The sequence below is a fragment of the Clytia hemisphaerica genome, unplaced genomic scaffold (genome assembly GCF_902728285.1).
Source record: "Clytia hemisphaerica strain Z4C2 unplaced genomic scaffold, Clytia hemisphaerica genome assembly, whole genome shotgun sequence".
Taxonomy (NCBI): domain Eukaryota; kingdom Metazoa; phylum Cnidaria; class Hydrozoa; order Leptothecata; family Clytiidae; genus Clytia; species Clytia hemisphaerica.
This window is the reverse complement of record NW_027104140.1, coordinates 192,721-481,078: the sequence shown is the minus strand read 5'-3', so window position 1 is coordinate 481,078 and position 288,358 is coordinate 192,721. Positions and strand designations below refer to the sequence as shown.

General features: G+C 35.0%; 9 protein-coding genes and 2 long non-coding RNA genes across 12 annotated transcripts; 4 read left to right on the top strand and 7 right to left on the bottom strand.

Moving 5' to 3' along the window:
* Positions 1-81,029: 81,029 nt before the first annotated feature.
* Positions 81,030-82,643, bottom strand: LOC136813758 (uncharacterized). The gene is made up of 2 exons (XR_010847543.1): positions 82,122-82,643; positions 81,030-81,895 (listed from the first exon to the last, which is right to left on the bottom strand). It is a non-coding gene; the product is annotated as an uncharacterized lncRNA (long non-coding RNA).
* Positions 82,644-109,853: 27,210 nt separating this feature from the next.
* Positions 109,854-110,935, top strand: LOC136813721 (uncharacterized). Its single transcript, XR_010847534.1, has 2 exons — positions 109,854-109,963; positions 110,841-110,935. It is a non-coding gene; the product is annotated as an uncharacterized lncRNA (long non-coding RNA).
* Positions 110,936-133,456: 22,521 nt separating this feature from the next.
* On the bottom strand, positions 133,457-137,571 carry LOC136813773 (proteoglycan 4-like). Its single transcript, XM_067070265.1, has 5 exons — positions 137,370-137,571; positions 136,607-136,710; positions 136,297-136,368; positions 135,766-135,852; positions 133,457-134,926 (listed from the first exon to the last, which is right to left on the bottom strand). The coding sequence occupies exons 1-5, from the start codon at positions 137,569-137,571 to the stop codon at positions 133,457-133,459; spliced, it is 1,935 nt and encodes a 644-aa protein (XP_066926366.1).
* Positions 137,572-143,257: 5,686 nt separating this feature from the next.
* Positions 143,258-149,439, top strand: LOC136813757 (uncharacterized). The gene is made up of 6 exons (XM_067070253.1): positions 143,258-143,478; positions 144,592-145,624; positions 146,721-146,950; positions 147,575-147,702; positions 148,259-148,533; positions 148,745-149,439. Exons 1-6 carry the CDS (start codon positions 143,266-143,268, stop codon positions 149,008-149,010), a joined length of 2,145 nt encoding a protein of 714 aa, XP_066926354.1. The 5' UTR covers positions 143,258-143,265; the 3' UTR covers positions 149,011-149,439.
* A 20,671-nt stretch (positions 149,440-170,110) lies between these two features.
* Positions 170,111-203,314, bottom strand: LOC136813756 (atrial natriuretic peptide receptor 1-like). Of its 2 annotated transcripts, none has more exons than XM_067070251.1 (20): positions 202,384-203,314; positions 183,102-183,244; positions 182,549-182,724; positions 180,753-181,027; positions 179,818-179,961; positions 179,329-179,464; positions 178,514-178,834; positions 177,923-178,001; positions 177,636-177,741; positions 177,252-177,401; positions 176,818-176,922; positions 176,372-176,443; positions 175,520-175,685; positions 174,765-174,914; positions 174,414-174,597; positions 174,044-174,218; positions 173,429-173,587; positions 172,002-172,272; positions 171,364-171,473; positions 170,111-170,862 (listed from the first exon to the last, which is right to left on the bottom strand). In XM_067070251.1, exons 1-20 carry the CDS (start codon positions 203,008-203,010, stop codon positions 170,425-170,427), a joined length of 3,987 nt encoding a protein of 1,328 aa, XP_066926352.1. In that variant the 5' UTR covers positions 203,011-203,314; the 3' UTR covers positions 170,111-170,424. The 2 variants fall into 2 exon arrangements, with proteins under 2 accessions (XP_066926352.1, XP_066926353.1); XM_067070252.1 differs by lacking the exon at positions 202,384-203,314 and adding an exon at positions 187,037-187,747.
* A 1,386-nt stretch (positions 203,315-204,700) lies between these two features.
* On the top strand, positions 204,701-228,867 carry LOC136813753 (E3 ubiquitin-protein ligase HACE1-like). Its single transcript, XM_067070247.1, has 24 exons — positions 204,701-204,789; positions 207,223-207,277; positions 208,936-209,028; positions 209,227-209,331; positions 209,446-209,521; positions 209,718-209,795; positions 210,238-210,291; positions 210,593-210,675; positions 210,878-210,974; positions 211,364-211,465; positions 211,663-212,495; positions 212,770-212,841; positions 212,978-213,065; positions 214,308-214,410; positions 219,522-219,619; positions 219,952-220,039; positions 220,476-220,625; positions 221,993-222,054; positions 222,308-222,442; positions 222,777-222,908; positions 223,112-223,210; positions 225,835-225,908; positions 226,029-226,142; positions 228,107-228,867. Exons 1-24 carry the CDS (start codon positions 204,726-204,728, stop codon positions 228,207-228,209), a joined length of 2,958 nt encoding a protein of 985 aa, XP_066926348.1. The 5' UTR covers positions 204,701-204,725; the 3' UTR covers positions 228,210-228,867.
* On the bottom strand, positions 223,378-225,389 carry LOC136813755 (uncharacterized). Its single transcript, XM_067070249.1, has 4 exons — positions 225,321-225,389; positions 225,061-225,125; positions 224,648-224,794; positions 223,378-223,619 (listed from the first exon to the last, which is right to left on the bottom strand). Exons 1-4 carry the CDS (start codon positions 225,328-225,330, stop codon positions 223,455-223,457), a joined length of 387 nt encoding a protein of 128 aa, XP_066926350.1. The 5' UTR covers positions 225,331-225,389; the 3' UTR covers positions 223,378-223,454.
* Positions 228,868-228,891: 24 nt separating the features above from the next.
* LOC136813754 (uncharacterized) lies at positions 228,892-230,727 on the bottom strand. The gene is made up of 2 exons (XM_067070248.1): positions 230,536-230,727; positions 228,892-229,790 (listed from the first exon to the last, which is right to left on the bottom strand). The coding sequence occupies exons 1-2, from the start codon at positions 230,678-230,680 to the stop codon at positions 228,964-228,966; spliced, it is 972 nt and encodes a 323-aa protein (XP_066926349.1). The 5' UTR covers positions 230,681-230,727; the 3' UTR covers positions 228,892-228,963.
* An 11,736-nt stretch (positions 230,728-242,463) lies between these two features.
* On the top strand, positions 242,464-248,759 carry LOC136813750 (calumenin-like). The gene is made up of 5 exons (XM_067070246.1): positions 242,464-242,722; positions 246,712-246,914; positions 247,196-247,417; positions 247,664-247,866; positions 248,134-248,759. The coding sequence occupies exons 1-5, from the start codon at positions 242,508-242,510 to the stop codon at positions 248,239-248,241; spliced, it is 951 nt and encodes a 316-aa protein (XP_066926347.1). The 5' UTR covers positions 242,464-242,507; the 3' UTR covers positions 248,242-248,759.
* An 8,398-nt stretch (positions 248,760-257,157) lies between these two features.
* LOC136813772 (uncharacterized) lies at positions 257,158-258,159 on the bottom strand. Its single transcript, XM_067070264.1, has 2 exons — positions 257,785-258,159; positions 257,158-257,622 (listed from the first exon to the last, which is right to left on the bottom strand). The coding sequence occupies exons 1-2, from the start codon at positions 258,157-258,159 to the stop codon at positions 257,158-257,160; spliced, it is 840 nt and encodes a 279-aa protein (XP_066926365.1).
* A 1,122-nt stretch (positions 258,160-259,281) lies between these two features.
* Positions 259,282-262,257, bottom strand: LOC136813771 (uncharacterized). Its single transcript, XM_067070263.1, has one exon. It carries the CDS (start codon positions 262,255-262,257, stop codon positions 259,282-259,284), a length of 2,976 nt encoding a protein of 991 aa, XP_066926364.1.
* Positions 262,258-288,358: the final 26,101 nt, after the last annotated feature.

Genomic DNA, 288,358 nt, shown 5'->3' with positions numbered 1-288,358 from the left:
AGGAGTTACTTTTTCGTCGCTGGTGAAATACGTGTTGGTGTTATAAGAGCCAGCATAAGGAGCCTGAATTAAATTAGGGCGGGGCTAGATTGGACCAGAATTGAGCTGTGGCGTATTAGGGAGCGGCGTAAAGGGGACGGGGTTAAATAAGAGTTGGCGTAAAAGTGGCTGATAAGGTATTTAAATTAGGTTTTAGTATGTGAATATTTTTTATAATACGGTGTGTCCAGAAAAAAAGTGTAATAGTTTTTTATACCAGTTGACTGTCTTTAATTCGATTTTCATTAAAAACGGGAGCGTATCCACTAGTACGTCTCATGGTCGAGTCCGATCTTTTAGAAAAAAAATTATATGCCGGAAATCGTCGTTTTTCTGGATTTTCATTGGACTTTTTCCTTATAATTGGTCGTTTTTTCATTCAAAAACATTATTAATAGCAATGCCCACCATCAAGCATGTTTCAATGTTCAATAAAATTGACTTTTGAAGCTGGAACTATTCAAAAATCGCCGGAACAAGCTATTTTCGCCGGAAAGACAGTAATTCGTGAATTTCTCGAGCTGTACTTTATATTCTTTTATAGAATTTTTCACACTGATGCAAAATGATAATACCTAAAATGTGACGGAGCCAGATTTTCGAAAAACATTTTTTTCCGGTCGAATATGCCGGAAAAACCAGTTTTTTGACATTTTCCCGAATTTTCATCCTAATTTTTCTCTGATTTTTTGCAGAATGATGCGTAGTCGCAATGCTCAAAACATGACCGAGTTCGATTTTTGAGAAAATGTTTTTTCCGGCGAAAAAAGCTGGAAATTTCCTTTTTTGCAGATTTTTATTGGATTTTTTCGTTTCATGTCTTTGTTTTTTTCAAACAAAAACATCATTTATAAGAATGTCCACGTTTAAGCATGGTTCAATTTTCAATGAAACTGATTTTGGTACAGGAACTAAAAATCGCCAGAACAGCCGAGAATCGCCGGATTCCATGAATTTCTTGAGTTGTTCTGGTATTATTCTGCATTTTCATACTATTGTTCTCATTTTTTGATTGTCTTATTACATCAATCTTTTAGGTGGGTCCATTCAGCATGTAGCTTGTTAATTGTAAAAATATACAATTTTTTTCATTTCTTGACATACACTCAAGTCACAGGGGTTACCAATCACAGGGGGTACCTACTAACGTCTGTTGTTTGGGGGTACCTGAAATTCAGGGGGTACCTAAACCCCTGGAATTGTCGTCCCCGTTTTCATCTACATCTTCATCGATAAATGACTTTGGATGAATTCAAATTGGTCCCAGCCTAATTTATTGCCGATTTTATTGACGCTTTTATAAACTTCCACAAGCATAAACTGGAGATTTTTAGTATGGATTGACTCACATTTAGCTTTCTTCAAAAGTTCATCATAGTTAAGATTGATAGAATTTTGCTTAGCCTTGAGGGCCCTACAATGAGTTTCGTTAAGAAGGTTGTGAGCCAATTTACTACAAAACATCCAGATGAGAGGACAATATCTAAAAGCAGATAAAATAAAACTATTGAATAATAAATCTGCTTGCTCTTGGTTTAAATATGCTCTAATTCTAAAAATAGTTTTGGTCTTCTGTGCAGCTTTTTTGCAGATGTCCTGTACGTGATTATAAAAAGTGAGGCCACTGTCGATAGTTACTCCAAGCAGTTTCACGCTCTCGGAAGACTCTAATGTAATATTTCCAACATTGAAAACTAATTTTGCATTCTTTGTGCCTGGAAACAACACCTGAAACTTCTCTGGATTTGCAACAAGGGAGTTGTGTTTAAACCAAGCTAGAATGATTTCTAGGTCTAGAATAAAGCTTCGAGGGCTCATCTAGAGACGAAGCACTTTTGTGCAGAGTATCGTCATCAGCGAAGTTACAGAGGTCGTCTTCATTAACAAAGAAAAACAAATCATTGATAAAAACATTGAAAATAATAGGTCCTAAAATAGATCCCTGAGGCACACCAAATAGCAGGTAGCCAATTACTGAACGATGAACCAACTCTGACCCTATGCTTTCTGTTTTTTAAATAACTTTGCATAAAAGCTAGGCTTCTACAATCCAATCCATATGCATAAAGTTTTGCGATCAGAAGATCATGAGGCAAACAGTCAAAGGCTTTAGACAGATCCATCAGAATTGCTCCAATCTTTTTTGATTTGGACAGTGAATTCTGCCATTTTCGTAACATATTTAGTAAAGCACTCTGCGTGCTATACTGTTTACGAAAACCACAGAGTCCGTTAGAGAAAAATGATTCAAAGAAGGTGTTGAGTTGATTTGAAATAAGTTTTTCAAAAATTTTAGCCAGAGATGGGAGGAGACTGACGGGCCTGTAATTATCCTTGTCATGTTTGCTGTTTTTCTTATGGACTGGAATTATATCAGCAAGCTTCAAGCTGTCAGGAAAGTTTTGAGATTGAAGAGAGTTATTGAAGCATGATGTCAAAGTTGGAGTACAAACAAATTTGGCTAACTTTATGATTTTAGTAGGAATGCTACCACTGACTGACTTGGATTCATTCAGATGATTTAAGGACTTAAGCATATCTGAATTTGTCACAGGTGAGAGCTCAAATTTATCAACATCACGCCTTTTTTCAAGAATTTTGATTATACTTGGATGATCAGCAAATTTATTTATGGCGGAATTGACACTATCAGAGCCTTCACCTGTAACATTGTTCCAACTTGGAACGTCCAATCTGTCAGTAACAGTATTGTAATGATCGTTGAAAGTTTCAGCAATATCCAAGTCATTAGATAAAATACTTCCATTTTCAACGAGCTGAATTCTTTCCCCCGCAATATTGACCTTATTTGAGAACAAAGGTTTAAAGGTGTCCCAAAATCCCTTGGGAGATTGTTTTGGGTCATTTTTGAGGAAGAAAGATTTCTTAGCTTTCCTATTTTTATTAACAACAAAGTTTCTCTGACGATTATAACGAGCAACATCCTCAGGATTCTTTGTTTTATTAGCAGTGCGTTTAAGTTGGGAACGGAGCATAATAGCTTTCCTGAGATCCTTAGTTACATGTTGCTTATTATTAGCGCGGACAAACTTTGTTTTTTGAGGTGCATGCTCATCTAATAATGTAACAAAAATCTTATCAAATACACTATAATCAACAATATTTCTATTTTTAAGTTGACAATTTAGCTCGTTAAGAAATAAACTGAGTCAAAATTTTTTTTTATAGTCTCTGTACTTCTTTTTCACAGGTGGTAATTTCTCAAATGTAGATTTCATCATAGTATGAATTAGCAAGTGATAATCACTAGAACCCGTTTCAGTCCCACTAAGAATTGGAAAAACCGGAAAATTTCAACTTTTTGCCCCCAGAAAGATAGAAATGTGGTCAAATTAGTTCCAAAAAAAAAATTAGAATTCACACAATTTCCCTTGTTTCTTCTCCTCTTTATTCTGCTAAGGGTCCGAGGGGCAGGGCCGAAAGTCAGCTCGCAGCTAGGACACGCAGACAAAAAAGCGTGATAGCGCAATTTTATGTTGCTTTTTTTTAAATAACTTCGTCATAACTTCAATAATTTTTCAAATTTAACAATGACTTAGATTTACAGCAAAATAGTTATCGACATACATGAGGCCCCTCCCCCAGCGGTTGGCGTGATGGCGTGATGGAGGGTTTTTCGTGGCGTGATGGCGTGAAATTTTGAAAAAAACGGCGTGCCGGCGTGATCGTGAAATCGAGTTTTTTTAGACGTGATGGCGTGAACTTTGCAGTTCAGCGTGATCGTGAAAATTATATTTATTACTTGAATCATGAACTCTTGAATCGTAATTCTATGTCCATTTTAGCCAATTTAGAGGGTTCAAATTTCAAAATTTTCTTGGTCGGCCCCAACTATAGATCTCATTTTAAACTTATTCAACCTAGGCTTTTAGGGGCGGTTCAGAACTCACGGTCGTTCACCGCGCAACAATTTAGAACAGTTCGCGCTGCAATGTCTTCTTTTTTTCCGTTGAAAAAGTAATGGCGGTGCCCGCCCCACGTGTTAATGTCGTATTTGCTTATTTTGACTGTTTGAAAACGAGGCCGTAAAAACGGCTGGGGAAGTGCACACGTGAAACTGGATCGAAAACAATCTCTTAAGAACACATCTTCGAAGGAATGGAGCCTTTTCTTCAAATCTAACCCAACTTTATGGTATATTTTTCTTGGTATTGTCAAAATGAAGGGCTTTGGTATACCACACGGCAGGAGAGAATACAAAAGCTTGGAGCAAACAGTAGAAGTAGAAATGCAGGGCTAAAATTCAGTGAAAAAATTATATTTGTGTCATTTTTTTAACTGGAGTTCTCCTCTTATGAAGGATGACTATAATTCCAGTTTCCGCCAACAGTATTGAGACAGTATTGCTACTGTTTGTGAGGTCTTAAACTTCATGAAAAGTGCTGATATTAATCTCTAAATGACAAAATTAAGTTACAAGAAGTTGATTTTAAAAATTTAAATAAACTGATGGTTGAAAAATTAAAATTTTCCTCATTGTATGGCTTTTTTCCGCCCAAGATTTGTCATGAAACGTAGAAATTTTTAGGCTATGAAATACGTGAAATTCTGTCACAGAAAAATCTACACGTTTAAACCAAAAATCATATCATATTAGATTTGATACTTTTTTGTTGGGAAGGTGTCATTGATATCTACAAGATAACACTAATTTTTTTGAGAAAACAAATTAATCTGGACGTACGCAGCTAGTATATATAATATAAAAATAGTAAATGATTTAAATTTGAACAAATTTTTCACAACAGAATATTTTGCAACACAAAGTAAATTAAATATCTTGAAATGAAATGAGTGAGTATATACATTATTTTTCATTTTTACTCTTCAGAAGTTCTGGTCTTCTTTGATGGCCTGAGTGCAATCGACTCTGGATGAACCATCTCATAATGACGACTAATCATGGCAGGAACACGTTGTACATCATTTTGTACATCATACTTTGTCTTCATTTCATTAAAAGTCTTATGGATGCTTTCTGCACCTTGTTCACCATAAATTCCAAATTCCATTTCTCCATGAAATTCACAGCATGGTCTTCCAAGAGGTGTAATTTCGGTGTTATTGTTTCACTTTGGAAATTCCGTCGAAAGAAAGCAAGTAATTCATCAATATCGTTTTCTGTAAGGTAAGTTGTTGGAAATACATGGATTATAATTGAAATTTACTACCTTAAGGGAACTAATTCTCCCGAGACAGCTTCCCTCACGAAATAAATATTTTCTATGCACTTATTTTATTTGAATTATAGACATTCGAGTAATGGAGACTCATTTAAGAGAGTTCCCTAGCTGAAAGAATTTTTAGCGTAAAAAAACTTAACTTTTGCTAGGATTAAATTTCGAATTTAGCAAGAGATGAGAGTTTGAAAATTTTCGCGAGGGATTATATTTCTCCAGATATAATCCGCGCAAAAATTTGTTCCCTTAAGGTAATTGGAAAAATTATTTTCTAATTTAAAATTAAAATATTTATAGAAATGTACTTTCTTTGGGAAATTTTCTGGAATGGCACATTCTGATTTGAAAATTATAAGTTAAAATTAAAATTATGAATTTTAAAACTGAACCATATTCACGAAATACTAGTTAGGGGATATTCTATCAGCCCTATTGATGCCATGATGGCATTTGCTGTACAGCCCAAATAGCGTCTTGAAACTCTTATTGAGTTTGAGGCTGTCATCATGTACCTCAGTTCCAGCAAACCCATTGTTGCAAACAATGATGGGTATTATGTTGCACAGTTTTACAATGTTCTGCTCCCGGAAACAATCAAAGCAAGAAAAAAACATATTCACTTGCCACTGCAATTAATATTTCTTTAAAAAATGAATGTGTACTTATTGCCTTGTGAACATTATTCTATTTCAAAAATTTAAATTGAACTAAATGACAACAGGAAAGTGTCCTTTTCAGCATATTTAATGTGAGCAACTTTTTTTGTCAAATTTGATTTTAGAAAAAAGTATTTTTAAGGGTGCTGTGGAAAATATAAGGGTCCCATACTTTTAGCATTTTGTGAACATGGTTACCAATAAAGCTTTTGCCATGATATGCCTGTCTGCAGATGTGGAGTTTTTGTAAAAGCTGATCAAGCTCAAGAGTGCATGGTCCTTTCTTGATTGAGGTTGTTCCTTGGTGTTCATACTCCAGTTCATCCTCGTTGTCTTCTTCGTCAACTTGTTTCTTTACGAGTTTTTCAATATCCTTTTGCTAAAATTGTTAGAATTATGGTTAATTTGTCTCGCATGAAGTTCAATCAAAAAAAATTAAAAGAGCCAGTAAAGGATAGGCCATACAATACTGTTTGCTTTGGGGCATTACTCCCTTAGAGAGAAATTTAAAAGTTTTAAATAATTATTTTTAACCATAAAAAATTACCTTTCTCTCTACAATCTTCATAAAATGATCAATTCGCGGATTGTATATCTTAAATATTTCTTCTTCATTATCAGGATCCCGACTGACCTTCATGCACATAGCGGATTGGATCAAATCAATGTATTCATTGGCAACATCAATTTCATCTTCTAGAGCTGCAACCTTATGGTATGTATCTATAACACTTGGTTTCATCTCATCCTTTCCAACTGCTATTTTCAGATCTATTTGCTGCAGTTTTGTTCTCAATATGAGTATATGGTGTTAAAATGTCAAATAAAAAGAATAAATGGAGGAATTTACTTGTGCGGATACTTGTGCAGACAGAATCAAGTTAAACTCTAAATTTTGGAAAATGTTTGAACAAAAATGAAGACAAAATAATGTAATACCTCGCATTCTTTCTCAAGTAAAATATAAAATTTTTTGAATGTGCCCAAAGAAATATCTAACACCGGTAATGCAACCTAAGTGAAATAAAATAAGACTGTTTATAGATCTTGGATTAATAGATTGTGTCTTCGGACAAAATTTTGCAACAGGCCAAATATTTATACCTGGTCAAGAGGCACGTTAAAAATTCTTTCTTGGATGACGTTTTCATGAAATTTGGCTTTAGACTTATTCTCATGACGTTGGAATTCTTCAATCATACGGTCCAATGATTCCAATGTTCTCTTTGCACAGTTTCTTTGTTTGTGAGGAATCTTTAATTCGCATTTCATTATTGTGCAGAAGAGACAGGGATATCGACCAGTAGCGTGGTGGCTAGGTCGGGGCTGGGGAGGCAAAGTTCTAAATTTTGCTTTTGGCGCCCCCCTCCCTTTGCCTAGATAGGCGCCCGCTCCCTAGTAGGATTAACCCCCTTTTCCCTTTGCTTTTTCTTCAGTCCATTAAAAATCAAGCGAAATAAGTCAGGAAAGGTTATAAAGTTATATCGAGTTATATTAATGACAAAGTTGAATAACGAATAGGAATGAATACTTGTATCCGGTAGAAAAATACCATAATTGATTTTTACTTGAATTAATTGTAAAAATAAAAATACGATAGTAACAAAGCTGATGGATTAAATGTTAACAAAAGACTCGAGCTTAACATTTTCTGTTAACCGTTTGGTTCCCACCGTTTATTTATGGAGAAAGTTAAGATTTTATACGCCGTAAAGTATGCTTCGGGTTAGCTCTTTCACAAAGTAACATAAGCTTTACTCAAAAATTTCTAAATGTTTGTGATTGGACAAAAGAAGATACTGTAGCACAACTCAGATTATGATTATTGTAAGCCTAATAAAACCTAAGAACTTTGATTTGAACATATACATCATCATGAAACCGTTAAATCTTGATCTATATAAATATCAATGAAATGAGCTTTCTTTAATTCTGATGAAGACTGTCCGACTATGTCCATTATCTTATCTACATCTACATCTATTTCGGACAAAATCTTAAGAGTACGAAGTCTTTGGTATGACCCGGCCGAGTATTGAACCCATTACCGAAATTTACTTTGAGACATAAAACATAATATAGGCGTCCGTTGATTCGGACAAAATCTTTCGTTCAATGGACATCAACAACAGTCCTTCTAATCTATCTTGGAGTATCGAGGAGCGCAACCTTGTCTTGACACGTTTAAGGGTTGAAAAAGAGCGTTCAGCTGAGCAAGACGTAATTGGTATACACAGGAAAAAATTAATAGATCACAAGCTTTGTGAAATGTCGTTTCCAGATTTGGGAATAGGTGGGTTTCCCAAACTAATCACAAGGTTGGGATCCTGCAACTCTTCACAAGGTTGTCAAATGCAATTTCACAAACTTTAAATCTGGATGCGGATATTCGGATACCCTGGTTGGGAATTTCAATTTCTGGAGCTTGTGAGTCACAGTTTCACAATCCAAAAATGACAAATACCTAACCGATTTATTTTTGTCCAGACCTTTTGCTAGCCTAGTTTGACGCTGGCAACCAGCAAAAACGGGTCCAGATGTTACGTTTACCAAACTTTGTGAAACATCATTTCCCAATAAAATATTACGTTTCCACCCATATTTGGAATTGTGTTTGAATTAGGGTATGGTCGAAAATGGATCTAGATTTAACTTTTCCCAAACTTTGTATAAAAGCACTTCTCAATGTAGAACTTAGCTTATCCAAACTTGTCCTGAAACTGTTTAAATTAGGGAATGGTCGAAAATGATTCTAGATTTTACTCTTCCCAAACTTTGTAAAAAAGCACTTCCCAATGTAGAACTTAGCTTGTCCAAAATTGTCCTTAAACTGGCTAAATTAGGAAATGGTCGAAAATGGATCTGGGTTCTACTTTAAAGCACGTTTGAAATGCAATCTGAATATAGGTTTCTTGCTTGTTTCTATAATATCTAAAATACAATTATATTGAAGAACGATTTTATTAAAATAAAGTAACAAATACAGTACTTGAGCAATTTTAATACATGTCCAGAAAATATATCCCAATCATTTACGTGTTTTACGTGTTTTATACATAGATTTAAAATTTCTAACGACATCCACAGAGAACCTTTAGGAAAAGATGAATCCATGAATAGCTCCTGTAATTCAGTATCGTTTGATCGTTCAGCAACTGACATAACTTCCATTCTCCATCGATTTTTTGCAATTTTCAAGCACAGCTTTCTCTGTAAGTCGGTGGTTTACTACGTCATCTCAGTCATCTTGTCGATTTTTACATTGCCTTCAGTCAATAACATTAGCTAGTAATTTGATAATTAGCTAGTAATTTGTATAATTCTCATCAAGGAACTGAAAATATCGATACAACCAAATTTCTTTTTCAAACCAGGATATTGCGAGCCAATGATGTCGTTTTGGCGTCTTTCTTTGTTTCCATAATAGTAATTTGCTGTGAATTTTTTACGGTAATATTATCTAATCTAAAGAGCAAAATAAAAATTAATGGTAAAAATGAAACTTATTTCAAATTTATTCTATCAAAAAAACTCCCCTACATGCTGTTACCCCGCTCAACTAAAAATATATAAGACAAAACAGACTAACAAAAATATTGTATGGAAAAAAATATCAACGAATAATGAACAGAATTTGAAATTCTAGCAATGAAAGCTGATAGGACAAATTCATTTTGAATCTTAAAAGCTGATTGGAGTAGATTTTCATTACGTAATCGAAAATTTCTCTCTTTATATATTTTTGCTATAAAAATCTTATGAAATGAAATTTTGCTATCAAATTTGGTATGGAAAAATTTCTTTTTTAATTTTAAAATCCATAAAATTGAAATCAAAGTAATAAAACTTACCGATAAAGAAGTTTATATTTCTTGTGATGTTTAATTTGTCTTTCCATTGTTTCCTTTGCAATAGAAATGTGTAAATCACACACAAGTATTTTTCACACCTCTACACCTTTCCCACACATATAAGTATTGAAGAGAACAATTTGATTTCTTTCGCGTTGATTTTGTCCGTTATTCCATGTTTGCAAATTTCCTTATATGGAAGACTTTTTCATAGTTTTACAGTTGTATTTTTGATAGCGCGAAAATTCGTTTTCTTTCAAAACTTAAAAAATATCGAGGAATCAAGCAAGAAATAAAGTGCAAGATACTGCTGGCTATCAAAAAGCAACACTTCAACTCAACAAAGTAAGTCAACTTGTAATTTATCAAACAAATCCAAGTATTTATATCGTTTTGTAGCTGAAAATAGTATACGTTGGTGGGCTAGTCTGTCACTTATACGACTTATACACAACAATTGACATATGCAGCCGGCGGAGAGATTTTTTAGAAATATGTGTTCTTATCTTCTAGGAGACCACATGTTATGAACTTCGATTTTCTTATACAAATGATGTGTTCTGATTTCTAGAAAACCTTTATCACACTATTTGTCTCCCTAAACTTTTTGATATACTTGTAAGATATTTGATTTTTTCCACGAAAAATGTGTTTCTAGGGTTACCAGGCAACAATATCACATAAATGTTATCTATATTATACCCCCTGTCTACTTAAAAGATGTGTTCTGAAGCTTTCTAGGGTTACCAAGACAACAAGAACACGTTTGATGACCTTGGTTATACCCCTGTCTCGTCAGAACACACCATTATTTCTAGCTGATTAATTTTCGAAGATCTTATCAGAACAGATCAAAATTTCTAGCTGAAACATACTCTCAGAACACAACGGGAAAAAAGGTCGCCTCGCCGGCTGATTTCAAACTGAGTGTCTTTTTTCGTATTTATTAGTTCTAGTATACTACTACAGTCGACCAGGTCGACTCTCCATAACTCGAATGTCTCCTGATGTCTCACAATGTCTCACTCGAACAGTTTTTCTCGTTCCTTTGAGAAAATCTTAGGCTGTTTTTCTTCTCTAAAACTTGAACGCCCCATAACTCGAACGACTACGTAGTCGTAGTATACTGGACTCTGCTTGAGCCACAAAGACTGGACTGTTGTACCAAAACTCATTACTTTTTCTACTTTTCACAGCTTGTACCTAGTTTGGAAGGTGGCGAATCCTATGTTATGGAAGTAACAATCCAGTTGTCGTCTTCATCGGTTCAATTTCAGTAACGAACGCTAAACTGGTCGATCAAGCTCTCCAGGAAAATTATTTGGAATATTTGGATTTTCGCAGTGTATCAATGGACAATAGATCAAAACCGTACTGCCGACTAAGCTAATGACGTCCTTTGAATTTCACCATGGAGTTTTGTAAATACGTCAATTTTCATCGGCGAAGTCTCGTTTTATCTTTATTTTTTGGGATTTCTTTAGTAGGGTGTGTTTGGTTTTAGCAGTTTCTTTTTGTATGAAAAAATTTTGGATAGTCGTAATATCCCATTTTTTAAACCGAGTTTAATTAAGTTAGGATTATACTTGAAAACTAACAGGTAAACGCTTGAACGTGACGAAAAACAAGTCACGTGCGAGGTGGAGGTTGACCGTGTTTTTTCCTTCACAGCAAGTCATTTAAGCAAGTTTTCAACTTCACTTGCCCTCGGTCGGTTAAGCACTCACGGTCAGTCTTCACGTAGCAGGTTGAAATCCAGCTGGGCTACGTGTTCGTCGATGGCTGTCTTTATGGTTCCCGAAGGAATACCTCCTGCCAGATCTTAACGCTGTTCATTACTTTTAAGAGTATACTCTTTTGAGTAATGACGTAATGTTTCGGTATCAAAAATAAACATTATTTCAATACAGTTTTACTGTATTTTATATATCAAAAACATACTATTTCAAAGTCTGACCCTAAACCAAAGCTGCACTTAAAACCAAACCATTTCACACATTCAGATCGCTTGATTTTATTAATGTAACATTAGAATAATTATCTTTGCCTTTATACATGCTGAGAACAAAACCCCGGGAGGGGGGGGTACTTAGGCAAAAATAGGTGCTGGGTATGTGCGGACGGTAAGGGTCGGGTTTTTCGCCTTTCAAAGTCTCTCTAAGGGTTACAAAAATCAGGAAATTTGATTTTGAGAGAAAAAATTACAAAAAAGTCTCACTAAGGGTAGGAAATTTTTGAAAATCAGAGAAAATTTTTCGAAAAAGTCTCTCTAAGGGTCACTTTTTCACTAAAATTTGGTCTCTCTAAGGGTCGGTTTTTGGAGGTCCCGTCCGCACATACCCCTCATTCACCAACCCTACGTAACTATCGACAAAAAAAAATATAGTTATATAAGTAATCTTTTGTTTCAATAAATCAAATTAGAGTATTTTTATATCTATATGGACTTTCCATTTTTCTGGTATGCAAGAGGTCAATTTTGAAGGAACTCACTTATCTTTTTTTTTTATCATATATCCAGATAATGGTTGTAGATCGATTTTAGTATGTAATATTAGCTGGTTCCAGTTTAAAAGAGATTGGTACTTAATCGATTTCAATCCATAGTTTAATGTTTTGGCTTTTGGGCGCTCCAAAAGTTTCAGTTCGTTATTTCTAGTAAGATAATTATGAGACAGAGTTTTGAAGTTTAAAATGTTCGTAACAGCTTCAGGAGAAAGATTAGTGAGAGTTTGATGTACGAGTCGGATATTGAACTTTGTTACAGTATGTGGCAAAGTTCAGGGTGGCCACACATGCTGGAAAAACTGGAAAAACTGGAAAAACTGGAAAAATGGCCTTTTTCTGAAAATTAGCTGGAAAAACTGGAAATAGGTACATTTTCCAAACAGGAAAGCTGGAAAAACTTTTTTGATCTTTTCATTTTAACTTTATATCAGGAATTTGTTTAATTATTTTGTGATTAACATATATAATTTTCATAAGATGTTATCTAGTTGAGTTTTTATGAGTTTTTTCATCTAGTATGGGGTTTTCAAAGTCAAAGGACAACTGATTTAGATTCATTCTGTATTTTTAGAGCATTAAAACTAGAAATATGAAAGAGAGACTGTAAGTAAGTATCAGTAAGCAAAGGTAGGTTACTTTGTTTGCGATCAGTTATTGGTACATTTTTTTCAGTATTACTAATGAGACTTGCTTTGTTTATTTTTAGTGATAATAAAATGAAATAAGATATGAGTAAAGTAAAAAATCAAAGAAAATTCTTGGATGGTTGGTTGTCTGATCCTAAATTTAAAGATTGGCTTGTGAAAGACAGTGATGAAACAAAAGCTCGCTGTCGTGTGTGTCATAAAACCATTGAACTCTCAACAGCTGGAAGGTCTGCACTAACAGATCATGCTAAAGGCACTAAGCACACGGAAGCGTTGTCGAAAATTAAGAACTATTTTTTTAAACCAACTTCTTCAAAAAGAAACTCTTCAGCAACCTGCACCTCTTCTTCCTCATCAACTTCGTCGTCTTCCACCTCATCATCAGCTTCTTCACAGTCAGCACCTTCATCCTCGGTACAGGGTACTATTGATTTACATCTTGAACATGTAAATAATACAAGGGCTGAAATAGTGTGGACTTTGAAATCTGTTATGAGTGGTTTCTCTGCACGTTCCTGTGATGATATGAGCCAAACCTTAGCTGCCATGTATCCCGAAGTAGAGGAAGTTAAATCATTCCAAATGAGCCGAACGAAAGCTACATATGTTATTAATCACGGCCTTGCACCATACTTCAAATCCCTTTTAAAGGGTGACTTACATAAAACAGACTTCTTAGTTTATTCTTTTGATGAAAGTCTGAATGACGCTACCCAATCAAGTGAAATGGATTTGTATGTGAGATACTGGGATACTGGTGAAAATAGAGTCAAAGTCAGATATTACGATTCTTCTTTTCTAGGCCATGCTAGGCACACTGACTTATTAGAGCACTTTAAAACCATAACTGATACCCTTCCTGCTAACAAGTTATACCAAATATCCATGGATGGACCAAATGTAAATTTGAAATTTTATCAAGAATTTTCAGCTCTACACAAAGAGAACAGTTTTCATGGTCTGGTTAACATTGGTTCATGTAGCCTCCATAAAGTGCATGGCTGTTTCCGAACTGGAGTTGAAGCAACAGGTTGGGATATCAAAAAAGTACTCAAAGGTGCTTATTACGTGCTTCACAATAGTCCTGCTCGTCGTGACGATTATGAAAGTCAAACTGGCTCAACGAAATATCCTTTTCATTTCATTGTGACGAGGTAAACGTCAATACAAATCTTCCATACTCTTCTGTGCTTAATTGTAGCGGGTTCATTTTCCATTTTTTGGGAAAAAATTGCCAAATTTTGACCATTGAAAACTCAACGGTTTTGAAACACCTTCAGTGAGAGTCTTGGTAATCTCATATCTGTAATAACTTTTATTTACTTTCTGTATTTGTTTAATTTTTTTGCTCATTATTTTTTCTTCTTTTTTAAGATGGGTCGAAAATAAGAAGTCATCTGATCGTATCATCTCTATTTGGGGTAACTTGACAGCAATTGTTAAGTTCTGGGAAGATTTGCCAAAATCTAAACGCCCTGATTCAAAGAGTTACTTGAACTTAAAATCAGCAATATTTGATGATCTCATGGTAGCTAAATTGGAGTTTTTCAGCTATGTGGCAAGTAAAGTTGAACCTTATCTTAAAGCATATCAAACAGACAACCCTATGATTCCTTATATGTATTATGATTTGAAAGCTATGTTTCACGATTTACTTGAAATGATCGTCAAGCCATCAGTATTAGAGAAATGTACAACAGGCAGGCAACTTATGGAAATCGATCTCAGAAAGAAAGAGAACTTATTGAAAGTAAAGAATGTTGATTTAGGATTTTCTGTTGAAAGCACTTTAGAAAAGTTGAGGTCAACTGATACCGTAGCAAATTCAAGTATTGTAAAATTCAAACGTGAATGCCGACACCTTATTGCTGTGCTTTGTGATAATTTCTCTGTAAAAAGCCCAATGTCATCACTCTTTCTGAGAGCATGTTCCATTTTACACCCACAATTCCTTGGTGGCCAAGAAAGAGGAGCTGCTTTTGCAAAATGGAAGGTTCTACTTTCGAAATTCCAGAAGTTAAACATATTATCTTCCAAAGAATGCGATGATGCCATGTCAGAATTTAAATCGTTTTTTGACACGAAGGTAGTCCACTTCAAGGATACGTTGCTGGGTTTTGACAAGGAAGAGCGCCTTGACGAGCTCTATTTTGACACGTTGGGCATTTCACAGTTCAAAATAATTTCCAGGGTGGTTGCCTTAATCTTAACATTAAGTCATGGTCAAGCTTCTGTTGAGCGTGGTTTCAGCCAAAATAACCAGCTCGTCAAAATCAATATGTCACCTGAAACCATCATTTCAAAGCGTCTTGTTAAAGATCACATGCTTGCAAATGATTTGACACAGTATACAATCAAAATTGATGCACCATTGATCAAGGCTTTCCGTTCGGCTAGAGTTCAATATCGTGAGTTTTTGAAATCGCAAAAGGAAAAGCAGGTTACTAGTGAAAAAGAAATTCGAGCAAATCACATGTCTTCAGACATTGAAAAACTTTCAAGCAAATGTAAATTATTTGAACAGACAATTACCATGCTTGACTCAGATTTTGTCAAATGCATGAAAAAAGCAGAAGAAAAAGATGACATGGCCCTAGTCAAAAAAGGGAATGCTTTGAAAAGAAAGAGCGAGGACACACAATCTGAATTAGACATTCTAAGCAACGAACTTAAAGTGTTGAAAGAGAAAAGAAGAAAGCTTCTTCAGTAACTTTCATGAAATAACTTGCAACCAACCTTATGTTAGAATTTTTCATATCATAGTATAACGCGTTCCTTATGTTCTTTCCGTTCCCTTCAGCGTTTTTCTCCTTATCTTGAAGTTGAAAGAAAATTGTTTATGAGGGATCCTATTATGGATTTTTACCATTGGCCCTAATCTAAAACTGTTCTGAGATCACTAAACAACATTTGTTGGTAGTTTTATTATTGCTCTTGTTTGCATTATTTTTAAATAAATAATGCTTTTACTATTTTGGTACGAGATTTGATTGTTGAGTTATATACATTATATTTTGTTACAGCTTAGTCCAATTAGTCCATCAGACTCCCTTTTATCATTTTTACAATATTTTTACCATTTACTTTTTTGTCACGAGATTTGATTGTTGAGTTATATACATTATATTTTGTTACAGCTTAGTCCATCAGACAGCTCTATTTTGTCATTTTTACAAAGGTTTATTATGAGCTTAGATCTGTATGATCGGTTGGAAAGAAATGTCTTTTGAAAATCTAGAAGTAATAATTTTGCACTCGCTTATAGCTGGAAAAAGGCACAGATTTTTAGGTGAAGGCTGGAAAAAGGTACATTTTCCAGCTGAAAATACCTGGAAAAAAGGGTTTTTTTGACCATAAAAGCTGGATTTTCCCTCTAAAATAAGTGTGGCCACCCTGAAGTTGGAATATCCAGGTTAATGAAAAGAGGAGCAGATTCTGCATTAAAATCTGAAAAAGTCAAGATGCGCACGCATCTTTTTTGAAGTTTGCCTATTCTAGAGTTTTGAGTGAGACTTTGCCCCCATACGATTATTGCGTATGACAAATGAGAGTGAAAAATAGCATAGTATAAAGTTTTAAGAATGGTCTGTGGAACAAAGTGACGCAGTTTGGATAAAATGCCATTTGACCTTCTAAGTTTTGCGGATAAATGATCAAAATGGAAATTCCACGCTAGACATTCATCGAGAAAAAGACCAAGATATTTGACACATTTCGAAAATTTCAAGACATGCCCATCAAGATTGAGATTCATTGTATATGGTACAGGTTTATTTTTACTTCTAAACAGGATAACCTCAGGTTTTGTAGTATTAAGAGAGATTTTGTTGGCACGAAGCCAAGAGGAGAGTCTGATTAAGTCAGAATTCACTTTCGTCTCAAGTGAATTTAGATTCGAATCGGAAGAGAGAAGACAGGTGTCGTCAGCAAAGAGGTTTGTTTTGCTATTCAGAATGGCTTCAGGAATGTCATTTATATATATTAGAAAAAGTAGAGGCCCTAGGACAGAGCCCTGGGGGACTCCGTGTCTGATAGATCGTTTTGAGGAATCATGCCCAGAAATTGAAACATATTGTTTCCTCTCAGTCAGGTAAGATCGAAACCAGAGGTTCGCAACGCCACGTATGCCATAGTGATGAAGTTTTGATAGAAGAATTTCATGATCTACTGTATCGAAAGCTTTTTGGAGATCAATGAATACCCCGCAAGAATACAACCCTTTGTCAATATTTGACCGCATTTTTTCTGTTAGATTTATTAATGCGTGAGAAGTAGAGTGTTTATTACGGAATCCAAATTGGTTTTTGAAGATGCTGTTGTTAATGTTAAGAAAATTTACAACTCTGAATTTAATTAATTTTTCAAAAATTTTATCAATATTAGAGAGGAGCGAAATTGGTCTAAAGTTGTTAGGATCGTATGGGGAACCTTTATTTTTATACACGGGTATTACTTTTGCTACTTTAAGAGTTGTTATGAACTTGCCTGTCTGTATTGATAAATTGAAAATTTTAGCAAGGAGTTGAGCTACCTCACCAAGAACCGATTTTAAGATTTTTGGTGGAATGCTGAATGGTCCATTTGCCTTAGGTTTAAGAGCATTGATAATTTTTACGATTTCCTCAGCTTGTATCTCCTCGAAAAACAGAGAATTTATTGGTGAATTCACAAGAGTTTGATGAAAGTTCGCTTCCTCATTATTAACATTTATAGTTTGACGTATTATATTGCAAAGACTAAATTCACAAATTTGTCATAGCAAAGAATAAAACATACCCAGGATTTGAGTAATCCCTAATCAGACCAAAGAAAATGTCTTTGGGGTCGGAAATTAACTTTTCCAAACTTGGTATCAGAATAGTTAGTTCCTATGCTATTTTACATTGTGATTGTCAATATCCCAAAGATATTATGATATATACAATTAACAAACTTGTGAAATGGGTTTTTACAACCTATTTTTTCTTAAGCTTGTGAAAATAAATCTTTTTAACTAAAAAATACCCAGGATTTGAGAAATCCCAAATCAGACTAAATAAAATGTCTTTGGGGTCGGAAATTGATATTCCCAAACTTGGTATCAGAACAGTTAGTTCCCATGCTATTTTACCTTGTGATTGTCAATATCCCAAGTTATGACGTATACAATTAACAAACTTGTGAAATGGAACTTTACAACCTATCTTTTTAAACATTGTGAAAATTAGATCTATCATTGTGAAAATCAAATTCACGATGACCTTGTGAAAAGAAAACTTCAATGTGAAATAAGAAAACCCAATGTTCACAATATCCCAAACTTTATTTCACAAACTAAATTTTGAAAATCCGATTTTTAAGGGCCGGAAACGACGTTTCACAAACTTGTGATCTGCTAATTTTTTCCTGTGATAGCCACAGCAATCGAATAAACTCGAACAAGATTTGGGTAAGCGTCTATTAGCATGTAGTTTTTATTAGTAAGAACCGACAGACAATCCATGAAACTTTTGAATTTTCCACTTGCGTCTTTTTCATCATCAATTTCTACTTCATCGTCAGACAAGTAATCAATGTCGCTATCAAGGTAAATGGTTTGTGATTTGTTTTGGATTAGCCCCAAGTCGAAGTCTTCAAAAACTTTAGCGAAACTGAACAACTCAGCTGCACAACGATGAACGTCTATCTTGTAGGTATTACAAAATTCTCGAACTTTTTCTTCAACGTGGTTTGTTGTTGGGTAATCTGTAAAGAAGGTGGGGAAAGCCCGCGGTGAGAATATAGAAAACGCTTCTAATACATGTTTACTATCTGAAAAACGATTATCCAGTCCAACGGTAACGTAATCAAGCGCAACTGTGAATACATCAATCCTCCACTTTGCTTCTGGGTCAATCGATTCTGTCGATTTATTCTTATCGACAGCTGTCTCTCCAGCTCCAGAAATTCTGCGACTTCTAACAATCCTCTTCTGTTCCCATTTGGCTCCTTCAAAATTTAGATCAACTGCGTCAATTATTTGTTGTGGATCTTTTCGGAGAGTTTCTAACTGTTCCTCGGCGTTTTTAAGAAGCGTCAAAGCACCTAGTTTCAACCTAGTTTAACATACAACAAAAATTTTTTCAATCGAAGATGAACTGGAGCCCCGGTAAAAAGTCGACTTTCTTCCCCACACAGTTTGGCTTGGGTAAATTCTTCTTTTCTTTATTGGAGAACAACAAGAAGTTGAAAATGAGAATGCTAGGGTGAAAAGTTTCCTTTTTACTTACATATGATTTTACATTTAAAATAATCTCCATTATTTGAGCCTTATTGGGACCCCGTTTTTGATTTTTGTTTCCTCTACAGTGGCAGCGCTGTAGAATTCTGCAGCGCTCAGCAAGACGCTGTCGAGTTCGACAATGGTAAGGCTGTCGAATTCGACAGTGCTGCGGAATTCAACAACGCCGAAATTGAACCTGAGTTGTCGAATTTGACAGTGCTGTTGTTTTCTGCAATACGCCGAACTGACATTATTTTAGATTTTGTGTTTTTGCAACAGATCTTGTTTATTCAAATTTAACTAAAAGATTACTTTTGAAAGGGATAATTAGGTGAAAAATAAGATTTTGCCTATAACCCTTCAATGGTCTTTAAGGAAAGCCCCAAAATATTTTTTCAATCCTTTTAACAAAATTTGAAATTTTCATATCAATATTTATATACAAAATTATCTTGGCTTTTTGAAAGTTTACTTGTACTGCAAATTTTCATTTATATCATATTTTTATATTAAACAAATATATCTCCAATTTTCAGAAACCAAATCCCTTGCCAACGCTGTGTACAAGAAACTTTGTCCGGGAAAAGATGTTTTTGCTGAAACCGTTCAAGAGGGAAAACGACAACGGCGGAAGAAAGAATTTGACGACTACAAAGAAAATGAAGAGCGTACAACTAACAACCAACCTGATGAGGAAAAGAAGCACCGTTGTTATCGCAGCGAAATTCAGTTTGCGCATGCGTGAGTTTTGTAACGAAAGCAGTCGAAGGGAAGACAAAATGGCGAATGACAGTTCTGCTGTTCTCAGAAACTTACAATTTTCTTTCTTTCATAACTTTTACTACTTTTATGTTAGGAAAATGAAATTTGGAGGGATTATTCATGACTCAACTTTATTTTTTAAATCGAACTTCTTGGCTGGACTTCAAATATTTTGATGTGTTTTACTGATTATTTTTTTCCCAAAAATCCAATGTAATGGTGATCTGAAACTCAATATGAAAGTTGAAGAATTTTTAAAATTATTCGTTTGGGGAATTGTTTTTTTTGATATTTTTTTCAACTTTTGGCTAAAAGGGATTTTTGCTAACCTTTTTTTCTGTTGAGTTTTGACTAGCTTCAGTTCTATTAAAATTTAATGCTTTTTCTGCCTTTATTTTGCTCATTATATTTCTTGTAGCCAGTTAAAAGCCATATGGAACCAATTTTTGATGTACATTTTAGTCTGGTTTGTGTATATTGTACGTAGTAAAGCTCACCTGGTATGTTAACTTTTTATTATGTTTTTGTTTTATTGAATATTGCTCTCAATTTTTACCTACTTGAGCCGACTACCCTAAACAACCACTCACTCATCCAGGCGGTCGCATCCAATACAGTCAATATATTTTTTCCATGACGCTAATGACATGACCAATTCGCTCACATATTGTATTGATTATCAATTATAGTCATCTACATCAACTTGGGAAAAATTATCAATTGTTTTGAATGCGACCGTGTGGGGAATATAGAACTTTTTTCAAAGAGGCCACCCTGTGGAATAATTACCGTAAGTTGGTCTAATCTCGACATCCGTCTTCTAATTTCGACACCCTTCTTTAGAGATAGGAATAATATGAAAGTCGGAATTGGTGATTGAAAGAAGATTTATCCTCCCTTACCAGTAAGCAAATAAAATAATTTCGACCTTTTTTTAATTTTTCAGCTCTAGAAAAGGGTGTCGAATTTAGAGGAGGGATGTCGACATTAGACCAAGATACGGTATGTAGTCCAGCAGAAAAACAATGATAAAACTATGCATAATTATTACAATATGCATGATACAGTAATTATGCATGGCTCTATCATTGTTTTTATGGCTGGACTACATAATTATTCAACAGGACGTCCTCTTTGAAAAAAGGTCTATTCAGCTTTGCACTCCTTTAAAGTTAATAGAATTTCAAAATACAGCAGTCTTTGGGTTTGGGTGTGGTATTGTAATTTTCTAAGTGAGGTGAATCTATTTTAAAGAATACAAAAAAGTTTGTCTACATTCATTTAACTTTACATGCATGTTCAACTTTTTTGTGCATTACCGGTAATTAATAAGTGCTTATACTAATTACTCTATCACAATAATGACTGGTTACTGAGGGCTGTACTGATTAATATTGTCCGAGGTCAAGTAACGACCGAGCTTGCAAGGTTGTTGTGTTGTCCGTTGACCGAGGGAAACATTCTCAGTAAAGCCCAAAAAACTGGTTATTATTGTATTTGTTAACCGTTTCCTTGAGCTTCAGTTGATTTTTCAAGCTTGATAAAAAAAATAGCAAAAAAACAAAATTAAAGATTAAAAATTGTTTTAATTTCTGACGTCAAAAAAGAAAAAGAAAGATGAATTGATGTAAACGCAGTGCTCATTTTCTTTGGAAAAACTGACTTCCCGACCAATTTTCTTAACAACAGGCAACTTCCTGCTATGTAGGTCCGTCTTCGTGCAAAAAGAACCAATTGCATTGTGCAAAAAGCTGGATAGCCCTCTTCAAAAAAGTAACTGGTTAACAAAAAGGGATAATCAGATAGTTTTTGATATTTTGCCTACATATACCTTCTATAGTCCGGAGAAAAATCTGCATATTTTTTGACCCAATTTTTCTCCAATGCGAGATACTTGATTTTGAAATTTTGTAAAAATAAGTCTTTTAAACAGTTTTTACGTTTATAGGCTAATTCTGGCATTTCTTAAACTCTCAAACAACTTAAACTCTCAAACAAACACTCACTTTCCTTTGAAATCCATGGTCCAATCTTTCGTCTTGCCACTTTTTTGATCAAAGTTAAAAGTTATAAAAGTTTCCTACAAAATCGAAATTCAGAAGGACAAAAAAGATGCAGTGAAAACTGGAGTTACATCCCATAGAAAAATATTCATTTTTTCTATGTACACCTACCTGAACCATAACATCACATAAAATCAATCTCTAAACAGAATTTAGTTCAGTGAATTTTCGCCATGTTAAGTTGTGAATGTAAAATATATTTGAAAAATTGAATAAAAAGCTTTTCGGCTTACGCCATCATCAGTTATCATACAAGTAAAAAGAAAGTAACAAATTTATTGAAAAAATTGGAAAAAAAAAAAAAAAAAAAAAATGTGAGTAATTAAAAGCAATAAAAATTTAAGTGACGATAAAATATATTACAGGACCTAGTTTGAATAACCAAATAGAAACTCGTAGCCTTATGCTTTTCAGAAATGGAGTCACGTGAGACTTAATGATATTTATAGCTTTTTAAATAATTCCCTATACTGTAATATATTTTATCGTCACTTAAATTTTTATTGCTTTTAATTACTCACATTTTTTTTTTTTTTTTTTTTTTTTTCCAATTTTTTCAATAAATTTGTTACTTTCTTTTTACTTGTATGATAACTGATGATGGCGTAAGCCGAAAAGCTTTTTATTCAATTTTTCAAATATATTTTACATTCACAGAATTTAGTTCAATTTTCCAAAATAAAATGAAGAGAAATATAAAATCAAAGGCTTCTTTGAATGATGTGATCTCTTCTAACTTCAAAACTCAAATGTAGATTGCAACATTTTGTTGACATTTCGACATTTTGACATTCGAATGTTTTTTTGGAATTCGAACGTTTTGATTGGCGTAGATTCGAAAGCGCGCGAAATAGCATCGCAATGACTTCTTCTCGAAATGTCAAGAAATTCAAGCTGCATTCTCCGCGATGCAAGGTTCTTGAAAAAATTAGTTTGGACTGGTTTGGATTGATTTTATAAATGAAACATTGGGAGCATCTTTTTGCTGAACACACAATATCGCAAAAATAGACTCACAAAAAGACAAAATTTCATCACGCAAAAAATCTCCCTAGTCTTGATAAGTTACTGGAAATTATTGCTAGGCTGCTGATTCTTTTTCGGAAAATTGATACTACATTTGAAGTGAATGATATCATAAAGAGGTAGCACATTTTGAGAGATTGTATACTAGGTTCTAATGGCTGAAAAGCTCAAGATCATCTTTCAAACTACCCACTATTTTCTTTTAAATTTTGAAGGGAAATGTATAATATAATTTTTGAATTGTTGATAAATTTGTCTTTGTAAAAGTTTTATAGAGAGCTAAGTAATTGTTTCAAAAACTCACAAAAAGATGGGATAAAAGTCTTTCAATTTATTCAGATAAACTACCAGCCTAAAGCCTAATGTAATATCTTTGTTGTTGGTCATTCAGCCATTGCACAAGAAACATGTGTGTTCTTTTTTGCACTTGCACTATTTTTTATAAGAACCAGTAAATTTTTTTTAAAGGTTTGGCTGTCCTTTTTTGCACTTGCACTATTTTTTATAAGAACCAGTAAATTTTTTTAAAGGTTTGGCTGTCCTTTTTTGCACTTTGAGCCTGAATTTTTTTTTGAATTGCTCAAAACCCGGCGTATTTAATTTTTGAGCCTCGTATTGTTCTTATAAAATTCTTATGAAAAAGAAAGAGTTGAGTTGGAAAACATTATCAATAAAAGTTTGACTTATAGAAATAATTTGTTAGTGTCGAAATTTTTTCGCTTTGCAAAAACGGAACGGTCGTTCCGCAACCCCTTTTATGTTGATTATGTAAGGTTTTTCAGGCAGCAGAGATTTTCATGCTAAATTCAGTCGGGTGCAAACGATAGTCAAGCAAAAAGTGTAAGGACAGCTAGACACGACTGTGATGCGGTACATCAGACGATGACTACTATAGGTCTCCGGTGATATTGGCCCGATATTGAGCTTTAGCGTGGGCGGCCGCCAATACACCATCGGAATATCAGATAAATGGTATATTGGCCCGCTCCTTTAGAGCTTTATCGTGGGCGGCCGTCAATACGCCATCGGAATATCAGATAACTCGGTTACGGGGTTCCGAACCGGGCTCTCGGTCAACCTTTAAACCTTTTCTCTTTCTTTCTGCTGTACTTCACTGTATGGTCAGAAATTTTAAACTTTTTTGTTTACAATTTGTTTTATTTTAATCCCTTTACTCTGTTTTTTATGTACGAAATAGTGTCTGATCAACACTATTTCTTCTTTGGTAAAGATGACGGGTGGCTCACGGGCGCCAGAGAGTGCTTACTCTTGGTACCACACCTGACTCTAGGCTTTGTCTTCATCTTGCCATTTTCTTTTTCTTTGTATAATTGTTTGTTCGTTGTAACTAAAAGTGGTAACGGTAGGTAACGATAGGTAACGAAGTAAAGATGGGGAAAAAGCTGAAAATGGTGGCCCTGAGGTGTCGAACCCGGTGATTTTGGTGAGAACCTAACGACTTTGGTTAATCTATTCCAGATGATTGTACAACAGGATCTGATCGTTCTGGTGAATATGACTGTGGAGATAATAAATCCAATCGTTTTTATTGTAAATTGGTGTTTGTGAATAAACTGGAAGATTTGACGGCTTGGTGAATCAGATGTTGGTCAATGCAATGATGGAAGATTGACTCAATGCAATACACCGTTTAGGAGTCTCGCTATTTCACGGTACTCCATTGCAGAGGCCCGGTAAAAATGGTAGGTAAAAATGCGCACTTTAGTACTGTGAAAGGTTAAAGGAATGTAAACATTGTGAATTTCTTTCTCTCCTTTAAAGAGAATGATTTAGATATTTGAACATGATATCAATGATAATCTCATAAGTCTCTCCTGAAAATTTCACAAAAATTCATCAAGAGGAAAAGAAGTTATTATTAAAAGGAGTTCTTTACCTACCGTTTTTCAGCTATGTTTCCTTATGAGAACCAGATGTTTACCTACCGTTTTTTTGCGGAGGAGAGTGAATTTTCCGTGATCGCTAAAATCAAAACAATGGAAAATTGGATTGACGCGTGCGCAGTCGACACTCCTAAACGGTGTATTGTTTGTCAATGCAATGATGGACTAAATGGTGCTGGTCAATGCAATGATGGAATCAATTGTACTGGTCAATGCAATGATGGAATCAATGGTGCTGGTCAATACAATGATGGAATCAATGGTGCTGGTCAATGCAATGATGGAATCAATGTTGCTGGTCAATGCAATGATGGAATCAATGGTGCTGGTCAATGCAATGATGTAATCAATGGTGTTGGTCAATGCAATGATGGAATCAATGGTGCTGGTAAATACAATGATGGAATCAATGGTGCTGGTCAACACAATGCTCGAATCAATGGTGTTGGTCAATGCAATGATGGAATCAATGGTGCTGGTCAATGCAATGATGGAATCAATGGTGTTGGTCAATGCAATCATGGAATCAATGGTGCTGGTCAATACAATGATGGAATCAATGGTGCTGGTCAATGCAATGATGGAATCAATGGTGCTGGTCAATGCAATGATGGAATCAATTGTGCTGGTCAATGCAATGATGGAATCAATGGTGCTTGTCAATATTATGATGGAATCAATGGTGCTGGTCAATACAATGATAGCATCAATGGTGCTGGTCAATGCAATGATGGAATCAATGGTGGAATCGATGGTGGTGTACTGGTGGATGCAATGCTGCACTCACCAATGGTACTGTTGTGCAGGTGAATGCAAGTTAGGGATTGTGCATTTTTTGTAAGCCTCACTTTTATAAGAAATCCATCGATAATTTTCGATTCAAGGGGTTTTGACTTTCGGCGATGGGTTCTTTCAGAGTAAGTTGAGGATTGTGCAAAATGTGAGCAAGTTTATTTTTCTTATAAGCATAATCTTTATAAGAATACAATCCATAACTTTTAATTCAAGGGGTATTGACTTTCGGCGATTGGTTCATTCAAAGCAAGATGTGAGCATATTTATTTTTCTTATAAGCATCATCTTTATAAGAATACAATACAGATCTTTTAATTAAGGGTTATTGACTTTCGGTGATTGGTTCTTTCAAAGCAAGTTGAGGATTGTGCAAAATGTGAGCATATTTATTTTTCTTATAAGCATCATCTTTATAAGAATACAATCCATAAATTTTGATTCAAGGGGTATTGACTTTCGGCGATTGGTTCATTCAAAGCAAGATGTGAGCATATTTATTTTTCTTATAAGCATCATCTTTATACGAATACAATCCACAATCCATGTCTGTTTTGTATCATATTTGTTGGTATTGTCGGTCGAGCAATTGGGGTGTGATGGTGTTTCAGCTTTTGTTGAGATTGTTGAGGGTAGTGTTTTGATCCATGAGAGATTTTCAAACTTTTCTTAGATATAAGAGGTGGTAAAAACAGCTCAAAAGCATACATGGCTTGTAGGCAAAGAATTGAGCAGGCTTTGGTTGATCTAATATTTGGTGTTCCAAAGTATAGTGAAAGTGCACCAAGACCAGGATTTACAGGTAAAGACCATGTGTCTGCGGTATTGGGCTAAATGGGAAATTCTTTTTGTACCAGCCAAATCCATATTATTGTGGAGAAGTACTTTGAGCGCTTGAGTTAAAATAGGTAATTGCGTGAGAATAGGTGTTGAAGTGAAAATAGGTTTCAATAGAGAGAGGGAAAAAGTAGTAAACAATAGCTTAACAGATGTGCTATTTACTGTCTCTCCTACGTTGTGACTTTTCTAACACGGGGTAGGGTTTTCTTGCTAAGGATTTCACAAATGAGCAAGTCTATTGTTCAGATGAATTTTATTATAAGAACTAGAACGTTTTTAATCTAAAGACACCTTTAATTCTTATAAGGCGTGAAAAGCTACATTGTATAAATATCTTTATAAACGAAGCGAAAGTGCTTTTAAATTATCAGAATACGGTAGTAAAAATAGAGTTTCATCTCCAGCAAGGAACTTTAATACGCGCTTTCTTTTTTATAAGAATACACTTTATAAGAATGTTCTTGATGAAAGTTAAGAATATGCCATTTTATGCTTAGGACGTAAGTACTAAATGTTAAATCAAGTCTGAAATTGGATCCTAACCTAAGAATGCTGTAACTGTAAGAATATTTTATAAAAAATATACTTTATAATGGATTTACACCATTCTTATAAAAAAAGCGTGTGTCTTGGCATGGCTCCAGCTAAATGTTAAACAAATTATGGGACAGCTTTTAACCTTAAACGAGCCTAAGTTCCCGGCTAAATGTTGTCGAAATTACGGCAAAGTGTGAAAATAGGTTTTCGGGGGCTCACTGCATGAAAAGTTGTCTTCTCTAACGCAAGATCAGGCACGACGCAACGGGTACGGCAGGTACGGCGAACGCCGTACCAGATTTTCAGAAAAAAACCCGAAATTTTCCTCTTCATCGGTAAAATCGCTAAAAAATCGCTTAAATTTCCTCATTCGCCGTACCAGATATAAAAAGCTTCCGTCGTGCCTGAAGATATATGACGAAAAGTTAACTTTTCTCTTAATTTTCTTGTTTTGAAATCATTGAATTTTCTTCTGTGCGAAAACAAGTAACAGTGAATCTTCACTGTTTCTCGAAAAGCCTAAATTTTCTAAATATCGACATGATTACATTTTTAGCCACAAAAAGTGCCATTTTTCTCCGAAGTGAAAATATAAGACTTTCTCCACTCAGTGAAGATTCACTCTTACTTATTTTCTTGTCCATGGAAATGTTAAATTCAAAATTGAGAAAAGGCAAACCTTTTTTGTAAAAGAATTTACGAAACTTTCTTAATAAAAGGAAAGATTAACAATTTATTATTTACGTATTTTCGAAAAGATGCAGATGTCGAAACAAGGCTGAAATAACCAACTTTTCGTTATTGATAATATATATCTGGGTAAAAAAATGCTTGATCCGTCTCATTTCCTAACATTGAAAAAGTTTTCATCAACTGACATTACTGCCATTTTAACGAAATTAGGCGGGAGATTAGATTTGATAAGATATTGAATTATTAAACATCTTTGGATGATTTTCTTCTTTAAAATTAAATTCAATATTAAATAAATTCATAGTTATATCTATTTACTCATAATTTGTGTTCTAAAAATCTAAAGTATGCCTTATTTACATAAAATGACTTAAATTAATAAGCTAATAAATAATTCATAATATATAATTTTTTTTTAATGACAAGAGTTGATGTTGTATAGAAGGAGCTTATAGGGTTGGGGGATATTTCTAACAAAATTTGACATTGTAAAGCATTATTCGAATTTAAGAGATAAGAATTAGGTTACGGTTTAAGAAATTGTATTCGTATAAAAAAGGATGAACTAACTAACAAAAGAGGACGGACAATTACTTCTTCAGTTGTGTATCGTCTTTCTTTTCCCGAGTGTTCTCCTATTCCCCGTTGATCTGTATTTTTCCCTCATTGAAAGATGTTTCTTTGGTTGTGTTGTCAAACAACCATCTTTACTTCTTTTTCTTAATACCAATTATTTCTTGGTCTTCTGATGAGACGATGTTCATTTTGTGAAGTTTTCTCCACACGTCTTTGATATTGCAGAGATTATAGAATTATACTCTACTTCTTAAACAGGATTATCAAACAGATTAATTGCCCATTTATCTTTATTTCAAATTGAAAATAACCAGTAAAAATCCAAAATGATTAGAAGATTACAAAAAAAACATAACAGGAAGAAAGAAAGTACGTGTTTAGACAGGTTATTCCAAAAATAACTTGAACGAATGAGTACTTAAATGATCATTGCAGGGCCTCTGTAGCATTATTGACGTATATTCATCGCCAAGTCTTTACTTCTTACTTTTGGCTTACTGTAAAGTTCGTATGAAAGCATTTTACAAGATATCATGACAAGTCATGGGCTTTTAATTTCTGCCAATTAAAATCTCTTTATCAACATTTTTCTACAAGAGACTTAATTAGACTGCAATTGAAAATATCGTAATTTACCACAATTACCACAATTATAAATGTGTTAGCACAGGGTCCCAAAGGGAATGGTGTTGGTCAGTTGAAACAGTTAATTGTAATTTTTTTTGATGAAACCGCCGAAAATAATTTTTCAGCCTTTGAAATATCGCCAAAAAAGAGAAATTACGAATGGTTATTTTCTTCCATCAAGTTAAAGCATTCGAGTTTAATTTTATCAAAGTTTAATTAATTGAACTGTTTTTAGGAGCTCTTCATACACACCATTGCCCCAGGCTTACGAGGGTTAGTTAACGCAAAACTTAATACTTCATGTTTTTTTATAAGAGCAAACTATATAAGAACATAAGGCTTAAATGGCCAAAATGTTAAGAACAAGTTGAGAACATTTTAGGGCTTTAGGGACTCAAAAACACCCGATTTCTTAGGGAAATGGACATAAACACTCATAAAATGGGGGAAAATAAGAGAATATTAAGAACATTTTTTGGGCTTAAAACTCAAAAAGTTAAGAACATCCGAAGGCTTCAAAAATTTTGGATATTCTTATAAAAAAACGTGTATTCATGAAATATCAAAGCGATTTCTTTTCTTATACATTCCTGATTCGTTCTGTATGTAAATCTCGTCAAACTTACTGACCATGAAAGTTATTTACGGCTGATTTGCAAAATTCCCAATAATTTTATGCTATCTATAATATAAAATACAGGCTTAATTGCAGCCTGCTAGCCATAAGCGCAGCGTCGCAAACGATGTGAGGCCCAAAACAGTGAATCGCTATAAATTCAAAATACTCAAACGAAACAAAGGTAGCTGCCGAAGCATTATACTATTTTCATTTTATGAAAATCTCAAATAGATTGTTATTCATTTCTTCTACAAAACGCCCTTGCACTTGATTCAAATACGTAGGGAGAAAAATTTGCCTTGCATTACATTTTTCAACTATAATGAAGTAAATCGAGATTTAGAGGATTACATAAAATATCTTTGTAGGCATAATGGCTAGCCATTGTTGCTAGACATTCGAAAAAAAAACTTTGAACATTTTGAAAATAATCTCAAAATGGAATGAAATGAAAGCTTTAAGTCATATAATATGTATTTGAAGAAGATTAATTTGAGCACGTCCAGTTTCCAACCCTTAAACAAAAATCGTTTTTAAACATCTCCAATTAGTCTCGTTGTAGATAATCTGGTAAAGGTCAAAGCCAGAAAGAGGAGGATTTGTAGAGCTTTGTTAGTAGATTGAAAAAATGTATAGAAAATGTTTTAAACTAACAGGAGCAAACGTATTTATGTATAGATTTTACCGTAAGTCTCCAGCCTGCCCCAAAGTTTTAGCCTCGTTTGAGCTAAACATTGTAACCACGCCCTTAAAAGTGAAAATTTTGAAAAAACGAAAAAAAAAAAACCGTCAGGGATTCACCCAAGGATCAAGTGTGCAAAATTTCAGCCAAATCCAACCATTAATAATAGTACCATTTAAAGGGACATAACAGTACTTGTGAAATTTGTAAACAAACTGTATGCATCGGATACAAAATCAAAACAAATGTCACATGCCAAAATAAAAGATCAAACCAAATATGGCTATAATTTTGATTGTTCAATTGTTTTACAAGTTTGTTTTGGACATGTGATTTTAATTGTTCTCTTTAATGACACGTGGTTCGCGCAATGTTTACATTTTACTACTTTAATGTCCCTTTAAATAAGACAACTTGGCTGCATCAAATTTGATATAAGTCGAAAGTAAACATGAAATTAAATCCCATTGATTGTTTTTTGTATTCAACCAAATTGTATTCAAAATTGAGGAGTACTGGCTGTTAGGTGAAGGGTGCCAATTACAATAACTTACCTGTTCTAAAAGGTGCATTAAGCAACTACATAACACAGGCTTTGGGTCTGAACATTCTTCAAATTTAGATATACATTTTTTTAAAGAATCCGTGTTAGGCGGGGGAAATTATTAAACAGGTTTACTGTCGACACCGCCCACTCCAGAAAATTCATTATTTCCAAATCTTACATTATTCACCACTTTTGGTATCAAAATAATCCATTGTGTTAAATGCACTCCCAGCTGGCAAAGAAACGTTGGTTACAAGTTGTAAAGTTATATGCGTAACGTAAGATAAACGTATACAACGTTGATTAAAGTTTTCTTATGATTTAAAAACAGTACTCTCATTAGGACTGAAGAGGGCTTTTCAAAGGCTCGGGTAAGTTATGGCATGTCTCAAAAACTGAAAATTACCATAATTTTTAGATTGCATTAGTCGACAGAAAATGACCAAACAAATGACTGAAAATGAAAGGTACTATGATGTAGTTTCTAACCTGATGTGTAACCTAATTATTTTTTCGCTGATTTTCGCGAAAAACCGCAAAAACTGATAATGACGTCATAATCGATGACGTCATGAAAACTAAACATTGAATATCTCAAGAATGGTTAATCCAATCGTCTTCAAACTTTCACCAAAGATGTATCTCACTAAAGTCGATCATTTTAAAAACTAATTTTTTCGAAATTTTGATGACGTCAGCGGAAATTCGTAAAGAACGAAAAATGCTATTTTTTGCTGACGTAATTAAAATTTTGAAAAAATTATTTTTTCAATTGATTGACTTTAGTGACATACATTTTTGGTGAAAGTTTGAAGACAATTGGATAAACCATTCTTGAGAAATTCAATTTTTAGTTTTTATGACGTCATAGTCAGTTTTTGCGGTTTTTCGCGAAAATTAGCGAAAAAACAATTAGGTTACACATCAGGTTAGAAACTTAGTCATAGTACCCTTCATGTTCAGTCATTTATTTGGTCGTTTTCTGTCGGCTAATGCGATCTAAAAATTATGGTAATTTTAGGACATGCCATAACTTACCTGAGGGACCAGATAACATTGACGGACAAAATATTTTTATAATAGAATACAAATAAATCTTTTTCATATACTTTCAAATATATTACAAGGATAGGAGACTTTATATTTAAAAAAGTCAAAATTGAATACAAATTAAAACGTAAGTTAAAAAGTGCTTTTAGCACTAAGTGTAAAATTGAATTTTACAAATACCTTTAAAATTAATAACCAAGGCGAGACCAATTTGATTAGTTGTTCTACGGGCCCGACCAACCCTGAAATTCAAAAAAATCAAAATGAAATTGATCTTGGTAATATATTTTTACAATCATTGCTTTACAGACTGCCAAACTTTCAAAATGTTGATAGTTTTTTTTTCAAGGTTTTCAGAATTTTATGTTCAATTTTTCATTTTGTCCATAAATTGGAGCTTTGTGTGTTATTTGATTTTCTTTTCCACATTTTTGTCAATATTTTTCAGAGACTTCATAGGTGAAATTCTACTTTATTTTTATTTTTTCGCCGACCGACCCTCTTTTTTGGGTAGCTTCGCCCATAAAACATCAAATTAATTTGGCCTCGCCTAATAAAATATTTTCTTGAAATTATTAGCAGTAATTATAAGTAGGTCATTTTCCTGAAGTCAGAAATTGTCTTCGGTAGGCGCTTTTACTTCATACTGAAATATTATGAAATATTAACAAATATAAAATATAAAAATAACAAATATAAAAACAATATCAATAAGCGTTTAAATAGTTTTTGATTTTTTAATCACTTGAATCACTTGAATCATCTATCAAACGGAGACGTTTAGGTTGACGAGAAGTTGGAACTTCCTGTTGCCCCAAACCAATTCTTGCGTCTGATGTTTTGGTCTTTGGCATCTTTTGTTTACCGTTGCGCCTTCCAGAGGCACCAACTTTATCTGGAGCGAATTTTAAAGTTTTCTCAACCGCTCCGTACACTTCTGTTTCCGTACATCCGTTAATGTCAATAATAGCCTCTACAAATTAAAAAAGCTCTTGATTAACGAAAATGAACTAAAATTCTACAGCCGTTAGGAGCAATGAAGTATGAGCCCGAAGGACTAGCGGCGAATCTTTAACCTTTATCAGACAAAAAAAAAGTGAAGCCATTTTTGATGAAGGATTAAATATAGCAATTTCTTTGTGTTCGAACCCGGGGGGGTACTAGGTTTGCGAGGTGACGGGTATGTCCGAGCCGAAAATCGAAAATCGACCCTTTGAGAGACAAAATTTTGGTGATTTTGGGACCCTTTGAGACACTTTTTCCTAAATTTTGGTCCATTTTTTCCAAATTTTGGTTTGATTTTCACCAAATTTCGGTCAAAATTTTTGGAAATCGTGACCCTTTGAGATTTTCGTGATTTCGGGACCCTTTCAGAGACTAACTTTTGAATTTGTACCCCTTTGAGAGACTTTTGAGGAATGAGAAAAGGTACTCTTATGGCTCGCACATACCCAGTACCCATTTTGCCTAAGTACCCCCCCCCCCGGGTGTTCGAATGATCCTTTTCTTTCGAAATTTAGCCGTAAATTGTAGTTTCGAAAGCATCCGGCGACGACCTTTTTTTGAATATCTGCTGTTCACGTATAGTCGGGCTAGGAATTTCGGTCTGTTGGTCTGGATCCTGGAAAAATACTGTCCTAGAGATTCACATCTGTTGTTCTTTGAATTCCCAGTATCTGGTTTTCTACCCGTCTCCTAGAAAATTGAATCTGTTGTTCTTTGAATTCCCAGTATCTGTTTTTTAACCCGCGGTGGTCTCCTAGAAAATTTGATCTGTTTTTCTTCAAATTCAGAGACCTTGGGCTAGATCTGCTTTACTCCCCCTTTTCGTCGTACTGCTCTGTTTTTCCATGACGTCATCGCAAAATGAGAACAATAGATCAATTATGACTTATGACGTCAAAGGAACAGCAGAAGGAGTTCGGAAAAAAACAACCGAGGTCTAAAATAAAGGTTGGAAATGGACAGCTATACTATTATTATCTAGCTTCATTTTAGAATTCAGTGAAAGAAAATGAAAAATACAGCGACGAGTGAAAACACACGGGACAGGCAATTTTAAAAAACGCGGTAAATCCAAAACATGTGCGATTTGTAACCTCGAAGAGAAAAAAGTCGGGTACAGCCTGAAAATACCCTAGTTTTTTTAGTAGCGGCATAACTATTATGATTGTTATACGCGCTAAATCCGGCTAAACCTTAGTATTGAAGTAGCTTATTACTTCGTAGTATATTCCGGTTGAAGCCAACTATTTACCTGACTTTTGGAGAGTTAAAAAATCAGTCATGTTGAAGTTGATGAATGACCAATGACTGTTGATAACAGGTTACAAGGTATTTACTTCTTTATCCACTCATAATGATAACTTAAGAAAGGGGGGTCGAACTATGGATTTTTTTGTGATTTAGTTTTTAGTTTTTAATTCTTAAATACTTACCAAAAAAGGGTTGTTAGTAGAGGAGGGGCTGTTTTTTTCCAATTTCAGCCAGGAACCTCGTTGGTCATGTTGGGGAGCTTAAACCTGATGCAGCTCGTAATTTTTTTGCAGGCATGGTTTAGATATCTAAAGGCCCTTGAAAACCACCTGATCTGTCTATAAAGAGTTATCGTGAGATTGCAGCAATTGGTCAAACTTGCATCGGTGGAGGCTAACAAACATGGTAGAGTGGACCTGTGAGCTGAGCTACGTAGTTCATTTGTTTTGAAATTTTGCTGCTTTGATTGGTCAGTCATTTGATGGCAATGTAAGTTTCCCTCCACTGATGCAAGTTACCCGACTTAACGGTAGTTCATCTAATGTTTCCACAAATACACGTATACATGCACAATTTATTCTTTTTTAGTCATTAATTACATAAAACACAAAAAGTAATGAATATGTAGGGGTGGTAGTCACTGGCCAAGGTTGGGGTTTGTGGGACGACACCAAAATGGGTTTTTCCAGAAAAAAATTGAATATGAGGGGGGGGTAGAGGATGTAACATTTTTTGGAAATTAATAACTGACGGAGAATCAATGTTGTCCACAGTAGGGTAACGGACTATAACTGGAACCGCCCTATGTGGAAATGTGCCTCAGTCTCAAGCCTAACGTGTGAAAGTTGGCACCTCTGGGTATGATTTAAATTCAATATTGTCAAACGCAATTGTATTTCAATGACACACTTTGATAAGAATAGTATATTTATATACTTTTCCTCAGGGTGGAATATTTTTAGCATTTTTTTCACTTTTCTGATCTGACTGATGAGACTTTTACCAATTCAGGAATTTTTGTTGAGCTCACCTTCCTGAGGGTTTTCTAAATGTATTTTGACAATTTGGCCAATTTTTAGAAAAGAAAATACTAATAAATAAACAGAAGCTTTTCTTATAAAATAGTATGTAATAGTAATTGAGAATGCCATTTTATTGTTCAATGATTGACTTAGATTGTTTTGCAATCTTTTGTCGATCAAGTTAATTTCTGAGGCTCTTCCCCATTTTAAAATGTTGTGCTTCTCAAACAGAAATGCAATAAATTTACATCAATGCGTTTGGTAAAATTGTAAACCAATCAACTTAAAGTTGAAAACAAGCTGTTCGAACTAATCAAACAGTCAAAGTCACTATACGTGACTCTAGAATTTTTAATCCAATCAATCAAGAAAGAAAACTTAAATTTGATTTTGGTTTAATTTATTCAGCCAATGACTTTGATTTATTTGGTAACTGAATAATTTGATTAATAAATTCTGGTTTTTAAGTTTTATAAATTTAATAATATGATTAATACCAATAGACCAAATTAAATACCCTTCTGATGAATTCTGTATATAAATCTAATAAAAACATATAGTATTATTTTATCAACTTTCAGTCATCATGTACACAAATGAAATAGAAAAGTGGTTTCAGAGTTCTTTATCAATTAAAAGACTAGATGAAGCACCAGTTTCGTTGTCTACTCTGGTGGAAAATTTTAAAAATTCAAATAAAGACACTATAACCTTGAGTAATGGTGAATTCAAAAAGATTTTAATAAAACTTTTGGAAAACAAAGAAATACCATTCAACTGTAAAAAAGTAAAATTTAGAGGAAAAAATTCCACTTTAATCTCAGGAATAGGATTAAAACCAGTTGAAACATCAAATAAAGTCTCAGTCATTACTCCATGTATTGGTCATGAGGATGTCAAAGAAAGTGCAAATGAGGAATGCAAAGATCAAAAAGCTGTAGAATACCAAGAAAATTTTCAACGTGAGCTGTTGTTTGAGCAAGTTGATTTACCCTCGACAAACACAAATACTAATACAAATGAGACAGAAGCAAAGTGTAATGAGTGGAAAGATAAGCAAACGTTATTATCCGAGAGTTTTGATCAAAGGGATGCAACTAGAATAAATAATTGCCAAGAGGGGAGTGTTTTGACACAAGATTGTTTCAAGGATGTTAATTTGAATAACCATGCTAATGTGATGTGTTCTGATAAAGTTTCTGAAATAAAAGATAAAAACATTTGTTCTAAGAGACCTCACGGTGATTCTAATCGTGATTGTTCATCATTTCTTTTTACTCCAAATAATAATAGATCTTGTTCAGATTGTGAAAGTTATTCTAAGACTGAAATCGATGAGCAGCTCAGTTTTTTTTCCAGCTCAAATTTGTGTTCATCGTTTGGTTCTAATGAAGATATTCAATTTTATTCAGATATTGAATCTAACAGTGATGTGGACTATTCTGTCCAAGGAAGTTCTAATATAGACAATGGTAAAGCTGGACATTCTGTCATTTCAGCATCTGATTCCAAAAACTTGGTCTTCAAAAACTCTGTTTCTAGTGAAATGTCTGTTTCCAGCTTTTTCCCTATTGATAGTGTTGCTCATCTCCAACAGAATAACTCAAAAGTGAAGATTCAAAATCAGAAGACATCAAACAAAGCTTCAATTTTTCATTATTTTACAAAGGGTGAGGTTGATTCAAAAACAGGAGAACTTCAAAACATTACATACTCAGAAAAGAAATTTTCTTTTCGAAACCCATCAAAAGAATCATCTCGACATTATGATAATTTAACATTTTCTAGATTTTATCAAAATTTTAAAAGCATAACCCCATTGCAACTACAGTCTTGTGATTATAACAAATTTGAAGACTTTTTGCACGCAAAGTTTCCGATTAATCGGCTCAAAAGTGATCAGTTGAGAAATTCAATTCTTCGAGCTAGGTCCACCTCTGATTTTTTGGAGACACGCATGAATGCTTTTCTATGTGGCTCATTTCCTCCAATATCTGTTGGTAATGCAGCTAGCCAAATGTTGGAATACTTGGAAGTTTCAATGTCAATTCCACAGTTTACAGCAGAAAGCTATTCACCAAACTTGATGTTCAAATGTGAGGTCTGTGAGATTTATCGTGATTATTTGAAGCGGAGTGGAAAACTCTGTAAGATGGGCCCTGGTGTCTTTGAGGGCTGTCGACAGCTCTATGAGCATTCTGTAACTGATCACCACAGCAATGCAATTGAGTTTTTGGAAAGACACATAGTGTCTCAACAAGATTCAAATGATAAACACAAAGAGCATATTTCAAGCTATTTTAAAGATTGTGTGTGGGTGTCTTGCATGTATTTATGGGACCCTGACCTTGTTAATGAATTTAAACATGATCAAAACCTTCGAAGAAAAAATCCAAAAAGTTTTTTCTTGGAGAGGAAAATGTGGAAGAAATGTTTGAATGAATTAAATCATGAAAATTGTCAAGACTACAAGGTCTGGAAAAAAAATCATCCAAAACACTTTGCGGCATTGTCTGAAGAGAGTAAATCTAACTCTTCCAGTTCTGTCTTTGTTCCTGCAAATGAACAGAAAATGTTGGTAAATGGTAAAACAGTAGTTCTTTTTGGTGGAATAAGATCACTGGACCCTCCTTGCCTAGGTAATGCATTGAATGCTGGTCCACACCCATTTACTTGTGAAAACTGCCAAAAACAGAGGAAATCACTCAGAAACCTTAAATCATTTCGTGACAAAAAGGCTTCCCTTCCAAAGACAGAATCACGAGTTGGTAAGAAAGGGATGCGCTTAGACTACGTTTCAAACCCTGAGAAGGAACAGCATTGTCAAGAAGTCCTTGAGAGAAATGAAGCCCTTGGTAAATTAAATAAAGCTTACAAAAAGCAAGTCATGAGTAAAACCAATTGGGAAAGATTGTTGTTAGAAAGTTGTCAAAAGGATGAAGTAAGGAAGCTTGTCCTTGACTTGGTTTTACTCATTGAAAGTAAAGATAGCTCCCTTGAAATTAAAAAAGACATCATCAAAAATTTACTAGGAAAATTGAGATCAGGTGTAAATCATAAATTTCAACCAATAATCAAAGATGTGGCAGCATATTATCACAATTCTCTTGGGCCTGACAAGTATAGCTTACTTCAGGATCTCTTTGGACTTCCAGGAAAGACTTGTGCAAAACAGCACGGTCTACAATCTAAACTTTTTCTTGGCATGAACGAAGATGTGTTTGAAAGGGGTGTAAATTTGTACAATGGTTGTCCTGTCATTGATGCCACTGATGAGGCAAGAACTCTGAGGATGCTGTCTGGTGTGGTTGACAAGGACGGGAAAATTGAAATAATTGGTCAATGTTGGGAGCCTGATTTGGATGATTGGAGAGAGTCGCGGAAATTTTTAACAGGTATTGTTGAGGAAGTTGAAAAAAAAGGTTTTCCAGATGAATTCACTGCATTGAAGAGTTATGCTGATAGTGCTATTACAAAAAATCAACTTGCTAAAAGCACTGCTATTCATAATCTGGTTTCAGCATCTGGATTGAAAACAAAACCTCTAATCTACATGATATGGCCTACTCCGAATTTAGGATATCGTTCTTTTCACCTTTTGAAAATATGGGATGTAGTCAGATCAAACTGCTTCCTTTTACCATCTGGAGAACTAAGGAAAGAGCCTATCAATCTAGTTGGTCATAGCTCGGACTCAGCTGGATTCCAATTGGCAGCTGCTGTCTCATTAATGACACCTCAATCTCAGGCATTTAATGTTGGTGTTAAATATTTGACTCTTGGTGCAGGAGAAAGTCAGTTTGCTGCACCATACTTTGGTCCATTACCTTCCATAGCTTATCTAGATTATGATCATAATCTGCGTTTTTTTCTGAAGTGCTTGAAATATGATACCTTGGATCTTGATTTTTTTCCTTGTTCAACAAATTCCTATATTGCTTCTATTACTCATCTTCGGGAGCTAAAGGATATTCTTGATAATAGTGGTAATTCTCATCTTTGCTCATTTTCTATCAACGATTTGCTTTTCGCTCGCTTCCTAGACCAGAATGTTGATGCAGCTCTAAAGGTTTTTACCACACAAGTTGCACAACTTCTGCATGAACATGTTCCAGGCTCCTCAGGAACGTCTTTGTATATTGAAGGTGTTGTTGCTCTTTTCAAACCTTTTCTTCACCCAGAATGCAACCCAATTTCAAGTCAGGAAAGCCTCAGCGAAGGGATAACTATTTTCCGAATCTGGAAACAAATTTTGAAGAAAAAATCTAAAGGTTTGAATGCGATAAAGAATGCAGCCAAGGATGCTTCTAAGCGTGGGACATTTATCACGTATGGGTGCTCAAAGACATCAGAAATTCTTTTTGCTGCTGGTACATGCCATATGCTCGCCATGTTTGCCCACTTTAGAGAACTTGGTACAGCCATGCTCCCGCTCTCCAACTGTGGTACAAAAACAACCGAAAGGATTATCAGTGAGATCCAGGGAAAAACGAACCAGCTTCAATCTTTGGATGCTCAGCCGACACTTGCTGAGATAATGGCGAAAATATCGAAAGTTCAAACCAATCATACAGCTGAGGACAATATAATTGCAGCAGGAGGAAAGAAACATAGTACAACTAATCGGCGGAGATTGTCCCAGAAATTGAAGGTGGCTGAGAGTTCAGACTACACATATCCGGAGTCTTTTGTTGAATTCAAAGAGCAACAACAAATTGCTTTCCAAAGTGGAGTTGAGAAAGGTATTGCCTTGTTTCGAAAGTATTGCTCTGAAGGAATTGAATTTTTAGAAAAGAATGGTGGTCTTGGTTTTTTGACAGGATTCAAAAATGGCGTGCCTAAAGAAAATGAGTTTGATGGTTGTGTTGATGAAAAGTATGCTTTAGAGAAGTTGAATTTGAAAGCAGCTGAACTTCTTTCTAAGGGAGCTGCGAAAGAAGAAAATCTAATCACCAACTATTTTAACCCTGAAGATCAAACTACACTCAGTGACACTGTTGACAAAAAAGATGGCAAACATGAATTAATTTCTGATGAAATTCTTGATGTTCTTGAGACAGGAGATAATGCGTTGGAAGAAGGTACAGAAGTGTCAGATAAGAGAAAATGGTTTTAATGGCGAAAGTAGGGATATACATCTAGCACAGGCGCTTAAACCTTTTCATCCCACGGGAGTATGTATCAAGAGAGAGGTCTCGAAGGCACATAGCTGCCAAGTTTCTTCCGGACAGATCAGAAGTGGATGAGCAACACAATGTTGTGGCATTTAGGTTTGTTGTTGCCAAAGTTTTGGGTAAGATCTCTATTTGTAAAGTTGCGTCACTCAATTCAAGTGGTAAATCTGTTAAGAGTGCCTCGAATTTGGATGACAATGTGACTTGTCAGCTTATCCCTTTAGAAAAGGTGCTTTCTGATAATAAGTTGTATGTCTTGCCAAAAAAAATCATTGTAAGTAATTGGATCAAGGTTTCGAACATATTGGGGGAGTTGAAGATGTCCTGTAATCAAAATGGACAATACAGCATTTTAGATAAATCACTCAGTATTTTACATGCGGCTGAAAAATCTCTTAACTTGACTGAAGATTTGAAATATGCCAAACAGCTCTCAAATAGCTTACCTCCACTAGGGTTTTATGAAGTTGACGATGTTCTTCAGAAAAAATTGGATCCAAAAACTGAGGAATTCTTGTACCAAGTGAAATTCAAAGGGCAAGAACAACAAGATCCCGTCTGGCTTAGTCAATCTTGTTTTGATCGTCCAATCAATTTCACTAAGCGAAAAGGCTTTGTTTCTGCTGAAAAGGTATTTGCTTCTGAAGATTCTTTCATGAAATTTGCTTTGGATGGAGGGAACTCTAGTGGAAAACAAAAGGCTCCAAAAAGGAGTTTGTCAGCTACCACTGCCACTCCAGGGAAAAAAAGGAAGGTTTCTGATAAATCAAAAGCTAAACTAAAATCGTTCTCGTATGATAAGGCTTCTTCACAGACTCAAAAAAAAGCCAGAAGCACCTCAATAATCGATATTGATATTATACAGTCTGATGTCGAAGAGAATGGAACTAGTTTGAGTGATGAAAAGATTTTTGATGATGCACTTGAAAAGGTTGCAAACGGAAGCTGGATTAACGATATTGTGATAAAGAAAGCTACTGAAATGATCAAAACACAGTTCCCAAACATAGAAGGCCTGCAAGATTCAATGAGATCAAGGAGTCAGCGTTCAAAGCTTAAACCAGTGCCAGTAGATAATGTTTTTAGTTTGCAAATTCACCATGATGGTCACAGCCATTGGGTATTATCATCATGTAAAGGAAAGGAGTTATATGTCTACGACAGCTTGTATTGTGAACCATCCACTAATTTGAAGGCTCAATTGCTACAGTGCTATGGTAATCTTCTTGATGAAGGAAAACTCAAGATTCAATACAAAAACGTGGTAAAACAAGAAGGCTCCAATGATTGTGGCCTTTTTTGTATTGCATATGCCATCGATATTGCTAATGGAAGATTTCCTGAGAAAATTTGTTATGATCAGCCAATTATGAGGATGCATCTTTTGGAATGCCTTGAGAAGGGTCAACTAACTCCTTTTCCTGTTGATACACCTTTGGCGGGTACAGATGAACCAGTAGCTTTGGAACTTCCTCCTCAATTCATCACCATGTAAATTCTTTTCCATTGATAGGGTTAGCAAATTCTTGTTCATTTTTGCTATAATCTGATTTATTTTATTGTTAGTATTATTTAACAGAAACATTGGGTCTGTTTATTAAAAAATGAACTTCATTGTGATGAATTTGTACACTGTAGAGCTTTCATACGTTTGATTTTGTATGTTGTAGATATGCCTTGAGCAGGTTTATTTAGTTTTAAAACGTACTGTGTAATTTAACATGTCTTCCTCAAAATTACCTTTGCGAACCTCTGTTATTGTTATATTGTACATAGTTGTACGTACATATTATTGCGCAGCTTTTTTGTTTTAAACGTATTGTGTAATTTAACAGGTGTTCCTCAGAATTACCTTTGCGTACCTTCGTTGTTGTGTTTTTGTATATATTGTGCTTACCTCCTGTATTGATATTTCTGTTATGCACTGATTTTTTAAATTCGTCTATAGTCTATAGAGAATTTGTTTTGACATACTATAGATCCTGTTTGTTGACTTGTTTTAGTTGATTCTGTATAAATTAACGTTGCATTAGCTTGGATAGTTTTGTTTGGGTTTAAAACGCATTGTGTAGTTTAACAGGTGTTCCTCAGAATTACCTTTGCGTACCTCCGTTGTTGTGTTTTGTATATTGCTTGAGGGAGGTAACTTGCCGTCGTCCTGGTTCACTGCTTCTTAAAATCTCAATTATTTTTTATCAAAAGTTTATTATCTGAATCTAGGAGTGCAGTGAAAAAAGCCACCTAAATGTTTATATTTTGCCATGTTTTCAATTTCAAAAACTAACTTAATTTCATATTACTCCAACTAAAAAGTCCAGGGCGACGCCTGGTCCAAAGTCCAGGTTTTGTATAGTTCACAGCTTTTCAACCCTGTGAATTTGTGAAGAAAAAGGATGGGCTCCTTCAAGCAATTCAATACATTTAAAATTATTAAACTTGAGACTGGGGCAGGATGATATTCTTGACAGCGATGATGAGGTTACTCTCCCGACAAACGGCTTACCACTCAATGATGCCCGACACAAAATTAAAGCGGTAAGAAATCGGAGGAGACGTCGAAATAAAATGGCCTCATTAAAGCAAATAAAAAAAGAAAATATAAAGTTGAAGCAACAAATCGAGCTTCAACAAATGCTTTTGCATGCTCATGTGCAAAACCTTGGTCAACTGCTTGGAAACCCGCAACATGCAAACATGCAACATGCAAACATGCAACATGCAAACATGCAAACATGCAAACATGCAACATGCAAACATGCAACATGCAAACATGCAACATTCAAACATGCAACATGCAAACATGCAACATGCAAACATGCAACATGCAAACTTGCAACATGCAAACTCACAACATTCAAACATGCAACATGTAAACAACAATAACAACATCATACCTAATGCTATGATACCACCAGTATTGCCTCATTCTGGTCAATGTGTGAGAATTCCAATGGCAATTCCAATTCAATATCCATACCAGTATCAATTTTTTGGTTAAACATGAACTCAATGACATTATTTGCATATGCCAAGCAAAATATTGATATTCAAGTGAAAATAAAAACTAGTGTTTTTAGAAATCGACTGGTTGAGGTACAGGGAAAATTCTTTTTCACTCTCTTTAAGTTTACTAATGACCAAGATATTTATACTTTTTTTGGTGACATTGTATCAGCCAATTCAGTCTGATTCAGTACAATTGTATAATGTAAAATGATTTGCTGTGCTGATGAAAATTTTTAATAACCACACCTCTTCTTCACCTCTGAATTGAATTCCAATGTATACACTCATTCCTCAAGTTTTAATCAATTGTCTGCCTGAAATTCACAGCTTGATTACTATCGAAATTATCCTTAGCCAGTCAATTTTCCAGGGTTTTGAGCTGCTATCGTTTTTATTTCATAGATTGAGTTTGAGTTAAGCTTGAAGAACAAAGTAATCAACCCAGGCTCTGTTTAATTAGTTGGGAACTATCAAAACACAAAGAATTAACCTCAGAATGGGCTTTTTCTGTTAATAAGGGCCTAAAACATCAAATTTCTGTCATGATTCTCATGGCTCATGTACAAAAATTAGGATTGAGTTTCAAAATTCAAGCAAAGATTGAGTTTCTGCCACCGTTTTATACAACATATTTAATAAAATTCTGATTAATTATGATTGATTATGCTTTTTTCATATGACAGTTTTTGCAATGTCGCCAAAATTGAAAAAAAGTTGCATCTCGCCGAATGAAAAAGATTTTCCCTCGCCCGCATTCCGGAAACACAATATTTTTAAATATTTGCGTTATTGTTCATTAGATTCTTAATTTATTTAGTAGTTTTTTAATATTTATTTTTTTCAAAAGTCAGAGGTCTATTTTGAGGCTGATTTGTTGTTGTTGTTAGTTTTTCAAATAGTTTGTATTTTTATTGTTGGATTTTTTCATAGCGTCCACCCGTAGGTGAGTAGTAAGCGATAACTGACAGTATTTTGCCAGGGGTTCAACAAACTCATTTCAAATAAATCTGCTGGGGAAATGTCCTGCAAAATTTTCCCCATACAACAACACATTAAGGTGATCGCTTCAAGTACTTATCTCATTTTCTAGTTCTAAAGGGGATTGGTTTCGAGTTGAAAAAAACATTGCACGTTTTGTCAAAGTAAAGTTTACGTTTTTGTCAAGTATATCATTTCTGCAGTTTAACAATTAAGCGGGCATCTAGAATAGTATTTAAATAAGGCTCACCTAAATTAACCTACCATAAACCCGCTTGGAAGCCAAGTTTTTTATTTAGCCTAGCCTTATGTCAATATTTTTTATCATATTTATAATACACCTGTACATTTTATTCAAAACCGAAAACGTTAGAAATTAATCAGATTCAAAGCATTTTTCGTTTACTTTTTTTACTCAAATCTCACTTGACGAAGGATCCCTTGATCTTAAAATTATACTCTGTTTGTTAGTTTCTCAAAGTGATATTCAAGCTTTAAGTAAAGTGTATTATCCAAATAATCTGCAGCTGTGACAAAAAAGATGTAACTTTTCATAGAATTTGAATTAAATTGCCATCTTGTGCTCGCAGAAAAGATATTTTTGATTAGAATAATATCATTAAAAAATTGAAAACTTAAATTTAAAAGTGAAGAAGAAAAATCGACTTACTTGAGTGATTCTTTATTTTTAGATCATCATCACCGTGAAGAATTTTTTTGAAAAATATCATGTTCTTCATTTTCCATTTCAATTTTTTATTTTTTTGTTTGATACCTAAGGGGGAGAGTTTGACACAAACTAGAAATCCACTTATGCTTCTGTAGAAAGGTGAAGGTTAGAAATGTACACAACAGAAATTTCTTTTATGATCGCCCTCCCTGATTCTTGGTCGTAAGAACCACAAAGTTGATTTTTAATTGGCCTTCCAGAAAACTTTACAATATTTCTATAATTTTGAGCTTATTTTTCATTTTTCAACAGAAAAATAAACACATGCTAATTAGCAAAATTTTGATAGAGCTTGACCACAACCTGAAGACGGCTCAACAACGGTGGTAATAAGAACAAAGAAATGATCGTCCGAAAACCAAATAAATCGTTCCCAAAGAATAAAAAGTGACGCATTTTAAAACGAATGTTATCAACGTTTTTGTTTCAAGGTAGGTATCTTTTTATGTGTTTTAATTTTAAAGTTATTATTTTCGAAGTAAATTAAAGTGCAATAAAGAATATGTGTCCATTGTTTTAATTTTTTTTACGAATTTTTCGCACATAGTTTACAGTGGCATGGCGAAAAGAAGTATGCGGCATTTTCAAAGATGCCGAAATCAATCGACCATTTGTTTGATTCATTTATGAAGGGGGTGTTGAATCACTTGTGAATGGTGAGAAAGAACTTTGCCAAATTCACTGAATTACAAGTTAAGTATGCAAATTCGGATCTTTTTTAAAACAGCCTTCAATTGATTTATCCGTTTTTCATAAGTCAACATGATGAAAAGACTGTTTGTTGTCCTTTATTTCAACAAATGATAACGGACAGTCATAATGCTTCGATCATTAGTGATACTTCTCTAACGCTTCTTGAACTTGTTTATACAATGTAAGTTTTTTGACGAATATAAAGGGTTTCTTTTGTGACAAAATGATTGACAATAGAATTACTCGGGGAAGTTTCAATGTCTACATTCAATTATCAAGAAATTTTTTAATGAAATTGGGGTTTGGGGAAGGTCTGTACAACTCAACTTCCATCGTCTCTGTAATCGGAGGTTGCCGTGGAAGTATGTTGACAGAATCTCGTTTTCGATTCTTGAAAAAAAAAAATGTTTTGGTCCAAATAAGATCTGTACAACTCATCTTCCATCGCTTCTGTAATCAGAGGTTGCCGTGGAAGTATGTTAACAGAATCTTATTTTCAACTTTAAATAAATGGACCAATTATTATCACATATTCTTTGATTGTTTGTGACAAAGTGACTGACCAAATGACTGCGACAATCTTATCGTTTACATTAAATTATCAAGAAATTTTTTAAAATGAAATTGGGGGTTGGGGAAGATCTGTACAACTCAACTTCCATCGTCTCTGTAATCGGAGGTTGCCGTGGAAGTATGTTGACAGAATCTCGTTTTCGATTCTTGAAAAAAAATATTTTGGTCCAAATAAAATCTGTACAACTCAACTTCCATCGCTTCTGTAATCAGAGGTTGCCGTGGAAGTATGTTAACAGAATCTTATTTTCAACTTTAAATAAATGGACCAATTATTATCACATATTCTTTGATTGTTTGAGACAAAGTGACTGACCAAATGACGGCGACAATCTTATTGTTTACATTTAATTATCAAGAAATTTTTTAATGAAATTGGGGGTTGGGGAAGATCTGTACAACTCAACTTCCATCGCTTCTGTAATCAGAGGTTGCCGTGGAAGTATGTTGACAGAATCTCGTTTTCGATTCTTGAAAAAAATATTTTGGTCCAGATAAGATCTGTACAACTCAACTTCCATCGCTTCTGTAATCAGAGGTTGCCGTGGAAGTATGTTAACAGAATCTTATTTTCAACTTTAAGTAAATGGACCAATTATTATCGCATGTTCTTTGATTGTTTGTGACAAAGTGACTGACGAAATGACTGCGACAATCTTATTGTTTACATTCAATTATCAAGAAATTTTTTAATGAAATTGGGGGTTGGGGAAGATCTGTACAACTCAACTTCCATCGCTTCTGTAATCAGAGGTTGCCGTGGAAGTATGTTGACAGAATCTCGTTTTCGATTCTTGAAAAAAATTTTTTGGTCCAGATAAGATCTGTACAACTCAACTTCCATCGCTTCTGTAATCAGAGGTTGCCGTGGAAGTATGTTAACAGAATCTTATTTTCAACTTTAAATAAATGGACCATTATTATCACATGTTCTTTGATTGTTTGTGACAAAGTGACTGACATGTTTAAATCATCACAAAAGTAACTAACTTGTCTGTGGTTTAAATTTCAATTGCTTCTGTAATCGGAGGTTTTCGTGGAATAGTTGATGGAACTTGGTTTTCGACTCTTTAACCCTTTAAGTGCCATTGTCGTATATATCAGACAGAGGCTATGTAGGAGGGCGAAGCCCTCCTGTAATGCATAGTTTGAGTTAGAAATCGTCATTTTTGGTCTAACTCGTAGGAATTGGATTGGGCTTCATGGCCAAGCAAAAAAAAATCAAAAGTGAGTCTTTTCAGCGAGATTTTAAGTTAAAAAGTAAACAAAATGCAAAAGTTTGACAAAAACTTTTTAAAGATTTTAATCATTTTTTTTTTACCATTTTTGATCAACGAGTGATCCAAGAATCTTCAAATTTGACCCAGATTTCTTGATTCGGTCTTCCAGCGAATTAATTCGTACTTTTACCACTGGGCACCTTTCTATCATTCAGGCAGGTCTGAAAGAAAAAAGAGACTCTAATCTATCCAACGGACTATGAACGAGCTTCTAACTCCTTCCTATATAAGCCTTTAAAGTTTGAACTGCAGTAGCGATTTTCTTTAAAAAAACTTAGAAAAAAAATGACTGTGACACTTAAAGGGTTACAGACAATTTTAGTTCAAGTAAGATCTGTATAACTCAACTTCCATCGCCTCTGTAATCTAAGTTGTCGTTGACATACCTTCATAGAATCTTGTTTTCAATTCTTAAAAGATGCTTTTGAACCATGCTTGTTTGTTCATATTATTTGACATTGATAATTACTTACAGCTACTAACTGTTAGAAAAAGAAATTGGAATTAAACTGGATAATCTTTTCACCTTTAGAACACCCAGACTCCCGTCTTCTTATTTTTCAAAAATCAGGAAGCTATTTAAATCTCTGAAAATCGAGCCCAACCTTAAGAATAGAATAATTTTCCAAATTGCTACTAGATTTCTTTCCACTTTCAGCAAAATTCAGCAAAACCCAGGCGCTAAATTTGATTAAAATTGGCGCTATAAAATTCGATCTTCTCGAATAAGGAACTTAATTAAATAAGAATGCGTTGTTCATGAGAGTTTCTTGTTGGCGGTGACTTTCAATTTTATTGAATGAGGGAGCGTATCAAATAGTCGAACGTTGAGTTGGAGAGCGTCTTTCTCGCGACAAAAATCCATGTTGATTCATTAACCCCTACTTTGCCAGAAACTTTGTAAGCTCGCAACTTTTCGTCGAACGTCTCGCACGCATATAAACTTCTTTTGGGGAGTGACTAAAACTTTCTCGATTTGAGTGGGGTGGTGATAAAATAAATCCCAACTTATGACTTATTCTTCCCGGCGCGGTAGTTCAATTCTTGGCGGGTGATGTGAAAAAATTGGAAACATAAAAGTTGTTTATTGAAACTAAGCACTTTTTGTAAGACGGTAATATAACATTCATCAACGTCTTTGAAATTCACAGCATCATTTTTGTAATTAGATTCTAAATTGTACTCTTAGCGGATTTAATTACAATTATAAAAAGTACCTTAAGGGAGAAATTTTTGCGGTTTTTCGACAAATCCACGAAACACGAATATTCTCAGGATTTAAAAAATCACTTATAAAATTGGTCTTTTTAGAGCAAAATAGGCCATATTTGTAAACAAATAGTCCTCTCATACGCGAAATTAAGTTCCAATACCTTAAAGGAAGAAATTTTGGCGGGAATTTAATTTGGCGAAAATAAGTTCCACTCTTTCTCCCTGGATTGCTCCAATTACCTTTGATCTATCTCTTTAACTGCTGAACATTATTAATTGGAGAGGTATCATTTCGGAAATCTTTAGTATGGCTAGGAATTAACCCAGGACCTTACGCGCCGTAGCTGAATCTCTACCTTTACATTACGGGGTTCCATTCTTTATGATTGATTTATGACTTAATTTATAAGGTCAGTTTTTTTTGTTAAAAGTGTCAGGGAACCTAAAACAAAAGCTTTATCTTCTCATTACAAAACCGATTTTGACTATGGTCAGCCCCATGGCGAGGTATTCTTAGATTCCACACAAACGCCCCACCCCTGCTTGTTAATTTTTCTAAATTTTCCAATCCCCCTCCCCCCGGACCTTAAAAGGATTTTTTCAGCTGCCCTTTTTTTGGTTCTTAGTAACCTGATTTTAGCTAGAAGCGACTCTTTAACCTTTCTAAGGCAAGAAAAAGGGAAGCCTTGAAATATACGCCGTATTTTTTTGACGCATTGGATTTAAGCGTTATCTTTGTAATAGAGTGGTATATCTTTTGAAATATATGGGAAAATTTTACTTTTAATCCGGAATTTGTATAAAAACCACACGGGCCGCTCTAACCCCTGTTTATTTGGAACCTAGGGGGCAATAAATAAACATGAGAAATGATAGAACACCAACACAAGACTGAAGTAGATTAGTATTACTAATTCAAGCTTCTGATTGATACTTTTTTCGCGAAATTAAGCGATAGCGATTCGTATCAATTATTTTATTTTATCCTTCTTTTCGTTTTGCTTTAGGGAATTATTTTATTATTTACCCTTTTAGGTCTTTGACTAGAATGCTCATTCTGTGGTGAATCGCGCCTTGGGTGATTGTCGAAGACTTATCGTGTAGCACAGCTGGTTGTCGAAGACTTATCGTAGAACACAGCTCAATCAGCGCCGCTGGTTTGTTTTGGTTTGATTTATTTTGTGGCTGTAGTTTTGATATTTCGAACTTTCTCATGGGGGTTTCCTTTCGTGGCACCTCGGCTCATTTGAATTCTAGCATAGAAACGTTTTATCTCGTTTATTAGCACTATGCTTAGTCTATTATTTACATTAGGTTCATTGAGTCTCGATTGTTTCACTTTGATTCAATGTTTTGTTCTCAAAAGCGTAATTTATCCTATTTAACGGCTTTCAAGAGCATATCCCACCCTGGCAATCAGGTCAACCCCGTAAAGTTCAACGAATTTTCATCCGTCCTATTTATTTTAACCCCAGTTTTACTGGTCGGCAAAGGGTGTGTAATTTTTGTCCATTCTATTAAATAGATTAGATTATAGTTGTTGTTTTTTACTGTTGTATACTTTTATCAAATAAACGTTGTAAATTAATTAAATCGGAATGTGTTCTTCCAATTATTTTTCAGTTCAAATTCAAATGAACTTCCGTTTGTTGCATCCTTGTTTACTTGTCTTTGTTTACTTTAAGGGCAGAAATGTTTGCGCTTTTAAGACTCTTTTCCGCGTAGTTACTGGTAATGAATGAAACCTGAAAAAACTCTTTGTTCTCCATAAAACTAATGTCTGAAAATGGCCCATAAGAAATTCCTCTTTAAACAAAAGAAAGAATGTACTCTCGAGTACCTAATAGCCGTCTAATTAATCCGTCCGCAAGTAGGCACAAATGTATATTCTACATCAAAGATTTTACATACCACTTCTCTTAATAAACATCTTGGACCAGCACTATCAGAAAGCAGTGCCATTGCAATTAAGTTCCCATAAATATGAAACTCCTTATTTCTGATTTGATCAAAGGAATGTAAGAATGAGAATTTTCCAGACTGTCCGGTTACCAAAATATGTTTTTGGGCGTCTTCAAAGAAAAGCGAAAAAAATTCACGTAAAACTCCATCTCCTTCAGACACTTCATCCCAAATGAATTTAACGGTGAAAGGACGAATTTCGTCAGCCCAGTGCATCTTTAATTTTTCCATTGTATCAATGTATATACATCTCCATCTGACTAACAATTCAATTTTAGGTAGCTCTTTAAAAATAACCTTAAGTTGAGTCATCTTATCTTTAAGAGTTTCAGGATCAGCAAATTGAGATGGGGGATCAACAGGCGGTCTTGTTGAGGAAGGAGGCGGTGATGAAGGGGTGGCTGAAGGTTGTGTCGGTGGAGGTGTGTAAGAGCGTGGTGGTGGAGGTGGAGGTGCGTGAGAAGAACATTGTGGTGGGAGTACTAAATTGGGATCAACAGCTTGGAAGAGATCATCATCATCATCAAAATGATTATCATGTTTACCACAGTCATCATTATCAATTTCGTCAATTGCTATGACTGATTTTTGCTTTTTTTTAGTTGGTAATGATGAGCTTTCTATTTCATCGAAATCACACTTTTGGCACAAAAAGAAGCATATTTTAGCATAACTTTTGCCAAAATCTTTTTTGTATTCATTTAATTACAACCTCACTCAAATCCTGATAAAGCAAAACATAGTCATCACTGGCACAGAAGTTTTGATTAAATCTTGCATATTTTCAATTGCTGCATCTAACAAATCATGTCTATCAATAGTTTCCAAAACTCTGAGGCTCATACGCCCTTGTCGTTTCTTCAAAATAGAAGATTTTTCATCAATACTAGCAATACCAATATTAATTTCAACATTCTTTGCTGCTGCTTTACTAGCGGTTGTTGTTGTTGAGGAGGATGAAGTGGCTTTTTTTGGTATTACCGTGTTTGTTTGATTGATTGAGTTTCCGTTTTCTTGCATCTGCAAATTCACTTAAGTTCATTGTTCTCTGTTTTTCTGTTTTTGTATGTGGAGAACCACATTTTTTGCAATAAATATCTTCTTTGAAGGTACAACCAGCACATCGATCCTCCGCCATGTTTGTTTCTGTTTTGCCGTGTGTAAATTTACAGACTCATAAAGGCAAAAAAAAAGGGTTTAAAAAAAAAAAAAAAAAGTTGGCAAAAAAAGAAAAAAGTTTTCAAATCAAAAAAAGAAAAAAAGTCGGCAAAAAAAGAAAAAAAGTCGACAAAAAAAGAAAAAAAGAAAAAAAGTTTTCAAATCACAAAAAGAAAAAAAGTCGGCAAAAAAGGAAAAGAAGTCGACAAAAAAAGAAAAAAAAGTCAGCAAAAAAAAGAATAAAAGTCGGCAAAAAAAGAAAAAAAGTCGACAAAAAAAGAAAGTTTGGATGTCCCTTCTCGGCTTCCGTAGATCTCTGATCTTCACCATATATATATAGAAAAAAATATTTCTCATGATGAAGGTTTGGAGGCTGTTAGAAAAAAACTTGACCAAAGGCAAGACAAAAAAATCTCAACTGAATCTTTGGTTGAACTTGCTGAATGTGTTCTAAAAAACAATCATTTTGAACATAATGGTCAATTTTTTAAGCAGAAGAGGGGTACCGCAATCGGGACCAAAATGGCCCCTCAATATGCTATTATTTTCATGGCAGACTTGGAGGAAAGGCTTTTGGGTGCTTGTGAGTTAAAACCTAAAATCTGGTGGAGATACATCGATGATATTTTTATGATCTGGGAGCATGGGGAAGAATTCATGAAAATAATTAACAGCTTTCATCCCTCCATCAAATTTACCTTTGAATACTCTCCGACTTCTGTCAATTTTTTAGATGACCAAGTCATTAGGGTTAATGATAAGTTAGTGACGGACCTGTATGTCAAACCTACTGATACCCATCAGTATTTGGATGCATCCTCGTGCCACGCATTTCATTCAAAAAAGGCTATCCCATATAGCCAAGCTTTGCGTTTAAATCGCATCTGTTCTGAACAATCTTTTTTTGACCTTAGATGCGACCAGCTAGCATTGTGGCTAAAAAAGCGAGGATACAGTGATAAACTGGTTCGTCAAGAGATCCTTAGGGCCAGAGAACCGAAGCGAGATGATTTGCTCTTTAGAGAGCAAAACAATAAAAAAACTCGTGGACGTAAGCCGGTGTTCAATATAACTTATCATCCTGCCTTTGCCAAAATCAAAAATGTCTTGCAGGACATTCAGGTACTCCTCTCAGCGGCGAATGAAGAACATCGCAAGGTGTTTTCTGATGTGCCTATTGTTGGCTTTAAGAGAGGCAAAAGCCTCAAAGACCTTCTTGTTCGATCTAAACTCTCAAAACCGAAGAAGGCAGACGGCCAATCTGAGGCATGTCAAAAAACACGCTGCTTGATATGTCCTTCTATTTCTAAAACAAAATCTTTTAGGAGCTCGATAACATCTGAGGAGTATGAAATTAGGTCTCACCTGAACTGCGATTCCGAGAATGTTATCTACCTCGTGACATGTAAATCATGTCAAAAACAATACGTAGGTAGTACTGTAAAATTTAGAAACAGGTTTAATAACTACAAAGCCTGTTATCGGAAATGCAGTGCAGGTGAGACAGCCCCGCAAATGTCATTTCACTCTCATTTTTGTCAGGAGGGTCATAATGGTATGGAGGACTGGGAATTTACACTGATAGATCAGTCCCAGAATGAGCAGAGTCTTCGGGTACGCGAAGATTTCCGGATAAATAAACTCCAGACATTTGATCCTCAGGGCTTGAATGAGAGGGAAGTGACAATTGATTACGGCTAGGTTGACTCTTTTTTGTTTATTCTCTTTTGTTCCTTTCCATTGGGGATTTCAATTTATAAAACTGATTTGATTTTTAACAGATTTTTAACGCACATCATTTTCTATTATTTATTCTCTGGAGTGTAATCTATTTCTTTTAACCTTAATTGTACATTACAAACGTCATTTTAATAATTTTCTTACTTTTTATTACTTAATCGCTTTTTAAATTGGCAATAGGCCTTTTATGTTTTCCCTGGTGTATATAGCGATATGTTTAAAAACCTTGTCAAAGAAATTCATTTTTATGTTGAGAAAGGCCTTTTGGCCGAAATATTCATGCAAAAAAGACATTGTTTTTGATCAGTTATTACGTATACACTCTTCATAGACGAAGAAAATTGGTTTTATTTTGAAAAGATATATATATAGTATATAGACAGTTATTAACAAATAGTGCTTATCGTTTTTATTTTGTCAAAAATAAAGAAGTATTAATCTTATAACCCTACCACAAATCAAGGAACGAAAAGCCTGGAGCAGAACCTCGCACTAAATCGATATCTAAATTGAATGAAGTAAATGTAGGAGAAAATCTAGAAAGAAAAATCAAAAGCCTGGGAGTAAAACCTGACATAGTGAAAACGTGAAAATCATGAGAGCGAAACCTGAGCCTAACCGAGCTAAATGTAAACAAAACAAAAATAGACAAGGTCTAATGTCTAAAGGCGAATGAATGTGGAGGGCGACAGAAGAATATCTAGATGAATATTAAAATAAGTTTTCTTTTTTAAAAATGCTGTAAAATAAGTTGAAAGTCTCAAGGATTGGACTGGGAGTATAATGAGGGGGAGAGAGGCAAGAAGGTGAAGCTAAAGGGGAGAAGTCAGTCCAATTATTGAGCCTTCCAACTGCAATAAAATGATTATGTATTATGCTCTAGGGATAGATTGTTCAAGAATATTTTTCAAAGCTAGTCTGTTTTCATAAATAGACCAGTTATCAACCAGTTCACGAATTCTAGTTATATCATCACCATGTTCATCAAAAGCACTTTCAGTTTCCAAATCGATACTCACACGTCTACAAAGCACAATTTCTACAAGGCTTACGTTGTTCCAGGACGCGGTTACGGCTGCATCGTAGATAGCAGAGAATTCAGGATGGTTGTTCATCAATATGGTGTGAGTCGTGTAGTCAGATGTTGATGGATTTGCAATAAGTTGCTTCAGGAGGGAGAGTTTCCGTTTTTCAACAAGTTTCGATACGTCTGGAATATGGTAAGCACGGTGGAGATGGTTTTTACTGTTTCTGGATACACCAAATAGGGACTTGAGACAGGACCGTGCTACCACATTCAATTGGTTTGTTTCGGTTTTAGTCAAATCACAGAGTTCTAATCCATATAAAAGCTTAGGTAAGATGATATGATTAAATATGGTAACGATAGAGTTAGGGTGACAATGCCTCAATCCTGCAGAGATGAGTGAAGTAGTAGTTGACCACATTTCAGAAATACGATTGTCTTTGTGAGATTTGAGACTGATGTGGTTACGGTGTTTTGTCCAATGGAATCCAAGGTGGATAAGATCGTTACGAGGAAGCACTGGAATGTTATTTAGGGTAAGACGAGGATCCTTGATTGTCGATTTACCAGAGATTATGAATTGTGTTTTACTTTTTGTCATTGTGTGGAAAAAGTTAATGCCGTTCTCCTTGCCAAACGTTTCACACGTACTAAGCATTCTCTGAAGGTGTACAAGGGTGGAATCTCAACAAGATTATGTCATCAGCGTAAGCGATCACTGCGGTGTGAAGACCATTCGGGAGAAAGGTACCCAATTTATGTGACTGGATCGACAATAACAGTTCTTCGGTGTAGATATTAAATAGGTATGGTGATAATACACTGCCTTGGCGGACACCTTGGGTGAGAGAAAACATTTTTGAAAAATGTGACGCATAGTGGATTACTGCTGTTCTGTTTAGATAAAGTTTGATTAAGAAGCAGACTACTGAATTTGGAATGTTCTTTTCTAGTAGTTTATCAAAGAGGGAAAGCCAGTTTACACAATCGAAAGCCTTCTCCGCATCCAGGCTACAGATATAGACTGGTGAGTTTCTGCTATTGTAGTGCCGGATGGTGTCAAGAAGAATTGTTTCAGCGTGTAGAGTTGATGAGTTAGCTGTAAAACATTGCATTGAATTGCTCTCTTTGAAGATGGGACATTTCTCTACGATAATTACCTCAAGTAGCTTTGTCATTATTGGGATAAGGCTAATGCCCCTGTAGTTGTTTGGATCCTTGAGTGACTTTTTGAATGACTTCACCAGGGGTATGATGATGGAGGAACTTAAGCCTCTCGGGATAATGTCTGTAGTGAATATGTTGTTTGCAAGTTTGGTTAAATAAGTTATGAAAGTAGGTGATCGTGCGAACAAGAAATGCTCTGCCTTCAGTTGAAATGGATCCCTTGCTTTTCCCAGTTTCAGCTTTTTCAGGGAGTTGGCGACATCTGTTTCAGTGACAAATCTGGTTCCTTTGTATCAAGAGCAGTCAGGTTTTCAAGAAGCGTTTTGTTTGAGATAGAGTTGTTGAAACCTGTTACCCGGGGCGTGTTAAGTAGATTATCGAAGTGTTCTTTGAATTCAGTGGTAATATCATCTTTGTTGGTTTTGCCATTAATCGTATACAGTTTTTCAGAAGAGCTTTTTAAAGCTTGCATTTGGTTCCAGTAAGTTTTTGGTTTGACGTTTTTGAGCTTGTCTACACAATGATCAATTGTTGATTTATGTTTTGCACGTTTAACAAGAGTACGAAACCTTTTTCGGGCAAACTTGTAGCGATTATATGAAATGCTGGATGGGTCTTTCGTAAAGCAGTCAGACTTCCAGAGATTAAACATTTGTTGTAATGTGTTACGTGCTGTACGGAGTTCATTGTTCCACCAACGTTTTGGAGAAAAATTATAGAATTTTTTCTCAATCTCAGTGTATGCAGAGCCTGCTGAGTGTTGAAGGATAAGATGTAGATTGTCCAATTTGGATTGAGGGTCTCCATCAACATAGTTTTCGAGACTTCCAGTAACTTTCTGGTGGTATAGGTTTAGAAATTTCTCATTCTTCCAAATGTAATTTGGTACAAAGTCATTTTCTATTTCAGGCTGTTGGGGCACAGATTCTGGACTATCTGGTAAACGAAAGGTAGCGGAGACAGGTATGTGATCCCCAGTGTTATCCGGGTGTGGATCAACAACATGAGTGTCTGTAACGTAATCGGAGAGCGTAGATGGAATCAAGATGTGATCAATGTAGGACTGGTTCGGAAGTGTCAAATGTTGATAGGTGTAACAAGGGCCATAACCATGAGTCATGTCTACTGGTAATAGATTGTTCTCTGTCATGAACTTTGAGAGGTGCAGTGAGAGGGTATTTGGTGGGCTAGATCGAGTACAGTTTTGCCATTTTGGACAGCACTGGAAGTCCCCTAGGATGATTGGATCTGCCCAATGGTTAAATTGATTGATGGTGCCTGAGATGCAAGCGAGTTGACTCTTATAGGTTTCGATACAGTCTTGTTTGCCATTCAGGGATTGCAGGTATAAAGCTGATATGATGAGGTTACTTTGATGGTGGGATGCTTTTACAACGGTTGCATAGTCCTCCAGAATGAGAGTTTCAGGTTTTTGGAAACAGTCTCTATGGAGCAGTAAAACGTTGCCGCCGTAAGGTCGACCAAATTGTTGTTGTTTTGCAGGTTCAGATATAACGTAAAAGTTCTGTTTGTAAGGGAAGAGGGTGTGCTCTTCACATTTCGTTAACCAAGTCTCACAAAGAAATATACAGTCATGAGTTTTAGTTAAATTGTTTATATATACAGTATTGGCTTTGAGACCATAACAATTGAATGTGATAATTTTGAGGTCGTGTCTAGCAGTCATCATAGCGGTTGCGGTTTAGAGTGTCCTGAGCGGGATAATGGGTGTTGTGGTGAAAGATATCATTGTGGTGAATCCTGTTGTTGTGCTGTCCTTGCTGAGAGGGATCTGTTCTGCGTGGAAATTGAAGTGCGGCTTCCTTTTAAAGAAAATTGTTTACAGCTGAATGACAATTATGAACTTAGTTGAAAACGTCTCTATTCAAATTGGAACAAACTGAAAAGCAATGAAAGTCTTTCGAAAGATTACAATAAAATTTTCCAGCAGCAACTAAAAGATGGAATAATAGAGAGGGCGGGACATGAAAAGCCAAATGAAGTTCATTATTTGCCGCACCATGGTGTTGAGAACAAAAGCTCAACGACCACTAAATTACGTATTGTTTTCGATGCTAGTGCAAAGACACATGGCTCTCCTTTGCTGAACCAAAGTCTCCACGCTGGACTCTCACTTACACCCTCCCTTTTCGGGGTTTTACTTCGTTTTCGCTCGCACAATGTAGCCCTGACAGGTGGTATAGAAAAGGCGTTTCACCAGATTTCGAACCAACCAGATGACAGAGATTATATGAGATTTTTGTGGTTCAAGGACCCTTTCAAATTAGATAAGGAAACTTTTGAGAACAACGAAACGATTGAGTACCGTTTTTGTCGAGTTTTGATGGGCCCTCTCCCTTCTTGTTAAGTGCCACCCTACAAGAACACATGCATATAAATTGTACTGATCAGCCTGAGCTCGCTTCGAAAGTTTTAGAATCAATCCACGTAGACAATTTAACTACTGGGGCTGAAAGCGAATCATCTGCCTTTGAATTTTACGATAACTGTAAAACAAAACTGAAAGAGGGTGGATTCAACTTGAGAAAATTTAAATCCAACTACAAAAATCTAGAAAGTTGGATAGTGAAAGACTTTGGATCGAATGAATTAGAAAAGGGAGAATAAACAAAGGTACTCGGAGTTTCGTGGAAAAAAGCAGATGATAAACTTTGTTTCGATTTCGATGAGCTTTTACAAAATCAAATTGAGCCATCAACGAAACGAAATGTTTACATTTTATCGCTTCAATTTACAACCCTCTCGGGCTGATAAACCCAGTCGTGGTAACAATGAAATGCTTCTTGAAAGAACTGTTTAAAGAGAAGCTTGGTTGGGACGACCCCCTACCCGAAACCTTAAAGAGCAGATGGATTTCTATTTTGAAGGGCCTTGAGAACTGTAAAATTGAAATTGACATACTGTACTCTTTGAAAGAATTTAAAGACCCATTCGTTAACGTACAATCATACGGGTTTTCTGATGCATCAAAAGTTGCTTTTGGTGCAAGTATGTATTTTAGATTCATTTATAACTCTGGAAAAATCTAACTTGTTTTGATTGCGGGAAAATCTAGAGTCAAACCAAACAAAGTGAAAAGTATTTCCAGCTACTGAAATTGAATTTAGGGAGCTCATACCTCTCACTCGCTACAATTTGTTTCTGAAACTCATCCGTGTTACGGCAAGGGTCATGAGGTTCATAAGAAACATCCGAAAGAAAAAAGAAGAAGGACGTTTACCTACCAACAACAACCAGAATGGACCGTGGCTATCCGCCAAAGAACTGACGGATACCAGAAATGGATTAAACACGAACAGTTATCCTTCAAAAATTTGAAAGACGTCGGAAGAAACTTAGGAACTTACTTAGACGATGACGGCTTGATACGATGAAATCTTACGTTCAACGAGAAGTACCCTTATTTATTGCCTAGCAGTCGGTTAGCCCAAATGATTGTTTATGATGTCCGCAACAGAACCCAACACACCGGTGTTAGAGACACTTTAGTCCAATTACTTCAAGAATTCTGGATACCTATAGGAAGAAATTTCGTACGAAAAGCACTATTTGACTGTAATACGTGCAAACGAGTAAATGCTAAACCATACGCTTATCCAGAAACACCTTCACTTCCGGTAGATCGAGTAACTGGAACGACAGCCTTCAAAAACGTTGGTCTTGATTACGCAGGACCTCTTCATGTTAAGAACGTTTTCGGAGATGATGAGGAATTCTACAAAGCTTGGATCTCGGTTGCTACCTGTACTAGTAGCCGAGGCGTTCACCTCGACATTGCAGCAGACGCTTCAGCTGATGAATGTGTGGAGATTTTACGACGTTTGATTGCACGACACGGCGCACCCGACATAGTACGTTCTGACAATGGGACTAATTTTGTCAGTGAAACTGTACAGAACTTTGCATCATCTCGAAATATAGACTGGAAATTCAGTATTGAAGCTGCCCCCTGGATGGGTGGTTTTTGGGACCGTTTAGTGCAATCAGTCAAACGCCCATTGAGAAAGGTATTATCAAATTCTACCTTACGCTTTAATGAATTATTGAAAGTATTAATGGGAATTAAAGTAATGATCAACAACTGACCTTTAACCTACGTCTATCCCGAAATGGAAGAAGCTTTAACGCCCAATCACCTCATCTTTGGAAGAAGAATCAACACGGTTGCCGTGAAACTTGGGGAACGAACAGCCCAAGTCGAAAAGCGTGTACAATATCTAGAAACTTTGTTAGAACACCTTTGGAACAGGTGGCTGGAACAAGGAGTTTGACTGAATCAAGGAGTACGAGGTTCAAAGCAATCTAGAACTCATGCCCCAAATTTCTAAACAGTCTGCAACGCGCGGGTAAAATCTTTAACACAGCTCCTTTGCTTTCCAAAGCGCCCAGCATTCAAGCGAAGATAGAATATCATTCCGGTGATCAACCATGAGGTGAGAAATCGCTGAACTCTGTCTGTTGGCTGCTGTCTGTTCACTCCGATTCTCTGAAAAACTTTATGGATTTTCAATGATGCAAGGTAGAGTAGAGCTGAAATGACAAATGCCAGAAAGATGGTGGTGATTGAAGTATGATGGTTGCTGCTGGCTATGGGTAGGTTTAAAATGATAATCAGATGAAAGAACAGGATTTTTCTTTTCATTGTCCTGAATCCCAAATTTCTTTTCTCAATTGTTTTCAAAAGTCAAGAATTGATAATTTTTGCTCAATCAAAAATATATAGCCAGAATTCCCTTACCTGCCCTGAATTTTAACTGCACTATTGGAACTCTGGGTTTACTGTCTTTTTTACATGCCAAAGCTTTTTGGTCGGAACAGTTTTTGCTTACCCCCATTTATGCACACTTTTCTGATTACCCCTCCCCCTCCATCCTCTAGGGAAAAAAATACAATTATAACTGAAATAAAGTGACACTAGTTCGGTCTTAGTTTTAATTTAAAAAAGTAAGATTGGGTTCAAAGCAGCAGTGTGGTGGGTCGACAAAAATTTGAGGAACCTGGGGAAGCAATTTTCAAAAATGTCAATTTTGGCGCCCCTTATTAAAAGTTGATTTGTTAGTAAAAAAATAATGCGAGCGAAGCAACCACAAAATTTTTGGGCATTTTATTATTTTTTTGGTCGAAAACTACCAATTCTAAGGTGTAAAAACAGCAAAGGGACGCTGAAATTAGTAATAAGAGGCGTTCTTTTGCGCCCCCGCTGCTGTGGTGGGAGCACTGCCCCCTGCCAACACGCTACTGGTTCAAAAGCTTATAATATTTCGACTTTTTCAAAGAAAAAGTTAGAGAAAAATTTTGGAAGGGTTGTGTACATTTTCTTGAAGGATCCCCTGTCCCCCCTTGAGCGTATGTACTATTTGAATGGTCCCTTTCATGGGGGGTTTGTACTTATATTGTGTGACGAGATTGGCTCTATTTTAGTATGGTATATAGAAATTGACGGCAATTAGACAGGAAACGGTATCTTAAAATCAGACTGTGACGGTATTTAGCCCTATTTTGTGTCATTTTGCCAGTATTTTTTAACCTCTACAAACCAGTGGAAAAGGGGTATATTCCTAAAAGGTAAGGTGCCCCAATATTGGGCTACTTGTTCCAGACCCAATCAATCGAACTTGTCGAACCAATCAAATAATCGAACTAATTGAACTCCATCAAACGATTGAAGTTCAAGTGAAAAAATTTATCAAACTCTAACATTAACATTTTTTCAAAAATTGTGAATGTTAGATCAAGTTCAATCAATGGGTTACCTGGGGGTTACAGTTATAGGTTACAGTTCGATCAGTTCATTAAAATAAATTAAATAAAAGGGCATAATATTTTTCAGACATCCTTAATTTTACCAAACAGAACATAATTGTTCTCTGTTTTTTAAGAAATTTGATTCTGGTCTGTATTTTTTCAAATCAGAGAAGAAGGAAACATAGTACCTGACCATGATAAGAAATAGTAGATCTCAGTACCTTTGGGATAATGACTACTGCAACTTAAGTTTTATAGGGATCTTAAATCTGATTTTTGTAGATGACCAATCGAAAGTTCTAGTATCATTTTAGCATGAATTCAAGCATCGGTTTGTTAAATTTAAGGCAAAAAGGGGCACCCCAATAAGTAGCCCAATTGGGGTACCCTACCTTTTAGGAATAGTGTTTTTTTTCCAATTTTAGGGGTTTTGGGATTCAAGCTTTTTGAACCCCTACAACAAACCCCACCGCTTTCATTTTTTTTGCTAAAAATTTGATTCTGTGAAAGAGGGTAACTTTGAAAGTCAATAATCAAAACAATTGAATTAAGGGGAGATAATTAATTTAGAGGGGTGGCTAATTGGTTTTGATAGAAAAAAAATTAGGGGGCATTTCTACTTCTTTTTAATCTTCAAAAATCAAGTTTCTTTGTCCTGGTTTGGTACCCTTGACCTTGACCCCCTCCCCTGGTAGGTCCACTCAACATGTTGTTTTTTACATTAAGGAGAATAATAGTCACGTCAGTCAACAGAAAACCTGGTTGGATGGAATGTAGAAATAAAGCTGCTGACAAGAGACTTTGTAAAAAAAACGATTTTGGTAAACAACAAACCAAACCAAGTTTTATTAAGGTTCAACGTTTAGAATCAAAAGTTTCAGGGGCGACTCAAATCTACAGTCGATATGGAGCAATCGAGTTTGTCAATATTGAAGCATATGATCGTCTTTGCCTTCAAACTGTCATTCAAGCATGCAATGTCCATTTTGTTGATGAACTTGGTTTCCACCAAACATGCGAGCTTTTGGTTGGACAAAGAGGTCCATCAGTAAAGCAACAAAGCCAATTTAGTTTGGCTGATATTTACCATATCAGGTTTATCCAAAATCCGATTTACTCTACTTTTCCAACTTTGAATTCATCATGGAAAAGATGTTTGACATCCAGTAAGAAGAAGGAAGACTTTGAAGTACCTTCCACTAGCAAACGTTCTCATTATAGCCCACCAACACCTCCACCAAGTATATCTCTCTCTAAAATGATCAAATGTGGCAAAATGATGAAGCCTACCAAAACACTCATAGAGATAGAACATTTCAATGTACAAGAAATGAAGTGGGATGATAAACGTCAACTTGTTGAATTTCCAATTGATCCTTTGGCAAGGGAACATTTAGAGCTGTATTCATGGCCAATTCTTCTCGCAATCTTTTTGAAGGTAAGAAGTGGGTAGTCAAAAAGTATCATAAACAAACTGTGGATGATTTAAAAGATCTTGACCTTGACCCATACCAGCATGGTAGAGGTCCAAATGCACTCATTAGCAAAAAATCTAGCAGAGACTTTTACGAGAAGCATAACCTCCATCGAATTCGGCACAGTCTCCTACAACGAAGTGTATTTTGGTATATTAGACAGGGAAGTAGTTACGGTTGAGGAATTCGCCAGTGGCAAGTTTGTGAAATATGTCAACAATAATGGTGAAATCTGCAAGAATGTTGACAAACATGGTCAGAGTAAAGCTGAAGCCTTTGTTCACTTCACGTATCAAAAATTAGAAGAAAAGCTTATGGTTCTTGATATCCAGGGCTGTGGAAAAACCAATTTTGATTCAGAAATTGCAACCGGTGAACATTTTGATGATCAAGGTGAACTCTTGTTTTGTGGTGGAAACCTCTCCAAAACAGCCATCAAGAACTTCAAACATCTTCACCAGTGTAACAAATTTTGTTCTGATTTATTATTAACTCCATTCAAAGATGGAGATAATCAAGCATCAGAAAAGAACACAGAAAGTGAGTAAAAACCTATGAAGAACTTAGAACATGCTAAAACATTGTCTTCTTGTGTTTAAACAATGTGTTAAAATGATTGTGATTGTAGCATTATTTTTTGTGTATATTGTGTGGAAGATTAAAATCCAAGTGGGGGCAACCACCTATTGCCATGTGATTTGACCTTGTAGTTACCATAAGAACAAAATTTCAGGCTCTAGATAATTGAATTTTTCTGTGTACACAGGAATTTTTTGTTGCTTCACTTCATTTCAAAGAGTTCTTTATTTACATTTAATAGTTTATTGATCCAGGGAGGTCAAACATTTAATATTTTGTTAAATTTGCTTGATAGTGGGAGGGTCAAGCAGTTATTACAAGACACTAACTACTTTTTCGCAAGAAGTTAGTAACACCACCACCCTTGGTACACTTAGTACGTAGTTATACTAACTGAATTTGGGGTCAAATTTATATACACCACCCTTGAAAAAGGCTTAGATATATCTTAGATTCAATTTTCCATCTTTCAATAGGAACATTTTAGAAAATCAAATTTCTATGGCAACCAACAAATCGTTTTTTTGAAATCGAAAATTTGAAAAAGAAATCAACTTCCTAGAAATTCTTTGGGTAATTTACGGTCTTTTTTTATATTTCCTCGCAAAATCCTATTTTTCACACAGCAAGTACCAAAATTTTGCAATTTTTTAGCAGGGGACCACCGCCCTTTTTGCACTTAGTACACCTGAGTACTAAGTGATTTCATCCAATTCACATGGCACACAACCACGGTGCTAACCGGCATAGTGTCTTGTACTAACTGCTTGACCCCCTGCTTGATCTTAAAATATTGCTCATTATGTACATTTAGTATTTTGTTGAAATTTTTATCTTTTGAACTGTTCTAAACCAGGAATTGTAAACTTTGCTTCAATCTGATCTTGCTTTTTTGATTTTGACGTTTGACACCACGTAAAGAAGTACTTTAGGCGTACAAACTTTCGTGAGCAGAAACGTTCGTGAATTTCGCGAATTTCGGCCTTTTTTGCGAAAGTAAATGTCTTTGAAAATTCTTAACAAGGCAATTCGCGACGCGAAAGTTTATGCTTGCGAAAAATTCTTTAAACAAATGAAAATCCCTCGAAATCGTAACAAATATCAAATCCACGGCATATTTTTATCCTTTAATGCAAAGTTGAAGAGCAGCCGTTTTTATCGGTTTTAATATATATTTTCCACTTTTAAGGCCGTTTTCATTCTAAAATTCTCATTTTTATCCAACAATTGGCGAAAGTTTATGCTCGCAAAAACACTTTGTCCTCAAATTCGCGATTTTTCGACATTGCGGAAGTTTCTGCTCGCGAAAGTTTGTACGCCTAAAGTACTTTAGTACTTTTAGTAGTAGTATTGTTAGTAGATTAATAAATAAGCAAGTTTGAAACCAAAAATAAAAATTTCATTACATTTTTGGATAGGCTTGAATGTGAAAATTAATTCTTCAAAAAGTGTTTTAGCTTGTTTCAAATCAAAGAAGAAGTTTTTTGTTTTTATGATATATAAATGAGTCAATAAAGACAGTTTTTACTTTGTTTTTTAAGATTTAGACACTACTTTGTTTCTGTAATATATATTACGTTTGTTGGATCAAATTATTAAATTTCTTTCTGTCATTGCTTCAATTACCATGATAATGTCTCTTATTGGTTCTGTTGAAAAATTGAGTCATGTTTTATCAAAACCAATTTTAACGTATGACAATGGTGGGGGTTTAATCAACTAAATGTTTTAATATCCAAATATAGAAAGAAATGCATTAATCTTCCTTGTTACTTTTATAGAAATATTGATGTCTCTAACTTTCGTTTTAAGTTTGTTTTACATTTCTTTTTTTCAATTTGAGCAAAGTGCGATTTCATTAATTTTGAATCAATAAAATGTTTTAACTGAAAGAACAAAGGAAGAACAAAATATAGTAATATATACAAGGTTAACATAAAGTATAGATATCATCACTGAACATCCCCCCAGCCGAGGTCACGAGGTTCATTATTTGAAAACGTAGTCTTTGTGCCACTGAGGGGGTTTTCTGTCACGTTTCGGACGTTCTTGAATCTGTTCGTTCGTTGTAGTGTTCCCAGGCTGAACCTGATTTGTTGAATTTGGTTCACCTGCAATGGGTGTACTGTTCATACCCTTATCACATTCAATAACTGTTTCTGATGTGTCGTTGGTGGACTGTTGGTTTGAGTCCCCCTGGGCGTCAGAATGGTTGATGGTGGGTTCTGGGTTGACAAAAGTTGGTTGAGCAGTTGGCGTAGGAGTTTGATTGGATTCGTCAAGTGGGTGAACTACTAATGGTATTGGATGTTGAAATGTAGGGTGCGAGTTCACTTTCTTGAGGTGTTTTCGGTTGCGAAGTGTGACTTGATTGGATCCAAGTACACGAATAATGTATTGATCATTGTCTCCAACCTCTACGATCATGCCAAGCTTGTGCCATTGACGAGGATACCGACCGGTTTGGTTTTGGATTCTGCAGGTATCCCCAATGTGAAGTGGATCCAGTGGCCGAGTTCTTTCGGTGAGGGTATCCATTTGCTTGGCTGACCGATTCAATAGTTCCTCCTCTCTCAATCTCCAAAGGTGTTTCTGATGGGTGCACTTATTGAAGGTGGAAGATGAATATCTGTCGAGGAGCCATTCTCTCATCTTTGTTACGTTCTCTTCGTTCGGAGCAAATGGAAGTTCCTTAGGACGAGGAGGAGGTTGCTGTCTTGGTTCGCATTTGCATTTTTGTTCAGGTCTAGATGGTTGGGTTGGTAGATCGATTGGTTTGACCACTGGTGTATCTACGATAGTGTTAATGGATGGAAATGACTTGTTGATGATTTGGAGATTTTCCATTGCTCGTCGACTGAGATAAAATAAATCGGTAGAGTCTGTTATATAAATCATTTCAGCTGTCTCAATACGTTGACCAAAGCTGTCTGTTCCAGAAAGACGTGTAAAGACAGCTCCTTTGATGTCGATACCTTCATTGTTGGCAGCGCGCATTTTACGTTTAACAGGTACAATGTCACTTTCACGAAATCCACATTTTTTGAATGTTTTCATTCCCATTAGTGATGATTGCGCACCAGTGTCGGTTATTGCGATGACACTGGTTGATTTAACGTGTCTGTAGGGAATGTTCATATGTTCATAATCCGACTTGTTGGTGTGGATTTTGAGCTTGATCGATGGTTGAGGTTTGGACTCGGCAACCATCCAACCATAACTGCCATCAAACACGTAGTGGTCCATCGGCTGTAATTGTTTACGTTTGGAGTGTTTCGCCTGGCGTTGAATGCTTGTTGCAAAGGAAATGGTTGAAATTGTATCGAAGAGCGCACTGGCTGCATCTTTGGTGGGCACGTTCTCGTTTTTCCAGCAATCAACACATAAATGAAATTCTTTTAACACTTTAGACGGTCCCTTTCGACGTAGTTTGAATTTCTGAATAGTTTTCTTGCAAGACTTACAGTTTGTTTTTATCGAGAGTTTACTTTGTATGTCTCTAGGGTGAGAATCATTGTTGATTGCGCTGTTTTGTAGATTTGGTGTTGATATTATTGCTCGTGATGCAATTTCTTTGTTTTCAATGGTGGCTATGGTGTCGCTCAGTGACTTGGTGTCAAGGTCTGGGAAACCAAGTACTTCTTTCTTGATATCCTCATCAGCTATTCCAGAGATAACGACATACTTAACCATCTCATCAGTGTAGTCTACAGAGTGGTTACAGTTTGAACAGTCCTTATTGAAAGCACATGTTTGTGCTTTTCCTTTAACTTTGGCAGCAAATGATCTGATAGGTTGTCCATGATCCTGGTGGAGTGCAAGAAGTTCAGCGCGACGAACGCTAGCAGCAATTGAAATAACAGCGAGTCTTTTAATCGCATCTAATAAGTCTGCTTCCGTTGTGGCAGCAATGTCCTGTACATCCTTAAACAGTTCAGTTTCTAAGTCAGGGTCACAACACTGCCATAAATGTGTGGTGATTTGGGTTGCCGGAATATCCGTTCCATTTTTAAATAAGTTCCACTTTTTAACGAAAGTATTCCAATCCTCCTCGGTTGTGTCCTTTGAGATGGTCGGCCGGGCGATTTTGGGGGGTTTTTGTTTTGTTGGTTGTGGAGCACGGTGTTGAGTGATAGCAGCTGCGTGTGTGTGAGTTAAAGCGTGCAGGTTGAGCTGAGCTGCCGCAAGCATTGGTTCCGTACCGTCTGGAATCTCATAGGTGCAATCTGGAATCGGGCAAGTGATGGCTGGCATCTTTCCGAAATGATCCACGATAAACGTCCAAATTAGTGATGTGCCAAGTTAAAACATGAGCAAAGTGCGATTTCATTAATTTTGAATCAATAAAATGTTTTAACTGAAAGAACAAAGGAAGAACAAAATATAGTAATATATACAAGGTTAACATAAAGTATAGATATCATCACTGAACACAATTTATCAAATTAAAATGAATACCAACAGGATATGATGACTTACTTAAGGGAAAGTTGGAGTTGTATGTTGATCAATGTTTGAAACGAACTGAGATTGTTGAACTTATGAAAAAAGAATTTGGCAACTATCCTTGGAGTTTGAGTACTCTAACCAGGAGATTCAATCATTTTGGAATTAGATATACTGATACTGAAGTTCCTGTCGAGTCTGTCAGAGAAGCTGTTTCAACTGAACTTCGAGGTCCAGGGCGACTTTTGGGCTACAGAGTCATGCATAAAAAATTACGTGTTGTTCATGGTTTGAAAGTTGCTAGGAGTCTTGTTCATGATGTAATGTTTTTGGAAGAAAGTCAATTACTGAAGGACAGAAGACCCTGTCAGAAGAAAAAGAGAGTGAAGGGTCATTTTGCATCAAATGGACCTAATTGGGCACACTCCTTTGATGGCCATGATAAGTTTATGGGCTATCAGAACAGCACCTTCCCTCTAGCTATGTATGGTTATATCGACACTGCTAGTCGAAAGATATTTTGGCTCAAAATTTGGACTTCTAACAGCGACCCAAAGCTTGTTGGTAAATGGTATCTTCAACATATCATTGAGACGAAAAGGATTTCAAATATGGTTCGTCTTGATAAAGGTACTGAAACAGGTCATCCTGCGGCTATTCATTGTTTTCTGCGTTCCCGTTGTGACGAAAACTTGGAAGACCCTGCATCTGTGATACAGGATAGTCCATCAACCTCAAATCAGGTACTTTATAGGATTAATCTAAGAAACAACAATTGCGAAGTAAAACATTATCTTTTGTCTGAGGTTGAAAACGCAGAAATGCTACAATAAAATAGATTAAATTTTTTTTATAAGAACACGAAAAGCCTTCAGATGTTCTAGATTTTTTGAATTTTCAGCCTAACAACGTTCTTAAAGTTTTCTTATTTTTGGAGGTTTTTATTTCCTAAGAAATTGCATATTTTGTAGTCTTCAAAGCCTTCAAATGTTCTTGCTATGTACTCGATTTTTTTGGCCCTCAAAGCCAAGAAAAAACCCGTCAATCTCATTTGAAGACTACAAAATATGCAATTTCTTAGGAAATGGTACCGAAATACTAAAAACATTTCTACAATCATTTTTGGCTTTCCTCAGAGCGTTTTTGAAGGAAATTGCATTTGAAATGTAAAAAAATATTGCTCGTGTAGCCTTGCACTACTAGGCCCTACTAGGTCTGAAAACATCAATTGTGGACATGGTTGATGTTTTTATCCACAGTCGATCATTTTTATGGACAGTCAATACTTTTCATGAACTGTCGAGATTATTTAATTGACTGTTTGTTGATATTTGATATTGACTGTCGATAGCTTTTAACTCAACTGTCGATGGATGATGTTTTATATCAGTTATTGTCATTCAATCTCAGTATCAGCAGTCAATCTCAGATATCGACAGTCAATCTCAGATATATTGACAGTCAATATCGGATATCGACAGATATCGACAGTCAATTAAATGATTTCGACAGTTCATTAAGACTTTAAGAGTATTGCCTGTCTATTTCCAGAAATCGACTGTCAAGAAAAAGAAAAAACTGTCAATAAAAATGATTGACTGGGGATAAAAAACATCAACCGTATCCACAATTGATGTTTTCAGACCTAGTAGTGTTAGCTGTCATAAAGTTTGTGTAATTTGTAACAGGGTATTTAAGGGAAGGTCAGACTTTGGAGTAAACTGTAGATTGTGTTACTGCTCATTTTGAAGGAGATGACAACCTCTCATTTTGTCTTCATCAACAGTTTTTTTGAAATTCAAAACCAATTTCAAAATGTTTAAATACATATGTTATTCTCTTTTGTTTATGAAATATTTGAAACACTTTTTTATTGGTATAGATTGAGCGATGGCGGAAAGAACTACATGAAAGACTAGAGAAATTCTTCAGGTCAACTCCTGTTCTTAAAAAGTGGCGGACATTATGATCCAAGTTGTGAACAAGACAGGTAAGTTGCTTTACATAAATCTTATTTTCTGCATGCAATAATTGACCAAAGATGAATATTAAGGTTCGATAACGCTCCGCAACGCATACGTCAAGTTATTGTGGTTCAAGTTATTGTTTCATAATGTTCAGTGTTTGATATAGAAATATTTGTTCGCCTTTTTAGACACCATGTCTGCAAACTTTGGCAAAAACTGTTAAGATTTAAAAGAGTTTTGACTTTTGGTGGTACCATTCAGTATGCTTTTGTACTTTTAGGATGATTTTATCCTATATGATGATCCCAATCCTCCAAGCCGAACTTAACACATTCAAAGATGTCAACTGGAATTGCCAACGCATTAGATATAAAAAAGACCAAGTTTAACCAGACGGTGTTCCCAACCACATTTATACCGTACATGAGGCGCATGATCTTATTGAATGTGGTAAGTCCAGTCAACTTATATTCGATTATTGATGTCTTCAGCTCAGTTTTTGCGAATCTAGATAATCTATGGCAAATCTTTTTTACAATACTTAGGTATTTGCTTCTAGGCACATACGCTAATCGTTGATCTTTACAGCGTAATTTTGATGAACCAGGTACACGCTTTTTTTTATAAGAATAGTGAACTTTGGATGAGGGTCAAATATTCTTAAGAAATTGCCAAAATTGAGGGTGAAATAGTACTTAACGTATTCTTACTTTTTTAGACTTGACTTTTTGCGAAGCGAATGTACATGAGCGAAGCAGTTTTGCTATCGTGTGTGCGTACCTTTAACTATCTATCCTTTCGACTCTCTATAAGGCAGGGAGAGGGGAAAAACGTTTCGTATCTCCGAGTCGCGCGACACCAAAATATTTAGGGGATAAAATATGAAGGATAATGGGGGAAATTTGATATAAATTACCTCCTTCATATCAAATTTGACGTATACGTCAGAATGATACGAAGAACGAGTCAACCCTCCGTGACCCGTGACGTCAATATTTAGGAGATAACAAACTTGAAGAACATCCCGGGAAATGATAAAACAAATTACCTCCCTTATAGTAAATTGATATTATTTGAATTTATTGCAAAGCGAAAGTGATGCCATTATGCTCCCTATCCTGTTTGACGTCACGGCGGTAGAGATATCTTGACACTGATTGGTTCTACAGATTCGTTGTCATGGTTTCAGTTTATCATCAAAATGGTTATTATCTTTTTTTCTCTCCGAATTTGGCTGAGTCGCAATTGTGAGAAACTGCTGGGCTGTTTTTTTGAATTTTTATTGAGTCATTACTTTCTGTTATCATCATTACAATTTACTATAATTTGTCCTGTTTTTCTTGGCTTCGATCCTTGATTGGCATCGTTCTTTTTTGGTCATTGGTTTGGTTTCGACATTCATTTCAATCAAATCGACAGCAAAGAAAGAAGGCACTGGCCTGTTATTGTTCATTGTTTGGTTGGTTGTTGGTCTTCAGATCAGGGAAGTCAATTTAAAAATCTATTGTGCTACAAATTACTTCTCATTTTTTACATATGGTCTTCGAGTATATCCTCCTTGCTTGCCTTTCTGTTTAAAAGATACCGTATATTGAAGCAACTTTTGTTTGCCATTCAACCGAATTAATTATTTTTTGCTAACCGTGTTTACTGTACTGCAAAATTGATTATTTTAATACTATGTCAGCATCTCCAGACAGAATTTGTCCAACAGGGCTTACCAATTTTGGTCGAAATGTGTGTTTTTTCAATTCTGTTATTCAAGCATTGTATTCAGTTGATGCCTTTCGGAAGTTTGTTTGTGAATATGAAAATAGTGCTGAAAATGATCCAGTTATAAATGTGATGAAACACTTACTTATTTTTATGACGTTCTCTGATGCCCCATTAGAAACATATTTTGAGCTGCCAGGCTATGAACATGCAAGATTTGAACAGTTTGATGCACATGAATGTCTCCTTCATATTTTGGATAAAATTTCTTCAATAGATACTGAGCAATCAGTGTTTAAGACTTCAGTTTTACAGTCAATACTGTGCAAAAGTTGCCAGAATGTTTCTGATCAAACAGATTTTGAACAGACGTGTCACATTAAATTTCCAAATAGGGAAGGTAATTCGATAAAGCAAGAGCTGAATAAGCTAGTAGACGACCCATTTGGAGAGCCACTTGATGAATTATATCAGTGCTCTGATTGCTCCGTTCGAACAGATGCAAAATAAAACTTACTTTGAAATTTTCTCTGTGCATAAATTCTTTTGTCAACATAATTGAAAATTTTCTTCTGCATAATGCTGCGTTTTAAATGTGCAAAACTTTTGCCATGAACTTTTAAATTTACTTTGACATGCCTTTAAAACATTGAAAATTTTTTGTCATGTCGTCAACTTTAAAAGTTTTCCTCCACATCTGTTTAAAATGTGAAAAACTTTTGTTGCTTATGAGTTAGATCATCTAATCCTTCCAGCCCACCCAAATAGAGACTTATACGTATGCATGATTTTGCGTTCTTTTAAACCACATGTAGTAGTTAATTCCTGTGACAAACAATGATGAATGAATCTGTAGGGGTGGTACAGTCACTTTCGGTCGGGGTTGTGGGACGGCTAAATATGTTGTGTTTTGATAGTTAGGATTTTTAATAGTTATTTGTTGTTCTTTTTAGATAGTTTGGATTATTAAATTAGATAAATAAATAAATCAAATAACCTGTGGTATTTATTCAAATGAAATCGCTTGGGATTTTCAATTCCCAATTTAATAGTGCAGTAGCCTGGTAGCAAAAACAAAAACAAGCTAAAAGTGTATGCTATTTCAACTTTTTAATTCTTTGTTGAAAAAGATCTCAAGAAAACTGAAAGAGTCTCCTCAGAATCTACTTTTGAAATATGCTTGGCGACCTGGGTATCCAGAGCTGACTATTGGCAAAAATAAATAACATAGCTAGAAGGATAAAATAATTCTGAAATAAAATAGAAGTATAAAAATACAAATTATGGGTATTTACAAAAATATAAAAAGGGATAAAAATATCTGCACAAAAATGTTTATTGATATAAAAAAGCATTACAAATTTACTTCAAATTCCTTGGAATGTCAAGAGTTTTTGTACTTGCTGTCGTTTACCGATAGTGTCCTTATGAAGCTTGTCTTTATTGTATTGTAATGTATAAAAGTGGAGTCTGATTTTCAGGTGATAATCAATTATCTTTTTCATAAGCTGTGTGAAATGCAAGTCTTCTGATGCTGCCTCGTTTTGAATGTCATGTTGAATTAGATCACAGAACAAATTTTGGCTGCTCGTTTCCATAAAGATTGAATTAGCTAAGGTCTTTTTATTGAGTTTTCTTGGATTTAATAGAGAAACCTTAATATACCTTTCAGCAATTTTCACAACACTGAAAACTGACGATGAAAATGTTATCAAGCCACCACGATCTTTTGATGAGATGAGCGAAAGACTCATGGTACGCGTTGTGTGAGTGTACGAGTACCCATAATTGTGATCATGACGTATTGCATGGTCATTGCACCTTAATGACTCAAAGCATGACCAACAGGTAATTGTCTGAGACATCTTACGTACAATGCATCCATCAATGTATCTAAGGATGGCCTCTTTGTAATTGCTAAATTCAACTGCTGCTACGAGATCTTTGTCAACATCTGCAAATAGCTGAAAAGTAACATAAATTAGATTTATTACCATTAATTTCTCATGGTCTTCTTTTTTTGTATTTAATAGATTAACCCAAAGAGCTGTTGTCTTTGGTAAATGGCTGCAAGATCTAACATGTGTTGTAAGTATATATAAAGTAAAGCTTGTTATTGATTTTTAGTTTAGAAATGTATGGAGAAACTTTTATTACTAATACCTGCTGTTTCAAGCATGTGTCAGTTAGTTTCTTGATTTTTAAATGTAACAAGTTGAAATCGAGCTCTTAGCTCTTCTTCATTTTCGGGTGTAGAATCATTAATTGGACTGTTTCGTTTGCTCCATTTCAGGGAAAAGATCGAACCACAGCCCTCATCTTGGAAATTTGTGTAATTCGACATTTTATACGTTAGGATGTACTTGAAGGAATCGTTTTGTCGTGTCAATAATCTGTCAGAAATCTGGATGATGCTCTGAGAACAGACAGTCAAACCAACAATGAATGTCCTCCTACCATGAAACAAGAGATTAACCCCATCCAGTGATTTCAAACCTTGAAAAAAAATCATGTTTATCATAATTTAAGTGTTCCTTTGATAATCTTGGAAATAGAATAATAAAAGTTATCTTGTCAAATAATCAAAATCATAGTTCACTGGTGTAATCAAAGAAACACTAAAATTGGATATAAGGAATTTATTTTTCTATCAAATCTTTCAAATATGTGATTGTTTTCTCGATGGTGGATGTCCAGCGATTTCGATCAGCTAAACATATAGGGGTCTCTTGTACCCTTTACAAAAGACACTTCTTGAATTTAGCAAGTCGAAAATTCGGTTTATTACACTTAAAAAAACAGGATGGTGCCATTTGCATCTTTAAGGTCAGGATGGCCACCATTCATTAAGAATTCAAGAGCTTCAGCAACTGAACTGCTGATTGTGCCTGTAATATTTTACATGCCCCGCAGATAACTTGTTAGCAAATTTCAACCTTTCTCGTGTTGGATTTTCTGAAGGGTTTGAATATGGGCCCATTGGATCATATTTCCACCATCGTCCTTCAATGATTTGATCTCTGCTAACGCGTTTCTAGGATCAAAGATGAATTCACCTGAGAAATATAAAATTTAAACTTTGTGTCATATGTTTGTGTACGGTTATTTACAAATTATTTTCTCATCACCCATCTATGATACCTTAAGTGGATAAATTGCGTTTTTCGGGAATTTTGGCCATTTTCGCGAAATTTAATCCACGCAAAAATTTTGAAAACCCTTAATTCATGAAAACTAATCCACGGGAAATCATTATATGAATTCCTCACTGGAACCAGACCAGCTATTGGCTCTGGATCTTCTGGAAATAATGATAGAAGGAAGAATAACATTAGTTTGAAACTTTTTGATTAAGGTGGGGGAGTACGACGTCTCGAATTACCGTAAAAGTCCGTTCATTTTTTCAAAAATTACTGTAATACCGTCAAAATTATAGTAAAATACCGGTATCGTAATTGTAATGACCGGATTATTGAAATTAGGCTATTTTTGTTTGGGAGCACCCTTTTTCAAAGATTAGATTGCAAACATGAAAGAAAAATGACATTTAAAAAATCAAAACTCAAAATTTGTTAATACAACTCACCGATGAAGTTGCCATTGTCTATGGATTGCAACCTTTCAACCTCTGCTTCAAGCGCGTGTATTTGAGAGTTCTTCTCTGTGAGGAGACCAGTCTTGTCCAAGCATGCCTCACATGCTTTTTTGACGGCATATCTTGATTTTGGCTTGCTTTGACTATTATGGGCACTTGTTGGTTTGCGAGGACTCAGTGAATAACGATTACGAATAAGTTTCGACTTTGCTGGTGATTTGCGAGGACTCATTTGTTTGCGCGGACTCAATGAATAACGATTACGAAAGAGTGTTGACTTTGCTGGTGACTGTGCTGGCGATTGATTCAACTTTTCTAAGTGACAGGCCTTGTGAGCCTTTCCTCCTTTGGTAGGGCGTTTCTTGACTCCAGATGATTGGAGGTGCTCTCTCGACACAAGGGAAGTATCTGATAAGAGGGAAGATACTTCTGTCATAAAACTATCATTAATGTTTTCTTGTGTGGTATAATCATTCTCATCTACGATTGTGTATGGGTCTTCAATCGGTGAAAGTGATAGCGGGGATTGTTGAGAAATTTGAGGCTAATGGTGAGCGGCATGGTGAGGTGGAAATTTGTGTCTGGCGTTGGGGATCCAGTGTTGGGGATCTAACAGCTGTCCCCGAGGTTGAATTATTTGATGAGGTTGAATCATTTGATGAGGTTGAGTGATTTGAGATTGTTTCAAAATGGACCGGACCCTGCTCAGGTGCCTGAAGATAAAAAATTGTCCATGAAGGCGGCTTCTTTATTTTTCAGTGCTGTTTTTTCTTCTGGTTTTTTCTTTTTGCTTTGCCACACTCTCTTTTTGCTTTTCTTCTTTCTTTCGATCTTTTTCCATCTTGTTTCTTTGCTTTTCCTCTTTCTCCTTCAGTTTTTCATTCTTCCTTTTTGGCCCAGCGCTAGCGAGTGGGCCTTTAAAGAGAGTGTCACTATTTTTTTGTCCGTGTTTCCTTCTGTCTGTCCGTTTTGGTAGAAACGGCGCTTAATACCAGTAACACACTTTTTGTCGTCTGGACAGGGAAAACCTTGCGAAAGTCGGGTACTGGCTAAAAAATATATATTTTCTGATTCCGCGCTCCTTAAACAACAAACGTTTTCAAAACAAAACAAGATGGCGGTTGAAGCGGGGAGATTGATTTCATGTGTTGATTCATACTTCCTTGAACATTACCTTTGCTTTAGTGGTCAAGAGACTTTCAAACCAAAGAAACTTTGTAGTGATTTTTCTTTGTAAACTTTTTCAACATTCTGTCATATGTTATAGTTTTCATAAAGCTTTCTGAGTGAAAATTCTACCTTAAATCACTTTCATTTTTAGTTTCTTGTTTTCAAAAAGACTTTATTTTTAGGAAATAATGGCTTCTAATATAAAAATAAACTAGGTCACAGTGTGGATCTAAACCACACTGAAACGACCGCCTTTCATCACGCATCACGCTCGCGAAAGAGTGCGCGCACATTATTAACGCCTACATGTCATCTCCAGCACATTTTAGATTATTCATTGAAAACAGATTACAATATACAATATAGTCATTTTTCATGTCTCGATTATTCAATTCCGAATAAAAGACATTCAGGGAAAAAAAAGAGAAACACCTGGGTAATCTAGTTAAAAAAACAGAAAGTAAATGGCAGACAAAGTAATGAGCCAAGGCAAAACGAGATTAGCGTACCACTATGAAAGAAACCGCCTCCGGCGGTCGATAAACATAAATGCAGCTCATGTGTAAATTTGAATAAGATTGGAACATATTTCTTGATGCTACACAAGGTTACTTCTGGATCTGTCGCTGTTATAACAATGGGACGTGGCTAGGACGTAGTCGTAGCATGATTTTCAAACTCGACACAGAATCATTTCAAGTAAACTGATTCTGGAATTTGCTGACGGACACTAAGGTGGAGTTCATGTGTAAATTAGAACAAGATTGGAACTTTTTCAAGGATGCTACGTGTGAAAATGGTTATTTCTAGATCTGTCTCGTTTAACAAATTGGTGGCTTGATTTTTCAAACTCGACGCAGAATTATTTCAAATATTAATTTTAAATGGAATATGGACATGGTAAATGGAGACTAAAATGCAGCTCATGCGTAAATTTGAACAAGATTGGAACTTTTTTCATGATGCTACACATTAAATGAAATGTTCATTTCTGGAGCTGTCACATTTAACGGTCGATGGCTTGGATTATTCAAACTCGACTCACATAATTGTTTTCAAGTCGAATTGACCTTAATGGAGGAAAGAGGGAGAAGATGAACAAAGACAATACAACGAAGAAGCTCAATAAATCGATGTGGCACCATTTTTACATTTTTTGATGTTGTTTCTTATGGAAGTTGAATTTAATGATATTTTGAATTTGATTGTTTACCTTCGGGTAGGAAGTTTCGAGCTTTCAACATTCAATTCATTTTTGATTGACTACATTGTTTCGTTTATTTTTTCACTTCCCTGTTCTAAGAAATGAAGAAAGGGAGAATCATCCTTGTCGACTTATTTTTCATTTTGTTTTGCTCGACGCAGTAAAATTTGAAATCCTTTGGCCATCCCTTTCCTGGGGGAAATTTGAAATCTTGTTAAACATATTTTGGAATTTTTGGAAATCCCGAAATTCGCGAAAATTGCGAAAATTTTGCTTTTGCTGGGCCTTCACGCCTAACGGGCTTCTTGTTTCAATTTCAACTTTCTTCTTTTCTTTCTCAGCCTTTTTTCTTTCCTTCTCAGTCTCCTTCTTTTCCTTTTCAGCCTCCTTCTTTTCCTTTTTAGCCTCCTTCCAAGGCTGTTAACGCGGGCGCTCAAAACGAAAGTCAATTTGCGCATGCGTCAAAAATCGAATGTTGTTTTTGACATTTTTCGAGCCGGCGAGAGGTCAAGAATTTGTTTACATGGTGTGGTTTAACTCTCTATAACTTTAGATATACTCTGTGCAGAGTATTCACTCCGGGCTTATTTTCAAGACAAATGACCAAGGATTATTTTCATATACAACTTTCTGGACCTTCGAAGAATTGAGGAAGAGACAACACCCAACATACCTTTGAAGTTTTGTTTTGAAAAATCCGCTGCTTTTGGAGCTCAAGAACCTAAGATCTAGAATATTCTAAATATTTTGATGGAGTTTACATTAAAGAATATTCTTTTGGCTTTCCAACCATATATAATTTGTAACACTAACATTTTTTTTCAAGAGTTTTTCAGGCGATGAATCAAGCATACTTTCCGGGTCAAAAGAACCATTTTTGCTGGACAAACAAAGTGAACACATGACTACCCTTTCATGATTAAGGTATAATTTTACAGTCTAACTTATTCCTTTATCAATTACAATGACTAAAGTTGATGATAAATAGGGTTTTGATATAAAAATACTGTCCATAAACAATAAATTGGGGCGCCGGCCGTGCACCGCCCAAAGAGACAAATAGCAAAGCCGTGCAGTGCTTTCTCCACATCAAAACTGTTACATCATTGACACAGGCATGACAGTTGCCCTATGAAATTCATGTATAAGGTATGAAGAATGTATGAGATTTTTTAAAAATTTCTCTCAAATTTGAAAAATTGCAGCTGGATGGTTGGTAATAATTCAGTAGAGAGGTCTGATGGGCTGGGATTTTTACACGGGGAGCTCATATGTCGTACATATTTTGCTGGTCTGGTGTTTATAATAAAATGGTCCAGACTCACTATATGATTTACCCCTTACCACTTAAGGGCTGTTCATATGGAGTTGGACTGGCTGGCTGGCCCAGCTAGGTGGGATGTAATGGGATGGTTTTTCTAACATCACGTGATCTACTTTTAGCCATTTGATTCATCAAAAACTTTGACGTGATGTTCCAAGATCCATGCCACCTCAGATGGCGGTCGACGACCCAGCCAGGCTCCATATAAACAGCCTCTTGTGAGGGAAGATATGTTTTTCTGGTCTAAGAAGGTCTTTACAAGGTTTCAGAACAGCTGTAATTATTTCCAAAATAAATTATCCGCAAAATTAAGTTAAGCCCTATGCTATGCATGTTAGCCTCCACTGATGCAAGTTACCCGACTTCACAGTAGTCAGTATGCTTCATTGCATTCTGCTTTCTGCAGACAAAGCTCATATTGTGCTCTGCTGATATTATTGGAAAGCTTTATATCAGTGTGCAAAAATTTTCAGGAAATTTAGCTAAAAGGGAAATAAAAGAGAGGTACCTCCAAATCAGACTGCTTATCTGCTCTAATATAATATTTGATATTTTGGGAAGGCTTTTTAAAGGTTTACTGACAATTTTCTAAATGTAAAAATTTTAGATTATCAAGTCTTGATAGGATCTAAATTTGAGAAAATAATTTATCAAATACACTAAGGGGATAGTGATTGGTCCATCTAGAATAGAAAATTGATTTATGATAAATAGTGAACTCACTCTTGATGCAATTGATACTTCTTCTGATCAATGACTATAACCTTTTGCAAGACGCAATGGCATTTTGATGTTCCAAATAGGTCTTTGACATTAATTAGTTCAACATAAAAGCCATAACAAAGTTATGTATATAATCATCATGCTGCATAATTATACATGCCTCTGTTCTTGTTTTTATGCTGAACTAATTAATGTCATCTTGTCTTGCAAAGGTCTATTTGGAACATCAAAATAATAGCTATTTCATTAATTGAAGCTTGAATCTTTTATCTCAAGTTTGGGTAATTAACAATCAGATAATTTTTTATATTTTACCTACAGGTTCTTTCTATGGTCTTGATAAAAACCTCCAAATCTTTTTGACCCAATTTTTCTCCAAAGTGGAGATATTTGATGTTGCAATTTTTAACCTTTGCTTGAAAACAATAGAAATTTAAAAGACTTATTTTTACAAAATTTCAAAATCAAGTATCTCGCATTGGAGAAAAATTGGGTCAAAAAATATGCAGATTTTTCTCCGGACTATAGAAGGTATATGTAGGCAAAATATCAAAAACTATCTGATTATCCCTTTTTGTTAACCAGTTACTTTTTTGAAGAGGGCTATCCAGCTTTTTGCACAATGCAATTGGTTCTTTTTGCACGAAGACGGACCTACATAGCAGGAAGTTGCCTGTTGTTAAGAAAATTGGTTGGGAAGTCAGTTTTTCCAAAGAAAATGAGCACTGCGTTTACATCAATTCATCTTTCTTTTTCTTTTTTGACGTCAGAAATTAAAACAATTTTTAATCTTTAATTTTGTTTTTTTGCTATTTTTTTTATCAAGCTTGAAAAATCAACTGAAGCTCAAGGAAACGGTTAACAAATACAATAATAACCAGTTTTTTTGCACTGCATGAAAAGTTGTCTTCTCTAACGCAAGATATATGACGAAAAGTTAACTTTTCTCTCAATTTTCTTGTTTTGAAAACATTGAATTTTCTTCTGTGCGAAAACAAGTAACAGTGAATCTTCACTATTTCTCGAAAAGCTTAAATTTTCTAAATATCGACATAATTAACTTTTCGATGTACAAAATGATTACATTTTTAGCCACGAAAAGTACTACTTTTCTCTGAAGTGAAAATATAAGACTTTCTCCACGCAGTGAAGATTCACTTTTACTTGTTTTCTTGTCCATGGAAATTTTAAATTCAAAATTGAGAAAAGACGAACCTTTTTTGTAAAAAAAATAACGAAATTCTTTTAATGAAAGGAAAGATTAACAATTTATTATTTACGCATTTTCGAAAAGATGCAGATGTCTAGACCAGAAATAACCAACGTTTCGTTATTGGGAATATATATTCTAGCTTAAAAAAATACTTGATCCGCTTCATTTCATAACATTGAAAAGGTAAAAAACTTCTAATATGGAAACATTAAATTTCTGGTTACTGTAGCGACAATTAGACGCGAGATTAAATTCGATAAGATATTGAATTATTAAATATTCTTGGATGATTTTCTTCTTTAAAATTAAAGTCAATATTAAAAAAATCATATTAATATCTATGTACTCATAATTCTTGTGCTAAAAATCTAAAGTATGCCTTATTTACATAAAATGACATAAATTAATAAGATAATGTAAGATAATAAATCATGATATATAATTTTTAAAACAATGGCAATAATTGATATGGTATAGAAGGAGCTTATAGGGTTGGGGGATATTTCTGACAAAATTTGACATTGTAAAGCATTTTTCGAATTTAAGAAATAAGATTTAGGTTACGGTTCAAGAAATTGTATTGGTATAAAAAATGATGAACTAATTAATAAAAGAAGTACAACAATTACTCCTTCAGTTGTATATCGTTCCTCTTTTCCCGAGGGTTCTCCGATTCTTCGTTCATTGAAGCATTGAAGATGTTTCTTTTGTTGTGTTGTCGAACAATCATCTTTACTTCTTTTTCTTAATACCATTTATTTCTTGGTCTTCTGATGAGACGATGTTCATTTTGTGATAAGTTTTCTCCACACGTCTTTGACATTGCACAGAATTGATGTTTCGGCTCCCACCGCCGAGCTCGCGATACGTTTTTCGACTTTCTGTAGAGAGAAAATGATAAAAATTATACTCTACTTTTTAAACAGGATTATCAAACAGATTAATTGTCCATTTATTTTTATTGAAAATTGAATTGAACTTTAAATTGAAAATAACTAGTAAAAATCCAAAATGACTTGAAGATTACAAAAAAACATAATAGCAAGAAAGAAATTACGCGTTTTAGACAGGTTATTTCAAAAATAACTTGAACGAGTGAGTACTTACATGATCATTGCATGGCCTCTTTAGCATTATTGACGCATATTCATCGCCAAGTCTTTACTTGTTTCACTGTAAAGTTCGTGTGAAAGCATATTACAAGATTTCGTGACAAATCAAATTTCTTTCCCTCTTTTAATTTCTGCCAATTAAAATCTCTTTATCAACATTTTTCTATAAGAGACTTAATTGGACTGCAATTGAAAATATCGTAATTTCTCCACAATTATAAATGTGTTAACACAGGGTCCCAAAGGGAATGGTGTTGTTCAGTTCAAACAGTTAATTGTAATTTTTTGATGAAACCGCCGAACAAATTTTTCAGCCTTTGAAATATCGCCAAAAAAGAGAAACTACGAATCGTTCTTTTCTTCCATCAAGTTAAAGCATTCGAGTTTAATTTTAACAAGTTTAATTAATTGAACTGTTTTTAGGAGCTCTTCGTACACACCACTGCCCCAATTTTACGAGAATTAGTTAACGCAAAAGCTTAATACTACACGTTTTTTTATAAAAACAAACTATATAAGAACATAAGGCTTAAAAGGCCAAAATGTTAAGAACAAGTTAAGAATATTTCAAGGCTTTGGGAACTCAAAAACACCCGATTTCTTACGAAAATGGCCATAAATACTCATAAAATGGGGGGGGGATAAGAACATGTTAAGCACACTTTTTAGGCTTATTTCCGAAGGCAAAAATTTTGGATGTTCTTATAAAAAAACGTGTATTCATGAAATATCAAAATCAAATTGTTTTCTTTTTATATACATTCCTGATTCGTTCTGTATGTAAAACTCGTCAAACTCACTGACCATAAAAATTAATTTTGGCTGATTTGCAAAATATCTAATACATCCAAAAATTTTATGCCATCTATAATGTAAAATACAGGCTTAAATGCAACCTACTAGCCGTAAGCAAAGCGTCACAAACGCTGCGAGGCCCAAAACAGTGAATCGCTATACATTCAAAAAACTCAAACGAAACAAAGGTAGCTGTCGAAGGATTATACTATTTTCATTTTATGAAAGAATGCCTCAAATAAATTGTTCTTCTTTCCTTCTACAAAACACCCTTGCATTTGATTCAAATATATAAGGAGTAAAAATTGCCTCGCATTACATTTGTCAACTATAATGAAGTAAATCGAGATTAAGACTTAAATAAAAGATCTTTGAAAGATTTTGAAAAGTTTTGCAAGTTTTACAAAAACACAAAATTTTAAAAATAATCTCAAAATGGAATGAAATGAAAGCTTTAAGTCATGTATAATGAATTTGAAGAAGATTAATTTGAGCATATCCAGTTTCCAGCCCTTAAAACAAAAATCGTTTCTAAACATCTCCAATTAGTCTAGTTGTAGAAAATCTGGTGAAGATGCTAAAGCACAATGCTTCAAAGCCAAGAAGGGGAGGATTTGTAAAGCTTTTTTAGTAGATTGACAAAATGTATAGAAAATATTTTAAACTTTTAAACTAACACGAGTAAACGTATCGATGAATAGATTTTACCGGTATTTTTGTAAAGATTAAATATTTCCAAGAATAAATTCAGGCGAATTTTCAGCTATAGCCTCACCTAAAACTTTTATGTTAATAATGAATTAATGAGTTAATAATTTTATGTTAATGCGTATAAAATCAAAAAAACAATTTTGCATACAATGCATTAAAATCAATAAGTAATTGAAGAGGGAATCTTCATACACAACTATTTACTCAACTCCATTGAGACACCCCTGTGTCAAGACCCGCCGCTGGATAAACAATTCTTTCAAAATCCCAATGGGGATAGAATTTATATACTTTTTGAGTTCAAAAATATAGTGGGATGGTTTTGAACGCAATTTCTTAAATATAATTTTTATATGGGGATGAATTCAAAGTCAATTTCCCAGTGGGGCTGAAATGATAGGGTATTTTTCATCAGAGGATGAAGTTTTTGCTAAATTTTCCAGTGGGTTGTGGTTCCATGTGGGAAAAAGTTCCACAGGGGCTGTGAGACAGGGATGTATTGAGTTTCTTTAAAAGTAGTGATACAAATTTTACAAAATTGGCCTGCAAATAATGCAAATAATGCTGAGGTTGCGCGAAGTGTGGTTTGCACTTTCAACAGTTGTTGATCTGACTTAATTGTCAAAATTAAAGATTTAAAAGAAAAATCTAGAATTTGAAAAATCTGTAAATCATAGAGTACAAAGAGAGCTAATTACACCCCTGTCACAGTGTTACAGCCCCGGTGGAGCTTCTCCCACTATGGGGATGAAAGTTTATACAGTGCAATTTCTAAGCGGAGACGAAACAAAGTAAAAGATGTAGGACATTTCTTTCTCCTTTCGCCTTAAAACTTCTAATTCTAAGGTGCGAAAAAGAAAAGCGGCACCTAGTTTGGTCAACAGAGGACACCTCTTCTTTTTCCTGTCATCACGCTAACAGGCACAGGGGTCATTGGACAATATAAAATTTTTTAATTAAAAAATAATCTTGTCAATCAAGAGATCAATCCTAAAAAACACATTCTCATCTTGCTCCCATAAAATTGAAATATTTATTTTACTTTTGCCAAATCAGCTGCAAGAAAATCTGCTCCTTACTTTTATCCCGACGTAGAGATTATAATGTTCTTAAAAAACGAAATTATTACCTTTTTTTATTGTATTTGATGATTGTATTTTCGATAAATTTGGCATGAAAATTTGATATTTTCATGAAAAATATTTTCGTTTAAATTTCAAGACGAAAACTTTATATTTTCTTGAAATACAAACGAAGAAAAGATAGTCAATCTGGAAACATGAAAGATTTCCTTTTTAATGAAAAACGACGAAAGAAATTATCCACCTTTTCGAAGCAAGAAATATTTAAAGATTATCTTTTTTCAAGAACTTAAAGAAAAAGAATCTTTTCTTAAAACTGTAAGGAAAAATCGATATTTCCGCAATCGTACGTTCGAAAACATTAAGTTTTCAAGGACAAGAAACTGGAAAGACATATATTTCATGCAGTGTTGGGCTTTACTGAGAATGTTTCCCTCGGTCAACGGACAAGACAACAACCTTGCAAGCTCGGTCGTTACTTGACCTCGGACAATATTAATCAGTACAGCCCTCAGTAACCAGTCATTATTGTGATAGAGTAATTAGTATAAGCACTTGAATTACCGGTAATGCACAAAAAAGTTGAACATGCATGTAAAGTTAAATGAATGTAGACAAACTTTTTTGTATTCTTTAAAATAGATTCACCTCACTTAGAAAATTACAATACCACACCCAAACCCAAAGACTGCTGTATTTTGAAATTCTATTAACTTTAAAGAAGTGCAAAGCTGAATAGACCTTTTTTCAAAGAGGACGTCCTGTTGAATAATTATGTAGTCCAGCCATAAAAACAATGATAGAGCCATGCATAATTACTGTATCATGCATATTGTAATAATTATGCATAGTTTTATCATTGTTTTTCTGCTGGACTACATACCGTAACTTGGTCTAATGTCGACATCCCTCCTCTAAATTCGACACCCTTTTCTAGAGCTGAAAAATTAAAAAAAGGTCGAAATTATTTTATTTGCTTACTGGTAAGGGAGGATAAATCTTCTTTCAATCACCAATTCCGACTTTCATATTATTCCTATCTCTAAAGAAGGGTGTCGAAATTAGAAGACGGATGTCGAGATTAGACCAACTTACGGTAATTATTCCACAGGGTGGCCTCTTTGAAAAAAGTTCTATATTCCCCACACGGTCGCATTCAAAACAATTGATAATTTTTCCCAAGTTGATGTAGATGACTATAATTGATAATCAATACAATATGTGAGCGAATTGGTCATGTCATTAGCGTCATGGAAAAAATATATTGACTGTATTGGATGCGACCGCCTGGATGAGTGAGTGGTTGTTTAGGGTAGCCGGCTCAAGTAGGTAAAAATTGAGAGCAATATTCAATAAAACAAAAACATAATAAAAAGTTAACATACCAGGTGAGCTTTACTACGTACAATATACACAAACCAGACTAAAATGTACATCAAAAATTGGTTCCATATGGCTTTTAACTGGCTACAAGAATATAATAATAAAGGCAAAATAAAGGCAGAAAAAGCATTAAATTTTAATAGAACTGAAGCTAGTCAAAACTCAACAGAAAAAAAGGTTAGCAAAAATCCCTTTTAGCCAAAAGTTGAAAAAAATATCAAAAAAAACAATTCCCCAAACGAATAATTTTAAAAATTCTTCAACTTTCATATTGAGTTTCAGATCACCATTACATTGGATTTTTGGGAAAAAAATAATCAGTAAAACACATCAAAATATTTGAAGTCCAGCCAAGAAGTTCGATTTAAAAAATAAAGTTGAGTCATGAATAATCCCTCCAAATTTCATTTTCCTAACATAAAAGTAGTAAAAGTTATGAAAGAAAGAAAATTGTAAGTTTCTGAGAACAGCAGAACTGTCATTCGCCATTTTGTCTTCCCTTCGACTGCTTTCGTTACAAAACTCACGCATGCGCAAACTGAATTTCGCTGCGATAACAACGGTGCTTCTTTTCCTCATCAGGTTGGTTGTTAGTTGTACGCTCTTCATTTTCTTTGTAGTCGTCAAATTCTTTCTTCCGCCGTTGTCGTTTTCCCTCTTGAACGGTTTCAGCAAAAACATCTTTTCCCGGACAAAGTTTCTTATACACAGCGTTGGCAAGGGATTTGGTTTCTGAAAATTGGAGATATATTTGTTTAATATAAAAATATGATATAAATGAAAATTTGCAGTACAAGTAAACTTTCAAAAAGCCAAGATAATTTTGTATATAAATATTGATATGAAAATTTCAAATTTTGTTAAAAGGATTGAAAAAATATTTTGGGGCTTTCCTTAAAGACCATTGAAGGGTTATAGGCAAAATCTTATTTTTCACCTAATTATCCCTTTCAAAAGTAATCTTTTAGTTAAATTTGAATAAACAAGATCTGTTGCAAAAATACAAAATCTAAAATAATGTCAGTTCGGCGTATTGCAGAAAACAACAGCACTGTCAAATTCGACAACTCAGGTTCAATTTCGGCGTTGTTGAATTCCGCAGCACTGTCGAATTCGACAGCCTTACCATTGTCGAACTCGACAGCGTCTTGCTGAGCGCTGCAGAATTCTACAGCGCTGCCACTGTAGAGGAAACAAAAATCAAAAACGGGGTCCCAATAAGGCTCAAATAATGGAGATTATTTTAAATGTAAAATCATATGTAAGTAAAAAGGAAACTTTTCACCCTAGCATTCTCATTTTCAACTTCTTGTTGTTCTCCAATAAAGAAAAGAAGAATTTACCCAAGCCAAACTGTGTGGGGAAGAAAGTCGACTTTTTACCGGGCTCCAGTTCATCTTCGATTGAAAAAATTTTTGTTGTATGTTAAACTAGGTTGAAAAATAAGATTTTCTGTCCTAGCATTTTTTATTTCGATATTTCGTTCTTCTTCAATGAAGATTTTCTTTTTACCGCAGTTGAATTCGGCAATGCAAGTGTTGTCGTTTTCTGCAACGCTAGGATCTTAACTCCGCGTTTTTGAAATGCGCAATGTCGAATTTAGCAGCGCTGTTGTTTTCTGCAATATCTCGAACTGATGTTGTTTGCATCAGGCCGAATGATGACCATCTACCGTCAGCAGCCTTATCTTTTCACTTCAATGCCTAACATTTCCATTGTACAGGCAAAATTCTAGAAAGGCAGGGCAGCGTCCGATAGAGACCAAAAAGGGCATTTTTTTGCTGATTTTTCATAAAAAAGACTATTACCATTATTTTTCATAACTCAAGAAGGGCAGCGTCCGATGACCGGGACGCTAAAAGGGCATGAAATATGGTCTGGTGTACCTTACCGAATTTTGAAAACAAATACTTTTAAAAAATGCAAGTGAAACAAGGAAAAAATAAATACAAGGTCTCTAATTTACCGACCTTGAACCAGCATAGGTCCTTCTGACCCTACTAACGGGTGCTAGGGCCCCAAAGGGGCCCCAATACCGTATCCTATAATATCTTGCCGATTCAGCAGAAACTACACAATAACTTAAAAAAAAGAACGAAATTCACATATACAATTGAATTTTTGACGCAAACGATAGTTTTCATAATGCCACCCCTAGCTCGCTGGCAATAGCACTCCGTTATGCACAAGTCATTAAATTTGTACTTGTGTTTGTCCGAGTTTCAATCCCAAAATCCTTTTCGTTATATTCTCAATTCGTGAAAGTTATAACTTCTCCGTTGTTATTGAATGTAATCAACATGCAAGAGTGCCGCAAAGGATGATGGGACTGAAAGTCGGACAAACAGAGAAATTGAAGTCTATTTTTAGATTCACAGCGGTATGCTTATTTATAGCTACTTTAATTTAAAGTGCACATAAAGCGGTGCACATAAAGAGTAATATATAGCAACTGCAAATTTAGGCCTCTGAAAGCTAATGCTGCAGGCAAAAAACAGGAATTCAATTGTTAGGATTCCAAACGCCTAAGACTAAAATTGCAAAGAAAATTTACGAAAAGAATATCTACCCAAAAAAGCTTTGGCGGCCCTTTGCAAAAATAAGCCCAAATTTTTTTTACAAATTCAAGACAATTCAAGGGCCCCATTTCCTTCCAGTTCCAGAATGAATTGTATTATATATAAATATACCATGAATACTGGTGATAGTTCCAGACCATAATTCGTTGCGCTGCTGTAACTGCACCGGCTTATCAATGGCTATCTCTTCAGGAAGAATTGCCTTTGAAACATCAACGACTGTAGCTCTGTTATCATCCCAAGTTACAATAATATGCTGTGGCATGACGACGTACGATATTTGAACAAAAATTTGAAGAGAAATTGCGATAAATGAGCAGGAAGGAGAAACGTGCTAGCTCACAGATAATTTGCAGACTTGAATGAAAGTGTGTTTTATTGTATAACCTGGTTTTATATTAAAATGTTTAAAAGATTTGTCAATATTTTATGATTTAGCATTAAAATAATATGAACAATTCAATTCAAGACTATCTTGAGTTATTTTAAAGAAAAACTATATCAAAAATATTGGTCTGCAAAATTAACTCGTCATCTGTTAAGGTGATGGCTCTACCACGCCATCACGTCGCAACAGTTTGGGGTCGCGCGCGCGGCGGTGAAAAGAACGCAACGAAGTGGGTTTCCCACACTCTTATATCATCAACGAAAAGTGTTAGTTATATCTATATGTAATAATAGAGCGGGGTCGTGTCAAAAATATCCAGTGTTTGGATCGCTCATAATACTTATAGATAGTAGGGCAGGGGGATAGTAGTAAGTTAAGAGAGAGGAGGGAGTTGGCGCGGGCCGGCAGCAGAAAAAAAGGATGTTGAATTGAGAGTAAGATGAGGAGATAGCGTGTGCGTACTCGCGGATATATGATGAATTGGATAAAAAGGACACCTCTCTTCGTTCTTGTGTATGCGTTATGTATGTGCCATGGGGAGACTTCTCCCGCATGTGCAATGGATACGAACCGAGTCTTTCACTAAAACGATGTTTCCATCTTAGACCACAACGCCTATATTTCGCTCAAGAAGAATCAATTCGTCAAAAATCGACCGATATTGATTTCATTTTTGGCACAGAGGAGAACTTCATCCGCGCCTATCACCAAATTTTTATCAACCGTGTTGTCCCTGTTTTGTGTATCATATCTAGCCTTTACGATTTTCGTTTGAAAAATGTAATGACATCCAGCCAAATCGAATTTTTTCCCGACTAATTAAAACCCCGAAACTTTTTTCCCCGATAAGGTACTTGATAAGTTTGAAAATAATCCACGGTATATTATAGCCCGATCATCAGAATCATCCCGAAGAGAAAGAAAAAGAGCTTCGAGAGCTAAATAGTTAAGAACATGTTAATTGTTAAGAACATTTGAAGGCGGCTTTACAGACTCCAAAACATGCAATTTCTTAGGAAACTGCACCAAAATATTTACAGGTATGCGAGCGGTAGGGCTAGGTGTATTTTTTTTAAACCTCAAAATCAGGGGTTACATTACAAAAAAAATCCACTTTTACATTTAGTCTTATCGTGGTTATTGGCTATCAAAGCAACAAGCACAGGCGTGATTTAGTGCTGATGAAAATGTCAATTTTGTTTTCTAATTTCTTGATCTATTTAAGTGTCATTGCCCAGAGGTCCATGTTAGTGGTCACATATCTTCCATATCAGACCTTTCCCATCTGCATTACAACCATTAGATTTAGATCAGATACACATTTTTTATAAGCGACCGAGTTGCTAAGGGCTCAGGCCTCAAAATGGCCCGAAAAATAAGCAACTTGCTTACAACCCTGAGGCCTCAAATCCAAATTAGCAACTTTTTTCCTCAGCAATAAAAAACAACTTTGACACAAATTTGAAAGAAATTTTCGAAAAATGTCTCTACTGCCCACTGAAAATTGAAAAATTTTTAAGCAACCTTGCAAGCAACTTTAAGCCTGAATTTCGAAAAACCCTTAGCAACTCCAGGCCTGACCCGAAAAACGGAGTTGATTATAAAAAAAATGTGGGAAATTGATCAGAATCAGATCTACTTTGGAGAAGGTCCCCCCAGAGAGAGAAAGGGGCAAAGCATCATCGGTGGCAGCCATAACTCTTTTTGGCGTAGGTATATTATGACACAGCCTGGAGTGTAGAGACAATGAAAGGGGTTCATTAATTCTAGATGCAGTCAGGCCAGGGCGGCCGCCGGCGGCCGCCATATCATAACGGGGCCATGTATATCATTGTTCACAGTTATAGTTCAGCATACTGTATACTGTAATTTGTTAAGTCAGAAGTATACAAAATTTCCTTGATGATTAATTGAAGGCTTGTGTTGATGTGATGGTGTGATCGCCGCACGACGCGAGCATGGCGGGGACAGAAGAAGCAAGGCAGCAAGAAGGATTGGCTAAATAAACACGTCAATTTTGTCGACCGATTTTCAAGCAACTAGGTAAAATATCGCTTCAATGCAGCGTCATCAAAAATTGGTGAAAAGTCTGTTAACTGTTTAAAGATTTTAGCCCGCGATTTTCGCTTGAACAAAATTGGCGTGCGGTGTGTGTAAAACACCCTGCTTTTATTTTAAGTAGATAAGAGACTACGAAGTCTTCTAAGTGTCACCTCGGTGTTGGTGTGAATTTTTGCTGAATTTTTCGATTAGATTGTCTGCTTCCCCTTCCATTTCTTTCTTCACCACATTGTTACTTTGTTACATTTTTGCACCATATAATGATGTATCATCAAGACCATCAAGTAAATGCTAGCCCGCACGCTCGGGATTATAATAACGCCGCGGACGATTACGACGAATTTAGAAGATGGCTTTTAGCGCTATCGACGCTTAAAATCATTTCAAAAGTACGGATGTATTTTACAGCACGTATCAAATATGAAAACATACGGGCTTCTTTTTCATTCTGCAAATTAAATCTAAAAGGATATCTCTAAAACCCATGTCTCCTCAAACTGAAGCAACAAGACAAAATGGCGGCCAATGAAGAAGTGCCAGACCTGACTCAGACGAAAAAAAGTAGAAAACGTGGCTTTTATGGGCAGTATCTGTATGAAAGTGTGGGAAGTAACATGCCTATAACATCAAAACATCGCTTGAAGAAGAAAATGGAATCAAATAAACAGTTTCTTGAGGTAAATCAAAGTATTCCATCAACAACAACAGCAGAACCAGAAAATATGTCAGCAAATTCAGATAACTTGGGGTGTGACATGGAAATTTCCCCTTCAATAACAAATGATATGCTGGTTACTGCTGACAAAAACAAAAATGAAGAATGTCTTTTCTCAGCTCTGGATCATAGCGAAGGACAGGATGATGTAGATATACATGGACAAGTTGTGATTACTGCCAACAGAAAAGATTTAGATTGGAAAGATGAAATTTGTGAAAGTGAAGATGATGACGGCCAAAATCACACTGTTATGAGCTCGTCTCAATATCAACAAGACAATAGCAGTAGTATTGATGAGTTTGAAGATCCAGCTCTGTTTAGTGCTGAAGAGATGAGTTATCTGAGTGTGAGGAGGAGCAAAATTTCAGAAATACAGACGATGACAACCGTTTCACTTCTTTTGATGAAGAAGTAGAAGAAGACTCCAATTGTCAAAATGATATGGACTATGATGAAGGAAGTCAACCTCTCTACTACGGTTCACAAATAACTGTTTCAGTTAGCATCATGCTCATTCTAACCTTCAGGTGAAATATTGATTATTTTTTTTATTTTTTCTCCTTCTCTGGATGGACCTCAATCAAAAATATGTTCCATTCGCCTAAGCCGACCAATCCTACTCGCTTGACGAAAAAAAACAACAACTATACTTTGAAATTATTTTCTAAAAAACCTAATTAAATTTTCACTCGGCGGCCATCAAAAAATTGTTCTGTTCGCGTCACCTGCCCGCAACATATTTTCTACTGGTTTTCCGGTGCGGAGATGCAGGAAAAAATCCGGGAAAAGCAATTTGTTCTTTTAAGGTATAGCTTTTTTCTTGATCGCTCTTAGCGGCCATCAAAAAATTGTATTGTTTGTGTCACCACCCGCCTCTGACATACTAGTGCTGCAATTTTCAAAAACCCGGGAATTTTTCCGACCGCCCGTCCGCCCGCATACATTTTTAACACCCGCTGCGACGCGAACAGAACAATTTTTTGATGGTTGCCCTACCATCCTCTGTCCCAGACCGGATTAATCGAACTTATCGAACCGATTTTTTAATCAGCCATTCTAATTCGCGTCGGCATTCGGCTATTGCTGACGCAAATGCCGACGTAAATTTTGCTTTTGCCGACGTTAAAGTGCTTACTGTACTATTAGAACCCAGAATTTTTTGCCAACGCAAATTAATCTGAATTAGAAAGGCTGTTTAATTGAACTTTGTCGAACTTAATCGAACTTTTTCGTCAATTTTAGCTCCGATCAAAGTTTGATTAGTTCGATTAACTGGTTCAATAGTTCGATTAACAGGTCCGATTAGTTCAATTAACAGGTTCGATTAGTTCGAAGTCATGCTTATTGATTTTGTAGGCATCACCTCACTGGTGTTGCAGTCGATGATCTCATTGGCTGAAAATTTTGAAAAGGGCAATTTGCAAAAGTTTATGCTCATAAAAAATCCTTAACATTCAAAAAGTGAAATATTTTAAATTTAAAACTTTGAATGAGATTAAGTTAAGCTCTGAAAAACATTTTTGAAGTCAGTTGATTAATACTGTTCATGGTATCAGCCCCCCCAGAAATCTGAAGGGCACCTAGGCCAGGTTATTAGAGGGGGGCTAATGCCTTGTTGCAATTCTTTGAGGTTACCTATTCATTAAGGGTACCTAGCTGTCTTGATGGAGGCTCTGGGGGCTGGTTATATTTTCCAAATCTAATATTTCAAAATATTTCAAATTATTGAATTTTTTTACCCCAGCACCTAGTTTCCCATCCAATTTTTCTTTCATTTCCCATCACGCCATCTTTTGCTATATTTTTCTAATGTGATTGTTTTGATTTACAGCCGCCATCTTTATAGCATAACAACAAAGCTTATTAGCAGGCGTTCATGCGTGAGCATGATTTTAGGAATGACAAAAGAACAAAAAGTGTCAATTCAAAGAAATTATCTGCTGAATAGGGGTACCTAACTCAAAGCAATTTTTCAAGGGGACCTAAATTGCTGGGGGCACCATGCTCAATGGGGGCACCTGAAAAGTGGGCTGAAACCATGCTGTTTATCAAATTTGACAATAATTTGTCACTATTGAGTCATTCGCATTTTACTCTTGATTCAAAAAATCTTATTCTTTATAATTTCTTTTAAATCACAAAAGTTTGTACACCTGCTGTATCTATTACCTTAAGAGAAGAAATTTTTGTTGAATTTAATTTAGCGGTTTTGGGTGTAGTTTCACGTGAAACACGCAAAAATGACTGAACCAATTAAATTCCCAGAAATTTCTTCAATTGCCTCATCCGCGAAATTATATTCCACAAAATTTTTAATTTTCAAGGTCTGAACTACAAAAATTTCTTCCCTTTAAAGGTAGATATCAGAAAATTAGATTTTTAAATTTTTCAATAACAAAAGAGATGATGGCTTCTCAATTTTTTAATGTTTTGATCTTACATATTTCTTTTTGTACTGATTTTAGAGAATGGTTCGAAAGCAGTATAAACTTCTTTGTACTGAAGAAACAGAATGGAACTTGAGTGGGGATGAGAAGAGGTGAGTTTTTTACAATATGAATAAACCTTTTGAGAATAAAAAAGTGATCTTATTAAATGTGGATATCTGAACATAATAGAAATTTGACAGTTAAAATTTTGAGTACCCTGTAAAATTTTATATCTAATTTTACTTAGAAAAGCTGTTAATAACAGAAACGTGAAAAAATTCAAATTGAATCAGGGACCGGACAGGTTCTGTTTAGTCCCAATCTTTTTACTGATAATTATACAAAAGGATTGACATTTTGAGTATTTTTTCTAATTCAAAACATTTCATTTATTTTAAGCCCATTTTCGGATGAAAACTCTGAAATTTCAACTGAATTGGTAGACGTTGTACGTGGACTAATGCCATCCACCAGTGTTGATGAAATACAAAGTAAGTATCTAGAAACTTTTGCTGAAAGTCAGCCTAAATGTTAGTCAAAGGTGTATATTATTGTTGCATTTCTATTGGACTCTTGTTTAAAATAACTATTTGTATGGCTTTGTTTTTTCTGTTTGTCTTTTCTTCTACCTTCAGCTGTACTTTCTGATTGTTTTGTGTGTCTATCATAAAATTCAATAAATATTATTCTCAGGTGCCGTATACATTAGTTTCAATTCAAAAGTAGACACCAAGAAGAAAAAAGCAAGAATTAGAGACGAATTCAACTCGTTGATGGCAAGAAAGGGCAGAAAAGATTATGTAAGTTCTTGGGGTTTATAACATTTTAATACATGAAAAGATGGCTCCAAAAAAACTTATTTTGAATTCTTCCATCTTTTATTTTATTTTTTATAGGACTTTATTAGTGAAGCTTTTTTGTATAATATCTTTTGACCTCCCTTTTTTATTGCTCCAGTTGCATTCCTATGCAAACAATTGTTTTTTCAATTGCTATTTATTAATATCTTAATATCTTTCTTTTATTTCAACAGAAAGTGGCAAAACGAAAACTGTCGTTAGGAAAAATCAAATTCGATCAAAGGACAAAGGCAACTTGGAGCAAACTAATTACCTCTGACATGGTCTCTTCAGAAGATGAAGAAATCCAAGATAACGAGAAGACATTTGTCACCCGCCCAAAACCAAATCGTCCTGCAAAAGTATCAAAGTTTTTTCAAAAATTGGACGAGGTGGACAGACAAACAATGGCTACAACATCGAGGTTTCGAGCTAACAAAAGGATGAAAGGAAATGTAAGTGAAAATGAGATCTCATTTTCAAAAGAACATAAAGAAGCAATGGCTTCATTGGAAATAACTTATGATTAATTTTTATGTGACAAATTTATATATTTCCTTTGCTTTTTCTCACGTTTTGTGAATTTTCCTTTCAAAATTTTACAATGTTTTCTAATGGAAAGATGAACAGGCTTACCAGATTTTCTAGTCTCTAATATTTCTAAATCTCTAGCTAATTTCTTCTTCACCCAGGACATTCTTGTTCCACCCAGACCCCTGTCTATTAGAGACCACAGAGTACTAAAATTTAGTTCACACCAAAAAAGACACATTTATAGAGACATGTTTTTATTATTTTTAAGCTTGTAACATTTCACATTTATTTATTTCTTAGAGGATTGTAAATATTTTAAGTTCTTTACTACTCTCGGGTACGTAATAGCCGTCCCCCCTCCCCGCTAATTAATTTTTCGAAAATTTTCCACCCAGGACATTCTTATTCCACCCCCCCGCTTATTAATTTTTGGGAAAATGTTTTTGAAAGTTCCCTCTTTTGTCTTAATTCTGCTGTATTAGCCTCCTTTTCAAACATTTTCCACCCAGTTATTCCAACCCCCCCCCCCCCCGCTTATTAAATTTTGAGATTTTTTCCAACCCCCCCCCCTGCTTATTCCAACCCCCCCCGGCTATTAGGTACCTGAGAGTAGGTGTGTGTACACTTTTTATTTTTCTACTTTCAAGAAACATTTCATACTTTTCTTAATTGATTGCGTACTGTAAATATTTAGCTAAGAGTTTCAAATTTTTATACATTCATTTAAAGTTTTTTTCAAGGCCAAAACGTTTTAATTCATTTTCATTACAAACTGTTAATATTGTTTATAGGGAAAGTTTTTATACTTTGTGTACATATTCTTTTTGTTAATACCCTTAAGACGCATAAATTGTTTGTTGTCATTGTTTTCAAACAAATTTTATTGTTTTAACTTATTAGACTTTCATGTGTTAATTAATTACTATGTTTTGAAGACGCCCGATATTTTATCTTTTCAGAAAAATTAGACGGAAAGTTATTCTTTCCATAAAAATTGACAAAGAAATTCGACCTTTCTGTGCAATTCTGATGGCGAATATTTTATCTTTTCGGAGAAATTCGACCTTTCTATGCCGGATATGTTATCTTTTCGGAAAAATTAGACGGAAACTAATTCTTTCCATAAAAATTGACAAAGAAATTCGACCTTTCTATGCAATTCGGATGGCGGATATTCTATCTTTTCGAAATAATTAGACGGAAACTAATTCTTTCCATAAAAATTGACAAAGAAATTCGACCTTTCTGTGCAATTCTGATGGCGAATATTTTATCTTTTTGGAGAAATTCGACCTTTCTATGCAATTCTGATGCCTGATATGTTATCTTTTCGGAAAAATTAGACAGAAACTAATTCTTTCCATAAAAATTGACAAAGAAATTCGACCTTTCTATGCAATTCGGATGGCGGATATTTTAACTTTTCGGAAAATTAGACGGAAACTAATTCTTTCCATAAAAGTTGACAAAGAAATTCGACCTTTCTATGCAATTCGGATGGCGGATATTTTATCTTTTCGGAGAAGTTAGACGGAAACTAATTCTTTCCATAAAAGTTGACATAAAAACTTTATTTTTTCATGCAGTATCGAGGCCAAACATTCTTTCTATTCGGGAGGAAGAGGAGGAAATCTTTTCTTTCCTGATTTTTTTCTCACGAAAATATATTCTTATCAAATATTTTCGTTAAAGGAAATAAGAACTCTTCTGATTGCGAAAAGATAGGGAAATATATTCTTTTCGGAATGTTGGAAAAGGGAACTTATCGTTCTGATCGTGCATCCGAAAAGAAATACTTTTCAATACAAGAAAAGACGTGGAAAGGAAATCTTTCCACCTTATATCGGACGCTTGGAAATATCATTTTTCATGCAGTGCATTTATAGCTGTATCACGCAAATAACTTTTCTTCTCAACAAAGCTTGAATCTAAAAATTCATGACGAAATCTTTTTGACGGAAAAACCCGGGCATCTGCAAACTATTTTGAATTTTAAACTAGATTACGTCATGAATATCGAAAATCATCCCAGGAACAACAAAACCGCGAACAAATCAAAGCCACGAAATGCAATTCAACCTTTTATCGGATTCGAGGAATAACCGTAACTTTTTCAAACCACATTTTTTTGCAAATTCTCTTTTTGCCAAAATTTCTTCCTTCGCATGAAGGTAGAGTTGAAGCCTTCAACTACATTGATGATCGAAAAAGGGGAAAACAGATGAAGAATTAAAACAAATAAATTGTTAGTCTTACTAAAATGTGAAATTATATTTCACAATCAAAAAAGAAAATAGGCGGGTCAACTGGGAATGCATGAAGAAAAAAACATCATAGAGCCTAAATCCTAAATAATAGGACACGATGTCCGTCACATCCCTAATTGGACTAAAATATCCAAGCTGGCTCTAGTGAACACTTGACGTCTTATTAACTTCATTCGTCGATTGATAGTCTAAAAATAAAAAAAAAGCAGCACACCAGTTTTGACAAAGAGGACGGCAAGAAGTGTTGATAACTTGAGACACAAAGTTTCCATTGAGTTTAAAAGAGGCTAGAGAGGAATCTTCGACCTTTCTCAAGTAAGAAAAGAGATGCCTTAAGATTTGCGTTCTACCCTTACGAATTGTTTTGCAGTTCAAATACATTCCAAGGGCAATCCATTTGTAATTCAAAATCAGAATGTATTTGAAATGTTTTCGAAATAAAAGAAGAACAATCCAAAATGCTTTTGAAATGTATTTTTGACTTTCAGGAGTTTTCATGGATGTATTTCAAATACAATCCAGAATGGATGGTATTTGAAATGTTCAGGAAAACAAAAATAACAACATTCGATAATTCAAATGCAATCCAGTGCTGAGCTTGCCCAGGCGAAATCGAACTCCAAAATCAAAACAAACCACTTCAAGATTTTTCAGAGTCAAGGAAGGTTTCTTGAAAGACGGAAAGCTTTACAAATTATTTTTTTAATGTGAAATGCTCTAGATCGTATTATGAGGTTGTTAATTGTGGATTTTTTGAAAGATGGTTGTTACATTATATATTTTCACATAGTTCACGCCCTGGCAATAATGTATGTAAGTTGTTGATTTTTTATGACTTATGCACCTGTTGATAATTTGACTGGATTTTTATGCTAAATTTACATCAATATATATGGTTTTAAAGGGAAAGATAGAAAGGACGGGTCCGAGTTTTTGGCCATTTATTTTGCGATCTATAAACAGAGATCAGAGAAGCTGCTTGTGCTTTTTAAATAAAAGCTTACGTTTTGTAGGAGTCAATGTTTTGGAAGTCTTGATTGAATTTCCACTAAAGAACCTCATTCTTTTTCAATAAAAATGCTTGAATGTTTTGAATGAAAACGAGGTAACAGGTTTGTTAAATTTCATATGTGTATAAAATAATCTTTCTTGATAATGAAATTTATTTTTGGAATAAACTTAGCAAATTTTCAGAATTTTCTGGTGTTTTCAAATTCTGCAATCTTGTCCAATTTTAATTGCATTGTGGGATGCATGATTTAGATTGCATTTGAAATGTGAAATGTGCAATGGAATGACTTTTATGTTTCAAATACAATTCAATTTGAAATGTATTTGAATTATAATTTTAAAACATAGAAAGTGATTTTCAAAAACATATTTCAATTAATCCAAATTAATTAATCCAAATTAAACAATCCAAAAGCAGTTCATCAACTACTTTTGAATAAACTGCGAAATGTATATGAATTATTATTTGAATTGTAACTGAACCTTCTTTGAAATATATTTGAATTGTACAATTCAATTTCACATTCACATTCATTTCTCATGTGTATTTCGACAGGTGGTCCATCCATGATGGACAATGCTTGGTGGGAACATGTGTTGAATGAGGTACTGCCATAATTTTCAAGCAGTCACTTACGCATTTTGTCGTTGTTGTCCGGCTTACATGGAAATGGAAGGACTTTTGGGCGTTCGGGGACTGCTGTACGTTTTGGTCATTGACATATGCTTCCGTAGGCGTTTGACACTCCCCATATCTTTACATCATTGATTGTGGAAGGAGGTACCTGCTTAGCTTTTGAGGTCGTGAGATACTGTCCAATCTGGGGGAAGTCACAGTTGACGATTCCAAGTTCAACTATTGCATCGTAACATAGGTATAATGCTGTGACATCAGGGCTTATGTACACAACCGAGTGAGATAGAACTTTTTTTTCTTTTCTTTTTTTTTGAAGGAAAAATATATATTCTGATTAGGAAGATTCTCACCATATAATAAAGGGGCGAGAATTTCCTATCATAAAAATAAGAAAGAAAAAAAACAGAATAACAAGCTAAGTGTTTTAGAAAAATGAGAAATATATCCATCAGAGTTCTAAACATAACCAGCAGTTTCGGTTATGCCTATGTCCTGAGTGTTGATGACAGCTTTCTTAGGGACTCTGCTTCCTCTGATATACAAAACTGTTGAGTAGATCAATGCGCATGAGATTTTCGTTCTCAGATAGTTTAAAGTAAGGGAGAAAAGTTCACCTCTCTTTTCAGCCATGAGTGTTGCAAGGAATCGAATAAAGATTTGTGCCTCCCTGCCGGTTCCGCCATTGGTGGTGAAAATTAGCGGTGTGAAAGAGCCTCCTTCAATCCTAATAATGTGGTTGTTATAGTGTCTCTTTTTCTCCTTTTCATTTGCTTCGAACATGCTGGAGGGGCTCATCCTAGAGTACCTTTGGGCATAGGCATTGAATACCCTAGCGCTAATGTCCGCTCTGGCTCTGTCCTCTCTGATTGTACCTGGTGGCAAAACCTCTCCTGTAATCGGCTCCAGGCTTGGCTCAATCACAACATCTTTCTTGACTTCACTCAATAAGGTGGATATAGTGTCTCTAATCTCATTATGTCTGTGATACACAAAACCTCCCTTAGGGCATGATAAAGCATGTTCTATTGTGAAACGATTTTCACAGGCACAGTGGGTAGGGAGATGTTTCAGCTGCCAACGATAGCGAATGGCGGTGGAATCGAAGAACTCTCGTTTGGTCAGGTTAAAGTTCTCTCCTTTCAACGGTTTCGCAGTGAGCCAGTTCGATGCTCCCTTTGTCTGTGCAAGTTCGTTCGCCTTTCTTTGGTCCGCTGTCATTGAGCACACGTAGGTGATAGGTAAATTTGTGGATGAAGCCACCGACAAATGAGCTATAGGCGCACTGGGGTTGTGATTTTGCTATCTCACTGAGTGTTTCAATTTGTTTCACCCATTTTTCAACAATTCCTTAAAATAATCAGTTTTGAAATCCTGTGTACCGACTGTTCCACCCAAGAATTTTCTTCCTGAGCAAGTAATTTTTACATTAGTCCCTGTAAAGATACGTTCTGCCTAAGTAAAGTCCTCATCCTTAACAATAGCCTGGATATCCAGCCCGTAAACTTTTTTTTTTTTGATATTTCTTATGTTTACGGTCTGGTTTACCTAGATCGTCTGCATTCTCCTCTGAGGATGATTATGCGGATATTCTGATTGGTTGGTCCAAGCGAATCAGAGATCTGAGTGGTGGCGCGCGTATAACAAATTATGCGAGCCGACTTGAAGTGTACGCCTAAATAATTAGGTGGACCGCGCGGGCGATCAGCAAGGCGCATACACTGCTTTGCAAATCTCCCTGACTTTTCTTCTTCGAAGCAAATAACAATAGAATATGTAATTATCTCCCTTGGGTGTTTGACCACGCATCCAAATAAAAATAACAATAATGGTAGGGAAGAAGTGGGAAGATCAAAACATGGGAATTTTTAGATGTTCTGGTTGTTTTCTTTCTAATTACTTGCTTAGATATTCTTGTTTTAATCATCTTAATGACTTGGTTGCATCGTGTATAGAGCTAAAGGTATATCTTTATTTTGCTTCAATTCTTCTTTTCTGTTTGCCAATTTTGTAGTGCTGTTTTTTGGGTTGAAAGTTTTGTTTTGATAATTTTTTTTCTCCAAAATTCACTTTGCACTTTCTGTCTAACAGACTTTCCACCACACTTTCTATATTTTATGGTCAAGGCTGCCATTCTAAATTGATTTATCACTGCTGGGGTACCATCTTGAAATTATGCATATCATTATGTGCATATTTTTATTTGCAGCCATGGGATTCATGCAGGAAAATCTGTCAACAGGCGTTCACCTGATTTCTAGATGAACCAAGCTCTATTATTTTAGAACTTTGTCTGGCTGAGGTAAAACTTATTTTTTCTAAAATTTTGAGCTTGGATATCCAGGCTACCTTAACAATTAAACACGATTTTGATGAAAATAGGGCCAAGTCGTTCTACTGCATGCCACCATTTCAATAGGTTTTGGAGGCTACCGGCACCTGCCAGGTCATCGGCATAGGCAACACTCTCTGAATCGACCTCCTCCCGAAAGAAGCTGTTGGAGTGGTAGGAGACCAATTGCATACGTCGGCATTGTTAGAGGATCACCTTGTGTTGTCCCTTCGGCCGATGTTATCTCAATACCTCCATCGACAAACAAACGTGAATTTCTAGCATAACAGTTATGTACATAGGTTGCAAGGGCTGGACATAGAGATTTAACATTATGGAGAAAACAGTTCGATTTAAAGAGTTAAAGGCATTTAATGCGTCAACGAGAAGGATTCTGTCAGATCCTTCTTCAAGAAAGATAGAGTTCATCGCATGAACTGATGCCTCACATCCAGCCTGTTGACCAGCGCATACCTGTAGAGAGCCTGCAGCTTTCATAATGTCCTCTTTCACCCTATCGGACGAACGCCAGGGTCTTTATCTAAGGGAATAAGACGGCATGACAAGAAAGCTTCAATGTCCCTTTCACGTGATTCTAAAGAAAGTGATTGGCGACACATGGTTTTAAGCATTGTTGCTAGCTCATTTCTAAATTCTTCCCCAGTTTTCCCATAGTTTCTCGAGGCGAGAATCCTTCGCCATCCATTTGCATCCATTCCTGATGGACCTGCTGCACCATTTGTCTTTAGAGCAGCATACAGGATGGATGAGCTATCAATCTGTTCATTTACTATGGGGTCTATCGGAATGATGGGCTCATTTATTAGTGCTTTTGGCTGTGGTACGACACTTTCAGGGTTGTGCAAAATGTTCTTTATGTTTTCATTTAGTCCTAGCATCGACCTCTAACGGATGGACGGATAACTCATTGTTTCAAAAACAAAGCGCGGCTTTATCCTTTGTGCAGGGAGCGCGTTGCCGCCAAAAATTTGAATTTAGGAGATATTCAACATGGCGACGAAAGAAAAAAATTCTGACTTCGCCTGCATAACAACCACTGCAGCTGGAATATCTTTCTTTGTGCTTATGCTATCACTATGGAGTTTTTTTCAGAGGATTCAAAGATTGTTGTTGTACCAATATCCAGAAAGAATAAATCTCAAACTTTTTATTCATCGAGGCAAGCCAACCAACACTTGCACTTTTGAAGTCCCGACAGGCTCTCATTTTAAAAATGTGATTGTCAAAGATAGAGCCATATCTTGGTTTAATTTGAATGAATAGGTTGGCTGTTTCAGTTGGTGACAGATGAAGAGTTTCTTGAATGATTAAATGGGATTTACACCTATTCATGCTCTAGGGGCTCTATTCATTTCATTTTAAAATCATGCTGGAATGACCTGAAATGACGTCGTGTGAGGGTGGATTGCCTCTGTTACTTAACCAAAAGTTGGGGTTTGTAGTAAGCATAAATCTTTTTTCTGAAACTTATGTTTGATTCCACATATTCTTTTTTATACTGTATTCCATTGATCTTTTGAAATAAGACAAAGTATCATAGTGCAGGGTATGGTATGGATAAACACATTGACGCTCTGACAAAAGTTTGCAGGGTGTGTGGAGGGAAAATCTCTTTGGGAGAGAAATTTGGTTACAAAAATGCAAAATCTATCATTGACTTTGCTCATATCCTTACGAGCAGTGGTATTGGTAACATTGATGGTGATGATGCACAGATTCATCCACGACTATTGTGTAATAAATGTTATATGAAGCTATATCACTTGAAAAACCATCCAAAGGAAGTAAACTGGACCTTGTTTCCCTTTTCTGGGCATACCTCAGATGGTTCTTGTCATGTATGTATATTCATCCCATTCAAATGCAATTCTGTAATTCCTTCCTTTGAAAAGGCTTTTTCCATTTTGTGTACAAATGCCTCTAGGGAACTTATGCTAGACCTATGCTAAAGAGTTCAAAACTTTTTTTAATGAGCAATTGCAGTCTTTAGTCGATTGATTATCAATTGTCTATCAATTAGCGGAATCAATTGATTTTCAATCCGTCGATTTTAGCTTATCAATTGTATAGAGTGGGGGAGTCTGGTCACAGGTAAAATCATGTGGATTTTCATCAATCAATCTAAGTAATGTTTTTGCGGTAGCCTTATGCTAAATTATTTATATAAAGTAATAGTGACATCTTTTGACATCTTTGGCATTTGATAAAAGGTCTACTGTAGGATTAAAGTACTTTAAATTTTGTCATTCCTCTCAATATTATACAATAAATATTATACTTTCTTATTATACTTTTATGTAGCCGCTTTAAAGCGGTTAATCACTCCTATGTAGGTTAAAATGAACTTCGATTAGTTAGACAGTGAATCTAGGCAATTGTACGTGTTCAGAAAAATTGTTTTTGCTGGCAGTAATGTATAACCTGTATAATATATACAGGTTTTTTTATACAACTTCACTCTTCAGGTTTGTACGGTTGGTGGTGTATACAATAAAGGAACTAAATCTCTGAAAGAAGCCTTGGATTTGAGTGTTTCAAATTCAGCTTTAAAGTATGGTTTTGAGGTATAAAAATAATAAGTCATTTATCATGTTTTCAATTGTAATTTCGTATACAGGATGGTAAAATTTGAGAAATTATACATTTGTATGTCTGCAATTTGTTATAGTTCCAGTAGTGAATCTTTTTAAATGAATGAGATTTGTGTTTTCATATTTTTAATTTTTATGCTATATAGTTACTGTAATGTATGGATTTTTTATTAGCTTATATATTTTAAACTTCTTCTGTTATTTGTTAGTCTATGATACAAGAGTTTTCGAACATAATTCAATTTGTGGTTTGTCATCACAACAGATGCTTAGCAGAATATTCAAGTATTTTAACATACTGTTCCTTGACTACTTAAGAACATTATTTCTTTGAGAAATTTGCTTAAAAAATATTTGGCAAATTATTACTTTAAATAATGTGGCAATTGTTCAATATTTAACTTTTACCTTTGATATATCTTAATTAGATACTCTACTTGATTGAAACAATTTAATCAGATTGCATAAGCCTGAAATCAAAAAATTCTTAGATTTCTGAGCAGTAAGTCAATGCAACAATGGGATCCATTACATGTTTTTCTTTTTATAAGCATAACGTTTATAAGCATACCGAGTCCTGAATTTGTCTAAAAAATAAGCATATTACAAACATATTACTGAGCTTGCTTTTGAGGTGTGTAATTGAATTTTTTTTCTAATAGATGGAAAAGAAGTCGTTGCAGTTGTCGTTTGTTTGTCTCTGATAAAGAAGTTTGTGTCATTACTTATTTCCCTATCATCATGTATAGCAACAACAGATTTTGAAAAAAATTTTCGGAAAAATAAGCATATGATAAACATACTTCGAGCCTGAGTCTAAAATATCTCTAAGCATAACTGAGCTTGTTTCGCAAAAAACATATGCATAATTTCTATGAAATATTGTTTTCATTGATTTTTAGGAGGTCAGGCAGAATGTTTATGGTTTTCATTCATCAAAGGTTACCAAAACATTGGAGATTTTTGAAACAGGTGAATATTGTGTGACAATTCATGGCAAACCCATTCTAAAGGAGGCATTGGCCAGTCTTAATTTTCCAAATATTGCTACATTGAAAAATACAGATGAATTCTTTAAAGCATTACACCAATCTAATATAAGTAAAGGTAATGAAGACTTTCCAGATTTAGTTTCCAGAAAGGTTGCCAACCAAGATAATTTCAAATTTCTATCAACGGATAAAAGTGTTACAAGTCAATTAGAAACCTCAGATGGCAAAACCTTTTTTGACATGAAAACAATACGACATGAAAACTGTGATTTGATTATTGATCCCAGCAAAGGTTGGTTTTAAATATTTATGTTATTACCCTAACATAATAATCGTTGTTCCTATATGCTTGATGCTTGTATGAAGTTACAAATGGAATTACAGTAGCAAAGACAATATTTTGAAAATCCAAATTATTTTACCTCAATTAAACTTGTGATTTCAATTTGAATTTAGATAACTGTTATTTAAGAAAATAGTTACTGGTGGACTAAATCGATTGACCTGTAGCCTAGTTTTCAATCATAATAACATGGTTAGTTTCAAAAGAATTTCATATTCTATTACACAGGAGATAGATGTGATACATGTTCAAAGTATCGGTCAACATTATTTGCAATGCGGTCAAGAAAGAGAAAGTCTACCGAAGATGTTATCCTTCTCACTACAAATAACAGGTTTCCAATTTCGCACTACTAACAAAAGATTTTATTTCATGATAATTCATGAGTCCTTCATGGTTTAATGTGTGTTTGTGTAACAAAATCCTTAAAAAATAGCTTCTGGGTTAGAAAGGGCTGATCGTCTAACTGTTTTCATTTTAGATACTTGGACCGTGAGCAATTGATAAAAAATATTGAAGTTTTACAGATAGTAGAGGGCCAAACCTTAGGATTCGCGACAACTTTTTTAGGACGCAACCACATGAATTCCATTCGAAAGTTGGATGTATTTGAAGACATTTTCGCGAGGGGGGGTCCGCTGCTAAAGCCTAGCAAAAGTTTTTAGGGCCCAAATTGGGAAATTGGCCCCGTAAAAAATTGACGTTAAGGGCGATGTTCGAAAAACACGGCTTATTATATATCGTTGGAACGGGAATCTTTCGCTGATCAAGAATCAATTCACAACTATGGCCTGAAAATGAACGTATCTCGAGCTATGACTCTATTTGTGAAAATAGGTAAATTATCTGCTTAAAAAGAATTGACGTCAAACCAGAGAAATTCTTAATTGTCTCTCGCCCAGATAAGGTAGCTTTACTCAAAAGACAGAGCTTGCTATTGCTTTTGATTTCTAAAAAAAAGAAGCCCATGCATTGTATTGCAATGGCATTGCTTCTTTTAAACGTCTGCATCGATTATCAAAGCTCAAGAAGTTTTCTGAAAAAGCTCTCATTTCTTTGGTGAAATCATTTTCTATGAGATGGACGGTGTTCCGAAAGACGCTGACGTTCATCTTTGTGTAATATGCAATGAATTGTGCACTGAGAAACAAAAAACCCTTCAGAAGAAACGTGGAAATCTTTTGAAGAGACTGCAAAACTCTGGCAAGATGTTGAGAGTGAGTATAGCGAGGTTCACGACAAAATAAAATGGGAAAGCGGTGCGATAGGTGTGTTTTGGCATAAAAACTGCAAGTTGTCTTTGATGAACAGAAAGTCGTTTGAAAAAGCAAGCCGCAGACTAGAAAACTTGCAAAATCAACAAAATGAAGAGCCACCACCAGTTCGTCGTAGAAGAAGAAAGAAATACAACTTTGAACCACGAGACACAAGAAAGAGTATTGGCGTATTCCATAGATCAGATGTGTGTATTTGGTGTGGCAAAGGTAAGTGTTTTTGCATTATTATACGAGAACTATGATAAATACTCTAAAACATCTCCGGCTTATGAATCTTAAGGGAGGCATATTTGTTGAGATTCGCAAAAACTGTGTAAAATGTTTTTCGTTTACAGGTCATGAACCCAAGCATAAAAGGGTTTTACAACTGATGGACACGCCCGAAATGTGGGACGGGATTTAAAAATTGTATTGGACTGGATAAGGTAAAAGCGGTTATTACATACTGATAAAGTTATGAAATGTTCTTGTTACAATTCAGCAATTAAGTATAGTAATAATAGATCAACAGATTCTCAAGCATCCCTGTGATGAAAATTATCAGTATAATCTCTGATCCAGTATTTCTTTAGTATTTTTTTTCTCAGGATACGACAAGGCGCGCAAGATTGAGAAGGCTTGTTGAGTCTCTAGGATCAGAGAAAGAAATACCAAAAAATATTCGCTATCATTCAACTTGCTATCGCATAAATACTCGAACCTATGAGGCAGTTTCTCAAGTTGACGAAGGAGAAGAAGCGTATTCAGCTGCCAGGAAAATGTTTTTAGAATCGGTTGAGAGAAGTCTGTTCCAGGAAGGAGAAATGCGCACTCTTAAAAGTTTGAAAGAAGAATATGAGCAAATCAGGGAAGGATTTGGTATCTTAGGAGAGACAAGAACAACCTTTGTGAAAGATTGTTTGGTTAGTAAATTTGGAGACCGTGTCGTAATACAAAAGAGGTACGAGTTTTTCTTATATAAGGGGGGGGGGTGGTCACAAGTTTATTTCAGTAAATGGTTTTACACTGAACGAATAGGGTTAACAAGTCAACAAGGACAACACTCTTACTGAACATCAGAGAAAAGTCTCAAAACACTTTTCATTTTGTAGGTACAAATCCAATCAAAGCATGATAGTTTTCAGTTTGGAAAAATAAAGACTTTGATTCAACAAATTCACGGACTTGGCCACCAACAGTGGAACCGCTTTGCTAATATCGCCTCATTCAAAAGGTACAAGTTTAGGAATATTTTTCTTTAAAAGCCCTGAAAAAGTTCAGTTAATATTGTATGGGAAAAGCTATGCAAAAAGTAGATGAGACATGAATAGAAGTAGTATTCAAAAAAAATATTTTTATTTTTTGATTTTCGTCTCAGCGAGAGCAAATCAGAAGAAGACATGGCTTTCAAGGCAACATCAGCTGTACTTGATTTAATTGAGCAAGAGCAAGATGGAGCACTTGATAGTATCTTCGACCACCGTATAACCGATCATTGTCTACCAATATTCAACGTCAATGGTACCATACGCAAATACCAAAAATCCAAATTAGTTGACATGTTGAAGTTTGTCGAAATAAAACCCACTTATTACACCGCCATCATAGACATGGGATTCATTTGGAGGCTAGCTATTCCTAATAACGATGAACGAGCATATAAAGGTGATGGTGCAGTATACACATGGTAAATGTTTTTTTTTACAGTATAGTATCTCACTACTTGTTTTCTCTCATTTACTAACCGTAGTACAAAGAAAAATAATCTGTTTCACCCAGTTTCACCTTAGGTTTCTTTTTTCTAAGTCTGACTACGCGAAAAGAATTTTTAACTTAATCAATTTGCGACATCAGAACGCCAGAACAATAATTTGCGTGAACGATTATTATGGCTCAGATATCATCAATACCAAAGACAGAGAGCATGATAAAAGGAAAAATTTAATAGGAGGAGAAGCACCAAATGTTTTCATCTCGGCTTCGAAGAACCTTCCTCTGAAAAATGAGCTCCAGAAATTTTTCAAAAACAAGGCGAACAAGACAAGACTTCAGCAATTTATCAAATCTCAATTCAAAGAGCAGCTGATCAATACTGAAAAGAGGTTCTTTTACAGCACAAGAAGCGAATGCTGTGAAATTACAAAAGGTGGTGAGGTAAGTGTAGTTAAGAAATTATTGTTAGAGAGGGAAAGACAGAGGGAGAAAGAGAGCGTGTGTGTGTTTAAAAGAGGAAAAAATGAAAGATTTATATTTTTCTTGGTTTACAGACACGAACTCCAGATTTCGAATGTACGCGCGTGGAAGCGGGTGTTATAATGTTTTTCATCTATTCTCAAATTCGCAAATCTTCTTCTGATACAACAGTGGTAATCGATGCAGAGGACACGGATGTTATTGTTGCAAGCACTTATGTATCGAACATCTTGCCAGGTACCCTTGGAATCGAACGGAAGAAAGGAATCTTCGATGCAAAATGCTTAACTACTCCTGAAATGTCAAAAGTGATAATTCGATTTCATGTGATGACTGGGTGTGATTCAATTTCGAGCTTTTTCGGAAAAGGTAGGTATAGAATGTTTTGACGTTTATGATAGACACGGTTAAAATAAGTTTCAAAGCCGAAATTGCGAGTAAAAGGTAATATGTTGAATAGTGCATAGAAATTTCGATTTTTGTAATAGTTTATTTTTTTTTGTAGGGAAAAAAGCAGTTTGGAAAAGAGTCGATGGATGTATCAAAGCAATAAACCACTTGAAAAAAGCAACACCTGATTCACTTGAAAAATTTGTCATCAAGTTTATATACAATGACAAGAAAAGCAACACTTTAAAGGAAATGAGAAAGAACATTTGGCGGAAAACAAAACTTAAGGTATGTGTTCACCTTCCTTGACACATTCTCTTTAATTGATCACATCTTTAGAACAACAAATTTTTATACATCAAAAGTATATATTTTCTGAAAGCCAATAATATTCTCTTTCTAATGGTAAAAGTTTCAGCTGAATTTAAAAAACTGGGCAGGATATAATTAAAATCTTAAGAATTTTAACCTTACCTACTTCAAAGAAGTTAAAGTCACCCATAGCTTTTGAAATTTGAAAAAATAATTTCGATACTATGTTCCCAATAGATTGAACCAAAAAAATGTCTTAGGATTTTTTTTTGGATCGACTTTAACTCGAGAAAACTTAAAAATTGTTAAAATTTGGAAAAAAATCATTCATTTCTCGAGTTTTTTCCACTTAACTGAAATTGTGAAGCTTTAACTCGATTAGAAAAAAAATCCTAAGACATTTCTTTAGTTCAATTCTTTGCCGAAAATATAAAAAAAAAATTAAGTTCATAGCTAAATGCTATGGGTGACTTTAACCTCGTTAAAACTAGTATGGTGTGGTAAAATTTCGTTTTTTTCTACATCAATTTGAAATTTTTAACGAGATGATTGCTGTTAATTTGAGTAATCAGTGAAATGTGTCAAAAATATTGCTATTCAATAGAGGTGAGAATAAACATCAGCTGAATTCTCTCTTTTGTCTTTGTTGTTTCCGAAAGAGACAATTGTTTGAGTAAATAATCCATCATAAGACGAACTTTGTTTTGAAATTTAAATGGTTATAACTCTGGATCTAAAAAAGATTTTAAGATCGCGATTTTACCAAAATGAAATCCAGTAACTTTTCTTCCACTTTGACTGAAAAAATTTTTTTTGACAAAAAATCGGAAAAAAGGTGTACACATACCTTAAGAACAAAAAAACACTTGCGAGAATCGGACCTGAAAAGTCCTCGAATGACCTTCGAACGACAAGAGTCTTGTATCAAATAAAAAACCTAGAATCATTTGCAAACCCTTCAGAAACGGGAAACCCTCTGGATAACGGCTACACTATAATAAACGGCGTATGCCGTCCAAAAACAAGTCACGAGCCTGCTCTTCCAACGAAGCTGAGAATGTCTGTGCCTGATAAGACAGAAAGCAAAGTGGTCGAAGAAAAAGAAGAACAAGAAAGTAGTGATGAAGAAGAGGATGATTATTTTGACGAAGAAAATGAATCTGAGTCGGGCGATGACCATTCTGATGCTGAAAATTAAAATTTACAAGTTCAATTTATAAATTGCTAACGAGTTTTGTTATTTTTTTCTTTGAAGTTGAAGAAAATATAATTGGGTGGTTTAAAGATGAGAAAAGTTCTTAGAGTATTTTTTGACGTCAATTCTTTTCAAGCAGATAATTTAGATTCATAGCTCGAGATGCGTTCATTTTCAGGCCATAGTTGTGAATCGATTCTTGATCAGCGAAAGATTCCCGTTCCAACGATATATAATAAGCCGTGTTTTTCGAACATCGCCCTTAACGTCAATTTTTTACGGGGCCAATTTTCCAATTTGGGCCCTAAAAAATTTTGCCAGGCCTTAGCAGCGGACCCCCCTCGCGAAAATGTCTTCAAATACATCCAACTTTCGAATGGAATTCATGTGGTTGCGTCCTAAAAAAGTTGTCGCGGATCCTAAGGTTTGGCCCTCTACTAAGAGTGAAAAGGCGAATATTGTTCGTAATTATAATTCTATGAAGAAGTCAGAAGAGAAGTTTTTTCAGAAGGTGTTGACCTTGACAAATCCACCCAAAATCTTCGTAGTGCAGTTCTAAAACATAATGACAACCCATTCAAGGAGGACAGTCCCCAAAATTAGCTCTGGAATGAGCAAAAAAAGCATACAAGTATCGATCCCAGAGGAATGCGATGGCATCCACTCATCACCGGGTGGAGTTTGAGTATATATCTCAAATCACCAGCCACTTACAAACATATTCAAACCGGACCATTTATGTATCTCCCTTGTAAAAGTACCCTTTTGAAATATATAAACTGGTTGTGGTTTCAACCCAGATATTATTCAGCGCCTTTTGAAGAAAGTGAGGGAAACATGTACAAAAAGGCACAGTGTAATGTTGGATTGGTTTTTGATGAAATGAAGATTAAAGTAACTTTGATGTACTCTGAAGGAAGAAGTTGATATAGACATAGTTGGGATTGTTTATTATGCTGTTGTATTCTATTCCTGAGAAATTTAGAACCTAATTTTTGTTGTATTTATTGTTCTTAATCTTTCTGATTTCAAAACTTAGGAACTAATTTTACTGTTTTCAGAGTGGCTTGGTTTTTGACAAGTTGACAGGAAAGTTGGTTGGGTTCACAGAAATGGGTGAGATAAACGATGACTTGGAACGCTTTGAGAGGTTTTGCTCAGAAGATGGTGTCAAAGATAAATCTGTTGCTAAATATGTCATGGTTTTTATGGCACGTGGGCTTTGCTCCGGACTGGAATATGTCTTTGGGCACTTTGCAAGTGAGGGTTTCACTTCAGATCAAATTTTCTACTGTGCCCATGAAGCACTTTTTTCAGACCCTCCGCATCTTATGAAAACCACCAGAAATAACTTGGAGAACTCATACGCCAACAAAGAGAGCAGAACCCTTGTTGTAACTTGATTTTGCTTTTCAGCTTTGCTTTTCCATAATTTTAAGTTGAAAACATTACATTAAAATTTTGAACATAATGGCTCACATCGAAAATGTTCTACATATTTAATAAGAGCTTGATTTCAAGAAAACGATCTAATTTTAACAGGTTCAATCAGTACCCTTCTTTTCATTTTGAAACAAGCTCAAACATGTTAAGATTCTTTTTGTTATTATATAGTTTGATGGAAAAGATATGGGATGGCACCAAATAAGCAATGTATTCGACTGGGATCTTGGACCTTCTAGAGTCACAAACTCAGGCAGGAACACATGAAACTAGATCCAAGGAGCAAAATGCGTGTAAATCTTGCAGCCCAGGTAGAGTGTGATATGAATTTTAAGTAAACTATTTTTGCTAATTTCTGTGTTTAATATTTTAAGTAGCTCATTTTAAAGTAGCTGACGAAGTTATGGTCATTTTTGAAACTGAAACTGACAAAAGCCATCCTCCTTTTTGGCTATAGAATCTTATATCTCGATCGTCTGATAATATGGAAAACCCAAAAAGTTTATTTCTTTTCGCTAGGATTATTATTCAAACTTTTAGGTTTTGAGTAGCACATAAAACATAATGCATATTGCATAATGCATAATAGTACTGTGTAATTTACAGAACGATTTTATATTTTCCAAAACTCTCCTTTGTAGAGGCCAAAACCGCGAAAACCTCTTTAGAAGAGTTTCTTAAGTAAACATTCCAATTAGAGGGACTCCGGAGGGATTTACCCAGACATGATTTTTACTTTTCGAATCCAAGCGAAAGAAGAAAACATTCGAATCATAACAACAAAGGGTTTTCCGTCAGCATAAATAATAAGAAGATGCAACGGATAAGAAAGGTTTCCCCCTTCTTCTTTCTCAAAAAAAGGTAAACACATAAACATTCGAATGTAAAAACATTCGAAGTCTATATTCTGATTTTCTTTGATCTAGCTTTTGCATGAAGCTCTTTAATTTATATTGGCTGGATATTGGCTTATCTAACAAAAAGCATTCACATGGTTAATGCTTTGTAAGAGGGAAAACCCGTTGAAATTTATTAGCAATTGTTCGAAGTTCATTTTCAAATCTAGTAATTGATTTTCTTTACCTGCAGCAATGTCATTCATCAAACTGGGAAAGTTACTCTTTGATGAAGAGAATGCAGGGTTCTCTCTCTCGGAGAAGATATCGCGGGACCCCGTGGAAGAGTATTTCTTGAAGCAACGAGCAAAGAGAGGCTCAAATGAAAATCCAGACCTTAATATGGTAAATCGTAACGTTTTAGCGCTCGATGTTACTGGAGATGAACTGCTCCAGGTTTTGAACGGGAATGTCCGAAAAAACAAAAAGGACCGTCAACAACACACGTTGGACGTAACGGACATGACGCGATTACCGACGAGGAAGAGAAGTAAACCATGAACCATGATGAGACAATTTATTGTTACTGACATTACGAATGATTTTTCTGAATGATTTTTGATGTAAAGATGGCGGAGAAAATTCAGGAAAATCTACGAAAACAACCGAATTCAGCATCAATTTACGACCTTTGCAGCCCATCTGAATGTGTTACAAGTGAAGAAGGAAGATCCAAAGGCACACTTGAATGTAAAAAGTGCAATCGAATCGTACACTACATTTGTTCAAAGCTCCCCGTCTATCAAATCCAGTTATGTCTAACATACAAATCGAGAGCTTTTGTCTGTCAAAACTGTGTCGTGATCACCCCTGATCTATTGGAACGGGTCAATTCATGTGAAACATCAACAGTTTCAGGATTCCGAAAGGAGATAAAAGCTTGCGAAAATATAATGAAAGCCCAGGACGTAGAAATCACTTAACTGAAGTCCAAAGACGTTAATACAATGACCAGCGAAATAAAGGATAGCTTTGAGACCAGAATGGCAACGATCGAAAAGAAGATGGAAGACATCGTTGAGAAGAAAGGAGAAAGATCACAAGCTACGCAGCAGTCGCGTCGAGGCAAATCGAGAAGAACATAGAAAACGTACTTCGAAGGGAAAAACAGGAGGAACGACAGATTCAATCCACGGCGTGCAATCTAATTCTTCATGGTGTTGGCGAATCCACTGAAGATTCAGAGGAGTCAACAAAAATCTACGACGAAGAATATCTAAATGAAACAGTCTTACCTAAGAAACTAAGCTTAAGGAATATAAAGATTGAAGAAACTCAAAGAATCGGGAAATTTTCGAAGGAAAAGGAAGATGAAAAACGCTATCGACCAATAAGAGTCCGATTTGCAAACGAAGAAGACAAAAATACAGTGTTAAGAGCAATCACTAAAGGAGAAAGATTGCCCTTCCGTGTGACAGAAGATCTTACGAAAAGTGAAAGGAAGACAATCAAAGAGTGGTGTATGAAAGCCAAAGAAATGAATACGTCACTAAAGGATGCAAACTTTAAATTCAAAGTCAGGGGGAGCCCTAGGAAAAAACTCTATTTTAAGAAAATTGTTCATAGAGGCCCATGTGCTCGCACGGTGGCCTGCGAACTTGTATAGCATTATCATTATTATTATTATTATTATTATTTTTGAACTTAACTTTTGCTCGTTCTCCAGAAAAGTCGTTGAATATTCATTTACTCAAATTGAAAAATTGAACTTGTGGGAATGCACGTTCGTCTTTGACTACTTAAAACTTCTTAACTTTTGAATTGAAGGAGCCTCGTTTTTAGATATTTATTTTTTATAAAAAGATCTTAAAATTAGTATTATATAGTTTTATTATTAGTATCTAATTATTAAGTTTATTTTAAAGTTTAAGCTTTTTTAATTATGATTCGTCTCCTTCAATATTAGGATGGTACCACGGTTTTATAAACCTTGTCGAGTAAGCCTCAGAGTAAGCATTCTGTTTTTTTTCGCTTTTAGTTTCAAGCTAAAAATCTTGTTTCTAATTAAGTCATGGTCAAAAATTTTGTCGTGTTTTCCTAGCTATGTTCTCATTTATTACAAAAAACGTGATTGTACTTTTACCTGGTTTTATGTGAAAACTACTACTGTGTTACTAGCGCTCGTTACGTGTACGCATCACAAACTTCAACGGGAGCCCACGACGGCGCCCGGCGACAAACAACAATGACGTGATAATAAGACAAAGGCTGGCCCACTCTTTATCCCTCACCATAACATATGGCTCTAATAACATAAAAAACACCATCACTAGAGATTGGAATGAGACTGTTAACGAACTGAATATTGAACCTCTTGAAGTAACCAAAACAACGTACAAAACCAACTCACATCCGTACAGTCTTCGTAGCACGTTAACTCAGCACTATCTTGCATCTGGTCGTTCCATGCTCTCATAACTCTCTCGATACAAGATCTTTATGGTGGTTACAACCTCTTTGACATACAACTTGAGCTAATTTTTTTTATTAACAAGCATAACAGATACAGTGTAAAAAATTTTGAGAAACAGTAACAAATAATATATATTTTCAAAGATCTATTTACCTTCTAGCCTCAAGATATTAACTTGTATATAGTAGACTTTATATATTTTGAGAAAAAAGAAAACATTCAATTCAATTCAATTCAAGACTGATCAAACAGCTGATGGAAAGCTGATGGAAAGAAACACCCTCAACCCAAATTTATCAAACATCGCTGGATTGGAACAAGCCATCTGGTCCTCTTCTTTAATACAACCTTTGAAGGATACATTTTTCTGTTTAATATGCAGAGACCTGCCGACACCACCTGTGGTACTTGCATTTTGTTGCAAACGTGTTTTGGGGTGCAATTCCTTTTTCCAAACCTATGAAACAAGCTCTTGCCTTCATTGCAGATCAGAAAACTTTTCTAAGACTGTTTTTAGTTGCTTTGACAGCATGTTGAATATATTACGAGATCGTTTAAATTGAAATTATTAACATATTTATCCGAAAGGAATATTTTGCGGATTTCTTATATATATTTTTCACAGTTTTGATTTGATTTGTTGGGATTTGTTCGACAAAGCTTTCGAGTTCTTGAAACATATTTGAGCTTTTTTATCAAATTTTGTTTGCTTGGGTTGAAACTTTTCTTTTCCATTGTTAGCTTGAGAAGAATGTTTTATCAACTTTTATTTAATTAACAAAAGATCTTTTATTAAATTTTTAGCCCTTTGTTTAGAAAGCGAAATATTTTCTTATGTTCTTATATTTTTGTAGATAAACCTGTAAAAAGTTGTTGTGTTGATACTTTTTATCCTTTTATTGTAGCGTTTTATTTTGTTAGAAAATTGAACAAAAAACTATTTCACTCTTCAATTTTACGTGTTTTTAAGAGCTAAAAATTCGGAAGCGAAATTCGTAAAAAGTTCTTATTTATTTTTGGTCTTGAAGCTAAAACAAGAAATTTGCACGCTTTTTCATAAGAAAACATTTTTTTGGTTTCGTGATGAATATTTAATTGAAAAGATGAAGAAAAAACTCAGCTGAATCAGCTTGAGAAGATTTTAGAGTCCCTTTAAAAATCTAAGATGGCGTTACCCGTTTTTTTATAAGAACACTCAAATTCGAGGCTTCAATGTTCTTAGCTTTTTTGGCTTCAAACCTTAAAATATTCTTAAGTAAGCCTTTTAATTTAGGGTCTCAATGATTTGCTCATAGAGGACTTAATTGGCTCTAAACGCGATTTTCCTCAATTATTAATGATTAAGCCAGTTGACTGGCTTAACAACCGCTTTGGTAGCAATCAAAAATATGTTCCATTCTTAATTAAGCTTTACTTTTTGACTTTTTGCATCAGCTTTATTGAAAAAACCGTCAAAAAAGGGACTTGGAAAGAGTTTTGAAAAAATTTAAATTTCTTTTGGAAATTCATATTCTACATGAATATCCTTATTTTTGCGACATAACATTGACATAAACGCTAGTTAAACACCAGTGGGAGAAAAAGTGTTTTTTACCGCCATGCCAACAATAAGTATGAATATTGCAGCCAATTCGATTTACTTCAAAATATGCCAATTTTGCATTCGATTGACAGAAATTTGGCAAATGTGGCAAGATTTGAGCGCCGCCATAAATGCCAAATAAACAAGCAACATGCTGAATGGACCTACCTAATGATTAACATCAGATGAAATAAGAAAAAAGTGACAATAATTGTACGAAAATTCAGAATGGAAAAATAAAGCTTGTGTGCTGAATAATGTAAAATGGTAAAAAGGAATTTCCCCAAATACGAAAATCACTTAAACCATTCAGGCCCAAAAAACCTTTTAAGCTGTTTTTGGCCCAAATTTGCCCAAATAAATTTTTTCTCAAAAATCGGGCTCCGTCACGTTCTGGGCATTGTCATTTTGCATCATTGTGCAAAAAATCAGAAAAAACTAATGAGCCAATCCTGAGAAAAGCTGGTAACAGACGGATGGACAAACGAACGGACATGGGATAATTTATAGAACCTCCACCCGGGTACCCGGAGGTAGGTCCAAAAAGATGTCGTGAATCTGGCATTCTTGGCAAATTTGGAACTTACCTCCATACAAAACACTGTTTCCACGAAACCTGTGTTCTTTTCGCTTTTTTTTTCCCAAATTTATTCGTGGAAAATAAAATGTGACGTTTGCATAACTAAGACAAATTAATTATTTTCGTACGACATTGAAAATAGTTGGCCTGAATACAAAAATAAAATTACGCACAAATACAAGCGACTTTTTTTATCGTTTCAAAGCCGATCCAGGCTACATGTAAACAAAATTGAAACCAAAACAAAAAATCCGATTTTTTTTTGTTTTTTTGACTGTTCATTCACTGTTATTGGTTTGCATCTTCACAAAATTCAAATGAACTCAAGACAGTCAAGAAGACCTACAGGTGAATACGACTATGGAGATGATTCCAGTCAAGATACCCAAACCGTCAAAACCATCGATGAAATGGAATTGAACAGGTTGGGGATGGGTATCTACCCTGAGGAGGTTGTTGATGGGTACAGTGATGAAGGGGAGTAGTGATTTGAGCCAACCTATGACCAGCCAGCCTTCAAGCCAAAAAAACACAGCCTGGAAATGGTGATTAAAGCTCCACATTTACACCCTAATGAAAAGCAAAAAAACGCAAGAAGAAAAGCAAACAACAAACAGAAACAAAAGAAAATGACGAGCCGCCAGCTAAGAAACTAAATAAAAAGGAAGAAAAGGAACCCTATTACTTTTCGGATGCTGCTACCACTTCCCTTTTGGAGGCATACAAAAACTACACCTCATTGATGACTTCTGGAAAGTATAGAAAAAAACAGGTATATAAGTGCTCTTTTTTTAATAGCTATAGTTTTGAGTATTCAATATATTTGCCCATTACCAATCGCAGAGGGCTGATCAATCTCACTTTCTTTGCACTTTCTTGTAGTTGTAATGAAGCGCAAATTCAAAAACTGCTAAAATTTGATAAATCCTCCTTTTAAATTCCAAAAATCTGCTTATGTTTATTTTTTGCTTTGAAAGTTTGATTTGATCAGTTTTTTCTAGGCTATGTAAAACAAAAAAAAAACAATTGGAGTAAAATAGTCAAAGTACTGTAATAGTAGAATCCCCAAAAGGAGTATAAATTTTTTCAAAATTTACTGCATTATAATATTGTTACAACATGATTATAAACTTATTTATTCAAATTCTATTTATATATTTATTTTATGTATAAAATAAATGATATCCACTGTAAATTTCAACTATAATTCAGAAAATTTGTAATAATTATATTATTAATGCACACAATATATTGTCAAATATTTAACAAAATTTGGTATCATGAAGCTTATTTTTTGTTTTAAATTGAAAATATTATTAAAATGTTAAAAGTATTTGATTATTATAATTTCAATAAATTTTTTATCATTAATGATGAAGTTGGAAGTTAATCAAAACAACGCTCTCACTACTTTATTTTGAATTTCTCCTTTGACAAAAGAGATTTTTAAAGTTTAGTTGGACAGAAATATGCGAACAAAGAAAAATCTTTGAAAAGGAATAAGAGTTTCTCTTCTATTAAAAATTATGTAGCATTTAACATTCTCTTAATCTCTTAACATTCCATTGCTTAACCATTCTAAAAACAGACAAAACAACTTTACCTAGAGGACCTCTTTTTTCGGTTTTCCAATTTATCATCGTTGCTATCGTCGGCATCAGTGAATAGCCTTTCCTCCTCTTGCAAACAAAAATTGTGCAAAATGCATGCTACCATTGTGAGCTTGCAAATTTCTTCAGGATCAGTGATCTGAATTTTTTCTGTCGTTCGTCGAAATCTTCCTTTCATAACACCAAAGGCCCTAGGGCATTACGAGTAGATGCATGAACGAAGTTGAAGTTAGATTCGGATGAACGAGCACCAAGTTCGAGTCCTTTAAAGGGGGTTATCAAAAATGTTTCCAGGCCATAAGCAGCGTCAATTTGTGGTCACAAACAGCCTAGAGGACATTAGGCGGAAAGTCCTTTCTATTGGTGTAACTTCTGGTTTCCTCTCCTTGGCCCATTATGGGAATATGGCTCCCATCAATTGCGCCAATAACATTATCCATTCCTCTGAACGCTCGAAAACCCCTCACAACTTCTTCGGCTTCTCTGCCTGTTGGCCATTTTATCATACTGTCCATTAATCGGTCGAGTATGGCCTTCATTACTCGTCTGATCAGGCCATGAGTCGTTGACATTTGAATGTCAAGCCTGTCAGAAATTGATCGTAGGCATTCAGTGGGTAGCTATATACCAAAGAAAAACATATCTGTTTTAATATCAGAACAGGTTCTCGACCACCAGTATGCGAGACGATGAAAGCTTCATGGCTAACTATCTGCTGGGCCAACTTTTCGACTGAAACTTTGTGAAGTCGGAAATGCGATTTAAACAGCTTGTTGTGGAAACGTGGCACGGCTTAAAATGAAAAGAATGTATTCAATTTAATGAATAAACAACTTGTTTCATGATTATTTTGTATAATTTCCTTTGATATACTGGGTATTTAAGAGCCCACAAAGCCTTAAAATGTTCTTAAAGCCATAGTTATAACGTATGTTGATTCAGCAGATTGAAATAAATATCTTTTGTAATGAATAAAGAAAAATGTAGAGCAAGATTTTTTTCTTCCTTTTATTTACAAATTTGAAAGGACTCTTTTATTAAAATTTTGCTGACATCAGTTTCAGACGAGTCGGGTGTATATAACACCGTATAATTCCTTTAACGTGTTTTTGTTCATCGAAGCCTAATGATCTTTAAATAGTTTGTTCTTATGAAAATAGTGTGTTTGGATGATAAAAAGGGAAGAGGGGTTAGCAAAGAAATTTACCGATTCAAAGTATCCAGAACTCTTTTCAGAACATGTTTAAGTCTTTCTGGATTCGGATAACGCCTAGAAAAGGCTGCGAAGAATTCAAAGTCATCTTTATAATGGGGGGGGGAGGGGTTTGTACTTTTACGGTGTGACGGGATTTACCCTTTTTTAGTACGGTATTACGGGATTTGACGAAAAAGAGACGGGAAAACGTTATTTTAAAATCAAACGGTGACGGTATTCAGGTACATTTTTGCCCTGTACAAGCCGGTGTGACGGTGTTATTATTCTTTCAATTTTCGGGATTCCGGGATTTAGCAAAAAATTTTGACGGGAAAACGGTATTTCGAACCCCTACAAACCCCCCATATAATCTTCATCGATTAATTCCGTAATATCTTGCAGAAGGTGTAAAACTGAAAAGATTATTGCAGCTCTCTTTCCTCTTGTGACCACCATATTTGTTTACAAATAAAATTTAAAGGGACTCGCCACAACACATAATTTAAATTCTAGTCATAATTTATGTACGAAATATTATAGAGAAGCATAAATTATTTAGGCTAAAGTGACGAATCAGCATAATTCCGCATAAACTTTCAGAAACATAATGGCGGCATAGCAATGTACAAATTTGCCATGAAGCTATGATCTTTTGACATTGAAATTGTGGATTTGGCAAAATTGGTGAGTATGGCAAATTTTTCGTTAATCAGTTTCCATATTTTTCTCCAGTGGTGCATCTCCTGCCCGGGATCTCCTGCTTGTGAAGGGATAAGGGGGTTTGTATAGTTGTATGCCATATGTAGCTGCTTGTGCGTTTCCTAAAAGGTATGCTTATAAATGGAAGTATCGAAAGTGCCAAGTATTTTTCTTAAACACAAAAGGCTAATAGGCAAGGATAGGTAGAAAGCAAGCACATATATGTCTACATGGTATTTTCAGTTTTTGACGGAATAAACACTGTGAAAACGGCACAGACAAAATATGTACAGGAATTTGACTAGGAAAATAAAACAAATGATTACAGGAGCACAGTATAGTAAATAATGACACAATACAAACATATATTTACAAACATTTTATATACATCAACGAGCCAGAAAATGGCAAATACATAGCATAGACCGTAAACGGTTCACATAAAGAAAATCTAAGAAAAATATCAAAATATTCGGTGTCCTAAGGGAAAGCTTCCACCAAGATGCTGGGGAGGGAGGAGGAGCAAAAAACAGCAGTCTGCACTGAGGACCTGAAAAAGGCCCATGTGGAAAATCTGAGGCCTTAAAAGGGGCATGAAAGTGAGGCTAAATCAAGAGTCCGGATTAAGACAAAAACAAACCAATTGCATCTAAACCCTGATATACAAAAACATATATCAGACACTAAATTTGAAAATTTGAAAAAATAAAAAAATTTATAAATTTCAAATGTTGAAAAATTGAATTCGATAGCTTTTTATGATTTTGAAATTTTGAGGATATGGAAAATGTCCAGACTCCAATCTTTGTATCAAAAGTGCCAACTCAATGATTTATTTTTAATCCAAGCAAAATCTTTGCTTAAAGTTTAAATTTAGTAGTTTTAATGTGTTTATCTACTCCGTACTTTTTATTTGACCATTACTTTGCGATTTTTCTGCGGAACTGGTACTGTTGAAACCATGTAGTTTACAAATGTTTAATCGCCATGTCGCTTGTAATTTGTACAATACAATACCCAGTAATCATGGATTGATTGCATTCTTTGAGAAATTGACACACGTTTGGAAGTTCTGACTTAACCTAAATGCCAGGACAATAAACTTTTAGATAGGACCGACCCTTCATGGTAACATTTAGGGCTCTGCTTTTGGCTAAAACATTATCTATTAAACAATTTTAAGCAAATTGTGATAAGGATGCAACTTTCATAGGACAATTTAGTAGAGGATCATCAATCATACCGTTAACTCTGCTTAATGGATTACTACAAAAACAAAGCGGGAACTCCCCTAACATCCGGATACTTACAATTAAATTCATATTTTCAATTCTCGATACAATGAAAAAAGCGTGAAAACTAAAGTTTGAAATCATCAATAATTGCTTTGGCACTTTTGATACGAGGACTTGTCATCTATATTTAAACCGGTTGCTCTTAACTACCTACTTTCTCTTCTTGCCAGCTTGCTGTGGGCCTGTGGATGTGGATTGGAATGAGAGGGAGTGGAAGTGCCAAAATGAGACCACCATATAGAGACTATAGAAGAACGAAGAAAAAACGAGAAACGACATAAAACGACAAAAAACGAAAAAACGACAATAAAGAACGACATATCTGGTAAGTGAAACCTCTTTGTGAGGGAAATTCTATAGTAATCAATTTCCAATTTTTGAAGCGCTGACAACCCAAACGTACATCGGGCTCTCGGGACACGACCAACGAAGAACGTTAACTTCTGAAAAAGTTAGCTAATCTCATTGAATATGGATGTTGACAATTGGAAATCACCTCAAATACACCAAAATTTTATCGCAGACTTCGAAATTATCTTCCGCTTGTGATTAAAATGTGGAAAACTTTTGTTGTGAACTATGAACTTTTCCTTCGCATGCGTTTAAAATGTGGAATACTTTTGTTGTGAATTATGGACTTTCCTTTGCATGCGTTCAAAATGTGGAATACTTTTGCCGTGAATTTTGAGATTTTCTTCAATGTGTGATTAAAACGTCGAAAACTTTTGTTGTGAATTATGAACTTTCCTTCGCATGCGTTTAAAGGGACATAACAGTACTTGCGAAATTTGTAAACAAACTGTATGTAGCGGATACAAAATCAAAACAAACGTCACATGTCAAAATAAAAAATCAAACCAAATATGGCTAATTTTTAATGTTCAATTGTTTTACAAGTTGGTTTTGGACACGTGATTTTCATTGTTCTCTTTAATGACACGTGGTTCGCGCAATGTTTAAATTTTACTACTGTAAGGTCTCTTTAAAATGTGGTTTAATACTTTTGTCATTTTACTTTTTGGCATTATTTTGGAAAAATTTTTTCCCTGGTTTGAGAGTTTTTTTCTTTTTGGCATTAGGTGAGACCAAATTAATTTGTTGTTCTACAGGCCTAAGTACGGTGCCCGAGGATGGACATTCCAAATAAATAAGCAAAATACAAAATTCTAATACAAAATTAAAAATTCAAATACAAAATAAAAAATTCGAATACAAAATAAACAATTCAATTACAAAATAAAAAAATCAATTACAAAATAAAAAAATCAAATACAAAATAAAAAACTTGCATACAAAATAAAAAATCGGACAGCCAAAAAATCCCATAGCGATAGAGATAGAGCGCAAAGCGAAGCGAGCGGAAGGTTATCCCAAATTTTCAAAATGGCGGAAGCAGGAAAGGTGAAGTGTAAGCAGTGTCAGTTAATTGTGCCTGACAAGTGCTTTTGTGGTGCTTGTGGACATGTATTGTATTGATTCTGGGAATAAAGGAAAGTGTGACGAATCCTGTGAGAGTGCTTCCAGTAGCACAACTCTCAATCTCAAACAATTCCAAGCAGCCAAAAGTAAATCCAATAGAAAATCCAACCTGGAAATGTGGGAAATTCTCCAAGGTTAGAAATTTTGCATTTCCCATGGCTTTGAATTTTCAAAAATCCAGGTTGAAAAAAGCCAAAGTCTAAATTTAACAAGGTTGGAATTTTTTAAAATTCAGTTGGAAAAAAGCCAAAATCCCAGCTAAACAAGGTTGGAACTTTTTAAAATCCAGGTTGAAATCCAAAGAGTGATGGTAAAGATGTGGAAAAAGTGATCTTAAACAAGGTTTTTGTTTTTGTGAACAGTCACTCGCTAACCTAGGCTCGATGGTTTGGTTCCCGGTCAATCTCTCGTTATTGTTCTCACAGATACGTGGTTGATCTTAGATCACTCACACAGCTCAGCAGCGCAAAATTTGAATCTATGACACAAGTACCCTATGTGCTTCACTGTGCGAACTCACTGCGATTGACCGAGGCCGCTCCGAAGGGACACCTCACCTGACTGAAACTTACAGCTTGATTGCTCACATTATAGCCTAAAATCTAGCTTAGCTATACATCAAAACAGTTTTGAGTGAAAAATCGCTTGTGGTTTTCTCAAAGGAAATGCGCAGAAAATGGTTACAAAAACGTAATTTCCACATGGATTTTTAACGTTTTCCAAACTGTTTGGGAGAAACACGAATTTCCGACCCAAAAAGTCTAGTTTTTCAACCCGAAGTATCAAATTTACAAAAATTCGTATTTTCACATCGATTTTTTACCTTTTTTTCAATTCCCAAACTGTTTGGAAAATAAAAATTTCCCACCCAAAAAGTCATGTTTTCCAACCAGCCTTGGGTTTTTTCACTTGATTTTTCAAGGGCATTGATTTATTCTACAAAACCTATGGGTAATTTACGTTTTCCAAATCAGTTCTCAGGCGAGTTACGTCGTGTCCAACTAAAATGCAAACGAATAGCGCTCATTTTAGGGTACTCGTTCATACATCAAAAGAAGCGTATTCCAACTTATATTAACAAAATTGCTGTGTTGGAATTATTTTTTGCAACCAAAAAAAGTTATTTCCCAAAAACAAGGTTTTTGAAGTCATAACGATGACGTCATAAAAATTAAAAATTGAATATCTCAAGAACTACTCATCAAAATCACTTCAAATTTTCACCAAAAGTGTGTATTGATAAATTGTTTCAGTTGAAAGAAAAAAATATGAAAATTATTGATGACGTCAGCAAAAACTAAAAAAAAACGAAAAATTGTAATTTCTGATGACGTATTCAAAAATTTTGAATTTTTTTTCATGAATCGAAAGTTCATTAATAATCTTTTTCGGTGAAAATGTTAAGTGGTTTTGATGAGTATTTCTCGAGATATTCAATTATTAATTTTTATGACGTCATCGTTATGACGTAAAAAAACATGTTTTTGGGCAATAACTTTCTTTGGTTGCAAAAAATAATTCCAACACAGCAATTTTGTTAATGTACATCGGAATACGCTTCTTTTGATGTATAAATGAGTACCATAAAATGAGTGCTATTGGTTTACATTTTTTCTGTGATAGCAGTTGGTAATGATTGATTCTATTCTGTTCCAAAATTATGGTACTAATAATCACTTAAGTAAGTAAGTAAATATTTTGCAAATCAATTATTCAGATCATATTGATTTAGCAACAAGAACTTCTCCATTGGGTTTGTTTTAAAATTGTATTGTCAGTTTTCAGTCTATTTAGCATATGAAATTTTTGTGTTGCGTTAAGGAAAGAGTCTTTAAAGCATGTTTAGATGTATTAAGCTAGCATTTAAAAATAAAAGTTTCTTTGAAGTTTTGGTACCGTGTTTGTGCCTGATAATAGGGGGTGGGTCCCCTTAAATGTTACAAAATCAAATTTATCCGATTGGTATTTTGACCAATCCAAAAAGTCATGTTGGTATCGATACCAAATTAAGGGGGTAGGTCAGGGTGGTTCCCCCCTTTTTTTTTGAAAATTGTGATTTTCAAATTGGTATTGATACTAATTTTTGGGTGGTGGTGTTAACTTAGCTCAAAATGTCAAAAGTCAGGCTTTTGGGCTATGGGTTGGTATTATAAATGTTGACCCCCCCTACTATTTCGTCTACTTCTCAATATGGCCACAGTTTTAGCAGAAAGGTCTATTTGAGACAGGTTTAGACCGTCTAGACCATTTTTAAAGATGACACCCTGTTCGATAATTATTTACTCCAGCAGAAAAACACAATAAGTTTTCTACTGGAGTCAATATACTCTTAGCTTCCAAATAAACGCCCTCCCTGCTTGTTAATTTTAAGAATATTTTCAGCTGTCAAAGAAAAGGTTCCTTATTTTGCTCAAAAAAGCCTGATTTTAGCCTAAATTTACCTCATTTTTGGGTTTATTTGGAACCTAAGTAATAATTCAACAGGGTGTCTCCTTTAAACAATGGTCAGCTAGGGTTGATACCTGGGGTATTCATGAATTCCAGAATTAATACCTAAAAAGCATTGGTGGGGGAAATTTGGTTGACAGGCCTAATCCAAAAGGTACTCTCACTTACTTTCTTGCCAAAGAAAAAACATCGAAACAAATCTGATTTAATTACTCGAGCATTTTGTTCTTGACATTTTCAAAATATATCTTTATCTAATGATTATGACATTTTTTTTCTTCAAATAAATTTGGGAGGGGTTACACCATGAAAGGCTGTTAAAAAGGGGTGTAAAAGTTCAAAACTTATAAATTAACAAGTTGAAAAAAATCATCAATGGCTTTACCCTCATGAGTATAGCTATTACAGGGATTACATTCATTGGAGGGTCAATATGTATTGCAAATTAAGACTTTCAGCCTTTGTGCTAGCTGCTTGCTTAAACATTTGATATCTTGATTTATTGTGTTTTCTAGAAATTACAGACAATTTGACATTTTTGTTCTTAGCTTTTCTGTTTTATTTCATTATTTAGAGGCCCTAAAAGAGGTGAAACAAAACTATTTTTGTGGTGTGGATAATGCTATGGAACCACTGCTGACCAATAGTCACTCTATCGTGGACGGAGAAGTTAAATCCATACGTAAGCATTCAATGAACACTTCATACGACCAAAGCTGTATATCTAAATGGAAAAATATAATTTAGAAAACATCCGGATTTGAACGTATTGGTTCAAGGAGGGGGGTGAATGTTTTAACCTTGATGGGGGCTTTCAGGAAATTTTATAAGAAGTTGGGGGAAGAAAGTGAAAAACCTAGGTATAATATTTCAATAGATGATTAAAAATGTGTCTATATTTCACTGCAGGAAATTGTTATTTTTGTTTAAGCTATTATTCAAAACTAGCCGGTACCCGGCGTCGCACGCCGGTTAAGCTGTAGCTGAACGCACTAAAAGTCCTTTGGATGTTGAAGCTGGCTTAAAAAAGCGATCAAATAAAAAAAAAGAAATCTGTACAACGTTTAACTCTAACCTTCCCCGGGTGTCTTATCTTTTAACCATATTTGGATCGTTTACTGCCCCCCTCCCGAGACATAAAGCCCTAGTCCCCCCCCCCCCGGGAAAATGACGTACACTTTTTTAGCAGTAACGACCAATGAAGTATAAGCCCGAAGGGCTAGAAGTCAATCTCCTTGGTAGGATTTGAAGCCAACAAATCCTACCAAAGTAGCGCGGCCTTGAGCGGCTCGCCTGGTTTTTACACAAATGACAGATTAATACTATAAAATTTACCTCTAAATTTCGAAAAAAAATATCAATCGTAAACAAAGGAATTGCTAGATTCAATCTGTCGTCAAAAATGCGGCGCATTTTTTAAGCTTCACTTTTTCTGCTGAGAAAGGTTGGAGATTGAACTTTAGCCCTTCGGGCTTTAAACTCAATGGTAACGACGGCTTGAATATTTTTATAAGAAAAAAAGAGTGAACTGATTTTTTCTTATGCTTTATATCGCCCTTTGAATGCTGTTGTTGTCCACAAACCTTTTTATGTTTTGATTTACTTTTGAAATATTCTTTTCTATGAAATGAAATTGTTTTGTTTTGAAAAGAATTCGAATGTCATTAATAAATACGATCGTTAAATACATTCGAAAACATTTAAAACAAAAGAAGAGAGAAAAAGGCAAGTCTGGGCAGAAGTTAAAATTACTAAATGTAGATGGGCCTTAAATTTCAAAACAAAGGCTTAATAAAGTCTAAACCAAGCTCTATCCGATCTTCTGCAAATGGCGCGAATCCAATAAAACAAATTTGTGGAGCAAGAGACTAAAAGTCATAATTTTAAAACCCAAACAAAGCGAAAACGAAAGTAGAAAACACAGACAAACACACATACAGACTACCACTATTAATATATAGATGTAGCCTGGGAATCCAAGCTCATAATCTTATAAAAAACAAAAAATACCTCACCTCACAAAGTTCTAAAACCCTTGTTGACAGACTTTCTGAACTTTGGAAACCCAGGCAAACACACATAATCAACTTACCATAAAAACTCATTTCACAAGCTCTAAAGACTTTCAAAACTACCAAAAACCACATCAAGACATCAACCACGTGTATTTAGAGTTCCAGCCAACAGCCATTTTGTTTTTAAATGAATCTATGTTTTTATTTTCATTTGTTTTCCCCTTTTCTGCAGAGTCAGCTTTTTCCATATATTATGCGTGCGAATCGAAATTATCAAAATACGCACGAAAGTACTGCTAAGTAATACGCACAAAATCTGACCAATCAGACTGAACCTGCATTGCAGGGAAAATCTCCCTGCAGGCGAGTTACCTGCGCCTAGCGTTAAATAAGCAGCAAAAATATCATAAACTAGACTGTAACCAAGGTTTAACGCTTGGATTCCCAGGCTATTCAAAATGTGATGAATCGGTTGAATGGAAATATTTTCTTCTAATGGGGGGATCCCGGAAAAAGGGTAGGTGGGTGGGAGACCAGATGGGGGTTTTGGGCCCCACATGGGGGGACATGACAATCTACTTTAAACAGTTCTTTGAAGGGAATTCTGAGAATAGACACAAATGCGAGTGAATATGCTATAATTTGAGTTACTAATGTGTGGTGGATGGTGAATAATACCTTGAAAGTTGGAGGGGTTGCATCAAATTTTGAAAGGCAATAGAACCTAGGGTAGGGGGGTTGCTCTACACTAAGAGGGGTTAGTGACCCCTTACAAACTATACCATAATAGGTTGACTTAGGTAATAGGTTGATTCGCAAAAGTAAGTCCACGTGAAAGTTTTGTAAATTTACAATCGTACAAATAAAATCTTGCGAAAATTGAAACACAATTAAATGACATTGTATTTTCCCCATTTCAACCTTTAATTTCATTTTTTCCTACTCGCTAATCAAGTTATGTATGTATTTCCTTCTTTGGACAAACTTTAATCTTGAAAGATTGAAAATATGCAGATGAGCAACTATACTACCTATCTTCTGAATATAATTCCGAATTCGAAGTCACTAAATTAAATATTCAAGCCCCATTTCGCAGAAGAGGTCAATTTGCAAAAATAAGTCCGGGACGTGAATAATTTCGTGAAAATTTTCATGAAAAATTTCGATTCGCGAAAAAGGTCCACGCAAATTAACTCACTTTTAAGCTATTTTTAATGATTTCATATCAAGTAAGTACAATAGAACTATTAAAGGAAGCAGTGGTATGTGATGATGGTTATGCAGTTTTTCAAGCAATTAGATACAGGGCTCTGTATCTCCCTCCCGAGAAGTATTACTCTTCAAGATAAAGAAAGTTTGCTAAGGTTGGAACAGGTCTTTTATTCCTTTGGAAAATATAATTTAATAATGTCGATGATGCCTTGATTGGTCTTTATCAATTCAAAAATAACTAATAACACTAGGGCTTTGGCTTTTTTCAAAAATGTGTCCTGCCAAGCGATTTCCATACAGCAAAAACACACACCGGTTTTGACTCGGTTTTGACTCGCAACACACCGGTTGAGATCGTTTTTTCCCGACTTAAACCGGTTTAAAACGGTTGAGAAATCGGTGTCAAAGTTTCTAAAATTGAGTATCTCGAGCTTGTTGATTTTTACATACAAACCGGTGCAAAACGGTTTGAAAAGTGATCTCTACCGGTTTTGGAACCGGGTCAACCCGGTTTACGGAGCCGACAAAATCAAAACAAATGTTGATAAATTGCAGAATGGAATGAAAAGGGAAGATCCTATTGCGACATTACGTTCCGCATTTTAGCCTGAAAGCATGAGCAGTTTGAGCTCTGACCGTCTCTTTCGAAAAAACCTTTTTTCTTTGACCTTCACCTTGAGAGGTAGAAACAAAATTTAAATAAATTATTACAGTGTGTTGTTGTCTTGGGGGTGTTTCGATGATTGAGCAAATCAATTTGTTGCTTGGTTTCTGTTTGTTGAAATACCATTAATCTGAAGTACAGTAAGTGTGTTTTTAGATTTAGTTAGTTCTAATTCATTCTGTCTTTGAAATGAGTTTCTAGCAGGGTCCAAGCAAAAAAAAATACGAAAAGAGGCAGGATTGGAGGTCAACATATTGTTATTGATATGATAAATTTAAGATTTAATCAGTAGCAAAAACTGTAAATTGTTTCAAATTACTGACTTAAATCCTGTGTTTGGAAGGTGGTTGGTTGCTGTCACCCAATCCTGAATTTAGGGAGGTGGGTCTGATGGTCTATCTTGAAGATTATAACATTTTGAACAATAATCTTTACAATTTACAATCGTTAAATTTAAGATGAAAAAGCTTCTTCAAAAGTAGTTCCTCCCAAAATAATACCTTTAAAGCTTGGTACTCACTTGTTGAAAAAAGTGGCGTTTAACACTAGGCGCACGCATTTAACTTTTCAGATCATCTATGTACTCACATGGTACTCACTGGGAGCTTTTTAGCAAAGAGGGATAGAGAAAGAGGGAAAAAGTGAAACGAAATCGAAAGTAAAAGCCAAAAATTACAAAAGAATTGAAAAGAATTAATCTTGTTTACATTGGCTGTGTCTTTGAACTTTAAACGCACATATCAAAGTTTTTGATATGCGCGTTAAAATATTTTTTTTTCTAAGTTCGATAAACGCCGGTGTTTAACATTAAACGCAGGCGTAGAAATTAAACGTTGGCGTTTATTGAGTGTACTCACTAGAGATCTTATGGTTTTAGACGTGCGCGTTTAAAGTTACACGCCGGCGTTTAGTGTTAAACGCCACTTTTTCAAATAGTGAGTACCAAGCTTAAGGGAACCTTTTTTGATGAGCACTAATTTGACGAACGAACTAATCTAAGATTTTTTAATTTCGGCGAGAACTAATTTTGGTCAAACAGGAATTTTTTTAAACTTCGCCGAATCAAAGATTTTCTAATTTTGGTAAAAACTTATATTGGCGAATGGGCGAATTCCAGAAAATTTTTGTTACCCCCCGTCGGACGACGTGCATTTTTAAATTTTTTCTAGCCTCGGAAATAATTATTCTTTTCCAGTGGTGGTCGGAAATTACGATAAAAATCCATTTACTTTTCCAAAATGCATCAGAAATTCCACTCTTTTTTGCCTACGAGTTTAGAGCAGTTGAATTGAATTGAATTGACGGTACTAATTGGACTCTGTTAGTTATTCCCAAAGATTTTCCAACAAAATTATTCACAAGTAACATAATCTGACATAATGAAAAATTATAACTAATTGAACTGGACTAATACATGAATGGTGTCAAAAATAAACACTCCCATCCTGCTCAACTTGCATGAAAAATTTACAATTATAATCTGTAATGAAACTTAAACAAACAAAACTTCTAGTTTGAGTTGAATCTTAGAAAATAAAACTTTGAAAATGGTTCAGGTCAAGTAGATCTAGACTTTAGACGATTTAAAAAATTAGAAAACTTATTTTACCAGCTATTAAGCAAAAAAAAATATGTTAACCAAGAATAATCCTGCTCAACTTGCATGAAAAATTTACAATTATAATCTGTAATGAAACTTAAACAAACAAAACTTCTAGTTTGAGTTGAATCTTAGAAAATAAAACTTTGAAAATGGTGGCAAATATTGATTTAAAAATCTGAGAATTTCAAATATGGATTCAAAAGTCAAAGTTTCTGGCTTAAATTAAATTAAATAACCTTTCTTACTATTTTTAGACATTGGAACAGCTACACATCATACACAAACAGCTACACAACATACACAAACAGCTATATAACATACACAAACAGCTACATAACATGACACAAACAATGCAAACGAGGATGCAGTTCTTTGGGAACTTATAGAGGTAAGTTTTTCTTTGAGATTCACAAAATTTAAGAACGAACATTACGATGCATCTTAATCTATAAAATATCACGGATACCAAACCTGATTAAAGAAAGTCAATTAGATTCAAACTATACTTGAAATTTCCAAATAAACCTCGTCACTGGTACGATTTGCATTAACTTTTCAAAAATAAAGTGGATTTTAAGCAGTTTACAAGTCAAAGGCAATAGGCTTATAACATCTTAATTCTTCAAAATGGCTATATTATTACTTCTTTTTAAAACTTTACACCTATTTCTAGAAAACCCAGTAATATAAAATTGTTCTTGTAAAAAGTGTGTACTTTAATTAGATCAATTTTTTGCAAGATGGACTTTTTGATCAGATTGAAGAACAAATGCATTTTCAGTTTTTTTTTGTTTTTTTTTGGACCCACTTAAGTCTTGCAAAAAGTATCAGATCAAAGTACAGTCTAGGGATTTGAGGCTGGTGGTAGTTTGATGTGTTTTCGGTACTGTCTCATTTTCTCACCAAGCTTTGAGGCAACATGCCCTTTGTTGAAATCAAACCCAGGCTCAAGGTTAAACTCTTCCTTGAGCTGTGCAAAAACAATCCGGACACGTGCCTCGTTCAATTTCAACAGCCCATAACCTCCGCCTATATTACCAGTTTTTAATTCGTAAGCATGAAATTCGGTTTTCATTAATGCTAAGCCACGCAAAGCTATTCTCTCAACTTCAGTGCTCTTCAACTCTTCACTTCGGTTCCTCACCAATCGGGGGGTGTTGTCTTGGGTGTGTATCGATGATTGAGCAAATCGATTTGTTGCTTGGGTGTTGTCTTGGGGGTGTATCGATGATTGAGCAAATCGATTTGTTGCTTGGGTGTTGTCTTGGGGTGTATCGATGATTTAGCAAATCGATTTATTGCTTGGTTGTTGTTGTTTCTGTTTGTTGAAATACCATTAATCTGAAGTACCTCATCCAAATATGTACTGTCCAAATTATTAAAAATTAAATTGTTATCTTCTAGGTCAACCAAAGATTGTTGGCAATTACCCAGGTCCGGTAACGCTTGTTGTGATTTCAGTATCTGGAGGATTGCCGAGATGTCCTGTGATTGACGTTTTACAACAGTGGTCAGTGATTCAACCTCTCCGCGCAGCCTTCTGATCTCTTCCCGCAAATTACAATTGTTGGGGTACTCGTTAGACAGATCAAATGATGGAACGTTTTGTAAAGGAGTTAACCCTATGGGTGATAACGGGTTTTTGAACGATTGAAGGACTGCACCAGGCGATAAATTTATTGAATGACTGGAAGAATGATGTGAGGGAAATTTTGAACGATGGCTGCTGGGTGTTGACGTCAAAGTGCTAATGGTTGAAGATGTTGCTCGCGACAAAGGTTTGCGGATAGCTGTCAGATTGGTCAACGTTGCTTGCGGATTCAAGGAAGGATTAGCTGACGTGGTTATCGTAACCAGAGAACTTGTCGACGTAACCAGAGAACTTGTCGACGTAACCAGAGAACTTGTCGACGTAACCAGTGGGCTCGTGTACGTAACCGGAGAAGGATTCGTGTACGTAACCGGCGAAGGATTCGTTGACGTAACCGGCGAAGGATTCGTTGACGTAACCGGAGAAGGATTCGTTGACGTAACCGGAGAAGGATTCGTTGACGTAACCAGAGAAGGATTCGTTGACGTAACCAGAGAAGGATTCGTTGACGTAACCAGAGAAGGATTCGTTGACGTAACCAGAGAAGGATTCGTTGACGTAACCAGAGAAGGATTCGTTGACGTAACCGCAACCGGAGGAGAATTCGTTGCCGCAACCAGAGGTGGATTCAATGATGTAACCGCAACCAGAGGAGGACTCGTTGTCGCAACCAGAGGAGGACTCGTTGTCGCAACCAGAGGAGGACTCGTTGTCGCAACCAAAGGAGGACTCGTTGCCGCAACCAAAGGAGGATTCGTGGCTACAAGCGGAGCAGGATTCGTGGCTACAAGCGGAGCAGGATTCGTGGCTGTAACCGGAGCAGGATTCGTGGCTGTAACCGGAGGAGGATTTGATGAAGTAGAAGCACCTGAAGATGGTGGAGGTTGCTTCTGGCAAGCTTTTGACACGGCAGCTACTTCTTTGTCCGGCTTAGGTGAGTTTTTCTTCAGATTCACTTCCTCGAATAAGAAGGAATTCACCAACTTCATTTTGGTACCATTTACAACAGTTCGTTCAGGCTGTAGAAATAAACGATTCTGTTTAAAATTGGTACCTGCTAAGTGAGTGGGTAACATAGACAAGATGGCGCAAGCATTGTTTAGTAGGAAAACTTAGATTAGTGATTTTTACAGTTTTCTGTCCGGGTGACATTTAAGCACAGGCTTAAAAAGCCCAAAAGGCTAGATGTCGTGCTTATAAAAGTGAATATTGTTAAAAATATTGCTACTATTGTTTTCAAAAACCCAAGAAGCTTCTGATTGGTAAAACGCTGTGGTTCTTTAAATGAGAAATTAGTGCTTTTGTCAGAAAACTGTAAAAATCACTAATCTAAGTTTTCCTACTGAACAATGCTTGCACCTTTTTTAATTAATAGGGTTAATAGGGTTCCAAATAGGACAGAATCCTCACCTTAAAGACTAATTCAAATTAGCTGACAGTGTTTTTCAAACCTTGTTAACTTTTGATTGAATTTTAATTAAAGTCTGTCTCAAAATAATTTTCAGCTGAGAAAAAATGGCTGTAACTTTTGACAGAAACGTTAAGATGAAAAGATATTTTGAGCATAACAAAATCCTGTAATAACAGTTAAGATCAAAGCATCATTCTACAGGAAGTTAATTTTCTTCTTCTTCGTTTTTCCATTTTTTTACAAACTAAAGTCTGTCTCAAAATTACAATTTTGTGCCCATTGAAAAGATATTTGTGAGTGGAATATTATCAAGCAAAAAAAAACGAAGAAGAAAATTAACTTCTTGTAGAATGATGCTTTGATCTAAATTGTTATTACAGCATTTTGTCCATACGGGACAAACGAATCTTAACTTTGAAAGGTGACTTAAAGAATAGAAAATTTTACTTCTTGAGTCTTCACGTGTTCTCTGTTTCCCTCTGCTTCCCTGACCTTCTCCACTCTGCTTTTTCTGCTCTTCTTTTCAGCCAATTTCTGAAAATTTAACAAAATATTTTGAAAGTAAGCATCCCCAAAATATAACTGGAAACTTTACATCTTCATATGCAAAGATTGAGCATGAGAAATTTTCTCTTGAAAAATTATGAAAAAGATGATTGTGCTATATAGGGTGTCCGGAAAAAAGTGTCGAGTTGTACCACTTCTATAGGAAGAAAGCTCTTTTGTGTATTTCAATAAAATTTGCAATGTTTATCAAAATTTCTTTCTGTGTCATATTGTCATATTTTTTTTTCTTTCAGAACTTTAAAAAACTATTTTCAATAACTTTAAAAGTTTATTCCTTTTAATCATAATGACTGTAAAGAACATCACGTGATAAAAAATTCAAAAAAATTCATTCCATCGAAATACACAGTCCAAAGTTTATCTATGATTGACTTCAAGAAATCATAATAAAAAATGACTGACTATAGTTACCTCTTCCTTAGTCTTTGGTGGTTTCGCTTTCTTTGCGGGTCTCTTCACAGGCTTTTTTCCTCTCTTGCCAATCTTTAAAAAAAAGGACAAAAAATTCTAATAACATATCCCCACGCACTAACTGATTGAAATTTCTACTTCCCTTCTTTTATAGGATCATGATATGAAGTTATTCACAAAGTATTCTCGGAGCGGTGTCTAGATTCATTAAAGAGAAAATGAAAGTCTTTTCACTGAAACTTGGATTCTTTGCACCAAAAGCTGTGCTGAATTTGAGTGTCAACATTGAATAAATTTGGAAAAAAATTACCTTTCTCGTGTTTTTTTTCTTTTCCTCTTCGTCAGAACTACTACTACTGCTGTCGATGGTGTCTTCTCTGTTGCTGTCCCACTCGTTCAATTCTTTCAATGTCCCTATGGTAATAAAATAATATACTTGAAATTAAAATTGATAGAAGAGGTCTAGGAAATAGACATATACTCTTAGGTGCCAAATAAACGGCCCTCCCCCCCCCCACCGTTGACTTATTTTGAAGAATATTATGGTAAACAGTTGGTAAAAAAAAGTTGCTCCAAAAACCTGATTTAGTCAATATTTACCTTTATTTTGGGATTTCAGTAGTACAATTTTCAATCCCCGGTAATTAAGCCCTCCCTGTTTATTAAAATTTTCCAACCACCCCCCCCCCCCGTTTATTTGGCACCCAAAGCAAGACTAGAAATGATGAGGGTAATTTGGGAAAAACCTTTTTCAGACATCCTTTTTTGTTCCCGATATTATGTAAAGTTAATTAAATGGCCTATCCTTGGGGTAATTCCCAATATTTTTTCTTATCTGGTTAAAATTTCTTTTTAAATCGAGTTTTTTAGTCCTTATAAAGTGAATGCATTTAGGCCGTCCATATAGTACGTACGCAAAGATTTTCCAAAAATTTGATACTCCCTCCCCCCTTGTACGCTGAGAACAATAGAAACGTTGTCATTTAAACAATAGATGTACGCTTTTGCTATACCCCCTTCACTGCGTACGTACTATAAGGATGGCCCCCTATAGCAACAAATAATTTAACTACCTTTCATCTGCAATACATTGCCGTGAAATTCTGCACCGTCCTTCCTGATAACGCACTTCTCGCCTCGTACTGTCCAATTTAATGACTCTGTTTTACGGACAATCGTTCTTCCGTCCACATCAAAATGAATTAACGCCCAATCAGGCAATGGTTGCAAGGTTTCACGATTTCGCATGACACGTTGTTGAGTTGTTGAAGCCATCTTTAATAATTTAAAAATTTAACAGCACCAAACACCGAAATAAGAAAACACTGAGAAAAGAATATGGCGACAGACGACGCTTTTATAGGGGGCTTTATTCTTATCTCCACAACTATAGAACGACATGGGAACGACATTTGAGTTTGCACCAGTCAAGTTTCGAGTTTTAGCGACCAGGAAATTTTAATTGTTCATCCTTTTCTGTATCCACCAATCAAAATGTAGAATTCTGACGACCAGTAATTTGACTGAGGGTGGGCTTGATTTCCACAACTATAGAACGACATGGGAACGACAGTTGAGTTTGTACCAATCAAGTTTTGAGTTTTAGCGACCAGGAACTTTTAATTGTTCAACCTTTTCTTTATCCACCAATCAAAATTTAGAATTCTGACGACCAGTACTTTGGCTGAGGGTGGGCATTACATGGATGTGACGTAAATCAGTGTCCACGATGACGTTTAGAATTCGAACCTATGTATTGCTTTCGAATGTTGAAGTATTTGACTTTTGAATTGATGGTCATTTCGCTTTATTTACTTTTGATTTTGTTGAGAGTAAGAACTAGGATTTAAAATGTCTGAAAAAAGACCTCTTGACGTCGAAGAAGAACAAAAAGTGGATAAATTTTGGACAAATGGCTGTGGTTGCAAAATTGGACCTCAGAAGGAACAATGCTGCCTTCAATTTAGTAAGGATGAAATCGCCGCACTTCGGGACACTATTTTAGAGTTGAGTAGCACTGAGAGGGATTTTTTGGTGTTAGGTTTCATTTTAGCAAACAAACCAAAATCTGGCGATACTACGTATCTTCTTTATGGAAAACGTGTTTGTCGTGCGACCTTTTTATTTCGTTTGGCAATTTCTTCCTCAGTTCTTAATACTTTGTGTAAACATTTTGAGGAGAAAGGCCCGGTAGCTCGTGAACATGGGAATAAGGGACGTTTACCACATAACACTTTTTCGCAGCAACAAATGAGCACGCGGTTAGTTTTCTTAAAAATTTCGCTGAGGTTAATGCTTATTACCTGCCTGGCAGAGTCCTCATTATAGAGATGAAGATGGTTCAATACAGCTAATTCCATCACATCATACTAAGAAATCAGTTCATCAAAATTACCTTACTGCTTGCAATGAAATCGACACTCGTCCTATGGGTTTTAGTTCTTTTCGTGATTTATGGAAAAAACATCTGCCCAACATTAAGATTGCTAAGACCATGGCTGACCTCTGCTGGACTTGCCAGCAGGGCAATACTAAATTGATTAGAGCTCGTGCTAAAAATGCAGCAGGTAATCACACTGAAGCAGATGAAGAATATGATGAAGTCCTTCGTGAACACGAGGATCATATTATTCAATCGGCCGAAGAAATCAGATATTATCGAGCTCAAGTAGAAAAGGCAAAGGAACATGCCAAAATTCTTGTTCAAAGCTCAGAAAATTTTAATGCATTCGAAAGCAAACCTAAATGTTCGTTTAGAGGCATTGCCCATTTTTCTTGGGATTATGCACAACAGGTTCACTACCCTTATCACCCACAACAACCTGGGCCAATTTTTTTCAAAACTCCGCGTAAATGTGGTCTATTTGGAGTTTGCAATGACGGAATCGGCCTCCAGTACTGTTATTTCATTGATGAAATAAACAGCACTGGGAAAGGTGCAAATGCCACAATCAGCTACGTCCACCACTTTTTGGAGAATTTCAATTTTGGTGAAACTGAAACTTATCTACATGCTGATAACTGTTCGGGTATGTTAGCTTGTGTCCCTTAATTCTTAGCAGCATTGTTTTTATAAAATTATAAAGTGAAAGGCTAAATGTTCATTTTCCAAAAAATGTAAACAGAAAATTCATTGAAGAAGATTCTCATAGACTGCTCAAGGTTTTTTTTAATTCCTACTAAAAAATACCTTCTACTAAAAAACCAAAATTAAAAAAATGTTTTTTGTCAACTTATTAGGCCAAAACAAGAACAATGCTTTCATTCATTATCTAATGTGGAGAATCATCAATGGATATCATGAGAAATTGGAATATTCTTTTATGGTAGCTGGTCATACAAGTTCAGCTGCGATAGGTACTCATGATGTTACATCTTTCTTTGTCTTTTTTTCAGTTTCCCTGTGTACACATTTATACGAAATTCCTACCTAAATGGTTTAACTTGTAAGGGGAAAATGACTCTAGCTACTAACGTTCTGCTCTTTTGCTTGCTACTAGCTTTTTCTACTAGGCTTTGAGTTATAAAAATCTTTTGCCAATTTGGATTTTCCAGGGCTTTTGGTGCATTCAAAAAGAAATTACGACGAACTCAGGTGTCATCATTGTATGATCTAAGAGATGTTTGTGACAATACTACAGGTAATGTAGCTGTTTTAGTGGGAACTCATGATAAGCAAGTCAATGTTCCAACCTATGAGTGGACAGAGCATTTCCATACAGGGTACAAATTTAAACCGATTGACAACATGTTAGAATATCACCATTTTACTATGTCCTCGGAAGAGAAAGGCATAGTATATTGTTCGAAGAAACTAGGTGATACACCGGTAAAAGTATCTATCCTTGGAGATGTTCCAATTGAAAAAATTACTAGTGATTTGCCAAAAATTGTCAATCCAAAAGGTTTCAGTACGAAAAGGAAAGAATACCTTTATACAGATATTCGTGAATTCTGCACAGAGGAAACAAAGGATCTCACAGCGCCTGATCCAAGAACATATTAGTATTCCTATGATAGGAAATAAAGGAAATATGTTATTTATTTCTTAGTTCCGAGCAAGAAAAGTGTTTCATCAATTCATTGCGAATTGATGTTAGTTGCATTCAATGTGAATTGCATAAGTCTAACATCTAAGATGTTAGATACTCTTTCTTTATTGCAAATTAAGAGAAAAAAAATACTAGTAGATCATTGCGATCGGTATCACTTTTTGATATGCTCGGTTTTTGTTATTGACTATAAATTACAGTCAGCCCTAATAATTAATTTATCTTTTTTTAGGGCGGAGTACTAAATCCTATTGGCTTACCTTCACGTGGTGTACTCTGTTACGTACTTTCAACAATAAAATCTTACAAAGTTGTGTCCATTAATACCTTTACTTGTATATACTGACTCTGTTTCAATGTGTTGAAAGTGCAAACTAAAAGCCAAAGGTAGAACAAAGGGTAGAGCTCTGATAATAAGAACAAATCAGACATAATTATTTTCTTGGCAAAACAAATATTCTCTTCTTTTTTACGTTAAGTTCAGTTTTTACTTTTCTTTTTTTGATAGCGAATATTAAAAAATTTAAAAAATGGAATTGACGGTGCAGGCATTCCGTCAATACCGAAAGAAGAATCCGGGAGGTGTTAGCCCGGAAGCATTTCTTATATGGAAGAAGGAAGGTGGGAAAGACAAAGATGGATATGTGTATATCCCCAAAAAAAAGAAAAAAACAAAAAAACCAAAAAAAAAGCAGAACAAAGAATCAACATAAAAGGGGTTGCGGAACGACCGTTCCGTTTTCGCAAAGCGAAGAAATTTCGACACTAACAAATTATTTTTATAAGTCAAACTTTTATTGATAATGTTTTCCAACTCAACTCTTTCTTTTTCATAAGAATTTTATAAGAACAATACGAGACTCAAAAATTAAACACGCCGGGTTTTGAGCAATTCAAAAACAATTTCAGGCTCAAAGTGCAAAAAAAGACAGCCAAACCTTTAAAAAAATTTACTGGTTCTTATAAAAAAGAGTGAGGCTTTAGGCTGGTAGTTTATCTGAATAAATTGAAAGACTTTTTTTTATCCCATCTTTTTGTGAGTTTTTGAAACAATTACTTAGCTCTCTATAAAACTTTTACAAAGACAAATTTATCAACAATTCAAAAATTATATTATACATTTCCCTTCAAAATTTAAAAGAAAATAGTGCGTAGTTTGAAAGATGATCTTGAGCTTTTCAGCCATTAGAACCTAGTATACAATCTCTCAAATGTGCTACCTCTTTATGATATCATTCACTTCAAATGTAGTATCAATTTTCCGAAAAGGAATCAGCAGCCTAGTACTAATTTCTAGTAACTTATCAAGACTAGTGAGATTTTTTGCGTGATGAAATTTTGTCTTTTTGTGAGTCTATTTTTGCGATATTGTGTGTTCGGCAAAAAGATGTTCCCAATGTTTCATTTATAAAATCAATCCAAAACAGTCCAAACTAATTTTTTCAAGAACCTTGCCTTGCAGAATAAAATTAAAAAACTTCTATAATTCATATAAGTATATCTAAGTAATGCCATTACTATTTATTAGGCGGTAATAATAACAAGTGTTATCTACAATCTCACGTCAAAGAGTTTATGAAAATATAAGTTGATTTGCCAGTAAAAAATACTTTTTTGTGAAAGATATCTTGTTTGAAAATATATTCGAGCTAGCATCAAAAGTAACATATAGGTACTTTTATCATTTAAGTTGTCTCTTGGGCTAAAGTCATCAATCATGCTTTCATTATCACTTTGTCGTACAAATATAAATCGGCATTATTCTAATTGATGATGATCAAGCTCCAATGTTAAACAAAAATCTCTCGAGAGTCAGCAGCAAGCGATAATGGAGGAATCAACAATCAATCAAGCCAAATCAAATGATTCCATTATCAAATAAATATTGAATAAATCTTCAATGACGAAAATAGCAACTAGTAATTATCATTTTGATTCTGCTTTCCAGTACAGTCTTTCCTTCTGTCTTGTAAACATTGCACGGAATAACATGGAACTGGCACAATTTATATTCAGCAGGATAGGACCATTTTATTATTCTCCATCAATCACAATCTGTTCATAATACAGTCATAATGCTATGTATATTTTGGTTTTATGCTGCTTCTTTGTTGGGCACATTCACCCACCAAAACTCTGAAACATTGCTGATTCAGCCAGTCGGCCGATCGGTAGTTAAAAGTCACCCATCACATCAATCAAGCTCCTTCACCTGAACCCTGATATGGAAGCCGAGAAGTGCCATCGGCAAAAAAATATTTACTTTTAGAAAAAAATATTTAATTTTAGAAAAAAATATTTAATTTTAGAAAAAAATATTTATATTTAGAAAAATAAATTTAAATATGTAAAAAAATATTTGATTTTAGAAAAATATATTTGATTTTAGAAAAAAATATTTAATTTTAGAAAAATATATTTAATTTTAGAAAAAAATATTTAAATTTAGAAAAATAAATTTAAATATGTAAAAAAATATTTGATTTTAGAAAAATATATTTGATTTTAGAAAAAAATACTTCATTTTACGCAAACCCTCTTTACTTTCCAAAATCCTTTAACTATGTAAAACCATCTTTGCTTTTAGAAAAAACTATTTTAATTTTAGAAAATCTATTTATTTTAGAAAATACGTTTAAATTTAGCAAAAAATAAATTTGAATTTAAATTTAGCAAAATAAATTTAAATTTGGAAAAAAATATTTGATTTTATAAAAAAAATTAATTTTAGGAAAAATAATTTAATTTTAGAAATAAAAATTTTTTTTCGGAGAAAAAAATTTTTTAAAAAGAGAAAAACTTTTTTGCCCGATTCCGTGCATGCTTACACGAAGTCACCGTCTGAAAAAAAAATTCAAAAAAGAAGAGACTTTGAGCACACTGCAGTGCAGACCAGAGTGCAGAGTGGCCAGTCATTATGGATAAATATGAAGATGAATATTGTGGGAAATGCGGTGCAAAAATTGGTTGTAACTACATGTTTTGCACGAAATGTTCTGCTCCAAGACCACCTAAAAAGTTCAGAGAAGCAGAAGGGAATTCAAGCACTGCCACTGCAGCTGAAGCTCCTGTTTTAAAAAAGTTGAATCAGTATAAAGGAATCAAAAGTTCCAGTGCATCAAAAAAAAAGGTTGGTTATACCGTTATAAATAAAAGCTTCCCTATTTTCAAACCATACAGTAGTACCGTCAACTGCTCTAACTTGGGATTACCTAACATAGCATGGGACGACTTTAACATTTAACTTACCACTTTCTGGTCAGTTTTTTCTCTCTATTGTCAATCTCTCTTTTTTGCATTGTATTGACAACAAATAGTTTCTATGTTTTTTATGTACAGTATAAAAAGATGACTCTGCTCTGGAATAGACCTTTTTTCAAAGAGCCCACCCTGTTGAATAATTATGTAGTCCAGCAGAAAAACAATGATAAAACCATGCATAATTATTACAATATGCATGATACAGTGATTATGCATGGCTCTATCATTGTTTTTATGACTGGAGGAGTACATAATTATTCAACAGGACGTCCTCTTTGAAAAAAGGTCTATTAGGTAAAATGACTACTGTTTTTTGGCATCCCATGTTATGTCAGGTACCGTGAGATTGGGTAACTTGCATCAGTGGAGGCTAACATGCATAGCCCTCAAATGAAAGACCTGGCTGGTCATTAAAATACAACTCTCGCAGCTCTACTCTATACCACTTTTGTTTTGATTTAACTTTGTATTTTAATGACCAGTCAGGTTTTCATTTGAGGGCTATGCATGTTAGCCTCCACTGATGCAAGTTACCCAATCTCACGGTAGTCCCAAGTTAGAGCAGTTGACGGTAGGGTATTGACGAAACCTTGATTTTCTAGGGGTTTTGGTGCATTTTCTGGAATTTCCAAGCAAGGGGTTATTATTGCAGACCTGCCAAATCTCAAGGTCTCAGGTTTACCATAAAAAGTCTCAAGGTTTTTGAGCTTTTAAGTTAATTCTCAACTTCAGTTGACCTATAATCTGAGAATGTCTGTCTGTGGGTGTGTCTATCTGTCTGTGTAAAGGAAAGGGTAGTTTTTAAACTGTTTTTTTTAACCAAAAGTCAGGGAAAATTAATGTAGGGTAAGAAGGCATAACTTTTTATTGCAATTAATAATTATATTTTGCAAGATGTTTGAAAAATGTTGATATTTTTTCCAAAAGATTTTAAATTATTCTCAGGACAAGGTGACTGAGAATCATAATTTCTTTTTTTTAGGCAAAGCCAGAAAAGTCTACACCTAAAGAAGTAAAGATCAAAGTTGGTTTGGTAGAGCTTACTGAAAAAAACACTCTAGTAAAAAAACGTGGGACTAAACTGCCTGTCAACATCCTAGATAATGCTAAAAAAGATGACATTTTAGCGGCTGCAATCAAAAAGCACTCAGAACATGACCAATACTTTTACGCTACTGATGGCTATGTTCTTATTTATCAAGATAATCGAATCGTGAAATTTCTCCCTGGTACTGAAAAAGAATTCGTATTAAACCAATACAAGAAATGGCATGGGGAATCTTATTCCAAATTAGAATTTTTTTTATGTCAACAAGGAGACTTACTACGCTATGATGATTATTTATCAAATGATGAAAATGAGAACAGCCCACCTGGATCTCCGAAAAAGCCATTGCAGCAGGAAAGAGGACAGTCACCTAGACAACAACCTAAACCAAATGAACAACAGCCCGAACCAACTAATCAACAATCTCATGCAACAGGGAACCCAGATTCAATTGATTTGACTGCCAATGTGCCAATCATACATGATTCGACTGATGATGTGCCAATCATACCACCACTATATCCTGACCTAGCTGGAATAGCTGCTGTGGATGATCCACGATTATATCCTTGCCCAGTATGTAACAAAAGCTTCCAATTCCATCTGGTTGATATACATGCCAATGAGTGTTTAGCAAATCATCAAACTGCGTATGACAAACTTCAAAATATGTTCACCAGACATGACACGGATGAAGAGTCAACAGGAGAAGTTGAAGACGAAGGGAAAGCAACAGAACAAACTTTGTCAGAAGAAGAACTGAAATTTCAAATAAAGAAGAGTATTTCTCAATTTAACTTAGATACTACTAAAAGTCAATTAATTCATGTCCGGAGAGGCTTTGAATATCATGATTTTAAAGACCATTTTTCGAAGAAGTGGAATCGAAAAAACACTCTCATCCGGATAAAGTACCTTGGAGAGGAGGGACAGGATGATGGAGGTATTGCAAGAGAGTTCTACTCAGGTAAATGATTAATATTTTTAATTATATTAGCACTTTAGGAGATACAGAATTTCAAGTTTTGTGGAAATAAAAAATTGTCAAAATTCAAATAAAATGTCAATTTTGGCTAATAAAATCTTTTGAAAGGTTTTCAAACTTTTTCGTAATAATATTTTATGTTCCAAAAAACCAAAAATCTTTCAATTTTGACGATTTTTTATTTTTCGATCATTTTGCCTTATTTCCTTAATATCTGTATATCTATATATCCTTAATAATTTTTACGAACTTTTTTTGGTTGCCATGGTAACTAATGACGTCACTTTCCATGGCAACGGGAGGTTGCCCAAAGCCTCACCTCTCAAATTTTGAATTTCTACACATGAGGAACAATAGTCAATCATAAAATCCCTTTGCACAGGCTCCTGCACACGGGAAGACATGGTGGCCTCTACTACATCAAAAAAACAACAAAAAACAGCCTTTTTTAATGTCACCCAGCCAGACATCTAAGGCCATATCTTTAGATTGAACAAATATTTTTCAGATTTATTAGTTTTTTTTGTGGAAAAGTGCTTCATTAAGAAACATTCTTTTTTTATAAGCATAAAGTTTATAAGCATATTCAGGCTGAAATTTCAAAAGAATTTAAGCATAATGCTAAGCATATCTCCATATCTGAGATGCCAAAAACTTTGGGAAATCTTTACTTCTTTCAGAAAACAACTAAATTCAGAGGACTTTTCATAATAATAAACGATTTTTGACGTTTCTTATTCAGACCAATTTATCAATTAAAATCGTTGGAAATCCAAAAAAAATCAAGGAAAATTCTATGGTCTAATATAAGTATATTTTGAGGTTGAAAACAAAATTTTGCCAAGCATATTGAGCCACAGCTCGATTTTTCTTTATGCTTATAAAAAGAGAATGTAATTCCAGTCATGATAAAAAGTGTGGACACGTGATTTCTTGCACAAAGTACCTTTAAACCGGCCCAGGGGTACTTGATCTCAATAAAAATTTCCGCCCTCATATTAAATTTTCTTCCTGTAAACCCATTACAGTGTATTTGGTTTTTTCAGTTTTTAACAATCTTTCTAAAACTTAACTTTAGAAGCCTTTCAACAAGTCCGCAGACAATTCTTCAGTGACGACACACAGGAGCCAGCAGTTGGACTCATGTGCCTCAATGACATGGAGATGATTGGTCATCTTTTTGTTGCAAGCCTTGTCCATGATGGTCCAGGTCCTGGTTTTTTATCCCCCTGGATTTACGATTACATTGTTGGTGGTTTTGAGACAGTTCCTTTACCAAAGGAGTTGCGAAATCCTATTTACAAACAAGTAAGAATATGATTGTAAACTTTATGTGTACTCAAATAAAGTCAATTTTTCAAATGTATTTCTCTTTATACTCAGTGAATAAATCGAATTTTTCTTATTGAAATACTCATTCTATTTAATCACTTAGAATTATAGAAATTATGGGTGCTGGGTATGTGCGGACCTTAGGGGTCGGTTTTTTTTACCTTCCCAAGTCTCTTTTAGGGTTACAAAAACAACAAAGTCAAAATAATCTCTCTAAGGGTCAGCGGAATTTTTAACTTCCAAAGCTTAAGGATAAAAAAAACTAGGAAAAGTTACAAAAAACTTTTCCGTAGGAAATTTTTCGAAAATCGTCTCTCTAAGGGTCGTTTTTTTACCACTTTTGTCTCTCTAAGGGTCACTTTTTCAAAATTTAGGGTCGGTTTTTGGAGGTCGGGTCCGCACATTACCAATAGTACACTGGGTAAAAGAACCATGAATCCTTGCTCTTATTTTTTGCTTGTTAATACCCTTTTTGCTACTAAAAAGACATTTCAGGCTGATTTGCTTTAAAAGTTTTCTCATTTTTTTAACCAATTTGAGTCTCATTGATCTTCAAAAACTTTTCAAATCAAATTAACAACAAAAAGTGTTCCTTTTTAGCTTTACTGTGCAGAAGAATCTTTCAATGATCTCTTACAATCCGACGCTGGTATGGATATGCTTAGTGATATTGGCTTCCGAGGAAACCCTATGACTATCGAAATCAAATCTAAAGAAGCTATTTTAAGGTATTTTTTAAAAATGGATTTATAACGAAATAGACCTGCATACACTTTGATTTTGTTGCTTATTAATGGGCTTTAACCCTATCCAAACTACCTTTAAGTGGACCTAAAATGCTCACCTTCTGCATAACTACTGATCTGATCTTGCTAAAATTTTTTCAAGCAAGCTTCTATTATTAATACCTACCACTGGTCAAAGTTTCAAGTCAATAGCATTTTCCAATATTGAGATATAAGAATTTAGGACTAATTTAGGCAAAAAAGGCAAATTTGGGCTGGTCTGTAAAGTACACGCCTATGGCAGGTGGGCAAAATTGACCTTGTGCCCCATATATATATGCCAAATGGAGTTCAAGTTTACCTAATTTTTACATTTTTAGTAAGTGATCAATATACTACCGCAAGGGAACTTTTTGATGAGAACTAATTTTGAACCAGTTTTTTTCGATTAGGACAAAAAAGGGTGCGGTTTACTCGACGCATTGGTCAAAGACCGAAATCCCGGGTGATGCCATTCGCACTCGATGGGATAATGTGTCTATTTTTATTTCTTTATCAGGTCGATGTTCATCAAAGAAAAGACAGAAATCGTTAATCTAGTAAATCAAATAACGGAAGGCATGAAATTTTACGATGCACTGCCAATCATCAAGAGTAACAAGGAAATATTTCGGCCTGTTTTTACGAACAGTACCCTTTTCGAATGGACATACGAGACTGTCTACCCGATGTTGGTACCAGATTATCGTGGTGAAATTGGATCCAATAAACGAAAAATGGAGATCGACACTTACAAAGTTTTTCTCGTGTTCTTAGAAACTGCGTTTAAAGATGGTAAGAAAATGGAAATTTAAGTTTATTAAATTATATATGAATTTAAATATACATTTTTAAGTAACGCTGCGGGAAATTTCAATTATTTTTGGCAAACGAGTCACTGTCATATCCTGGCTACTTTTTCCACCGATGTGCTCTATTTAAGTTTAGGATGGATGTAAGGAAGAAACTGTTTTTGCAGCTATTATTTGAAAAAATTCTTTTTTAGAATCATCGAAGATCAAACCAACACAAATCATGGCAACCGTTACCGGTTGTGAAACAGTTCCGCCGCTTGGTTTGCCGTTGAAGATTACTATCGATTTTGCTACCGATTGCAAACCTTCTCCAGATGGCAAACCATGTGACTGCCTCCCTGTGTTTAGCACTTGTGCTCTAAGCATACTTATCCCGACACATACCAAAACTTTAGAGAAAATGGAGGAATCATTCGACAAAGCCTTTTCAATGGGAAAAGGTTTTCTTCGTACATAGATCCCGATATGCACACAGTCCGGATTTTCTCTTTTGTTAATAGTTTTGGTTGATATTTTCATCGAAAAACAACTGTTACTGGCTGTTTTCACAACTTCTATTATGTTATGTTATTTCATTGACAGTTATTGCAACATGATATCCAAAAACAGTTTAAATTTTGTTTAAAGTTCTCTTGTGAAATTTGATAAAATTCTTATGGAGGCGATATTTGGGATTTTCGCACTTGTTGAAAATCGGAAACTTTGCAATCTTGCCCAACCAAGTAGATACATAAATGTACCTTAAGTGTATTAATCTTGGCGGGGATTAAATCTGGCAGATTTGGCGGTTTTTGAAATTCGCCAAATTCAAATGCCCGCCAAAATTGATATATTTAAGGTATGTTACTTTTTGTTAGGGGCATTGTGAGTTGAGGAGGTATCGAAATACCTGAATTAAACGTCTTGAAATTAAATGAGAATTTGCCGTTTTTTTCACTTGTCCAGCTACTTCATTCTATCTGAGGCGTATTTTTAGGCCTTTCATTTGTATTGATAAGAAATGCACCAACATTTAGGTTTTTATTCATGAAATGTGTAAAGTACCCAATAATTGGAAATTAGCCCCGTTTTGAAGTCATATGAGGCGAAAAGAGGACAAATTTTAAATGAGGGGTGTTCCAGCTTGAATTGGGCTTGATAAAGTTATGTTATTTTTGTTATTTTTAAAAAAGAAAAGTTTTTTAAACTGTATATCTACTTATTTATGATGATGTTTTTAAAAAGTGAAATATTGTAATACATACCGCAAATGTCTTTTATACAGCAGTCTTTGTTGTTCTATATGTACAAGAGATTTGGAGGTGGGAGGAGTTCAACGCTCGGAGCGAAAGAATATGCTCCCCCTGAAACTTTTTTCTCCGATAAAATTTCACAAATTTTCGGAGAAAACGTGTATTTAAGGAATTTTTGAAACTTTTTTGACGTTTTTTCTTTCACATATTCTCTTTTGTGCCCAATTGTAAGGGGTCACTTCTCTTTTTTTTTATTTTCACCCCTAATATCACTTTACAATTACACCCCCCCCATGTTATTACTCTTTGGCCTAAAATTGTTAAAATCTTCATTTCCCTAGAAGATAATCACCAAAACCGATTTTTATTGAATTTTGTGACCCTTACTGGGACTTTTTCGTTTGAAATTTAGGCTTTTCAAGGTCAAGAAATTTGGTTTCGCTGTTTTTACAACCCTTAGGAGGACTGAAATTAGATTTTGTGATTTTTACGACCCTTAGTGGGTTTTTGAAGGTCCAAAAAAGGCACCCTTAAGGGTGGCACATACCCGTACCCTTCACTTGCCTAAGTACCCCGCCCCCCGGGTTTGCCTCATCACCCCCCGGGATTTCTATATACCGTTGGAAGGATAATTTTATCAGCTTTTGAATGGGGGGTAGGGTCATTTTAGGGGTCACATAGATGTCAATCCACAAACAATTCAAGTTGACAGAACCGATTTTTGAAAAAAAAATATTTTGGGCAAATTTGGGCCAAAAACGGCCCAAAAATGCGGTTTTTCAGGATTTGCTCAATATTGAATAGGTAAAATTTTCAGATTTTTTGCATAAAAGTAGAGTATCATCATAGGTAACATATGATTGAGTTAGATTTCAGTAAATTTTTTTGTGTATCCCAAAAATCAATCTACATAAGAAACTCTTTTTATAAGCATAACTCAATGCTCTTAAGGTGGTCCAAATAACTTAATTTTTGGTCAAATAAGACTTTTCAAAGTAAAAATAAGAATTTTGCAATAAAAAATCCAATTTCTCAAATTTTGCTCATTTTGAGCATGATTTATATACCATCTAGAGGGTTCCACTCTGCAGAAAAAAGAGGCCGCAATTTTTATCTGATCGATTTCGAATTTTGCATGAGTGTTGTAGACCAAATTCTCGAGATCCCCTATAAATTTCTAAGACATTGAGTCGTTTTTCGCTGAGCTATGCTATTTTTAGTGCCGTTTTATAGATATAATCAATCCCTCAAAATTTCAAGTCAAAAGCTTGAATGCTTCAGGGCCTATCTTCTGCAGAGTTACTAAAAATAATGGAGAAAATCACGTTTAAAGTTTTTTGTTTGCATTTTGGCTGACAAAGGACAAAATAATGCTCAAGATTTCAATTTTTTGCCTTGTTCCAAAAGGTCAACATACAGTATCAGCAGTCATGAAAAGTCTTCAAAGTCACTTTGATCACAAACAATGAGCCTAGTTAAATTTCCTTTAATTTCTATGCGGCAAATAACTGCTTGTGGCGAACAGGGAAATCCCTTAATGACTGAAAAATTCCCCAAAAGTAAAGGACAAATTACGGGTAGTCATTCAACGTTAACTTTGAAATCAGCATTTTTGGTAGGGAACCACCTTAACTAAATAACTCATTCTCTTCATGAAATACGATTTTTGTTCATAAAATCTATATCATTTCCAAAGACAAAAGAGAGAATTTGATTTTTAAAAACATATTTTAATAATATAACTATTCAGTTAAGATGATCAATAATTAACTTATACATGAACAAAGCACATTCCCAATTCTTAGGTGGGTATTCAAGCCGTGATTCATTAATAATATATTCAAAAAAATCCTTTAAATCTGGATCTGTGTTTTCATTCTCAATATCTGATGCTCGATCAAATATATTTTCATGTTCTATGATTGCCTCTATATCATCATGTGGTACTTGAAGTCCACACTCTTCGTAATCAACAGTTTCTGGTAAAAAATATAATTCATCTGGTTTTCCAGAAACCTCGCAATAATTGGAATGTCGTATGTAATGATTATTCCATTCAATTTTTACTTTATCAAGCTCAGTCTGTAAGAATTTTGAGTAAACAAACCAAACACAGGCTTTGTGATTCTCATTGCCAGGTATCAAATAGCCATCATCGACTAATTCTTTGAAATATGTTATTATCCAATTGGTAAAACCTCTTCTTTGGTGAGACCACCAATTTTCAATCCTTTGGTTCCTTATAGATTGCCCATATTGGTGAGCATTTTCATTATCATGGAATGCACACTGGATAGCTGCCACCAGTCCATTTTCGGTTCCACAATCTGTTCGGAATTTCATCGGGAGAACATTCAACTGTTTTACTGTGCGAAGAAAATACATAGCTGGCATGATGGGATTATTGTTAGTTTTGCACACTTCTAACCAAAGAATTTTCCGTGAAAATCCATCCACACAACCATGGATAGGTAAGCCATACGGCTTAAGTTTGTCGTAACCATCCATGTGCCAAGCACTGTTAGGTCCACCTGAGCGATACACTCTCCTCTGAAGCTTTCTAGACTTTCTTTTCTCTGTTCCTTCAGGATCTATTTCTTTTAGAATTTCCATGACAGTATCACGTGGAACTGTAATGTTATATGTTGTACGTAGCTTGTTCCACATTCCTCTGTATCCGAGTTGACAAGAAGGACCTTGTATCTCAGTTCTAATGATCTGTCGAAGCTGGCCAAGATTGATGTTATCGTCTCTTTTTTTGAGATTTAGGGCTGATAGTCGTCTTTTTAATGTCCTTAAACTCATGTTGATATTGTGCTTACGAGTTAAAAAACATAGGATGGTTGAATATTGAAAGCCCCTTCGAAAATAATACTCAATAATTTCTTCTTCGCTGTCTCCTAAGTTTGAAATATCCATTGGTCTTTTCTTTGTACCACAACCAGTGCAAAACACATCATCATCTGAAAATGCTCTTCCACATTGATGACAATACATGATTTTAAGTCATTGACATTCTTGTTGCATTAGCATCAGGGAAGAAGTGGTCCGGTGGTTATAACTACAAGCCATGATGGGATGGAATTCCTGATGGGATCCCCACCAGCCAGCCAGTGGGACCAGACTTTTGAATGGCTCAGTCGGGTCTTAAAAGAACTTAAATCAAATCTTTACATGTCGGTTGAGCCCGACTGGTAGTGACTTCATGCAAGCATGCACGAAATCAGAAAAGTTTTTTCACTGTTTTTAATTTTTTTTTCCGAAAATAAAAACTTTTCTCCGAAAAAAAATTTTTTCCGAAAATAAAAACTTTTCTTAGAAATTAATTTTTCATTTTGGAAATTATTTTTTTTTCTAAAAAAACATTTTTTTCTCCAAAATTAGATATTTTTTCAAAAATTTAAAAGTTTTTCTTTAAAATTAGTTTTTTTTCTCTAAAATTAATTTTTTTTCTCTAAAAAAACTTTTTTTCTCCAAAATTAATTTTCTTTTCTGAAATTAAATTTCTTTCTAAATGGCCCTCCTCGGCTTCCATATCTATCAACTCAAAATGACCCTCTTAAAAACATGAAAGGAAAAGATCAATTATCTCAAGTACGATCTAGAAATCACAATCTTTTTTTATCAAAAAAAGCGATTAATATTTCTGAATCGACTCACAAAATGACACATCATGTTGAAAATCAAAACATTCAAAATGAAAACAGTATTGTTGGTGGCATCTTATTAAGAAAACCAAAAAATGACTTATTCACACAATCGTCACAAAAGTCGCACATCTCAGAGAATTTAAGATCAGAAAACGCTCTACATCAGGAGGAAAATGCTAAAAAATCGACGCGTAAGCAAGTTATTATTTGTGGTGATAGTCTCTTAAACAACATAGAAGGAAATGGTATCTCCAACAAAAAAACCAAGTCCATCGTGAGAAACTTTCCTGGTGCAGACTCGCAAGATATGATTAGCTACCTTCGGCCCGTTTTGATAAAAAAGCAACCAAATTATCTTATTTTACACGTGGGAACAAATGATATTACTTCTGGATGCGATACAGAAGCAAATTTGGAAAAGATTCGAAGATTGATCAATGATCTAAGTCCAGAGACTGAGCTCATAATTTCCAAGGTTGTAAATCGTGACGATAAACCGGGGGTGTCAAAAAAAGTTAAAAATGTGAATGATATTTTAGAAAGCTTTGCTGAGAAATATAATTTATACTTAATTGGACATGAAAACATCTCATGTAAAATGCTGTCGAAAAAGAAACTTCATTTGAATGGAACTGGAATTTCGCAGTTTGCACAAAATTTGAAAACCTTTGTGGCTGAATATTGTTGAGAATTAGAGGTTGACCGGAATGGAAATGCTAGTGTTGGAAATTTTGAACCTCCTGTTCATGGTTTTGATGTAAATGGTTTGAAATCTGTACAAAATTTGAAAACTAGAAATCCGAGTAATATTATAATTTCATATTTGAACATTAATTCTATTAGAAACAAAATCTCTGATCTTCGAACGTTCATTGACAAAACATTTGATATTATTACTATAGCAGAATCGAAACTCGATGAATCTTTTCCTTGCGCTGATTTTAAAATACAGGGCTATCATTTCCCCCCTTTTCGTCTAGACTGTACATCGAACAGTGGGGGACTTCTGACTTATGTGAAAAGTGACATTCCTACACGTCACTTGACTCAATTCAATTTAGACCCTGCTTTACATATTCTCCCAGTAGAACTTAGGCTTAGGAAGGATAAACTGCTAGTATTTAATATTTACAGACCCGATAGAATTAATATTGATTTATTTTTTGATACTTTGTCTAACGCTATACACTTCTATGAAGTAGACTATAATAACATCATAGTCATTGGAGATTTTAACCTCGAACCTACCGATCCTAAAATGGCACGTTTCCTTGAACTGAATGACATGTCGAATGTCATCAAAACAAAAACCTGTTTTAAATCTGAAAAAGGAACGTGTATAGATCTAATCCTAACAAATTCTAAAAATCTTTCTAAAAATTCAGGCACGGTAGAAACGGGGCTTAGTGATTTCCATCGGCTAATTTATGCAGTGCTTAAGACCAAGTACACGAAATTATCTCCGAAAATTATCAAATATAGAGATTATAAAAATTTTAATAAAAATAATTTTTTATATGAACTAGAACATTGCATTTCCAGTAACATTTTTGAAAATTACGATCAGTTTGAAAATGTCTTTAATAATATTTTAAACAGGCATGCTCCACTGAAAACCAAATTTCTCAGGGCAAATAACAAACCTCATGTCACAAAAGACCTCAGGAAGGCTATCATGATAAGGTCCCATCTCAAAGCGGTGGCTATAAAATCTAAACAGCCCGAGGATAAAGCTATCTACAATCGCCAGAGAAATTTGGTTGTTCAATTAAACAAAAAAGCAAAGAAACTTTTCTTCAGCAAAAACAATCAAAATTCCAAACATTTTTGGGATGCCATAAAAACTAAATTTTCAGATAAAAAACTGCAAAGCTGAAGGAAAGATTCAACTGCTAGAAAATGATGTTTTACATACATCAGATGAACATGTTGCCAATATTTTTAACACTTATTTTAATAGGATCACTGAAACTCTTGAAATTCCATCTTGGTCAAATCAATCTACATCCCTGAATTCGGATGATACTTCTGAGTTAACTTTTCAAAATCATCCAAGTATTAAAGAAATAAATCGAAACCGAAATTCAGACCAAATTTTTGATTTCACCAAGGTTGAAGAGACTGAAGTTCTCAAGGTCATTTTGAGCTTAAACAATTCTAAATCTGTAAGCGGGACAATACCGACTCGTATGCTTAAGATTGCTGCAAATACCTGTGTACCATTTTTGACCACGTGCTTTAACAATTGCGTGGAATCTGGAACTTTTCCTGATCGACTTAAGCTTGCTGACATTATTCCTAGTTTTAAAAAAGGCTGTTTGACGGATAAAGCCAATTATAGACCGATAAGTTTACTCCCAGTTGTATCAAAAATATTTGAACGCTTGATTGTAAATCAACTCAACGTTCATTTCGAGCCTCAATTTTCTAAACTTCTTTGTGGTTTCAGAAAAGGCCATAGCACTCAACATGCCATTTTAAATATGATCAGACAATGGCAAAGTGCTATAGCAAACAATTTAAAAGTGGGAGCGGTCTTGATTGACTTGTCGAAAGCCTTTGATTGCTTGCCTCATAATCTACTTCTTGCAAAACTCTCTGCTTATGGACTCAGTGAGAGTGCTGTTAGACTAATGCACAGTTATCTCAGCAATCGAAAGCATAGAGTTCGTGTAGGGTCACATCTAAGCTCATGGCTTGATATCTTACTTGGGGTACCTCAAGGCTCTATTCTAGGTCCTTTGTTGTTTAATATTTTTATTAATGACTTATTTTATATTATAAAAGAGATATCAAATTTTGCAGATGATAATACTTTATCATCGTCTGGCCCCAGCATAGACGATGTCAATCTAAAACTTTTGCGTCAACTACGCATAGTTCTTGATTGGTTTAAGCATAACTCAATGGTTGCAAACCCCTCAAAATTTCAACTTATATATCCCGGCACCTTCAACACAAATCTTTCTCTTCCGATAGAAAAAAATAACATCAAAAGTGTTGATGTTGTTAAGCTTTTGGGCATAAAAATTGACAGCAGACTGTCATTCATTCCTCATATCACCGAGTTATGTAAAAAATCAAACCAAAAACTCCGGGCATTAAGAAGGGTAAGAAATTTCTTATCGGAAGACAAAGCAAAACTTCTCGTTAACTCTTATATTCTTTCACCCTTTAATTATTGCCCACTTGTTTGGATGTTCTGTGGAAAGGGGGGAAATAGCCTGATTGAGAAATGCCATCACAGAGCACTTTGTGCTCTGAAAAATAAATCAATCTCGAACTATGGTACCTTATTAACTGATTGCAACTCTGTAGATATTCATGCACGAAATCTTAAACTCCTCATAACTGAAGTTTTTAAATCTACGCATGGCCTTGGGCCGCGTATTATGCATGGTATATTCACAACCTTGCAATCTCGTTATACACTTCGTTCCGGTCATACTCTAATCTTGCCATCATATAAAAAATATAACAGTGCTTTTGGAGTCAATACGTTTGACTTTAGAGCTGTATCTTCTTGGAATAAACTACCATCTTCCGTTAAATCAAACGATGATCTTAACACTTTTCTTAAAGCTCTAAACGAAAGCGATATACTTTCCAAATGCACATGCAAAAATTGTAAATAGTTTTTCGTTTTCTTTTTCTTAGGATTTTATTTTAATAGCTTTTATATAATATTTTTACGACAGTTGGACTTAATTAGAATTTACTTTTGTATTTTCTAGCAGGTTTTTACCCAACTTTAAATAAAGAATAAATAAAAAAAAAAAATAAAGGACATAACGAGTACCCAATACAGGAAACAAATCCACTCTCAAATCAAAACTTTAGTTACTGCCGTTCGTCAATGCCAATCATTTTCTCATTGAAAGGAATTTGGCTTGACATTTTTTGTACTCAGGTCCTTGTTCAGAACAATTGTTTTTAGCAGTACATTTGTCTATCAGTTCAAAGCATCTCCAATAATCTCCCAATGATCGTTTACCGAAGGGCCACCGTCGTTCATTTGTTGTCTTTGCATCGGAATGATGGCCAAGGCTATATCCACATGCACTGAACATTAATCTGCAGGTTCTCAAGTCATGGCAATCATCCAAGCAATTCCATTGACGCTTAACGGTTGCACTGTCGGAATTTCCAAGTAACTGAAATAAAAGATCAAGAAGAAATTGTAATATACAATCCTGGACAGAACTGTTTGTCCAACCCCCTCCCCCAATATCAATGTTGATAGTGAGTCTTGTGAACGTGCAAAAATTCAACTCTAACATTGATTTTGGATGTGAGAGGGGGGACTTGCCGGTGGAAAAGGGTCATCGGACACCAGTTTTGGCCACGATTGTATTTCTTAATGGCTCTTTTGTTTTGAGTCCTCAAATTTTCCTCACTTGTCTAGTCGAGTATCTATAGGATCACCCTTGGTCACTAAGGCGTTTCTCTCCCCGAAGTTAATCCAGAGTATGATTTTAATTATTTTGGTGGTGGGATAGTTTAATTTTTTGGTATACTTTAGTCGTGTGCGCCTTCCCTCTCCAACAATCGAAAGCCTTACCTCCTGCAACCAAGCTCGAGAAGGAGATCTTGCTGTTGCCTTGGCAATAAGCAAACAAATACCAATAATTGTCAAAATGGTAGCCGCTGTCTTCATGACTTTAAGAGTTGTTTGAACGTTTTGAATATTTTTTAAGTTTTTTCTATCTTGATCAGATAATAATATCTAATGGTTTGATTTTCGGACGAGATTTAATGAACCATTTTTTATATGCATTTTCAAGTTGAGTTAATTTAATTTAGGAAGAATACTCCCATAAAGTAAATATTGAAAAATAATGTGAATTATCAAGAAAAAGGTAAAAAAAGTCTAGAATAACAATTTGTTTTTTTCTTCAAAAGTTAGGTATAATAAAAATAAGCTTGATTTACCGCTATGATAAATTGAAAAAAAATTATGAAGGGTGCTGATAGATGCATAAAATCTGAAAGTTCACAGAGCTGAAAAGTCCCAAAAAGCAATCTCGTACCCAGAGCAAATTGCACCACTTTTTTTATTTTACTGATGAACGTGATATCAACTGTAAGCACTATCAGAATTATGAAGAAAGCAAACTAAGGGACTGGGTTCAAGTTTGCCCAAAAAAGATTTACAATAGGATAAAGGAAAATACACTTACGGAGAAAAATACGAAAGAAAAATATTCACATAGGGTTATAATTAAGTGCAGTTCTTCTTTTTATCAATTCTGGGTACCAAGAGCTTTGAAGAACTCCTCCTCAAATGCCAAGACTTACTGTGCAAGTAATTTCTAAGTCTTAATTCTTGAAACTACGGTGGTCTCTGAATTTCTTATTTCCATAATTTGAATAAGGAAAAAAAAGAAAATTTTACAGTATCTGAGAGTGGGTGATCTACTTTTGTTTCATTGCACTTTTTGCTGGAAATTAATCTAGTCAGGTTTTCGGGAGAATTAATGCTTGAAACATAAAAAAGCATCCACAAACTGAGCAATACCATTTAATTTCTTTTTTTGTCGAAATTTCTTTACCGTAAATACTTACTACATACAAAAATTCGTCACCAAACGTGGTTTTGTCCCCCCCCTGCATTTCAAGGATAAAATTTGAATGCATGGCTATATGAAAATGACACATGCAAAATAATAGACTATTGATGTCTAGAAAGATTGTAATAATTTTGAAAACCTTGAAATCCAGCCGCAAAAAAGAGGCGATTTTCCATCTCATATGTGACATTTAGTTCAATCATCTCATCCTAAACGGTTGATTCCTAAAGATATAGTACACCCTTTTGTCAGTCACACCAGCCCCGGTAGGATTCCTCCCCTAAAATTTGGCCCACAACTCTCCCATGAGATAAAAACAACCTAGAATTTCTTCCGAATAGGAAAACTCTTATCCTCACTAGGTAAACTTGGATAGCATAAACGGAATTGGATCGTAAATACTTTAATTCAATTGCTCAAAAATCTAATTTTCCAAGTTTACCTAGTGAGGATAAGAGTTTTCCTATTCGGAAGAAATTCTAGGTTGTCAAAAAGCTCATTTGAACACTAAATGGTAGGGACATTTAATCTATTTTAAGCTTTGAAGCATAATACTGGATCACGGACCTCTAAGGTATCACTTCTTCAACAAGAAACTTTATCGTTACAGAATATAATAAGCAGAAGCTAAACTATAAATAATCATAAAAGAACACTAAAATCCAACATGTATGTGGATGCTAATCGTCTCGTGTATAAAATTCCTGGCCGAGAGTTCTCTAATCATTCAAATTTTCAATTCAAATTTGATGAAATTAAAAAATCTCTGAAATAAAAATTACTAATCAAGCTAATCAAGTTTCTCAAACTCGAAAACGCAAAAACAGGGATAACTCTCGGACCGGGAATTTTATAAACGATGAATATCCCCTATATCAATAAGAACAGAATCAAACAGAATTGAAATTCAATTTTCGAAGTTTATCTTTAAATCTACTAATTTGTACAAAACAGGAACAAGCGTCGACAATCTTCTTCGTCCTCACAATTTTCCATGCATTTCAATAGTGATTCTAATCTCTTGGTGAATCCTTGTGGCTCCAATGTTTGCTGTTTTTCCATCGAAGGCTCATCTGACTCGGTAATAAACTGAAGAAAATAGAAGAATAATGAATTTCTTTAAAAGTTGTTAAAGCAATTTAGAAATTTTACGTTAAGTGCTTTATTTTTTGAAGAATATGTTACCGAGGCCTGGATTGTCTAAATTATTGACCTCTACTAAATCCCCAGTAATATACGGCTAAAGGTGGCAAAGGTCTCTTGACAAAGGAAATATCGCTTATCCAGCATCCTCTAACCCAGCTGGCACACAACCTTGTTTCAACGTTCATTCAACGTTATATGGACGTTGTGAACGTTAGATAAACGTTAAAACAACTGCTCTCAAACAGGGATATTAGGTAATTTCTTTGTGATCAAGCTCATCAAACTTGCTGATTGTTGATTGGTTAAAAAACATACCTCACTCCACCAGCCAACCGCTCTTGCATTTGTCATGGCAAAAAGTAAACAAGCAACATAAATTGTCAAAATTGCAGCCGTCTTCATGATTTGTAATCGCTTCGATCTGATAAAATTTGCCCGAATTTTGACAGTTTGTAAAATGAAGCAAGGTACAGAATATTCTCTCAGAAATATCGAAACGTTTTTATTCAGGAGTATAATTTATTCTCCTTGACGGGATCTTAATTTTTTTTCTTAATCTATGGGCCATACTGATCCCACTAGTATGCCAATTAGCCTCACGCAAAGAATTGAAATATCCGGTGCTATCTTCTACCCCGTGCGTCCTTTAATCGGTGATTAATAAAAGAATAAATTAATTGGTAGAGAATAAAAAATGAGGAACTGTTAAAATAAAATTTCGATTATTTTATAAAGAACCATTGAATTTTTAGGGAAATCAAATCAGTGTGACAAGATACTTATATTAGCAAAATATCAAAACTAAATAGTTACAAATTATTCTATTTGAATATCAAACCTACCCTGATGCTTTCTAGAAATGAAAGATTTAAATGAAAATACCTTTTGGTTCCTAGAGTAACTTGTATCAATTACTTTTTGGACCTTTAACCTCTAACCTTTCCCAGACAAGAAAAGTGAAGCCACTTCCCATCCAGAACGCGCCTACCCTGAGTATCAGAGGTTAAGCTTTCAAAGAATATATTAACCTCTGAAGACCAATAATAGAAATTCTATTGCGCCTAGAACGCGCCAATCATGACGACGGATTGTATATAGCGGTTCTTTTGTTTTTGAGCACTGCATTTTTTTAATTTATAGATTTTAGTTTCAATCCGGCGTTTGTGTAGAGACCACGCACGGGCGTTCTGAATGGAAAATAAGTGGTATCATTTCCCATCCAGGAGTCTCGAGTCTAGTCCTTCGCGGGCTTGGAATTCAATGGGCTGTTCCATTAAATTTCTATACAGGGGGATGGACGAACCTTTTTAAGGCATCCTTAAAAGTAAGGGGTGGACAAACTAAAATCAGTCTTTTTCACCCTAGAAATCTTGAAATAAACTTTTACCTCCTGGAAAATTGATAAAATCCGTCTCGAAATCCGTTACACCACCTAAAGATTCTTCTCCAATTACCCCCTGTAAATGTTCGTCCACCCCCCCCCCTGTTTGGATATAAAATGGAAATGAAATGGCCCAATGATTGGTACGTTAAATACCGTACTGTACGGCTAATTATCCAAAAACTATTCTATTCTCTCAACAAAAGATCCAGATAGTGCTGTGATACAGATACTTTACAAAAAGATCAAACCAAGCTGGCACATAATTTGGGAGGGTTTCATTGAGCAGTATTTTTGATCGGCCAGCTTGGTTCATTTCTCAAAATGATCAGTAATTTGAATTATCAGTGGACGTGTTTTCATTTGAATGTTGAGTGTGCACTTTTGAATAGTTAGATCGGTACGGACTCAACCACCATAATCACCGTTTAACCACTAAATGAGGGTTTTGACTGTTAGATTAGCAATCCGTCCAGTACACCCCTGTCTCAGTGATTCGGTGAAGTATTGAAATCCACCGGGTGGCTTTGAAAAAAAATAATACATTTTTTTTCCGAGTACGGCTTTTCATTCATTTGTTTGTTTCTAATTTTTTTCGATTTTGACCGGGTTCATCAATGCAATTTTTGACCGGGGTAAAGAATTTCAATTAACTCTGACCAATTTCACTTATCATTCCCAGGGCTCAACGACCCAATGATAAAAAAAAGCCATTCTTGGCAATTTTTTTCACCGAGCTACCGAGGCAGCCTTGGAATCTCACCGGATCACTGATACAGGGGAGCTCTATTGGTGGAATAAATTGCAGTCTAGAAAAATATTTTGGGCTAATCAAACAAGCAGATAAAGATAAACACACAGACTCCATTTATAGGATAAAAATCTCCCTACAAATTATTGTTTGATTAAAATGTAGTTATACAGAGAGATTAATATACTTAACCGGTTCTCAATTAAATGGATGTTTTATTGCTAAGGGAGATAATCTATCAACATCGAGTTTTCTCGTAATACTCTTAATAAAGTCGAGCTCGTTGATGTCAAGTTAATGGTTCTTGATCAAAATTTGGATTTGATGATGTCTGTGTGTTTGAAAGAAATTTTTCTTTGATCTGTCTTCTGTTTAGTGTAAATTTAGCTGTGATATCCAGCCTACTGTGTTATGCTCGTAAAGTTTTCGCCTTACAATTAAGGGATTGCGGGTTCGATCTCCGGTCACCACCAACTCAGCGAATGAGTAGCTTAGATTGGGTGATCTGATCTAGGTGATAAGTTACTGGGAGTTGATAGTAGATGTGACGCTCCACCTCAGCATTTGACCTCCCAGGTTTAGCGCAAATAGAAACAGACTCCATCACGCCCAGTTCCGCCGATAGCCTCCAGATGTATATACTTACTTACTTAATCAGCTGTGGTAGTAGATGAAGTAAGAGTTGACGTGGTGGTATAGTGAAAACATGATAAATTAGATAAATCTAGGTTTAGCTGCTCATGTACCAGCTACTCTTGTCTCCCGAATAGACGTCCCCCCGCTAAATTGTTAACAGAAAAAAATCTATCCCCCCGCTCTTAAATTCGAATAATTCAATATTTCATTACAGTGTAGATAAACCTTAAACTTGTTAAAATTTTCCTTTTTGTTAGTATTGGTTCTTATTTTATGTGTTCATTCGTTAAAGTTTCTATTCGTCTATTTCGGGTAGAGCAAGTTTGGCTTGATACCCTATTTTTACTATTCCAAACTATACCCTATTTTTACTATTCCAAACTAAGGTTGCTCTTAAATTGTTCTTATTTTTGGTATTTTTGATCCCCTCATCGTTATCACAAAATTGTTCTATGTAATGAAAAAATAATGAACACGTTTTTATTAGAATATAATTCTTTGAAGCCTTTAGATGTTTTTGACTTTTCGGGTTTAAGCCTAAACTTGTTTTTATTTTTGTCATTTTTTGAGTATTTTCGTCTTTTTTCGTAAGAAATCCGGTGTTTTTGAGTCCACAAAACCTTAAAATGTTTTTGATTTGTTCTTACGATTTTGGCTACCGAAGCCTTGTGTTCTTGTATGGTTTGTTCTTATAAAAAAAACGTGCATTCAGAGTAAAGAGTCAGACATATTCTTAATCCAGTTCATATTTATGTCAAAATTAAACTGATACTTTTTTCTTTTACATCATTACGAGTCATTCTCTCATCATATGCGATCGAATAACCAGATATTACTATTACGACCAACGAGCATTACATTATAAGGAATTTGACGGTAAAAAAATTGATGAATAAGATGGCTTACAAAAATATTATCATCCCAAAAGCTCCTTAGTGGTCAGATTATTAAATTTCAAACTATTTATAAGCATACGTTTTCTTATAACGTCCATCTTTTTCGAGTGAGATTTGACTGCATAGCAGTAAAATTATTTCAGATTCATGAAAAACTATGGTTTTGCCTAATAAACTTTTGTGTGCTGTTAACCATGTAAAATAAATCGAAAAACCGTCTAGAAATCTTAGATAACAAGTCCACAGGGTAAAAATATGTGGAGCTTTTCAATTTACTAATCTATAAATTCTTATGAAAACTCGATACAACTTTTGACCAACTTAGTTACCGTCATATGCGATAAAACGTCTAACGTCATGATTGTCATATTTTTTGGTATAAAAGTCTAAGTCTATTTACCCTCTTCTTTATAGTAGAGATCAAGCGTAACCAACAAGTTTGTGTACACTGGGAGACCACTTTAGCATATTCACCAAGATTATAAATCTGACAAGATTCACTTCAATAAGATTTTAGTTTTTACATTTAGATTTTAAAATACTTTTTTTGATTGATTGATTTCACGTAAGTACAGCGAATAGGTGACGTGGTGACATTAAACGAGCTGAGAAACCGTTGCTGTCTTGAAGAGAAAATTTTTTATAGTGTGTCTTGACTAGTATTAAAGATTTCATGTTGTTTAAGGGGTTTTGAAGTTGTATAGCTGTTCGTGCGAAATCCCTTGTTTTCAGAAATATCATATATTTGACATTTCTCAAATTATTTTGTAGTATTTTGCTTAAACTATGAAAATGGTTGTTTGGTTCAATTTTCGACTTTGTATGGGGTATGGTTTCAATCTAGGCAGTTTCTTTTTTATTTTTAATTTCAGGGAAGCAAAGTAGAACGAGGTTATAGTCTCTAGTACTAGAATTATGTAGTGTAGATAAATCGGCAAGATTCAAAATTTAAGGCAAGAAAGGCTGTCGGCCTTAAGCGAAGGCAATATTATTTTGATTGGAAATAGAATGAAATTTTCACCCGCTAGTGTTTCTAGCCTGTATAGTTACGGAGAAAGAAACAAATAGAAAGGCTATGATAAAGAGAAATTTATTTAGCTCAAAATTTGGGTAGACTTCATGCTTTAGATCCTTACCGAGTCCCGTTGAACTTAAGAAAACCATATTCGACTTTATGCTAGATATTAAAGTATTTGATTTAACACTAGACAATGTTATCGTCCGTTGAAATTAGCGCACGGGAAAAATACGGTGCGGAGTAAAGCCGTTTACGGTTGTAGAGGGAAAATACCGCGGAATTGATGAATTATACTTTAGACATTGAGCCCCTTACAATCTTTACCCGCCCGTGCGGACAAAATTCCAGCCTGACTTTTTATTTCCCACGCGGCTACTTTTCCTTTATCTTGTACGAATTCGTCTTAGACTATAGGATCGTCTTAATTAACACTATCTATCGAGGGCCCGCGAGGGCCTAAAGAAATTTACTGTGTCTTTCTCAAGAATATGTATTTCTTATGTCAAACATGGACTTAAAAATCCTTTTACAACAATACGAGTCATTGGCTTGTAAAGATAAACAGCTTTAACTCTGTCATTTTGATGATATCAATTCATCATATCTCGCTCCTTGATTGTGACAAGATTATAAAGGACTTAAAGAAATTTTGATTTCAAAACAATATGATTGATGATAGAATTGATAAGATTTTTTTCCCGTTTGGAAACTACAATGTTTTGGTTTTTGAGTGGATTTTTCTTGTATTTCTTGTATCGATGTTTTTAGTGTTTGTTGATGGGAGTATGACCTCTGATGCTATTTTTTAATTGATGAATTATTGGATTTAGGATGGACCAAAAATCATTGTGTTTGCTCTAAGATTAGCAACGTGTACATTCAGACTTGACATATATATGTAGCTATACAACGTACGCACTACGCCCTGCAATTACTTTCAATGGGTACATTAACATACATGTCAAAAATGTTAATCTAATGTCTTATAAGATAAGTCAAGTGTATTAGGAGAGAGTTAGAACAACTTTGGGTACTAGCTATACAATCATGGTCGAAATATATTGAGATTTTAGTGTATTTTAACGTTTTTCAGAATTTAAAATTCGGGCGAGAATTGCTATTTTAGCACTTCAACTTTCTTTCATTGAATATTTCAATTTTGGAGGGGTTCGGTGGCTTCTAGACTATATTCCAAGCCCTATTGGAGCAAACTTGAGATAACTCTACTTTCCAACTGTAGTTTAACGCACCCAAAAATCATGATTGTAGATATAGGGCTTAATGTTATTTTTCTGAATTTATTTTTACTTTAGGTAAAACGAACATTTGAAGAAAAAAACTAACAATGTCTGTATTTGATAAAAATCGAAATCCACCAAACCCGAGTGGTTCTGGTTCTGTTTTTGATCGAAAACCTGCAGGAGGTTCGCCTGGATCAGTGTTCGATCGAAAACCTGCTCCTGGACCTGGATCTGTATTCGACCGAAATCCCGCGCCACCGGGAGCCAGTTCCGTCTTTACAAATAATAGTAAACCAGCGGACACTAAAGGTAAAAAATTCGGAGCACCCGTATGGACTGGACCTGTTGCTTTGAAACCTGCCGCCAAAGGTGCGCCAAAACAATCAAAAACTATGCAAATGATGCAGCAAATGTGTGATGAAGGAGATGGCGCCTCAGTCGGGAATGCTTTCGATCAGGAAAAGGGCACAGAGAGAGCGAAATACCAACGTGTCGAGAATGACACAACCATTGATAAACAATTTTATGGCAGAACTGCCGACGAGGGTGTGGTTAATTCACGATTTGATCCTTTCCGTGAAAAATACGGACCAGAAATGCCACCGCAAGACCAGTAGCATTCACCACAGCAAGAACTAAGAAACAAATTGTTTTTGTTCCGTTCCGATTTTCGAATTATCGGAATGTGATTTGATCAACTTTATTTAAAAGGGTATATCTACTTTAGCATATTCAAACAATGATAAAGATGGACGATGGGTGATCTTATATCTTGTGACCTTAGCTTTTGATATTTTTTGTAACCTATGTATATGCAATTTACCCTAAAATGTATTTATTTTTGTATACTCGCCAATAATGTTTTTGTCAAATATTCGAAAGAAAGAATGTACAGATCAGTTCTTAAGAACTACCGGGTGCCCCAAAAAAAAGTATACAACTTTATCATGATATTGCGTGCTTCAGGATTTAAATTTTTTGTTAATTCTTTTTTTATCGCATAGAGGATGCTCTAACTTGAATTTTGAGCTATCATACATTAAGTTTGAAAAAGTAATTCGAAAATTATTTAAAAAAAAACAGACTTTTTTTTAATGTCGAAATTTCAAAAAATCATCAAAAACAGCGAGCAAACTTTTCTCTTGGCACTTTACCTTCTTTACACATAAAAATACCAAAAAATGCAACTGTGTTCATCAAAACTCGTTATGGAATTTAAGAATATGGTAAAACAAGCTATTCCCATGTGGAAAAATATTTTTGGTAAAGCTGAAAATCTTTTTTGGAAATCTCCAAGAGAGGTGTGGTGTGCTACGTGCGAAAATTTTTGAAAAAATGAATCACCATTCCTCAACTAGTTGCTCAAAGAACTTGGGTCTGCATTGAGTTTGCTGGTGTTGGAAATATTCATGACGTGTAAATAAGATGGACAAACCGTTGGCAAAATATAAGGTAGGAGAAAAAAGAATCAAAAAGACAATGGAATTGTGTTTTTGTCATTTTGTCTTATTTATAGCGTGATTGCTGTTTTTAATGATTTTTTGAAATTTCGACATGGAAAAAAAGTCAGTTTTTTGGAAATAACTTTCGAACTACTTTTTCAAATTTAATGTATAATAGCTCAAAATTCAAGTTAGAGCATCCTCTATACAATAAAAAAAGAATGAACAAAAAATATAAATCCTGAAGCTCACAATATCTCGACAAACATATATACTTTTTTTTGGTGCACCCGGTATATACTTTTTGTATTTTCCAGACGGCAATTACAGTTGACGCTCTCTAATTCGATCTTTAAGGGGAATAGGATTTTCATCGAATAAGGGAGCTTATCGAGTAAGGGAGCGTTGTTTATGAAAGTTTCTTGTTGACGGGGACTTTAAATTTCATCGAATAAGGGAGCCTGTCGAATAGTAGAACGTCGAATTAGAGAGCGTCAACTGTACTTCTATGGTTTTATTCATGATGTTTACAACGTAATATCTTTTACGCAAATACCTCTGAATTTTCCAGTAGTGGCAAATTTGTAGACATGAACTAAACAAAAAATGTTATATTTACAACCGAGAGCAGTTCCAGCCGGCACACAACGTCAAAACAACGTCCATTTGACATTCATAACGTCCAAATAACGTTATTTGAACGTTAAAACAACGCTGTGTGCCAGCTGGGGTTCTAAAAATGCATTTATTGCAGGTAACAAAACGTGATAGATCCATCTTATTTGGAAAACCCTTGGATTTCTTTCAGTACTGACCTTTATAAATAAACCCTAGACAGTTTCTCCATGTTCTCTCGATCTCGGCCAAGCAAAATCTTTTTGAAAGTGATACCTCAATGGTAGCACTACTCAATGCACACAATTTATTGAATTATAAATCGACCCTCAACGAATACTGCTACTATTAGGGTACCACTTTTCTAAAAATTCTGATCAAAGGATATAGGATATCCCTTTTTAGAATTAAAACATCCCTGTGTCACAGACCCGCTGCGACCCCAGCCCCACTGGAAAATTTCGTCAAATATCCTGGAATGTCAGCCCCACTGGGAAATTCACTTTCATTTCATCCCCATTCGAAATTCAATGTTTAAAAATTGCACTCCAAAACCATCCCCATTGGATTTTTTAACCTTAAAACAATAGATCTTCTCTCCCCACTGAAGAAAAAAGTTCCATCGGGGCTGTGAGACAGGGGTGTATTAAAAGACAAAAAGGTATCAATTTTTATGTCAAAACTTTTTCATCGATTCTTTTTTATCTAAATAAGTCGTACAATATTTCGCATGTTATTATAGAATAATATTAATATAATAATATAGTTTTTAGGGAAATAATTTCTTCATTTTAGTTTAATAAACTCTGGTGAGGATGATTGTTTTACAAGCATACATAATATAACAACAGTATATACAAAGAGGCGAAAAAAAAAACTATTGAAAATTTCTTTAAAAATGTATGTGCTCCGGAGAAACAAAAACTAAACTAACTAAACAAGCTTGGTCTGAGCAAAGTCTGGTGAACTTTGGGGAAGAAACCGAGCCTTAAAAATAGTAACTAAAAATATGCAAAAACCTATACTGTATGTAATATAGGGAAAACATACTTTTGTATCAGCCATATTACACCCCCTTCTCACAGACCCACTGGGACCCCTTCTTCTCTCTGGAAAAATTGGCCAAAATATCGTCCCCGGTGGAAAATTTTCCTCCAATCTTTGTTCCCGCTGAAAATAATCAAATAAACCAATCCTCACTGCAAAATATTTACTATTTTTTCTATCCCCACTGAATTTTCTGACTTAAAAACAAAAGAATTGAAATCCCCAGTCATGAAAAATATGGGAATATCAATCCCCATCGAGATTCAGTTCGTTATTTTTATCCCCACTGGCTAGAAAAATCCTACCGGGTCTGTGAGAAGGGGGTGTATGTAGCCATACTAAAAAGCTATAGGATGGCACACGAGTCTCTGAGAATGATGGCAAATTTTTCTTCAGTCTTGAATATTTTTACATTATTCCCATGTAAAGCAGTCGATACGAGATACTCTTAACGAGTGATAAATCATTTTCCTAAATATGCATATGAAAACAGAAGGTAAAAAGGTGCATATGCTAAGAATCCTAAGCGTAAAAGTGCGTTTAAAAATGAAACTAATTCTTTGAACAATATAGACAGAAAAAAAATATCTAAAAATCATGGCTAAATAAGTAATACAGTAAAATGTATAATAAATGTATTTTGGAATGAATGCTTAAATGTATTTAAAAACTTATTAGGTTATTTTCAATTTTTGAATACTTAAATTTTACATAACTTCAAGTCAAACTTCGATTTTCTAGATCTTATTTAAAGGAATTTGGCAATTTAAAAATCCATAAAAATTGTCAGTTTTAATTGAAAATTTGAGATTCATTAAAAATAAAAATCGAAATCCGAGAAAAAATTAGGCAGTCAGTCGTGGATAAAGGTCTTTAAAAAATTAAAGGCGAAGAATATTAGTCTGGTCAATAAAAAATCCAAGTAAAAGAAATTTCGGATCATAAAACCAAATCATGTTTTGCATTTTTTAAATAACTAATAAAATCATCAACCAGCCATTCAAGTTACATTAAAATTACATCATGGTTACGCCATCTCCATTTCGAAATACATGACATCATTACCAGCTTATTGTAAATCAACATTAAAGCAAGGCCGATAAATAACTCATGAAAAAATTTCCAAGATGCCATCAACAAGCATTCAAGCAAGGGCAGAAAAAATATGAAATGAATTCCTTTTTCCAAGAAAATCAATATGAAACAAACAGCAACAAAAAATAATTCAAAAAATCAAATGCATGTGTCATACTGGTCTTGGCGAATCATGTGATTTCGCGTTTTCACTTCGCTTGTGGTACTCCACACCGATCGGTGATCCGTTGAAATGTGAACCACGTATCAGGTTTTGTGTTTCGCTATTATTATAGTCCGAAATTTCCACTTGCGTATTTTTACCGATCTTTTTGCACATCGGTAACATGTGTGATTTGAAATAGTTTTTCGCTCTTTGTTCTTTACTCAAGGGCGGATTTAAGGGCGGTGTCCTTGAAAAATCAGTACCCGTGGGCGTGACATGTAATTTCTTGTGGCGTGAATTTTTAGGTGAGTCTCTAATGATTCGTTGAAAAGATGACGAGGTATTATGTTTATATAAAGAGTCTTGGTCTCGTTTTAAAATATTATGCTGAGTCAGGTTTTCACGCATGCCAACTAGCCAGTACGTTTGAACATTGCCTTTACCCTGAAGAAAAGTGAATACATATATACAGTGGACTCTCCTTAATTCGAACTTCTATTATTCGAATATTTCAATAATTTGAAACAATTATCTGTCCCCGTCAAGGAGGATCCTTCGTAAAATGCCTTCTATAATTCGAATCTCTCCGTAATTCGAACATCCCCGTTTGAATTCGCATTAGCGAGAGTCAACTGTATGTGAGAATGGATAAGTGTAATACGTCTTGATAAATATAATGCAATAATAAGAAATAAAGCCTATTGGGGATTGCTTGCCATATAAATGAAAACGGGGCAAAAATCGTTCATGGTTAATTCAATTCAAGAAAAAAAGTCAAATTTAAGAAAATAGACAAAAAATCAAAATGTAAGCATAACACTATTCTAAGGCATCGTCTCTTCTTCTAGACGAAACACTTTCAAAAATCGTTTTTAGCAAGAAACAACAACCAGGGTAGGGAAAAAACAGACCAAATAAGGGGAAGGGAATATATGGAAAACATACCTTAACATCTGTGAAACCACGTGGCTCTACCAGGAATTCTTCGTTGGCAATGGAGGCTGATGATGCTGCTAACGTGTTTTTCGTTTCTTCACTGATTTGTATACGAAGTGCTGTTATAAGTATAGAATAAGAAAATTAAGATTTAAGCCATTTTTTCAATTACACAAAAACATTCCTAACAATATAAAACGATAAAAAGTAGATCATAGTTAAAGAGCAGAATGTAGTGTTCTTTTTTTCATTGATTCTATGAGCTTGACTAAATTTGTAAATGAATCGTTACCAAAATGATAAAAGAGACAGTTTACACCAGAGGAGATAATTAAGTAGCCTAGAAATCTAAGCTAATTTGTTTCAGTCACTAGGATAAATCTGATGGTATATTATGACCATTGAGCTTAAAGCCCGAAGGGCTAGAGTAGAATCTCTAACCTTTCTCAGGCAAGAAATAGTGAAGCCTTAAAAAATGCACCATATTTTTGACGACAGATTGAATCTAGCAATTCCTTTGTTTGCGATTGATATATTTTTCGAAATTTAGCGATAAATTTTAGTTTCAATCTGTCATTTGTGTAAAAACCAGGCGAGCCGCTCAAGGTCGCGCAACTTTGGTAGGATTTGTTGGCTTCAACACTTACCTTCGCCAGTAGATTCCATACGGGCAGCCACATTCACCGTGTCACCAAATAAACAATATCTGGGCATCGTTGTTCCCACAACACCAGCTACAACGGGGCCAGTATGTAGTCCAATCCGGATTTTTATCTGTTGTTGATTTGGTCTGATTTTGAATGTTTTCGTGTTACGTAAGATATCGAGTGACATGAGAGCGATCTCTTTCGCGTGTTGTTTTTTGTTTCGGATGGGAAGTCCAGACACAACCATGTATGCGTCGCCTATGGTTTCAACCTAAGTATATGGAGAAGAACAGTGTTAAAGGTTTCGTTTTTAAATGAGAGTAATATCGTTTGCTTATTTATCAATTTGAATTCACAAGCTTTTTAACATTGGATTGACACGGATGTGGAACAAGATTGTTTAGAAAGAGGAAAAGAAAAACATTTTTGGCCCAGCTAGCTTTAGCGTACTGGGCCTTTCATTAGCATTCTGCCCGGTGTCAGTGTGTAACAATTTACTAGGCGATACGCGTTTTCATATATAGCGTTTTCAAGCACAGGCTAATTCAGATTGTGAAGGATTTGATTGGCTGTTAGAACATGATTGACAGAATAAAAAACAATTGAAATCGTCTTTATTGGTTAAAAACATAAAAGGAGAAAATACAATTAACTATTAAAACTATAAGAACATAACAGATGTAGTGTGTTTTAAGAAAAACAATGTAACAAACCGTAACAAACATTCTTCTCTTTAGGAAGATGTTCTTTTAAAAAAAAGTTGTTTTTACATTTCTCTATCATGTGAACAGTTCAGTTGTTCACGTGTTAGGAAAAAACATCTCTGTATATAAGATTTAAATATTATGAATTATTTCTTATTGTTGTAAATAAGAGATAGCCGAATGGTCTAAGGCGTCTATGGCTTGTTTTAGCGACTCCAGGTTCAAATCCCCTCTGCTACTCAAGTCTTGTTCAGTTCATACTTTTATTCGCTGGGCCTTCATGCCCTCTGGGCTTCTTGTTTTCTTACATCAGCATAATATAACAATAGGCAGACACTGTCCTGATATGAAATATGTGTCTGATATGAAACTGGAACACTTATGTAAAAATAAAACCTTTAATTAATGGAATTCTAAGCCCTGTTTACATTTCTTACGTACAAATAAAGTAGAATTGGTGCACTTCCGTAGTAAAACCATCAAAGCCAAGTTATATTGTTATTGTATGTTCGTTGTTGTTTTTGGGAGGGAGGTTGCACTACTAGGATAGTTTACTAGAATTATTACTCCGTAAGAGAAGAAAGATCATTTGCGTGTAAATTACCGGTGCCGTAAGATTGACGTAAACTTAACTTAAGCCACTAAAGTGTAAACAATATCTGTTAAGAAAAGTCGAGGAAGAAACCAAGAAAACGTAATTTCACGAATGATTGATGGACTTACTTTATAAACATCATAATCTCTAGCAATGTTGTCAAACATGGTATAAAGAGTATTGAGAAGATTAACCACTTCCATGGGTGTGATGGAGGAACAAATACTGGTGAAGCCAACGATATCACTGAAGTATATGGAGACTTCTTCAAACAGTTCAGCTTCGACCTGTGGTTAAGAAATGGGAATGAAAAATGATTGTAACAACTCCAACAAAGTTTGAACTATTGGGGTTCTAACTAAAAGGTTACAAACCAGTGACAAAAAACAGGTTCAAAAGAACAGAAAAGCCACCATTAAGAGATTGTGAGTAAGTATGTTCATCTGGTGGCTGTCCGCGAAGCCGGGAGTGAGGGAGTCTATACCCTTTTCTATTTGCGTCAGACCTGGGAGATCTCAGCTCCCTGTAACTTATCGCCTAGATCAGACTACCAATCTAAGCTACTCATTCGCTGATAACCGTGGATCGAACCTACAACCATTAGATTGTAAGACAAATGCTCTACTGACTGACCTACCCGGCCACTATGAGATTGAGGCCTTTTAAAAAAGGTTTAACATAAAGATCTACAATGAATTGATTTTGATGCAAATCAAAAGACGACATTAAAATAGACAAAGTACCTCTCTTCCTTGCATAAGTTGGTTGGCAACAGATTTGGGTAACATGCGCTCCAAAAGAGCTTCAACTTTATGTTTTTCTTCCCTCAACGAAGCCGTTCGGTCGTCCACAATCTCTTCCAAACTTTTCGAATATTTCTCCAACATCAGAATCATGTTTTCCACCAAATTTGCACGCCTGATAAAGAAAGAAAAATATATCAATAATCACGATTGAAACTATATATCTTTCCTTGGCAGTCAAAGAGAAAAAAGGTTTTTGTCAGCCAGTGATTCTGACCTTCCTATTATTCAGATCTCTAAGGAGGGTGTCGAACTTGCGGTAAATTCAAAGACGAGCGTTATTCAAGGTACTAAAAACGAATCAACTCACATTCCGTTGGCTTTCATCATGACTTCAACATCTTTCCTCAGCTCCGAGAAATAAGGGCGTTCTTCAGGATTTTCCAGCCAACATTTCTTCATGACGTCATGTAAACCTTCCGCCCTGCTGATTAAGTCAGAAACGACGGGGCGGAAAGGCGGATTGTGGCGCATCTTTACCTTCTCGATTATAGCTAGAAAATAGAAGATATAAAAAATTTCTATTAACTTTATATAATGAAGAACTCAGATACGTTTTAACCGAGGTCAAGTGTATCACATAGGCTTTTAATAAAGAATTTTGCATTCTTCAACCGAGTTAAGCCAGAAACGACAGGACGGAAAAGCAAAAATTACTTACCTTCAGGGTCCTGGTACGAGCCCCAAGCACCTTCTCTGGTGTGACATTCTTGCAAGATGATACCAAAAGAATAAACGTCTCCTTTTTGCGTACCACGATGCGTTGGTGGAATGTCTATCCTCAACAGTTCTGGTGCTTTCCATAACAAACCTGTTAGGAGAAAAACGAAATATCTCATTAAAGTTACTTAGGTTCTTGAAGACTTTGAAACGATCAGAATCTTTCTCAAGGTATAGGTGTGCCATTTGGAAAGCTAAAACGATATTCTAATGATATTCATGGCGTAAAGTTTTATACGGAAACACCCAAAATAGCCCAGGCCGTTTGCAATTAGTTTTAATGTTTAAATTAGTGGTAAACAACCGGGTTTTTTTGGGTGCTTCCGTATTATACGAATTATACCAAGGATTTACTTTCTTTAAAGTAAAAGGAGACGTGGTTATAGGAGGCAATTCATCGGGAAGCTCCGAAGAACTTGAACTCCCGTTGCAACTTGATTTATGTTTTACTATCGACGATGTGAAGGACGTAGAAGCGATCGGAATCTTTGTCAAGGAGCATGTTGCATATTTCACAGTTACGAAAATAGTCCATTAGAAGAATGATTTTTGGAAATCTAAGACATTATGTTTGAGTCACTATATTTAATAAAACATTGCTCTTGGCGGCAAGAAGGGGTTGGGCGTTGATGCAGATGTTAGTCCATTTTCCTTCAAATGACGATAATACCAAAGGGCGTAGATAACAGAACTTACTATTGATTGGTTCAGATTCAAAAGAGCTGACACTTCCATGACGACTTCTAAACGTGTTCAAACCAAAATCTGAGATCTTCAACACCCAACGGCTGTCGATGACACAATTCGAGGATTTTAAGTTGCCATGTGATTTGATGTCGGTGGAGTGGAGATATAACATACCCTATTGGTGGAGAGAAATGATTGTATATTGACTGAATGTTTCATCGTCACTACAGTAAACAAATTCATAACGTGCACCATTGCAATGTCCTCGACATTACATCGGACTCAATAGCTGATTGGTTGCAAGTGATGTAAAATCAGCTATTTATTGGGTCCGTGATGTAATGTTAGAAGACATTACAATGGTGCCTATCATGAATACACCTATCAACCCTTAAAAGCGCAGTCTGCTTTTGAGGGGACTGGTAATAAATATGAAAGGAAATGACGTTAAAGTTCTTTGTCTTTGGGAACTTCAGACAAGTTTTGACGTCATTCCTTCCTGTTAAGCTCGAACCCAGTCTTCTCACATTTAAATGTAGATAGGTGTATGAAACAGAATACTTTGAAATTTTATGACCAGTAGTACTACAATTAAACGTTTTGTTTTTAAATAAGAGTGATATCGTTTGCTTACTCATCAATTTACATTGAAAGCTTTTTCACATTGGATTGACACGGATGTGGAGCAAGATTGGTCAGAAAGAGGAAAAGAAAAACATTTGTTTGTTTATATAAGCACAATGTAAGAATAGGCCGATACTGTCCTGATATCAAATATGTGTCTGATATGAAACGGGAAAAATTATGTTAAAATGAAACATTTAACAGTCCTACTGATGGAAATTGAATAGTCAACCTTACCTTAATAATATCGTAAACCAGGGATAGAATGAATGGTGCGTCAAGTTCAATCTCATTGTTTTCCAAGATGTCCTACAAAAAGAGAGATAAGTGATTGATTTTAAGGTTTTCTCTATTATGATATTACATGATAGCTGGGCGATAATTTAAAGTTGTCTTTGTCACATAGCAACAGTCAATACAGTACAGCTCTAGGAAGTCCCCATTATTCGAAAGCCCACGGGAAACACAAATTTATTTGAGTTTTTCGAGTTTTAAGAAGACATATTTATAAAGCATTGTTAACTAAAGGGTCCATTAAACTTGTTCGAGTTAAGGAGACATTTGAGTAATGGAATTTCGAGACTCCACTTCCACTTTAGATGGAATCTAACCATTGAAAAATTTACTAAAATTGGTTTTATTTCTATTATAAAATCTTTCAAGGTTGAACATGATTTGCTTACTTGTAGGCTCCCTCTTGAAGCATATGACGTGATGATTAAGACATTGTTTGGCTCCACGCATGCACCAATGAATTGATTCAAATTTTCATTTCGAACGTCTCGCATCTAAGGTTAAGTAAAAGGATGAGATCATCATCAGGATATAAATACAGTCAGCGCTCTTTAATTCGATTTTCAAGGGGAATTGGATTTTCATCGAATAACGGAGCGTATCAAATAGTAGAGCGTCGTTTATGAGAGTTTCTTGTTGACGGAGACTTACAATATTATTGAATAATGGAGCGCATCGAATAGTAGAACGTCAAATTAGAGAGCGTCAACTGTAGGTACCAGTTTGAAAAATTCAGCCACTACATCTTATAAAATCCGGCTTTTTGAGATACCGCCTAGGATGAAAATTGTCCAATTCCAAGGAGGAGTAATGTTCAAATCACCTGTTTCAATTCCATGAGAATGTTCTTGGACAGCTCCACTGATTTCTTATTGATTTTCTTCACAGCCACCAAGGTACCTTTATAGTACGCTGTGGGGATGAATTGTTGTTTGGTTGGAATGTCGTAGTGAAGACTTCCAGTATGGCTCGTCTATAGAAAAAAGAAATCAATGAATATTCTTATCCAAAAGTAAACAGGTACTGTTGCTGGTCCTTTAAGAGGAGATAAGTCTGCTCTTTTTATGAGCGTTATATATTTAGGCGTCTTTATTGAAAATTTAATTCTGTAGATATTCGAGACGGCAGGTACACCTTATACAGAGCTTAAGCATCTTTAGGATCTCGGTCAATAAGTTGAAGACTATCAGAGAGTTCCCAAACTTACCAGACTCCCTAAAGAAGACGTTGAGACACTCCAATCGTGGTAAAACAACTCAGCAGCTGATATCTTCCACAATTGCAAGTTCAATTCTTTCTTTAAATGGTAGTTCCTAAATTTGAAAAAAAATGAAGCCAAACGTTAAAAAGACATGAGCTTTATAACTTAATCCATGAAACATCCCCCAAAGTCACTAAGACAAGATTTTTTTTTTATTGTAAGATTATTTTTGCCTAAGCCCCAAAGCGAAATCGATCTACAACGAAAAACACCAATAAACAAACCATTTTTACCTGTACAGAAAGACTGGGATGACAAAAACAATAACACCCAGCATGGTCAAAGAAATGGCCAATCCAAGGATGGTACCTTCTAAAATGGAAATGACATAGATGTAGATGAATGTGTTATTGCACTCACTACTGACTATTGCTTAACATTAGCAGTGGTCAAAGCAAGGTTTTCCGTTTGAGACGAAAAATCGCACATTCTTGAAATTTTGGTGAATTGTGCAGAATTTCGAGACGGAAATCCGTACGAGACAGGATAACTTTTAAAACTGCATTATTCACTATCGTGTTATAGAAGATATTGTAGAAATCACTGTATGGTGATTTTGATGTATATCTTTGGCATCGAATAAGAAGTCCGAGCTCTTGACAAGAAAAATAACGAGATGAAAAAGAAAGAAGACCACCAAAGATACAATTAATTCTAGCTAATTCAAAATCGAACGGGGAAGCTAATTTGTTCGAATTACATAGAGATTCGAATTATAAAAAGTATATTGAAGAGAGATTCTCCTTGACGGCGACTGAGAAATAGCTCGAATTATAGAAGTTCGAATAAGGGAGAGTCCACTATAAACAAACAAGAAATCGTACTCGAAATTTCATCCTGCGCACACTTCAGGTTATCAAAACCACACGGTGGTGTGTCCGCAATAGGTTCTCCGTGAAGCCATTGAGGTTCTAAATCAGTATCGCTTTTAGTCAAATAAAACCGGTTTTCTTCGGCTTGATTGGCGTTTGAGCAGTCGACGGTATCGGCATTGTCTTTTGATTCGAAGACAAACACACGTTCAGGTTTGAAGATGTTTCTCAAGTCTAATTTCAGCTTTTGTTCATCGAATTGGAATTGGCGCACTTCGAATAAAACTTGGACGTCCGCCTTGCAGTTGACTATAAACGGCGAACCGCTTATACCTTGAAGGGAATGTAGACAATCGTTAAACAAAATAATTGTTTTCATCTTGTTATACCTGTTTACACGCAACATTGACAATAACCTACAACAACAGCCAAGTTACTTCGTGTAGCACTACTAAAACACCCTTTTCAAATCTATCTACCCGTCGAGTTTTTTGAGTAAATGTAATTCACTTTATCGGCGATCCAAAAAATATCTGCAATCTGACTGGTTAAAAAGAGTACAATATATCTTGTATTTTACATGTAAAAATATAAATTGACGAAAAGATGTTGTTGCATTGTAGCGGTAGAAGCAATCTAACGTCACTTTGATACCAAAGTGTCCTCCAACACAAAAAGTGCATTTTTTTGGGTCACCGATAAACCAGTTATCAGACATTTATCATAACTATTACATAAAGGACTTTTTCAACGTAATACAAGGACTCATTCATTGATTCTCTATATCTTCAAGTAAAAGGACACGAAATTTTCTAAATTACACATACTCTCGTGACGGGTGTTAAGGATATTTTGGATAATATCAGATCCATTGGTTACGCTGTATCCTTTGGATAACGTTTTGTTCAATCCGTGAGCGTACAACATGACTGCATCATACAGTTGGTGAGCTTCCGGTGGTGGCTGAAAGAGGAAGTGAAGAAACAAAATATATTTTGATGACACTTTTTGAACACAAAATTCGTTCAACAAATAGGGAAATAATTCCATGATTGCGATCGGTGACAAGCTTATGTTGGTCGTAAAAATTTCGAATTTTTATATTAACTTTATGAGTGTCAATAGTGTCAATACACAATGAAGAACAAACAGACCAGTAACAGACAGTATCGAGTTTATGTGTTTGCACTTGTCCTCGGTTGGTCATGATCTAGTCAAATTAGAACCTTACCGTCTCCGTCGCTGAAAAACACACATACATAAACTCGGTAGTATTGAGTGAACGCAACGCAGCGAAAAGAAAAACAAACCCTTACCTTGGCTTGTTTCTTTGATTTGACAACATCTTTAAGTTCACCATTGTAAACTTCACTGTTGAATGGAGGTCTAGACATGCCTTTACGGACGCGGTCTTGAAAATCCTTGAATTTCTTGTGCTGATCTCCTTCTACTGATGGGATCTACAACGAAAATGTGATTTGATTTTAGTGAAACCAGAGAGACTGCAGTGGTTTATAATATTATACAAGCATACTGTTTGTACCCCTTTCTATCACTTTTAAAATCAAATTAGGAAAAGTAAAATTGATCAATGTCATGGACACCTAGGTTTGTCCTTGGGTACCCGATGGGCTTTTCCAGAAAAAAAATTTCCCCCACTGTTGAGGATATTGATTTTTCGAAGTATCGAACCCCTGGATATCCTTCTTTGTTATTCACTCTTAAAAATATGCTCAACCCCCTGGATATCCTCTCTTATAAAGATGCTTACCCCTGGATATCGTATTTTTTTACTTGAAAAGACACCTCACCCCCTGGATATCCGCTCCCTTGTAGATATTTAACCCCCTGGATATCCAGGGATATCCACTTTTGAGCAAAAATCGTGAACTCCCTGGGTATCCGATATCCTCAACAGGGCAGGGCACGGACTATTTCTGGAAAAGCCCAATGTTATTTTGCTCGTAGAGAGGTTCGCTCATATATAATATATGACAATAAGCATTAAAAGCTAGGTCTGCATTAGGTACCAGGTGTAATTTTTCTCTAGGAGAGAGGTCCGCTCATAGATAAAACTGGGAAAAAGTTGTAATTCGAGGAAATCATATATTCGAATATTTTAAGTTTTTCATTGGAATAATCTAACTGTTCTTTTTTTAAAAGATTTGTCTATTGAGATGGGCGTTTTTTTTAAGAGATGGGCGGTATTTAAAAAAAAGATTGGCGGTTGTTTAAAATCAGAGATGTATACCTGAGGCATTAATAGGAAGAGTCCTTGATATGCTTTCACCATTTCTTCTTTAGTACCGAAGAAGAATGAATTATCACCGTTCCCGTCACCATGGTAACCCATCCACGGCAAGATCCAAACGTAATCGTATAAACTATGAGTGTTCCGTAAAAACGTCTCGCTAGTGGCGAACGGATGAACGGCGATAAATACGTAATCACCGTTCGTCATATTCTTCTTGCTGGCCATCATCATAAATTGTTGAAGTTTCCCTTTGTCCAACATCAATAACACAACTGAAAAATGAAAAGGAAATTAGTAAGAAAACCATGTCATAGATGGTGTTTCGAAATACTACATAGGGCTTTATACACACCATAAATTCCTCTGGGAACTCCCAACTCAAAAAAGGACTTTCCAACATCAATAACACGGCTGTAAATGAAAAAATGAAATACGGTCGACTCTCGCTAATTCGAACACGATCGGGGAATCTTATTTGTTCGAATTACAGAGAGATTCGAATTATGGAAAGTATATTATGAGAAGGTTTCTCTTTGACCGGGACTGGGAATAAGTTCGAATTATAGAAAAATTCGAATAATAGAAGTTCGAATAAGTGAGAGTTTACTGTATGTGAAAAACCTGAGATTGCTTTCCGAAACAACGCTATAATAAGGCTTTATGTATGATTCATAGTGTTCCCGAATTCTTAGCCCTCTCCCACCGTAAAAAAAGAATTTCTACCCACCCCCCCCCACCCCCAAGTACATCATTTTTAAGGATTTCTCTGATTCAAGCGATAAATCTAAGTATATCTGCGAGTTACAATTTAAACCCTCAAGACTTTAAGGACAAGGGAAAAAGATCATAGTGTCGTCATTATTATCATGTCACACAATTTTTCCTCAAAGACCCAGTTCGAAGAAAAATAGATTAACTAGTTTCGTTCAGTTGATTTCGTTAATTAGATGATAAAAAGGTCATTAGCTGAAACCGCAACAATACGTGGACTGGGATGGATTATAAACATGACTTTTTTGAAGATGCCGATTATCTAAGTCTTAGTGACGTCACTCAGTCGTTAAAGGCTTACGATGCCATTAAAACGAAAATTCCTTTCAGATTATATCATAGGTGATAGAATCAATAGTCGTGCATTTGCTTTAGGCTAAGGTAAGACTAATAGACGCAGTTGACAGTTATACATCCAAAATCCAAAAGCCGCAGCTGATAGTTAGGGCTAAAAACCACAACCGAAAGTAACGGTAACTCCAGCTATAAGCTGTCAATGGATTTAGAACAGAATGGTATAGGGGGGCAAAAACCACAGCTAATCCTTCACGCACCCTTCTCATATCGCCGTTGTCAAATCAAAAGGGGAAAATCCCGAAATTAGTGTCTGAGAAAACTAAGAAATTTTCTGTTAAGCTAACCTTAAATTTCAGATTAACCATTTTTACATATTGAGGAAGGTCTCGTGTACATAAAAGAGGACCAACATCAAAATGTAATGGTCAGAATATGATTTGTCAACAACGAAAACTGTAAAAATTCAGTATTTTTTAAGAAATACATCAATGAATTGGCGAAATGAGGCCAGGGAAAAACCTAAAAGACACCTTTTAGCCAATAGCAAATACTTCATTCGATAATAAATCTCTTATAGTAGGCTGGTGCCAACCCGTACGATCCGTGACATCTTTCATGAAACTCAACCGCATTTGGTTACTTCAAAAGTAAGAAGGTTTTCACGACTTTTCTGAGAGGATACATATAAAATGTTGGTTGAAAGAGATGTTAAAGAAGGAGCTTACTTCTCGCTTTCCGTTGACATTCATTTAAAAACGGTTCGAAAATGTGTTCCAACGAGTCGTAATAATACAAGAAACTATCCGTTTTCTCATAACTTTTAATTAATGTCATTTGTAAATCTGCCATGTTTTCGCTCTCCTTCTTCAGTGCTGTGTATACCGCGTCCCAAATGTGCGACCTAGTTATGACAAAAATAACAGAAGATAATTATAAGATATTGTTGTTGTCAGGAAAAATACTGCAAGCAATGTCAGAAACGTGACCAGAGCAAACCACACCGAAACGTCATCTCAAAGATATACAGTCAACTTTCTTTAATTCGAATCTTTCTGTAGTTCGAAGAAAATTCTTTGTCCCTTGAAGATCGAATTAGAGAGAGGTAACTGCATAATTGATAGCCTAGTGCCATCTTGGACTATTGAATACGTTTTTGAAGGTAGTTTTCACACTAAACCAGTTAAAGCACTAAAATGAGAGTGATTTGAAACTATAAATTCTTAGGGAATCGAATTTCTCATGTTCAGACTATTACGTATTAGCAAAAGGTGTCATTACCTCTCATACATGACAGCAAATTTTTTCCACTTGAACTTTTTAAGCATAGTAATAATCATGTAGATGACGTCACGATTCAATGTGGTGGTTCGTGCAAAGGTTGGATATTCTGTCTTCTTGGAGAGGTCCATCTCTTGGCAACTCTGTAATAGAGAAGAAGAAAGGAAAAGTTATTCATAACAGTGCCGTAGCTAGCCCCTCCCCCATCCAATAGATTTTTGAAGGATAATTTTTTCCTTATTTTATCATTTAAAGATACTTTGCTTTTTAAGTGCATTTTTAGGCATTGCAGAGGTATCAAATTTAAAAATTTCCACTCATAGCCCAAACCATGGTTAGCCCTCACAATGTCACTAAACTTTAACTTTAAACCCCTAATGTGAAAAGCACTGTACCGTCAATTACAAGGTTTGGATCCCATAGTAAAAATGAGATAGGTAGGTACACCCTAAATATACCCCATTTTATGATGGTGTCTGCATTGATTGAGAGTTCTAATTCTATAATTTACCATACTACGAGAATCTTTTCCATATAATGTGCCCTCGAAATTCAAGTAAAAGTAAGTCGGCACGTAAGTGCCGTCCAAATCCGGCCGAAGGCCGGCAAAATTTTGCCGACCTAAGCTTGTTTTTAGGTCGGCAATGCCGATCTGAGCTATATTTTAGGTCGGCAAAGTTGTTTAAAGGCTACGGCAATGTTTGTTTTTTTATTTGAGTGCGATATGGTTCTTATAGAGACTTTCATTTTACAGTTACAGTTGCTGTTAAGGTCGGCTTTGCTGACCTAAAAGATAACTTATGGTCGGCTGCCGAGAGAATCAATGAATATGGTCGGCAATGAACTGCCGACCATACGCACTCTTTGGTCGGCTTTTAGGTCGGCACTGCCGAATGCCGACCTGAAATTCGAGGGAATGTCAGTGTCAGTAATATGTGACGATTTATCGCGTGGGGCTCGTGAATGTTAGATATGTCTGGGTAGTTTTTGACGAAAAAATGGGTTGCTAGGCAGGATCATCTAGGTAGGTACCCATAAAGCTTCAAATAATTCCAGCCCTGGGTATTTCAAGGAAAGTTTAAGGTGGAACACTAGAGTATGCTATTTTTATATCTGGTTGAAAACCAGAAATGTAAAGATTCTTCTACTTTTAAATTGAATTTTAAACTAGGACAAGTTTGCAGAAACACCACTTTTCTTGTTAATTTAAAATTATGATGATGTCATTTTAATGGGTTTTGTAGGTGCATAAAAGGTTTTGTTTAGATTCAATTTTCTGTGTACAGATTTGCCTAAGGGAAGTCTACTTTATAAGTTGGTTCCATATTTCTAATCAAAGTCGCTGGTTCTTTGTTTAATTTGGTCAGAGTAATCATTTGAATTGGAAAAATTGAGTTTCATGAAAAATATGTGTACAAATTCTTTCTCAAACTGATGAAAGAAAAATGAAGAGTAAATTTGAATAGCTTTGTTCTTTCATCAATATTTTATAAAAAACACAACATAAATTGTGAATTCAGTGTTATTTAAAGAAAACTATTAGCAGAAATAAAAAAAATTGAAGCAAGGAGTAAAAACTAGAGCTGAAATCCAAAGAATCCCCAGCGATGTGTATTTTGAAATAGAAGAGAAAACTTCATAATCAATTTGTTTGTGAAACTTTGCTAAAAAAGAACTATAGGAGCACTAATTGAAACTTTCTCATTTTCAAGAATGATTTTACTGGTCCTGTCCCAAATATAAGAACCTAAAAAGGACTATTGAAAGCTACTGAACTGACTGGAAAAATTTTCCAAATTTATTAAACACTTAAAATGCTCCGTTTGAAAGAAATTATCCAAATTAGTTATGCCTTACAAGGCCCTTAAAATCTAGATTTTCTAAAATATTAATAGGAAAGTTAAAAAAAATCGGTTTTTTTCGTTGTAAAATCAGTAAAAATTAAGTCTTACGGCAGATTAAATGTAAAAATAGAGGCACATTGTAATAAGATACATCATGTGGAAACTGAAAAATCAGTAATGCTATATGAAAAAAGCATGAGATGTAAACACCCCCGCAAAGTATATAGCCTATTATATCCTAAATTAATAACTTGAAGAAACAAAGAAAGAGGGGGGGATAAAGCAGGTGAATGGTGGAACATCTATCCATTAAGAAAAAATGAAAACTTCATGAATTGCATGCTAATCTAATTTACAGTTTTTATACTATCTTTAATCTAAAAATTTGAATTTTCTTTCTCTTGAAGATTCTCAAATAAACAAGCTAAAACACAATTTTTTTCAGATTCGTTCCTTTCCTCGATTTGTTTTTATCATCAGGCATTTTTAAGTCTTGGTCCCTATCTAAACGAAAATCATAGCAAATTTTTCTTAATTAAGTTTGCTGACTTTGAGACTAAACTACCATCTTTTTTAGTAGACATAAATAAATTTAGGATGGAAAAGCCTTTGACATATTACTCAAAAAATCAGTAGACAGCCCTTAGAAGTCATAAAAAAACATTTTAAGTCCAAATGGTTATTATGTAATGCATAAAAAAAGATTAGGGTTAGGTAAAATTTGATACATGAAGACCATAGCCTTAAAAAATATATATAAAAAAGTGAAGAAAGACTCAAGGAGTAGAGAAAAGCTTCAAAAAAGACGATTTTAACAGTGATTGATAATTAAAAGAACAAAATATAGTTTTTCATTTTACCAACTTGAAACCTCTAATCATGAAATCCAAAACCTCATGTTCATTGTTTGACTCTAATGCTTGGTTTTAAAAAAGATAACAGAAAAAAAAACATGAAAAATAGAGGCTAGGACTTTCTTTTTAAGAAGTTGGGTCATGGTCCCAATGGGTCATTGTTCCAATATCTCACGTTTTTAAAGGGAAGGAAAATTAATCCTAGCTTGATTGGAACAATAACTTGAAAGATTGCTACATTTTAAAATCCTTATTAATCAAGTCTTATCTATAATAAAAAAATACCAACATTAGAAAATGGATTGTGAAATCCCACATCTGAAAAAGAGATTTCCAGAACTGGAATATCAATAATGTAACAACCAAATTTTTTTCTTGAGCTTTTTAGAAAAAATTGTTATAAGTAGTAAAAAAGAATATAACTGCAAGAAAAGTAAAATTGTTTTTAAACCCTTTAAAACTTTTAACCTTTTGAAAATCTTAGAGTTTAATGTACATATTCATCCTTGTTGATGTTGGATGCAGAAATGAAGAGAGCAAAGAACTTTGATTTGAATTCAGGGAATCTTGTCAAAAATTTACCCTACCAAGCAGCAAATGCTCGCACTCAATTTTAAATTTCATACATCTTACGTTTGTCTAATGTTGACATCCCTCTTCTAATTACGACACCCTTCTTTAGAGATAGGAATAATTGGAAGGTCAAAATCACTGATAGACAAAAGATTTTTTCTCTCTAATTGCTAAGCAAAGAAATTAGAGGAGGAATGTCAACATTACAGTAGACCAACTTACTGTAACTGACCTGCATGTTGGACAGAATCAGCTGGAAAATCATAATAAAATGCAATAGCCTACTTGATCCGGAATATTTGATAAATTGTGTCCTTTTGAATTTATGTTATCATTTAACTTATATAAACATTGAATGCATCATCTTTCATGATTTTTTTAGATACCAAAATAGGATTATATATAAAAACTTTGAAAAACCTTAATATAATAAAAGTCAAACATAACTTCAGAGCTGCCAAACAGAAATGTATCTTAAAAAACACAGAACTTGTCCCCTTTTTTGAAATGTCATGAATGAAGAGGGCATTCTATAACCAATGTATAGAAATTGGTTGACTAAAGATGAAGTAAAGAAGAAGCACTTCATACCTTATTTTGATTTCTGATTCATTGAAAACTGAATGCTGAAAATAATCGTGTCAGAGCTTACACACACACTTACCATAGAAAAAAGTGGTAAATTCACAGCTCCTGCCATTTTACTAACTGTACGACAAAAACAGTTAAATCCGATGAATCCAGAAACATTCATGTTAAGTTGACCCATCATTATTTTGATTGCTTCTTTCTCAACACAGTGCGTATCTGTATGATTGGTATTCCAAACATATCGAAGTTGGTTTCTACTTAGCAAATGTTTGTTATTATTGATATCTTGAATGGCTACTGCTGCAGCCGCTGCATAATACTTTCCTGAGTTATAACCACTACCAGATCGCTGGTTATGGCAAGTATCACAAAACACAAATGGTAAGTCTAATGCTACTATAATGTCTTTATTAGTTCGAGTAGCACCATCATACAAATCAATCAACCCTTCCTCGTAAGAAACAAATTTACTGCCACAATTTCCAAATAATAACAAAAACAAGAGTATGTAAATGTTGGAAAATGTAAAAATCTTGCTCTCAAACATTGCCATCTTTTAAGTATATACTATTATTATGATTAAAAACCTTCAAACTTCCTCTTTTTAGTTTCAAGTGTAGCTAATCACCTCAGTCATAGGACAACATGCACAGTTCTAAATCTTTTGTTCAAACGGTACATCATTAAACAAACCACATTTGTAATTCAATACTTCTTTTTACACACTGAAGTTTTCTTGTAAAATCTCTTTTTAATGATGATATTGATATATGTAGCAAAGTAAGTGTCCTCATTCAATTGTCTTTGGTTTTTGTGATAGATGAAGGTATTCATTAGTTTTCATCACAATACCGTAGCGCATATAAGGTGCATCAATCAATTAATCAATCAATCAAACTGACAGAAACTTATTAGTGTTCCTTTTTGGACTTGTTTATTGCTACACACTGTGGTTTTATTATTTCAAAGTTATGTAAAACATTATAATGCTAAATAAAGAAAAATAGAGTGAAATGGTCATAACACAAGACTTCATTGATTCACAACAATTGTCAATCAAACAATAAATGATTTTCTTTGAAATATGAAAACAATCTTTGATCATAAAGCATTTTATATGAACAACATGTAGGTAAAATCATAACAATTTAAGATCATTAAAAATAATTTTTTTAGATTAAAAGCGCTCATCCCAAAAACACTTTTGAAACAGTAGTGCTGTTTAACTGACCGCAGGAGCAGCCTGGAAATGATGCAAGGTTTACGCCAAAACTAAAGGCTGCATTCAGATGCCAAAACAAAAGAAAATTTGAGGTTTTCAGCCATTTCAGGAGCAGGTTCTTTCTTTTAGTGGGCTTTTATAACCATTATAACAACACATCATTTCTTTACAATTTTGAAACAATTTTATTTCTAGTTTTCCAAAGGAACAGCTGTGTCTGGTGTGAATGTGAGTGGTCTGCAGCCACTCTTACCTTAAAGTGATTCACAGTGCCTCCTTGCAGTTTAATAATAATAGCCACCCTAAAAAATGATTGATTTTTTTTCATAAGCCTCCTCCAAACAACATTTTAAAAAGGTACAAAAATAAAAGAGCTCTTTATCTTGCTTATTTTGCCGGTGGGAAGAATTGAGGAGGTGACAACACTCACACGACACACACAACACAAACATTGTCAAACTTGTACACTTTTTCCTATTTTGTTGTGGTTTTGTCAAGAGTTCAAGACTCTTGGTGTACTAGAAAGACTGAAAGGACAAGTTTAATTTCAAATGCAGAGTAAATAACGTGAAATTCTTCTTAAAAGCATTAACATGAATAAAAATTTGGAAAGATTAAGTAGGAAAAAATGGAACATTATATGAAAGCAAAAAAACATAAACACTGAAGAACCAAATTTCAGCAAACCAGCAAACCAAAGCCAACACAAACTTCAAAATCTTGAGTGTTGCCTTTGAGAGTGTCTTGTCTCGTCTAGTCTGACCCGAATCAAGACAGCTTAGCGACTAATCTTACGGATAATCGAGACAAGCTATAAATAATTGATTTTCATCAACAACTTGGCATGGTAAATAAAGGGGGGGACGTACGATCTGGCGGTACTCGGGATAATGCCTAATTTAGGGCCGGGAAGCGGTAAAAGTGATAAAAAGTATTCGGGAAACGGTATTTTGAAAGAGCCACGGTGACGGTAAAACACCTGATTTTTCGTCCGGGATGAGGTAATTCTTATAAAAAACAACGGTATTTCGGTAAAAGTCATACGTAGACGGTACATAAAATTTTCGGACTATAAAAAAAGCTTGTCACAGGAGTCAGCAAAAAGGTAAAAAAAAACGTGAAAAACTCCCAAAATAAAAAAGGATCTTACACCAGGAATGGGTTTATTTTGAGGCATTTTAATACAGGGAGGAGAACGTTGGGTTTGTAAAGTTGAGCTAGAATGTCTGTCTGTCACCTCGAAACTTGGGGGCAGACTGGAGTCTTCAAAAATGGTCGAATTCGGCTGAAACTTTGAACGCTTGTTTTTGTTCCTTGGTTGAATCCCTTGGGTGTTTTTTTTCAATGATTTATCATAGCCGGAAGGGCTAGATTACAGTTTTAACCTTTATCCAGCACAAAAAATTAGGTTTGGTAGAGCAATCAAGATAAACTCGAAACTCCTTTCGTGAAACTGTGCTATTTTTTGAACATTTTTTAAACATTTTCAAAAGCGTGCTTTAACTTTAAAATGACATAACTCAACGAATAATGATTCAAATTGAAAAAAGGACCCACCAAAGTTTTAGTACCACATTAACATAAAAAAGTCTTTCTATTCTAAACATTTCCACATTGACATAATCAAACGTCTGGACTTTTTTCTGGGACACCCGGTACATTTTTTTCTTTAGAAAGGTAGTTTATCTCTGTAAGTAAATTTTTGCAATCGAAACAAAATACGAAAATAATGATCTACCTCATACACATTCTATTCCATTTTGCCGAATTTTTGACTTCTAGTCTTTAGAATTTTATGGGAAAAACAGCGGGACCGGTATTTTCGTAAATTTTGGACGGGATAACGGTAATTTTCAAATAAAATGGCCGGGATGGCGGTAATTCAAAACCTCGTACGCCCCCCACAATAAAATGGAGGGAAATAAAAAGGGAATTGTTTTTTCTTCTTTTTTATATTTTATATTTTATTATTTTTTATCGGTCGGTGAGGCTTTACTTTAATCAACAAAAAGGGCCAATTTTTATTTGCAAAGTGTTGCAAAGTCATGTGATACAAAGAGAATACATTTTAGTGCCTCATTGTTTTCGCTGAAAATGAGGAAAAAAGAAGAAGAGTACTAAATCTTTCCTTCCCATATTTTTTACTAAGCTCTTAACACCTTCGTACTGCTCTACTAACTGAAGAAATGGTGAAAATTTTAGTCTTCGATAAAATTCAAAAAATTATTCTCGATACTCGGATAACGGACCGCTCGGCGTAGTTTTTTGGCGTAGTATTTTGTTAAATTTCATTCAGCTCTTTGTTTTGTAACTACGCGAAAAGATTGTTTGTTTACGCGCAAACTTTTGGTTGCGTTCACGCGAAAATTAAGTTGTTTTTCTCGAACGCAAAAAAAGTAATATGAGGGAGTGGAGTGCGTAGAGATCTGTTATAGACGTACTTCGGTACTTCCCTATGTATGAAACTTTTTCGCGAAGAAAATGGACAAAGGTCAAATTCAAAAACTTACTCTTTGTCTACTCTAATTCTAATTCTCACAACATAAACCGCCAAACTTTTTTATTGATGCTTCCTCTAACAAATCACAAAACTTTATGACAGGAAAAAGTTAAAAGACATAAGACCTGATAGTCAGGAAACCCTTAATGACATTTTCGTGACAAGCGTTAAAATAGTTTTAACTTCTTTATGTAGTAATATTACGATGTCCCGTGTGAAAGAGAAAAAACGCCTCAGGCTCTTAATAAGATTACATTTTTGATTCTGATACACGCTTTTTTTTTTATAAGAATGGTGTTTTTTCATTTCATCATGGATATTCTTAACTTTTTGGCGAAAATCATCCAAAAATATTCTTACAGTATTCTTAGTTTAAGATCGAAATTGGCAATCTACAGGTTAAAATGCATTAAAAATGGCATTCTTAAGTTCAGTTATTAAATTCCATGATGGTGATATTCTTAGCATATTCTTAATTTTTTGGCCATTTTCATCATGGACATTCTTATAAAGTGTATTCTTATAAAAAAAAAAGCGTGTACATCCTTTATAGCCTTTATAGCTCTACTAAACAGGAAAACTCGTTTCCTACCTAATAAGCAAATAACCTGCAAAAAGGTTCCAATAAAAGCACAGGAAAATTTTAAGTTCCAACATTTGCCTTGTGACTATAAAACACCCTCAAGTAGGTGAAGATAAAATTTTCCATTTTAGCATTTTTAAGGATCTCTTAAACTCAGAGTGCAAGGTATGTTTTCGTGGGGATGGATTTATTAACCCTATCAAACTTCAGGGTGTACAATGGAACTCGATTTTTCAGCATTATTCCTTCAAATCCTCTTGGAAGGACTTCAAAATTTTGGATTAAAAAAAAATCAAGAATCGCTGCGCAACGAGAAGATTTAAAATTTATAACCAAAAAGCCTAAGATGGCCTTTGATAAAGCCATGCAAATTAATTTCCAATTCATTGAAAGATGCTTGGAAGATACCGTGAGTATAAACTGTGAAGACAGATCACCATTCTATTCAGCGCTCTTATCAGCGACTATAAAGTAACTTATCATTGGATAAGATAGACATGTCTTGGATAGACTAACTAAGACTAACTAAACTAACACTCGCCTTATACGCTCACTACGTTCGATTGCATAGTTATCTCCAAAATAAACTCGCAGTCGCAGTTTTTTCTCGATTATTATCGACTTACTTTCCCGATTTTTGAGTACGAAAAAAACGACAATGTCCTACAGTCTAGATCTCAGATGAAAGCCAAGCCAAACATACAGTACCAATGAGATAATCTACTACTATCTTGGATTTTTCGAGCAGAAGTGTGATATCGGTGTGATATAGACGATGTTATCGTGTTAGTGAAGGCGGGAAAATATGGCGGTACGGCGTTATGGCGCGGTACGAAAAAAAAATCGGCGGGAGAGAAGAAAAGACTAGACTGGCACGCCAGTCGGGCTGGAACGGTATCACGCGGGAAAAGTGAGCGTAGGAGTTAGGTAAGCGTAGGAAAAAAATTTGTCGGCGGCAAGGGCTGAAAACAGCAGCAGCAGCAGCCTCTCACCAACTTTTGCTCGTTCTCCTACGCAGCTCCTATTCTAGTAAACGCCCGCTGCCTTTATGTTCCCGCCCTCTGACATGATTAATTAACAGACTAGTTTGCTAGTCTAAGAAAAGACTGGCAAACTCTCCAAGCTGTAAACTCTTTTCGGCAAAAAAAAATCCGTTTGCGAATTTTCTTCGGCTTTGGGCTTATTTCTTAGATAGTGATTTGTCTTAGCCTATAGTATAGTCTAGGTGTGGTATCATCAGTCTGTCCTCATAGGTTAAATTTCTGCGCCGTACTTGATGAAAGCTGGACCTAGATGGCCACCTCGCTACCAGCAACCTTTTTCGGGTTAAAACTATTTAAAATATATGTACAGTCAATACGCAAAACTATACAGTCAAATTAGAGACGAGCTGGTAGTTACGCTCTGATACTTATTACGATACAATTTACGATCAAATAAAAATGTTTTTTATAATATAATGTTGCAATAAACAAAACAAAATCATGAATGGCATGAATGCCCCATGAAAACTTCTCTGCAAAAAAATGTTAGTATTAGGATTCGGAAACTTATCACGATTATTTGAAGAAATCGTCAATTCATGATATGCACCATTGCAATGTCTTCTAAGTATGGACCCAACAGCTTATTGGTTGAAAGTTTTTTTTTTTGATTCATTAGATATTTCTCTCTTATAAAATAGTCTAGCAAGCTAGACGACTAATTCAGACATATTAGAAATAAAGCAAAAAAAGTAAATTTTAGTCGTCTAGAAACCTTTGTGCACTAACTCCATACAAAAAAAAAGTGTCAATATCGCAATTAAAATTTTTTCCCGCTCAAAAATAATTCTTGAAAATAAAATGTGTGTAGATTTGTGTGTTAAAAATGTTTCTTTTGAGTTGATTTTATTTTGAGAGTTTGTTGTTGCTTGATAAATTGTTTTCTCGCTACGCAAGTTTCTGCGTAGCTAGGCCCGGTATCTATAAGGCTGGAACACCGGATTCTTTCAGTCGTTTATACAAACTAAATCCCGTATCATTATTTGTGTTTATTATTAGTATTACATGCATTATAAACGACTCCAGTCTACTTATAAAAAGACTCCAATAAAAAGTTTTATTAACTGGTTGAAGTAAAAGCCGGTCAATACAAGAAAATGCGCTATTTTGATTGGTTCTCTAGCGGTCAATATAATACGGTAAAGACCACTTCAGTGCTTTGGTCACACTGACGATGGTTTTGAAAAAGGAAAATTGTTTCATAGAAAAGTTTCGTCAGTTTGAACATGATTTAAAAAACTGACGTTGCAATGACTTCTCATAAGAAAGTGACGTCAGAATAAATTAAAGAAAATATTGGGTAAAAAAAAACGAAAAAATCATGGAAAATGAGTGGAAAATGCATTTTTTTGGCCAGAAACACACAAAGAATGTTCACCAGTTAATAAACACAATAATATAACTGTTTTCTCGGTCAATACATAAAATATTGACCTTGTTCTGCGCACAGACCTCGCAAGCTCGGTCTGTACTTCGGCTGCGGTCAATATTTTACCGTATTGACCTCTAAACCAGTTATCATTGTAGCAATAAAAACTTGTAAAAAGAAAATTGATTGAAAAAACAAAACTTTAGCCTAACGCTTAAAAGGTATATACATATACACAATCAGTTGAGATCACATTACATTGGTTGAAAGTGACGTATTGACTGATTTTACGTCACTTACAACCAATCAGCTATTGGGTCCATGATGTAACATCAGAAGACATTGCAATGGCGCATATCATGAATACCCCAAAATTTTCAAGAATTTTTTGAAACAATGTCACCGTGTACCAGAGAGTACAATACACCTTTTCGACCGTAGCCTCCAATTGCTGTGCGGAAATTTTTTGTCTGTTTTACCACCCTCAAACCGTCTAAATCTTTTTTTCGCACCTAAAGACAATAGGAAAAAGTGTAAACAAAGGATTGGATCGAGTTTAGGGTGGTAAATTAAACAATAAAGTGGAACGCGCCTGACCGCGCAACTACGGTCGAAGAGGTGTATAAACATCAACCCTTTCCAATGACCCCATGATGATGAAGAATTTTCATCCTTTTCTTTTTTTCGTATAAAAAGCTAAAAACACCAAACACTGAGGTTCTGAGGTGGATTAAAAAAGTCTTAAAAATTCTTTATTGGAAACTAAGGGAAAATAATATCTGGCTTTATATTTAGTATACCTTTATTTAGTTATATAACTTAAAACGGATGGATTACCCAAACTATTCCAAAAATTAGTTGAAAAATATCTTTACAGCAAAATTTTTTCCCTTAACATGGACTCAATTGTTTTTTATCTACCTTTATCTACTTTGTCTTAGTACCAATAGTCATTTTGGACAGTTTGGAGCAGTTTTAAAGATTTAAAAAAATTTTATTAAAGGACGTTATTTAACTTTATCTCCTACCATTTGCTTACACAGCATTTTTGAAACAAAATAACAACCTCGTTCCCTGCGTATTACCAGCTTTCTGGCGTCAATCAGTAACGTAAATAAAGCCTGGGATACACGGGGACGAGGTTGATAAAAGAAAGGACAACTTTTTCTCCCTTTCGCGCCGGGCACAAATGTTGAGAAATCTATTGTTTATCCTGCTTCGTCAGCATAGAGGCGCAACTCCCTCCCATTATACCATACAGAATATCTTTAAAACTAATTCATCATTTAGTACAGTATAAATCAGATCTGACAAATTTAGTCTAAGTATTTAAGATAATACTCTAAGCTCCCGAATAGTAAGGGGGACTCCGAATAAAAGGGGATTCCGAAATAAATGGGTGGGGACCTAATTCCGGGGGGTTGTAAATTGTACCTCTAAAACCCCCTGAAAAGGAAATTATAGACTGAAACCAGGCTATTTAGAGCCATTCAGCTTTTGAAAGGGGGGGGGAGACGTTTATTCGGGACCTTAGGGTAATAGATAAAATCAAATAATAACGTTTCTAAAATTCCACACGCCCTTCAAAGCACCCGCATTCTCTGAGCGATCTAGTCCATTTTCTCATCTTAAAAAGAATAAGATATCTTAAAATTTTATATTTCAAGCTTTGTGACTCCAGATTCAATCAAGTTTGAAAAAAATCTATTAGAGCCTGAATAGTCTACTTTCGGATACCGATCACGTTTTTTTAAAAGAACATATAAAATCTTTTAAGCCTCCGGATGTTCTTAACTTTTTGGATCTTAAGCCTAAAAACGTTCTTAATATGTTGTTATTTTCGCCATTTTAAGAGCATTGCCTACTTTCTTAAGAAATCGGGCGTTTTAGAGTCCGCAAAGCCTTAAAATGTTCTTAACATTTTCTTAAGATTTTCGCAATCGAAGCCTTATGTTCTTATTTTTTGTTCTTATAAAAAACGTGTATTTGTAGTTTTAGATTTCCTATATTAAAGTGAGACATAGCTATCTACTTAAAATATCTTGAAAGAAGAAAGGAACTTAAATTAAACAGAGTTTGTGTTCTTTGCCACATAACTTTCTATTTTTTTAATATCAGTTTTTTCTTGGTTTCCAGAAAATAATCTAGACTATAAAAAGCCTGCCGCGCGGTTATTTTTTGTTTCATTAAAACTGTCTTTCATCAGATCTTCAGAAAACCAACGAAACAGAATGTGAAAAAACCTTGTGAAAAAAATGAAAAGATCATATGATAGTTGAGATGTTTTCTTTCGCTTTTAGTGCTCGGAAAGTATGTTATGAAACACTTCCTACTTTGATAATTTCAAAAAAAGGTATCCCTTTTGTAGGCAACACTTTACAGTTCAACTCTACCGGTTATACTTCTCACTTTAGTGGAGATAAAAGTTTTTATGTTAATGGGGATAAAAAATATATTGTTGTTAGGTCTAAAAATCTAATGGGGATATCGTTTTGGAGTGCAATTTTCCTGTGGGACTCCCATTGGGTGTGTGACACAGGGGTGTTACAAAAATGCTAAGATCTTCATCTTCGTATTGTACTACCCGAGTATTTGAGGGACAAGAAGATAGCCGTAAAGCAATACTTTATAGCTGACACACAACGTTGTTTCAACGTTTATCTAACGTTCACAACGTCCATATAACGTTAGATGAACGTTAAAACAACGTTGTGTGCCAGCTGGGAATGCTTTATAGCTGACAAAAAAAAACCTAGAGCAAAAAACATCACACTTCTTTAACCGAAACCTTTCATTTAAATGTCGAAGAAACTAGCCATCAAGTAAATTCTCGACACAAAACACCGATGCCGAGTGTTATCTTCCCGGGGGAGGGCAGCTGGGCAAAAGGACCGACGGGTGCGGGTCCTAAGGGTACCTTTTCCAATATGTTTAAAATGCACTGTAAGGGTCGGAAAAACTAGAGATGCACTGTAAGGGTAGAAATTTCAGAAAATTCTTGAAAAACCTAGATATTTTGACCAAAAATGCTAGAATTTTGACCATTTAGCACGAAAGGAATCGAAAATTTGGTGGAAAATGCACTCTTAGGGTATGATTTTCACTTATTTTTGCTGCACAGTAAGGGTGCAATTTTAAAAGCCAATTTTTGGCCCGCATATACCGTCAATCCGCAAACCCAGTGCCCCCCCCCGGGGTTATCTTTCCAGGGTATAAAGAGGCCCCCTCATTCAATCAGATGAGATGGAGTTTTTATAAGATACTTTAACAATTGAACAAATGAAAATGACGCGTTCTTTAGAGAAGTAACAAAACTGTTTTATTACTGGTTAAGGACCAACCAAATCAAATAAGAGCTCCGAAAGCCCCATCTCGTCCCCATTCGATCTCCGCCTCGATTTGGGGTTTCTTTTTTGAATATGAAACATTATATGAAATACTAACATTTTTAACATCACATACAGCAAATATTTACTGAATGGAAAGTTCAACATTTCCTCTTTCCGAACGGAAAGTGAACTCAATAGTATGTTTCCCATTGTCGGGAGAATACACGTTTTTTTATAAAAACAAACTATATAAGAACATAACGCTTCGATAGCCAAAATGTTAAGAACAAGTTAAGAACATTTTTAGGCTTAAAACTCGAAAAGTTAAGAACATCCGAAGGCTTCAAAAATCTTTAATGTTTTTATAAAAGAAAACGTGTATATTAGTCGCCCTTCATCAAGAAGGAGGCCAGAGTGGCTGGGTATTTATGAAAAATAAGTGCTAGGCATGTGTGGGCGGTAGGGGTCGGTTTTTGACCATCCCAAGCCTCTCTAAGGGTTACTAATGAAAAAGATCGTGTAATCTACAAGGCATCGTTACAGAATAAAGGAAAAAGTCCAGTACATATTTCAGTTATAAACTTATACAATTTGCCTCTGGAGTACCTTGGAGCTCAGGCTCCTTTAAAACAATGTCCTGAACTAAAGAAATGCCAGGAAATCCCAGCATAAACGTTTTTTTATAAGAACATCCAAAATTTTCGAAGCCTTGGGATGTTCTTATTCTTATGTTCTTGTTCTTTTTGAATATTAAGCCTCTTATAAAAAAACGTGTAAACTGGATCTACATATATTTCCTCAAATCTGATACAGAGCAGAATGTTTTAACAGAAAGTTACTTTTGAGATTTTAATGATTGATCTTTTTTTCGATTTTTGTTTTTAGCATCTCTCAGTTGGCCACCAGACTCTTTCACTGCATGTTTCTGTACACGTTTTTTTGTAAGAAAAACTATGTAAGAACATAAGGCTTCGATGACCAAAATGGTAAGAACAAGTTTAAAACATTTTTTTAGGCTTTGTGAACTCAGAAACACTCAAAAATACTCACAAAATGCTCAAAATAAGAACATGTTAAGAACATCTTTAGGCTTGAAACCCAAAAGGATTAGAACATCCCAAGGCTTCAAAAATTTTGGATGTTCTTATAAAAAACCTGTATATCTTAATCAGCAGAAAACTGATAAGTGAGAAAATACAAACTCTCTAATAAATTTTTCCTCAATATGAAAGGACAGTGAAGTTATTCTTCCTTGCTCTGAGACTAAAGTCAGTCAGGCAAATTGACCGACGGGTATGTTCGGCGGTTAAGGGTATGTTTTTAAAATATCAGAAATGCACTGTAAGGGTGGACTTTTGATAAATGCACTGTATGGGTGGAAATTTCAGCAAATCTAGGAAAAATTGCAAATTTTTGCTCAAAAATCTTGATTTTTTTTGCTCTAAAAGAGTTTAAAATTTGAAAAAATGCACTGTAAGGGTATGAATTTCACCGATTTTTTTCTGCACTGTAAGGGTGCAATTCTAAAAGCCATTTTTTTCGCCGCACATACCGTCAGTTGGTAAACCCACTGCCCCCCCCCGGGGTTCTAATACCGGCAAAATGACAAAAAATAAGGCCAAATAACGTCACCATCTGATTTTAAAATACCGTTTTCCCGTCTTTTTTTTCTTCAAATCCCGTAATACCGTACTAAAAAAGGGCCAATCCCGTCACACCGTAAAAGTACAAACCCCCCTAAATATGCTATACTGTAGTATAGCGTGGTAAAGATTTGTTTATAAATTTTTAAGGTGTCTTAATGGTTGGAATTTGAATGTTAGGAGTGTGGTAAAAAGGTTTGTCTATAAATTTTAAAGGTGTCGTAATGGTTTGAATTTGAATGTTAGGAGTGTGGTAAAAAGGTTTGTCTATAAATTTTAAAGGTGTCGTAATGGTTGGAATTTGAATGTTAGGAGTGTGGTAAAGATTTGCCTATAAATTTTACAAGTATCATAATGGTTGGAGTTGGAATGTTAGGAGTGTGGTAAAGATTTGCCTATGAATTTTACAAGTATCATGATGGTTTGAATTTGAATGTTAGGGGTGTGGTAAAGCTTTGCCTATGAATTTTACAAGTACATAATGGTAGGAGTTGGAATGTTTGGAGTTGGAATGTTAGGAGTGTGGTAAAGATTTACCTATGCATTTTACATATCTCATAAAAGTTTGAATTAGAGTGTTAGGGGTGTGGTAAAATGGTAGGAGTTGGAATGTTTGGAGTTGGAATGTTATGAGTGTGGTAAAGATTTGTTTATATGAATATCACAAGTGTGATAAGGGTTTAAATTTGAATATTAGGGGTGTGGTAAAATTTCACCTAAAAATACCTAAAAATATTACCTTTTAGAAGCGTGAAAAAGTAAAGCTTAAATTTTACAGGTGCCACGAAAATTGCAATTTGGATGTAAGGAGTTTTTGGTAACAAGTATGCCTTTGACAGGTTCAGGTGTGACAAAAGCTTCATTTTGGAATAATTAAAGAAATTGTAGATACCTAATCTTATAACCAAATCAATTTGGTTTTCATATTCAACCTAATTATCGATTTAAAGTCATATATCATTCTCCTGGCAGTTTCATAATCCCTCACAAATGACTCGCTTCTGGTCATCACTTGAATGCTCATTAATCACTTAATTGCTCAAGGCGTCTTTTTCATAGAAGAAACTTGAAAGCAGTCATTTTCCAATTGGATTATTTTTGTAGAGATCTTTGAGATAGATACTACAGAGAAGGTTAGCCAAGGGATCTGGCTATGCCAACTTTTTGTTATATTGTTGGCGAGAGAGCCAGAGAATACCTACAAACTTCTTCTCATAATTTTATGAAGCGACAGAGCTTATATAACTGTTTCGTTAAAAAATGTTCGTCTTTTCATCTCTGAAATCCTTTGTCTTTTGACATAATATATAGAGAATTCGCGGAAGAAAATAATTAATTTTTCGAGATTTACATAGACCAATCAAAATAAGAGCACAGAAATATGTGCTAGGTGACCAAACCCGTCGATGCATGAAAATCTGCCATCTTGAAAATCAAAAAGATCGGGTTCAGCAAACGGGTTTTCGTCGTCAGGAAGCCAGGCTAGTTGAAAGTGAATTTGTTAAAACTCTCAATAAAAACTCAAATAATTATTCAGAACGAAGGTTTTAGGTACTGTATTGAAATGAAATACACCTTTTCGACCGGAAGAAAATAATTAATTTTTCGAGATTTACATAGACCAATCAAAATAAGAGCACAGAAATATGTGCTAGGTGACCAAACCCGTCGATGCATGAAAATCTGCCATCTTGAAAATCAAAAAGATCGGGTTCAGCAAACGGGTTTTCGTCGTCAGGAAGCCAGGCTAGTTGAAAGTGAATTTGTTAAAACTCTCAATAAAAACTCAAATAATTATTCAGAACGAAGGTTTTAGGTACTGTATTGAAATGAAATACACCTTTTCGACCGTAGTCGCGCGGTCAGATGCGTGCCACTTTATTATTTAATTTGCCACCCTAAACTCTATCCAATCCTTTTACACTTTTTTCTATTGTCTATAGGTGCGAAAAAAGGACTGGGACGATTTTAGTGGGATAAAGCGGACAAAAAAATGCCCGCGCAATAATGGGCGGCTACGGTCGAAAAAGTGGATTACATTAAGCTACAATTTATCTGTAAATTTCGATAGACTGACCTTTGACGTCAAAATGTACTTTCCCATAAAGGCTTGTGTTAAGCTGAATAAACCACACATCTGTTTAATGAGCAATACAAAGGCTAATTATTTGTAACAACCTTTTAATTACATTCTTTTAATTGATGATAAATTGCTCAAGAGTCCGCTTGAAAAAGAAGATCACTAGGACTTCTAAGAAAATGTTTTGCAGTTCTTGCAGATTATGCAAAGAGGAAAAACGTCACACAATTATTCTCTTTATTGCAAAACTATCGCCTTAAAATAGCCAGACACAACCTCATTAGATCCGCTAGGGGTCAATCTTTAATTATATATGGAGAAAGTAGAGAGTCAATCAACATGCTTCCCTAACACCCTGTCCTGCCTGGCATTCGAACATAGTCCATTGCAGTGCAAGTCTGTGATCGAAACCTTTACACTGACAATCCTATATCATCTCTCTCTCAATGTGGCTGAAAATCAAAGAATCGATCCACATCAAATGAGCTTAGTAAAGCTCAAATTTCAGATGTAGAACAACAAACTCGGCATACATTACAATTACACTTTGAAAAAAATGGGCATATGATCTAAAATTTCATCTTAATGACTAATTGACACAAGTCATGTGAAATATAATACATTCATTACATTGTATATTATTATGTCATTATTTCAATAGTATAACACGGCACTTTATCTCAATTTTAATGATTTTAATACTTTAATCTTATGATTCATTATAAATTACACCATGTCAGATATATTGTCCCTTTCATACCATGAACATAAATGGAAGAGCTGTATTAAGGCATTTTTTAAGAAATGTAACCACCGTCTCCAATAAAAAAATTAGCGGAATATATTCAGAGTCTAGTAGAAGAAGAAACGTGATCAACTTTTAAATCGTTTAACCCCAAAAATTTAGATCTTCTTATTATAGATATTTCAGGATAATTATTTTGAATAAATATATTTTCAGGATATTTGCCATACGAAAAAGTCTTTAAACCGTTGACTTTATTGACATTCTTATTGCCAAAAAATTCACCCCGCAGTTACATAAGTAATCCAAATAGCAAAGTTAAGCCAATCAGCAAAAAAAATATCCTAATCTCCTAACTTTTTTATGATAAGTTTTTCGACGAAAGAAGCACGTATTTTGCTACTTGAAAGTTTCTAATGAGAATGTTTAGAAATGGACGATACAACAAAAAACTCAAACTTGAACTGTCAAAATTAAATGGTTTAAAAAGATTGACCTTCAAAACTGAATTTACTCCCTTTGAATCTACATTAGGCTGTAACCAGAAAAAAACTCAAATAATTCTTCTAGATTCCACAGGGAAAAGAAATGTCCAAAAACAATAATAAAAACCAACAAAATTTACAGCAGAAAAAAGAGGCCGATTCATTATTATCCTATTTAGCCTGTAACCAATCGTAACCAGGAAAAGTCAAATAATTCTCCCATTCCACAAGGAATGAAAAAGAAATTTAAAAACACTCCCCCAAAAACCATAATAAAAACCAACAAAACTTACAGCAGGAAAAAGAGGCCGATTCATTATCATCCTATTTAGCCTGTAACCGATCGTAACAAGAAAAAGTCCAATAATTCTAGAAAAAGAAAATATCCCAAAAAAGTATAATAAAAACCAATAAAACTTACTGCAGAGAAGAGAGGTCGGTTCATTGCGCCAGCGATACTAGCAATGGTATTACAAGAACAAGTGAAACCAATAAAAGCATCTACTTTTTTCATCTCCAACTGCTCAACCATAATCCGCACTGCTTCTAGTTTGTTACACCGAGTGTCCGTTACTTTACGTTTCCATAGATACCGGATACGCCTACCTGGTAGTAAATCTGTTCTATTATTTATATGATTTATCGCTAATACGGCGGAGGACGCGTAATGCATTCCAAATTGCGCCGGTAAAAGATGGTATCGCCGTTTTAATGTGAAATCGAACATGTCGTAGGGGAGATCTAATGCGACTACTATATCGTCTTTATCCGGTGTAGTTGAAGTGTTGTATAAATCTATGAGATATTGGTCCATTGGTTCTCCTGGTGAAAATTCTTCATCTGGAGGAAAGGTTGTGTTTAGTGTACCATTAATGAAAAGCGGAAGAGCAGTACCGTTTAACGTCTGGTTTTGTTGAGTGTTTATCCCGCTTGATGTGACTGTAGGGAGTGTTCGTTTTGACGATTGGTTACCAGGTAATGTGTTGGTGAGATTGCATAATGTGAAGATTGAATATACGACGAGGATGATTTTGAATTGTGTTTTCATCTTTGAAGTTTATTTTTGAACGTTTTTGATAGTTGTTTTGATATTTTTTGATCTGTTATATATTTGGTCTGTTAGGTATAATATATGAAGCAAATAATCCACTCCCTTTTAAGATATCAAAAGTGAAAAACTTCTCACTTCAACTTTTTTTATTTTTTTAAAAAGTACCAATCATCAAAAAGAAACACTTCATCATTTTCAAGAAATTTTCTCTTCAGTTTGTCTACTATAATAAACCAACTCCAAAACCAGCCACAGGTTTGATAAGTAACCAATTTCGTTTGTAATTTTTTGCTTGGCCCTTGAATGACAAAATAAAATGATTTAAAAAAGGGTTTTGAAAGAAACCCCCTTCCAGAAAAACTTAGAACTGTTTTTTTTTAATGTGTTTCTAAGTTCTTGATAGTTAATTCGCTTCAAACTCTACATTTGAAATGAGAACCTTGAGCTCTCACAGTTGGAATTTAGAAGATATAACTTCATTTTTCATCGAGGGAAAAAAACGATGTTTTTCTAATAAATTCCATGAGAAAACTCACGTCAACCAATAATTAATAGCACAAAAAGAAGGTCCTAAAATCAAAAAGGGAGAATTAAGCTCCCTTCTCGTTTTAGCAACTTTTTCTTCTATTTGGTATCTTATCAATATTTAATATTTTTATTATTTGATATTTGATGGATGATTTATGTAATGCAGTCTTCTTGAACTGGTCGAATACTGTAATCGATAGACTTCCAAATATATCGATCCTATTTTCTACTCTTGGTGCGATTCGAAAGTAGCCTGTTGTTCGATACAACTGAGACCATGTTCAGACGTTACGGTTCCGTTCCGTTCCGTTCCGTTCCGTTCCGTTCCGAAACAAAACGGTTGCGAAAGTGTGAACGTCAAAATTCGAAACGTCGAAAAAGAACACATTACATTACAAAGCAAAACAGATCGAAACGATTTCGCTCCACTTTTTTCATCGGAACGGAACTGCTCCGTTTTCATGCTCCGAAACGTTTCGATTTGTTTAGTCTGGTTGCGTCTGTATTTTGAAATATTAAAGGATATCTACAAACCCAAATTACAAGCTTGTCCGAAATTCCAATAATCTGATATGCCTAATATGTTAATCTACATTCCAATACTATAAATTTTGGTTTCAATTGAACTGGATGAATTGTTTCTGGGTGGCTGCTGCATGTGTAATAACACTTGAATATAACCACAAATTTAATAACGACAGTAAACATAATTATCCATGACATCACTTTAATTATGATTGGGAGATAATACGTGCAAAAAATTAAAACCTGCAAATTTTGTAAATTAGGTTTGTTTATGATTAAATTTGTACTTTAATGACCAGCCAGGTCTTTCATTTGAGGACTATGCATATTAGAGCCTCCTCTGATGCAAGTTACCCAATCTCCACGGTATTCAAACAAGGTCAGAATGGTGGTTGCGATGTATGAAAATTTGCTAATCTTAATCATTGTTAAGAATGGGCAAAACAAATAAATTTTGTAGTTCTATGAACAGGGTAGTCAGAAAAATATAGGTCGTCGGTATAATAATAGAATTTCCCTGAAGGTTTCGTATGGTTTTTTTTACTGGAAAGTTCTATTTTATTTGTGTTTAAAGTGATGACACCTGGTAATTGTTGATTTCTTTAATATCAGATAGGTAATGATTGTAATATTTCTTTCTTCCAGATCATTAGCACATTATGGAATCTTTGCAGAGACTTGTTCGCTCTTTGAAATCAGGCAGGTCTGTCGAATTGCCAGCAGGTAATCATTTTTTCATCATACCTCTTGAATTAAAAACCGTACTAAACCGAGGAATAAATTTTGTTAGTGAATTGCAAATTTAAGTAATTGATATTATTGCAATATTACAAATTTAACATATTTACACAAAAATGATTATTTAATTTACAGACCAGCCTACCTTAAAGTTATGGGAACTAACTTTTGCGGGAATTAATTTAGCGTTTTTCACGGTTTTTTTGCAATCGAAAATTTTGAAAAATCCCTAGGAAAATTGAAGATATTTAGTTCCAATAAGGTAATTCTTTTAGAGTCCTGTATAGTAGAAATTGTTGCTAACGATGATGAGGCTTTGGGTTCGTAAGGATGAAAAATGGGTTTATCACAATGTTTTTTGTTAGTTTGCTTGGGAAGCACTTTTTATAGAGTAATATTAAAAGTCTCTGCTCTGCACCATTGGTATCATTCACCTACAGTTTATAAACTGGACAATCTAATGAAAAGCCAAACACTATCACACAAAAAGCTGTAACTTTCGATAGATTTTGAATTGGATAGAGGTTTCGTGCTCGTGAAGAAGAAGAAAATCAGCTTCTTGTAGAATATTGATATGATCTTCATTTTTATATATAAAACTCTTAAATCAAAAAAAAATTAAAAAATATTTATTCAGGCAAATTCCAATAATTTTTTTTTTCTGGTTTACGGATTTTGTAAAATAAAAACAAAATCGAGATTTTCAAAACCTTTAATCTGTCATGAAAAAGACTTTTTTAGAAAACTTCAGGCTATAAGGGCAAGGAAAGGAAGAGAAAAGAGTACAGCAAACACTCTTTTCCAAATGTGCTTTTTCTAATGACATTTCAAGCATTTTTTTATAAAAAAACGTTTTTTGATATCTGGTGTATATGCTGGTTTCCTCAAAACATATATCTTTTATTTTCTCTGACATTAGATTTTGAAAAAAATAATTTTATTTTTATTTTTATTCCATCCTCTGTCCGGTCAATAAAACCAACTATAAATATCAGTAAACCAGAAAATAAAAAATTAGTCGCCTCAGTCAAAAAAATACAGTTTAAAACTTTGCTTAAAACTTTAAGGGCTCTTTTTTGTTGTTTTTGTTGGTTTTTGAAGTCGATAAACTTGAGACTCTTTGTGATAAACTTTAAGACTCTTTGTGATAAACTTTAAGACTCTTTGTGATAAACCTTAAGACTCTTTGTGATAAACTTTAAGACTCTTTGTGATAAACCTTAAGACTCTTTGTGATAAACCTTAAGACTCTTTGTGATAAACTTTAAGACTCTTTGTGATAAACTTTAAGGGCTCTTTTTTGTTGGTTTTTGAAGTCGATAAACTTGAGACTCTTTGTGATAAACTTAAGACTCTTTGTGATAAACTTTAAGACTCTTTGTGATAAACTTTAAGACTCTTTGTGATAAACCTTAAGACTCTTTGTGATAAACTTTAAGACTCTTTGTGATAAACCTTAAGACTCTTTGTGATAAACCTGAAGACTCTTTGTGATAAACTTTAAGACTCTTTGTGATAAACTTTAAGACTCTTTGTGATAAACCTTAAGACTCTTTGTGATGAACCTTAAGACTCTTTGTGATAAACTTTAAGACTCTTTATGATAAACTTTAAGACTCTTTGTGATAAACCTTAAGACTCTTTGGGATAAACTTTAAGACTCTTTCTGATAAACCTTAAGACTCTTTGTGATAAACCTTAAGACTCTTTGTGATAAACCTTAAGACTCTTTGTGATAAACTTTAAGACTCTTTGTGATAAACTTTAAGACTCTTTGTGATAAACCTTAAGACTCTTTGTGATAAACTTTAAGACTCTTTGTGATAAACTTTAAGACTCTTTGTGATAAACTTTAAGACTCTTTGTGATAAACCTTAAGACTTTTTGGGATAAACTTTAAGACTCTTTGGGATAAACTTTAAGACTCTTTGTGATAAACCTTAAGACTCTTTGGGATAAACTTTAAGACTCTTTGTGATAAACTTTAAGACTCTATTTAATCTTTTGATTGAATAAAAATTTTTTAAAAAACTGTTCATAATAATGATGTTCTAAGATCAAAGTATCACTTGTGTGAAAATGATAATGATAGCACATCACAATCATTGAAGAAGTTGATTTTCTTGGTCTTCATTTTCAATCATCCACTCCTGCTTGTCTTTTCAACAAGCACAAACCAATCGCTATCTAAATCGAATTCTATCAAAAGTTAGAGGCTTTTTTTGTCTCCACTGCAGATTACATTGAGACATACTGTATATTTTTTACAATAAAATGCTATTTTGAGTTTGGTTTTAGGAAACGGGTTTATGGAAGGGTTTTGAGCTGTTTTGAATTACCCTAAAATATACAAGAATCAGTTAAAATTTCTGAAAAGGAATACCCTTCAAGTAATCATACTTTGTCTTTGTTCCACAGATACTCAAGCTGCGTACTTCATGTTATTGTCATATGTAATGCAAAAAGAACATAAGTATGCAATTTTTTTGTTGAAATTTTTTAATAGTAATGTTCATTGCAGAGAATATTCAGTTTTTTTTGTGGTTTTAAGAGTCATCTGGTGAGAAGGGTTCATTATTAATTGCTTTGTGCCTCACACAAATTGTGAACACAATAATTTCGTACCAAGTATTTAAAACAATCAAAGTTGCAGCAACTTCAGAGCCAATCTTCAGATTAAAGAAAGTGTGATACCTCACGCTCTTAGATTTTGCTGAAATATGTACCAAATGATCTATCAAACAAGGAAATAAGATCCTGAAGATCCTGATCTTAAAAATAGACTACTAAACGAAAATTTACCCCCTAAAAATCGTAAATTCTAGGAAGCAAATTTTGAAAGCTGATAAATATTTTTTCAATTACATTAGACAGTCTGTGCCACTAACTCGATCGGGAAGATTCTTCCAAAATTGGAAGATTCTTCCGAAATGGGAAGAATCCTCCCGAACGGGAAATTAACTTAACACCCAAACGGGTTAACAGACTTCCAGATCGGGAAGAAGCGAGAAACTAAGGAAAACTCGATCGGGTTGGAACTTCCCGTTTGGGAAGTTTACGCAGTTTTTCACAATTTAACAAGATTTCTACGGTAAAGTCTACTTTTCTTTCGGTGAAAAACCTGAAAATTTGATGCTTCTTCACCTCCAAAAAGTTTCAACTTTCGCCGGTCATCGTACAGCTTCGCCGAGATTCAGTCAATTTTCAACTTCCCAAAGAGGAAGAATCTTCCAAAACGGGCAGAAAAAAATAGAGTAAGTTCTTCCCGTTCGGGAAGGTTCTTCCCATTTCGGAAGAATCTTCCCGATCGAGTTAGTGGCACAGACTGTTAGAAAGCTGATTTACAGTAACCTGAGATCAGATTGTGGTTGTTTTCTGCCCATCACGCTGAAGCTCTAAAGGGATTGGTGAAAACATACAATCTGACGAATATGCAATTTCGAAATCGTAAGTACCGCGTTCGTCTAAAAGGACTGGGGATGACAACAAAGTTGCGTGATTGTGTTTATGAATAGGGCGCCGTATCAGTTTCTGACTTTTCTGCGGGAGGACTATTTTTCTCAGATGTATAATTTTCAAGTGCCTTCAGAGGTTTACCGTGCACGTAAGAAAATTATGAACAGCTGTTATCAGGTTTATTTACCAAAACCCACTGTCTGTGAAAGGTTTGCTTCAAAAAAGTCACAATGACCATCAGCAGGCAGCTAAAAGTGTTTCCAAACTCAGATTAAACAAAGTTTGAAGCCCTCTAAAGGAGGTGTTAGAGATTATTGGTGGACATTCTGGAAACTCAATTTGATATTTTCTGATTCCCTACAAAAGGTTCTTCAAACCAACTGTAACTTAATTTTCTAACGAACTTGAATAAAGATTAATTATCAGCTTTCGAAAACCACTCCCCACAGACTTTACGATTTTCGGGGGTCAATTTTCGCTATAGAAGCTCATCTTTGAGACGCTGTATCTTTTAAAAACTACTTAAGATATCAAAGATGAAATTTTCAGAATCACTTTCTTATATTATGGTAGATCATTTTAGTCTATATTTCAGCAAAATCCAAGGGGTGAGGTATCACAGCCTGAGGACTATAGAAAAAATGGCTCACAATTGTTTGAAATCTACTTTTTCAGAACATTTATTGAACTATTGGCAACAAGTACAACTTTTGATGTGAATTTTTCCGCAGGGAAATATGGAAGGACACTGTTACATATGGCAGCAAAGTAATTAAAATTGATTATGTCATTTTTTTAAATTGTTGACAGTGATAACCAGTGCCAAACACACAATTTAAATATTAGGGGATAATTCTTATCATTGAAACGTAAGATCAACCTGTGACTTTATTTTACATCTGTTTCCAGCTATGAAAATTATCCCTTCCGGAACTAGTTACAGTATATCTTTAATTTTTTTTTCAGTGTTGGAGCTTTTGAATGTTTGTGTCACTTGCTCAAAAAAGGTGCGGCACCAGATGTCTTTGATAGGCAGGGGATTACTCCTCTTCAAGTTGCAGCTAGAAATGGGTGAGTGATCTTTCAAAGGAAAACATTCAATAACCACAAAAAACACAACTTCTACACAGTACTTACAGTGTCAAAGACGTTCTTTTTTAGTTGCCTTCATTCTTTTCACTAAAGGTACATCAGGTGTATTTGCAAATTGCTAGAATATGGTGCCAACATCCAAATGAAAAACAATGAGGGCATGACTGCTGTAAGAATTCGTTGTTTCTATCTCACTCTAAGGTCAAAGATCTGTTGCTCAAACTTTCTTTCAATACTCTTTTTGCTTTTGACATTACCAGACATATTTTTTTGCCAATTGTTAACAGTGATAATTATCTACTAATTGCTTTTATTTAAGAAAGTAACTAAGCACATCCCTTTGCAATCTTTCTCATTTTCTTAAGATTCACTGGCTTGCTTCAAATGGAAGAACAGATGTTTTCCCTGAAATCAAAAAATATTTAGACAACATTGATATAGAGGTAAGCTCCCAAATAATTATTTGGAATTATATTTGAAACTTGAAAATATTGGTTATGATTTTAAAATGTTATAATTTGAAGCCATTTTTCAAAGTTTGAAATTTAAAACAGTCAAGCAATATATTTCGGTGGTATCACCATTCTCAAGCTTATAAAAATACAAGTGATTTTAAAATGAATATCTTATTTTTGATATTTGGCAATGGGCTGTTCTATTTAATATTCATAAAAATGGAGTGGACGAATCTTCTCAAACCAAAAGTGTGCGGATGCCCCCTGAAAAAATGCGAAAAGTTTTCTAAGTCACCAGGGAATTTCTTTATTGGGGACCCCTGGAAATGTTCCTCAAACCACCATACATGGATGTAAAATGCAACATCCTAATATTTTTTCAAAAAAAAAATTACCATATTTTTAAATAAAATTTTATTGATTGTTATAGGACGAAAATAAGCAATCACCTCTTCATGTTGCAAGTTTGAATGGCCATCAAGCCGTAAGTTAATAACCAATCGAAAAGAAATGTTTAGTAAATATATTCATATTATTACAAAAACATATAGTCCTTGCGCTGTGATCCTCACACTTTAGGTGTGAGGCCTATTCCCCTTAGGGGAAGGCCTATTCTCTCTCTCTCTCTCTCATAGTCCTTGATGGCTTTAATCAGATAAATAGTTTGAGTTTTAAAACAGTTTATAATTCCAGCTAAAATCATACATATACAGTCTTGATTTTCACATGGCAATGCAACTGTTAATAAAATCATTTTGGCATAAACACTCATTCTTCATTTTTAGACAGTGTTGAAACTGATCGAAATGAAAGCTGATATTGAGAAAAGAGATGTCAATGGATGTACACCATTATTCTTTGCTTGCCGGTAAAGTTGTCCTTTTTAACTGTTTACTTGCAAATAGGACCGCTTTGTCATATATATCTTGTACAGTTTACCACATGAGCTTTTGGGATTTTTTACTTTTGTTCAATTGCTCCATCAGAAGGTGGCTTTTATTTATCCTAGTGCAGTAGTAACATTACTTTTTGTTATTCTTTTCATTCTTTTACAATAATTTCTTTTTCAGCCATGGCCAATCAAATGTTGTGAAAGAGTTGTTACAACATGGTGCTACGCTACAAAATAGTCACGATAATGTAACACCTCTCTTTGCTGCTTTTGAGGTTCGCTTTATTGTAATTATTTGGTTCGGAATTTCTGTCTCTATTTGTAGTGTTATTCATGTCTTAGAAAAAGAGCTCTCATCTTGTTGATGGTCTCTACCATTTAAAAATTGGTTTTGATTTACGTGTGAAATCGATTCACGACATTGAAACTTGCTCTTTGAAAGTTCATTGAAACTTGCTCTTTGAAAGTTCAAGAGTACATTACTACACTCTGGTTTTAGTTAAAAGTAGGTCCCAGTTTTTATGAGAGATAACATTTATGGTTTTGATACAACGTTAGAAAACATTGCAATCTTGCAAAAGATATGTTTCACAACTGAAATACTATTTCTAGTCTGTTTTTGAAATAATTGTTGGTCAAGATTATATGATTTTATTTCTTTCAGAGTGGCTATGGCAAGGTGTGTTGGGAATTGATATCATGGTGTCCGGAGCTGCTTTCTAATTTGTTACAATATTGTTTAGATGATAAAGTCGATATAGAAAAGGTACCTAACCAAATCAAACTCCTCTTTTATTAATTCAATTTATAGATCCCTATTAATTTAAGTTACTTTTCAGCCCTTTTTCTTATATTAAACTTTCAAAACATTCAGCTTCTTTGCCTTCAAAGTCAAAAAGTCTAAATGACCTGTGATATCCTTTAATTTTTGGTCAAACATTTTCTTCTCGTTTTGTTGTTTAGATCGAGGATGTCTTAACATGCCTCGTGTCTCAAGACAAAGAATACAGAAGCTTAGTTTTGCTACAAATCTCAAAATATGTTCACGCTGAAGGAATGAAATTACTCAGCCAAATCCCTGAAGTTGATAAAGTAACATCCAATTTCATCAAATACATTAAGATTTTTATCAAACTCGTGACTTTTAATGAACCTGTTGAACGATCCCGATCGGAAACACGTCAGCGTATGAATTCCGTTTCGGTTTTTCGGACTTTCACCCCAGGTACAAATAATCCAGTACAGTTAGCTAATGTGAATGAAACACGTCCGGAAAATCTCGATGATATAGAAATGGAGTTTAACACACTTTGGGCTACTATGGAATCTTGGATGTCTATTTTATACGGTGAAATGAGGGGTCGGTCAGACTCGCCTGAACCGTCAAGCTCCGACGAGACGTCGCCACGTTCTCAAGATTCCATAACTGAAACCAGTAGTCTTCGTTCATTCGCAACACGTCTCAGAACGTCAAATCCTAAACTTTACCGTTCCGTATCTCGAACATCCACCAACATCGAGCAACGGTTACGTCTCAGTCAACCTGCATACACTTTGAACAGTTATGATGAAGATTCAACAGTTTATTTGAATCGATCGCCAAGCTATAGTAGCGCCTTGTCTGATATTGATGATGATTTCGAGAAACGTTTGGCAACCACCCCTAGTGATACCTCTTTAGACCAAGACTCTACATCAGATCAAAATATCCTGAACATGACAGCTGATCGGTTGTGTGCCACTATAAACGGCTACCATCTTTATTGTTCTGTTGTTTTTGCATGGGACCAACAAAAGTAGGTTGTATTTATCAAGCGAAATAACGTGAATGAACCAGGCGTCCGTACTCCTTTCAAATGAATTTTAAGTTTTTGAAAATATGACTCCGGTGTCAGGAAAAGTTGTGATCGGAGCTGTATTTCATAACGAGATCGATTTCTTCAATTACCTAGCTGTGTGTCTTTTTCGGTCGACGTACTTTTCATTTCAACTTTTTTTTTAACTTGCTTGAAGCACTTGCTTTCTTTTAATACGTAACTTATACTTTTCGCTTGTTTCCCTCTATTTCAGTTCTGAGAGGAAGATTCAATTCGCGAAATTTTTACACAGATACGAAGAAGTATTGTTATTGATGGTTTCAAGGTAACCAATGAGGTTCTTTCTTTTAGCCTTTTCGAAAACAAATTCTTAAAACCTAATAACAACAAACAAACCATTGCCCTCCAATAATCGAGCAAAATTTCAAGATTTTAAAATTTTATGCGCTTTGTTGTTTCAGGAAATCACAGTTGATTTTCGAGCACTTCAGCTTTCTTTTGGAAAATCCTGTCCTCTTACAACGCTTCCTGCCGGCGATCCACTGTCAGGTAATTATCCATTTCACATACAATTTAAACCTCGGAAACAATCTTCTAGCTTTCTCTTTTTTTATTAACCCTATTTGCCGGGGGGTAGAATCTACCGGGTGCGCCACAAAAAAGTTTCTCTCTTTACAACTAATTTTCTCGAAATCTAAAAGTTTTAAAAGAACCATTCCTATTTCATTGAAAAGAAGAAAGATAAACTTAAATTTTGATGGGTCATTTATTGAACTTGATTCATTAGATCAAAAGTTATGCTCAATTGAATAAAAAAGTTACTTTCGGAAAGTGCTCAAAAACGTTAAATATCGACCTATCAAATTAAACATAAGCATGATTTCATGATATATCAGTATTTTCGTTACAGTCATTAATAATGATAATTAGCTGTCTAAATGACCTTTTCTTATTTAAAGGAAGGTTGAATTTCAATGAAAGGAAGAAAATCCGTCGAAAAAGGCCAAACAATCTGGTAAAATTCATAAAAATACATCAAATATTGGTTTCGAGGTAGATCCAGCCTTACATAGACTTTATCCAGTCTAGAACCAAAATTCTGAGGAGAATTTCGGTAAAACTAAATTAAATTGATTTTGATGAAGATTTTAAACCCTTTCGACCCTTCAGTTTCAAAATTTATGTGTTTTGTTACTGAAAAATGCTCTTAATCATGTAAAGGCTAATGCAATTGCCAAATTTAAAGTTAAAATTTGATAGGTCGATTTTTACCGTTTTTGAGCACTTTCTGAAAGTAACTTTTTTATTCAATTGAGCATAACTTTTGATCTGATGAATCGAATTTAATAAATGACCCATCAAAATTCAAGTCTATCTTTCTTCTTTCCAATGATATAGGAGTGGTTCTTCTAAAATTTTTAGATTTTGAGAAAATTAGTCTCAAAGAGAGAAACTTTTTTGTGGCGCACCCGGTACCACGACACTGCTGTTCTTCGTGTATCATGTGAACGAAAATATTTTGAAACGATTTTACTGACTTTTTCAGGCTTCTTAAAATATAAGAATATTAGAAGATAATGAGCAAACTTCTAAGGTCATATTTTGTCTAGGTCGTTTTTTATTATTTTCTTGTTGGATCAACTTGTCGTCCAGAATATTTAAAAATGAGTATTCAGTGGACATTTTCAAGGATTTTTTTTACATATTCTTTCACAGTTTAACGATCTACGTACGACTTTGACCTCGATTGTACTGGCATTTTTTCTTTATAATGTTTTGTTTCCATTTCAGCCGCTTGCAGACCGTCAGAAATGGTTTTACGAACGCGTGTATGCAGACAAAGAAAGAAACAGTGCAATCTTTGATGAAGAATCTGTTATTCATGTGACGCGAGGTATGTTGATTGATTATATTTTTTTAGTTATAAGTGCAGAAGGTAAAAGTTCAATTAAATTGAATTGTCTTTTTTATTTCCACAGTATGGTTTAAAGTGATAGCCCTCCGTCAACACGCAAATACGTCTTAATCGAAAACCACCCTTATGAAGAGCAGAAATATAAGATGGGCCTTATCATTGTATGAAATCTTGCATATGGACTTGCTTTTAAAATTTTTGTATCGTCATTGAAGTTAATTCTTGACTGTGATCTTCATATAGAGGCTAATCTTCTTGTAAAACATTATTTCTTGCCACCATTCAAAAAGATAAGGCCTCATCATACAGTAATCTTCAGTTTCCCTATCAATTTTCATGCTTTATTTGTTAAAAAGAGGATTTTCCACAAACTTTATCACTCGCCCACACATCTCAGTGTGTTTTATACATGTTTCAAGAAATTTGAATGGAAAAGTTATCTTTTCCGTACCTGGAAAACTTGATTGTCTTTTAACAGACATTCTGGGCGTAGTCTCGTGACTTTTTGATTGATTTCAACTATTGCTATTAAGAAATAAACTGGAACAAAAGTTCATATGGTTTCTCGCCAAAGCTAGTTTATTAGAGACTTATCGTGTTTCCCCTTGCCTCATTCAAGAATCAGGCTTCTTGTATTTTGTCTTGTGTATAAATAGCCATCTTTTATGCCGTCTACTCTTATCTCATCAACAGTAAAAAATGTTGATCTTCAAGAAGTAAACCTTGAAGCACTACTACCTCGAAAAATGGTTTCTCTACTTCTCGTTATGGTATGTCTGATTTCTTTGATCATCCAGTGTGGTTGTGGTCACCAAAATGGTTTCGTTTTTCAAATTATCGGTATCTATTCTGAGTGTGAACAAAACGAAAGTGGAATAACAAGCAAACAGTGAAACTGAACTGAACAAAATATCAAACTTCTTGAAAGCTAACTTTGACATTCTAAACACAGAAATTTTGTCTTATCTGCGTTACAAGTATGGAGGATACGAGGTCGATGTGCGGACGACGAACTATCAAGTTTTTTGTCAACGAAAGCAAACTTGCTGGAGTAGTAGAAATTCTGCTGTTAGATCAGCAATTTTTCTCGCATCAACCAAATAAGACGCATTCTGATTCGTGTATCGGAGCTATCATAAGCTACATGCCGAAATCAATGACAAAGCGTCTACAGTCTTTGATTCACGGGTTACCCATCTATGACACAAACATTAAGGATTCTTTGGACAATGAATTTGTGCTTTATAAAAGTTTCTTGTTGAGACTAGTGAGAAAAATGCAATGGGAAAATGTTTTACTTTTGTCCCTAAAGACGCCTTTTCGTCTAAATCATTTTATGTTTGAGAATTATTACGAACTTACCATAGATATGTTTAGGATCATAAACTATGCTTATTTTATCACCAAGTCAATACGTACTAGTTATCGCATGACTTCGAGTGCAATACGAGAAATATTTTACGAGTAAAGTATCGAGTATTGCACGAGAAGTCATGTGATAACTAATTTATTGTCGACTCAAAAAAATTGTCCTGATATAAATTTATTTTTGTTTTTGTTTTAAAACTTACTTCCGCCTTGCTTCTTTCATCTGTGTATTTTCGACTGTTTTTATTCGAACAATAAAACATTCGAAAATATTCACACAAAATCAAAACAGAGAAGCATTTTCGATCATTTTCGATCCAGAAGTTTTGTTTTGAAGAGTTGCAGATTTTTCAGAGATGTATTTGAAAGTTTCTAGATTGATAATTCAAAATGCAGATGGTGTACAGTATTGTTTCGATAGAGAAGAAATTCATCATTGGATTAATCAGATTGATAACATTCAGTCTTTTTCTATGTTTTTGTTTCGATGCATGGAAAAGAATATCAGAGGAAAGGAGTTCCATGATGGAAATGTACAGTATGCTTTTAATAGTGGTTAAAGAACAACATTTTTTCAAGAGCAAAACAATTTGCAAACTTTCTTGATTATCGTCAAGCTTTAAATGTTTCGAATTTTAGAAGGAAGATGTAATGATTGTTGAGTTGAAAATTCAAGGATGTATGTACCTCGTCGAGAACGAGAATTATTAGGAGAGAACTTTTATAAAAATCACTCGTCATTTGGTTTAATACAAGACATTTCACTTCCCTTGTGCTATGTTATGAGAAATCTTATTGGCAAACATTCAAGAATATCAACTTCTTTTGTCATTGCTAAAAAACTGTTTGGTTATCACAGGACGAATTTTATACCAAAAGCTGAAAATATTTGGGTGGTCTCAAGTAGTTTTATAATTTCTTAGTTCATCAGATTTGATTTTAGTGTCTTTTATGGAATAACTCCAAAGTAAAAGTTAATCTGAAAATATTTTTGTTGCGTTTTTCCCTTTGAATCCTATACTAAGTTAGTTTCTCCGAAGCGAAAGTCAGTTTTTTTAGGCTGGTTTGTTTTGATTTTTCTCCCGCCGCTTACCCAGTCCCCCAAAAGTCAACGCGGTCATATTTCCATACTAGAGAAATATGAAATATCGCAATTATCTCGATGCTCTCGACCAATCAAAACGCTGATATTTTTTTGGCTTGGCAATAAAATTTCCACCTCATGGAGTAGGGATTCTCGTTTTAACCAACCATGGCTTCGAAGACAGTTTTTACAACGGAATACAGGCTTTTTTAATTCGTTGAACATCCGAGTGATTGCACGTGATTTGATCATGACGAATGACAGAGATCAACGCATTATGGCAAGATTACCCAACTTGATCGTCATCTAAAATCTACCACGCTCAATGTTAACTAACGAATTCGGTTAAACGTCTGAGTGGAGTGCGAAATATCATGACATTTCTCAGTATGAAAAAATCGGATTCTAAACTAAAGCGTTCGCGTTTTATTATAACAATAGCGTTCAGTTTGAGGTCGTTGTTGTTATTTTCTGCCCGCGCAGTTTGATTATTAGCCCGAGAGTGCCATTTGGGCCCGACGCGAAGCGGAGGGCGCAAATGGCACTAGAGGGCTAATAATCAAACTGCAAGGGTAGAATTAATGACAACAACGAACGAAAGCTTAACGCTATTACTATTATTATCCATATCGGAAATTCAAACAACATTTTTTTCTAGCGTCAGCCAAGTCTTTTCGCTTCAATGCAATGAGTTCAACAAGTTTTGAGTACCCTTGCGAGCGGGTCGCAAATGACCAAAAAGTTTTCTGACGTCGGTTTAGTCTCACCGCTTCAATGCAACGACTTCAATAAAGTTCCGAGCGGGCCGCAAATGACGTTATCGCCCTATAACCAGGGCGGTTAATGATATTTCAGCCCTCTGAAGCACGACGCCTTAGTTTTCTCAGCGCGGGTATGACTATTTGAGTCATAGAACCTTTCAATACCGTCCGCTGTTCGAATCTTTAATGGCTTACTTAATGACCGCTATATGGATAATAATACGATTTATCTAAATTACTGGACAGTTGCTGTAACAGAGAAACCATGCGTGACAATCCACTGACACCGCACCAAGTTTTTCTCAATCATCGAAAGACAAGTGCATCATCCGATATGAACTTGCCAAGAATCATTCTCATGTCTATAGCGAACCAGAAATATCGGCCTCCAAAGTTACAATATTTCATTACTTCAACCTACGCAGACAACGAAAAGAGATCAATCAATTTGAGCATTGCTGAAAACTATATTCAGAATCAGCCACACCCGTGTCCAAGATTGATGTGTCCACCTGGTTCTGAACGGACTTATGGTAATGTCAGCTCTGGGTTTTCGTGGAGGTGCACCCAATGTCCTGAGAATCATTACAAAGCTGACTTCGGTGACGCAAAGTGTTAACAGTGTACTGGTTTACAAACAATCGATAACGGTTTGAGAACGGCCTGCTTAAACCCTTATGAACAAGTTTTCAGTGTGTCAGAAGCTGCAGAGATTTTCATCGTTAGCATTTCTCTGGATGGGATATTCATGACAATTTTGACATTGATCGTCTTCTTAATGAAGAGAAACTCTCCTATAGTCAAAGTTTCAGACTTCATACTCTCTTCAGCACACATGGTTCTCATTTGCTTCATTTTCGTTACCGTCGTATTATCCTTAGTAACAAAAACATTGCATCATGGATACTGTGTTGCTAAGTTGTTCATATTCAGCCTACTTTACGTCATAAGTATTTCCATTGTGTTTATGAAATCACAAAAGTTGTTGTTGGCGTATCTCAGCAAAATACGCTTGGCTGCTGAACAAGTGAAGAGAACGACTGGTATCCAACTCTTCATTGTTTTCGTATTTCTTCTTTTCGTGAACGGAGTTCTCGGTATTGTGCTTTTAAAGGAACCAGTTCGAATCGTGGTGATTCGAGATGCGGTCTTAATGACCAGACCAAAACATCTGTAATATTCATACACACGTTGATTTCGTTGTCGGGTGTACAATGGCGATTCAAGTACTTTGTTCAATACAGGCTTTCCGTGGAAGACATTTGCCCAGTATCATGAATGGTGGTATAGTTCTCATGTATGCGACTTTCACACTTAGCCTGGTGTTTGGTGTTAGCTTCGCTATAGTCTATTTCCAATGCACTGTCGATAAGGAACTTTTCCAATTTGGAGCTTTATCATTGAATAACTTATTAGTTTTTTGATGTACGGACAAAAGGCTCTCCGTATGTTGAGTCATCCGGGGCGCAACACTCCGGCTTATTTTCAGCAGCAGAGAATGACGGAGTTTCAAGTAAGGGCAAAGGAAGCTCTGCAAGTCAATTCTCACTTATAGAACGTTTTAACTTCATGTTGAATATTATTGTCTTCATAAATTTTTGAATTAAAGTCTGTGTAAAAAGTTGCATTGCATAGCATTTCATAATCTTAGACATTTTATTGCAGTAAAGACGTCAACCGAATTCCCTTATATTTTCCCACGAACCCCTAGCATCTTTATGAAATCTGCCCTAAAAAGGCTTTCGAAATTTGTTCCATCGCCCAAACAGAGTTGGTAACCCACTTCAGATTTGGAATACAGCGGTGTTAACTTGCTTCCATGCATTTTTCCGATGACAATCTCAAATTCTTGCATTATTCGCTTTTATATGTTTCAGATTCGCTGTTGCAAACGAGTTGTAAAGAGTTGAGTGGTAAGAACGACGATGTCTTGAAGAAAAACGTGTCCATTAGATTCGCAGGCGAACAAGGCATGGTATGCAGTAGCTGGTTTGTTTCATTTATAAATCTAGAAATAAAACATCACTTGAGACAAGGGTATGATTTAAAAAAAGAGCAGTCATTCCAGCAAGTAACCCTTTTGTGAAAGGGGTCCCTTTGGAATGAATTTTTTACAGGTATACAAAGTAGTGGAATTCTATTAATTTTGAAAACTTGTAAGGTTTGTTATAGAAGGATTACAGTATCTCCAGTTAGAATTTAAAGGGGTAGGTCACAATTGTTCGTTTACTTCTAGAGGGCGACGTGCGTTTTCTCTAGAGAAGGCAAGTACACGTTTTGACAAAAGGCTATGATTATGATATTTAGGGTGCTGGTGTTACAAGGGAATGGTTGGATTTACTTGTTAAAGAACTGTTGAATCCTGATTTCGCATTATTCACCTTATCTGCTGACGGTTAGTAATTGAATATCTCTTATATCAGAATACGTTTTTTTCTTACGATGAGAAATCGGCTTTTCACTTATCACTTATTTCAAATGGCATAGTAGATAGGTTTGAATAACATGTATGGGTTCTCAGTGAGTATTCACGGTTTGCGAAAGAGCCTTTTTTGAATGGATTTGGGGAAGTCTTGACGGAGACGGAAAATTAAGCCGTTTCAAATCCGGAAAACGAAATTTAGCATTGAATCGGTAGGAATATCAAAGTAAGGAACGGTCAAAGCTTTCGGGATCTTTTCGACGAAAATCTTAAATTTTAAAGTAATTTCGGCTGTGGAATTTTAGTTCTCATTAAACAGCGTAACGGAAAAAGGCAAAATCGGGTACCCCTTGAAACCCCCTTCCCATAAAAGCAGTGTTAATAAGGTATCATGATTTTTTTCTCTCAGGCTCTACGTTTCAACCCAACAGTAGTTCATCCGTCAATCCAGACCACTTGAATTATTTCTTGTTCGCTGGCAAAATCATGGGATTGGCTTTATATCACAAACAACTCATCACTGCTTATTTCACTCGATCTTTCTACAAACACATACTTGGTAAGTATTTTTTCTCGATTTTTTGATATTCATACAAGCAGCCCGGAAATATCAGGGGGGGGGTCAGTGTACTAGAAGGTGGCATGTATGTGTACTACAAGGTATTTTTCAAAACTTGACACCCACCCACCCCTGAAGTACACCATACTACATGGAAAAATCCCAAAACCACCCCATACCCCCATTTACTACCCGGTACTACCTGGAAAAAAATGGGAAATCTTTCCAAAAATCCGGAAATTAGAAAAACTTTTTTCCGAAAATCGGAAAATCAGGTAAATAATTTTCCAAAAATCTGAAAATCGGGGAATTTTTTTTCGGAAAATCGGGAAATTAGGAAAACTTTTTTCCAAAAGTCGGAAAAACAGGAAAAATTTTCTCAAAAATCCTAAATGCGTGAGGAATCAAACTTTTCAAAAATTGCGTGAGACCATGTGGAAATGCGTGAGTCTCACTCCCAATGCGTGAGAGTTGGCACCTCTGATGTTTACTCGATTGACTCGATAAACCTTCATTTCAGTGGGATCTGGTAGAATTTCGATTCATTCCAAGAAGTTTGGAAGAATGATCTTGGACAAACTTGGCTTGATCAATTTATAATAGAACAACTTTACATTTCTATTTTAGCAGATAATTTCTGAACCTTTTTGTTTCCATACTATTAACATCGATTTTGGACCCAACATCCCTATTTTGGTACACAGGTAGTAAAATTCAAAATCGATTTTGGACCCAACACCCCAATTATAGTACACAGGTAGTACATGACAATTTTTTTTCTCAAACACCCACCCACCCCAGGATACATGCCGCCTTCTGGTACACTGACCCCCCCTGGAAATATCGGGTTACTAACGAGATTATTTATCTGGAATTCTCTACGGCTACGGTTGCGGGGCTGCCCATACGGGTCGTCATCAAAGGCGACATGTCGTTGTCTACTTTGCTCTGTACGGGAAAAACACCAAAACACCGTATAAGCAAAGTCGACATAATGCCGTACGTCAAATATCTAACTTGCTTTCACCCGCCATTACTTGCCTTACTCGCCATTCCCCTCACCACTTTAACCGTAGCCGTACAGAATTCCAGATACATAATCCCGCAATGCCGTCTGCCAAACTCTGCGCGGAAGAAAAACAACGCTTCAGATAAATATCTTTTTTGCCCTCATTATTGTGGCACCTCTAGAAAATAGTTTTTTGATCGGCCTCGTTATAGAGGGATGACGGGCTCTTGCAGAACGAGGATTATATCATTTGCAAATTCCAGATAGAATTTATTCATTTAATGGGTTGAGTGGATCATGGTTTTGAAACTTGAAAATAACAAAAGATTCAATTACAGTATTGCTGTTACTTTCAAAGGTATTCCAGTCAACTACAAAGATGTCGAATCCATCGATCCAGTATTTTCTCAAAGTTTGCAGGTTGGTAGTCTTGCACTTCTAGGATTCATTTAGTCTCTTACGCTTCTTTCTTATTCTGCAGATGACCACACTGATTGTTCAAAAGTCCCTATTAAAAAGCCTAATCATAAAATTGGTAAAATTACTCTATTGATCATGAATTGGTATCATTCCTACTAAAGAAAAAGTCTTCCTAATCGTCCAATAGCAGGACTCGGCTCCTATTAACTAATTGTTGTTATTATTGAGAGTCATGTCTTTATTTTATTCGCAGACCATTCTTGACAATGATATCGATGACCTTGGCATGGAGATTCCATTTTCTATGGAATCAAGCGTCTTTGGGGAAATACAAGAAGTTGAGCTCATCCCTGATGGAAAATCTCTCCTTGTGAACGATAATAATAAGGTAATGATTTTTATCTAACCAGCTACAGCCTTCATCGATCCTGTGGACTTTCACCTATAGTGTCATGATCAAATCTACTGTTAGCCTGATATTACTGGATTGTTTCTCTACAATATAATAGCATTTAATAGCCAGAATTTATCTAATTATGATTAGTAAGAGCTGGCATTCGGAAATATTATCAGCTATTGATTAAAGGCTTGAAACCTTGAGGTAATTTCTACAGCCTTTTAAAAACATGTATTTAAAGTATTTTAAATAGACTTTAAATTGTTGTTATGTTTCATAATGGATTTTGACTTCTTATCATCATTCCCTTTTCTGTCCTTTTCAGCACGAGTATGTAAACTTGGTAGCCGACCTAAAGATGACTCGAGCAATCAAACCACAAATATTAGCTTTCTTAGAAGGTTTCTACACCTACATTCCTCACTCCTTGGTCTCTTTATTCAACGAATATGAACTGGTATGGAGTTTTCCGTTTTTCTTCTAAGTCAGTTTGAATCCCCCAACTTGGTGAATCCATTGTTTGAAAGGCCTTCACGAACCAAAGGTACTATGGGTACTAACACGGTTTACTAGAGGATGGCATTTAGAGCTTGGGTGATTTACAAAATATCAATTGAGTATTTTAAGCTCACGAAAGGTCTCTTCTACTTTTGTTTTAAGGAGTTACTTTTGTCAGGCATACCAGATGTCGACGTGGAGGATTGGAAAAAACACACCACCTACCAAGCTGGCTTCGACCATGATGACCAAACCATTAAGGTAGGTTCACTGAATGAGAAAATAAGATAACACTAAAACAGGTTGCCAAATATATTTTTCTTTCCAAGTAAGCAAATTTAACGAAAACTTTAACAAACTTGATATCCAGGATGCAGCCATCTTGAAAAAACTTTAGAAATAGTTAGATATAGTGTTTTTGTTCTTTACATTGTAAGTTTGGTGGTGCTCATATGTGCTCATATCCAAAGTTTAGTAAAAATTTGATTTTGAGGTGGGTGAATCTTTATACTTGATTTTGCAACCTCTGCATGATAATAAAATAATACAAAAAGCCGCTGACAATCATGCCAACTGGACCAAGAAGACATCCAACCCAGATGACTTTTTTTACATGCTTGGAACGGCGATGTGCTTCCTCGAAATCACCGTTTTGGATTGCTATGTAGACCTATGATAGAGGTTGAATGAAAAAGATTTAAAGCACGTTTAGTTTTTGTTTAAAATATCCCCTTTTTTCTTGAAACTGAAATTGAAAGTTTTGGCTCAAGGCTTAGAGGCCTCTCGGCTGAAGATGGCCGTGTGTTCTAAATTAATACGTTTATAATTGGGTGGGGGTTCGGTACTAAAAAACTCAGACATCGTGTTGTTTAGTGACATGGTGGTTATACAAAAAGTAAATCCTTTTAGCACCATGGGGTACTTAAAAAAGGTAGCATCTAGACAAAAGTAATGTGAGAAATCTTTTATTACGTTGGTACTAAGATTTGTAAATTTCATCATTTTTTAAATCTTTTTTCAGAATTTCTTTTTTTCAAAAAAAAAATGCAATTTTTCCAAAAGAAGTTTAAAATTTTCTCATTTGAAAGAAATTTCAAATGTTCAAAATGACTTTGCATAAAACTAAATAAGTAAGCTTGTTCCTCCTGAGAAACCCAAAAAAGGGTGGTCTCTGTATCAAAATGTCGCCAAAATTTTTCGTCATAAGTCTTATAGTGATCATTTATTTATTCTAAGATTTAGTACCAACTCCCCCTGCATTATTACGTACAAGTTTCTGTACTGATAAGGATTAAAAGATTCTTGCCAAAGTTGTAGCTTTGCTTTGACATGTTTAGGATGGTGAAAAAACACAAAAAACAATATTTCCTCCTAAATAATATATTTGTGTAATGTAATCTCATTTTGATTAAATTACCTTTGATAATATATTATTGATTTAAATATTTAAATTTTGTTCAACTGTTTTTAATGAATTTGTCATTTTGAAACATAACTTTTGTTTGATAGAACCGATTTCAACGTTTTAAACTAAAATTCAATTCGAACTTTCCCCTATAGGATAAAAAAAAGAATCAACAAAAATTCTTTAATCGTAAGCTCACAATATTTTGACAAACATGTTCTTGGTGCACCCGTGTAATATTATTCTCAAAAAAGAATGTCGGCTTTTTCAAAAGACAAGACTATTACACTTACACTGTTTGATTCTGCCAATGCATAGATACCAAGCGGGAGACAGCAAAAGTAACACATTAAAAAAGCCATTCCAAAATGAGTTGGTGGGACAGTCAGATCTGGGTTTTGTGTTCCTTGCATTCTTTGCATTTCAATTCGCAAGGTATCCTATGGTACAGAAAATAATATTACTTGTACTCATGATCATACATTATCTACATCCACTACCACGTCAGGCTAATCGATCGGTGGAATACAATTTCTACAGTTTTAAGCTAGCTTTGATCTTCGATATTTCATTGATTCTTAATTTAAATAGCTTGGCTTACACGATTCACAGCTAGGTCTATAGCAATGTTTTAAGATCAATTCGATCCATAAAAAAATTGTAAAGTCTAAATAGTGTTTTCAATCTAACTGAAAGTGCTTCATACCGGTTGCTGTGTGACTGGAGGGAGTGGTGTATAATCTGCTCCTTCGTGGTTGTGGAAATGATTTTCTGAAATATCAATAAATTAATTGCTTATGCACAATGATCTCACCTGCTAAGAGTTTTGTTGCACCCGAAATGCAAGTTGTTGATTAGAATTTAATCAGATAATTTACAGATTTATATATTTCACTCGCTGGATTCCAAATGAAAAGTTTCCCAAGAGAACCCATATCTCAAAGCAATAAGAAAAAAATGCCTTACCTAATTCCATACTGATACTTCTTGAAAAAGTAAATAATTTTCCCCTACTGGCCAATTTAATTTGTGGATTTTAAAGCAGCTAACGTTTTAAAGCTAGTGTTCGATTTATAGCAGTTTGTCAAAAAGCCTGAGTGACCATATCTTACACTTCCTCTATTCGATCATATGTTTTCATTAGATTTCATTACATTACGTCTTTTATAAACCATATAATTAATTAAGATTAGGAAAAATCAGACCTATTTTGAATGCTCAACAGGCAGTAATCATGAGATATGCTTACATGTTTTATTTCAGCAGTCTTCAGCAATTAGGACACGTCCTTAGTCCTTATTGTTGATAGCGATATTTATATCACTCCCCTGTGATTTCGAAATTTTATCTTGAAAATCGACGAACCCCTCGGTCTTTTATTTTGACGGATGACGCATGGTCATCTAACTCCTTTAAACAGATGGTTTCTATAGTTACTAACTTAACTAGACATAATTTTTCAATTTTTTTTCATCTTCAGTGGTTTTGGGAAGTAGTTGAAGATGTGTTTACGAAAGAAGAACAAGTGGAATTACTGCAGTTTGTCACTGGAACGTAAGACATTTCATATAATATATCTTCTATATTTTTTAAGTATCTTTTTAAAGTAACGAAGAATGAATCATTATCAACAAAAATTCATACTGACTTGTTTGATTCTTTTTTTTTTTTCAGGTCTCGAGTACCATGGGGAGGATTTGCTAACCTAGCCGGAGCCACTGGTAGTCAACAGTTTACTATTTGTCGCACGGAAGGAAAGCAGGATTTGCTACCTACTGCGAGCACGTGGTAAGAACATACTGTTTGCCATCTACCAGAAATGAATCTCTTCATAATTTCATAGGGAAAGTTTTTTGTTTCAAATCTTTTTATTTTGCTATATAGCTCATGGTCTTGATTGCTTTGTTTCAGTCCATTGGCTGCAGTCCCGGAGTACCTAACCACCAAACTAAGTTATAGAATCAAAACAAAATTTTATGTTTTTTTGGGAGTTTACGTCTCTATGAAATCAAAACTAAGAAAGCTTTGTTCGGGAATTCCCTTGTATTTCATAGTGGTACTCTGGATTTTAGGGAATTTACATTTAAAGGGTACCTTTTAAGGTAGATAAATATCAGTACCCTGAGTATCAGAGGTTAAGTTTTCAAAGAAAATAGTAACCTCTGAAGACAAATAATAGAAATTTTATCGCGCATGTGTCAATCTAATCACTGTAGAAAAAATCAAAGATGAAGAGCAAATATTACCATATTGAAGTCTAGCAGACTGTATCAGTATGCAGTTTACTATTTACGAATTCCCCAGAAACCTCCAAGTGTAGTTGAAATGAGTTTATTTCGAAAGAAATCTTTTACATGATCCCCAAATGTATAACAGTAATTACTAAACTTTTAACTATGGAAATGTCACTTTAATTGAATCGAAATAATAGACAGACTTTATGTTATGATTCTCTATCACTGACTCTTTTTACAAAGCATTGATGACTTTTTGTAAGTTGTGTTTTCAACGACGGGAATAAAAATATCGACTATGACGCTCATCCAAGATCTTGGATGGTCGTCATAGTTACTTTTGTCCTCGCTGATTGCGCGATGAATAGAATCTCGATTCGTCGGCACAGCGTAAATATATGATTTTGAGCTGTGCTTTTCACGGTAAAATATCAGTGGCATGGTGCCATTTAAAAAAATCTATAAAACGGTTCATGTAGACTATGAGATGACGTGGCCGTTTGCAAAAGAGAAGAAAGTTTTCCACACAATGTTTTTACATATGTTTATAATCTGAACATAAAGTGTCAAACCACAGCTGCCCTTTTTTACTTTTTTACTCACGGATCCTTCGATATTATTAGATTGTAACCTCAAACTTCATTTGTCATTCTGAAAATAACACGCTACTCCTAATTTTCGTTCAGAAATAATATTCCATCTTATAATAGACCTTTTCGACCGTAGCCGCCAACTGCCGCGCGGCCATTCTTTGTCCGTTTAACCACCCTAAAACCAGGGTCAGATACAGGATGCAGGCTATCTTATTTATTGAGAGTAATTAGTTTCCATATAAGGTAATACGATAATAAAGTGCACTCTCCTCCATTGGTTATAGCCTCCCTCTGTATCCGAGCCTGAAAACCGTCCCAGTCTTTTTTTTCACGCCTATAGACAACAGAAAAAGGTGTAAAGAAAAGGCTTGGATCGAGTTGGGGATAATTAGATAGTAAAGTGGTACGCCCCTGACTGCACGATTACGGTCGAAAAGGTTATTGAAAACTGATTTTTCATACTCATCATTTTAAATCACAAGCTCTGAAATAGATTTGTCCTTTGACCCGGTAAGAAGTGACGTTATCATCAAATTTAACCAATACAATGGCTTTACTTTGTTCAAGCCCGTGGAAGTGTAACTTGTGAACGTGGGAACCCCTAGAACCGCGATCACTCATTTTCAACATTGTTCCAAAACAAAATGAAAGTTGTGCTGGCATCACCCCTTACCCCTATTGATCAACGCTGAATGAAAAGCGTTTCGCCCATCCAACTCTTACATATTCTTGTCATATCCATTAGTTCCATTTATACTGAGACGGAAAAATCGTCTGAGACGAGTAGTTTGTAAAATGTGATCTGTGGAGGAGATCGTATTTATTGAAACATGACTGGAAAGTACACTCCTTCATAATGCTCGTTTTCTAAATTGCTCGTCTCAGACAAATTAATTGTCTCAGTATAAATCTTTCTCGTTTTCAGTTTCAACATGCTGAAACTACCTGATTACGAAACGAAAGAAATTTTGGAGAAGAAAATACGAATCGCGATCACTTGTGGTGGACAGGGTTTCGAATTCACTTAAAGCATTCCGATCACTGCTGAACAGTCGAAGATTTCATTTGGCTATACATGAAGACGTGCATGACAGGGAGACAAAATAGCTGGCGTTTACGAACCAACTAACCAACCAGTCTTGTGTTTTCAAGTCCCCCCTAGTCTTCTACAAAGCTGATTTAGATCGAACAACCTATTTTGGTTTATCTGTCAGTTTTATTGGAAAGAAAAATGTTGCTAATAATATTTTATCTTGCACCCTACCTTAACAATTTTTGTTGGTATTTTTAAAATGAAAGTTTTTTGTATGTTCTTCTCTAGCTGGTGTTTGTAGTAAGGCGAAATAAATTTGATTTATCGTCTAGAGATTTATTTTTTCGGCGATTTAGAAACTAAGAATTAATTTTCAGTTGATCAAGGCCGGGTCGGTAAAGGCGATGTATTCAACAAAACAAAATCGAGTACTATGACATTTTCCCCTTTCGGGATATCGTTCAAATCGTTTGGGCCTCTAGGACAACAGATTAATCAGCCCATTACTAAAACTTGTTCAACCTCTACACTAAGCAGAACACGTAAAATTTACGAGTTTAATGGCATGTTTGTAAATTTTAATATATGTGTAATTTATTTCATTTTTTATCAATTTTTATACATGATTACATTGCATTGTCCTGCATTTCCTTAAAACTTTAATTTCTTTAATTTTTTTATAATCCCTGCCCCAACTGCTAGTACTTTTGCTTTAGACCTTCTATCATGCTATTACTAATCAATTTCAATCATAAATCAAGAGAAGCTATCGTTTGATACAAAAGCTCGGCAATCTTTTCATAGCCTTTTGCACTTGGGTGCAAATCATCAGACCAATAGTTCTCCAGATGATTGCTTTTTAAAGAACTCATTGGAAACTCTTTCGCTAAATCGCAAAGTATCGTCAAGTGTGAATTTTCTTTAGCATAATTTCTTAACCTTGCATTGGTAATATGCCAAAGTCTTTGGAAAGTTCCAAAGGAAGTTATCAAATGAGCACTTTCAGTCAGTCCCGTTTGAGGTATAGTCACTACAACAGTCTTATAACCTTTCTGATGTGCCATTTGATGTAGGTGTATGATTTCAGCTGTTAAATTAACCTTCTTGTCACAATCAACCTTCATTAAATCATTCGTTCCACCAAGGATGATGACGAGCTTCAAATAAGCTGAATGTGCATGCAAAGCATACGGCAGCCGAAAAGTCATTTCTCCATGAACACATTCCCCACTGATACCTTCGTTCACAACAAAGTACGATTTTCCGTTATCATTAGAATTCGAGTTTAGTAATTCTTCCAGTTTGGTAGTATATGGAGCGAAAGGCTCATCTCCATAGTTCACCATCCCTTCTGTTATTGAGTCACCAAATGCAAGAATTTTGATGATTTCGTTGTTATTGTTAATACTAGTGGTTGTATATGCATCGGCCCCAGTTGTTGAAGGAAACTGATGTAGTGGAAAGGATGTTACTGTCTGTGGGTCTCTCGGTGGTATGGGAGGAGGATATTGACTCGTTATGTTCATCGATTGTTGATCGAAAGTCTTTCGAAAAGGCATCTGATGTTGATGGGTTCCTAAAAGAAATCAACTTTTCTTTAATCGCGAAAAACGTTCTTACTTTAAGGGTTCTTTATTGTTACACAACCTCTCGCAACCCTTAGAATGCGGTAATCAATCAAACTAATTGACAATTTCTTGTGTTCCTTGCAGATTGCGTCAACTTAACGAAATGTTATTTTAGGAAAACAAAATGATAAATGACCATCCGATAATTAAGTTAATCATCTCTAACATGCCGATCACTTAGTACATGGAAGGAAAGATGATTAACGAACGAAAGTCATTTGAAGAGGGAAGTATAAGAGATATCTGCTGTGCGACTATAAAACCGAAACAAAAGCTTCATTACGATGAACTGAGTGCAGACTGATTGTGATTTTGCATTAGCTTGGTGACCGAAAAAGAAAATTTAAAAGCTGTCGAAAATACTCTCATATCTAATCAAAGTCACTGCATATTTCCCTATTTGTATATCTGTCTTCATCCCTAGACAATGTTATCGTCCATTACAGTGACATTAAGGCGGGAAAATATGGCGGTATGTATACGGAAAAAAATCGGCGGGAAAGTTTTGACGGACAAACTCGACCGACTGTGTAAACTCTTTTCGGCAAAAAGCCCGTTTGCGAATTTTCTTCGGCTTTGGGCTTATTTCTTAGATAATGATTTGTCTTAGGCAGCACAGTCTACTTTATCCCCAAGATGATATGGTTTTATTCCCTCGATATTTCAAAAATACAGAACAACGCCTTTACTTACTTCTTGTGGCGGGCGCTTCATTTTGGTTGTTCCTTGTCACTTCGGGAGTATCTGAAGCATCCACTGCTTTGTCCGAAGATAACCTACCCTTTCTGAGTTGTATAAAATATATGATGAGATATATTAAAAAGCGTAATCTACTCATCTTTTTCTTTTGCGTTCTTGTAGATTATTCGATCTGTTTATATGCCATTTTGAATGTGTCTGTTTGCTGGCCACTTTTTTTGTGAATTTATTGAGCCGTGACGGTTCGCTCTGTTTGGTCTGTTTGAAGTAGGCGTGTCTTTTAAGTTTTTTTTCCCGGCTTTTTTTGCGTCACTTGATGTTTCTATTTTGAAAAGGGAAAGTAACTACAAGGTCATGTTGCCCCCGTTTCTAGGCCGGTTTTAAACAGGGCATGCGAGTTGATTTCTTTATTCAGATTCGATCCGCGATTCGATCAAGGCTTAAGGGGGGCTTAAGTTTTCCCTCTCCCTTTCACCCGCCTCGTGAATTCTCTAGTGTGGAAAATGTGTTTTTCCATTATGATTTTCAGATTTTATTTTACAAATATTAGTGCGCTCTGGAAGTTCAAATATACCTTGAAAGAACCTCGTGAAAAGCGTCAACATTTTCACCAAAATGAACTTAGCGTCATATTGGTAGCGTCATATTCAGATTCGTAGCGTCATATTCACATTCAAATCGAAAGTGCTATCAAAAAGTGTTCTGGCCAACTTGGATCAAACTGTATGGGTTCCAATTATAGAACTGACGGATGCCGCACCCATTGGTGACCTTTCAAAGAAAAAATGAAGTTTATAGCTATTTCCGTTCCTGAGATCGGATGCGGAACGTACTGCTTGGTGACATTTCCGAAAGTGTGGAAAAGTATAATTCCAGTGTTCTGGCCAAATTGGATCAAACTGTATGGGTTCCAATTATAGAACGGACGGATGCCACACCCATTGGTGACCTTTCAAAGAAAAAATGAAGTTTATAGCTATTTCCGTTCCTGAGATCGGATGCGGAACGTACTGCTTGGTGACATATTCGAAAGTGTGGAAAATTATAATTCCAGTGTTCTGGCCAATTTGGATCAAACTGTATGGGTTCCAATTATAGAACGGACGGATGCCACACCCATTGGTGACCTTTTAAAGAAAAAATGAAGTTTATAGCTATTTCCGTTCCTGAGATCGGATGCGGAACGTACTGCTTGGTGACATTTCCGAAAGTGTGGAAAAGTAGAATTCCAGTGTTCCAACTTGGATCAAACTGTATGGGTTCCAATTATAGAACGGACGGATGCCACACCCATTGGTGACCTTTTAAAGAAAAAATGAAGTTTATAGCTATTTCCGTTCCTGAGATCGGATGCGGAACGTACTGCTTGGTGACATTTCCGAAAGTGTGGAAAAGTATAATTCCAGTGTTCTGGCCAAATGGATCAAACTGTATGGGTTCCAATTATAGAACGGACGGATGCCACACCCATTGGTGACCTTTCAAAGAAAAAATGAAGTTTATAGCTATTTCCGTTCCTGAGATCGGATGCGGAACGTACTGCTTGGTGACATATTCGAAAGTGTGGAAAATTATAATTCCAGTGTTCTGGCCAATTTGGATCAAACTGTATGGGTTCCAATTATAGAACGGACGGATGCCACACCCATTGGTGACCTTTTAAAGAAAAAATGAAGTTTATAGCTATTTCCGTTCCTGAGATCGGATGCGGAACGTACTGCTTGGTGACATTTCCGAAAGTGTGGAAAAGTAGAATTCCAGTGTTCTGGCCAACTTGGATCAAACTGTATGGGTTCCAATTATAGAACGGACGGATGTTACACCCATTGGTAACCTTTTAAAGAAAAAATGAAGTTTATAGCTATTTCCGTTCCTGAGATCGGATGCGGAACGTACTGCTTGGTGACATTTCCGAAAGTGTGGAAAAGTGGAATTCCAGTGTTCTGGCCAACTTGGATCAAACTGTATGGGTTCCAATTATAGAACGGACGGATGCCACACCCATTGGTGACCTTTTAAAGAAAAAATGAAGTTTATAGCTATTTCCGTTCCTGAGATCGGATGCGGAACGTACTGCTTGGTGACATTTCCGAAAGTGTGGAAAATTATAATTCCAGTGTTCTGGCCAATTTGGATCAAACTGTATGGGTTCCAATTATAAAACGGACGGATGCCACACCCATTGGTGACCTTTTAAAGAAAAAATGAAGTTTATAGCTATTTCCGTTTCTGAGATCGGATGCGGAACGTACTGCTTGGTGACATTTCCGAAAGTGTGGAAAAGTAGAATTCCAGTGTTCTGGCCAACTTGGATCAAACTGTATGGGTTCCAATTATAGAACGGACGGATGTTACACCCATTGGTGACCTTTTAAAGAAAAAATGAAGTTTATAGCTATTTCCGTTCCTGAGATCGGATGCGGAACGTACTGCTTGGTGACATTTCCGAAAGTGTGGAAAAGTGGAATTCCAGTGTTCTGGCCAACTTGGATCAAACTGTATGGGTTCCAATTATAGAACGGACGGATGCCACACCTATTGGTGACCTTTTAAAGAAAAAATGAAGTTTATAGCTATTTCCGTTCCTGAGATCGGATGCGGAACGTACTACATGGTGACATTTCCGAAAGTGTCGAAAAGTGGAATTCTAGTGTTCTGGCCAATTTGTTTCGAACTGTATGGGTTCCAATTATAGAACGGACGGATGCCACACCCATTGGTGACCTTTTATAGAAAAAATGAAGTTTATAGCTATTTCCGTTCCTGAGATCGGATGCGGAACGTACTACATGGTGAAGTTTCCGAAAGTGTGGAAAAGTGGAATTCTAGTGTTCTGGCCAATTTGGATCAGACTCAATGGGTTCCAATTATAGAACGGACGGATGCCACACCCATTGGTGACCTTTTAAAGAAAAAATGAAGTTTATAGCTATTTCTGTTCCTGAGATCGGATGCGGAACGTACTACATGGTAAAGTTTCCGAAAGTGTGGAAAAGTGGAATTCTAGTGTTCTGGCCAATTTGTTTTGAACTGTATGGGTTCCAATTATATTACGGACGAATGCCACACCCATTGGTGACCTTTTAAAGAAAAAATGAAGTTTATAGCTATTTCCGTTTCTGAGATCGGATGCGGAACGTACTACATGGTAAGTACGGCGTGGTATGACGAAATTCTTTTGTTTCAGGCCAAATTATGCGTAAACTTTAGGGGCTTATATTTTGGGGAGACCTCTTTTATACCAAAAGATACCTATATTTCTTGCTCAGAATTTTCTAGCGATTCTAATGACATAACGGTATCATGACCGCATAATTAGATTAAAAGCTAAAGTGCACGAAAATAAGAAATCAAATCTGTCCTTGATGAATTTCTATAATTTTTTTTAGAAATAATTTGGTATCATTGTGATGAGAATTTTTTAGACTACAAGTGTAAAATTTGTTACTGGATACTGAAAGTTTAAAAAGTAATGGATCAAAAACGAAAAACGTAAAACCACTTTTATAAACACAGCATATAGAAACCAGCCCTCTTCGCATGACGAGCTGTTTTTTTCTGAACTTTTTGTAACGACCAAATTAAAGCTAAAACAAAAGAGTTTTCAATAGACACGATCAGAACACTTCGGGTAATCAAAGAAGCACTTTTTCTATTCCATCCCATTACTTTGACTTATCTGGAATCAAATTATCGCTGACTATGGGTGCTTTTTCACTACGCTAGATAGATAAATGGTTCTCATCAATGGTCCTTTTCATAAATTTCTAAGGGTTGTAAAAAATATACAATGAAGATTCGTGCTTAACATCAGATTTTGATCGCTTTATATTAAGATTTCAGATTTAACGTCGAAAATTGGTCATTAAACCTTTTGTTCTCTAAGAGAGGGGTAGAGCTCTCTTGGCTTAAGGGCTCTGACCATAGTGAATTTTTCATAATTGCCATGTTCAAAATGTGTTTTCTGACTGATGTAACCAACAAAACTATGGCATGTTATACATTTTCTGTTAGACAAACTATTCCTGAATCTGAAAATTCAAAAATTGCATTGAAAAAATTTGATGAAGAAGAAAATGAAGACTTTTGCGAGGAAGAGTATTTCAACTTTGAAGAGCTTAGTTTTGGCGAAGAAACAACATTTTGAAAATTTTTTCGCAGTAGATGGTGTATCTTTTACCGAACAATAAAAATTTTTGCGGAAAATTTTTGTAAATGCTTCTTTGTCTCGAAATCTTCAAAATAGTTGTTTTTCATCAATTTTTCATCTGGATTTTGCTTAAAAAAACAGTCATAACTTTTGACACATCTTTTTAGAAAAATTTTCCGCAAAATTCAAAATAGTTCAATTCTTTGCGGACAGTGTAAAGAAATTTTGAAACAAAAAAGTTAATTACCCATTAAAACTAAGCACTTTTTGTAAAAGAGGGTGATGCAACATATTATTAACATCTTTTTAAAGTTCATAACGTCATTTTTGCAATTAAATTCTTAATTACTCTTAAGGGATTCGATTAAAAAGCAATTTATAAAGGCAATTCTTTGTTAAAAGTGTTAAGGAACTTGAAATATAACTTTTATGCTCAAATACCAAAATCAATTTTTGGTCTATGGTCAGAGCCCTTAATTACCAATTAAACCAAAGATACACCGAAAATAAATTGTTTGCAATAAAATAGCATTCAGAGCATCAACATTTATCAGCAGTGAAATGGTTCGGTTTTTGCATAAAATGAAAGAACTGCCTCCACTGTTGGAGAACTGTTTTTAAAAACGACTGACTTATAATTACTTTCAATTAAATTTTGTCAACCATGCTGCAATCAACTCCAAATTCAAAGGGTCGCAAACGATTTTTTTCTACAGTGATTAGATTGACACATGCGCGATAAAATTTATTTTATTGGTCTTCAGAGGTTAATATATTCTTTGAAAACTTAACCTCTGATACTCAGGGTAATGGATATGGCCTTTAAAGTATTATTTTAATTTTTGTATTATTTACTCCTATTTTTACAGCAATCATTTTTCTTTTATTTTCATAATTATTATATTCAAAACAAAATAATTTTCTTCGTTTTCTTGTATTCTTTTTGAACCTACCGGGAGGTCCTTTAATTTGACCGTTGTCCGTTCGTCTGTTACAAGCTTTTCTCGGGATTGGCTCATTAGTTTATTTTTATTTTTTGCACAATGATACAAAATAGCAATGCCTGAAAAATGACGGAGCCCGATTTTTGAAAAAAAATTTTGGGGGGCAAATTTGGGCCAAAAACTACCTAAAAATAAGGTTTTTTGGACTTTGTGCAAAATTGCTTCATTAGTTTTTCCTGATTTTTGGCAAAAAGATAGAGTGCAAGGTACCCTAAAATGTGGCTGAAGTAATTTTTCTCGGAAAATTTTTTTTCGTCCTCAAATACGGATTTTCGCAAATTTGGGCCAAAAACTACCTAAAAATAAGGTTTTTTGGACTTTGTGCAAAATTGCTTCATTAGTTTTTCCTGATTTTTGGCAGAAAGATAGAGTGCAAGGTACCCTAAAATGTGGCTGAAGTAATTTTTCTCGGAAATTTTTTTTTCGTCTTAAAATACGGATTTTCGTTTTTTGGGGAAATTCCCTTTTACCATTTTCCTGTTAGCAGCTTTTTTCGGGATTGGCTCATTAGTTTTTTTAAAATTTTTGTACAATGATACAAAATAGCAATGCCTAAAAAGTGACGGAGCCCGATTTTTGAAAAAAAAATTTTGAGGGCAAATTTGGGCCAAAAACTACCTAAAAATAAGGTTTTTTGGACTTTGTGCAAAATTGCTTCATTAGTTTTTCCTGATTTTTGGCAGAAAGATAGAGTGCAAGGTACCCTAAAATGTGGCTGAAGTGATTTTTCTCGGAAAATTTTTTTTCGTCGTAAAATACGGATTTTCGCAAATTTGGGCCAAAATGTGCCTAAAAATGGGGTTTTCTGGACTTTGCGTGAAATTGCCTCATTAGTTTTTTCAAATTTTTTGGACAAAGATAAAAGGCAAGGTTCTCTAAAACATGATTGAAGCCTTTTTTCCGGAAAATTTTCTTTGGCCGTAAAACTTGGATTTTCTTATTTGGGGAAATTCCCTTATTTTATATCATTTTTAGGGAAAAAGAACATTTCTCGCGATTGGATCAATATTCTTTTCTGATTTTTTGCACTTTGATGTAAAATGGTAATCTTTAAAATCTTTAAAAAAACAGTCATAACTTTTGACACATCTTTTTAGAAAAATTTTCCGCAAAATTCAAAATAGTTCAATTCTTTGCGGACAGTGTAAAGAAATTTTGAAACAAAAAAGTTAATTACCCATTAAAACTAAGCACTTTTTGTAAAAGAGGGTGATGCAACATATTATTAACATCTTTTTAAAGTTCATAACGTCATTTTTTCAATTAAATTCTTAATTACTCTTAAGGGATTCGATTAAAAAGCAATTTATAAAGGCAATTCTTTGTTAAAAGTGTTAAGGAACTTGAAATATAACTTTTATGCTCAAATACCAAAATCAATTTTTGGTCTATGGTCAGAGCCCTTAATTACCAATTAAACCAAAGATACACCGAAAATAAATTGTTTGCAATTAAAATAGCATTCAGAGCATCAACATTTATCAGCAGTGAAATGGTTCGGTTTTGCATAAAATGAAAGAACTGCCTCCACTGTTGGAGAACTGTTTTTAAAAACGACTGACTTATAATTACTTTCAATTAAATTTTGTCAACCATGCTGCAATCAACTCCAAATTCAAAGGGTCGCAAACGCTTTGACAACTGTTTTGGGAGTCAGTAATATTTTCCTATCAATTTTTTAGTTTCAGCTAATCGATTCTCGCCACACAGTCTCAATGAAAAAGCGCCATATGCTAGCTCAAAATACCTGTTAGAGGCGATTTCCGGCTGGACAAGGGTGGGTGGGTTCGGAAACTGGGGTGGTGGATGACTTAAACTTTCTAATGATTAGTTTTGAGTGGTCGAAATTGCAGGAAGTAAAAAACGTTATCTCAAATAAAAAGGGTACAGTAGCCCTTTGCTCCTTTAGCAAATTCGACCTAACTGAAAAATTAATCACCTCGTTTGTTGTCATAGGTGTCTCTTTATGAACAGTCTGAATTGATCAAAGGAAATTTCTTTTTTGTTACAGACTGAATAAACTAGGAATACTTTTTAAAAAGCAATGATATAATATCAGTACCCGTTTGATTTTGGATAAGATGAATTTATGTAAGTAAGGATTAGAGTTTAACTCTGGTGGAAACCCGAAATTAAGGTCATCCCACCACTCCGCTCATTTTTATGCAAGTTTTCTTACATTTTAAGACTATTCTTAAAAGACATTTATTCTTTGGGGACGGGAGGAAGGCTATTTTCTGCATGAACCAAAAGGGCTCCTATGAATTCGACTTTTGCAAATGAAGTTGGGGAGGGTGTGAGAAATAGGCCAAATATATGCGCGTGTCTTTTATGGATGGTCCAGGTCTCTTGGTAGAAAAAAATATATAAACAAAGAACAATTAGTTGAAAAATGTCTTTCATTAATTTCTTTTTGATTGATTTTTATCTCGTCAGGAAGCTTACATACCTATGGATATGTACCGTGAATAGCACAGGTCAAAATCATATTTTGACGCTGTGCCGACGAATCGAGATTCTATTCAGCGCGCAATCAACGAAGACAAAACCATGATGACCATCCAAGATCTTGGATAAAGTTCAAAGTTGATATTTTTATTCCCGTCGTTGAAAACACAACTTAAAAAAGTCATCAATGCTTTGTAAAAAGAGTCAGTGATAGAGAATCATAACATAGAGTCTGTCTATTATTTCGATTCAATTAAAGTGACATTTCCATAATTAAAAGTTTAGTAATTACTGTTATACATTTGGGGATCATGTAAAAGTTTTCTTTTGAAAGAAACTCATTTCAATTACACTTGGAGGTTTCTGGGGAATTCGTAAATAGTAAACTGCATACTGATACATTCTGCTAGATATTAATATGGTAATATTTGCTCTTCATCTTTGATTTTTTTCTACAGTGATTAGATTGACACATGCGCGATAAAATTTATTTTATTGGTCTTCAGAGGTTAATATATTCTTTGAAAACTTAACCTCTGATACTCAGGGTAATGGATATGGCCTTTAAAGTATTATTTTAATTTTTGTATTATTTACTCCTATTTTTACAGCAATCATTTTTCTTTTATTTTCATAATTATTATATTCAAAACAAAATAATTTTCTTCGTTTTCTTGTATTTTTTTGAACCTACCGGGAGGCCTTTAATTTGACCGTTGTCCGTCGTCTGTTACAAGCTTTTCTCGGGATTGGCTCATTAGTTTATTTTTATTTTTTGCACAATGATACAAAATAGCAATGCCTGAAAATGACGGAGCCCGATTTTTGAAAAAAAATTTTGGGGGGCAAATTTGGGCCAAAAACTACCTAAAAATAAGGTTTTTTGGACTTTGTGCAAAATTGCTTCATTAGTTTTTCCTGATTTTTGGCAAAAAGATAGAGTGCAAGGTACCCTAAAATGTGGCTGAAGTAATTTTTCTCGGAAAATTTTTTTTCGTCCTCAAATACGGATTTTCGCAAATTTGGGCCAAAAACTACCTAAAAATAAGGTTTTTTGGACTTTGTGCAAAATTGCTTCATTAGTTTTTCCTGATTTTTGGCAGAAAGATAGAGTGCAAGGTACCCTAAAATGTGGCTGAAGTAATTTTTCTCGGAAATTTTTTTTTCGTCTTAAAATACGGATTTTCGTTTTTTGGGGAAATTCCCTTTTACCATTTTCCTGTTAGCAGCTTTTTTCGGATTGGCTCATTAGTTTTTTTTAAAATTTTTGTACAATGATACAAAATAGCAATGCCTAAAAAGTGACGGAGCCCGATTTTTGAAAAAAAAATTTTGAGGGCAAATTTGGGCCAAAAACTACCTAAAAATAAGGTTTTTTGGACTTTGTGCAAAATTGCTTCATTAGTTTTTTCCTGATTTTTGGCAGAAAGATAGAGTGCAAGGTACCCTAAAATGTGGCTGAAGTGATTTTTCTCGGAAAATTTTTTTTCGTCGTAAAATACGGATTTTCGCAAATTTGGGCCAAAATGTGCCTAAAAATGGGGTTTTCTGGACTTTGCGTGAAATTGCCTCATTAGTTTTTTCAAATTTTTTGGACAAAGATAAAAGGCAAGGTTCTCTAAAACATGATTGAAGCCTTTTTTCCGGAAAATTTTCTTTGGCCGTAAAACTTGGATTTTCTTATTTGGGGAAATTCCCTTATTTTATATCATTTTTAGGGAAAAAGAACATTTCTCGCGATTGGATCAATATTCTTTTCTGATTTTTTGCACTTTGATGTAAAATGGTAATCTTTAAAATCTGATGAAGACCGATTTTCAAAAAATAATTTTTTGGGGCAAATTTTGGCCAAAATGTGCCTAAAAATAGGGTTTTCTGGACTTTGTGTGAAATTGCTTCATTAGTTTTTTCAAATTTTTTGATAAAGATAAAAGGCAAGTATCTCTAAAACGTAACTCAAGCTGTTTTTTCCGGAAAAATTTTTTTGGCTGTAAAAATCGGATTTTCTTATTTGGGGAAACTCCCTTTTGTCATATTTAGGGAAAATGAGCATTTCTCGAGATTGGCTTGGTGTTTTTTTCTTATTTTTTGCATAGTGCTATAAAATGTTAATATTTAATTTCTGATGGAGCCTGATTTTCGAAAAAATAATTTTTTGAGCAAATTCGGGCAGAAAAGTGCCTATATTCAAGCTGCTCATTACACTTTCTTACTCTCTTGCTATTTGTCCTATTTTTATCTGATTTTGGTCACCAGGTAGGTCCGTTCAGCATGTTGCTTGTTGTTCTTCATTTGCCTACTCAAAAATCAAAAAGACTGTCACAGAGTTAATAAAATAGACAATATGGAAATTGACATGGTAGTGCATTGCAAGTGAATTGATTCATCTTTATATGTGGTATGCATTTTGGTTGATATCATAAGTCACATGTGGATATATTTCTATTTTGAAATTATTACAATTGATGTATCGCTTATCCCTAATGCAGCTTATATTCATTGATTTTCAAATTATTGTAAATTGTCGTCATTTTCAGTCTTTATTAACAAAAAGTCGAATGGATTCGAAAGTTTTCATTACAATCACTAACATTCGATACTGCATATACGCTTAAAGTAATTTATCAATATTGTTTCATTCTATTTCAACCGATTGCGATATTCTATATTTGCTCATTGGAAACATAAAATTTTATGATTTTCAGCATTTCTATCGTAAATCAACTGTCGCACTCAGCCACCAACCGACCATTGACAATAGTAAAATACAGTAACAATTCTTATCGCGATTTCTACGATTCCACTGTGACTTCTTTCGACCTATGTATCCAGACTTGACCTCTATCTTCGAACACTAGAATTCCACTTTTCCACACTTTCGGAAACTTCACCATGTAGTACGTTCCGCATCCGATCTCAGGAACGGAAATAGCTATAAACTTCATTTTTTCTTTAAAAGGTCACCAATGGGTGTGGCATCCGTCCGTTCTATAATTGGAACCCATACAGTTTGATCCAAGTTGGCCAGAACACTGGAATTCTACTTTTCCACACTTTCGGAAATGTCACCAAGCAGTACGTTCCGCATCCGATCTCAGGAACGGAAATAGCTATAAACTTCATTTTTTCTTTAAAAGGTCACCAATGGGTGTGGCATCTGTCCGTTCTATAATTGAAACCTATACAGTTTGATCCAAATTGGCCAGAACACTAGAATTCCACTTTTCCACACTTTCGGAAATGTCACCAAGCAGTACGTTCCGCATCCGATCTCAGGAACGGAAATAGCTATAAACTTCATTTTTCCTTTAAAAGGTCACCAATGGGTGTGGCATCCGTCCGTTTTATAATTGGAACCCATACAGTTTGATCCAAGTTGGCCAGAACACTGGAATTATACTTTTCCACACTTTCGGAAATGTCACCAAGCAGTACGTTCCGCATCCGATCTCAGGAACGGAAATAGCTATAAATTTCATTTTTTCTTTGAAAGGTCACCAATGGGTGTGGCATCCGTCCGTTCTATAATTGGAACCCATACAGTTTGATTCAAGTTGGCCAGAACACTGGAATTCCACTTTTCCACACTTTCGGAAATGTCACCAAGCAGTACGTTCCGCATCCGATCTCAGGAACGGAAATAGCTATAAACTTCATTTTTTCTTTAAAAGGTCACCAATGGGTGTGGCATCCGTCCGTTCTATAATTGGAACCCATACAGTTTGATCCAAGTTGGCCAGAACACTGGAATTATACTTTTCCACACTTTCGGAAATGTCACCAAGCAGTACGTTCCGCATCCGATCTCAGGAACGGAAATAGCTATAAACTTCATTTTTTCTTTGAAAGGTCACCAATGGGTGTGGCATCCGTCCGTTCTATAATTGGAACCCATACAGTTTGATCCAAGTTGGTCAGAATACTTTTTGATAGCACTTTCGATTTGAATGTGAATATGACGCTACGAATCTGAATATGACGCTACCAATATGACGCTAAGTTCATTTTGGTAACATTTTCCACGTGGAAAATATTACGTTTCTGTTTTTCGTCGACACAAAAAAGCGCGGGAAAGGTTATAGAGCTCTTCCCCGTTGTGTTTTCTTTGCAATGGAGAGCAATTTCCATGAATCGACATGAACTCGCAAACAAATCAAGCCAATCAAATCCCAACACATTTGTTGTCAGCTATGAAATCAAGCTATAAAATGATGTGGTGATGATGTTTCATATGTTTACTACAAAATGTTATCCAATTTTATCGATTTTATCCAAGTTTGTATGTTTTGTGCAGCTGAACTACTTATAAATTAGATTTCAATCTTTCTTTGTTGCTATCTAGATAGAAAAAAGAAAAAGGCAAAATGAAGGGATTTGGTCTTGTTTTGTTGATGGTAGCTGGATGTTTTTGTGGACCTCCAAAAGAAAGAGTTTTGAAGGAACCAGAAATCTTGACTGATGAGAAACATTTTGAAGGTGAAGAGCACAATCCAGAGTACGATCATGAAGCTTTCCTTGGAAAAGAAGAAGCCAGAGAATTTGAAGAGCTTTCTCCAGAAGAAAGCAAAGAGAGATTAGGGTATTTATCAGTTTATGTTTTTTTATTCTTTCTGACTTGTTTTTGCCTAATCTGCATCATAAATCAGGATGCAATAGGCAGTAGCAGGCAATAAGCAGGTGCAGTTGAATGCTTTAGAAACATCTCACCTCACAATTGGATTAATTTTGGTGGGGATTAAATTTTGCGAGTTTTGCCAAAATTTGCCAAACTGGAAAAGCTACCTTGAAAGTCGGGTAACTTGCATCAGTGGAGGGATACTTGCATAGCCATCAAATGACTGACCAATCAAAGCAGCAAAATTTCAAAAAAAAGGGTCATTTCAGAATTTCTCTGTAAAAGGGGGTCATTGAAAAAATACTCTGTTCGCGTCGCAACGGGTGTTAAAAATGCATGCGGGCTGACGGGCGGTCAAAAACATTCCCAGGTTTTTTTAATCACGCCAGTAACTCAGGGGCAGGTGGTAACTCGAGCAAAACAATTTTTCGATGGTCGTCAGAGCAATTGAGAAAAAAGCTATACTTTAAAAGAACAAATTGCTTTTCCCAGATTTTTTTCCGCATCTCCGCACTGGAAAATCAGCGGAAAATTTGATGCGGGCGGGTGACGCGAATAGAACAATTTTTCGATGACCGCCTTACATATACAGGCTCAAAACAACACAGGATTTCCAAGGGCAAAAGTTTTGCAAAAGTATATACATGCCGTAGAGTCGTTTAATATCGACATGTGTCTTGTTATTTCGACATAGCTGTAGGCTGGTCTTCGAAGTAAGAAATCAAACATAAACAAATACATACCAAAGCTATCAATCAATCACTAGATTGTACTCTCCCTATCACGTCACAGATTGTTGAAATGTAAGAAACGTGAAGTGGGTTTTTTTTTTAAAGAAAACTTTAACGATGTAGTCACTAAAAACTAATTACCATGCTTTCATTTAACTGTCAACAGAACGAAGATATCCAAATCAAAACAACATTTTGCACGTGAGGAATTTTTTAGTAGACCTTTTTACCGTGAACCAAAAATAATAAAAAGAACCCGGTTTCCTTTTGAATTTAATGTGACCGCCATACTGGCCATCACAACGTGCGGCCTCTTAGCGCCTAGAGCGTGTGTTTTTGATAAATAAGGAAGGGGAAACCAGGCTAAGCACTCGAATTGTTTTTATCACGTGACTTGAAGCGTAATAAAGTTGTAAAATTTTAATGATGGGCACGAGAAAGTTACAAGGAGTTTGCATGCGTTTCGTGTGCTGTGTAAAACTGCTTATAATTTGGCTGTTTTTTTAATTGAAAGGACTGCAATGTTTATTGAACTTCTAGTTTGATGGATGAACTTGTTAACTCTGATAAGAATGATACCAAGAATTTCATTCAAGGTTTGTTTTGATTATTTTACAGATCCGGTGTCGACTTTAGAAGACGCATGTCGATATTAGACGATTCTACGATAGATTTTTGTCGGAATTACCGACCACTCACTAGAAAAAAATATATTTCCAAGGGCTAAAAAAATTAAAAAATGCACGTCAACCGACGGGGGTAAAAAACATTTTCTGGAATGGCCCAAATGAACTACGCAGCTCCGCTTGCAGCTCTACTCTACCATTTTTATATTTATTTAACTTTGTTTTTTTTAATGACCAGACAGATCATTCATTTGAGGGCTATGCATGTTTGCCTCTATTGATGCAAGTTACCCGACTTCACGGTAGATCCCTGCTAAAATTTCCAAACTTGGCAATTTGCCAAATTAAATCTTGCCAAAATATTTTGAATTTTGCTCCCCGAATTAGAGGAAATGTTTTCAATCCTAAAAACTTTACCACAAACATGCTATCTCCAAATCGTAAGGACCACAGTTCATCTAAAAGGAGTGGGAATAACAACAAAGTTGCGTGATTGTGTTTATGAATAGGGTTTCATCCCCATTGGAAAATCAAATAAGGGCAAACTCATAAGTACCGTACAATACAATTTTAAAAATCAATTGATTAAATTAATCCAATGTAATAGAACATTATATATTGAATACAATCAAACGTAGTCGAAGCATAATTGACACATCCTGGGAAATATTTAATAATTCAATTGCTTGACATCCAAATTGCAATTACTCAATTACTTTTGATTGTGTTCAATTGTTTAGAGGTTCGATTCCTTCAATTGACACTGTCTGGCACTAGGCAGCCTTTTTTGCTCTTTGTTTTTTTTGTTGGAGAGGTTTGCTTGTCAAAAGCTGGATGCAAACCACTGATATCTTGATTTTTTGGTTTAAAGTTATAAAAAATTATTAAAAAACCTTTGTCTTTTGCCAAGTCAAATTGATTATTCCCCAAAATTAAATCCCTGCCAAATTAAAGTTGATCAAAATAGATTACATTGATTACCATCGATAATCGCACGATGGGTTGTTTTTTCATATTTGAGGCGCCTTCAAAGAGAGCCGTCAATCGTCAATCTCAAAGGGGCGCCGATTTCTTCAAAATTGAGTTTTTAAAGATATTTTTCACATTGTTCTTTCATTGTGTTGATTTTATTTGAATGTTACTTTGTGAGAAAAAACTTCAACTTCACTAGTGCACAAAACCCATTCTTGTACAGCGATGACAAGAAGGGAATCACCAATTGTAATACACTTTAATTTCAGATATCATTAGAGTATATATATATTATATTGCCACTGCCTAAAAATTTATGCATTATGGAATCATAATTATGTATAATGAAAAATTACCTAAAGCACAATAATCTTTTTTAAAGAGTCCAATAACTGAACAATGAAACGCGTAATAATGCACCCATCGAAGTTAAACCTAAATTTCATATTGATTAGATCTTAGTTATTGGTCATGGGTCACTCTAGCAGCCATAGGCAAGCAAAATATTACAGCAAAAACTCAAATTCCAGCTCTGAATACTGGGGAAGGCTACAGAGGCATCAATTAATCATTATTGAAGTATCAATATATAGACATCAATTAACCTCGATCTATATCAATTACTTTCCTTTACAAATTCCTTTGATTGAAAACTTTGGAAGAAACAAAATTTAGTTTGGTGAATGACCAAAAAAGATATTCATTTAATTTGGCAGGTGGCTTAAAAGATTTGATTTGTCAGGAATTTAATTTGGGCAAATGAAGGATATTTTTTATCAAAAAACGTTTTTGGGTATTATTTTGTGTAGTTCTAGTTCTAGTTCTATGGGATTATCACATGATACATTAGTACATTTTTGTGATTTAAAACGTAAAGGATAAAAAAATAAGCTAGAAGCAGATGTTGTTGAGACACTGGTGAAATGAGGTTTAAAGCACAAAAGTAGGTGTAGACTTAGGTGTAATTTATTACAAAATTTATATTTGAGTTATGATATATGGTTTGATCCTTGTGATTGGTGCCTTTAATTTTTTAATTTTTTTTCACACAGGTATGTCTTTAAAGCATTGATTGACGGGGCTTGATTTTCGGAAAGAGATTTTGAGAGCGAAATTATGGATATTTTGATTAGATTTGATGTAGATTTGTCTAAAAATTCTTTTTGACTCAAAAGTGAATCTTTGAAAATGAAAGTCAATATTTACAATTATGTATCAATTGTATTTTAATTTGTAAGAACAACAGAAAATCTTAGTGAAAGGTGAAAGAAAAACTTCAACTCAACAATGGGTCTTCCTAAAAAGATTTTTCAAAAATCTCCAGGGAGGGGCGCTTATTCGAATATTGTTATTGATTGAATAAGATATTGAGTAGATACTTGTGTCTTAAAAAGAAAAAGCGATTAAGAATAAAATGATAGAAATTGTCAATTGGATTTTTACAATTTTCCTTTTATTCATCCTTTTTTGAAAAATCAACCCTTTGAAACAGTTAAGTTTAAGCAGATTCCGAATTTGTTGATATGCAAATTTCTCGCCCCACTGGCGCTTATTCGAGGATTTACGGTATTTGTACTAAACCTTCTGCATTTTTTAAGTTTCAATTCATATTTTTTTTGTTCAGTAAATTATTTGACAAAGTGGACAAAGATCATGATGGTTCAGTCACGGAAGAAGAATTAAAAGAATGGATTCATTACACACAGAACAGATACATTCTCAAAGATGTTGAAAAGCAAATGACACAAACAGATTTGAATAAAGATGGTTTAATTGATTGGAAAGAATACAAACAAGCTACCTATGGTTTCATGGAAGAAGATACCGGTAAGACCTTTTCCAAAACAAAAGATAAAAGTATTATTTTAAGGAGCAATGGGTTATCGGCTTTCAACCCCTATACTGGTTCTCTCTGAAAAAATATCTGATAGAGACAAGCTACTGAGGTTTCATTCGAAGCTAGGTGTATAATTTTGTACAATAACATTAATGTGTGCTGAGAAATAGTTTAAAAAGAAAAGTATCCATTTTTGGAAAGGATTTAGTATTTTTTCCATTTATATTTGTTTGTCAAGAGGGTTCATATTGTCTTATTTTTATCATTTAAGCACCCAATGAGGATAAAGAACAATTTGCTAACATGTTATCTCGTGATGAACGTCGATTCAAGAAAGCCGACTCCGACAGTGATGGCAAAATGACTGTTCAAGAATTTTCTGCTTTCTTGCACCCTGAAAATCATAACGAGATGAAGATGTTGGTTGTCGAGGAAACTTTGGAAGACATTGACAAAGACAAGGATGGATTCATTTCTCTTGAGGAATACATTGGTAAGAAGTTAACTTTACACGGTCACGTTCAACAAATCAGGTTTTTAATGAGACCTGTGCATTTTTTAGACAGACTACGTTGTCCGTAAAGATTGGACCTTCAAATTTATACAATTCTCTACATGTTAATTCTTTTAAAATGTAAGTTCGATGAAAACATAATGTCCTCGTAAAAATTTAAATTAGCCTCCTATCAGTGCAATTGTTATAATGAATTTACTAACCCTTTCATTCTGCTTCTTTCAGGTGATTTATACCCAGAATCTGAACGTTCAGGAGAAGAACCAGAATGGGTGACCAACGAGAAGAAACAATTCAATGAATTCCGTGACAAGAATCATGATGGCAAAATGGACAAAGATGAGATTAGAGATTGGATCCTTCCAGAAGATTATGACCATGTTTCATCAGAAGCCAAACATTTGTTAATGGAATCTGACGTTGATAAAGTGAGTCGATTGTTTGATACATAGCTTGAAGATCTCTAACTAGGACTTCTCAATAGTCTTTTCATTTAATAGCCTTAACTTTTACTTTATAGCTTGACACATTTTCAAACGTAAGAATGCAGAGATTTGCCCTCATTTTGACGATGAAATGTTTGTTTATGCAGTTTTACACTTAAGTAAACTTGGGAATTCTCTTCCCGAAGAGCCATTCGATTTTTTCTTCCGTTTGCGAACTGGTACTAATCGAATCTCATTTTTGTCTTTCAGGATATGAAAATAACGAAGCAAGAAATGGTAGACAAATACGATCTTTTCGTCGGTAGTCAAGCAACTGACTTCGGAGAAGCTCTCAAAGTTCCACATGATGAATTTTAAAAACTCGTATTATAATTTATAGATATATTACATGTTTTTTTTTTTATAAGCAAGTGTCTGACCCTATGTCAGGCTCGCATTATGCTTAGCATTCTATTGTTCTCAAACAATAGAGCCATTGTTTAGGTACCAAAAACTGAGCCTGCATATGCTTATAAACGTTATGCTTATAAAAGAAAAAACATGTATTATTATTATTATTTTATCAATATTTTTCGTAAGTGTCCATATGTGAAGTAGTATTTTCGAAGACGTTTTTTGGGTCCCGGTTTTCAAATAAATAAGATCATTTTGAAAGCTGATCAATCACAACCCTTGAAAAATAATATACGGAAGGAAAATTTAATTCTTTTTTACGCCAAAAGTACTCTTTGAAATAAAGCTCAGAGCTATATGAAGAATGTGAAGTCTTATGGTATTTTTCAGTATTTATGGAATATGTTTTTTACCTTTTTTTTAACAGATATTGATATTGTAGTTCCAAATTCATTCTCTAAATATTCATATTCAAAATGGAATATTTTGTTGTTAAAATTTCGCTGTTTCCTCTGCCTTTGTAGTCTTTCAAAGTTGTAAAAATTGTTAAACTTTGTGAGAACGCATTTGAAATTTTTCTATCAGACACTTTCAAGTATATAATCTTGGCAAGGTCTAAGGGTATTTTAAAAACTTTACCCGTTATCCGGTAGCAGAAAAGGCCTGGAAATTTGCCTGACATGATACAATTGTTCGTGAACGCTATCAGAATCATTAAAGAAAGTTGGGATCATGTGCAGTTTACGGTGCCCATGGTCATATCATAGAGGTAATAAAAATTAGATGGAGTAACAACTTTTATGTAATAGCCAGAGAAGTCATAAAACTCTTTAGAAATTTCTTTCAAATCGGCCTCCTTTAATTACCAATCTTTGATAGCAAAAATCAGTCAAGTTATATATAAGAACTAAAGTAAAGGTAAAATGCGAATTTTTTTCGAATAATAATTTCTTTATAGTTTTAAAAGAAGTTTTATTTTATCGGGAAACTTTCGAGAGGTAAACTTCTTCAAATTTTGCGAATTTTTTGTTGTTGTGGAAGGTTCTTTTCTATGAATATCTTTAGATCTAAAATAGCAGCTGCCTCAAAATGTTGATAGAATATAGTTGAAAGATTGGCATTAGTAAATATGTAAAAATTGACAAAATTTGACGAGGATTCCCTGAGCAGTGAACATTTCAAATTCGATGTTCTGTGCTTATTCTTGTAAGGTTTTCTTATGTTTTATAAACAAAACTGTCATCACTCAATGAACAAATTAAAAATGTAGCGTGATTTTATTCAAATTCTCTTCGACTCAAGTATTCCCGTGAGCGAAAGCAAGATTAATGGCTTTTTCCCAAAGCATCAAAGCAACAGTTTACTATCAACGATAAATACAATAGAATAGTAGGAGTGGTATCTCCATCTATATTTTTATTACCTCCATGGTCATATTGAAGACCAAATATGCAATTAAAATACGATAAGAACAAAGAAATGACATTATCATTGCACACGCGCAATTGAATTCCCATTGCAACTAAGGGACCCCTTACAGACACGCTTCATTTTGAGGAAAAAAGCATGAATTCATTCTATCTGATAATAATTCTATGGTACATTACCAATTTGTTAGTCTTGCGGAGGGTACAATACCAATTTGTAAAATAACTATCTTATGCAAAAATAACGAGTGTAACATTAAGCAGATATTCAATGGGTAAAAGTTGGTTATTGAGATTTATTAACCCGAGGTGATGTAATATTCAACGAGGCGAAGCCGAGTTGAATATACATCACCGAGGGCTAACAAATCCAATAACCAACTTTTACCCATTGAATACATGTTTTATTATATACCTAGAGACAAAAACCAAAACATTAATTATGTCAATAGTTAAACGTTTCACTTAAAACACTCCCATAATTCCCATAATCGAACGTTCGAACGTTTTTCTTTTTTAATGATTTTCTTAATTACTTTGAGTTATTAAATTTGTTCATGAGATTGACAATAGATTTATTTTAATGAATTTCTTTGATAACAACAAGGAGCAACAAAAAAATCAAACTTTGAAAGCAAAATTTGAAACAAAATTTTACCGTGGTATTAATAGCCATGGTATATCAGGAATTATTGAATGGCTGTTTTTGCCTACAGGTATATAATAATTGTTGTTAGTCTTGCGGAAGGTGATATTAATTAACTGTATCTTTCCGTGAGCAGGGAGTTATATATGGCCCATACGAGGTCTTTTTCCAGGCTCTGAAGAGACTGCTATCTTTGTAAGGCGAAATTGATAATCTAAATTCAATAACTATCCTTCTCTACTACAGTACTTTTATAGCAGAGCAACTAGACTTTAATTTATACAAGAAGCCATCCTTTTCCCAGCGATCTGCTCTCAAAATTGTAAAGGACGGTTCATTCAACCATATAGAACTCCTTATCAAAGGATATCACATCATCATTTATCAAAAAGTTATTTTAACTCCCGCTTTAATACCGTTGGAAACTGTTTGAATAGTTGAAAGACCTCCAATCACTTCGAGCTGGGATTAAACGTTTGCTTTTTGTTAATTTGATAATTGCGTTTACGATATACAACATTGCCCATGAAATTAGGTAGGGGCCGTCCACATAGTACATACGCACTAAAATGTCGAAAATCTAATACCCCTCCCCCTGTACGCACGCGTAGGACACCCCCTTGTAAGTACGTACTTTTTCATTCACCCTCTCCACCCTCGGTTGAAGAAAATTTCAAACTCAAATTGTTTGGTTCGGACCTTTATTTCATACATGAAACTCAATGTTTATTAAGAAACTTTTTCTTTTCCTTGATGCGTATAAGAAGCGTAAAAGTCGACAAAAAAACAAGCAAAATAGGGCTACGGAAAATTTTTCTCTGCGTACGTACATTTTTCTTTGACCCCTCCCCTCCCCCTGTACGCAAGCATACGCTTTTGAAAGGACCCTCCCCCCCCTTAGTGCGTACGTACTATGTGGACGGCCCCCTATGATACGGAAATGATTCAAATATTTCTTATATGATGATTTTAGCTGCTATTTTTTCACAACTTTCAGCAACTCAAGATACTTGGATAGATTTCGATAAAAACAATACTGAAAAAATTTAGCTGGCTTAAATGCTTCATAACTCTCCTTTCTGTGACAAATGTTCTGAAGAAGATGAATAGAACTAATTAGCTTGAATAATTTTAGAAACTGTGTTCAGTTATTAGTACTCTTAGGTTCATAGGTTCCAAATAAACTGGGGTTGGAAAATGTTCAATATTTTAATAAACAGGGAGGGGGTTGGAAATCGTAATTACAAAAACCCAAAAATAAGATAAATATAGGCTAAAATCTAGACTAGAGTCTACTTCTGGCTGAACTTTACTTTTTGATATTTTTTTGTCCAGTGAAGGAGACTAGGAGCATTTGACGAGGTCGCCATTTTGAAAAAAAATGTTTAAAATCCAAATAACAAAAAAACTACTTGGAGTTGAATGATGTAATCAAAAATGAGAAACAAACATCAATAATACAGATTTGCAATCCCTTATTCTCAAATAAAAACATTGCTTCGTACCGTTTTTACCTTCCAAAAACAACTAAAATCTGGCGGACTGTTTTACAAGTCCGCCTAAGCAAAAGCATATTAGCATATACTACCGGGCCACTTAATCGCGCCATCCAGTCTATCAAAAAGCTTTAAGTGGACCCCGGGCTAGCTAAAATCAGGCTATATAGAGGAAAATAAGGGACCTTCTAATTGAAAGTTGCAAAAATTCTTGAAAATTGAAAAAATGGGGGGCGAGGCTTCTAATAAAGACCGGGGGTTAAAAAATTGAAAAATTAACAAGCGGGGTTTGTTTAGAACCTAAGAGTACCAGTATCATACAATGTCATTAGAAAGGTTTGGGAAGGTTTGCCATTTATTTAACAGATAGGAATGGCATCAAAATTGAAGTAAACGAAGAAACGCTACAAATAAACAAAAAGTTTGGCTGATTTTAAAGCTTGAAAAGAAACTGATCATGTTGAATTCGGAAAATTTTAGCAAATCTTACAGATACGATTTCCCGATTGTAAAGTCTATCAAAGCATCAAAGAAGTCAAAAGTAAATCGCTACCTCACCAAAATTACATCCTTTTGAAACTGTTTTCAAATCATGCAAATTTCGCAAATTAGTAAGGTTTTTAATGGCGAATAAATTTTGAAATATCCTTTCTCTGCGCTATTTTGAGCATTATTAGTTCTCGTAAAAATACATCCCTAAATTCTACCTCTTTCTTAAATGGAATGGATAGTCAAAAGATTGACGATCAATGTAAAAGAATTATGGGAGACAAAAAATGCAACAACGAATAAAAGCCAATTTAAATGTCTAGGTGGAATCCTTCCGTCTGTAAAAATTTTAGTTCCTTTGAGGTTAGTTCCACATCTTCCGATTTGAGGATGTTTTTATAGGGCCCAGTGTAATTGACGTCAACGTGGTAGTGGACATTAGAGAACACAAAATCGTTCTGGACGACAGAACAAAAGAATTTTCGAAATTTTGATGACGTCAGCAGAAATTAGTAAAAAACGAAAAACTTTATTTTTTGCTGACGTCATCAAAATTTCGAAAAAAATCTTTTATCAAATTATCGACTTTAGTGAGTTTTTCGCAAAAATCAGCAAAAAAACAATTAGATTACACCTCAAGTTAGAAACTACATCATAATAACCTTCATGCTCAGTCATTTGTTTGGTTGTTTTCTGTCGTAATGGTAATTTTAAGACATGCTATAACTTACCCGAATTTGCGAAGATCATGAAAATAGTTTCATTGGAACTCTTGGAGGGTTGATAGTTACATTACCAAGTTTATGTATATGTGTTTTTTTGCGACGGAGACGGTAAGGTTCTAATTTGACTAGGCTCAATTACGATTTTGCGGGTCAGGTGCTTCAGTCACTTTACCGTCCTCAAAAGCGCAAATACATAAACTCGCTAATATAAAAAGGATGGGGGGGGTGGGATAGCCATGAAGGGGAAGTGTGTGAATAAAATAATTCACCTCAAAACTAAAAATTTCTAAAGGGGAGGTCGTCAGTAGTCCGACACTTTCTAGTCCGACAGTAGAAATATCCGACGTTGAATTTGAGGAATGCGTTAGTATTCCGAAACAATTTTGTCCGACAACGGATACATATACAACCATGATAAAACGAAATATGAATCGCCGAAGAGGAGACACATCTTTTATAAGCAACCACGTGCTTATAAAAATCCAAAGTTCCGACTTTGAGGTTGGGCCCCTAAACCCGACTTCTCTTGAATTTTTGGAAGCTTATTAGGATTAGGCTTTCAAAAGTCAAGAAATTGGATTTAGCTGTTTTTACGACCCTTCTTTTTTTTTTTTTTTGGGGGGGGGGGTTGGAATTGAAGTTTGTGATTTACAGCCCTTGCAGCATAATTCTGAACATGCAAAAAGGGACCCTTAAAGGGCCTTAAAGGCTGTGCATTCTTTTTGCTATAAATTATTTACGCAAATTTGATTGGTCCTTTATTTCTAATTATGTTAAAATGCTGCCAAAATAAACTTTTATTAATATTATCCCTTATTCAACATTCGACACTCTAAAATCTTTCGTTTTCGGACAAAAGCAACGTCGGAAAAAAGACTTCTAAATTGTAGATTTATTTTATAGATTCGGACTATTATAACTGTCGGACTAGAAATTCTAAAGAATATTATCCTTTTATATCAAGTTTATTTGATTAAAATACATAGTGTCTGCGCCCCCCAGAAATCTGAAGGGCACCTAGGCCAGGTTAGGGGTTGGGGGCTAATGATATCTTACGATTCATTGGGGTTATCTAATCATTGGGGATACCTAGCTGTTTTGATGGAGACTATGAGGGCTGTGTATTATATTCCAAATTGAATATTTCAAAATATTTCAAATTACTGATTTTTTTTGCCCCAGCACCCAGTTTCCCATCCAATTTTGATCCTTCTTCCTTTCCACGTCATCTTTTGCTATATTTTTCAAATGTGATTGTTTTGATTTACAGCCGCCATCTTTATAGCATAATAACAAAGCTTTTCTCATGTGTGAATGGAAGTACCTAACTCAAAGCAATTTCTCAAGGGACCTAGCTCGTTGGGGGCACCTGAAACCATGTAATGTCAGGATTTTAATGATCGTTCCTCCTGGGTATTCCATCAGTTATTGCCTTGATGGTTTCTTTCTGCACTGCTCTTGTGTCCGAATGGTCATCATATATAGTTTTTGCTTGTGGTGATTCCTGCCCATTGTGAATCACACCTGGGAAATGTTCATCTTGATTCTCTACTGGAGTTCTGGGCAATTCTTCTTCGGTTTTCTTTCTTAATTCCTTAATTTTCCTGTTTACCAATTCTCGAATAGGTCGACAAAAATAGATGTAAAATATAGCATCCAAAGTGTAATTTAAAGATGTTATGCAATTACAAATAATTTCCGCGTGTATAGGAAGTTCGCTACCTAGCACTCTGTAAATTGTATGTATAATATCACTGATTGTCCATAACCCAATGTAACATGAAACGATAAGTAAAGGGACTTTAGTCGCTTGCCGCACTTGTTTCTTCAGTAACAGTACCCTCTTTTGTTGCATGTGTTTAGCCTGTCGTCGCACATAGAACATAATTGAAACATATGATGTTATAAATATTATCACCACAATTGCGTCATTCAAAGGCCAGTAAAAAACCTCTTTGACAAATGAAAACTCTGTTTGTGTATCACAGAATAAGAATAAAAACAGAGTCGAATTGAAAGATGATAGACAAGCAAAAAAGAAAATCCATTTCGGTATGTCCGGAAACCAACTTGACCGATATTTTAAATTCAAAATAACAAAAGCAGCCCGGTCTATAGTCATTACGGACAAGATTGTCATGAGTTGAACAGCTAATATTCCGGTCCTTAAGATATCCGCGTAGAGTAAAGCCATAGAGTTTTGGGGAATGAAATATATTACAATTTTAGTAACATTCATCGCAATTTCGATAATGCTTAACCACAGAATATAAAATCCTTGTGTTCGGTTGTATTTTTTGATGTAGTTGATTTTTAGTAAGAGGTAAATTCCAAAAAAATGCATTGCGATAGGTATACATCGAATTGTAATAAAGACTGCTACTAATGTCCAAGTCATTTTCGATTTTCCACTTTTCTTTATTTTACTGGCAGTTGATGTACCAGTAGATTAAAAATTTGTCCTTTGAAAAGCTGTTTCAGATATTGTCAGCGGCAACAATAGGCTCTCACAAACAGTGCTTGCTTCTATGGTGAAACAAATTTTTGCAACTGTGATATCTTCTATTTCAAAATCTGATGTTATGTCCTTTTTACTTTTCACATTTTTCGTTTTCTATCCTTTATATAAATATTTTGAAATTCCAAATTCATGCTAATTATTTTTCAATGAGATTTCCATTTACACTTTAAAGATTGAATTAAATAAAAAACAAATTTGAATCGTGTAAAATTTAGCTGAATATTCAATTTCCTAATACTTTAAAAATGATTTATGACTTCAATGTTATTCCCTTAGCTTTTTCCAATATTGCCTTATAGCGCAAAACTGTGAATTTTTGCCAAGTTTTGACGTGAAAAAATCACCTACTTTCGTAAAATTAAATTAGAATTCTATTGGCTTATTCATATTTTGACTTATTTTTAGATATAATCAAATGTTACTGATATTTTGATTTATTTTTAGATATAATCAAATATAGCCTTTTTATCTTTTTGATAGCGCGAGCCTTTTGATTGTGTTTGTTATCAGATTTTTTTTAAATGATAAATATTTTGTATGCATTTAATGATTTTATGTTTATCATTTAATGCGCGTCATATTTAATATGAGATTTTCTTAAAAATAATATATGGCACTTTTGGCTAATTTACCATTTTTCGAAAATTGAAGTTCGAGCGAGAATGTAAATTTTTAGGCCTTCAACTAGACTGGGAATCCAGTCGTTTATAACGTTTTTGTTGAAAGCGGGAAATTTTTATGTCGGGATATGGTTAAAATAAACGACTGGGCTAAGGTGGTTTCCGTAGCTTACGGGAGTTCCAGCAGGGCCCGCAGATTTCTGCGGGGTGAGAAAACAATCATATACAACAAAATACATAAACAAATAAAAATTTCAGCCAATGAGAATTTCTAAGTGAAAGAAAAAAAAACAAACCAAAACAAACCAACAAGACCCCCTGAAAATGTTATCCAAAAACATGAAAAAAGAGAATTTTTATGAAAAGTTTGTTGTGCACAAAATATTCTAGACGACTATATTGATGCTCCTGACAAGTTTTCTACTTCCTATTTTTTACTGAGTTAAGTCGTCTAGCATGCTAGACTAGCCTTCAACTTGATTTCATCGATTATTTCGATCTGGGAAGGATTTATTGGTTTCTAGGCTATATTTCAAGCCCTACTGGACCATTTTTGAACTTTTGGATCCTCAGATCCTAAGTGAAATATTTTACGTGTTGTCTCAATGACTTTCTTTAGAGGACTGTGATAAACAAAATTAACAAAAGCACTAAATAGGCCTCGATTAGTCTCGATGAGCCAAAACAATATAATACAATAAAAATATCACACTCCCACACACGAGGGGAGGTCACGTTCGTCGATGAATTTGATTTTCACTTCTTGATCGTTCTTGTCATCACTTACTCGTGAGTGATGATACTCAAACGGAAATAGTTTATTAATAGGTCTTCGGAGAATTCCGTTACCGTATTTGTTTACAACGACGAGTTCGGCTCCGCGAACTTTACCATCTCTTCCTCGTAACAATTTACTCACTCTACCTTTCCTCAACATTTACGTTTAAACATTTTCCTCATTGATAAAACGATATCTTCTCGTTGATCATTTCGCTTGAGTTCTTTCGTGCAAGTTTCTTGTGTGTTTCTCTCAACTCGAGTAAGTATTCTGTTTTCCAACGTTTCCAAAAGTGTTCAATTGCTTGCTTCGTGTTTTCTGACAACTCAAAACTGTCACTGTTGTCGTTTGTGGTATTTGTGTTACGTCCGAGACGTTTACCGTATAATAAATGATTCGGGGTGAGAGGTTCTTCTGTCAATTCGTCATAGATGAAGGTTAAGGGACGGTTGTTGATTGTTCGTTCAGTTTCAATCAATAACGAAAGGAATTCATCGTACTTCAGCGTTTTGTTGTTCAAAGCTTTATTCAAACACGTTTTCACGGATTTCACAAGTCTCTCTGTAAACCCATTACAACCAAGGTGCTTCTCGAGGCAAACTTCCTCGAATTTGACAATTTGTAACAAAGTTTTGTACGTTTTCTGCAGTGAACGTTGAACCTTTGTCTGAAAAGATTTCTTCTGGGATTCCTCTGCGATTCATAAATCTCCTTAATACTTCAATGCACGACTCTCCACTGTAGTCTGTAGCAATGTCTAAATAACAGCCCGACTGGCTTGACATGTGATCAATGAAATCCATACCTTGAACTTTTCTTTCGTTTTGTCGAATACATTATACACCAAATATGGACCGCAATAATCGATTCCAATGTTCTGGAAAGCGGCACCAACTTGTAGTCTAGACTTTGGTAAATCGTAAGATTCTGGATAACGATAAGCTTTACCACCATGTTTCTTGCAAATCGTACATTTGTAGATAAAATGACGGACGCGTTGACGCAATCTTGGAATTTGAAATTGGGATCGTAGTTCGTTCAAAGTTTCACGTTGGCCATTATGCATTACCTTGTCGTGGGCTTGCTTGATCAACAAATCAACAAGTGGACTGTTCGTAGGTAACCATATTGGATGCTTTGCGTCAAGGGAATTGGAGCATTGTTCAATCTTCCCTTCCATCTGTACACTTCCCCTCCAAGGAAAAGATTTTTCTTCATTTCGTCTGGAATACCTCTTTGGGCATCCAATAACCATTTCTTCTTGGCTGATAGCAAATCATCAGCATTCAAATATTCTGTTTGTTTATTTGTTTCTTATTTATTTGTTTGTTGTTTTTATTTTTCCAACAACGTATGTTCTCCACAAATTTGAAGACATACCCAGTAACACGTAACAATTGTTCAAAAGACCGAAATCTTTGAACGTCAATAATTTCACCAAGGTTGGACTGAGCTTCAGGTATAGTTATCCACTCAGTCCCATCACTAATATTGAATGAAAGGGTATCCTTCTCCTCAGGTATATTAGAAGATTAGGACCCTTGTTGACACCATCACTAAAAGGTTTGAGGTTTGTTCCCGTCTTCTCAGGTATAGTTAGAGGATCAGGGACCTCAGAAAATTTGTCACCGACTTTCAAACGAGGCCACTGAGATTCAGGCATAATTAGAACTCAGGACCATAAAACCATAATTTACAACCAGCTAGACGTGCTGGCTTAGACCCCCGGGACGCAATGTCCGAAGGATTTTGCTTTGTAGCAACTAATTTCAGTTCAATCGAGAGAGATTCAAAATTTCGTCTAATCTCATCAGAAATATTCTTAATATATCTATCTTGTTTTCTCGAAGTTTCAATGTTCTTGACCCAACAGTAAGCAACACTACTGTCAGTCCATACAGTAAATTTTTCAAATTCAAAGTTCATTTCTAAGTGTCTCCTAACAACATTCATGAGACGTGATACAATAAGTATAGCTACCAACTCCATTCTGGTGTCGTCAACTTCTGGTCATCAGGTTTGGTTTTTGATTTCGTCTTGATTGGATTCACGTGTGACTTTGATGTGACGAGGCTTGTCTTGATATCACCATCCTTTGATACGATTCGTGTGTAGATACAGCAACCATGTGCGTCGTCAGAAGCATCTGAGAAGCCATGTAACTGAATTTCCTTGACATTTTGTTTAACACTCGAATAAGCTCTTTCGACTCTGATCTCTTGTGTATACTCAAAGTCTTTCACCAAATTTTGCCATTCACAAAGCAAATCACCGTCGATGGGCGTGTCCCAATCAATTTTACTTAGACACAATTTCTGAAATACAATTTCAACGTTAACACGATAGGGTTTATCAGTCCTAACGGATCATAAATGGACGCCAATGCTCTCAACACATTGCGCTTCGTCGGTTTCAAACTCGCTAAGCTTTTGAGTTGGAAACAAAGTTCGTCAGATTCTTTGTCCCATGTAACACCAAGGACTTTCGTCTTACCCATCACAGTAGGGTTTTCGGTTTCTCCGTATTTCGATTGGAGTTTGGATTCAAGTTCCTTCGAGTTGGATTGGAATTTTCTCAGGTTAAACGATGCTTTCGATAAATGCTCTTTCGTTTTCTCGACAAACTCTTCAGCTTCAGCAACAGTTCGTTTGCTTGTTGTCAAATCATCCACATGTAGCGATTTGATAAGGTTGTTCTCGAACTCTGCGTCGTTTGCTGTTCTGATATGATGTTGTAGGGTGGCATTCAAAACGAAGGGCGATGCGTTTATCCCAAACAAAACTCTGCACATCCGGTACTCAACAATTTCGTTTGCTTCAAAGTTTTTAAAATCAATTTTGTCTGAATTTTTGAACCATAAAAATCTAGTAAGGTCTCTCTGTTCGTTGTTTAGTTTTATGTGTAGAAAAGCCTTTTCAATATCACCGACAATGGCGACTTTGTCTGTTCGAAAACGTAACAAAATTTCAAAGAGATCTGTATTCAATGGAGGACCCGCCTCTAAACATTCATTCAAAGAAAATAACTCATTGTTATTTGCCTTTGCACTCGCGTCATAAACAATGCGTACCTTTGTTGTTGATTTTTCTGGTTTGATAACAGCGTGGTGCGGAATGTAATGTGTTTTTCCAACCTCTTGATCATTTGGCGCTTTTTCGATAACACCTTTTGTTAACTGTTCATTGAAAATCTTTTGATAATCTTTCAATAATTGTTGATTGTTTTCGAAGCTTTTTGATAAACATTGAAGTCTTTTTCTACACAGTTCATAATTATCTCCTAGCGACCAATTCTCCTCTTTGACTGGATATGTTGCTTCATACATTTTCTCTTTCTCGTTAAATTTTAATGAGTTCTCAAACTCCTTCACAAATTCACGTTTTTCGGTATCAAAGTTTTCACATTTTATTCCAAGACTCTCCAAGTCCCAGAACTTATCAACGGTTTCAGATAATCGATCATTTTCACTAATGACGGCTTTCAAAACATGTGAGAAAAAAATTCCGGACGAAATCTTTTCTTTTAAATCAGCAGGACCACTCAAAACGTATCCCAACGACGAACTCAAAGCAATGGGCTGGCCAGACTTGCCAGTAACAGCACCTTCAGTGTGTATAAAATCCCAATAAAAGTTTGAGCCAATCAAAATATCAATATCGATGGCTTTTTCATGATTTGGATCTGCCAGTTTTAAACCTTTCAAATGTTCAAAACGTTTTTGACATTCGACTGTGTTCTGTCTCGAAACGGGTTGACTGATTTCGGATACGTAGGCTTGCACAGGAACCTGTCCTTTCGAAGTTTTCACGTTAAATTCGACCAAGGGTAAGGTTTTGACGGTTTTGTTGTTTCCGAACGATTGGATACAAAGTTCCTTTTTTCCAATTTGCTTTAGATTCAGCTTTCGACTCAATGTGGGTGTAACATAACTCAACTGACTACCAGGGTCAAAGAAAATTCTACTTTCGGACGAACGATTTTTCTCGACATTTTCGATTTTGGCTTTGGCTGTTTGTAGCAAAACGGTACACGAACTGCTTGCTAAATTCGACTGAGTATCTTCTGGCGTATCTTCCTCTTTCTTGAAGGTTTTACAAATACTGCTATGATGATTTTTTCGACAATGATAACAACTGCGCATCGATCTACAACTTTTACTATCATGTCCTATTTTCAAGCACTTGAAACATCGTTTCTGTTTGATGAGAAAATCCTTTCGACTTTCTGGTTTCGATATCTTGGAACATTGATAGGCTTTGTGTGAAGCGTTTCCACAGTAAACGCATGGAAAGGTACGGAACGGTTGTCTTCTTTTGCTGTCTGTAGGACGACCGGTACTCATTAGGTTTTCGTAATTTTCGACACCTTCATTCTCTGTAAGAAGGACCTTTTCTCGAGCTTCGACTTCTTGTTGTAAGGCTTCGAGTAACTTATCGATTGCCCATACATCCTTTCCGAACTTTCTAGTCAACAACAATTTTATTTCTTGTGGCAATTTCGACATAATAACTGGTGCGAGCATAGGGCCGTAACGTTTCTCCTCCAGTCCGATTCCACGAAGATTTCTAATTTGAATTTCGATGTTGTTGTAAAGCATTCTCAGTTCTTTGATATCGATAAAGTTTGATGTTGTTTCTAAGTTTAACAATTTATTCATATGCGCACTAATAATTATCTGTTCGTCACCGAACCTTTCTTTTAACATTTTGAGCGCAATATCGTAATTTTCGTTAGATAATGTTATACCTTGGATGCAAGATTCCGCTTCTCCTTCAAGTAAACTGGTGAGGTATGTCATTTTTTCGACGTTGGTCATATCATCTCTCTGATGAACGGCACAATCAAATGTATCGAAAAATGTTTTCCATTTCAACGGATCTCCATCGTAGGGTTTCAAACTCAATTTGGGTAGACGAATATCAGCTTTCCGCTGTTTCTCTCGGGTACTTGTGACACTACTATCACTAACAGCAATTTTTGGGTTCTCTTTTGACAATTCACTTTTGACGGCTAAAATCAACGACTCAACTCGACGCTCAACTTTGGAACACTTCTCATATTGTATTCCCATTTGCTCTTCATCGTCTAATTCATCCACGATGTTATCCGTAATCTCAATGATAATTTGTAACTTTTTATTTAAAACTTTACAAGTGGTTTCAAGAGCGTTTTTGTTACTTTTAGCATCCTTGTTCCATTCTTCGCACTCCAAAACCAACTTGTTAACATATGATGTGAGAGCGTTGCGCTTCTTGCCAAGTTTCTCAACATCAACCATTTTTCAACTTTTATTATGTATTTTCTTGTTTCGACTTTTTAATTTTTATGTTTCTCTTCTTTCTTACAATTTTTTTTTTCTCAACACTCACACACTTTAACTTTTTTCTTCTCTTTTTAATATGCGGCACGTGTGGACCATGAAATATTTTACGTGTTGTCTCAATGACTTTCTTTAGAGGACTGTGATAAACAAAATTAACAAAAGCACTAAATAGGCCTCGATTAGTCTCGATGAGCCAAAACAATATAATACAATAAAAATATCACACTAAGGTCTTAAGTCTAGCGTTAAAACTCAGAGTTAAAACTCTACCCTTCGAACCTACTTTAGAGCACTTACAAATCGATTGTGGTTTCAAAACACCCCGGTGAATTTTCCTTTTGTGCCAAGTATTTTGTCACTGATTGTTGATTTGATTGAATTCTAATCCCAAGGGGAGGGCATTGTTCGATTGGTCGGTCGAACCCTAATCTGGATTCCAGGAACTGTTTCTAAGGGTAAAATTTAGTGTTTTCTTGATTTTGTGGCAGTTTTGTAACCCTTTTGGAGATTTCAAGGCTTAATCAATACTTATTGTTATGCGCACTTTTGTAATTTTTTGGCGCACTTTTGTAATTTTTGCGCAGTTCTGTAATTTTCTGCGCCATTTTGTTATTTTTGAGCTGCGCACTTTTGTAATTTTGACAAAAAATCGACTAAATTTTTTTTTTAATAGAAGAAAAAAATCCCAGACAACAAACTTGAAATTGCAAGATCGCGAATTATGTCGAGCTGTAAATTCATAATTAGAGGGATTTACCAGTTTCCTAACGTAGACATTTAGCGGAGTTAAATCGATTTAATCCGAGTTTTAAGTTTTGAAGTGGGGCCTGATCAGTTTCAAAGGTTTCTTTTAGAAAATGAATTAACTATTGCAAAGACTACGTGATACGATTTAGAATAAATTATCTTACAATTCCGAGCTAAAAGAGTTATAACTCGACATTACGTTTTTTTGTTTAGTTATTACAGCCTCTGACCCCGAGAATGTAGTTAACCCCGAGAATGTAGGTAGGTTTTCTGATTTTTTAGCATTGTAGGCCTAACGATAGTTCAACTTCATAAAAAGTTGTTTCAAAGCATACTGTTACATATTACTCATTATTTCTAGACATTAAATTTTAGCTTGAATTAATTTTTTGGACCACCTTGGAGGTCCTATAAATTAACCCATGTCCGTCCGTCCGTTCGTCCGTCCGTCTGTTACCAGCTTTTCTCGAAATTGGCTGATTAGTTTTTTCTGAATTTTGGCACAAAGATGCAAAATGGCAATGCCCAAAATGTGACGGGCCCGATTTTTGAAATATGCGGGAAAAACTGGTTTTTGGCATTTTCTCGAGATTTTATCATTAGTTTTTTCTGATTTTTTGTTCAAAGATGCGTATCAAAAATGCCCGAAACATGGCCGAGTCCGATTTTTGAGAAAAAATTTTTCCGGCGGAAAATGCCTGAAATAATATGCCGGAAATCGCCGTTTTTCTGGATGTTCATTGAATTTTTTTCTTATAATTGGTTGTTTTTTCATTCAAAAACATATTAATGCCCACCATCAAGCATGTTTCAATTTTCAAAAAAATTGATTTTTGAAGCCGGAACTACTCCAGGGGAATAAGGGTGGTTCGGGGAGGTTAAAATTCTTGCAACGTTACAAATGATTTTCAGAAGCTCGTTTTGGGCTCAAACGAAGTGTATAACAAATTAGAATAAGATTCAGTCTAGGCAGATGTTTTTTCATTTTAAGATTTTGCGTAATTCGCAAAAATCCTCAATTTTGCGCTATTTCGATGACGTCATAAAAATTGAAATTCCAATAACTTTTGATAGAATAATCAAAATAATTTCATACTTTCACCAAAGATGCATTTCAATGCAAATTTTCAAAAGATTTCAAAAAACTTTCAAAATCTTGATGACGTCAGCATTTTTTAAGGTTTTTAGTTTTTTGGCTGAAAAGTGATGACGTCATCAAATTTCATTTAAATTTTTTTGTAATTCTGAAAACATTAATAATATGCATCTTTGGTCAAAATTTGAAATTATTTTGATAATTCTATCAAAAGTTATTAGGATTTCAATTTTTATGACGTCATCAAAATAGCGCAAAATTGAGGATTTTTGCGAATTACGCAAAATTTCAAAATGAAAAAACATCTGCCTAGACTGAATCCTAATCTGCTTAGTCGTACGCTTCGTTTGAGCCCAAAATGAGCTTCTGAAAATGATTTGTAACGTTGCAAGCATTTTGACCCCGCCTTAATCCCCTGGAGTATTCAAAAATTGCCGGAACAACCTATTTTCGCCGGAAAGACACTGATGCAAGATGACAATACCTAAAATGTGACGGAGCCCAATTTTCGAAAAACATTTTTTTTCCGGCCGAAAATGCCGGAAATATTCCGGAAAAACCGGTTTTTTGACATTTTCTCGAATTTTCATCCTTAGTTTTTTCTGATTTTTTGCAGAAAGATGCGTATTCGCAATACTCAAAACATGACCGAGTTTTTTTTTTTTTGAGAACAATTCTTTTCCGGCTGAAAATGCCGGTAATCGCCGTTTTTGTAGATTTTCATTTGACTTTTTCCTCATTTCTTTGTTTTTACACAAAAACATTATTGATAACAATGCCCACCATTAAGCATGATTCAATTGTCAATAAAACTGATTTTTGCAACCGGAACTTTCTATTTCTATTTTCCCTACTAATGTTTTATGCATTTTTGCAAAACGCTATCTCGTCTGATCAAGGACACTTGTATAGCGTAGCTTAAAAGCAATCCTCTGCTCAGAGCTACTCGGAACGACTCGGATTAACTCATCATTGCAAAAATTTCACGTTAATCAATTTCAGCTCTTTTTTCAATAGAAAGTTTGATCCCGGGGGGGGGGTACTTAGGCAAATGAAGGGTACGGTATGTGTCGCCCTTAAGGGTACCTTTTTTGAATTTATAAAGTCCCGCTAAGGGTTGGAAAATCAGAAAATCAAATTTCAGTCCCACTAAGGCTCGGAAAAATAGAAAATTTCAACTTTTTACCCCCTGAAAGATCGAAAATTGGTCAAATTTGTCCCGCTTAGGGTCGTAAAATTCCCAAAATTTTTCTTTGTTTTCTCCTTTTTAGTAAGGTAAGGTAAGGGTCCAATGTTCGAACGTCGGACGGCACCTCCCCCTGTCAGCTCGCAACCCTAGTACCCCTCCCCCCCGGGGTTTGACCATTTTGCAATGTACATATATCGTTTAACCACTTAAGATAAGTTATTCCGAATTTACGAGTTAAAAGAATAATAACTCGGCATTAAATTTTTCGGCTTTACTATTTAACCAATCAACAAAATTTAATGATGGCGCCAATTCTAGTTACTGAGAAGCCAAATGAACGATATAGTCTATATAAAAACATCAAAAGCTTACACGTTTTTTTTAAAGAAACTAGTTTTACCAAGCAGCTTTAATGTTTCTTAAGAAACATTCGGCCTTTTGAGCCTTAAATGTTTCTTACATGTTTCTAAACTTTTTGACATAATCAGCCATGGAAGGCTGGATTGGAAGGTTCTTAAAAAAAACTGAATTAAAAAATGTTATTTTCTCATTCTCAGCCTCAGCATGTTTCTTAGATGTTTCTTAGTTTTTAGGCATTCTGAGCCTCATGTTTCAGCCTCATCGTTCAGTGTGTTTCTTAAAAATAACGTGTATCTGTTTTTGGAACAACTCGGACTAACTCTTCATCGTGGAAATTCAGCTTATTTGTAATTCAGCTTATTTGTATAACAATGAATGACTTTAAATTAAAGTAAAGGGATTAAAATTTTTTTTTAAGTATCCTCGATAAAAGTCGAGTCACAAAGAAGACGAATTCGGAAAAAAATATATTAGATAAAAAATGTTCGATTTTATTCCAAAATTATAAAATTATGCAAGGGTACAATCACAAAAGTGCGCAGCTCGAAATCACAAAAGTGCGCAGCTCGAAATTACAAAATTGCGCAGAAAAATTACAAAACTGCGCAAAAATTACAAAACTGTGCACAACACTTATCAATACTTATCTTTAACTCTTGCAACCATTTATGACTCAAGCTTACTGCCTCTCCGCTCTCAACTATTTATAGATTCCGTTTATAAAGATTTTAAAAATGGGAATAATGAACTCTTTTGCCTCTATTTCAGTTCGCTGAGAGAAGACTCTGTTTCCTTCAAAATGATTAGCACAGCGTGGGGAATAACCAGAATAAAGATCTGTCAACAACAATGCAACAAAAAATTCTCGCCAAAATTAGCTTTTTCCCTGATCCGCCAAATTAAATTCCCTACGAAAAAACTTTTTTAGACATCCACCAAATTAAATTCCCGCCAAATTTTCTTTCCTTAGAGTAGTAAACTCGTAGCTTTACGTGGCAGAGTTGAATGAACTAGTTGCGATTGCTTGGTTTGAGACTTAAAAACGGCTTTTAGTTTGAAATTCCGTCACTAACATCTTGGAGAGTGATTATGGTGAATTACGCCTGGCGAAAAAGGCCAAAAGACTGAAATACAGAAAAAACTTCAACCCCAAGAATGGGCGAAAAATTTTCAAAATTCAATTCAATGTTAATGATTGATACCATCCAACAAGTCCCGTACTCAACCGCACAAAGAAATATGACCATTTTAAGTTGTAATAGGACTTTTCATAAATTATTTTGAGTGCAACGACTGCCTCGTTTTGTATCCATTACCATGGTGATTAAATCCTTCGAGTCTTCAAATGTTACTTTTATAAACAGAGTAAATTATTCTTTTTAAGCTACTTTTTTATTTCTTATCAATTACGGTAGTAAAGTCGAGGTAAGTGTTGCTCGTGAGGTAATTTATAGAAAGGTCTATTTCTGTCAAAACTATCACATTTTAGACAGACGTCGTCAATCGTACTCTATGCCGGACAGATTTTCACTTTAAGTTTAAGGGCTCTGACCATAGTGAATTTTTCATAATTGCCGTGTTTAAAATGTGTTTTCTGACTGATGTAACCAACAAAACTATAGCATGTTATACATTTTCTGTTAGACAAACTATTCTTGAATCTGAAAATTCAAAAATTGCATTGAAAAAATTTGATGAAGAAGAGAATGAAGACTTTTGCGAGGAAGAGTATTTCAACTTTGAAGAGCTTAGTTTCGGCGAAGAGAAAACATTTTGAAAAAGTTTTCGCAGTAGATGGTGTATCTTTTACCGAACAATAAAAATTTTTGCGGAAAATTTTTGTAAATGCGTCTTTGTCTCGAAATCTTCAAAATAGTGGTTTTTCATAAATTTTTCATCTGGATTTTGCTTAAAAAAATAGTCATAACTTTTGACACATCTTTTTAGAAAGATTTTCCGCAAAATTTGAAATAGTTCAATTCTTTGCGGAGAGTGTAAAGAAATTTTGAAACAAAAGAGTTAATTACCCATTAAAACTAAGCACTTTTTGTAAAAGAGGGTGATGCAACATATTATTAACATCTTTTTAAAGTTCATAACGTCATTTTTGCAATTAAATTCTTAATTACTCTTAAGGGATTCGATTAAAAAGCAATTTATAAAGGCAATTCTTTGTTAAAAGTGTTAAGGAACCTGAAATATAAATTTTATGTTCAAATACCAAAATCAATTTTTGGACTATGGTCAGAGCCCTTAAATAGCTGTATGCCGGTTTCTCATAGTTAATTATATTTTTCAAATCGTTTTTTTTTTCAAAATCATTTGTTATTTCGAATTTTCTAATATTCTCCTTCCAAAATGGCTCCCAGTCGACTTCACTTGCATCAGCGCCATCAAGAATTATTAAAAAGCAAAGTTAAGCCACAAGTAGACGTTAGTCTTTTTTCAGCTTCATAGTGCCATAGGAATCGGGAAATTTTTAAAGTACTACCTAAATGATAATTAACAGACTAAAGTGAGCAGTATTGTATTGGCTACCCACCGCAACTTATGTTTTCATTTTGCACTGTACACACTCTTCGTCAAAATTTCGTCAAGGCTTTAGGTTTTTTGCAATATTTAAGAGGCTCTTCTAAAGTTGGCGAAATATGTTGGCATTTCACACCAAATTACTATACTTTTATGAAATGTTATCGGAAAGAAGTCCAAAATATAACATGCAAAAATGACATCGGTACAGCACTGCTTTTTGGCACCATTTGAGGTTGTATTCTGTCCAACTTTTGATACTATCCAATAACTAAACAAAACTGTAGCCAACTGTCTGTCTCTATAATTACTAAAACTCTTTTCAAATAAGGCTAGTGAGGGATTGACGAATCTTCTATGGTGAGGAATTTGTGCTGCTTCTTTTAAAATATCGAGTTTTCAAATTTGAAACCTAGAAATACTATGAAATTCGATATGGAACAGAGAAAATGTATTTGTGGAATTTCGAAAATCGAGAAGAAAATCTTCAGTTCAGATGAGAAGCTTCGTGAATCCCTCCCCGACCCCGCTATTGGAACTTCTTGCAGTAATCTGTAATCCTGGTTTTTTTTGACAAAAAACAACCAGAATCAAATACGGATGTATTGTGAAACTAATATTCACAAATGCTCTAAAAGTATTGGCTTTTGCAGGATATGCGTTCAATTTTCTTATTGATCAAAGAAAAAAAAACAAGGAGACGTTTTACTATTTCATTGATCATTGTAAAAAGATTAGACTACACCTTTCTTGGAAAAGCTCCAAGAAATTGATACCTTAACAGAAATAGAGCCACACAATTACAGATTGTCACAGCTCAAAAAAACAAAATGCCATCCGGCCACAGGGCTGTCATTTGTCTTGCCAAAATGGAACGTGTAAAGTAACTCCCTTGTGCGTATTTCAAAATTCAACATGTCAATGTTTGTTACTTTCTTTTATCGTGAATGCCAAAGAATTTTGTGTTTTGATTGGACTTTGAGTTGTATTTTTGAAAACATGATGCACCTTGATGAAGCCGGGAAAACATCTTGTCGTAAACTCTGTCCACTAAAGGCTCTCTTCCACTCCATGAGGAAAAGCCTCCCAAACTTGACCATTATGAAAGAACTTGCAATGTGGTCAGTGAAGGATTTCTTAGACACGTGGTCTCATTGTAGGGACTTCATGACTCTTGTAAATCTGTCGTAAACGTAATTACAGTCCAGCTGGCACACAACGTTGTTTTAAGGTTCAAATAACGTTATTTTGACGTTATGAACGTCAAATGGACGTTTTTTTGATGTTGCGTGCCGGCTGGGAGTGAACCTTTGTAAGATTGTTGACTCTCGGAGGAAATCTGAGTTGTATATGAGTCTACAGTTGAGGTGAAAATATTTCCTCTCTCAAAAAACTGACAGTTGTTTTAGATCAGACAATAAACATGGTACTTGACCGAAAACAAGTGGATCTCATTTTCTGACACCCACACAACCACGCACCCTCCCACGCATACACGCATCTGAGAAAATACCTTCACGCTCCTGTCCTGCAAGAATTAAGAGCTTTTCTTTCAACTGAGAAGCCAAATAATTGTTTGTAAAAACAACTGTTTGCCTTGCTCTGAATACACATTCACTACTTACGCCTACACGGCTAAGAATTTCTGGACCAGATCTCATTTTCTTTATCTGACGTTTTTTAAAAGAGAAGCTTCGCTTCGAAGAAAAAATAAGTAAAAATGAATAACTCCTTGGCGTTCTCTTTGTTAAAACTCGTCGCTATTTTCGACCTAATACCTTCCGATTCATTTATCTTCGCGAGAAAAGCCGAACCCTTGGTTTTCAGGAATTTTTAAAGTGTGATTTCATTAATTTTCATATTTTTTATACTATGAGGAATATTTTAGGTCTTGAAATCAAGGGTACCAGCACCTGCTAAGATCTCTGTTGCGGGGGACCATCACATAAAATGTTTAGTATTCTAGTTTAGGTTCTTGCTCCAAAGGACTGCATTTCGTTTCCTAACGCCATTATGCAATAACTTGAGATATTCGAAATTATTGAGTAAACTCATCCCCAATCCCTTTTCTTACAATCTTTGGTAGGTAACTGTTGATAGGTGTATTGTATTATTTGCTGATCTCCGTTGACACTTAAAAAACTTTCTTGGAAAGATTTGTGCAGTAAATAGGATTAAAACACCCACTCTTTCATTTGAGAACCATCAGCGTGTCTGGTTTAGTAGAGGAAAATAGTAAAAGGGAAAATAGAGTAGAACTCCAATGACATGGCAAGGAAGAACACCAACGCCATTAAGTGTGAATTGATCCGAAGCAATTTTCGGATTTTATTGATTCTCCAAATAAAGTCAAGAACTTGATTAAACTTTATTTCTAGTGGCCTTACTAACTTAATTTTTTTGGCTGAGGTTAAACAATGAAAACACTGCCTTCTCTGTCTTTATAATCCGGTCAGGCCAAACTTTTTATGTCGTGGGCGCTGTTTGTGACTTTCATTTTCCTGTCAGATCTGATCGGATATTCAAGTCATGACATTTTGGTTTGGAGCATCTTCCATTTTCCTGTTTCTGTCGTAGTATTTCGCAATCATCAATGCAGATTCTCTCGTTGTTCACTTTTGGTTTGCAAATTGAAAGTGAGGGGGGGGGGCATCCAAGGTTACAAATGCTAGAATACCGGTAATTTTTTAATGAAATACTTGCGTTCCGCTCAAAATTATTCCGACGAATACCGGAAATTGGGCCATTCAATACCGTGGTTTAAGTTTATAGAAGGTTTCTAAACTTTGAGAAATCTCGGTCAGCCTCTTGAATTTATCTTAACAACTCAACTAGCACCACATGGGGATCGGATTCAGATTTATTTGCGTCAATGTGACGTTTTTAACTGAGGTCAAGGAACTTAGGTCTGAAAACAAAAGCTTTATTATTTAGTATGGTCAACCTAAACTTTCTAATGCCGTGGGCGCTTGCGAATTTTATTACACTTTCCTGTCAAATCTGATCGGATATTTTTCTTCTTTCTGTCCTAGTATTTCGCAATTATCAATGCAAATTTGGTTTGTAAATTGCCTACCAAAAAAACTTCGCAAAAATTTGAAAGTTACTCAGAATGGTTTCGGATTTGGTTTCATCATCATGAATCATCCATGGAGCTTGCACAGTGTAATATTGGTTTGTGGATACTTTCCGAATCAAATGAAATCATTATTCCTGCGATTTATTTCATTGTTCACAATTCCAATCGAACCATAAGTTTTTGGGACGTATTTTCGTTAAATTCTCCTAACTTTTAAGGCATTCTTAATCGATATGGAATTAACTCAAAAACAATCTTTTTGCATAAAACAAGCATTGCGTAATTGTAATCTTAAGGTAAACCATTGAAATTCCAGATCAGAGATTAGAATTTATTTATCTCTTTGTTTACTCACTTTTCTTGCAATTTTAAATCTCCTTCCAGAATTCTTGAGTAAACAGCTTATTTTACTCTGTGTCTCGCTATACTCTATCAACTTTATTTTGACGTCTTTACGACGTTCTTATTGTGACGTATAAACGACGTTCAAATTCACAGTATTGATTGCGTTTTCGGAAGGAAAAAAGGTCTCAAGGAACTGTAGATGAGCGGCATTATCTTGCTTTCTATAGTTTCCCCGGGTTTGAATGGGGGCAAGTTAAGGCCTGTGCAAGAAATGAACGAATCAAATAATGCGTGACGGCCAGTTGTTCCACCCCCTTTTCGGGAAAGATTTTTGGTTTTCCTGGGTTTCCTCACTCGTCATATTAATTCCTTTTCAAAAAGTGCTGGGCCAAAAATTGTGTTTCAGCCATTTTGTTAAAATTAAGGAAATACACTTTTTGCTGACGTCAGCAAAAATTTAAACTGCTAATAACTCCTGACATATTTATCCAAATGAGCTCAAATTTGGTACGAAGGTAGGGTTTATAAATATCTCTTGTTTTAAAAAAAAAAATTCTCAAAAAATTGATGACGTCAGCAGAAATCAGCAATTTTCTTTTTTCCTCAAAAGATGCTGACGTCATCAATTTTTAGGAAAATTTATTTTTGGAAATGAAAGATATTCTTGAACCCTACCTATGTACAAAGTTTGAGCTCATTTCAATAAAAATTCCAGGAATTATTGGCATTTTAAGTTTTGACGTCAAAAATATCCGTCATTTCCATGGCAACCAACACAAAAATCCAACAAATCGTAAAACTCGTGACGGCCAATTGTTCCACCCCTTTTCTGGAAGAAATTTTTACTGAGTTATGTTCCTCATCTTAATACCTTTTCAAAAGCATTTATCAACCCTACCTTCGTACAAAATTTGAGCTCATTTCAATTAATATTCCAGGAGATATTAGTATTTCAATTTTTTGCTGACGTCAGCAAAAAGTGTTTTGCCTTAAATTTCTCAAAATGGCTGAAACAAAATTTTTGGCCCTGGACTTTTTGGAAAGGTATTAATATGAAGAGTGAAAATAACGAAAAATTTTCTAATAAAAGGGGTGGAAAAACTGGCCGTCACGGCCGTCACGATCTATCGGATTTTTTGCACAGGCCTTAACTTGCCTGAGAAGCAAAAGTACTCTGTACTCTGGGAGAAAGCTTTTGAAACATGAGCATTTTTTCGGACGTAAATCTACTTCAGACTGTCTAGGATCATCCTGTCCCCTGTTGATTTTGCAAGAACGCGTCTATAAAAATTACACTTTATTCAATTCTTTGCAAATGTCTCAACGACCCTTTTGTTTAGCTAAAAATTTGTCCTGGCAGTCGAGTTGTCTTTTTTGACGTAAGTTTGGGTCTGGTTCGAGGTTAGTTTTGTACTCTTTTTGGCTAGCTCTCATGTGAAAAACTCTTAAGTTTGCGACATTTAATCCTTTGCAATCACAGATAAAAATTCTCACGGTAAAAACAAAATATTTAAAAGGTAGATTAAATGGGGATTGTAAAGACCAGTTTTTAACAGCAAATTAGAAGTTGCATGTAACAGTAGATTTCAACTTTCTACATTAGTCACAGAATTCAGCTAAACGGTCACTCGAAGCGTGTATGTGTACTATACACAAACGTGATGGGACATTTTTTTGAAATACACTCTTTTTTATAAGAGTAGTGTACTTTGGCCGAGGGTGAGTATCATTCTCATTTTTCTATTGTTCTAAACAATAGGCCTATTGTTCTAACTCTGGAATCTCACCCTGATATTATTATAGAAGTTATCCTACTACTCCTACTTTGGTAAAAATTTAAAGTCAATGTCAATTTCTATTTTGCCTTCCACTTTTCAATCTCATTTTTTTTTTTTTTTTTTTTTTTTTTTTTTTTATCTATAGTGTATGTAACACGAACAAATAGTACAAAACTAAAGGTTCCTAACCTCCCGCAAAAGGACCACCAGATCATACCGCCAGGAGGAAGGAACCCAAACTAAGCTAACAATAAATTACTAAATAAATTGATAAATGGAAAAAAAGAAAAAACTTACTACAGAGGATAAATATACTAACAGAAATAAAAAAACAAAAACAAAAAGAGCTAGGAGAGCAGTTAGAGTAAAAGACTAAAATAACGGTCCCCCAAAACGGCTTGTATCACAGATAAATTTTATTGTTATACTCAATATATCGTGATTTTGGACAATGCTAAAATCGGGGTCGCCATAAAGAAGTATTCTACACAATGTTTTGGGATTAAATGGAAACAAGGTTATGTCAAGTTGAAGAAGGCTGTCAAACATCACAAGTCTGTCGTTAGAGTAATCAGAGCAATGCATCAAAAAATGCTGTGTTGTTTCTACTGAATTTTGTCGACAATTGCAGAAGGGGTCAACTGTGTCTGCAAAATTATGCCTGAACTTATGCTCACGAAGATGACTGAAACCAACCCTTAATCGGTTAAGGAGAACAACACCATCGTTGTCACTAGCTCTGAAAATTGAGTTAGCACTGGGTCTGAGAAATCGGAGAATTGCTTGCTTGAAAGACTTAATAGTGGGAAGATTTCGTATATGATCTCCGAGGTTATTCCATTCATTAATGCAAAAAGGAAAGAAAGAGGCACGATAACGCTCGGTTCTACAGAAAGGTGCCTCGAGTGGTGGTTTAATCCTTCGCCCTGCATTGCGCTCTTCCTCTCCTCTCTGAGGAGGAAGAATATTCGTAAGCCATTGATTATTTTATAAAAAAATACGAGTCTTCTAATTAACCGTCTGTCTGCCAGGCTTTCAAAGCCTAGCTCAAGGTATATTTTTTCTCTGGATGTTCTCATTTTGCTCTCGGATCAAACACAACTATGCTGTTCGGCATGCCTGACAGTTATAATGATGAGGCCCCCCAAGCCGTTTGCGTGATGTCGTGATAGGGACTTTTTTCAAGCGTGATTACGTGATTTGGAAATTCTTTTCTTCGTAATTGTGTGATGAGAGGTCAAAACGTGAATTCGTGATTTGGACTTTTTCAAAGAAATGCGTGGTTGTCCTTTTTTTGCTGGTTTACGTGATTTCAAACTTCAAAAGCTTATATCTCCGGATCTAGAAGGAGTTAAAAGCTCATTTATAGCTCATTGGATAGCTTAGAGTCTCTTCTTTCGCTGCGCGGACCTGCCTGAGTGATAGAAAGGTACCCAGTAGTAAAACTTCTAATTACTACTCTGGAGGACAAAATCCAGTAAAGCAGGGCCAAATTTGGAGGTCCTTGACACCCCTGCCTCTGTGACCCAGTGGGATCCACCACACTGGCCACCCCAGTGAAATTTTTTTCCAAAAATTGCTCATTTTTCAGCCCCACTGGACAAATCACTCACCCCACAGGAATGTTGAAGTAAAAAAACACCCCATTGAAAATGATAAAAAGTCCCCACTCGAAATGCCCTTATTTTAACCGATTTTAACGTACCCCAGTAGAACTTTTCTTTCAAAAAATCACCCCACTATAATTTTCTCCTCCCCCTTCTTTAAAGGTGAAATATCCGAAAAAGCCAAAAAAATCTGCTCGCTTTGCTCGCTCGCCATCAAATGTTCCACTTCAATATATTTAACCCGACTTCTATGGTCATTGTCATGGCCATTTTAAAACGTAGAAAATGCCAAACGAGAGGGGTTGAAAATCAAAAGTTTCTCTGTCAGCGCAAACAACTGTTGTACTTGGCCCTTGTTCTTTCTTTAAAGCTAGGTTATAGCCTGAAAGATTTTCGAGAGGCTTTCTCACTTGCGTAGATACTGAAAGAAAGACCTCTACTTAAATCATGTTGACTAAACATTACTAGGTTTCAGAGTTCGTGAAATTTGATATAACGTACTGCTCCTCTATATAGCCCCCTTCCCCCAGACCTCGTTACATTTCCTGTTACAGTGTTAGAGTAGATCCACCTAATTAAGATAATATTTCTAGTAATATTTAGTAGCATGTAAGAAGCAGATTTTTACTAGCACTAAACCAAAAGTTAGCCAGCACCTTCTATCGTTAAAACACGATAAAATTAAGCGGTCTACAGTCTAACACACAGGCTAACCAAAATTTAGCTCATGCAAAAAATTCTTTCTCACCCCAGTGAATGTCAAGGAAATTTTCGCCACCCCACTCAATATTTGAACGAATTTTTTTACCCCAGTACACCCCTGTCTCAGTGCCCCGGTAGAACTTTTTCCCTCAGTGGGGGTGAAAATATCTATCAAGATGCCAATGGGGATAGAAAATCTATTGTTACCAGCTTGAAAATTCCAGTGTGGATGGTTTTGGAGTGCAATTTTTTACATTAAGTTTTCAACGGGGATAAAATCATAGAGCAATTTCGCAGTGGGGTTGAAATTATAGGATATTTTTTCCACCGGGGACGATTTTTTGGCCTATTTTTCCACCGGGATGGGGGTCCACCGGGTCTGTGACACAGGGGTGTCCAAGTGAATTTCAGGTTTTTTGATTTTTACCACACTGGGTAATCAACACCCACTGGGGGCACAGAGACAGGGGTGTTTCTTGGATCAATTGTTCTAACTCAAAGTGGATATTACCAAAGAGCTTCGCCCCCTTACATAGCCCATGACCAATATACTAGTCATTGGCACTTAAAGGCTGAAAATATGAAAAATTGAGGCTGAAAGTGCTAAAAAATAACAAACAAGCCTCTAATAAAATGGTCTGGCTCTTATAAAAAAATCTTGGAGGTATCTCTCTTAATTGCAACTTTTTCACAATTTCAAAAAAAACATTTTTTGACCGTAAAAGGCGAGGTCTCGGAGACAATCATAACATTGTTACAATTAGTGCATGGTGATGACATTTTTTCATGTCATTTCATGGCCAATTGACGTCAGAAATTGGAGCCTGAAAAGTCAAGTAGTTTTTAGTTCATACCATCAATAACATAATAGAAATGTCGATACGAAGAAAAACACAACCTAAAGACTCTCACGAAATGTCAATTTTTTGTGTAACCTTTATGGCAGTTACGCAAGCAAAGCAAAGCAAAAATTCTATTTTCAAGTTTGACCTGTTTAAAAGCCTTATTTTTAGAAAATTGAGAAATAATCGATATAATATTTTTCGGAAAGGGTTCAAGTGGTTTGTATATTCTCAGTTGAAGGATGAACTGCAAACTAGGCGTAATTTTAGCCCGCAATAGGAATTTACACTGAAATGAGTATGCATGTGAGGTATTTTTGGTTAAGCATACCATCTTTGTTTTGTTAACACAGACTTATTTATGTTGATTGTGAGACTTAGTGCCAACAAAATAAAACCTTGACAAAAGAAACTTCTAGAAACAACAAACAAAAAGATAAAAGAAATGCGAGCAAAACATACAGAGAATTGTAAACAGATACCAGTCTATAAATAACCGTAGAGGGTAGAAGGTGGTCATCTTCTTAACACTAATTTACCTCAATCTACTATTGTCCGACCGAATCTTGCATGGACGTAAAACGACCTCTGGTATATTGATTGATTGACATAGATTGTCCCTCTAGCTCTCTCATTAAATAAACAAAACTGCTACGTTGAAAAAATGTTGTAATCAAATATATGTTTTAAAAAGAGAAAGAGAGCTTGTGTAATGCTATATGGAGTGACAAAATAAATATTGGATAAAATTACACAAACATAAAGTCTTTCGTAACCTTTCTAATCTTAGATACATAGTAGTAGTGTCTTTGCCAAAACACTCCCTAGCAAGTAAACACGATAACCGTAAGCTTAGCCCAAAAATTATCCATGAAGTTAAAATCATTTTAGGATCCTAAGGGGCGTGATTTAAAAGAGGATGTTCTATTTAAAGACGTCCTCCTGATTCTTGGCACGGAGATTTTATTTTAAGAGATTTAACGTGAGGAGACGTTTATCTAAGAACTCTAGAGATGTATCTTGAATCATCCCTAAAATATTTTTGTCGGGATTTTTGTTTTCAAGTTCTAAACGTGATCAGTATCTAAGCTAAAAAGACCACCATTAAACTTCAATTTGGCAGTTTCTTTTTACCATGGGACATATCCCACACTTGTTAGGTCTAAACTTTGTGATTTGAAAAATGCAATTTTCCCAAAATTTATTTAACAAGAGCGAGAGAGAGGTTGCCCAACGATGTAAAAATAATAGATAACCAACTACCTCTAGAAGGCACTTCTCCCAAGAGAGCAACCATTGTTTTCCTATTGAAATGAGCACTCCTTTAAAAGCTCTGTGTGCAGTGCGTGTTATGCTTTTAGCTAGATTTTGACACACTTTTTGACATCTACTGAATTGATAGAAAATTTGAATTATTATTTACTGCAAATTTTGGAATTTTTTTCAAAAGATAAAGGTACCAATTTTTAGACAAATTGACTACGGATCGGCCTGATACCACTTAATCTTCATCTGGATAAATAAACGCTCATAAAATGCTGTTATCTGAAAAATATATGTGTGTTTTGAAGTGCAATATCTCACGAATGAAAAGTGCATGAAGGTTGCCTGATACAAAGTAAACAGATGAATGTTTATAGGACAATAATATTTAATTAAAAAATTCCTTCTGTGAGGCTGCCTATAGGAAAATACCCTTTTTTTAACCCAAATTTTGGAAAAATATACATCACGTGATCGATTCTGTCCAATAGAAGGTTGCAAATGAAGCAAGTTTTTATTTAATTGCACTTTTTACGATGCAAAATGTCATTAATATTTTTACAACCGTAACACGGATGTTTTTTGAGAATCAAGGCAAGTTGGTTATCTATTATTTTTACATCGTTGGGTTGCCATTATTTAATGCCAAAAAAGACGAGAAATCTTATTTGTTATCCCGCCTGCTCGCCTTGTCTTTTTTGCACACAGGAATCCAATGCTAAGAGTCCATTAGAACTTTCATGGGATTTGTTTGTTCAACTTTCGATCCCCTATTCGACCATTATATCATTTCCCAGTATATCATTCTCAATTTTCCATAATTCTGCCAAAAATTCGAGGTATTCCTACAAATTGTTACTTCCCTAATCACTCACACAAGACCATCCCATAAAACAAAATGCCAAAAAGCTCTCAATGCGCAGGAAGAAAACAGGTAGAAAACGTAGAAACGCAACAGACAACAGCATTTTGTAAACAAGATTCCATGTGTCCTAACGGATGAATATTTGAGTGTTTCCAATGATAAATTAATACTGCTTGCCAAGAAAGGCGGAGTGGTTTTGGTATTAAAAGTTCAATTAATCCTTTATATCTGACAGAAAACCATGTTATACATTCATTAAAGTTTCTTTATACACTTGAGCGACAGTCTTAAAACGTTATCAACTTAAGATTGAACTTTTATAGAAAATATTCAAGGTCATCCCCTGGGCACGAGCTTATTTATGAACAAGCATCAAATATCTTTTTCTGCACCAGCTATTTCGATGCTCCCAATTGTCCTCCATCTGACGAAGCAACTGAGCTTAGTCTACAAGGTAAACATTCTGAAAGATAAGAGTCAAAAGAATACATAACTACACTATATGACACCATATTGACATAGTGTTTGACCAACCCCAAATTTAAGCTAATACAGCCAAGTTGAGCATATACCCTTTGAGCCTTTTCCCCAAAAGTCGATTAAAATTTATAGTAATTTTTGGCCAAGCCAAACCTTTGGTTTTTTTAGATAATCTCCGTTTCGTCGTCAGCCAATGATTTTTGTCATTTTTTTTCCTGTTTCCTGCTTTGCTATCCTGTATCCATGCTGGACAATCTCCAATCTCCATAGATTTCGTATAGACAATTTACGCTAGCTGGGATGACTTAGAAGTGTCAAAGATGTTGACGTGAAATATTCGAAACTACAATCAGGAAATTGGCATAATAATTGACAAACGTAGGATGAAAACATACATTATTCTCAAGTTGTCTCTTGACTTTCTTCGTTACGTCATCTGGAGGGACATTTGAAGAGTGATGACATAGCGAAAGGGAAGGGATAATCAGATGGTTTGAGATTATCTGGCATGTGGAATCCTTCTATTGTCCTAAGTAAAACCTCAAAATATTTTTGCCTAAATATTTCCCAAAGCCGAGATAATTAAGTTAAAAGTTTTTGACTTTAAGTAAAAAACAATAGAATTTCAACATAAGAACCATGTGAGAACTCATTTTAAGAAATTTTAAATTGTGATATCTCAACTTTAGAAAATAGTTAGACAAAAATACTTGGTGATTTTACTCAAAACCACAGTTTCTTCAGGCAAAAAATCTAAACCATCTGATTATCCTTTTAAGAATTTTCTAAGGATATTTTTGGTTATATTTCCCTTAACAAAAGGTTAAGCTTTTCATGTCCTAGACATGATATTGGACAATATATTGAAAGCTGTAGACCACCGTGAGCGTCCTGCTCTCACAATAACATTATCCACGGTCAAGTATTTGTTCAAAACTATCGCTATGGGCAAAACATGTGAGAGCGTGTATGTGTTAGTTCGAAAAGAATTTTGCTTACATCTAACTTAATCATAGGAATTCCGAATTTTTCATGATAGCATACTAGAGATTCGAATTATTTGAATATATTGAACAGAAAAAGTGTTTGGCTACCTCACTCCTGGCTCCGCCAACAGCCAACATATGAATATCATTACTGCTTAATCAAGCCATGGTTCACTGTCTTCGACAAAAAAGAAAACAGATATGGAGTTCGAATTTCGAAATAACTGTTGTGAGAGAAATGTCTGGAAATCCCCGTTTTTTGATTCAAGATGGAAAATGAAAATATTGACTTAGGTGTTAGACTGGAGTCGTTTATAATGCGTGTATATACTAATAATACCAATACTAATAATAATAATACGGGATTTAGTTTGTATAAACGACTGGAAGAATCCGGCGTTCCAGCCTTATAGATACAGGGGCTAGCTACGCAGAAACTTGCGTAGCGTGAAAACAATTTATCAAGCAACAACAAACTCTCAAAACGAAATCAACTCAAATGAAAAACTTTCAATACACAAATCCACACATTTTTTTTTTCTCAAGAATTATTTTGAGCAGGAAAAAATTATAATCGCAAATATTGACACTTTTCTTTTGGTTTGGAGTTAGTGCACAAAAGTTTCTAGACGACTAAAATTGTTCCATTCATTACTTTTTGCTTTATTTCTACTATGTATAAATTAGTCGTCTAGCTTGCTAGACTACTTAGGTGTGGGTGTTGTCGTTAATTCAAACAGAGTTTCGGAATACCTGACATTCTTCACGTAGTCGGATTAGAGGCTAAATTAAGGAAAATGACCCTTCGGCACGGACGCTTGTAAATTTTACCCAAAGCTGGCAAGATGTTCTTTAACGACGAATTCTGACAATTTCAAATTTTTCTAATAACACGAAATCATGAAAGTTAAAATTGCTAGTTTAAGTCGGATTAAAGCCGTTAAAAGAACATTTTCAATGTCTAACGATAGCAATCCTTGCGCAACACCACAGCCGTCGCCGTTTTTACAGTAGGGATTTGTTTGGTACTTCTTACTGTTACCTGAGAAATCTCAAAGATCACCATCTGTTGTAGGATATATGTCATATCTTCCTTCACTTCGAGTAAGGCCTAAAAGCCTAGAGCTGTCTATTTTGTAGACATGGCTTCCACGACACTTTAGACCCTTTCTGTGGTTGCCGAACTAACTCTGTTGAAAACACTCAGCACTTTCTTCTGCACTGCTCTATATATTCCCATGCAAGACAATCTTTGTTCGACAAACTTCAGACCCTAGGCATTATTTTTCATCCGCCGCTTAACCCTCCTTTTTTCTGTCGGCTTTTATTATATGGGAATGAAAGTTTGACTTCAAATCTAAATAAATCTATTCTTTGTTCTGTTGTTGAATTTCTTAACGAAACTGGAAGGTTTAGCGGTGCTTTATTTTAGGCTTTTACCTAACAATTGTAGCTTCCTTCTCCAGATTTTTTCTTTATTTACTTATTTATTTATTTTTACATAGTCTAGTACCTCTGGCGATATAACGTTAGTTCCTAGCGGGGGGAGGGACTATATTTTATGTTTAAGTAATGTTTTGTAATATATGTTCGTAGTGTACACGTGTTTTTGTTTCAATAAAGAAAAAAAAAAAAAAAAAAAATTTGTAGACTACGTCTGTTGTCAAATTGGTCAAAAAAGATTTAGCATTCTTATTCTTTAAGATTCCTTTTATATAAGTATTAGACTATGTCTCGGGGGGGGGGGGGCACACGATTTCGAAATGACAGTATGTGCTGCACAAAAACTGCTTTTCAAAATCTTACTCTTACCCTTGCAGTACAGTTCAATGACTGAAAAGGTACCCTTTCAGTGCATTTTCTCTTGATTTACCCAACCCTAGAGTGCACTGTATTTCCCAGTTGTAAATATGTGTGAAAAGAAGAAGCTTGGGAAAATTTCTGTTTTAAAGAAAAACTGAGAAAATTATTCTTGTCAGATGTAATTATCAGACAATAGAAAATTTTCAAACAAAGGAGAGGTAAAAACCTTTCTTTTTATCGATTATTTTGAATTTGTTTTAAAGTCGACCCTTGCGGTGCAATCTCACAGAAATACACCATTACAGTGCATTTTGGGATGCTGAACAAACCCACCCTTAAGCGCGGCACATGACGTAGGCCAGATCATTACTCTATATACGTTTTATTTGCAGGTTTCAGTTCAATTGGCAAGAAAAAGACCTCTTTGCAAAGAACTACGCAGAACTACGCGGAGAAATTCTAGCGGAATGTGGATGACGTATTTGCACTGTCATTAGCTTATGTAATTGTGCAACGGACAAAAGAATGGAAACAGACAAATTGTCGTGTGTTTCTTGTCCATTATTGGCAGTCAACAGAAAAAAGGTATCACTTGTTTATCTCACACACTATCAAAGTGTTTTTTCTTCTAAACAAATTGACGTTAACGGTTGGAGTATATTTTTAACGGCCTTCATTATTTTGTCTTTGAAATGCCTACATTTGGTCAAAAAATTTGAAAAATGCTGTGAAAACTTGGAAGTTAATACCTTCAAAGTCTCAAGGAGTGTTCTTGAGATATTTTTGAATTGAACAGACCTTGAATACATGAGAAAAACAAAACCTCCCAAAAAACTCTTTCAATCTAGGTATAAAAACTATAATCGGATTAAAGCTCGCGAATTTTGGGCCAAGTTTCGAGATTGTTATTGAGAAATATTTATTGTTATATCCCAAATATTTTTGCATCAAAAAAGCTTTACCGCGTATATCATGTTTCCTGACACGTAGCTTTACGCACGCAATTCTTTAGCGTTGCTGATTCTGTCACAAGTGACTATACCATTCGAAAAATAATCTTGGAAACATCCCCTAACCGCTTTAGAAGGAACATGCTTCTAAGCCATCAACACCATTGGTATTTTTCCACGGAACTCGATGAGTACTTTGCTCAAAAGTAATAAGCTTTTCGGCAGTAGTCGGAGATGACTCGAAGGTAGAGAAGGGTGCTATCTCTTCTACCTATAGATAACTCGACAAAGGCTTTTTTGGTGAATTACTGAATTACTACTACTCTATAGAAAAAAAACAAGTATAATTTCAAATATTTTGAGCCGAAACAGATTCTCTTTAACGAAAAGACAAAGGTATAAGAATTTGAACTTTTTCACTACATAAACGAAATATGGGGTGTGATAAATAAGATCCCTCTCCTCATAAATTAGGTTGAAAAGGAAAATCGCTGTTTGACTGATCATAGCATGGAGCTCCGTGATTATAGCTTCTAGGATTTCAATTGTTTGATTGTGTGTTTATGTGAGTGCTTCTAAGAGAATAGCTTTCGAAGGGTCAAAGTCCCCAATTCTATTTTAGAGATAAGTCAAAAGCTATTTCAGATAATCTATAGATTTGGTTCCGTCCCAGCATGAACTGTTATTTTTATTTGTCAATACTTAAAACCAAAAGATCTTGGGGATAGGCACATTGGACGAGATTTTACGCAATACTTTGATTTGAAATAATTTACTTTAAAGAAGTATCAAAAATCAATGGAACACCGAAATTCCGAGCAATTCAAAATCTTGAGGTTGCGATCATTTTCAAGACACAGTCCACCAGTTAAATCCTTCAGTTATGTCATCGTTTGTCATCGTTGGAAACTGAGGCTTTTTAGGTCATATAAAGTGCTTCATATATTGATTAAATGTTATTCAATGTATTTCTCAACTGTTTCAGATATCGTTGCAGGCCCTTTGTATGTTATGTTTTGTGAGAGATGCATAAATTATAATTTTTCTAAGAAATGTACCTATTATCTCTAGAACCAAGGTGGGCGTAAAATAAAAAGGGGGTAAGAATAAAGTCTCAAATTATAGTCTCTTTATTCCGAATGATTATGAAATTTTCTGTCCAGATACACGAAACCTCTGATTGCAGACACACTACCTTTAAGTAAATAAGTAAGTCACCGACCGTAGTCGAAGCAAACCGGAGGCTTCTCTCTCGATAGCCATCTACCCGAAGGTAGCAATGGACTTTTTCATCCTGGATTTCTCCACTTACCTGCAATCCTTCTCTTAATGGCTGAACATCAAGCAGAGAGGCATCAAGTATCAGGGATGGAAGACTTTGCGCACTGCGGTATATTCCCTTAAGAATATAAGATCGTAAGCCTGACGAATGACCAAATACCTAACGGATAAAAAACATCAAGGATCTTCCAACCTTTATCACAAGCAGTAGCTTATTGAACGTTCATGAATTTGACCATGACGAACAGAAGAACGTCAAATTAGAGGGTGTATACTACTGTATAAGAAGTTCAATCTACAAATAGATAATTTGAAAAAGTTGTTTACCAGAAGGAACATAAACATTACTGGTTGAAACAAAAGATTAGTACGTAAAGTACTCCTCAAATGGATTTCTCGGATATAAAATTACGTTAAACGGGCATACCGGATAAGTGGGATGGGGGAACCTGGGAACCTAAAGTGGGAACCTAAATGAACACCTGAAAAGTGGGATGGGGGAACCAAAGTGGGAACCTAAATGAACACCTGAAAAGTGGGATGGGGGAACCTAAGTGGGAACCTAAATGAACACCGGAAAAGTGGGATGGGGGAACCTAAGTGGGAACCTAAATGAACACCGGAAATGTGGGATGGGGGAACCTAAGTGGGAACCTAAATAAACACCGGAAAAGTGGGATGGGGGAACCTAAGTGGGAACCTAAATGAACACCGGAAAAGTGGGATGGGGGAACCTAAGTGGGAACCTAAGTTGTTTAATTATTAATAGAATTGAAATATTTTTCTTTAAAAACAAATACATAAAGATAAGAAAGATATATGCAAGGAAAGAAAAAACCTTTTATCGTAATAAGAACACCAGTTATTTACTTTTTATATTACGGTTCGCAAACAATAATGTTGAAAATAAAACAAAGGGAATTTATTTATTCAATTAGCTCAAAAAAGCATGTTTATTTATCAGCAGCTTTATAGTGCATCTTTTTGAAAGGTTCTTTTTTAGTAAATTGACTTAATTGACTTTAAACTTTAAACTTTAAACCGTCATATCTTCAAATCTAGAAGGAATTAGAAGTTCGTTCATAGCTCGATGGATAACTTAGAGCCTCTTCTTTCTTTTGCACGGATCTAATTTGCTTGAATACAGAATCTAGTAAAGCATTATTTACGATCTAGTTTTTGTAGAAAACTCGGTCAGGGCTGGGGTCGCTTAGCATTTAACGGATTCTAGCTCGTTTTTCTTTCTGTACCAACCAAACAGTACAGCGTGTGAATACACTTCATTAATTAAAATAGTTTGATAGTAAAATAGAACATATTGCACGGCTTGCCACGTTTCAATACACATACACGCTTTTTTTTTATAAGAATACACTTTATAAGAATGTCCATGATGAAAATGGCCAAAAAATTAAGAATATCCTAAGAATATCACCATCATGGAATTTTGCTATTCAAGCAAAGAATGTCATTTTTAGAGCATTCTAAATTATAAATTGCCAATGACCCCCAAGTAATAAGAATGCTGTAAGAATATTTTAGGATGATTTTCCCAAAAAAGTTAAGAATATCCATGATGAAATGGATTTACACCATCCTTATATAAAAAAAAAGCGTGTAAGCATAGATCCACGGGGGGGGGGGCACTCAAGGTAAACGACCTACCGTACGTGCGGCCCTTTTTTCCAAGCTTCCCAAAGTACACTGTAAGGGTGGAAATGAGCAAAAATGAGAATAAGTGCACTCTAAGGGTTTAAAATTTGGTCAAAGGCTTTTAGAATTTCATCCGAACAAGTGTCATGTTTTAACACTGGGTAAATTTTGGAACATCAAATATGTCCATCCCTAGCAGGATCTGTTCTAGAACATGTTGACCAAGAAAAAGATCTAGGAGTGATAATCGATAGTGACCTGACCTTTGAAGCCCATATATTCAGTAAAATCAAGAAAGCTAACTCTATCGTTGGCTTGATTAGCAGGAGCTTCGAATTTCTCTCACCAGATATTTGTCAGACCCCATTTGGAATATGCACATGTAGACCAGGCGGCAAGTTGGTGATATGGTGGAAGTTTTCAAGAACCTCCACATTTATGACGAGTCTATAAGATCAGAGAAATTTACTCCTCGAACACGACCACGACGTCAGCAGGATTACGAGCTTCAAAGGAACTTTGCTAATGACGGTATGAGAGGCTACCAAAGCAACTCTCTTTTTTACATAAGTCTGAAACCTTGGAATGATCTAGAAGAAGATATTGTTGAAGCACCATCCTTACAAGTCTTCAAAGAGCGTTTGATAAAAGAAAGGGAGAAAAAACTTTATAAAATGTAAAATCAAAAGTTCTGTTTCATAGGAGGTCAATAGACGTGCGAAATATATTGCTATAAAAAAAAAAAAAAAAAAAAAAAAATAAAAAATAAAAAAAATAAAAAATTAGGTTCCCACTTAGGTTCCCCCATCCCACTTTTCCGGTGTTCATTTAGGTTCCCACTTAGGTTCCCCCATCCCACTTTTCCGGTGTTCATTTAGGTTCCCACTTAGGTTCCCCCATCCCACTTTTCAGGTGTTCATTTAGGTTCCCACTTAGGTTCCCCCATCCCACTTTTCAGGTGTTCATTTAGGTTCCCACTTAGGTTCCCCCATCCCACTTTTCAGGTAGTCATTTAGGTTCCCACTTTAGGTTCCCGGGTTCCCCCATCCCACTTATCCGGTATGCCCGTTAAACGGTTTATATAGGCTGTTAATCTTCGTATCCATCTTTAAACATCAAGTCTGGGTAATATTTTAATCTTCAGTTAGGATAAAAGTAATTTGAGCTTGGTTAAACGAGGTATAAACGATACAGAGACGAAAGTTTACTAAATATTTACTGACCGACTATCAAAAGAAATTGATCTTTCAAGGAATCTAATTTCAGAGAGATTACATCTTTTTATAGGATTGGTATCAAATGCCACAAGTTTGAGAGGTTACCAAGATTTGAAAGGATTTGAAAATAATACATTCCAAGGTCTACAATCTGAAAATGCTTACAATTCAAACATTCCTGATTGAAAAACTATTATGAAATCGAAAACAGATTATACTGATTTATGTGTGGAAGAGGATAAATATAGCAAGAACTAAAGAGAAATCAACAATTTCTAAACATTAATTCTGGGTAATATTTTAATCGTCAGTTGGGATAAAACTTTTGATCCTTGTCAAACGAAAGCTAGTGAGATGAGTTAGATTTGAAATTCTGAAAGTTGTCCAAAATAACCCAAAGTCGACCCTGTCAGATAGTTATACCATATTTGACGCTATGTGCCAACTGCGACTAGACTCGACAAACGCGACCCAGAAGACATTAAAGTAATGTAATTTAAGGAAGTTTAAATGTTTTGCTATCAGAAACTAGAATTTTATAGAGTGCGAAATAAGTGTTAAGTCTTGAGAAATTTCCTGGTTTCAGAACTATAAAAGATACGTTTCAAAAATTCCACTTTTCCATGCTTAGTTTAAACGGGCTTTACCTGAAACCCCTCTTGCTCCATATAGCAGACTATCCAATACTGAGATGATCGTTTGTATTGTATATGTATGACTAGTGGAAAACCTCCCTTGAATTTTTAATGTAGGTTTAATGGTGTTTTTCAGCTCCTGTGCCTCAAACACAAAAGCATCCTTTTTATCATGTTTAGAGTCCCAGAAAGTCCGTATCCTTGAATGTGGCCCCCAGGGGCCCCCAGGTTATTTCATTTAACATGTATGTGATTGGTGACTGTGCTCTACCAGGGGGGGGCACTCGATTTCTAAACGACGGCATGTTTTGGCTTTCAAAATCAGATCTTTACAGTGCAGCTCTTGAACAGTGAAAAGGAACCCTTACAGTGCATTTTTCAGACTCTTACAATGTAGTTTGATTTCATATCTTATTTTGCTTTCCATTTTGCTGAAGCCACCTGAATATGAACCTGGGATGTCTAAACAAATCAAAAGGATTCCGGGTCAAGCCTCTACATCAGATTTTTACTGTCAGACTTGCAATTCAGTAGTCTATAAACACCCTTACAGTGTATCCAGTGAGAAAAAAGACCCTTGTAGTGTACTCTATCAAAAGTACAGCCTGGCAGTGCATTCCGAGGGTCTCGAAATACCTTCCATTAAGGG

Bases quoted from the DNA above. Each gene is read 5' to 3' on its own strand.
- LOC136813750 (XM_067070246.1), top strand. From the start codon at position 242,508: ATGAAGGGATTTGGTCTTGTTTTGTTGATGGTAGCTGGATGTTTTTGT. The intron at 242,723-246,711 runs GTATTTATCAGT...TTTTTTGTTCAG, and splicing joins GAAAGCAAAGAGAGATTAGG to TAAATTATTTGACAAAGTGG. The intron at 246,915-247,195 runs GTAAGACCTTTT...TTATCATTTAAG, and splicing joins TTTCATGGAAGAAGATACCG to CACCCAATGAGGATAAAGAA.
- LOC136813771 (XM_067070263.1), bottom strand. From the start codon at position 262,257: ATGGTTGATGTTGAGAAACTTGGCAAGAAGCGCAACGCTCTCACATCA.
- LOC136813757 (XM_067070253.1), top strand. From the start codon at position 143,266: ATGGATAAATATGAAGATGAATATTGTGGGAAATGCGGTGCAAAAATT. The intron at 145,625-146,720 runs GTAAATGATTAA...ACTTAACTTTAG, and splicing joins TGCAAGAGAGTTCTACTCAG to AAGCCTTTCAACAAGTCCGC. The intron at 146,951-147,574 runs GTAAGAATATGA...GTTCCTTTTTAG, and splicing joins GAAATCCTATTTACAAACAA to CTTTACTGTGCAGAAGAATC.
- LOC136813753 (XM_067070247.1), top strand. From the start codon at position 204,726: ATGGAATCTTTGCAGAGACTTGTTCGCTCTTTGAAATCAGGCAGGTCT. The intron at 211,466-211,662 runs GTACCTAACCAA...TTTGTTGTTTAG, and splicing joins ATAAAGTCGATATAGAAAAG to ATCGAGGATGTCTTAACATG. The intron at 222,443-222,776 runs GTAATGATTTTT...TGTCCTTTTCAG, and splicing joins TTGTGAACGATAATAATAAG to CACGAGTATGTAAACTTGGT.
- LOC136813773 (XM_067070265.1), bottom strand. From the start codon at position 137,571: ATGGCTTCAACAACTCAACAACGTGTCATGCGAAATCGTGAAACCTTG. The intron at 136,711-137,369 runs GTAGTTAAATTA...TTATTACCATAG, and splicing joins CAATGTATTGCAGATGAAAG to GGACATTGAAAGAATTGAAC. The intron at 135,853-136,296 runs GTAACTATAGTC...TTAAATTTTCAG, and splicing joins CACCAAAGACTAAGGAAGAG to AAATTGGCTGAAAAGAAGAG.
- LOC136813772 (XM_067070264.1), bottom strand. From the start codon at position 258,159: ATGGAAGGGAAGATTGAACAATGCTCCAATTCCCTTGACGCAAAGCAT. The intron at 257,623-257,784 runs GTATGGATTTCA...CGTTCACTGCAG, and splicing joins AAACGAAAGAAAAGTTCAAG to AAAACGTACAAAACTTTGTT.
- LOC136813755 (XM_067070249.1), bottom strand. The intron at 224,795-225,060 runs GTATGAAGCACT...TCTGTACCATAG, and splicing joins CTCCAGTCACACAGCAACCG to GATACCTTGCGAATTGAAAT. The intron at 223,620-224,647 runs GTAAGTGTAATA...CCTCTATCATAG, and splicing joins CATTGGCAGAATCAAACAGT to GTCTACATAGCAATCCAAAA.
- LOC136813756 (XM_067070251.1), bottom strand. From the start codon at position 203,010: ATGAAAACACAATTCAAAATCATCCTCGTCGTATATTCAATCTTCACA. The intron at 179,465-179,817 runs GTAAGGGTTTGT...TTCCTCTTTCAG, and splicing joins AATCAAAGAAACAAGCCAAG to CCACCACCGGAAGCTCACCA. The intron at 178,002-178,513 runs GTACGATTTCTT...TTTCCATTTTAG, and splicing joins TGCGCAGGATGAAATTTCGA to AAGGTACCATCCTTGGATTG.
- LOC136813754 (XM_067070248.1), bottom strand. From the start codon at position 230,680: ATGAGTAGATTACGCTTTTTAATATATCTCATCATATATTTTATACAA. The intron at 229,791-230,535 runs GTAAGTAAAGGC...GATTTCTTTTAG, and splicing joins TGAAGCGCCCGCCACAAGAA to GAACCCATCAACATCAGATG.